The 259,988-nt window shown below is 40.9% G+C and overlaps 4 protein-coding genes across 11 annotated transcripts; 2 read left to right on the forward strand and 2 right to left on the reverse strand.

Annotated features, from left to right (window-relative positions):
- The first annotated feature begins 83,442 nt into the window (after positions 1-83,442).
- GPRIN1 (G protein regulated inducer of neurite outgrowth 1) lies at positions 83,443-85,206 on the forward strand. Its single transcript, XM_058167848.1, has one exon. It carries the CDS (start codon positions 83,443-83,445, stop codon positions 85,204-85,206), a length of 1,764 nt encoding a protein of 587 aa, XP_058023831.1.
- Positions 85,207-91,974: 6,768 nt separating this feature from the next.
- Positions 91,975-179,396, reverse strand: CDHR2 (cadherin related family member 2). Its single transcript, XM_058167849.1, has 35 exons — positions 179,251-179,396; positions 175,680-175,845; positions 173,392-173,605; positions 145,744-146,027; positions 136,519-136,583; positions 134,091-134,159; positions 133,342-133,481; positions 124,941-124,994; positions 124,079-124,168; positions 120,463-120,552; positions 118,798-118,923; positions 116,087-116,230; positions 113,825-113,900; positions 112,163-112,269; positions 111,765-111,995; positions 109,992-110,147; positions 108,756-108,923; positions 108,118-108,179; positions 107,756-107,999; positions 105,135-105,374; positions 104,859-104,928; positions 103,287-103,901; positions 102,561-102,632; positions 101,933-101,982; positions 101,653-101,804; positions 99,426-99,528; positions 99,247-99,335; positions 98,045-98,125; positions 97,369-97,446; positions 96,732-96,792; positions 95,612-95,736; positions 95,103-95,216; positions 94,284-94,364; positions 93,926-93,989; positions 91,975-92,704 (listed from the first exon to the last, which is right to left on the reverse strand). Exons 5-35 carry the CDS (start codon positions 136,562-136,564, stop codon positions 92,555-92,557), a joined length of 3,948 nt encoding a protein of 1,315 aa, XP_058023832.1. The 5' UTR covers positions 136,565-136,583; positions 145,744-146,027; positions 173,392-173,605; positions 175,680-175,845; positions 179,251-179,396; the 3' UTR covers positions 91,975-92,554.
- A 122-nt stretch (positions 179,397-179,518) lies between these two features.
- Positions 179,519-212,740, forward strand: RNF44 (ring finger protein 44). Of its 5 annotated transcripts, none has more exons than XM_058167215.1 (11): positions 179,520-179,832; positions 187,312-187,490; positions 188,505-188,733; positions 191,313-191,480; positions 199,501-199,674; positions 201,426-201,590; positions 203,478-203,596; positions 203,826-203,913; positions 204,644-204,765; positions 204,858-204,957; positions 207,570-212,740. In XM_058167215.1, the coding sequence occupies exons 2-11, from the start codon at positions 187,387-187,389 to the stop codon at positions 207,630-207,632; spliced, it is 1,332 nt and encodes a 443-aa protein (XP_058023198.1). In that variant the 5' UTR covers positions 179,520-179,832; positions 187,312-187,386; the 3' UTR covers positions 207,633-212,740. The 5 variants fall into 5 exon arrangements, with proteins under 5 accessions (XP_058023201.1, XP_058023198.1, XP_058023199.1 ...); XM_058167216.1 differs by lacking the exon at positions 179,520-179,832 and adding an exon at positions 180,714-180,736; XM_058167218.1 differs by lacking the exon at positions 201,426-201,590 and having other exon boundaries at positions 179,519-179,832.
- A 15,499-nt stretch (positions 212,741-228,239) lies between these two features.
- Positions 228,240-252,941, reverse strand: FAF2 (Fas associated factor family member 2). 4 transcript variants are annotated; one of them, XM_058170432.1, is made up of 11 exons: positions 252,824-252,941; positions 241,651-241,719; positions 240,792-240,869; positions 239,880-239,956; positions 239,263-239,401; positions 236,666-236,751; positions 236,337-236,428; positions 234,625-234,802; positions 232,644-232,815; positions 231,218-231,361; positions 228,240-230,188 (listed from the first exon to the last, which is right to left on the reverse strand). In XM_058170432.1, the coding sequence occupies exons 1-11, from the start codon at positions 252,884-252,886 to the stop codon at positions 230,006-230,008; spliced, it is 1,281 nt and encodes a 426-aa protein (XP_058026415.1). In that variant the 5' UTR covers positions 252,887-252,941; the 3' UTR covers positions 228,240-230,005. The 4 variants fall into 4 exon arrangements, with proteins under 4 accessions (XP_058026415.1, XP_058026413.1, XP_058026416.1 ...); XM_058170430.1 differs by having other exon boundaries at positions 240,735-240,869; positions 252,824-252,939; XM_058170433.1 differs by lacking the exon at positions 252,824-252,941 and adding an exon at positions 246,469-246,491 and having other exon boundaries at positions 240,735-240,869.
- Positions 252,942-259,988: the final 7,047 nt, after the last annotated feature.

A 259,988-nucleotide genomic window follows, 5' to 3' on the forward strand; every position in this document is an offset into this window, starting at 1 on the left:
GCTAAACAAAAAACTGAAGCCAAATACAATAAGACACATTTTGGCTCAGCACCTGATGACAATAAGGACACTGTCATTCAACATCATAGCCAATAGCAGCACATAAGGACTTTTATACTCAAATCCGATTCTTTTTAATTTAGCCAACTTATTTCATTGAGTCTTACACAAAATTCCCTGGTTTTATGCATTTATGGATAAAAGTATAAGATATATTTATGGTAGAGGAAGAGGTAGAGGGATGTTAATAGGGGACATGAATGAATATAAAGTTTTATGTGTAGTTGATGTGCTATTGACAGTGAAGCCAAATTATTTGTAGTGGGTATTAATATGAATATTTATAATTAGTGTTAACAAAACCAAGGTATTTTGTTTAATAGGAGAGATGAAATGAATAGTTTTAAGTTATACATAAATGAGGAAAAACTAGAGGAAGCAGGTGAATGGTAGGTTGTTTATCAGAAATGGGAAAATTGATGAAGAATGTTTAGGATATATAAATGCTAGCAGAAAGATAGTGGATGGCATGACTATTGAAAGGAATGAATGAATGTTAGTTAAAAGAAGTAAGCATACCATGTCAAAAAATGGTTCTGGCCAGTTTGTGAGAGTTGGATATATCAAGAGAAATATAAAAATTTATTGAATGGAATGTGAATGGGATACTTAACATATATGCATGGGTAAAACAAGAAAAGATACTCAGAAATAAATGGATGCTAAATGAAGGTGGATTGCATATAAAAATGAAAGACCAGTACATTGAAGTGATTTGGTCAAGTAAAGAGAATGAATGAAAATTGAATAACAAAACAAATATAAGAAGGAAGTATGAATGAATGAGTGAGTGAGTGAGTGAGTGGATGAATGAATGAATGAATGAATGACTAGGTTGAGAAGAAAAGTAAGATGGAGAAAGTGTGGTTTGAATGGTGTCAGTGAGATCCTCAAAAAGTTGGGTGAGAATGTTAAAGAATGAAAGATAATCTATGAAGCAAGTATGGCTATAGCAGAAACAAGAATGGACTGTAAGGATTAAAAAAATGTATGGTGAATGATACTGGTGTAAATTGCTATTGTAATAGTTTCTTCTTTTGCCTTTATCTGCTTTTCATTTCTTTTGTTTACTATTGCTTACTAATTTTCTGTGTTCTTTATAACATCACTTTTCTTGAAAGGGAAAAGTATTCTGGGCATCTATGTAACTTTGTTAAGCAAGCCACATCTTTGTTCAGGTGATGATATCAAAGGAATTACAGCTTGGAAAATCCATAACATCTTATTTATTTGGTTTGATTAGAGACCAGATAAGATTAGGGGTTCAGTATTTTTGCAAGTTTATAGCATCCTTAGCAGTGCCTAATATCATCTGGTGCTTTCTAATGCATTTAGGAACCACCCAACTTCTCATAGAGCAACTCATAAAGTGACATAGAACAATTGATTTAAACAGTTAAAGCAATGCTGGTATGGATAGAGTCAGGAAATCAAAGAACTGGGGAATACAGTGGAGGTGTTTATTTCTCTCTCATACACACTTTTAATGACAGAACTTAATTTTAGCTTGTTTGTCATTAATTATAAGAAGAAATAAATATGTATTCTTCTGGTAATTGGAAACATGCACACATATATACACACATATGTGTGTATGTACAAAATTATCCTTCATTAGTTCAGCCATTCCTCCTCCTTGAAGTCAAGACTTGCCATCTGTCAACATCACATCTGTTTTAAAGCTTGGCCTTTCTGCATGCCTGGCTGCATGAATTGGCACGGCATTCTTGCAGATAAAGTAAGCAGCCATCTGTGAAAAGAAGGGGTGGGGAAAGATAGCTTCAGATATCTTTATGCCTTTCTACAAGAGAAAGATCCCCACACCAACACTATGCAGCCCGTCAAGCAAATCGGGCCTGGCATATGCATCCCATAGGTCACTTTTGCCGAGATCTCTTCTAATTCCTGTTTATTTCTCATCTCTCTTTTTAAAAGGTTTCCTCACATGTGTTCCAGATGCAGAAAGTACTTTCTAGAAAATGGGCATGTCTTGGACTGTTTGCATGAGGGAGATCACAACTCTTTGTAGTAAGGAAATTTTCTTAGGAGTTCACAAATCATGTTTGGGTTTAGCTTTTAGTATATTATTTTATTTGTTTCCTTCACTCTGATTTTGTTTGTTTGTTTGTTCTTTTAAATACTGTTGATTATTGACAGAATAAATGATTGATTGATTGATTGATTGATTGATTGATTGATTGATTGATTGGACATATTAAGCAAACATTATTTCTACCAATGTGAAAATTGAATGTTTTTCCCTTTAACAAATGGCAATCTGCCATTTACAGATAATGAAAAGAAGGGTTTATAGCCCTTCAAAAGGAACAGTTCTTCTGAAAAATAAGTGCTGCCTCCACTCCTCTATATAGCAATAGTATACACAATTATCAAGCCCCTGTGCTTGATTTAAAATGCTAGAAAACACACACACAAACATGCATACCCCTAAAAAAATAACTTCAGATGTCTTTTTTCCTTTCAATGCAGCACCTCCTCTGTATTATACGTATAATTTTCTATTATGTGTTTCTTATCTGCACTAGCTTCCATATAGTATAACAGAGTTGAAAGGGATCTTGAAGGTCTTCTAGTCTAATCCCCTGCTCAAGCAGGACACACAATATCATTTCAGACAAATGGCTGTCCAGTCTCTTTTTAAAAGCCTCCAATGATGAAGCACCCACAACTTCTCAAGGCAAGCTGTGCCACTGGTTTATTGTAGGGAAAATTTTTCTTAGTTCTAGGCTGTTTCTCTTCTTGGTTAGTTTCCAACCATTGTCTATCGAGATTCTCAGTCATCCAGGGCATGGTTATCCCAAAAGTGCTTTTTCAAGAGGCAACTGGACTTTCTGGTTTTTCTTTGACGTCTTTGAGACTTTTAACTTCTCATCCAGAAGCTTCTTCAGCTATGACTGGATGGTGAGAAATGGAAGGATTTATATTCCTTCTAGACACTCCTTGAGCTGTCTGCAAGGAGTATAAATCCTTCCATTCCCCACCATCCAATCAGAGCTGAAGAAACTTCTTGGATGAGAAGCGAAACGTCTTCAAAGAAAAAACAGAAAGGTCAGTTGCGTTGTTGGAAGAAATATCCATCTGGGTTCAGTTCCAAGTGGGGACAAAGACACTGGAAACATGGAGGCTGCTTGGAAAGATGGTTTAATGGTGACCAGGATCACATGGCTTGAGATCCTGAACAGAAAAGGGCTGAGATCCTGTGTGCTCCCTGGTTTTATGCTTTTTCTGAGCTTTGAACTTTCTGGGGCACAGGAAGAGTATCCTGATTGGTTGTCAGACTCCCAGGGGGTGGGAGTCTTAGCTAACATTGTAGGTTGTCCCTCAAGCTTGCCTGAGCCTTGCTGGCTGATGTAATCTTCCCAGGTGCCATGTGGTGAGATGGGTAGAGGCTAATCCTATCATGTCCTGAGGACCATGTCTTAATCCCATCACCCTGGAGCTGAAGGTCTTCTGTGTTGTAGATAAGATGTCTTTTGTCTTTCTGGGGCTATTAACAAAGGTGGGAGCCGCTTTCCAAGAGCATGTTTCTCCTTTTCTCATCCAGGAAGGTATAATATTCTGCTTTTTAAAATATTTCCTAGAATATTTCATTCTTCTAGGAGGGGGGTGGGTGCTAAATTCCTACAGCGTCTTGAAAAAGCATCTTTGGGATTTCCAGCCATTGTTTCTTGTCTTGCCTTCTGGTGCTTTGGAAAATAGGTTGACTCCCTCTTCTTTGTGTCGGCCCCTCAAATATTGGAACACTGCTATCATGTCACCCCTAGTCCTTCTTTTCACTAGATTAGACATACCCAATTCCTGAAACCATTCTTCATATACTGTATGTTAGCCTCTAGCCCTCTAATCATTCTTGTTGCTTTTTTCTAAATTCTTTCCAATATCCTTTTTATATTGTAGTGACCAAAACTGGATGCAGTATTCCAAGTGTGGTCTTACAAGGCCACTTGTAAGTACCACTTAAAGTGATAGTAACACTTCATGTGATCTTGATTCTATATCTCTGTTAATGCAGTTTAAGATTGCATTGGCTTTTTTTGGTGGTGGCAGCACACTGCTGACTCATATTAAAGCTATTGTCTACTAGGACTCACAAGATTCCTCTCGCAGTTACTGATATTGATTAGTTCGACTATTGCTTTTTGTGTGAAGACAAAGAAAAGAAAGAATTAAATAGTTTTATTTTCTTCCTGCTGCCAAAAATTTCTTTGCAATCGTCTCCCATTAGTGGACCAATTTTTTTTCAATATTTTTGTGTTTTTTCTATGTTGAAAGAAACTTTTTTCATTATTTTTGCAAGTTTTACTTCACTCTAAACCTTAGCTTTTCTGACAAACTTTCCAGATTCATCTATCTTTTAATTTTCTGCCTTGGTTATGTATCCAGAGCCGCGGTGGCGCAGTGGATAGAGTGCAGTACTGCAGGTTATTTCTGCTGATCACCGGCTGCCAGCAGTTTGGCAGATCGAATCTCACCAGGCTCAAGGTTGACTCAGCCTTCCATCCTTCCAAGGTCAGTAAAATGAGGACCCAGATTGTTGGGGGCAATATGCTGACTCTGTAAACTTCTTAGAGAGGGCTGTAAATCACTGTGAAGTGGTATGTAAGGCAAAGTGCTAGTGGTATCCCTTTTTCCATTTTTTTATACTTAACCTTTTTGTCTATCAGTTTATGACAGAGTTCTTTATGAAATCATGCTGGTTTCTTCTTGGATTTCTTATTTTCCTCTTTTTTCGCCATGACTCCAAGTAGGCATAGCCCGTAACCCTAACTCTAATTCTAACCCTAACCCTAAATTCATTTTCATTGGCAATGGGATTTTCCCATGTGTTTTACTGTGGCCCACAAATAACTCCAAACAAAAAAAGCTATCAGCTAAGGTTTCCTCAGAAAAGCTCTAAGAATCAATCCCTAGCATTCGTTTTTGGCCATGACTCCAAGAAGACGTAACCCTAACCTAACCCTAATCCTACTTTCCTTTTTATTGGCAATAGGATTTTCCCATATATTTTATTGTGTCCCACAAACAAATCAGAACAAAAAGCTTTTAACTTCACTCTCTTTAGAAAACCTCTAAGAATTTGATCATAGTATTCGTATTTGGCCATGACTCCAACTCAACCTAAACCTAATCTAACCGTACTTTCATTTTCATTGGCAATAGGATTTTATCATGTATTTTAATGTGGACCAAATGAAAAGCTGTGACTCTCTCTTTCCTTAGAAAACTATTAAGAATATATCCTGAACAATAGTTATCAGCCATGACTCCAAGTAACTCTAACCCTAACCCTAAATTCATTTGCATTGGCAATGGAATTTTCCTATGTATTTTACTCTGGCCAACAAACTACTCTAAAAACAAAAGCAATCAATGCTGTTTTCCTTAGAAAACCTCCAAGAATCAATCCCTAGCATTCGTTTTTGGCCATGATTCCAACTCGCTCTAATCCTAACCTAACCCTAACTATAGTCTCATTTTCATTGGCAATAGGATTTTCCCATGTATTTTAATGTAGTCCAGAAAGAAGTCAGAACAAAAAGTTACCAATGCTACTTTCCTTAAAAATCTATCGCTAGCATTAGTTTTTGGCCATGACTCCAGCTCAGCCTATTCCTATCCCTAACCTTCTCTCCCTACTTCATTTTTATTGGCAATGGGGTTTTCTCATGTATTTTAATGTGGCCCCCAAAGAACTGAACGAAAAGCTGTCAACTTCGCTTTCCCTTAGAAAACCTCTAACAATCCATGCCTATCATTAATTTTTGGCCATGATTCCAAGTGGGCCCAACCCTAAGCCTACCCTAACCATGGTTTTATTTTCATTGGCAATGGATTTTCCCACATATTAAATTGTGACTCAAAATCAACTGCGTATAAAAAGCTATTATCATCTGTTGCCTTATAAAATTGCTAAGAATCTATCCCTGGTATTCATTTTTGGCTCCAACTTGATCTAACCCTAACTTAAACCTAACCCAAGTTTCATTTTCATTATATTTTCCCATGTATTTTACTGTGGTCCACAAACAACTCCAAACAAAAAGCTGTCATCGTCTCTTTCCTTAGAAAACAGCTAAGAATAGTTTTCGCTCCAGACTCTAAGTAGACCTAACCCTAACCTTTAATCTAGTTTCATTTTCATTGGCAGTAAGATTTTCCTATGTGTTTCACTATGTCAAGTAATTTCAAACAAGAAGTTGTAACTGTCTCTTTCCTCTAAAAACCTCTCTCTATCCTAAGCATTAGTTTTTGGCCATGACACCAAGTAGACATAACTCTAATCTTAATACTAACAGTAGATTCATACAGGAGGTTACAAGATTAAGAAATTTATTTACAAGATGTTCAGAAACTGGAGATTGTTTTAAAGCCTGTAGGAAGCAATGTCTAAAAGACATGGATCAAGTTTGAAAAGCTAGACATGATTGAATGAGTTAGCATTTAGATGTGAGAACACCGAGGTTGAAGGCTCAATTGAGAAGATGGCATCAAATTATTTTCATGCTGTTGCTAAGAAAACTACATGGACATGTCTGATCTATAGATAATTAGATCTCAAATGCATAGTTATTTGATTGATTACACACTTGTTATAATCAGTGGGGTGCCATTTTGTGACTGAAGTACTGCCATCTGATACGAGTAAGTAATTGCAGCCTGTCCTAATGTGCTTATTGTCCTAATAAGGAAACTTGTGTGTTAAGGTAAAAACATACTCCAGTTTTGTTGTGGCTTTGTATGACATACCAGTCAACCCATTATGTCTTGATATTATTTGTTATGTAATCAATTATTATGTAATCAATTATCATCAACTCTTTAAGTATTCATGGGGATTTATAATGCTCTACATAAAATTATAAAAGCATAGATGAGTTTGTAAAACATTGTAAAATCATCAGCCTGTTCCAGTATTCACAACCCAACAACAATCTTAGGTATTAAAAGCTCTACAGTAAAACATTCCATTGAAGACTATCAGGGTATCATTCAGATTTCTACAAGAAAGTTACTTCAGGATGGAACATAAACCAACATTTTTTCCCTGGCTTTCGCTTCTTATATCATACATATAAGGGAGACACTCAGCATTTTAGCATGGGACAAATGGTTAGTCCTACCTGAAAGATAGTCCATATTTTTCGGACTATAAGATGGACCGGTGTAGATGCACCAAGATTTCAAAGAGGTAAGCAAGAAAAAAAAGTTTTTACCCTCCCCGGCCCCCAGGAGTACTCTGCAGGCCTCCCAAAGCCTCTGCACCAGTGGTGAAATGTAAAATTTGTTACTACTGGTTCTGTGGGTATGGCTTGGTGGGGGGGGGGAATGTTACTGGGTGGGCGTGGCCAACTTTTTTTTTAACTTTTAAAAGCATTTTTTCTACAACCTCTTCGGCCAAAGAGGTTGCAAAAAATGCATTTAAAAGACTCCTCTGATGATCCCAGCTGAGTTGCCTAATTGTCAGAGGCTTTTCTTTTCTTTTTTTTCTTTTGCCTATAAAAGAAAAAAAAGCCTCTGACGATCAGGCAACTCAGCTGAGATCATTAGAGGAGCCTTTTAAAAGCATTTTTCTACAACCTTTTTGGCCGAAGAAGTAAAAAAATATTTTTAAAAGCCTGTGATGATCTCAGCTGAACGTGGCGATCATCAGAGGCTTTTTTTAAAACTTTTAAAATCATTTTTTTGGCTGAAGGGAAAAAAAACTCTGATGATCGCGCGGCTCAGGTGGGCATGGGGGGGAGGGCACGGATTTTTGCTACCGGTTCTCCGAACCACCCGCCTCCATCGCTACCGGATCAGGCGATCTGGTCCGAACTGGGAGCATTTCACCCCTGCTCTGCACACCCTGTTTTTTTTTGTTTACATTTGTTTACATTTATACCCCGCCCTTCTCCGAAGACTCAGGGCGGCTTACAGTGTATAAGGTATATGGGCCCGTTTTTTTGAGAAAAACAGGCCCATATTTTGCAAAACCAGGATGCGCGGGGCTTCAGGAGGCCAAAAATGGCTGTATTCTATGTATAAGACTGTCGTGTCCCACGCCTCCTCTGACGGCCGGGTCTGGAAAGTCTGTCTCAAACGTGGCCACAAAGCCTCTGCAGCTTTGCCAAAGTCCTGTCAGAATTCTCAGGGCAGGCAGGAATCCAAGGTGTGACTTTGCCTGACTCAAAGAATGCCAGAAAGCAGATCCTTTATATAGGCCATGGGGTGTGGCTTCATGACTCAGCACTTATCCAGTCCTGCCCCTCCCTTCCTTTTGCTGACGTCGTCTCTCCATTCTCTGGAAGTGTGGATCTGTCCACCCTCCAGCTGCTGGCAATTCGAGCTCGTGACTGGCTTCATGCTCATCATGCTCACATGCTGTGTGGGGGAGGGTTATTTGCTCAGTCTGTCCGGGCATGGTGCCAGGACTGGGGCTGAAGCCATGCCAGGCCATTCGTCTTGCTCAGTCTGTCCGGGCATGGTGCCAGGACTGGGGGCTGGAGGCATGCCAGGCCATTCGTCTTCATTATCAGTCTCTGGCTGAGATAGCAGGAGATGGGAGGGGCCCGGCTGCGGAGAGGGGGGCGGGCGAGGCACAACAAAGACGCACCAACATTTCCACCCTCTTTTAGAGGGAAAAAAGTATGTGTTATATTCCAAAAGTACGGTAAACCTAAAAACAACTGGGTGTCCAGCCCTACAGGGTTTGCGGGTTCAAAGCAGCATTTTGTATTTGGAAGCCAATTGAAAGGCAATGCAGCCTGCAAAACCAGTAATATATATTTATTGTAGCTCTCACTTGCCAATGGTCAGTCTTCTCCATTTTGCTATACTATAGCTTCTAGGGTAGTATTGAAAGGCAGCCTTATAGAGGATATTGCAATAACCCTTGAAATAACAAGGATGTGAGCTGCTGTCTTCAGAGCTTCCTACTACAGGAATGGTTGCAATTGGCTGCTCAAAGACTTAGACACAATCTTTATCTGTCTATACAGGTAGTCCTTGTCTTATGATCATAATTGAGCCCAAAATTTCTGTTGTTAAGTGAGACATTTGTTAAGTGAGTTTTGCCCCATTTTATGACCTTTCCTGCCACAGTTGTTAAGTGAATCATTGCAGTTGTTATGTTAGTCACATGGTTGTTAAGTGAATCTGACTTCCCCATTGACTTTGCTTGTCAGAAGGTTGCAAAAGGGAATAACATGACCTTGGAACACAGCCACGGTCATAAGTATGAACCAGTTACCAAGCATCTGAATTTTGATCAGATGACCATGGGGATGCTGTCCACGTCATAACTGAAAAACTGTCATAAGTCACTATTTCAATGCCATTGTAACTTTAAATGGTCATTAAACGAACTATATAAGTTGAGGACAACCTATATATCAAAAACTCAATGTCTAGGTAAACCAACAAGGAAAGCTTGCTACTTCCGAGAATGCTACCTTATCCACCTTCTGGAACATTTAGGAAGCCAGATAGTTTCTGGACAACAGTAATGCCATCTTGCATGGATTCAACTTCAGCTTATTATTTCTCATCCTAGATTCTAGGCATTGAGTCAATCACACATCTCCTGTTTGTTTTACAGTGGAAATATATAGCTGAATATCCTCAGTATATTGATGATACCTCATTTCAAATTGACAGGTGACTTCTCTCAATGGCTAGATACTGAAAAGCAAGGATGAGAGAGACAAACCTTACAACGTCACAAGAGAAGAGGTATCAAGTTCACTTCTCCTTCCCTACTACCATTAATTATAATTGTTCACTCAGGAAAGAGTCAATCCTTAAAACCAGCTTAAAAGAATGTCAATATTGACGGTATTGAAAGACCCAGAGATCTAAAGAAACAAAAGAGATGCACATCCATCATCTGACAATAATCAACCAGAATGATCATATGATTTCTGTATCGTACACAGATTTGAATGCTGACTTAACAAGATCCAGCTAATATGTTACATCTAGGATACGCTATAGTTATAGCCCTACAATTTTTTTCTATGATCTTCCCTAAAGAGGGACTAGGTGATAGTTACCTAAAATAGCCCAATCTAAGGAGGCTTCTTTAGGAAGGAATATGTCACCATCTCTTTTGAAGTGGCTAGGACAAACTCCCCTGAGGAGATATTGACTATCTACCAGATCTATCTATCAGCCACATTTTTACAACTTCTTAAAGAAACCAAGTGGGGTGTGGATTTATTCTACGTGCAGTAGAGCTCATACTTTGAGCACCCTTATCCCTTTCCTCAGAATCAATGAGCCAAGATGAACTCTTAATTACCATGCAAGGTGTTACCCCAATAATTTTCTCTGACTCCATCTATCTCTCTGTGTGGATTCGAGTGAATTTGAGCTATTTTACTGGCAAAATTTTGCATAAAACCTTATCTCAAACAGCAGGAATATCTTTTTGCACTTTGCAAAACAACCAACTCATTATGTCTTATATAGCAAACTGTAGTTTTAAAAAAACTTATCATCATAGAAGAATCTAGCCATTGTGTGCTTAAGCAATTCCTCAAAACTTGATTGTCATAAATAAGCAGGACTTGATATTGGAGGGATTTTTTAAAAATGTGTGTGTCTGTCTCTCTCTCTCTCCAATCACAAAAAGTTTCCAGAGTGCTAACAGTTAAAAACATTATCTATTTCAGTGGTCCCCAAACCCCAGGCCGCAGCCTACTACCAGATCACTGTCCGTTCAGAACCGAGCTGCAGAAGTGGCAGGCGAGCGCATGCATGTGCAGATCCATTTATACAAGCAGTAGGTGCACGTGCCCATATGCAAATAGAGCTGAACGCGTGCCTGCCACTCATGCAAATGGAGTTGTGCGCGCACACTCACCCGCTTCTAACACAGAGCCATCTCCTCTCTCCCCCACCCCTCGCCCCCTTCCCCGCCAGTCCACAAAGCTGGAAAGGTTGGAGACCACTAATCTATTTGAACCACATTAACAAAAGAAGGTATTAAAAATATCTTTCAATTCAAAGCATGAATAGAAACAGGTTTGACTGCATATACATATACAATATTGCACACACGCACATATATACATAACCACGAACTAATAAGATGGAGCATAATAGCAGCAGATCAAAGACTTATACAAATAAAAAGATTTCCACCTGGCACTGAAAAGATACCAAAGATAATGTCAGAAAAGTCTCTCAGGGCACTCCAGCAACAGTGTACTTGCTAATCCTCCAAATAGCTGTAAAATGTAGATCTTCCCCGGTCTCATGCAGAACATAGGAGAATTTCAAAAGGAAACAGTTTTTCTTTCTCTACAAAGCAGACCCAAAATAGCTTACATCAAAATCAAAATCAAAACCACATAGAATGAGCGTGAAATGCAATGAAAGTAGGGCTCAATAAAACAGTGGCGGAATGGTAAGCATGTGGCACAATACTCTGCATTAAATGTAATTGTGGAAGATGCAGAATGATGCTTTCTACTGAGCCAGTCTGCTTTGACTATGCATTGTGGAAATTAGCTTATCTTGTCAAATTTGTATACTGCTATCGTATAAGGACTCCCAATACCTAACAACTATGAACCTCAGTACATAAATCATAAAATAAAGAGTTGATAATAGTAGTCCAAATTACAATACAAAGCAGCAAGATAAAATTGTATTGAATCAGCTACACTTTTTGACATCTTTGTGTTGGAAGAAATATCGAAGTCCAATTCCAAGCCAGGGATGAAATGGAGACTGTTTGGAAAGAAAGATTCTGTTTATTGGTGAACAGAACCAACACACATACAGCGTGCAGTTCTGGAACAGCTGACTTGAGAATAGGGTGGGTTTTTATACCTTTTTGATTTCTATGGGGTTATGTAGGGGTCATGGCTGGCTCTATAGGCAAAAAGGGAAATGCAAATCCTAGGTGTTTGTCTGAGCTAATTTTGTCTTGCCCTTATCCAAAGTTTGTGCCTGACCCAGTCTTTCTGAATGGATTACCAAATATGCATTTCTAAAAGCTGGCCTCCTCAGTTTCTGCTTGGGGCAGGGAGTCTGGTGCTGGTTTCAGCCTCTCTTAAGATTTTTTCCCATTTCTCCTTTAGGGGAAATATTCTATCCTGCCATTTCAATATTCCCCAAAATATTTCATTTTCTAGGAGGCTGGGTGGGTGCTGACTTTCTACAATTGTAAGAAAGAAAGAAAAGAAAGAAAGAAAGAAAGAATAAGCAAGTATGCCCAAGAGCAAAGATTGCACTTACAGACTTTTCTTTAGACTGAAAATATTTTTACACAGCTCAATGACTATTTTTCTACCCTTGATTTTCACTGCTATGTTTGAAAGTTTGGGGTTGGAACCCCAGCAAGTTGTGGGTAAATTAGAACAAGACATATGGACAAAATCTGTATAACTGTTGCACTGTGTGTGATCCTGGCATATGTCTGCAAACTATGAGGGGGATGGGGGGGGCATATGTTTCCCTACTTCTTTCAGGGTGTGTGAACGGAGAGAGCTTGAGGTGGGGTGGGGGATGCAATTCTGTTTAAAATACAGCCTTCTTTGACACAGGCTTCGGGAGGGAGCATGCGTTCCCAGGCAATCAGTAACATCTTACTCATCCTTTTCTCCTATTGTTATCCTGCCAGTCTAACTTCTGTTCCCTGGAAAGGAGAATGGACCAGCTGCTAACCAGGCCCCATGCTGGTTCAGTGAGGAAAAACACCTTCAATTAAAGCTGCTTTGCCTCATACGGTACTGAAGGATAACACCTCAGTACAGAAAATGCAGGGGTTTTGGCTGGGTCGAAAGAGTATGGTTCAAGAAGAGATTATTTGATTGGGGGAAAAATGGAAAAGAAACAAATGTGAAAGAATCCATAATCACAGTCCCTTGGCTTCCAGGTATAGGGACTGACATCATAAAGGCATATGAGAGATATTTGTCAGGCGAGCCAAGAGTTTCCTGAAAGATATTTATTTCTGAGTAAACAATGATAGAAAGATTGTGACCAAATGGACAAACATTAAGTTAAATAGCAGTATTATTGAACAGTGCTATTTATTTGGGGAGCTTTTGATTAGATTTAATTCCCAGCTAATTACTAAAAAGCAATACTTCCAACAGCAGTACCAAAGTAAGCTTGTTTGCTCTAGATTACATCAGTCTGTAGGTGAGGAAGTACCTACGTGATTAAATATTCTTCTCTCTGTCTCTCCCTCCCTTCCTCCCTCTCTTTCTCTGTCTGGAAATCAGGGGGGAAACACCTAATCTAATTTTCATCTTCATTTTCCTTACTCTCAAGAATAATATACACATCCCATCATTTGGTCTGCAGTGACACAAATTGCTGGCATGAGCAATTAGAGCAAAAGACAAATATGGGGGATTATGAAAGCAGCTGATAATGAATGCAGGCAGTTCAGCTTTCCTCCTCTGGATTGTATGTATGATTAGATTGTTACTTCATAATTTTGCCATTTAAGTGGTCAGTTGGGGATCAGTCACAAAAACCCAAGATGACCACTGTCCAGAAAAGCATGAGCTTCACATGCTTCAAGGTTTGCTTTCAATGAATGTATGCTTACACAAATCAAAATATTTGGGATTGGAAGCTGCTCAAGTTTACCTGAACACTCATTCAAAATTAATTTTGAAATGGCGTCACATTTCACAGGTTTCATAATTTGTAGAAGGGTTTTAAAAGGTTGATTTCTTATTTAGCAGTTTCTCCTTATGCCTCTATATTCTTCATTGCCACTAACTATACAACGGATATACTTCCCTGCAGGAATGATGAAGATGATGGGCTGAGAGCTTTATCCCCACCCTTATCCCCATCTCTCATCTGATGCTATTTCCAACTCCAGGAGGTATGTGACAGTTTACTATTTCACCACCTTGTTGTGTAACACATAGTTGTCATGGAGACTGTAGGATAGAGGCAACTGTTGCTCCCTGATCCCAGCTCAAATGAGTTTTGTTTAAACTCATGAAACTCTTTTTGAGTAGAACTTAAATGGCCAGGAGAGAAACCAGAGAGTAATGGATTTGGAATGGTTTATCATACAATCTCTGCTCCAATTAGTAAGATGACAACCAGACGCTAATTTGTTAATCCTCACTATTTGATTTCTTTGCTTGTTGACTATTAGAAAACTAAATTTTTCCTTGTCACCAAAAACTGCATCCTTCTAACCCAATTTGTAAAGAGCAGTCTAGTTCAGCTATTTAGAAAACACCATTTGAAGGAACTGATTACAAGCCAAATCCAAATAGGCATAGAAATAAACTTAGGTGGAGGTGGGGTGTTTCTATGGAAATAAATATTAACGCGTACACACTGTAACTTTTGGAATGAGACAGCAGTGTTGTCTCATTGCATAAACTTGAGTTATGAATTCAAACAGTTGTTTACATTCTAAATAGCGAATATTGTACACTAAAGATGGTTTCGTACCTATATTTACCATCAACTATTTAGTTATCAGATATATAACGTGCTAGCTTTTTTCCAGGAACATCTCATTCGCAGAAATTAAGAGCAAAAAGCAAAAGATCTGGGAGCTGAAGCCAGCTCTAGATTAAAGTATGTGCCAAACCATTGGCTATATACCAATCTTTATTTTGAATTTCTTCCATATGAAAATGTACTCCATGAAATTGAGATTCCAACTTTTGCTTCTCATCGGACAGCAGTCTGTGTTACACCTATAAGTAAATGGGTTATGTCTAACAAGAATGCCCTTTATAATGTGCAATGTGAGGTTATCTCTAAGCATTATTCACCGAACATATATATATACCCCAAGGCATCTCTCTTTTTCTTTTTGGAAATGTAGGGACAATACAAACTGTCTTAATGGATTCCAGCTGTCCTCCTTTGATGATCTAGTTCTAGTTTTTATTACATGACTTCTTTATATCTTGGATGTGTAGCAGATTTCCAAAGTTTCTGATTAATGCAAGAAAGTAGCAGTGTGAAGTGAAAAGTTCGTGCTAAATCACTACTAGGCAATCTGGGGTCCTTGGATTATTGCAATATAGAGTATTGTTTAAGATGTGATACTTCAAATGCCTGGGCAACCTGTCCAGTAATTGATCATTCAAGACTATTTGAGAAACATTCTAATAACAATTTCCCCATTAGTCATCTCTGAAGGATAAAATCTATGCATGAATTCTGGAGTATTTAATTTGGCTGCACTATGTTAAGTTCTTTCATGGACTTCTCAAAGTATTTTTGAAAATTGATCCCAATAGCTGTTAAGAGATATATTACAATTGTCTGACCCAGCCACCCCCAATATCATAATGGTCTGACCATGACATCTGTTATGGGACATATTGCAATATGTAATATTTATTGATCTGTACACTTCCTCTCCAGCCTTAAGGATATTTTTAAGATGTAGGTTACAGCTCTCAAACGCAGTTATAAAATGAAAATGAAATTTTATCATTTTATTTGATATCTAGAATCCATATCTTCAGAAAACTTACATTTAGCAGAAGAGCCTAGGTCCTTAATATTTGTCTAAGAAATACTAATAATAACAGACTCCTTTTATTTCATTGCTAATGAAACAACTATGCAAATTCTTAAACAAATCTATATAGTTCCTATGAGCATCCTAAAAACCAATGTTTTCTGTCACTAGGAATTTATTTCTCCCAAAAATGAACATACAAGTACATCAGTCCTTTGCTTGTTAATTTGTTCATCTAGTACTGTACAATAATTCTACAGTCAAAAGGAAATGATCATGGCCAAAGTGAATTTATCTTAGCAACAGTCTTTTATACTTGTGATTGATACTGTGCTCTTGTTCACTGGATATATTGTTAGTATATGTACCACCTCCTTTTCGGTTCTGATATTTAGCATCACAGAAGCTTGAGCATGGAATTATAGGTAATTTTTTTCAGTCTCTACAAGGATCATATGATTGAACTTAACGTTTTCTTGTTGAAGGGAATATCAAGCTAACTGAAATGTAATGAATGTGCACAGCTGTGATTTAAGGCGAACTAAGCTGAAGGAGATTTTTAGGTAGTTTTAGTGTAGTTTTTGTTAGGTCACAATGACAAAATTATCTTCTTTGCTGCTGTTGCCAGTTCTAGCACCATTTTGGCAAGGGTTATAATCTTGAGACTCAGCCATCTTGTGGAAAGATGTAGATTTTTGGCATCGCTCCATGGCTTCTGATGCTGGCTATGAAAACTATGGAAGGAAAGAGATGGCTTCATTGACTTGTTGCTAAGATTCATTCGTGAGTAGGGAGGAAATTTAGGAATTAGCAAGGTAAAGTCTCACACAATGTAAGAACAGTAAATGAGATACACAATAGGGGAACTAATAGAAAATTTCATTTTCTTTCCCTACTTCACTCTCGTTGGTGGAAATAAACATGCTGTTTCTTGCTTTTGTTTTTTTATTACAGAAATTGGATTCTGGAATACATTGCCCCTAATGTAAAGGTAAAGGTAAAGGTTCCCCCGCACATGCATGCTAGTCATTTCCGGCTCTAGGGGTGGTGCTCATCTCCATTTCTAAGCCAAAGAGCCAGTGCTATCCAAAGTCGTCTTTGTGGTCATGTGGCCGGCATGACTAAACGCCGAAGGCACATGGAGCACTGTTACCTTTCTATCAAAACGGTTCCTATTTTTCTACTTGCATTTTTTACGTGCTTTCGAACTGCTAGGTTGGCAGAAGCTGGGACAAGTAACGGGAGCTCACTCCATTACGTGGCACTAGGGATTCCAACCACTGAACTGCCAACCTTCCGATCAACAAGCTCAGTATCTCAGCCACTGAGCCACCGCATCCCTACACTGCGCCTATGGGTAGCTAAAGACCATCCTTTGCTTGGAGGAATTTATGGAGAAGCTAGACAGCTATGCATTAAGTGTGGTAGTGGTACTCTTTTATTGTTGACCTACACTGAATAGGAAATTGGAATTCTGCTCAGTTGGAGGAGATTTTTTAAATTAGGGCTTACATCATGGTGATAAGGCAGCAAAATTCTTTGCTTTTATTGTGTCTGCCAGTAGTCACTTGGCACTCCTGTTTAAGGTGACCCAGTCATAACTGGGAAGGAAGGATTACAGGACTTCCTGCTAGCCACTGGATGGAATATTCTTGCTATTCTATTCTATAAAGTTGCTTAGATTCAGTCAGACCGTGACTGAACAGGTCAGGATTAGGTGCCCAAGGCACAGCCTTGTGAGGTAATTTGGAGCATAGTTTGGCTATGTGACTCCTGAGGGACCGGACAAGATTCTCCAGTCTGTGAACTTGGCTACCTATTTGTAAAATACAGGTCCATCCAGGATGTTAAGGTTACCAGGTCTACAGTTGGTTCTGTGTGAAGTCTCTTTTCTGTGGAAGGGAGTGAAGAAGAAAGCTGCAGTTTGCTCTCAGCTTTGAAGAAGATTATAGTCTACTCTATCCTGTCCTCAAGAAACTGTTGTTTGACCCAACAATCCTGATTACTTTCCATTAAGTCTCCAACCTTCCATTTCAAGAGGTGGTGGTGGATAGGGAAGTCAAGCTTCAGCTTCAGAGGACCCTGGTATAGAGACAGCAATAGTTGTGCTTATTGATAATTGTGATGGAGCCAGGATGAAGATGGTGTGTCTGTCCTGGTGCTCCTTAACAGAACAGAACAGAACATCAGAGTTGGAAGGGACCTTGTAGGTTTTCTAGTCCAACTCCTTGCTCAGGCAGGAACCCCTATACCTGTGATGGCTAACCTATTCCACGCATGCCGTCACCAGCTGCACTTCTGGTTTCCAGCACGCCAGCCAGCTGTTCTTCACAGGCACCGGAACACCAGAAAATGGCCTGAAAAACAGCCAAAAAATAGGCCATTTTTGAGCCATTTTCTGGGGTGGTTTTCAGGCTGTTTTCAGGCTCTATTTTTGCCCATTTTTGCCTGTTTTCAGGCCAAAAATGGCACGAAAAACAGCCCAGAAAATGGCTCAAAAATGGCCCCAAAACAAGCCTCTTTTTAGGCCATTTTCAGGCCATATTGGGTTCATTTTTACCCTTTTTTGGGCCAAAAACAGCCCCCAAAATGGCCCAAAACCGGCCAGAAAGCAGGCATGTGTGCCTGTCTTCGGGTTTCCGGTGGTCTTTGGGTTTCCGATGCTCTAACAGGTCTTCGGGTCTTCAGGTTTCCGGTGCTCCAGCACTCACAAAGACCAGCTGGCTAGCTCACATGCGTGTGCCAAAACCCAAAGACCAGGTGGCCAGCGTGTCCATGTGCTCTGGCCAGTGGTCTTTGGGTTTCCAGTGCTCTGGCACGCGGGTTCCAGTTTGGCCACCCGGTGCTGGAAAGGTTCTCCATCACTGTCCTATACCATTTCAGGCAAATCCTTGATTGCTTAGCAGCTTTCAGTACTGTCAGCCACCTTGAATTGAGTTTGGAGGTGGGAGCAGAGGCACAGATTTGGGATGAGTTTCCTTTCTCCATTGTTGTTTTCAACTGGTGTAGATGGCGAGGGGGATGAGAGGTGTTGTTCCTGTCCATTTGAATTTCTATAAATTTTGAAAGCCCTGGTTCTTCCCAGGCCTTGGGTTAAGCTGATGTCTGAATCTCTCTGGTTTGGGGCTCAGTCATTTGTATTCTTTTTCTTTTATTTTCTTTTTAATTTTTTTAATTCTAAGGTGCCCAGAGTTGCTGGCAGTTTACAATTAAAATAAAATTTATTTTTGTTATTGTTTTAATAAAGTATATCCCTTAAACTCTGCCTGGCATCAGGAAGGGCATCCACCCAGTAAACGCTCAATTCCATCTAGTCGTCCTGACTTTGCCACAAATTAAAGGATTACAGGGTCGTAAAAAAGGGATTACTGTTTCCCTTGAAGGGCAGAGTATTGTAATTTCAAAGACAGAACACTTAATTTTAAGTTTTGTCATTGTATAAAATTTATGATTATGGATTTTCAGATTTTCATATGAATAAGGAACTGGGAATTGGGAATAGGTAACTGACTTCAGCTTTATTAGAGGAGACAGATTTTGTCTGGTTGGGTTGGTAATGGCTAATTTGAGAGAGTGGTCATTTTTTGTAAGCTAAAAATTGAACTTTATTAAGTGTAAGCACCATACTTGCTTACGAGCATATAGCAAGATACGTATATGATCTAATTCCAAAAGCTATGGCCCACTGAGAGCAGAAAAAAGTAAAAGATTCAGCCTTGTGAAAACTGTTAAACTGCTTCTTACATGACAGTTTCCACTTTAATATCCCCACGTATATCTGTCCTGAACAAATTGGTGCTTCTTGTCACCTATAACCTACTTGACTTTTAAAGCATTAGAATAGTGTGGCATTTAATAAACTTTATTTTTATTCCATTTCTATATTTAGCTCTCTTATCTCTCCTCCCTCTCCACATCCCAGCCTTCCTTCCTCGCTGTTTACTGGTAGGAGCGTTTTCTGTCTTTGCATCTTCTGTGTTGCCTGGCAACCAGGTGCACAATCTATGCTGATTGGCTGAGGCAGATTCACCAGGCTCTGGAAGCATTGCACCTCCCATCCTCATATAGGGCCCCCTTATAATCTGCATAGAAAGGGGGCCGTGGGTGTGTGTGGGGGGGAGGGGGGAATTGTGAAAGACACTGTAACAGAACACTCAGCTAGGAGATACCGGAGCTTCTCAGAGCTGATGATTTGCTTCAGTCTGGCATCTCCTTGGAAGCAATCACTAGCTCTGTCAGGCAAACTGTTCAGATCTCCCTTTGTTTCTCTGTGATTGTGTAATGCCAGCCTATCCCAGCCTATCTCCCCCATGCAGGATAAGCATTTATATTCCAACCTTCATTCTAACCCTAACCATCTGTAACAATGGTAGGTCTTTGCTGTTTGAAAATGGCAAGAATAGTTTCTTTCTGGTTTTAGGCTATCCTTCTATCCATAGAGCCGTCAAAGCAACTATGAAATATCTTAAAACCAGTTTAAATGACAATTCATATTAACTCACCAGATTTTGAAAACCTTACATGAAATATGCATATCCTTCAAACATAATTCCCATCTTTAACTTATCCTTCAGAAGCTGGTTTGTCAGCCAGATAAATTATCAGTATATTGATAAGCAGAAAGAGAGAGAGATGTTTGAATTGGGGAAGTCAAATCAAATTCCTGACATGTGTCTACAAAGCTTGTGAGCTCATAAAGTAAGTATAGGCTCCAGTGTGCAAGAATCACACTAGCCTAGCTGTGACAGTCCTACAAATTTGGATTCTAGTTTAGATGTTTAATTTCGTTCAAAAGTAGCTATCCTTTTCACCTCTTAATTTTTTTCATCACCCAGCTACTCAATTGGTAATACATTTCTACCATGTAATTTATCTATCAGCTATGGATCAGGGAGAATGCTGTGTTTCTATTGCAACTAAAGTTGTTCAAGATAGGTATTGTTCAAGATAAGATTGTGGTGCTTTGCTATTAGTTAAGTGAGCTCCGCTTAGGCCCATAGTTAAGCCTGGAGTAACACAGTTACAGGGAGTGAGGGAGGATTTACTATGTCTGTAATAGTGCTTCTTCCTGGAACTCTTACAGCTCAAGTTATTATTATTATTATTATTATTATTATTATTATTATTATTATTATTATTATTATTATTATTATTATTTATTCGATTTTTATACCGCCCTTCTCCCGAAGGACTCAGGGCGGTGTACAGCCAAAAGTAAAAACAGACAATACAATATACAATTTAAAATACAAATTAAAAAACTTATTTTATAATTGGCCTAAAAAACTTTAAAATATATAAAACTAAAACCCCATTAAAATTAATATTAAAAAATTTAAAATCGATAAAATTTAAAATCGATAAAATTTAAGCCAGCCCCGCGCGAATGAAAAGATGTGTCTTCAGTTCGCGGCGGAAGGTCCGAAGGTCAGGTATTTGGCGTAAACCCGGGGGAAGCTCGTTCCAGAGTGTGGGAGCCCCCACAGAGAAGGACCTTCCCCTGGGGGCCACCAGCCGACATTGCTTGGCGGACGGCACCCTGAGAAGTCCCTCTCTGTGAGAGCGTACGGGTCAGTGGGCCCCATGTAGAGAGCATTACAATAATCCAAGCGAGAGGTAACGAGCGAATGAGTGACTGTGCACAAGGCATCCCGATCAAGGAAGGGGCGCAACTGCCGAACCAGGCGAACCTGGTGGAAGGCCCTCCTGGAGACGGCCGTCAAATGATCTTCAAACGACAGCCGTTCATCCAGGAGGACACCTAAGTTGCGCACCCTATCCTTTGGGGCCAATAACTCACCTCCAACAGTCAGCCGCGGCTGCAGCTGACTGAATCGGGGTGCCGGCATCCACAGCCACTCCGTCTTGGAGGGATTAAGCTTGAGCCTGTTTCTCCCCATCCAGACCCGTACGGCATCCAAACACCGGGACAGCACTTCGACAACTTCACTGGGGTGGCCCGGGGTGGAAAAGTACAGCTGGGTGTCATCAGCGTACAGCTGGTATCTCACCCCAAAGCCACTGATGATCTCACCCAACGGCTTCATATAGATGTTGAACAGAAGGGGCGAGAGGATCGACCCCTGCGGCACCCCACAAGTGAGGCACCTCGCGGTCGACCTCTGCCCCCCTGTCAACACCGTCTGCGACCGGTCAGAGAGATAGGAGGAGAACCACCGGTACACGGTGCCTCCCACTCCCAATCCCCCCAACCGGCGCAGCAAGATACCATGGTCGATGGTATCAAAAGCCGCTGAGAGGTCTAATAGGACCAGGGCAGAGGAATAACCCCTGTCCCTGGCCCTCCAGAGATCATCCACCAATGCGACCAAAGCTGTCTCCGTGCTGTATCCGGGTCAGAAGCCGGACTGGAACGGGTCTAGATAGACGGCTTCATCCAGGTATTGGGGTAGCTGTCGCGCCACAGCACTCTCTACAACCTTCGCAACGAAGCGAAGGTTGGAGACTGGACGATAATTACCCAAAATAGCTGGGTCCAGGGAGGGCTTCTTGAGGAGGGGCCTCACCACCGCCTCTTTCAAGGCGGCAGGGAAAACCCCTTCCAACAAAGAAGCGTTGATAATCCCCTGGAGCCAGCCTCGTGTCACCTCCTGAGTGGCCAGTACCAGCCAGGAAGGACACGGGTCCAGTAAACATGTAGTGGCGTGAAGCCTCCCCAACAACCTGTCCACGTCCTCAGGAGCCACAGGGTCAAACTCATCCCAAACAGACTCGACAAGACGTGCCTCCTCTCCCTCGCTTGGATCATCCCAATTTTGGTCCAGACCATCCCGGAGCTGAGCGATTTTATCGTATAGATAACCACTAAACTCCTCGGCACGTCCCTGCAGAGGGTCATCCCGCACCTCCTGATGAAGGAGGGAGCGGGTCACCCGAAACAGGGCGGCCAGGCGGTTATCTGCCGACGCAATGAAGGTGGAGGCGTAGGAGTGCCTCGCCTCCCTCATTGCCACTAGGTAGGTCCTAGAATAGGACCTAACTAGTGTCTGATCAGCTTCGGAATGACTGGACCTCCAGGTGCTCTCTAGATGTCTTCTCCGGCATTTCATCTCCCTCAGCCCCTCGGAGAACCAAGGGGCCGGACGAGATCTGCGCCGGGTCAGAGGCCGCAAAGGCACGACACGGTCCAAGGCCCCAGCCGCGGCCTGTTCCCAGGCCACAACTAGTTCCTCAGTCGTGCCTTGGGCCAGATCCTCAGGGAATGGCCCAAGCTCAGTCAGGAACCTCTCGGGGTCCATCAGGCGCCTGGGACAGAACCAACGTATAGGTTCCGTCTCCCTGCGATGGTGGGTGGCGGTTCGGAAGTCTAGGCGAAGGAGAAAATGATCAGACCATGACATCGGTTCTGTTACTAAATCATCTAATTCCAGATCATTTAACCACTGTCCAGAGATATAAATCAGATCCAGCGTGCCTCCCCCCATGTGCGTAGGGCCATCATTTACTCGAATCAGGTCCAAGGCCGTCATGGAAGCCTGGAACTCCCGAGCTGCCGTCGATAACAAGCCAGCTGATGGCAGGTTGAAATCCCCCATGACTATAAGTCTGGGGGTCTGAACCGCCACAGCGGCTAGTACTTCCAACAGCTCGGGCAGGGCTGTGGTCACGCAGCAAGGAGCCAGGTACGCGATCAACAAGCCCAACTGATTCCTATGGCCCCACCTCACATAGAGGGATTCACAGCCGGCAATCTGAGGAACAGTGGCCTCCCTCGGCTCTAGATCTTCCTTAATAACAACCGCCATCCCCCCACCCCTACCTTGGGCCCTCGGCTGATGAAATGCTCGGAAAGGTAGGCTCTCGATAGCCTAGAGGGCCATTCCTGCGAGGCGGGGGAACCTCGCAGTCGTAATAGGTCGGTGGACAAATATCTCATGAGAATATCAAATTCAAGACAGCAGAAAGTGTACATCCCGAGCCAGCATAGATGTTAAGCAAGTTCTAGGCCCACAGAATTGTCCACTTCGCCCCTATCCTCATCACAGACGGAGAAAGGGAGGCTAAGATGCCAAGCCCACAATCCGTTGAAATCCGGGGAACAAAACCGGCCCAAGTCCAGATGATCCAGGAAACAGCCAAGGGGACCAGAGGTCCGGCCAAATCTAATGGCCTCCCTCCTAAAAGTTGGTACAATAATATCCTCCTCGGTTGCCGACCGCTAAGATGACATAATGTCCCTCGGAGTCCCGGGCTCACTCCATCCTGGGGAAGGGGCTCGTGCAGTTCGGTGGTCAGATGGAAAGCCACACATACAAGTACCATTGCCGCTAATGTCAATGCCGCCGCCGTTCCTATGGCCGCCATTAATCGCGCTGGATCTATGTTAAGTTCATGCTCCAGCCTGCCGCAGATGGAAATCCTGAACATGCCGCCAATGTGCCGCTGATGAAAAAAGCCTAAGCCGCTGATGCACATTACGGCGCAGGCTAGGCCTAACCAAGAGTCAGCTGGGGTGGGGAAAATGGCCGATCTTCGGGCCCTCAAGAACTCAAGCCCGCACGGCCCACCACACTGCCGCTGACATTGTGCGCGGCCAGGGATCGAATCAGGGCCTGTCCGGGCGGCTACCCCACCCCAAAATGGCCACCGCCATCCGCTGATCCGCTGACTCACCAGTCGGTAGAAATGCGGCCCAAAATCCTGCCGCTGCTGGAAAATGCGGCAGGGGCTGAACATGCCCAAAAGTCAGCTGGGGGGGGAGAAACGGCCAATCTTCGAGCCCTCCAAAGCTCCGGCCCGAACGGCCCACCACACTGCCGCCAGCGTTCTGCTCACGGCCGGGGATCACCAAAGCCAGTCCGGGACGGCCGCCCCGACCCCAAAATGGCCGCCGCCATCCGCTGCTTGCCCAGGACTCCGGCCCCGCTCTCGGCAGCCGAGAGACCACCGAGATCCAAAGACCTCGCTCTCGACTGCCGGCATGTTGACCAACCTGGGGCCGAAGTCCACGCAGCCCGGCAAGCGGCCCAGCGGCATCACGGCTGGGAACACCAGCCGCTGCCTTCACGAGCCTCAGAACGCCACCGCCATTACTCGCATGCGCAAGAAGAATCTCTTTTATCTCTTTTAAAGTCTTTTATAGAATAGAATAGAATAGAATTTTTTATTGGCCAAGTGTGATTGGACACACAAGGAATTTGTCTTGGTGCATATGCTCTCAGTGTACATAAAAGAAAAGATATGTTCATCAAGGTATAACATTTACAACACAAATGATGGTCAATATATCAATATAAATCATAAGGATTGCCAGCAACAAAGTTACAGTCATACAGTCATAAGTGGAAAGAGATTGATGATGGGAACGATGAGAAGATTAATAGTAGTGCAGATTTAGTAAATAGTTTGACAGTGTTGAGGGAATTATTTGTTTAGCAGAGTGATGGCCTTCGGGGAAAAACTGTTCTTGTGTCTAGTTGTTCTGTTGTGCAGTGCTCTATAGCGTCGTTTTGAGGGTAGGAGTTGAAACAGTTTATGTCCTGGATGTGAGGGATCTGTAAATATTTTCACGGCCCTCTTCTTGATTCGTGCAGTATACAGGTCCTCAATGGAAGGCAGGTTGGTAGCAATTATTTTTTATTTTTTATTTATTTTTTATTTTTATTATTATTTATTATATTTTAATAATTATTTATTATTTTTATTATCATATCTATTGGAAGTATTTCCTCTCACTTTTTTGCCTCCATCTAGCTCCACTTTCCCTAATCCATTCTTCCTTCTATTGATGTATTGACAAGCAACAAAGGAAAAGTCAAGAGCGGAAGGGTTTTTTTTGTAAGTATTTTTTTTTCTTTACTGTGGCAATTCCATCAGCCTTCCTTCCTTTCTTCCCATTACTACAAGAGCTTTCAGAGCAGTTAACAGAGCAGATGATAGTCAACCAGTTCCTGCTGGTAGAACGAGTCAATATCCTATTTGTGTGCCCCCACAAAAAGCTAGCAGAAAAAAGCCACAGCCTAAAGAAGACCCCAGTCAGTATTTTCTTTCCTTTTAGATAGGGCAGAAAGCAGTGAGCCTCATCGCTCTAATGAAGAGGCTCTTTCGCATTCACTGAATGAGCCAAGCAATTAGTTTCCCTGGAGATCAGAGTGACACCGAGAATAGTCATGGCGTATTGATACAGCAAGTCCCTCACAAAAAATGCAATCATGAAAACAAAAAACCGGCAAGCATTACTAAAGCAATAAAGCAAATGCATTAGCCAGGCTGGGGAGCAAGGTCTCCTTTTCATTTCCATTTTTTCCACCATTACTAATCTTATTCTCAAACCCCAGCTACAGGCATTTTCATCATTTCAGGATGATGAAAATGCTAGTTAAAACCAGAAACCCAGGAAAGGTATCTTGCAAAAATTCCCAGATGGTATTCCTCCATCTCTGATCTGGACTCTTAAAAACTATTGTTTTTAAAAATGGCCCTCTTTGAAACCATTTTTTCTTCTCTTATCTATCTTCCTGTTAATGGAAAACACCTTCCCATTTGTCCCATGGACAAATTTCATCCAGATTCCTGCCTCCCTTTTGTAGGGAAGGTAGTGGAAAAGATGATTGCATGGCATCTTCAGAGGGTCCTGGATGAAATGGATTGTTGGAGCCCTTCTATTCAGATTTCAGGCCTGATTATGGGATGGAGACTGCATTGGTCACACGTCCATGATCTCTGGCGAGAGTGGGATCCTTGTTCTTCTTGACTTTTCACCAGCCTTTGATACCATCAAACATGATAGTCCTTTGGGCTGGCTATGGGGTTTGGGGCCGAGCAGTGCAGTTTTGGGCTGTCGTAGCTCCTTTCTCCAAGGCTGGTCCCAATCAGTGTTGATAGGCAGTGAGAGATTCAGTCCATGGATGCTCTTTTGTGGTGTACCGCAGGGTTCAGTACTCTCCCTGCTGCTTTTTAATATCTACATGAAGCCACTGGATGAGATCATTCAACACAATGGCATGAGGTACCATCAACTTTGTATCTTCATCCCAAACGATATGAGTGATGTCACAGTGTTCTTGTGATGCCTGAAGGTTGCAGGGGTGGGGGAGGTTCTGAATGGGGGACAACAAGCTTCAGCTGACTACCTGGTAACATAAAGTGGCTATGGGCATATGGAGCTTTGGGATCCTGGAATTCACTATCTTGAGTTCTGGAAGGGATTGTACTATCCTAGGCAGACTGCACAACCTGGGGGTGGGGGGTCTTCTAGGCTCATGAATCCTGTTTGAAGAGCAGATGGCAGCTGTGGCTAAAAGAGCCTTTGCAAAATTTCATGTTGTGTACCAGTTGTACTCATTCCTAGTCCATGAGACCCTGTGCTCAGTCACATGCCTAATCATCTTGCATTTGGGCCACTGCAATGTGCTCTACATGGGGCTACCTTTGAAGTGTATTCGAAAGCTACAACTGGCACAGAACATAGCAGCAGATAGTCCTTGGGGCCTCCAGAGTGACCCATATAACACCATTGCTGCATTAACTGCATTTGTTGATGGTTTACTTCAAGGTATTGGTTATCACCTTTAAAGCCCTTTATGGCATGGCTCCATGTCACCTGAGGAACAGTCTCATCCCAACCAATCACTTTAGCAGAAGAGGCATGCCTGGATACTGGATACTGTTGGAAAAGGAATTTCAGTTGGTGGCTCCAGAAGGAATTTTTTTTTGCTGTAGCTCCTGCCCTAGGAAACACCTTGCGTATCAAGATGACATCTGTCATTATCCTTTTGGCCTTTCAAAAGGCTCTGAAAACCTGGTTCTGCCGAATAGCTTGGGGCCTTGATGAAGATGTCCTACACACGAGGTGGTTAGTGGATTAGGAGACGGTCCCACTTAAAATTATCAAAAAAATTGGATAAAAATATCTAAATGGAAAATGTAAGTGGAATCTTCTCCTGACATTTTAATGTTTAATGCTTAATGTTTTTAATATTTTTAATGCTCTAGTTATTTTATATTGTGTTTTATGACTTTGTAAGCTGGAGAGAGAGGAAGGGAGAAGAAAGACAGAAAGACAGAAAGACAGACAGACTGCAGTTGACTAATAGCAGGGCCAAGTGCATTGATAGTACCTTCATCTCAAGGATTTAAATTGCATATCATGAGGTGCTACTTAAACTAATTACACTTTCCTTTCTGGATTTTTAAAAAAATAAGATCTGGAAAACATAATGAGCTAGTCCAACAAGACCGAACATACATATGGGTTAATGAATAAGCATCACTGTCTTTTAAGCAATGCTACAGAACAGGTCAGGTTCTCTCTGGTGAAGAGAATTGCCAGAGGGACCATTACAATGTATTCAGCTGTAATCTTTGCTGACAATGAGCACTGACCCAACAACCTCTGTAACAAAAGGGCAGAAGAAGTCTTCCAGAGCATTCCTAGAGGAAAAGCAGCAGATTTCAGCATTAACACAAAATTCCAGTATCCCCCAGATCAGCTTAACTTTGTTCAGAGGGCATTACGAATGCAAACTCAATCTCTGAAAAGATAAATAATGCCTTCAAAAAAGAGGCCATACTCAGATGTTTACCTCACCAGCTTCTCATTAAACATAACTCACTGACCAACCGCACTCAACGTGTAGTCCTCAACGGAACTACATCCACATGGAGGGAAGTATGCAGTGGAGTACCCCCAGGCTCTGTTTTAGGCCCAGTACTCTTCAACATCTTTATCAATGACTTGGATGAGGGGATAGATCTGGAACTCCTCAAATTTGCAAATGACACCAAGCTGGCAGGAATAGCCAACACTCCAGAAGATAGGCTCAAGATACAGAAAGATCTTGACAGACTTGAACATTGGGCACTGTCTAACAAAATGAAATTCAACAGTGAAAAAAGTAAGGTTCTACATTTAGGCCAAAAAAACAAAATGCACAGGTACCGGATATGTGGTACCTTGCTTAATAGTAGTAACTGTGAGAGGGATCTTGGAGTCCTAGTGGACAACCATTTAGATATGAGCCAGCAATGTGCAGCAGCTGCCAAAAAAGCAAACACAGTTCTGGGCTGCATAAACAGAGGGATAGAATCAAGATCACGTGAAGTGTTAATACCACTTTATAATGCCTTGGTTAGGCCACACTTGGAATATTGCATTCAGTTTTGGTCGCCACGATGTAAAAAGGATGTTGAGACTCTAGAAAGAGTGCAGAGAAGAGCAACAAAGATGATTAGGGGACTGGAGGCTAAAACATATGAAGAACGGTTGCAGGAACTCAGTATGCCTAGTTTAATGAAAAGAAGGACTAGGGGAGACATGATAGCAGTGTTCCAATATCTCAGGGGTTGCCACAAAGAAGAGGGAGTCAAACTATTCTCCAATGCACCTGAGGGTAGAACAAGAAGCAATGTGTAGAAACTAATCAAGGAAAGAAGCAACGTAGAACTAAGGAGAAATTTCCTGACAGTTAGAACAATTAATCAGTGGAACAACTGGCCTGCAGAAGTTGTAAATGCTCCAACACTGCAAATTTTTAAGAAAATGTTGGATAGCCATTTGTCTGAAATGGTGTAGGGTTTCCTGCCTGGGCAGTGGGTTGGACTAGAAGACCTCCAAGGTCCTTTCCAACTCTGATGATATTATTATTATTATTATTATTATTATTATTATTATTATTATTATTATTATTATTATTATTATTATTATTATTATTATATCTTCCAATCTGTAATAGAGAAAAATTGAGGGGGACATCAAAAGAGTAAAAGTCAGAGAAAAGTGGAAAAGAGGGATTAAGAAGGAGAGAAAGAAGAAAATGAAAGAAGGGAAGAAAAGGAGAAAAATATTAAGAGATGGGATCTGGGAGAGATTGAAAGAAAATGGTTAGAAATAGGCGAAAATGAATAAAAGAAATTAAAGTAGTGATAGATTTGCTTCCTCTCTTTCTTTTTTTTTGTGTTGAATAATGCGTGGAATGAGAAAAAATTAAAGTTGATAATTAAGAAATAAATTTAATTTATAAAAGAATGAAAATCCAGCAGAGAAAATTTGGAATGGCATGGTTTATAAATGAAGATGACTGAAATTTAAGATGTAAAAGGGCATAAAATTGAAATGTTAGTAAATGATGTATATTGGAAGAAAATAATAAGTATTAAATTTTTAATAGAAATATTAAGAAAATAAGAGGTGGAAAGTTGTACTAATTGACTGTATGATATAAATGGAATAAGATGAAGACAATGTTAAGGTTTAAAATATAGGAGAGGAGGTTTGAAAAATATGTGTAATAAATGAGAGAATTGGGGATGTCTGGACATTAGAGATATTGAAAATAGATACAGCAAATCGAGACAGATGAGGAGGAGGTGGCAGGGAGAAAGAGGGAGAGAGAAAAAAGAAAGGGAAGATGAGTGGAGGTAAGGTAAGGGAGATAAGTGTAGGAGAGAAGGTTAGACAGAGAGGAAGTAGGGTGGAGGAGGAGAAGGGAAAGGAAAGTAGAGAAGGAGTAGGAGAGGAGAAGAAAGTAGGTACGAAGACAGGAAAGAAGGAAAGGAGTGTAAGGAGAAGGAAAGATTGCTGTGAAAAGGAAATGGAGGAAAGACAACCCCGAAAATATTTGAAGAATTAAAAATTGAAATAGTTAAAAAAAGAGGAATGAAAGGGAATGATTATGAATAAAAATGGAGAAATTAGAAAATGAAGGGCGAAAAAGATGTGATTTAATAAAATGAGCAAGGAAATATTAGGAAAGGAATAAAAAACTATGAATAAAAAAAAGAATATTTTGGCAAAAATTGTAACTAAGAAAAATATATCTGAATTGTATAAGATAAGGTCAATACTCTGTTCATGAATTGTGTCTGTGGAGGGGAAATTTAAAAACCAATAAAAACTTGTGTAAAAAAAAAACATCTTTCAATCTGCTGAAGTAGGGGTTAACAAGAATAAAGATGGTAACCTATATAAAATAGGTAGCAATATATTGCTTTATGCTAATTATCTACTTTGCTGCACTGTTCATCTAACCTTATTACTCCAGAACCACTATCAAGTTGCAATAGCAGTTGTAAAGAATTTAAAATCAATAAGGTACCATGATTACAGTCAAAGGAGAAATAACTTTATAATGATATATGAGAATGGGAAAGGTATTGGGGCAATGAAACAGGAACATACCTTGTATCCTGAAAAGAAATCTAGGAAAGCTATAACCAGTAGCTTCTGGAGCCTTGTGCAAGGAAGAATTTACTGTATCTTTCCTGTGACTATATTACTAGGAATACAATTCCTTTTATATAGAGTATCCTTTTGTCTCTACAACAATCATTTATTAACTTATCTATAATTATACTATTGTTTGTATCTTATAGTACCATTTTCCCTTTTAAACTGAGCAGTCAAGTAATCTTGTCAATAAAAAAATTAATGTGGGGCTTGTTGGGGGGCGGGGGGACTTCCTACAGCAAACCTCTTCTTGTTTTGCTCTCCAGGTTGGGTTACCTACCAGTCTACCTTGTGGTAGGTAACATTCCTGAGTCCCTTTCCTCCAAGTGACCAGGTTCCATTCCCCTGCCATCCATAGTCATACTAAGCATAGCAGCTTTGCCTCCTTTTTTTCACACAGTGGCCACTGATGGAAAGGGGGTATTTTATACTCTTCATAAAAATAAATGATTGTAAAGGAGGGCAGAGAACAATGGGCAACTCTTTTTTTTTTTTTTTGCAATTTCTGATTGATCAGCTGGTCGAAACACTGATGAACAACATAAGAGAAAGGAGATCCTTGCCTGCGTAATTAAGCTACTGCAGAACTTAAGCAAGGCAATACTTGTTACATGTATTCACACCAAAAGAAAGATCAGTAGGAATAAAGCTTGTAGTCACAATCAGTTGCCCCATTGAAGAATACTTAATATGCAAATCAGAAAAAAAAATACTTAGGACACATATTTGAACAAGAGAATGTGTGCCTGAGAAGAGTTGTGGAACATTATCTTGATTTTTTAATGCAGAATAGAAAGCAGAGAGCCATTTGCAATGCATTCTGGATATTGCAATGCATTCTTGCACCTGTATTGCAGGTGCAGAAAAGCAGAAGAAGCAGTAGGTATTGTAAATCTTGGACTTCATGTTGCCATTTCTCAACATAATGCTGGGTATAGTAGTAGTGCTCTGTGAATGTCAGTGATGAAAGGTCTGAGCCAGCATAATTTTCTTTCCTCATTAGAACTACATCATTTTTACATAGGGCATTGATGCTGTTTCCACATTACTATGCCTTTAAGTTCCCATACTAGAACTGACTGCTCCTTAATAGGCATTCAACCCAATTTTCTTTCAGCTCAGCCTCCCAAAACCTGAATTGCAATCCTTTCCATTTCGTTATTTGAATAACTTGAGCTCCATGGAGCTGGAGAACAGGTCATGTTCATTGCCTTGATGGCTTTTCTGCTTTCCCCTCAGTTGTAAAGTAGTGTACTATCTATAGTGACCTCCAAATGGTCTATGGATTTTTGCCAGCCAAATTGGCTGCTTTTCTCTCTTAACTTTAAGGCAAGGACAGAGGTACTAGAGGCAGGTGTGCTGGGCAGTCACCAATTTTTGCATTCTGTCATTGGTTGAGTAAAGGAAAATGCAGGTCTGTTCTTCCCATTCCCTCAACAACTACTTTCACTGCAATCGTATGCTATTGCAGGAATGACGCTGAGGGTTTAGGGAGAATTGGGGGGGGGTGAAGATGGATGTGTAAAGTGACAAGAGTTCCATTTTTTTTTCCTGAGCATTTTATTCAAGGGGAGGCCATCCTGGTTTCTCCCTCTTGCTATGCTTACTGGCCTCTTTTCCTCCTACCCAGAAAGAAACAATTATTTTGATGGTATGAATTAGCAACTGGGATGTGATTCACATATGAGTCACAGCACAACACACAGGTGGCATCAAGCAAATTATAGGGCATCCACCCAGCATTAGTCTCTTCCAAGTGCCAGAATGCACCAACATACTCACTTTCTTTAAGTACTCAGAGTAATATCTCATTTGCCCTCTTCTTCTAATTTTTGCTTGCTGTTATACTAAACAACACTCCTCATCCCACTATGCTGCTTCATTGTAGCAGGAATGAGGAAGGAGTATGCCAAATAGGCATTACCTAAAGTGTGAAGGTTATTCCGGCTGTCTAGCTGAAGTTGGAAAGCAGTAAAATAGGAAAGCGTTGGAGACAGATTATAATTTTAGTGAGAACAACCAAGATTTTTGCCCCAAATCTTATGCATGAGAAAAAAAAGTTCACACATTTTACAGTCAAATTCAATCTGATATAACAGAACATGCAAGCAGTTATAGCAGCAAAGATGTATCCAGGAATTGGTTGTGAAACAGGTCAAAAACTAGTTTTCAGCCAGCAGAATGCCCATTTTCTGCTGGCAGAGTGCTGCAGGAGGCTGTGGAAGCCGAAAACGGGCTGCAGGGTGCCTCTGCCTCCTGCAGAATTCTGCCTCCTGCCCCTGGGCTGGCCTTGAAATATCAAAGGACCAGCCCGCAGTGCCTCTGCTGGCCAAAATGGGGCATGGGGGGCTTCACGCAGCCCTACTGTGGCCCATTTTCAGCCTCCACTGCCTCCTGCAGCACACTGAGCCAACTCAGTAAGCTCAAACTGCCCAAGGAGCTGCTGATTCAGTTCTACAGAGGAATTATTGAGTCTGTCATTTGCACCTCTATAACTGTCTGGTTCGGTTCTGCAACCCAACAAGAAAGACACAGACTTCAGAGGATAATTAGAACTGCAGAAAAAATAATTGCTACCAACCTGCCTTCCATTGAGGACCTGTATACTGCACGAATCAAGAAGAGGGCCGTGAAAATATTTACAGATCCCTCACATCCAGGACATAAACTGTTTCAACTCCTACCCTCAAAACAACGCTATAGAGCACTGCACAACAGAACAACTAGACACAAGAACAGTTTTTCCCCGAAGGCCATCACTCTGCTAAACAAATAATTCCCTCAACACTGTCAAACTATTTACTAAATCTGCACTACTATTAATCTTCTCATCGTTCCCATCATCAATCTCTTTCCACTTATGACTGTATGACTGTAACTTTGTTGCTGGCAATCCTTATGATTTATATTGATATATTGACCATCAATTGTGTTGTAAATGTTGTACGTTGATGAACGTATCTTTTCTTTTATGTACACTGAGAGCATATGCACCACGACAAATTCCTTGTGTGTCCAATCACACTTGGCCAATAAAAATTCTATTCTATTCTATTCTGCCTGCAAAAAAACCCTTGTCTCAATCCCTTGCCAACCTGGAGCCAGTTTGTCTGTACTGTAGCTCCTGTCCTAAGTACAGATTTCAAATGAGGATAGTGAGACGTTCTTGAATTCCCACTTTCCTAAAGACATTCCACGGTTTGGCATTGTCAACACAATTGACTTTTATAGACAATAGAGTGCATATTGAGTTTTGTCTTTGGATTTTTCAATTATCCAACACCAACAATAATGCCTGTTGTTCCTTCCCCTTTTTTAAAAATGAACTCAGCTATTTTCTGTATTCACCTAGTCTCCTGCTGGACCTGATGGGATGGGTAGATATAACTGGGGGAAGGTGGTCCCATATATAATCAGAAACCAGTTACCTCTATTGGAGAGATAAAAATGTATGTAGCACAGCAACATTATTGACATTGATATATTCATAGATACAATTGCAGATTTTTTTTAGTACATATAGATATGAAGCCGAGGAGGTATCATGCTAATCTTCAATATAGGGAACTTAAAATGGAGACATAATCTTTGCATGCTGGATATGGAGGAGCCAATTGCATCAGATTCCTTTGCAGTAATCTTTAAATAGCCGTATTGACCAGCCAGATTAAAAGATGAACAAAGGAGAGTGGAAACTAACTGTGCAAAGTACCATCTTTCTTGGTGTCCCTTAGATGTGTTGGATCTCAATTCATTGCTAGCATAGCCATTTGTGAGCATGACCCAATGCTTTCTGATTCTGTGATTTTCTCAGTGAATAGACAGTGGGGTTTCCTATAGCAAAGTTATCATACTGTTGTATTCTATGGCAATGATGGCATTGGATGCTGCCAAGAAATATAATTAAATATGATAGCATTTTAGTGGAAGGTGTTGTAAGCTAAAAATAATGGCTTTCTTCTAGTGTGGATGCCATTTTATATCAGTACAATTTAGAACCTGAACATCACTACTAATTTATTTCTATAGCATAATTTATTCATTTCACTAAGAGAGTCAAAGTAATGGTCTTCTATTTCAAGCACACTGCCTAAGCTAATTTCCCTTTTCTTTTTGAAGTATAATATCACCATTACATCACATAACATTTTCTGGTAGGGTTTCTTTATGTTACAGTATCTGATCTTGACCTGTATATTTAGTCTCAATTTTAGTGTAACTGATTGGCACATTAATTACTGGAGCTATGTACAAGAGAGATGATACACAATTATCTTGCTCAGTTATCCTAAAATCTGTTTGAATACATCTTCAAACTATGAGAAAATTAGATTTGTGATCTTGAGAGACTGGGGCTGGCTCAAAATGTTTGATATCTGGTACAGGAACCAAATGGCATTTTCCCTTTCTCTAAATAAAGCAGGGTATAATGCACTGGCAATTTCACTTTAGTTAGCCTCCTGGGAATAAAATGGGAGCCTTACATTCCTTTCAGTGCAAATTGGATTCACAGCAAATTGTGTCCTATGGGTTCAATCTGGCTCCTACCCCTATCTGTGATTCTTAACAATACCAGTCAGCCTTTAAGAATGACCTCATTTCCATGCTTCATAGTAGGATCATCATTTTCAATCAGTGAGATCTATCCATTTCAATTCATAGGAATTAATAGTGACTGAGAACCAGTTTGATGTAGTGGTTAAAGCAACAGGCAAAAAACCAGGAGACCAGGACTTCTAGTTTTCTTTTTGGGCACAAAGTCAGCCGGCTGATCTGGAGCCAGTCTCTCTCTCTCTCTCTCTCTCTCTCTCACACACACACACACACACACACACACACACACACACACACACACAACACATAGCCCTAGGAAGGAGACAAGGGGAAATCACTTCTAAAAAACCTTGCCAAGAAAAGTGCAGGTACTAGTCCAAGCAGTCGCCAGGAATCAAAAACTGTCTTGAAGGCAACCCCCAAAAAGGGATTAGAATTAATGAAAAGAGCCAGTTTGATATGGTGGTTCAAAACACCACACTAGAAAGCAGGAGACAGTGCAGGGGTCGGCTGCTGGGGGTTTGCAGGGGTTCGGGAGAACCTCTAGCTAAGATTCTGTGCAGTTTGGAGAACCCCCAAATCCCACTCCTGGTTTGCCCTGCCCACCCCGCCCCTCCCAGGAGTCCCCATGTGGCCCGTTTTGGTTGCAGGTAAGTGCAGGGCATGCACGGAGGCTCTAGAAGGGCGAAAAATGGGCCTACCGGAAGTTTGGGAAGGTCTCCCAGGGGGCCTCCGGAGCCTGGGGAGGCTGTTTTCACCCACCTGGTGGCTTGAGGAAAGCCTCCAGAGAGGGGTGAAATCTAAAAATTTTCCCTACCGGTTCTGTGGGTATGTCATAACTGGTGGGCATGGCTTGGTGGTCAGATGACTGGGTGGGCGTAGCCAATAACAATAAATAATAAAAATAATAAAGTATACAAAACAATAAGAGGTACCAAAAACCAACTTTCACACTTTACACACACACAGCACAACACAACAGACTCACACACAATGTAAAAGCAGCTGCACCTCACCCAAAATGGCCCCTGCAATAAGCAGGAACCTCACACAGCCACAAAAATCCCAAAAACCAACTTTCACACTTTACATGCGCATAACACAACTGACTCACACACACACACACACAAAATGCCACATACAGCTTTGTGAGATTTTGTGTGTTTGTTTAGTTAGAGTGAAACACTACAGAAACACCAAATCTCAGAAAGCTGCACAAATATTTTATTTTATTTTATTTTATTTATATTTTTAGATAAAAGCAGCTAAATTTAAAACTTCCTTAACTTTAAAACTTCCTTAATTTTAAATTGATATGTCTAAAAAAAAATAAAACTCCTAAAAAAAAAACCAATTAACTTTTTTTAAAGCTCCCCCCCCCAGTTATTTACCCAATTCAAGGGAAAAAGCAGGCAGATTGAGTTGCTCACTGATGAGATGGATTGCAGGCAGACAGATTCAGTTGCTAGTTGATGCAATTGGTTGCAGCAGCCAAAGCAAGGCTGGAATAGCGAGCAAGACCGAAAGAAGCAGGAAGCTGCCAAGTAGGTAAGTAGGGACCAGGCTATTGGGTGGGCATGGGGGAGCAGGGATTTTTGCTACCTGTTCTCTGAACTACCCACTCCCATCGCTAGCGGATTGCTCGATCCGGTCTGAACCAGAAGCATTTCACCCCTGCTCCGGGGCCTGGGGAGGGCAAAAATGTGCCCCCCCAACCATAGTGCAGGAGGCTGACTAGGCCATGCCCAGTATGGCCACACCTACTCAGCAACTGGGCAGAGAACCCCTTGCTAAAATTTTTGAAGCCCACTCTTGAGATAGTGATTTCTAGTCCTGCCTTAGGCAAGAAGCCAGCTGAATAATCTTGGTCCAGTCAGTTTCTCACAGACCTCTGAAGAAAGAAACTGCTTCCAAAAGTCTTGCCAAAACAAACAGCATGAACTTGTCCAGGTAGATGCCAGGAAACAGGGTTTAACTTGAAAGAACAAAAAACTAGAAAAGAAAATAATTACAGTAATCTTTGACTGAGAGTGTGCTGATATAAGAAAAATTTCAAGAATGAGGCTGAAAGAACTATGGTTCTATTAAGAATGTATGGTATTTTAATTTTTTTTCTAATCTCCCCTTGGCAATGTGCATTATTTCTATATATTTTCTTTCTTTAATTACTTAAGTATCATTCCAGGTTTTTATTTTGGAAATTGTAAAAAGAAATGGAAATACTTCCCGCTATTTCTCCTAAACTCTTCCAATCTGCTCAGGGTAAGAAGTAGATAATTTGATGGGAAGGATTTCATTTTAGATTATTTACAAGAAGTAAGCTTTCTTCATCTTTCCTCCCAAAAGACCTGGCTAGTTTTGCTTTACAAACTTATCAATTGTAAAAAAAAAAAAAAGGTTAAAAAAAAGCCCCTCCTTTAATTTATACCTAGTGAGACTGGATTTTCTTCTGCCTTTTGAATTTAATATAAAGTTATCACTGAGATAACATAAATATCTGGTCAGAGGTTTGATCCAACCATTACTCATTCCATTTTGCTGGAAACTCCATCCCATTTTTTTTATAATCACTACCTGGTTTTCTAGATTTTAATATTCTGTGCCTAACTGTATTCTGAGTCCTTCCATGCTAATTTGGGAATATAATTTTTTTCAAAGTATTATTGTGGATACTTGAGAGATAGGAGGCATGGAGCTTTAATTATTATGGCTCATCAGCCAGATGTTTAGAATGGATTTGACATTTTTATCCACCTAACAAGTCCTTCACAAGAACTGGGGATAGACAGATGTTGTTTGATAGTGTTAAAGGTATTGTCACAGGATGTAAACTGTAAATTGCCACCTTTTGCAGTTGATTGATGGTGATTTTGTCAATGCCAATTCAAATGGTGCTCCAGTTTCTTTGAGATTGCACCCAAGGTGCCTATTATCATAGGTACTATATGTGCTTTTTTATGCCCCAGTCATTTTACTTCTATTTGCAGATCTTTGTATTTTGTAATTTTCTCCAGTTCTTTCTCTTCTCTTCTGCTATCTGCTTTTACTGCTGTGTCCACTATCCAGACTTCTTTATCTCTCTTATCAACAATTGTTAAGTCTATGGTGTGATGTGCAGATCTTGTATGTTTGAATTCTATAGTCTCAGAGCACTCTAGCGTCTTCATATTCTATTACTTTGTTTATTAGTGATCTCACCAGTATTCGCTTGCAGGCAAATGGTATTTCTTGCAGATATTCCAGGAGACCGTTGTTGCTGCTTTGTCATGCTATTGTTTGAGGTCAATCTGTGCGATCTTCTTGCAGCCGCTAACTAGGTATAGATTAGCTGTTTCTTCAGCTTCTATGCAGAAGCTGCCATTTGCTTTCTGTGCTGTCTTTTCAATTCTGCCTTTGAATGCATTTGTTCTTAAGGCTTGGTTTTGTGCAGCCAAAATTAGCCCCCCTGTCTTTTTCTTCCATTTTCTTCCTCTTAGCCTTTGCCAGGTCTGCTTTGCCTGCTATTTTGTTTAATGTACTGCCCATGTAATATTTTGCATTTTCATACCTCCATTCTGTTCTTCATTTGGTCTTTCCAGTAGGCCAGTTTGGTCTCTCCAATTCTTAGTAAGCCTTCCTGGTACATTAGCTTCAGACATCTTCTTCACTGTCTTTCAGATAGTTTTCAAATTATCTTTTTTCTTCTTCAACTGTCAGGTGTATTTGTGACATTCCACACCCACATATTTCCTTTGGTAAGTATAGTCTGGTCAACATTGTTGCTTGGCTGAAAGGCATGATTCATTATCATTATTTTTCTTGTCTCCCTATTCAGGACTTTTAGTTCTATTTGAGTCAAGTCCTCTATTCCAGCAGTGTACCGAATGACTAGAATTGCCTGGGTGTTAAATGCCTTGATGACATTTCCTCCACTGAGTTTAGACTTCAGGATCTTTACTCTTATGATGTATTCACTGCTAACTTTCTTATTGACTTTAGTGTGCTTGATATTGTCAGTTTGAAGGATGCCCATACTGTATGTTGTAGTGAAAGTCTTTATCCAGACTCTTGATGCTTTTTTCATAGGGCATCCTTAGGGCATATTGATTCCTGTATTTTTCACAGTTTGATGGTGAGTGTATCGTATTTTTCCAGTCCAAACTCCTTTGCAATATCTTGGCTGAAGATTTGGGCAAAGTTGAGAAGTGATTCTATTACAGATGGTATTTTTCCATCAACTTCATATTGTAAAGGAGGCTTGGCAGACATTTTTGATATTTGATAGCCATGGCCTGAGTTGATCATTATTGTTGACAGTGGAATCAGTGCAGTGACAAACAGTAGTGATGAAAGTTAGTCTCCTTCAAAGAGTCCTCTCTTAATATTAACCTGATATTGACCAGCAGCTGCATCTTCCATTGTGCCATTGATCTTTGCACAAACGTATGATGTTTTTCTTAGAATAGAATAGAATTCTTTATTGGCCAAGTGTGATTGGACACACAAGGAATTTGTCTTGGTGCATATGCTCTCGGTGTACATAAAAGAAAAGATACATTTGTCAAGAATTATAAGGTACAACACTTAATGATAGTTATAGGGAAACAGTCAATATAAACCTTAAGGATACCAACAACAAGGTTACTGTCATACAGTCATAAGTGGGAGGAGATGGGTGATAGGAACGATGAGAAGATTAATAGTAATGCAGACTTAGTAACTAGTTTGACAGTGTTGAGGGAATTATTAGTTTAACGGAGTGATGGCGTTTGGGAAAAAATGTTCTTGTGTCTAGTTGTTCTGGTGTGCAGTGCTCTATAGCGTCGTTTTGAGGGTAGGAGTTGAAACAGTTTATGTCCTGGATGTGAGGGGTCTGGAAATATTTTCACAGCCCTCTTTTTGACTTGTGCAGTATACAGGTCCTCAATGGAAGGAAGGTTGGTAGTAGTTGTTTTTTCTGCAGTTCTAATTATCCTCTGAAGTCTGTGTCTATCTTGTTGGGTTGCAAAACCAAACCAGACAGTTACAGAGGTGCAGATGACAGACTCAATAATTCCTCTGTAGAACTGGATCAGCAGCTCCTTGGGCAGTTTGAGTTTTCTGAATTGGTGCAGAAAGAACATTCTTTGTTGTGCTTTTTTGATGACGTTTTTGATGTTGGGTGTCCATTTTAGGTCATGAGATATGGTAGAACCTAGAAATTTGAAGGTCTCCTCTGTTGATACTGTGTTGTCTGAATTGTAAAAGGTGGTAGTATGGGAGGATTTTTCCTAAAGTCTACCACCATTTCTACGGTTTTGAGTGTGTTCAGTTCCAGATTGTTCTGGTCGCACCCTTGTGTCTTTGTGAAACGTTTCTCCTAGAAGCACGAAGCTGTAAACACCTAGCCTGAAGATGACGAATGGGATTTCGTCGAAACGTCGCCAGGACACTTCCAATTTTATGCGGGAGAAAACCCGAATAACCAAAGACCTACATATAGATGGGCAGTTTTTGCTGGAAACTGCCAAAAATCATCCAGAAACTGGTAAAAAAATTGCAAATCACCATCATGTGATTGCAGGGAGGAGGCAGATCGACAAGATTAACACATACCAACACCACTCCACAATTAATACCAATTAAAACTGGCTTCAAAGAAAGCAGTAGAATCCTTTTTTCCAAAAGTATAGCTAAGAGGTGAAAAAAGTTACTTTGCTGCAATGAACCTCGGTCTGTGACTACAAGAAAGCATCCGTTTATATTTCACACTTCAATGAGCTTGTTGAAGCTTGTTGAAGTTCTATTTGCCTGGTTTCTATTGCATCTTCTCTCACACTTTTAATTTCAGCACAATATCACATTTGAAATATCTGTTAAAGGAAACCTCAAATGTAAGCTAATTAAATTGAGAGATGGTGGACCTTTAATAGGACAACGGTTTATATCTGACAATAATCATTGCTGACTAAAGATCAAACTCATGTTTTAGCCTTTTAGCAACTATTCCCAAATAATAAGAAATGACAATTTGCTCTGATCTTGAATCCATTCTCTTGCCTTAAAGCCAAAGTAACTCTGCAGAAATGCAGGCAAGAATAGTGCTGACTTGCTACATACTGCCTGTTGAGCTAAAGCAGAGATAGACTGAAGAATGACGGACTGGAGAGATTGTGCCGCAGACATGTTAAGTAGTTGCTTTATCACTGTTACTTTATAGATGCTGCTAAATGATGCCTGAGCTAGGAAGCCGAGGCAGCGCTTCCACTGGTCCATGGGGGAGGGCTTTCCTTCCCCGTGCACTCGGCTCCCATTAAAATGAATCCTGCATGCTCTCCTCATTGACAGATCGTCTAGAAGAGGCTCCTTTTTGTTTTCGCAGAAAAAGAGGGTCATGAAAGAAATGGGAGGTGTACATGTACAGAACGAAACACAATGGCTGCTACATCTGCCTCCTCTCTTTTCAAAGAACCCGGTCTCTCTCTTTCTCTCTCTCTATCTTTATGGCTACAGAACATGTTGGTTCTCTAATGGAATTGGCAGAGTGGGTGGCATCAATTGTAGATTCAGAGCGTGGGTGGATTTGCACTTTGTGGATTTTATTTTTCCAAGATAATATTACTAATCTAAGCAGGGCAGAGGATGGCAAATACTAATGAATATTGGGAGGAAAAATTGAAGGAGGAAAATCATAAAGGATCGCTATTCAAATTGCAGAATGTGTGGCTTAGCCCAGTCTGGCTACTGAACAGTGGTTCTTGGCTTTTCATTGGAATTTTTTCCTACTGGGAAAAAATGAAGGCTAAAGTATATGTAGTCTAAAAATAAATCTTATTGATGTTGTTATAAAAACAAACACTTGTTTAATCTCCACAGCCCAACATTTCTTTCCTGAAGAGTTTTATGTAATAAAGGCAAAGTTCTGAAATCTGGATCAGAAAAATAAATACCTTCCTCAGGAAGATATCTCAAAAATACAGATGCTTTATACAGACCAAGATGGTCCTTCAGATAATCTGGCTGCTAAACATGTATGCAGAGTTTTAAAGGTCAAAATCAGAATTTTGAATTAGTCCTAAATCAGCTGGTAATAGGCAGAGCTTGTGTTCTATATTCTGATTACTTGGCAGCAAAGGCGATTCTGCATATCTGATTTTATAAAAAAAATCAATAGCAATACATTACATTTATCTATTTCAGTTTTAATTATTACACACATTAAAAATAGGTTTACTGCTTTTTTAGATGTATCCACAACTACCTGGGAAACTGGTATAAAGAAATCCTGGTTTGTGCCTCCTTTTACAGTATGACTGTAACTTTGTTGCTGGCAATCCTTATGATTTATATTGATATATTGACCATCATTTGTGTTGTAAATGTTGTACCTTGATGAACGTATCTTTTCTTTTATGTACACTGAGAGCATATGCACCAAGACCCATATGCCAAAGCCCACTGCAACTACATAGCAAAAAAGGCTCTAAGAGTTGTAAACCTAATCTTGCGTAGCTTCTTTTCCAAAAACACTACACTACTAACCAGAGCATATAAAACATTTGCTAGACCAATTCTAGAATACAACTCGCCTGTCTGGAACCCTCACCACATATCTGACATCAATACAATTGAGCGTGTCCAGAAATATTTTACAAGAAGAGTTCTTCATTCTTCTGAAAACAACAAAATATCTTATCCCACCAGACTTGAAATCCGCCTTCAACAAGACCTAAGTTTAACTCATAGAATCATCTATTGTAATGTCCTTCCTGTTAAAGACTACTTCAGCTTTAATTGCAATAATACAAGAGCAACCAATAGATTTAAACTTAATGTCAACCGCTTTAACCTAGATTGCAAAAAATATGACTTCTGTAACAGAATCATCAGTGCTTGGAATACTTTACCTGACTCTGTGGTCTCTTCCTATAATCCTAAAAGCTTTAACCAAAAACTTTCTACTATTGATATCACCCCATTCCTAAGAGGACCATAAGGGGCGTGAATAAGCGCACAAACGTGCCTACCGTTCCTGTCCTATTGTTTTTCTTTTCTTCTTCATATATATATATATATGCTTATACCTCCTAATATTTACTCATATATATATTTATATACTATATAATCTTTTTGTATGATGTTGTGACAAATAAAAATAAATAAATAAAATAAAAGACAAATTCCTTGTGTGTCCAATCACACTTGGCCAATAAAAAATTCTATTCTATTCTTTCTATTCTATTCTATTCTATTGTGTTTTCTGAATTACTGAATATTTTTGCCACTGAAAATTATAAGAAAAGCAGCTGGTTCTGGGAAAGTGTGTGTGTGTAGAGTGGATAAGCATTTCTCTGTCATCAAGCTGGCCCTTTAGAATGGTCTCCCACAAGTGATCACGCAATACTGGAATTCAACATTATGCAAACACAAGTAGTAGAACAAAGTCAAACTAGAGTCTTGGACTTTAAGAGAGCTAATTTCAATAAACTTAGAGAGAGCTTGAGAAGGATTCCATGGATGAGAATCCTCAAGGGGAAAACAACGCAAGAAGCTTGGGAAATTTTGAAAAGTGAGATTATAAAAGCCCAGTCTAGCACAATACCAATGAAGAAGAAAAATAATAAATCTCAAAAGAAACCAGCATGGATGCATAAAGAACTATCTGACAAATTGAAAGACAAAAAGGACAAGTATAAAAAGTGGAAAGAGGGGCAAATAAAAAAGATGTTGACTAGAAAAAGTGCAGAGAAGAGCAACAAAGATGGTTAGGGGACTGGAGGCTAAAACATATGAAGAACGGTTGCAGGAACTGGGTATGTCTAGTTTAATGAAAAGAAGGACTAGGGGAGACATGATAGCAGTGTTCCAATATCTCAGGGGTTGCCACGAAGAAGAGGGAGTCAAACTATTCTCCAAAGCACCTGAGGGTAGAACAAGAAGCAATGGGTAGAAACTAATCAAGGAGAGAAGCAGCTTAGAACTAAGGAGAAATTTCCTGACAGAACAATCAATAAGTGGAACAACTTGCCTGCAGAAGTTGTGAATGCTCCAAAACTGGAAATATTTAAGAAAATGTTGGATAGCCATTTGTCTGAAATGGTGTAGAGTTTCCTGCTTGGCAGGGGATTGGACTAGAAGACCTCCAAGGTCCTTTCCAACTCTTGTTGTTGTTGTTGTTGTTGTTGTTGTTTATTATTATTATTATTATTATTATTATTATTATTATTATTATTATTATTATTATTATTATTATTATTATTATTATTATTATTATTAAATACACTTGGTTCTAACTCAGGTCACTTTCCCGGAGTTTTCAAAAATGAAGTTTTTCTGGAGGGCATTTGGAGGCTGATATCAAATGCCGTCTGGAACATAACACTATGTGCCAGCCCTTCATGGAAGACCAGATAAGAACACCAATGCCATGTAAGTCGGTATTATTTTTTATTGTGAAGCTACAATCTTGAAAGTCCGTGACCAGGTAATCCAGCCAGGAGACATGACCAGTTGAGCTAATTCTACTTTATTGTGAAGCTATATTAATAGAATCTTCTCTGAAAGTACATATCTCTCACCATCACTTTTAATAGCCAGATCAATAGCCAGGTCCTAAATTCCTTACTCTGACCATTAAGCATCTGCAGATTCCTCCTTCTCATCTGATATCTAGACAGCATCTCTTCCAAGCATCCTTCAAGGCCATTCCCACAAAGAATTACAGCCTGAGTGTTCTCCCTTCCTTTATCTTCATGTGAAGTAGGGAGGGTATTATCTGAGACATTTACTCACCTTTACATTCTTGGCCTGCGTTCAAGTCTTTTACCTGTTTGTTGCCTTTGGAATAGTTTTTCCTCCTGTCTTTCAAGGCCATTCCCTCTGCCTTCTCCAGTTTTGTTATGCATTTTTAACTGTGCACTAGGTTTTTATATTTTTCACATCTATTTCTGTTAGTTTTTCATGGGTGCTGCAAAGAGTCTTTGTATGATTGCAACAGGATATAATTTTAATTTATATTATAAAGTTTATTTTATTAATATATAAATGATGATATGTTTATAAATTATTGTAAAGATTATTTCTATAAATAAATAAGTAAAAGTTTCATTTGGGTGTGACTGATTTATAAAATGAAATCTGAATGAACAAATGCATCAGTTTTTGATGCTTGTTTATTACATAAGCAAAAATAATCCAATATATAAAATGCCAGTGGTAAAAGTAATTACTGCCCTTAGTTTCAGTAATCATTTTTGAATGTTGATAATAAATCTCTTGTGTTACTGCTCCATAGCAAACACCTTTAACTCAATATCATCTGAGGATTTTCTAGCATAAGTACTTATAGATATAAATTGGGCTGATTTAGCTGTTCGAAAACATTGAATTTATCCATTCCGTTGTCGAATAAGCATCATCTACTGCAGTGGCCCCCAACCTTTTGGTTCCAGGGACTGGTTCCATGGGGAGAGGTTTTTCTGCAGGGGCGTGGTTTCGCATGCTGCCTGCATCCCACAGATGGGGCTACATTTGTTTGCGCAAACTGGTTTCGGGCATGCCGTGGACCAGTGCCAGTCCATGGATTGAGGGTTGGGAACCCCAGCTAGTTCTATGGATAAAAACCAATGTCACTGGTTGTGGAATAACAGTTTCAGAGCTTTAGAAATAAAAAAAAAACATAATTACTTTTGTTTCTGCTTGGAAACCGCTTCTGGACTTTGTGCTTGAGGTAGAAAAAAATGAAACCTTGACTTTGGGTTTCACCAGTTAGATAGATTTGTTGTTATAGAAATGGTTAATTTATACTACTATGTAAAAGTGAAAAGTTGAAGTTCAATATTACTATCTTATTCTACTGAGTTGGAAGTCAACACCTTTTCTTTCTTTTTCCCTTTTCTCTCCACTATTTTTCCTATTATTTGTTTTTGTATTTTTGTATTTTATATCATAAACTAATAAAAAGGACAACTCTAAAAAATAGAAATAGTTTTCTAGACTCACATGTATTAATTACTATTTTTTACAAGGCATGAGAAATTTATTTTGAGTGGGGAATGATCCATCTCTAGAATCTGTGTGCTAAGAACTTCACTATGATTAGCTAGGGAATTACTATAAAAGGACAGTTCCAAATGAAAAAGTTATCTTCAAATGTTACCCAGTGTAAATTACCACAAACTAATGCACAATGCAATATACAAAATAATGATAGATAATATAAATGATAGATTGGATGGATGGATGGATGGATGGATAGATAGATAGATAGATAGATAGATAGATAGATAGATAGATAGATAGATAGATAGATAGATAGATAGACAGACAGACAGACAGACTGACAGACAGACAGACAGACAGACAGACAGACAGACAGACAGATACATACAAACAAACAAAGACATTGTCGCTGTTTGTCATTTCCTAAAATAAATGCACACCACCTTTAAAACAAAAAAAAGAAAAATAAATATTAAAAACAATTATCTGGCTATTCACTCTGGCCTTTGGCAAGCCAGAGTGAGACCTTCCTCACTTTACTGCATCTGTCTTACCTTTATCTTGTATGTTTTATTGGTTTGGTTGTAATTTCTTTGATTGTTGTAAGTTGCCCAGAGCTGTTGAAAGTCAGGAAGCATACAAGTTAAACTAATAATTTAAAACAATTTAAATTTAAAACAATTTAATCTTCTAATAGATTCTTGCTGAGAATTTCCCAATAAAATTAGTCACAAAGACTGATTCCTTTCCTCAAGGATTCTCACCTTGAGGTTAAAGGTAAAATCTCCTGTGGATCTGAAGTATTCCACTACTGAGTGCTGGATGTTGCCGTCACAAACATACTGAGGGATCCGAGCTCCAGTAAATTGGCCAGGATAATATAAACATCATAGGATTGAGATGAAGAGCTTGTTCTGTTGTGTAGGGCAATTATTAGGTATATGATGGGATTATATATTACATCAAATACTGGATGTCATATACTTCTGAATGCTAATGACCAGGAATCGTGAATGGAGGATGTTACTGCACTCATGTCCTCTTTGTGGTTTAGTCACGGGTGCTAGAATAGCTAGTATAGGAACAAAATACTAGATTATAAAGACCTTTGGAAGGATCCAGCTACACAGTTTCCTCACGTTCTTATGCAAGCCCCTTGGATAAGAACATGAGGAACATTAATTGATTTATTAGCTAATTATTAAAAAAACTGGATTACTGGTATTTATGATGAGGATGATAATTATTGCCCAATCCCTAACCTTTCTTTCAATTCTTAGAATTGACCACATAGCTGCCCCCCCATCTCAATATTTCTATTACAACAGCCATGTGAACCATAGAATGGCAAGGCTGGAAAGTATCACAGAATAATGTGTTAGAAGGGATCATTTAGCTCAACCCCTTGACCAGAATAAAAAATAAGGTCCTCTTATTTTCAGGAATTCAGGAAATGACGCTTAGGAACTAAATGATGTATTGTTTTTTTTTAAAAGTAAATTGAATAGATTTTTATCAGGGATCCTTGAACTTCTTTTCCTGCAGACATTTCATTACCAAAACTAGCATCATCAGTGCTAGTAAGGAGTGTTATTTGCTGTGGCTTGCTTATCAGTGTTGGTGGGGGTGGTCTTATAATTTTTTAATAGGGCTGTTTGCTGTTGGCTTCTTGGTAGTTTCTTTACTGGAATATTGTTTACTTGACTGTTGGTCTAATGTTAACCTTGGAGTTAATTTGTGCTGATCTGGATGTGATTGCTGGTGGAGAGGTGTTTGGGTCTTTTGGGCTGTGTGATAGTATCTTTTGCATTGTCTATAGATGTTGTTAATGTCTATTTGTCGATTGATGGCTGTTTTGTCAGTGTGCCAGCTTTCTAGAAATTTGTTTTTGGCTTGGACTAGCATGGTCACATTTTCCCAGTTGAAACTATGATTAAATCTGTCTGTATATTGTGAATTTTCATCATACCTTCTGACTGCTAGCTGGTGTTTGTGGATGCATTCTGCCAGTGTTCTTCTGCCTGTTTGTCCTACATATAGAAACATATGCAACCAAATAAAAACTGAATGTACAAATTACCACACCAAGCAAGAAGAGAACCTTCTACGCACAAATTCCAATCGTGCCTTTTATAATTTTGTCAACAATAAACTTAAAGACTCAAGATCCATCCCACCACTAAAAGATTCTAACAACAAAGAATGCAATGACGAAACAGTCAAAGCAAACCTCTTCAACATTTTCTTTGGCTCAGTTTTTGTTAACTCCGATAACACATATCCAACATTCCACAAACGAACCAGCAATGACTATGATGATTTAACTCATATAGATTTCACAGAAGACAACGTTGGTAAAGCTCTTCACAACTTAAAACCATCGCTTTCTATTGGACCCGATGGACTATGTGCATATTTCTTAAAAAAACTTTCCATTAATATAGCTGAACCCCTAAGTATTATCTTTGATAAAGCTTTCACTACCAGTTCTCTTCCCAAACTTTGGTCACTAGCCACAGTCATCCCCATCTTCAAAAAAGGAGGCCCCAGCTTAGTCGAAAACTACAGACCGATCTCCCTTTGCTGCGTCACCTGCAAAGTCATGGAATCTATCATCAACCAATCCATTACCTCACACTTAGAAACTAACAACCTACTCTCCAACAAACAATTTGGTTTCAGGAAAAAGTTATCATGTAACTTACAACTTCTCCACTGCAAAAACATATGGACTTCAAATCTAGATCAAGGCAAATCAATAGATGCAATCTACATAGACTTCTGCAAAGCTTTTGACTCAGTAGTACACGATAAACTTCTCCTTAAACTAACATCCTATGGCATCTCAGGACCCCTCCACAAATGGATATCTGCTTTTCTGTCTAACAGACAACAAGTGGTCAAAATTGGCAATGCTTTATCAAATCCTGTTCCTGTCAAGAGTGGCGTTCCTCAAGGCAGCGTCCTTGGACCAACACTCTTTATTCTATACATTAATGATCTTTGTGACCATATCTCAAGTAATTGTGTTCTCTTTGCTGACGATGTCAAACTATTTAACACCACAGACAACACTTCTATCATTCAAAACGACCTTGACCATCTAACGCTTGGTCTAAAATTGGCAGCTCAAATTTCAACCAGCAAATGCTCAGTCTTACATATAGGAAAAAGAACTCTAAAACTAAGTACATACTAGATGGACATTACCTTACAGACGACCCCATCCGTTAAAGACCTTGGAGTTTTCATGTCAAATGATCTAAGTGCCAAAGCCCACTGCAACTACATAGCAAAAAAAGCTCTAAGAGTTGTAAACCTAATTTTGCGTAGCTTCTTTTCCAAAAACACCACACTACTAACCAGAGCATATAAAACATTTGCTAGACCAATTCTAGAATACAGCTCACCTGTTTGGAACCCTCACCACATCTCTGACATCAATACAATTGAGCGTGTCCAGAAATATTTTACAAGAAGAGTTCTCCATTCCTCTGAAAACAACAAAATACCTTATCCCACCAGACTTGAAATCCTAGGCTTAGAAAACTTGGAACTCCGTCGCCTTCGACAAGACCTAAGTTTAACTCACAGAATCATCTATTGTAATGTCCTTCCTGTCAAAGACTACTTCAGCTTTAATTGCAATAATACAAGGGCAACCAATAGATTTAAACTTAATGTAAACCGCTTTAATCTAGATTGCAGAAAATATGACTTCTGCAACAGAATCATCAGTGCTTGGAATACTTTACCTGACTCTGTGGTCTCTTCTCATAATCCTAAAAGCTTTAACCAAAAACTCTCCACTATTGACCTCACCCCATTCCTAAGAGGACCATAAGGGGCGTGCATAAGCGCACAAACGTGCCTACCGTTCCTGTCCTATTGTTTTTCTTTTCTTCTTCCTATATATGTTTATATGTGTATATACTATATAATCTTTTTGTATGATGTTGTGACAAAATAAATAAATAAATAAATAAATAGTGATTTTTGCAGTCCTTACATTATACATTGTAGATGACTCCTGTTTTTTCTTCTGGGGTTGTTGGGTCTTTTGGGATGTTTTGAAGAGCTTTAGTTGGCTTATGTGATTCTAGTAATCTGTTGGTGGTTTCTGAGATATTCTTGATGTATGGGAATATAATTCTTTTTAGATTTGTGTGGTTGTGCTTATTGGGTTGAGCAGTCAGGGACTTTTTGATAAAGTTGCGTGGATATCCATTTTGTTGGAATATGTTACATAGATGCTCTATTTCCTTTTTCTGCTATTCTGGGCTACTGCAGTATGTTTGGGCTCTCATCTAAATAAAGTCCTTACGCAGCTTCTCTTGTGAGAGGTTAGATTGTTGCTTTGGTAGTGAAGCACCTGGTTAGTATGGGTGGTTTTTCTATAGACTTCCATTTCTAGTTTGCCATTGTGGTCTCTGCTGATCAGGATGTCCAAGGATAGTTGTTTTCTTCTTCTCTAAATTTTCAAAATATCATAGTCAATCATTTTTATGATGCCTTCCTCAAAAATTAACAGCTTTCATAGAACTCTGCTTTACAAGAAAAACAAAATGGGGAGAGAGAGAAAAATTTTCAACTTATATTGAAACCAAGCCACAAAACCTGTTTAAGTTTTTCAGTAAAATTCTAAGCTCTTCTTTCTCAAAACAAGTTGTTCAGCCTTTGGATCCAGCTGAGATTCCTGCTTTCTCAGAATCCGTGGTGACGAGGCTGCGGGCAGTCTCTCGCATCACTTTCCAAACACATTGACCTGTCTTTGATCTTCTGCTCCTTTAGGGCCCTCCTGCTCCTTTGACTGGCCTCTGCTCCCAAAGCAGGAACCACTTCCAACCTCTAAGACTCACTAAGACTCACATTTTTTAAAAAAGAAAGGCTTGTGCATTTTATTTTGTCACAAGGACCGAATTGCCTTCTGATGACTCAAAGATCTCCCCTTCTTCCATCTGCAAATCCATGTTTTTTCCTCAGAGACTGGGGAGAAAAGGAGGGGAGAAGGGGAAATCCATTTTTCAGGCCTGCCACCTGGCCTGCTTTACTGGGCTAAGGGTTCGGATTGCTTAAGTAGAGAGGGGCTTGGAGAAGATCCACGCCGTTGTCTTAGCCTCCTGGACGGGCTCCTGAGGATAGGCGGAAGGAACCAGGCTCTCCTCCTGCTCCTCCTCATGCGGGAGTAATGCATCTTCATGTTCAAGTGCCTGAGCTGTCTCTCCGTCCCTCCCTGTCTCTTCCCTTCCCCTCCCTCCCTCCCAGAAACCAAATGCCTGGCTCTTCCACGCATGCTCCCAGTCTCACACTCTCGTCGCCAGCAGCGCCTGGAACGGTAGTGCGGGGCAAGAAGCGCTATCCTGCCGCACCTGGGTCAGCTCCAGATTCCGGCAAGTAAAAAAGAAAAAAAAAAAAACCCGCTCCGACGGGTCGGCGAGTCAACGCCACGCCTAATTGACACCCGGGAGAGGAGAAGCTCTCCTCCGGATCCCCGGCAGGTGCGCGATGGACTTGGAAGCGCCTAACGCGCTCTGCCCACCGGGGCGGGGAGTGGGGGAGAGGCGGCGGTAGTGGAAGGAACGCACGTGCGATTTGTAGCTGAGCTGGCTTTGTTCGGAGACCGGTCCAGCCATCCCTCGGGGCAGGGAGGAGGGGAGACGGGGAAATCGAGGATCTTTGCTCCCGATCCTCACTCCTACAGGTTATCTCGAGAAAGTGGCCCTGAATATGGCGTGAGCATCATCGGTCCGATCAGGGAACGAGTGGATTCCCGTGTGTGCGGCTGACAAGAGCGTAATCGGGTTGGTTGAAGACCCCCCTCCTTCCCCCCTCCCGTTAAAATAGTTGGATATGCGCGGCAGCCTGATCATCTACTGACGGTCATGCGTGTATGTGTGTGTGCGGGGGGGAGGGGAGTGGGATTTGCATTGGTTCCGTTGCCCCAGTGTACGCGCTAAGTATTGGAAACGCGAGTTACCTGGTGGGAGGTGGACGCGCATTTAGGCTTGTGGTTTTAATTCACGGTGTCCGCGCGCGTGTGTTTTGCCCGCGCCCCACCGCGGGGAAAATAATTCGCGTGGGCTGCATACATTACGTTAGGTTTTCTTCCCCATCGTGTGTGCGAGACTGCCCTCGTTGGGTGTATACACACATAGGTAGTTGGAGAATATGTTTGTTTGTGCACGCCCTGCCGATAGGCTGCATGGATCAAAGAAAGGAGTGTATTTTTGTCGCTTCTTCGGTGGTGGGTTCCATTCATCGATTTCCCTCCGGGTCGGTTTCCGAGGCGACTGATCCCTGCCGATCATTCTACCACCGCCGCGCCGTGCTCTTCGCCCTCTTTCCACTGCCCAGTGAATCATCTTTGCCTTCACCATGCCCAATAAGCCACCGTGAAAAGCTCCAAGCGGCGACAGCTTTGCTCCGAAGCCCCTCTTGTCTTCCCCAGGTCCGCACACGAGTAAGCCATTGTCTGTCAGGCTTCTTAGCTCTCGGGCTGACATCCGCCACGCAGGGATTTGACTTACTGTACGCTTCACCCAATTCCTTTCGCTAGCCAGATTTGGCTTTTCTGACTGTTGATTGGAGCTTTGGGGATCTTTGGTTTGCATGTGTGCCTGTGTGGGTAAATAAGGCACATGAAAGAAGAGAGGTTGCTTATGAAATATGGATAGGAAATCTGAATGTGAATCTACAGGTTTGAAATTATAAAAGGCTACAGTATTAAGGATTCCATAGTGGGTGCTGTCAGTTCAGAAAGAGGGCACAGTAGACATTTTATTTGTGGATTTTTATCTTAGCATTCCTTAGGAAAAAACACGATTAGCTGATTAGGATTATTACCCTAGATCAAGGAGAAAAGAACCAATGGTTCTACAAATAATACTGAAGTACCTGATAGTGTGGCCAATGATAGTAGTGTGAGGGATGCTGGAAACTGTCCACTAAAATCTTGAGAAAAGCTCTGTTGTAGATGGAGAATTGAAGCTAGAATAGCTAAAAGGAAAAGCATACCTTTTGCCTGGAAAGAAATATCAGGCTCAGTCCCCAGAACCTCAAGATAAGGAAAACTGCTCTTTGAGGTTCTGAAAAGTTGATGCCAATAAGCATAGACCATCACACCCTAACAGCATGCCCGGCATATGCACTGGGAATATATTTATTGTAAACTGCACAGAGTAGAGTCACTTAGGTGTGATGGGCAATGTAAAAATGTGATAAATAAGTTTAAGAATTCCGAGCCAGGCTTGGCCCACTCAAGACAATATGGCATTAAACCATTACTGTACCTTCCTTTGGGATGAAGCAACTTCATATAAACCTTCTTCTACTCCCCTTGAGGTTTTCATGCAACAAGTAAAATTTGAAATTAAACTTGTGCAGTAAGTGCTTTTGCTTTTAGTCAACGTCTTTGTCCTCCTGCGGAATGGTTATAGCTAAATAACACAAGACATATTTTAATTGCTGCAGATGTGCTGTTAAGCAAAACAGCTTTACTGGTACTGGATGAGGATTGAAGAGAGACTGTGGGTTAATGGTAGCAAATGACTTTTTTGTGGTCTGTGCAGCTGGCTTACTAAGGGAACCCTCTCTGCTGGCATCCTTTCAGAAGGAAACACATGCACAACAGCCAATTGTTTGGCTGAAGTTCAAACCTTCCTTGAAGTCAGACTTTAATATCAGATGTGCGGCTGGGCCTGTTTCTTAAGGAGATGTGCAAACTTTGCAGAGAAACTTGTTCTTGATTATTAGGTTAGATCCCTGTAACTTGCAATAAGTTTCCTCTTCAGGGTTACAATCAGTATTTTCATCTTACGCTGGAATATTCCATTTAATTTCCTACCACCACAATTCTGAAGATTTCCGTTCTCCTTCCACCAGTATCCTGCATTCTGTTTGGTTTGGGTTTTTTGTTTTTTTTAGTTTAGATTTCTCTTACTATTTTTCTAAAGTACTTTTTTTGTTATGCCTACAGTCTTGATCAGTCTTGATGTGATGAGAGGTTGAACTCTCAGAACAAATAATAAGGAGTGGGGTATGACCCTACCAGTGTGACTGATCTACAACTCTCAGCAGTCTTGGCCAGTATGACCAATGATAAGGGATATTGAGAGTAGTTCAGCAACAGCTCAGGACCACAGGGGTGAGAGCTGCTTGGGGAGCTGGAATTTCGCAGGCCAGGAATTCTGAGAACCTTCCATTGACCATACAAAGAATAAAGGAGGGCTTCTATTAAGCAGTAGAAAGGGTGGTAAGAAAAGACACTGAGTTTAAACTCTAGAGGGTAGAAAATGTACCAGCAGCTTTAATGTCAGAAAGCAGTCAAAAGAGTTCATTGGCTTCAATCCTAATAAATGATCAAGATTTGAGCTATGTAACAATTCAGAAAGGGGGGAAAATGTAATTCAGAGCACGTGGGGTACTTAAGTCATACTTGCCAGCAATTACTTTTTTTTAATTTATTTTTTCATAGACTTGTGTGATTGTTGCTATGCAAGCCCAAGGAAAAGCACATTTTATTTATGAAGCTGCCAACAGATGAGAGATCCATATGCCCCAAATAATCTTTTTCACTTTGGTCCTGATCATGACATAGCCTTAATAAAAATTCTATTATTGTAGTATCAAATAGATAGGAAACTTTAGGCTAGTTGAGGCAAACAAATGTGGGAGAGAAGGAGTGGCTGATAACAAATAAGGCATCATTTGTTAGAGACCTTGAATAATATTTCCTTTTATACCCTAGTTTAAGGCTAGGCAATTTAAGTACTTTCTAGAAGTTGTGAACAACCTCAAGGATTTCCAATCTGTGGCCAAGCTGACTACATCCTCAAGAGGTTGAAATTCAAACCATCAAGAGGTTCCAGATTGCAGTATCTGCTTTTGGCTACTATGGCTTTTACCTTGGAGTTGATTCGCATAGTCATGGTTCAGTTTTTCTACTGAAGCCAACTGCTAATGGCTGGTGTTGATGTAGCTTTAGTGCCAGCTCAACCATTTGCTACTCATAGAAGCTGCAGCTTGCTGTTCTCTGTCATTCAACAGATACTTGAAAGGATAAACATGCAGTGATAAATGAAAGCTTTTGAGCAGATTACCTAGATGGTAGCTTCTGGTCATGAAGGCAGCAACCTGTTTGCTATAAGCATTGAATTATTGTTCATAGTTCTGTGTGTGTGAGCAGCTGAGCATTGAAAGCGTATACTGGTGACTGCCTAAAGAATCATAGACAAATATAAGTAATGAGAAAGGAATTGCATTCTCAGCCATGCATGTGCCAGAGGGAGCAGCAATTGATTTTCATCTGTTCTCAGCTTGGCACTGAGATATATTTATACTTTTTTTAAAAAATGTATATATACTTCCCTTAGCTGTCTTCATTTTTGTTGTTGTTGTTCTAGGGAAAACTGTCTGTTTATATTTGTATCTGTTTGAAAAACCGGTAAATTATTTAAATCATACTATGAATACTTTTAGCTACAGATAAAATCATTCAAGAGGAAACACTTTATTCTGATTGGCCTGGTTTCATCTACTACTCTCAAGGGATAGACCAGAGATGATTTAACAGCCAGATCTACCGCCGTCCTCTTTAAAATAATAGCTGGAAAGGAAGACACCGGGTGTCCTAAAAGTTTTATTTCATGAATAAGGGGAATCAGTTGTCAGTTTAATTAATTCATAGTTTGCTATCAGGCACAGTGCTTTCCTTCTGACTGTTGCCGGCAGACCTCAGTTACAACTGCGGCTTGGTCAGAGAAAAGATTTGTGTATATACATTATTGACCATATTCCCTTGGACAATTAAATTGGTCACTTTATAAAAGAAGAGATCGGGTTGATTTGACACAATTTAGTTTTGATAAAGTCATGGTTTCCTGTTAAGCCAATGCATTTCTTTTTAAAATAGTCACAAATCATATACTTAATAACCTGGCAGAGAATTGTCTACATTGCAATCAGTGTTTGCAGTTATACAAACAAATAAATATAAATAAAAAAATATTTTTCCAATCTATAAACGTTCTTTAAAACCTCATCATTCAAACTTAATCAAGAAAAATTTCATTAAGATCTACTAGAAATAGCAAATTAATTTTTTTTATTTTTAATCTCTTCAAATGATGTCCCACAAATCAATCTCTTACCATCTTCTGTTCATCTCTTGTCAGTTTTAATACCATAACTTACCACTTTCTTTAAAAATACAACCAAATTCTCTTCTTCCCACATCTTAGCTATAAACAAATCTTTAAAGCATTATCATTCAGGTCTAGTCTAGAAACAACCATTAAAAGCTGCTAGAAAAAAGAGGATTATATACAGTTTAACTTTGGTTGAATAAGCAAACTTTTTAAAACTTTGTTTTAGTTTTAAAGGTCTTGATTATTCCTTTTAGATAATTTCCCAAAAGCTGATTTCTTCTCTGTTTTCCTTTTCTCAGCATTTCCTTCTTCTCTTATAAATTTTTCATTTTTCTGTCTCGTGTGTCTCTCTCATTAATATTTTTTTATTATGACGAAAGCTTGGTCTACATAGAAGATTCATATTTTTAGTTGGAGGTGTGAGAATTATTCCTTCTGGATCAGTGGTGGTCAACCTGGTCCCTACTGCCCACTAGCTGTCATGGTGGGTGGTAGGGGTTTTATCCAATACTGAAGCACTTTCCTTTTTTTAAATTTAATTGACTTTTTTTAAAAAAAATCATAGTATTATTTAAAAACTTTTTCATTAGGTTTTCATAAAATTCCCCGTGACAATTTAAATTTCTGAAAATATACTATTTGTATCACCCGCGTATAAGTTTAGTTCACGTTACGTAAGTGAAACTAAATGGCGCTATAGTGCGACTGCAAACAAAAGAGTCTCGTCCCAGAATAGCTCGTGCATCTCCCCCCACACCACCCAGCTGTAACAGACAAGCAGAGCTGGTAGCCCCCCCCCCCAACCCAATCCATGATGCGCGAGAGACATGCGCAGATGACGATACACAGCTCATTACTGTGGAACCAGTGGGCGGTTAGAAAATTTTACTACTAACAGAGATACAAAAGTGGATGGTAGGTATAAAAAGGTTGACTATCCCTGTTCTAGATGTTGCATCACAGTCTCAGCAATCCTGAATGTGGTGATCCCATCAGTGTTGCTTCTTTTTCCTCAAGGCAGAGGCAGAAATTCTTCCATTTGTAAAGGCTATAGAGCAGGGGTCCCCAATCCCCAGTCCATGGACTGGCACCTATCCTTGGCATCGGTGGTGAAATCTGAACCGGTTTGCTACCGGTTTGCTGGCTACGCAGGTGCGCTGTGCGCGCGTATGTGCAGTGCACACCATGCACCAAATGCAAGGTGCACGGCAAAAGGAAGCATGGAGTAAGTAGAAAAGCGCACAGGGGGGTGATTAGCCGTGACACACAATCTTTTTTTTTTTACTTTTAAAATAATTTTTTTTACAACCTATTTGGCCAAATAGGTTGTAAAAAAATGCTTTTAAAAGTAAAAAAAGGCTCTGACGATTGTGCAGCTCAGCTGTGATCATCAGAGCCTCTTTTTCTACCTTTTAAAAGCATTTTTTAAAAGAAGTGGCAAGTGGGGAAGCGGGCAACCGGGCATTGGGTGGGCATGGGCGTGGGGCGCCAGGGATTTTTGCTACCAGTTCTCCGAACCACCCACCGCCGTCGCTACCGGATTGGTTGATCCGGTTTGAACCGGGAGCATTTCACCCCTGCTTGGCTGCCAGAAACCCTGCCATGCAAACAAGTGAAACCCCATCCACGGAATGCATGCAGCACATGAAACCACGCCCCCTTTGATCCACGGAAAAACCTCTCTCCATGGAACCAGTCCCTGGTGCCCAAAACGTTGGGGGCCATTGCTCTAGAGTCTTCCCCCTTTTCCTTGAATTAATGGCAGCTGCTGTAAATCCAAAAGCTGAAAAACACAGGAAGGCTAAGAAATCTATACTGAAGTTTGAATGTAGAGGAGCTTCCCTTGACAGGCTTGGGTCTTTGTGTCACATTTCTCCATCTCACTATCTGTCCACTTGGCTTTTGCCTTATGTTCTGGGAGGCCACTTGGTACTGTTGTCCCTCCCCGTGTGTTTTCTCATAAATTGGATGTACCCAGTGGTGGAATTCAATTTTTTTTACTACCGGTTCTGTGAGCCTGGTGGACCTGGTGTGGCTTGGTGGGTGTGGCAGAGGAAGGATACTGCAAAATCTCCATTCCCACTCCACCCCATGGGAAGGATACTGCAAAATCCCCATTCCCTCCCCACTCTGGGGCCAGCCAGAGGTGGTATTTGCCGGTTCTCCAAACTACTCAAAATTTCCGCTACCGGTTCTCCAGAACCTGTCAGAAGCTGCTGAATTTCACCCCTGGATGCACCATAGAAGATAATATATGTAGCTCAGGTTAAACTGTCGAGTCCTTGATGCTCTCTGAGCTTGGTTGTTTTCGTGCAGACATTTCACTACCTGAACTAGATAATTTGTCCTTTGACCAATTTGTCCTTTGACCAACTGGACTCCCGCTGGAAGACTCACCATTTCTATTACTTTGGGATTTTACCATCTTAGCATCCCTCGCCGATTCGCACTTTCCTATGCGCTACACTGCACGTGAACTCTTGCGCCTGCGAGGTGCCCCCGCCTCGCAGGAATGGCCCATATCGCTACCAAGGGCCGGCCTCAATGACGGGTCTTGGGACCCACAGAGGTGGCATGCGAGAAGAAAGAGCCTTTGGGGGTTTTTAGACAGGGCATTTTTAAGGGGTGGGAGGGGTAGGGCGGGTGATGGGGGTAGCCCGTCGGGAGGGAAACCAGTTCCAGCGCATGCTCGTGGCGATTATCAAATGGGTTCGGAGGTTATGGGGGGGGAGGGTGTTCCTTTGTGTGAGGGTGAGTCTATTGGCACGGTAAGTGGGAGGGGCAGATATGGCGGAAGGGGGGGATCGTATCGACATAGGGGGTCACGCGCTCGATGTATGCAGGCGATCGCGTGCCCCGATCCCCCTAACTTTACCCGTTCCCCGGATGGTCAGGACCCTCAGAGCCTGGGCCTTCGTCTGATGTTATGCAACGCACGGTCCGTGGCCAATAAGGCCCCCCTAATACATGATCTAATTCAGGGGGGTGCCGCGGATATTATAGGCGTTACGGAGACCTGGTTGGGCAATGAAGGGGGTGTGCCCCTGGTTGAGATGTGCCCACCGGGTTTCCGTGCATTCCATCAGCCGAGGGCCCAGGGTAGGGGTGGAGGGGTGGCGGTTGTGATCAAAGAGAGTCTAGAGCCGAGGGAGACCACTGTACCTCAGATAGCCGGGTGTGAATCCCTCTTTGTGAGGTGGGGTCATAGATGTCAGATGGGCTTGCTGGTCGCGTACCTGGCTCCTTGCTGCGTGACAGCTGCCCTGCCCGAGCTCCTAGAGGTGCTTGCCGGGGTGGCGGTGGAGACCCCCAGACTTTTAGTCATGGGGGACTTTAACCTGCCATCTGCCGGCTCGTCATCGACGGTAGCTCGGGAGTTCTTGGCTTCCATGACGGCCTTGGACCTGACTCAAGTAGTGGATGGCCCCACTCACATCGGGGGTGGCACACTGGACCTGATTTTTGTCTCTGGTCAGTGGTTGAGAGATCTGGACTTAAAGGAAATAGTCATTGAACCTTTGTCATGGTCAGATCACTCTCTCCTTCGCCTGGACTTTCTGACCGCTACCCAACACCGCAGGGAGACGGAACCATTACGTTGGTACCGTCCCAGGCGCCTGATGGACCCAGAGAGGTTCCGGACGGAGCTTGGGCCATTTCCTGAGGGTCTGGCTCACGGCACGGCAGAGGAACTAGCTGCAGCCTGGGAACGGGCTGCGGCTGGGGCTTTAGACCGTGTCGTGCCTTTGCGGCCTCTGACCCGGCGTAGATCCCAACCGGCTCCTTGGTTCTCCGAGGAGCTGAGGGGGATGAAACGCCGGAGAAGACGCCTAGAGAGTTCCTGGAGGTCCAGCCGTTCAGAGGCTGATCGGACACTAGTTAGATCCTATACTAGGACCTACCTAGTGGCACTGAGGGAAGCGAGGCGTTGCTACGCCTCCTCCCTCATTGCGTCGGCAGATAACCGCCCAGCTGCCCTGTTTCGGGTGACCCGCTCCCTCCTTCACCAGGGGGAGCGGGATGACCCGTTGCAGGGACGTGCTGAGGAGTTTAACGGTTATCTATACGATAAAATCGTTCAGCTGAAGGACGGTCTGGACCAAGATTGCAGCGATTCGGACGGAACGTCTGAGGGCGGTCTTGGTGATGTTGTGTGGGATGAGTTTGACCCTGTGACTCCCGAGGACATGGACAGGTTGCTGGGTAGATTGAATGCCACCACATGTTTACTGGACCCGTGCCCCTCCTGGCTGGTGCTGGCCACTCAGGAGGTGACACGAGGCTGGCTCCAGGGGATTACGAGTGCTTCCTTGTTGGAGGGAGTCTTTCCGGCCGCCTTGAAAGAGGCGGTGGTGAGGCCCCTCCTCAAGAAGCCTTCCCTGGACCCGGCTGTTTTAGGTAATTATCGTCCAGTCTCCAACCTTCGCTTCGCGGCGAAGGTTGTAGAAATATGGTGGCATATCAGTTTCCCCTGCACCTGGAGGAAACTGTCTATCTGGACCCGTTCCAGTCCGGCTTCCGGCCCGGTTACAGCACTGAGACGGCTTTGGTCGCGTTGGTGGATGATCTCTGGAGGGCCAGGGATAGGGGTTATTCCTCTGCCCTGGTCCTATTAGACCTCTCAGCGGCTTTCGATACCATCGACCATGGTATCCTGCTGCGCGGGTGGGGGGGATTGGGAGTGGGAGGCACCGTTTATCGGTGGTTCTCCTCCTATCTCTCCGACCGGTCGCAGACGGTGTTGACGGGGGGGCAGAGGTCGACCCCGCGGCGCCTCACTTGTGGGTGCCGCAGGGGTCGATTCTCTCGCCCCTTCTGTTCAACATCTATATGAAGCCGCTGGGTGAGATCATCAGTGGCTTCGGTGTGAGGTACCAGCTGTACGCTGATGACACCCAGCTGTACTTTTCCACACCGGGCCACCCCAATGAAGCCATCGAAGTGCTGTCCCGGTGTTTGGAAGCCGTACGGGTCTGGATGGGGAGGAACAGGCTCAAGCTCAATCCCTCCAAGACGGAGTGGCTGTGGATGCCGGCATCCCGGTACAGTCAGCTGAGTCCGCGGCTGACTGTCGGGAGCGAGTCATTGGCCCCGATGGAGAGGGTGCGCAATTTGGGCGTTCTCCTGGATGAACGGCTGTCTTTTGAAGACCATTTGACGGCCGTCTCCAGGAGAGCTTTCCACCAGGTCCGCCTGGTGCGCCAATTGCGCCCCTTTCTAGACCGGGATGCCTTGTGCACAGTCACTCACGCCCTCGTGACGTCTCGTCTGGACTACTGCAATGCTCTCTACATGGGGCTCCCCTTGAGGGGCATCCGGAGGCTACAGTTAGTCCAGAATGCAGCTGCGCGGGTGATTGAGGGAGCCCCTCGTGGCTCCCGAGTGACACCTATCCTGCGCCGGCTGCACTGGCTACCTGTGGCCTTCCGGGTGCGCTTCAAGGTGTTGGTGAATGTCTTTAAAGCGCTCCATGGCATAGGGCCGGGATACTTACGGGACCGCCTGCTGCTACCGAATACCTCTCACCGACCCGTGCGCTCTCACAGAGAGGGGCTCCTCAGGGTGCCATCGGCACGACAGTGTCGTCTGGCGACACCCAGGGGAAGGGCCTTCTCTGTGGGGGCTCCCGCCCTCTGGAACGAACTCCCCCCAGGACTTCGTCAACTTCCGGACCTCCGAACCTTTCGCCGCGAGCTTAAAACTTACTTATTCATCTGCGCTGGACTGGGTTAGTGTTTTAATGGGTTTTAATGGGTTTTAGCTCTAAATTTTAATTCTGGCCAATTTTAATAAGTTTTTTAATTGTATTTTAATTTGTATTTATAGTATTGTATTTTTACTTGGCTGTGAACCGCCCTGAGTCCTCCGGGAGAAGGGCGGTATACAAATTTAAATAATAAATAAATAAATAAATAAATAAATAAATAATATTTTCAATGCTGGAAAGAAGTGAGGTTACTCAGTGTTAACTACCATTTATCAATTTCTCTCTCTCTTTCTCTCTCTCTGTGTATGTATGTATAGTATGTGTGTACTGTGTATGTGTGTGTATGTGTGTGTGTGTATCTATGTATGTAAGTAAGTATGTGCATAACCTATCACCCTTCATTTTCTCTTCCAGGACTGTCAGCTTAAACTTGTAGCAGGTAAACAAGTTATTCTCTTCAGAGATGAAAGCATTCATGGAACATCCTCAGGAACTCATTAAAGTCGTTTCCCCATCCCTTTGTTCCTCTATGCACAACAAACAAATTGTGTCTTCCTCTTAACTCCTCTCATAAATTTCCTTACCAAATTCTTGCTTGCTTTTCCTGCTTGCTTATTCATTGAGTTTGCTCTCTGGAGGACTGTTTTCCTTAGAAGTTCCTTGTAGCTGCCTCACCAAGCAATGCTCCAGTCACATACAACATGCAAAAAGTTCCACAGGGTGTAGTTAGCAGCATCTGTCAGCAATCTCTTCCCCTTCTAGCTTTTCTTCTTCTTCCTCCGCCTCTCACTTGCCGGATTTGCTTGGCTCTCTCTGTTTATTCACCCAACAATCCAAAAAGGAATATGGGACTGTGTTGTGAGGAGGTGCAAATATTATTCAATTTTTTTTAAAAAAGTTGCAAATTGTACTATTTGAATCGGAACGACATCTGAGGCAGAACAAGCTCACAAAGTTCATGGATGATTGGTACACTCCAGCGGTGGGATTCAAAAAATTTTACTACCGGTTCTGTGGGCATGGCTTGGTGGGTGTGACTTGGTGGGCATGGCAGGGGAAGGATGCTGCAAAATCCCCATTTCCTCCCGAACTGGGACTTGGGAGGCAGAGAATAGATGGGGTTGGGGCCAGACAGAATTTTTACTACCGGTTCTCCGAACTACTCAAAATTTCCGCTACCGGTTCTCCAGAACTGGTCAGAACCTGCTGAAACCCACCTCTGGTATTCTCCTACAATCTGCATATCTGTACAGCCTGCATTGAAAAGTAGAAGTGACTTTTGTAAAACTTTCCTTTCTGGCCATCTGGTGGCGGTGCTTCATACATGATCTTCAGTGCAGTTTTCTGAATTGAATTCAGTGAGATTTCCTCTCAAGATAGCATGTATAAGACAGCACTACAAACCATTGGAAATTCGCTATAGATCGTTACATTACAAGAAAATAATGTTTCTAAAAAAATTTTTTTTTTTAAAATTGTTCGAATATTTTGAAAGAGAGAAGAAACTGATACCTATCGGCCACATTAAAGCTTTCTCTTTACAAAGCTGTTTCTGACATTTTTGTCTCATGCATCTGATTCTCCTTACAGGGATAATGAGAATCATTGCCAGCCTCTTTCTTCGGCTTCAATCAGAGCAGGGCTTTGTTTTGTTTAGCTGGGATTGCTGCATCTGGGAGATGCATAAAGAAGACAGTGGTGTTTGCACAGCACACACCGAACCACAAATTAGGGGGCTTTGTTGTAGTTGAGTATTTTATCTAAATCCAGCCTGGCTTCAGTTATGGTCCAGTGAGCTTACAAACCTAGAAAGTTCATTTAATTGATGAATGGTTACTAGTCACTGAGAAATGTGTCATATGAACAATATTTCAGTATTGTGTATCCTTGCACAAGAGTACAATATTTGGGAGCTATGAAAAAAAGCAACTTTCTTGATAGTTTTTGCTTTGAAGTCCTTTCTGTCTGCCTTAAAATACTACCAGAGGCTTTACTAGGCAGGCTGTGTAGTGGTAAAGGTAAAGGTTTCCCTGTCCAGTCTTGTGTCTGACTTGGGCACGGTGTTCATCTCTGTTTCTTGGCCATCAGAACCAGCATCGTCCAAAGATAATTTCCATGGTCATGTGGGCAGCATGAGTATATGCCAAAAGTGCCTGGGAATGCTTTGCCTTCACACCAAAGTGGTATCTATTCATCTACTTGCATTAGCATGCTTTCAAACTGCTAGGGCACACACACTGCTAGGTGCATACTATAGGTAGACTTACAACCACAACTGAGCCCAACATTTCTATGGTTAAGTGAGAATTTCTTAAGTGAGTTTTGCCCCCTTTTACAACCTTTCTTGCCACAGTGGTTAAGTGAATCTCCAGTTGATAAGTTAGTAACCTGGTTGTTAAGTGAAACTGGCTTCTCCATTGACATTGCTTGTCAGAAGGTCGCAAAAGGTGATCACATGACCCTGGGATATTGCAACAGTCATAAGTATGAACCAGTTGCCAAGTATCTGAATTTTGATCACATGATCATGGGGATGCTGCAAAGGTTGTAAGTGAAAAATGGTCATAAGTCACTTTTTTTCAGTGCTGCTGTAACTTTGAAGGGTCACTAAATGAACTGTTGTAAGTCAAGGACTACCTGTAGTAATGCCCAGCAATCCCCATGCACAAATTACTCTCTTAATATAGCTCATCTGATGAACAGTACAGATACTCCATGTGCATGCCCAAATGAACTAGCAATAGTGCTCAGTGGCACTCAGATTACCGTAAATCAAGATTCTTTGGCTCTGACAAAGACTGGAGGGATAATAATCCAAATATTTAACATTTGCAGGAAAATAAAGCTCATATACCATGACTGTCAGAGTTAGGCAGTGTGACTAGTATTATGAGATAAACCCAGGAGCAAAACACAGTACCCAGAGCCGTTAGATAATTAACAGTGGATTTATCTACAGCTAAATATATACAAACTTATACCTGGTAAATACCTTATCATACAGCTACTGACACAAGGAGAACAATGAGATACAACATGAGAGAGAACATGAGGAGAAGAGAAACATCCTCAGGAACTCATTAAAGTCGTTTCCCCATCCCTTTGTTCCTCTATGCACAACAAACAAATTGTGTCTTCCTCTTAACTCCTCTCATAAATTTCCTTACCAAATTCTTGCTTGCTTTTCCTGCTTGCTTATTCATTGAGTTTGCTCTCTGGAGGACTGTTTTCCTTAGAAGTTCCTTGTAGCTGCCTCACCAAGCAATGCTCCAGTCACATACAACATGCAAAAAGTTCCACAGGGTGTAGTTAGCAGCATCTGTCAGCAATCTCTTCCCCTTCTAGCTTTTCTTCTTCTTCCTCCGCCTCTCACTTGCCGGATTTGCTTGGCTCTCTCTGTTTATTCACCCAACAATCCAAAAAGGAATATGGGACTGTGTTGTGAGGAGGTGCAAATATTATTCAATTTTTTTTAAAAAAGTTGCAAATTGTACTATTTGAATCGGAACGACATCTGAGGCAGAACAAGCTCACAAAGTTCATGGATGATTGGTACACTCCAGCGGTGGGATTCAAAAAATTTTACTACCGGTTCTGTGGGCATGGCTTGGTGGTGTGACTTGGTGGGCATGGCAGGGAAGGATGCTGCAAAATCCCCATTTCCTCCCGAACTGGGACTTGGGAGGCAGAGAATAGATGGGGTTGGGGCCAGACAGAATTTTTACTACCGGTTCTCCGAACTACTCAAAATTTCCGCTACCGGTTCTCCAGAACTGGTCAGAACCTGCTGAAACCCACCTCTGGTATTCTCCTACAATCTGCATATCTGTACAGCCTGCATTGAAAAGTAGAAGTGACTTTTGTAAAACTTTCCTTTCTGGCCATCTGGTGGCGGTGCTTCATACATGATCTTCAGTGCAGTTTTCTGAATTGAATTCAGTGAGATTTCCTCTCAAGATAGCATGTATAAGACAGCACTACAAACCATTGGAAATTCGCTATAGATCGTTACATTACAAGAAAATAATGTTTCTAAAAAAATTTTTTTTTTTAAAATTGTTCGAATATTTTGAAAGAGAGAAGAAACTGATACCTATCGGCCACATTAAAGCTTTCTCTTTACAAAGCTGTTTCTGACATTTTTGTCTCATGCATCTGATTCTCCTTACAGGGATAATGAGAATCATTGCCAGCCTCTTTCTTCGGCTTCAATCAGAGCAGGGCTTTGTTTTGTTTAGCTGGGATTGCTGCATCTGGGAGATGCATAAAGAAGACAGTGGTGTTTGCACAGCACACACGAACCACAAATTAGGGGCTTTGTTGTAGTTGAGTATTTTATCTAAATCCAGCCTGGCTTCAGTTATGGTCCAGTGAGCTTACAAACCTAGAAAGTTCATTTAATTGATGAATGGTTACTAGTCACTGAGAAATGTGTCATATGAACAATATTTCAGTATTGTGTATCCTTGCACAAGAGTACAATATTTGGGAGCTATGAAAAAAAGCAACTTTCTTGATAGTTTTTGCTTTGAAGTCCTTTCTGTCTGCCTTAAAATACTACCAGAGGCTTTACTAGGCAGGCTGTGTAGTGGTAAAGGTAAAGGTTTCCCTGTCCAGTCTTGTGTCTGACTTGGGCACGGTGTTCATCTCTGTTTCTTGGCCATCAGAACCAGCATCGTCCAAAGATAATTTCCATGGTCATGTGGGCAGCATGAGTATATGCCAAAAGTGCCTGGGAATGCTTTGCCTTCACACCAAAGTGGTATCTATTCATCTACTTGCATTAGCATGCTTTCAAACTGCTAGGGCACACACACTGCTAGGTGCATACTATAGGTAGACTTACAACCACAACTGAGCCCAACATTTCTATGGTTAAGTGAGAATTTCTTAAGTGAGTTTTGCCCCCTTTTACAACCTTTCTTGCCACAGTGGTTAAGTGAATCTCTCCAGTTGATAAGTTAGTAACCTGGTTGTTAAGTGAAACTGGCTTCTCCATTGACATTGCTTGTCAGAAGGTCGCAAAAGGTGATCACATGACCCTGGGATATTGCAACAGTCATAAGTATGAACCAGTTGCCAAGTATCTGAATTTTGATCACATGATCATGGGGATGCTGCAAAGGTTGTAAGTGAAAAATGGTCATAAGTCACTTTTTTTCAGTGCTGCTGTAACTTTGAAGGGTCACTAAATGAACTGTTGTAAGTCAAGGACTACCTGTAGTAATGCCCAGCAATCCCCATGCACAAATTACTCTCTTAATATAGCTCATCTGATGAACAGTACAGATACTCCATGTGCATGCCCAAATGAACTAGCAATAGTGCTCAGTGGCACTCAGATTACCGTAAATCAAGATTCTTTGGCTCTGACAAAGACTGGAGGGATAATAATCCAAATATTTAACATTTGCAGGAAAATAAAGCTCATATACCATGACTGTCAGAGTTAGGCAGTGTGACTAGTATTATGAGATAAACCCAGGAGCAAAACACAGTACCCAGAGCCGTTAGATAATTAACAGTGGATTTATCTACAGCTAAATATATACAAACTTATACCTGGTAAATACCTTATCATACAGCTACTGACACAAGGAGAACAATGAGATACAACATGAGAGAGAACATGAGGAGAAGAGAAACATCCTCTAGTGGCTTCCCTTATATAGGCAGCTTCTTACCCAGCTTCTTAAAGTGGCAGTAACCCTGCTGCCTCATTCATATTGCAACAACTTACAGTTGCCTCTGCTTACAACCTTCCATCAGCTTACAGCTATTAAATCTACATATCCTGACAATAACATATCAAATGGATGGTAAACAATTAGAAAAATTTGAAGACAGATAGATTAGAGGCAATCAGAACTACCTTTGATTGCATTATCTCATCCTTCTTTCTTCTCATGTGGCATTTCTTACAGTTCCCCTCACTGTCATGTCTTTTCAATGGAAATAACAACACATTTACACAGTACAATTACACAATTACACAGAATCAGTCTGTCACATACTTTCCATTCCATAAAGGAGGAACACAAGTATGTGTGTGTAACCCTAGAACAGCCTTCTCCATTTTAATTCCTCCAGATGTTTTTGGTATAATATTCTCATCTGTAAGAGTGGTAAAACTGCCAGTCCTTGCCTCTCAATTTGTCTAAGACCCTAGCCTGACATACCAGAGGCAGAAAAATACATAGGGAAGTGGATCCTAAATGATATTCAAACAACATTTATTCTACTTGAACCATTTGAACATTTTCTATATTACAGCTAGTCCTTTACTTACAACTGGTCTCTTAGTGATTGTTTGAAGTTACGACAGACCTTCCTTGAGTATTTGTAATCCATATTTGAAGTCCCAACACTCGCCCCAACTCCCTGGGATCATGTGATTGTGCTTCAAAGGCTCAGCAATATTTACAGCCATTTGTAGCCTCCAACATTCATGTGCCTGAGTTTCACAACAGATTTGCCTAAAACTGGCATTTGCGTTTGGTTTTTGGAAGAACTGGCCCATAGAGAACCATTGATTTGCTTAAAGACCATGGCATTCACTTAAGACTATTGCAAAAAACGATCATAAAATCAGGTCAGTCATGTGGATGACCCTATTTATGACTGTCGTGAATTACAACTCTGATGGGCAGGCTCTGTTATATCATAACTCTAGGGCTATCTGTATCTGCATTGTCCAGAAATACAGTTGGCTGAAAGCATTTTAGTCATAATTGAAAGTGATATCGTTAAATATTTAGTTTTACTTTTTTCTGTGTTAAATAATGAGGCAAGTATGAATTTTAATGTTGGTATAACCTATCATTATCCAGTCCAGCTGATCCTGCCTTTCTTTGCTGTGTATCCTGATTATTTGTCTGTGCTAAGACAAATGGATGTGAGTCGTTTCTCTTTCCCTAAACTTCATGCTACCCTGATATCAACTTGTCCTGCTTTAAAATGTATTCATTTATTTGCATATTGAGGTATTTTAAAGCAGGGGTCTCCAACCTTGGGCCCTTTAAGACTTGTGGACTTCAACTCCCAGAGTTCCTCAGCCAGCTTTGGCAGCCTCCCTGTTGCTGGTCGGCTCCACAATTGATAGGGCTTTTGGTTAGGACAGGTAGAGGAAAATGGATGCCGCGCTAGGAGGAGACTCTATGGTGGGGGAACCAGACTTCCGGTCGGCTCCAGAATTGAACGGGGGCTTCCAGTTAGACCTTTGTGGCTCTGAGTGTTTAAGGTTGCCGACCCCTGGCCTAGCCAAAGTAAGTTGGATTGATTTCTGTGTGAGCATCTTTCCATTTAACAATTCACTTGTTCTCCATAGGAGATAAGGAATTCCTTGCAGGCAAATGAGTGGGCAGATAGCAAGAGACCCCTTTCTCCATCTTTCCTTGCCATTGTCCTTTGTTTCCATATTGACAAGAAAAAGAAAATAAATTACTCTTCGGATCTGTACTTTGCTCCTGTATTAATCAATGATGGTTTACCACTACCACCAGTTAGCCTCTTAAGAAGCTCACAGAGTAGGAGTCCTTGGTGCTCTCTGAGCTTGGTTGTTTTCTTGCAGACATTTTATTACCCAAATTAGATAATATCATCAATGCGCTGTAATGAAACATCTGCAAGAAAACAACCAAGCTCAAGGAACACCAACAACTCCTCACTTCAATCGTGAGTTACAAGTATTCTCCTTTATAGGTTCACAGATTGCATGTTCATACTGATTTAGGAAAGTGTGGGCTTCATTTTTTACAGCTCTGAAAATGTAGGTTAGTAGTCTCTTAAAATGCCAAGGGGGGAACAAGGCAAGATATGAATTGCAATTTGAGGCATCAGTTGGATTTATAAATGCACACAGAGCTTGGCATTTCTAGCAGGGCCCCCATTTTTTTCTCTTTTTTATGATAAATGATGCCACTCTATCATCTATCTGCCTGTCTATTTCTATCTCTCTCCATTATCTATCTGTCTGTCTGTCGCCCTGATAAAGAATATTCATTGAAAGCTACCTTCTAAAATTAAGTGAAATCATAGTTTCCTACTGACATCAGTTGTAATCAATATATTATACATGTATAAATAGGGCAGGGCATATATTCCTTATTTGGCATCTTTAAATAATGCTGGGGATGAAAATGACATTGCTGTACTGTTTTGAACTCATTCTGCCAATGTTACTGCTGGCTGAGATCTCAGGCTTTGTGACATTTTCATTGTTATAGAGAATCTCTTTGATCTCTGCAACCTTGTTGGGTCTCCCTTCAAAGGAAGCAGCATCCAACTCTGCCCCAATTACTACCTAAATAGAAGTTGTATGTGGCTGTTGATTCCCTAGTCAGTGGTTCCCAAATGATGCTGGCAAAGCTAATTGAACTGCCACTCGGCTAGTGGGGGACAAGTTGCATTCTGCCTGAAAACCCACTGCTTATGAATTCTCTCTTGTTGTGACCTTGTGGCTTCAGTTTATGGAAGCAAATTCAATTGCAGATGGGCAGAAATGAATTTATACTTTGCTCAGATTGTAAATGGCATCTCCTTATCTGCTTAGGTCAACATTACCCAACCTGTGCATCCTCCAGAATGCTGGACTTGGGTATGGGAATGCTAATTCCCACAATTCTCTAACCAGGCAGGCTATATCTGATGTGCATCCAGGTTAAGACGCTGTTCGACCAATGTTTGTCTAAGAAGAGTTAAAACTTGGGATATTCTTATCAGCCATCAGAATTATGCAAGGGGTTTGGGATTCTTTTGATTTGCATATTAACAGAATGGGATCAAATCCACACGCAAGCAGCTGGCAAAAGAAATATTGTTAAAAATGGGGCCGCAGGTGGCTCAGAAAGTTAGGTGAGTGGTAGTTGGGTGGTGGCTCAGAAAGATGCTAACTGCTCCATTCTGAGTCCCTTCCCCTATCCCTCTTGCTCCCATGATCCAGAGAGCAAAACGTGCAGCTCTCCCTATCCTTCCCAGAGCACATAGACCAAAACATACAGCTGCTGCAGTACAGGGGTTAGAAAGAACTCCAGAAGCACTGTTTTGCATGTTTTCCTTGCCAGTATTTAAAAAAAAAAGATATCAATAAGCTCAACAGAGTGGAGGCTATATTCAACTCAGTGTCACCTACCTCTGAATAAACATGGGCTAGATTATGCCAGTAGGACTTTTGACTATTTCTAAGTCTAACTAGCTAGGAATGGGTTGTCTCAGAATTGTTCAAATATTGTTACTTTTGAATGTTACCCGGTTAGACTTTTTTCAGCCCAAGAGCAAAAACCACCTCTTGGCAAGAAACAAGAAATTAATGCTTACAGTGACATGTTTCTAGCAAAAGTAGGAAGCATCAGTTCTGACGTTGCACTGAAGTGATGGCTACAACAGGCACAGATTTCTGTCATATATATATATGTCTTTCTCACTTACACAGCTGTTGTGGTCTGACAGCAGCCTGTGACCTGGCAGCAAAGTCAGACAATGAGGAGGCTGGGGAGGACAATGGGCCAGTCCTGGAGTCAGGGGAAGGCCCAGACGAGGGCTCTGCGTCGGAGGCAAAGATGGGGCCAGGGCCATCTGAGAGCGATGCGTGGACTCCGGAGCCTCCAGAAGCAGACAGCAGAGGAACAGGAAGAGCCTGTTCCTAGTGCATGCATGAGAAGAGCTACCAGAAAGCAAGAGCAGCTGAAGCAAAAAGGAAGACTTGGGAGTAAGGCCAGAAGATGATTGGCCACTCCTCTAAGGTTTAAAAGAGCAGCAACGAGCCGTTGGGTTCTTTGTGGAAAAGCAATGTTGAATTCCATTGCTTCTTGTCAGCATCTCTTGAACTTGGTGGGGGTTTTGCCAAGAAAAATCTTTGGCACGTTGCCAAAGACAACAAAGGTTGGTGATAAGGCCAAAGGACTGTTTATAAAGAATTTGTTTTGGACTAACATGAGAATGAATTAATTCTCAGCTGTTTTAATAAAACGTTTGTTCAGGACTGAATTGTGTTTGGTAATCACTACTTGGGCCTCAATCACAACAACAGCTTCACCTCAGGGCATTCAGAATAGCAGCTTCGCTATAATGCTATACTTTGCCTGAACCTGGCCTTCCCCTACATGAGCCAGATTCAGGGGTCTAACAGGATAGATTTAGCTTGGAGCAGGTTTTCCCATCCATGCCCCAGAAGGGATCTTCCCAATAGGTTCTTCTGAAAGCATCAGCAATAGTCATCTTCATGAAGCAGCCCAATATCAGAGGGAGAGATGAAAAGTGGGGCCATGTCATAATAGGGCATGTCAAATTTTTCAACTTTCAAATTCCAAACATTAGGGGTGCTCAAAAGTTGTGACATGCCTTGGGGATTGTAAAGATTTTTGGTTTCTTTAATGTAATTTAGATGTAACTGCAAATATCATAATTTTTTAACACTTTATTTGTTTCATTTCATCATAGCGTTGCTGAGAGATCAGCATCTGTTAACTATTTTCCAGTGGTTGCCTCACTTTATCAGGCTGCTGAAGAAGGAGAAGCCAGGAGGAACTTTTTTATTTTAAATTGTTGTTGTTGTTAGTTGCGAAGTCATGTCCCACCCATCGCGACCCCATGGACAACATTCCTCCAGGCCTTCCTGTCCTCTACTGCTTCAGTGACTCCATCCAGCCATCTCATTCTCTGTCGTCCCATTCTTCTTTTGCCCTCAATCTTTCCCAGCATTAGGCTCTTCTCCAGTGTGTCCTTCTTTCTCATTAGGTGGCCAAAGTATTTCAGTTTCATCTTCAGGATCTGGCCGTCTAAAGAGCAGTCAGGGTTGATCTCCTCTAGAACTGACTTGTTTGTTCGCCTTGCAGTCTAAGGGACTCGCAGGAGTCTTCTCTAGCACCAGAGTTCAAAGGCCTCAATTCTTTGGCGCTCAGCCTTTCTTATGGTCCAACCTTCACAGCCATACATTGCAACTGGGAAAACCATAGCTTTGACTATACGCACTTTTGTTGGCAGGGTGATGTCTCTGCTTTTTAGTACGCTGTCTAGATTTGCTATAGCTTTCCTCCCCAGGAGCAAGCGTCTTTTAATTTCTTGGCTGCAGTCTCCAAGTGATCTTGGAGCCCAGGAAAATAAAATCTGTCACTACCTGATTTAGAGCAAACTCGATTTCATTGAGGGCCACATCATGGCTGCGTTTGACCTCAGTGGGCCGGAGTGGGCATGGCCAGGGTGGGCGTGGTCAGCTTGATGTCACTCATGTCGGGGGCACCTGTGGTGGTCCAAGTGCTCTGCCAGTGAAAATGGGCTCCCGAGCTCCATTTGCAGCTGCAACAGCCTCCTGCAACTCTCTGCCAGTGAAAACAGAGCTCGGGAGAACCATACACGACCCTCCCAAGCCCCGTTTTTGCCTGGGACAGCCTCCTGCAACCCTCTGCCAGCAAAAATGGAGCTCTGTTTTTGCTGGCAGAGGCACTGCCAGCCAGTCCTTTCACTATTTCCAGGGCGGCCCTGCGGGCCAGATCTAAGCACCCTGCGGGCCGGATCTGGCCCTCTGCCTTGGGTTTAACACCCCTGCTCTAGACCACTTTTGCATAAAAGTAGGGAAAAGGTCTTTTAATTCTGTTCTGAAATAATCTGTGAGTTTGAAATTAAACTAACTCATTGGGTTCATGTTAGAACTGGATGACTTTTTGAAACATAGACTAGACCAGTGATGGCTAACCTTTTCTGGGCTGAGCGTCCAAAGCGCACACACGTGCCCGAACCCCCAAAATGCAATGTGCATGCGGCCCCCACGCATGCTCCCTGCCCTCACATGTGCACGCCCCCTGCCCACGCACGCATGTGCCCTCACCTGCTCCCCGCACATGCCTTGCCCCCGCGCATGCATGCGTGCCCCACGCATGCACCCTGCCCCTCTCACGCATGCGCAGCAGAGCTGAACTGGGGCAACAGCTTGCGTGCCATCAGAGAGGCGTGCCACCTCTGGCATGCCTGCTATAGGTTTGCCATCACAGGACTAGACTCCAGGTTAGTCCTGTTTAGTCACCACAGTCGGGACCAGCAATCTGGTCATTAAACAAAACTGCTAAGTGAAACTGCAACTGCGGTTACAAATCTTACTTCAGTTGCCTTTGCTTTATTTAACAGACTTACGAAGAACATAAATTCTAGGACTCACCACAAAGTTGCTTTTTCATTGCTGTCATAATTGTGAATGATCCTGAGACGAGGCAGTCACTATCCAAGCATTACTTTTTGGGGATATCAGCCCCAATTCCCTTTGCCAGTTTTACTGAGTCTTGTCTGCCTAGCAGGTGGTAGGGATCAGGAAAAAACCCCCCAGTACATTTAGACTTGCAGCATTGTCCCATTAATGCATCGCCATGATGCTTGTGGTCCTCCTCCAACTTTGCCACAATGTGGATCCTTGAATATACCACAGCTATCTTTCCATCCATTAGCAAATTTTGTGGCTGGCCATAAACACAGTATTTTTTAGTCAGTTTCTTCACCCACAGCCCTGTGCCTGACCCAGCACTTTATGTGGGGATGGCTTGGAGCCTCTATGCTTTCTTTTATAAAAGCAATGATAGTGCCGAGACAAGGATATTCTTGTATGTATGCACGCACATTACCGAAAGCCCTGAAAGGGCTCGCTTTGCCAATGACTTTCCCCTTATTGGCCTGGTCATAGATTGCTGGTTCAAGGCATCGACCTTTTACCCGGGGCTTGCCGGGTGCATTTAGGGAGATTGCAGACTTGGGAGATGTAATGAAATGCAATGAAAAGCTCCAGCTGAGCCCTTCTACTACAGCCCCCCAGAGTAAAGTCTTGGACTGCACAAGCTTCAGCCTCTACATACACATTTGGAGAAGGGATGGAGGATGGAAGCATCGTTCTTTTAGAAGCCTGAGAAAGAAGAAGGCGGGGAAGAGGATTGATTGCTTGTTTGATTGATTGATTGATTGATTGATTCAGGGAATTTGGAGTTATTCTGATTTGGTATTGTTACACCCGTCAGTCTGCTGCTCTGGTCTACTTGGGAAGAGCAATCTTTTTCACCAAGACAGAGGGGGCGACAGGCAATGCATTCCTCTTTCCTTAAATTTTTGCCCATTTTTTTCTTTGCATGTCTGTTTCCTTTCCACTCAACATTACCTATTGCACTTAAAGTCTTGGACAAGTCCCTCAAGCTTCCATGGTTCCTTTCTTTCTTATTTGGATTCACTGCACCAAGATGTCCTGTATAGCTCCTAGGCAAAGCTAATGCCGCTTGCTTGCTTGCTGAGCTCTTGGCACACTAAAGAGATTCATCTCTGTAAGGAATCTTAAAAGTATAGATTTCACCTCAGACCAGGAGCTGCAGTATGTTATTTGTTGTTGTTTTTTCTTTAGAAAAATGAGCCCAGTTCACTAGGCAGCAGTTCAAATGTAGGGTCATTTGTTGCGCTGCACTTACGCAGGTTTAGAAAGTTGAAAAACTGTTTAAGGTTAGAGGTCAGAGGGTGATATTGAGCGTCCAAGCTGCCAGAGAAATGCAGAATTGCTTTCACACTGAAACTTCTGTTCAGACTATGATAGCTGGCTTCTTTGGGTCTTAAATTTACCTTCCATTGGGGATGCTAACTTTGCGTGAAAGGCCATGTTGCTTCTAGATAAAGTAAAAATAGTGACATAGAGAAAAAAGACATTTTTGGCCATGTGAAATGAAGAGACTGCAGTACATCTACTGTATCTACACCTTTCAGAGAAAAATATCTGCATATTCTACTTTGGTTTCTATCTGATATTGTACTTCCTTGCTTAAGTTATTCCATAAATTAAATTTTATATTGGATGGAAGGTTCAATATGTTGAGAATTCAATTTCAGTGGAAAGACGGTTTTGGAAGAAATGGGTCGTGTCGTGTGATATTGCCGAAACTGAGAGATCACTGAAATTTCCAGTTGTTAAAAAGTGGAGTTGCAGTATCCTGTATAACTCCTTCTTCATCTCTTCTGATTAGGACAATGCATTGCAAACTAAATGAATTTGTGCAGTTCCTTTGCATAAGAATTTAAATTATGCAAAAGAGTCAATTATCTTGACTGCTCTGCATATTTATTTTGGATGTTTTTATTGTTTTTATAGTTTTGGAATTGTAAGCCACAGAGTCATTTGAGTGGTTATAGAGATTGAATAAAAAATGAATGAAGAAAGAAAGAAAGAAAGAAAGAAAGAAAGAAAGAAAGAAAGAAAGAAAGAAAGAAAGAAAGAAAGAAAGAAAGAAAGAGAGAGAGAAAGAAAATAAATAAAAATAAATATGAGATATATCTGGATTATATCACCATTCATGCTACTAAAATGAAGTAATTCCAGCAATAAGAATCATAAAATGTTAAGAGCTGGAAGGGAGCTTAAAGATAGCCTAATTCAGTCTAACCAATGGAGGAATCCATTACTGCAGCATCCATGACAAATAGATTTTGACACTTCCAGCAAAGGACAGTCCATCCCCTTTCCAGGAAATCTCTTCCATTGTTGAACAGTTTTTACTATTAAGAATTTCCTCTGGTGTCCAGTCAAAATCTGTATCCCTATATTTTGCATCCATGGGTCCTAATTCTGCCTTTGGCTTGTTCTCCATTCATTGTTCCATATCTTGGGATAGTCCAAACCAAGTTGGAAGGAGCTGTTTTCATACTTTTTAAAAATGTTTACTTGTTTATTCATTGATAAAAAGGGATGGAAGGGAAATTACCATAATCTCCAATAAATAAAACATATATTGAAGGCCTCAGATTGGGAAAGTCTGGTTTAGAAATTGGTTAACAAAATTATTTTACATGCACATCCTAAAATCTTGACAGAAAGTGCTTTTGTCCTAACAGGAGAATTTTGACTCTATGAGAAAGCTTATGTGTACTATCTATTTAAAAGGAGAAAATGTTTTTTTTTTTTTTTTTTAATCAAAAAAGTTTTTTATTTCCATTTTCCAACATCATATTTATGTACAATCATTAATCATTAATTTTTATTTATTGCTGATTCGGGCTTGCCCGACTGCCACTTCCTTTCTTCACAACCTCCCTCTACCTTCTACTATTTTCCCCTTCCTTCATCTCCTTCACTTTACTATTTCCTCTCCTCCTTCTCCACTCCTCCCTTCTTCCATCCTTTCTAACCTTCTTATTCCCCTCCTCCTTCTCACCCCTTTCCTACCTACTTTCTTCCCTCCTTCTACTCCTCTCTCCCTTTCCTTCTGAAATGGCAGTCGAGCAGCCCCAATTTCATTTCAAATTTTAATTTCTTCAATCATTACTGTACATTGATAACCGATCCATGTATCATTTTCCACCCCTCACCCCCTCCCTCCCCCCTCCTCCCCCTTTCCCCCACCCCCCCGGACTTCCCAGAGCAAATACCGGGTATTATAACTAACAATCACAAGCTAAGATATACTAAATATACATAAACTCCCACCCCTCTCTAAAACTTTAAATCCCCTTACAATAAAAATAATGAGATAAGAAAGAATTTAAAAAAAAGAACAATACAAATACAATCTTCCCTTCATAGATTATTATTTTTAAAATTAGTCCATCTTCTCAAATTCAAATTTTCTCCACTTGTATATTTCTTCAAATTTCATAAGTCCATTTCTTAAATTACAGTCCATCTTCTCGAGCTCAAATTTTCATCACTTATATATTTCTTTAATTATCATAATGTTTACTGTCCAGTCTTCCAATATTACTCCATCATTCAAATATCATTACGAATAAAGTCTCTCAGATATGATATTTCCAACTTAACTTCATAACTTTTGCTATCTATAAACTTGTATCCAAGGCATATCAATTAAAACAAATAATCATTTAAATTACATCCAAAATATAACAATAAACAGTTAACATCATTACATCCACAACATTATCTAAATTCATACATTTTACTTTCCATCCTTCAAAATTAAATAATACCATCCCATATGTTTATCCCTTACAAATAACAAATAACAAAAATCCTATAATTTATATCCTAAACAAATCAATTCTAAAAATTAGCCATAATCATCATATTCACATCTTAAACATTCTTCCCCTCTCCTATTCTATTTTCCATCATCTCCAGACCATTTAGCTTAGCATCTAACAACAAAGGATTCCCACTCTTTAAAACATTAATGTAAAAATTTCTTGCTTTTATAACTGTACTAAGAAAATACTTTCTACCTGTAAAATTCACTGACAAACCCATTGGAACTTCCCATCTAAAATATATCTGATGTTTCTTAAACTCATCCACTAAAAAAGCAAATTCTCTTCTCTTTCTTAACATTTTAAGAGGAATTTCCTTCATCATTTTTATATCTTGTCCCAATATTTGAAATTTATTTTTATAAAAAGCTTGCAAGATTTCATACCTAACCTTTTTAGTTGTAAAATAAATAACCACATCCCTCAGTAATCAATTTTGTCTTGCCCACCAAGAATTAACACGATAAATTCTTTCAATATTAATCTCAAAGTCTTCTGGCTCCACACCCTTTATCTGAGCAAAAGCTTGCATAAAAATCTGTTTTAAATTTTCCTTCCTGCCTTCCTTCAACCCCCTCACCCTTATAGCATATTCCATTAATCTATATTGTAATATTACTCTTTCTTCATCTGCCCTATCTACCTTAGCCTGTATATCTTCTATCTTATTATCTAAGTTCCAGTTATTTTGATTCTTTTGAATTTCCTCTATTTTCCTTTGCAACTCTAAATTAACTTTATTAAGTTCTTCCAAACTATCCTCCATCTGAATACAAGACCTTAATATTTGTGAAATTGCATCCTTTACCATTTTCATTTCCCTCTTCTGCTCTTCCATCACTTCCTTAAAATCCAACATCTCTTTCTCTATTTCATCAAATTTTTGATCTGTTTCTAAAAGATGAGCCTCCAGAAACTCCTGTAAAAAATTCCTTAATTCCTCTTTAATATCTTCTTTTAATTTTTGTATCTGAACTGTAGAAGCTTCAAAGTTTTTAGTGGCTTTTGGTACTATTTGCTTAAAAGCCATTTTTTAAATATATAACCTACCCAGTAACAAAACAAAAAAAAAGGACAAAAAGGGGTTAAAAAGAAGAGATTCAAATGGCTTTTCCTCTAAATCACTATAATCCCAAAGAAGAAGAAAAAATATAAATCATAAAATTCTCATTTCTTCCATTTAGTCAATATCTTCTTGTATACCTCCTGATTCCACACTGGCTGTTAATAAGCATTTCCTTAACTTTCGTTTCCAATACACAAATCGCCATTTGCTTGCATTCCACAAAACGCCATTTGCTTTCTTCTCTCCTATCTTCGCAACAAATGTATCCTCTATTAGGGGCTTACAGTCTTCTTGCAAACAAGTGCTAGAACTCCAGTTTCTGCTCTGTCCGTGTTACAATCCATCACAAATCCATTTCTGCCGCGGAGATTGGACGCTATGTTTTTTTCTTCCAAAAGACAGATGCCCTCCGGATCCGGAGCTTCTTTCAGGCATTAGAAGGAGCGCTCCCCTCAAGTCTCCAGAAAGTTTTCTGGGGCTTCTCCGGGGGGCTCAACTTCAGCCCGAATGCTCATCTCTCCCTCTTAGCCCGAGGGAGAGATTTTCAAGCCGCCGGACAGCTGATTTATGCTGTCCTGGTGGCTCTACGGACTCACGGGGTTAGCGGTCTAAAAAAGACCGCCATCAACGAAGCAGAGTCAAGGAGAAAATGTTTTAATATTTTATTATACACTGCCTAGAGTTGCTCTCCGAGGGAGGTGGGCAGTTCAAAATAAATAAATAAAATAAATAAAAAATAAACAGATGTGGCAATATAGCTATGATATTTTAAATACGTGAGGACACAACTGGACATTTATCACAATTAACTGAAAGGATAACATAGATTCTTGACACAATGCATTTCTGGCATGGAAGAATTCATTCTAATCAGAATACATATATTCTTTTTTGTGAGGGGTTCTGTTGTGTCACCGCATTTAGGCCATGCCTAGAGTAACCTGTAGATAATTGCATTTGGCTACCCCTTCTGGGTTGAAAATATTCATGGATAGTTTGCAGGTTATTTTCTGAAGGAACTTTCTTTTATTAACTGACTTCTCCTGAGGAAAAGGGGGTTCAAAGCAAAATAAAGAAAGGCTGTTTAAGGTCTTCTGTACCAATGGTATTTTTTTTAAAAAAAAAATCCACCCCTCCCATATCATTTCTCATTCTCCCCCAAATTTTGTTGCTCCAGATTTAACATATTTTTGAAAGTGCCCAACGGAGGAAAGAAAGCTGCTCAGGAAATGTTTTGAAATGGAGAAATGGAAAGGAGGAAAAGGGTTACAAGGAACCTGAGTTCAGGGGAAAGGAAGTGCTATTTCCCTCTCCGCTTTTCCTTTCAAGAAACTCTTGTGAAAGATGCTTTTAGACTCAAAGAAAGGAGTCAGGGTCTCGTTTGACTTGCATTAGCACATATGGAAAGATCTGTGATGCTGCCCATTAAGGTTAGGTATTCTGAAAGCCAGTATACCCAATCATGGTTGCACTGCTAAGGCAGTTCCATTGTGTGTGTGCATGCGTGCATGTGTGCACTCTTTGTTGTGAGAATTGTGATGAGTTGCAGCTGTGCACATTTCAGAAATCTTTCAGAAGTGCTTTGGACTCTACCTGAGTATAAAACCTGCCTGCTATTAATTAAAGGAGTCATGGTTTTTTTGGGGGGGGGGATTTTGCATGAGCTGCACCGTTTAGCATAATGAGGCTGGGGTTTAATTAGTGGCAAAGAAATTCTGCAGTTACACGAGGACCAAAGTTCTTCTTCCAGACCGTTCTGGAATTATTCACAGCCATGATGAGAATAGTATTTTATACACAGTGACAACTTTCGCAAGGAATCATTTTGAGTCTGTAGTCCTATTGGCTCATAGTGCTATAATGTTAGATACCAAAATAATAAAGTATGTGTGGATAATTCAGCCTCCAACATCAGAGGGGAGTTGTTCTAATGTGGGATAATTTGGGATATAAAATGGTTTGTTTAGAAGTACAGAATTCCATGCTTCTTTGTAGAATAATAGTTTATTTTGTCAAAAGAGCCACCTGGGACCTTTTTTAAAAAACGTGTCATTGATTAGCTCATTTTTCTCCCCGTTTTTAGGGTACAGGTAACATTTGCTTGCTTCTACCAAAATATGTGATCTACCGTTTCATTACAGTTGTGCAGAAGTGATGTATCTTTGTCTTCTTTGCTTTCATATTAAAAATGCCTAAAAGAACCCCTCTATGTCAATATGTTCTGTAGAAAAAAAAAAGAAATGAATTATTTTAGATATAAAAAAGAGCACATAAAATGAGTGAAAGATTTAATACGTTTTTCTTCTTAAAAGAAAAATAGAAAGTTGTAAGTACTCATTTAAAAAATAACATATATACATAACATTAATCTCTAAACTGAATCAATAGCTTTACCAGACATATTGAAAGACACAGAGATAATGATTCTCACAAGGAAAACATCCCTACCATACAGAGTGACAACTTCCCCCCCCCCCCGCCTTTGTTAAAGGTTTCAAGCTGAACCTCTGCAGAGCAGAGTTTTAGGGGCCTTGGCCATATAGGACTCAAAAGAAGCACCACGGAAAATGGATTGGATTGGATAGGAGAGGAGAGGAGAGGAGAGGATATGAGGAGGGTGATTTGGAAGCTCCAATCTCCGAACATTAAAAAGAAAAAGCATGTCTCAAAATGTATTTAAAAAACAACGGAGCAATAAAGTGTAGGCTGTTGGTGCAGTTCTGGGAATGTTTGAAGTCACTTGGTACACCATCAGGTCAATCCCAAATTTCTTTTTCTTGGCTTCAGATTTTACTTTATGCAGTGATAGCTTAACTGCCTTGAAACTCATTGAGTTTGGTTACTCGGTGGGTATTTTGATGTGAAAATTTTGTCCTGGTACTCAATGCACAAGCTAGAACTTTCTGTATCGGCTGCCTTGTGACTCACTCCATTATTGCTTATGGAAAAAAATTGTTTGGTACTCATTGTTTTTGTACTCACCGCACCTCTCAGAACCAATTAATGTGAGTAGCAAGGTACCACTGTATTGTCTGCTATCTGATCCTTTGTAAGCAAAAATGCCAAAGACTGGACTCAGACCTTCTGATTACAGTGCATTTACACTAAAATTGAGCTATTATCTGTCTCTTCCTACGCATCCTAGAGTTGTCTAGCCTCTAATAGTACCATAACTTCAGCAGTTGACAACATCCAGGAAAGCTTGGATGACCTGGGGGAAAAAAAGAAGAAGGGTTGGACTTGGTTAGTTCTTGGAATGGGAGATTACCAGGATATCTCAAAGCTGTAGAGTTCCAGAAAGAAGGCAGTTATGGATGAAAAGGGCAACTCACTATCAGATGTTTATCAAAATGGAGGAATATTTCTATAATTACAGTAAACCGTGGGCATAGCTTAAAGTCTCTATCCATGTGGGTAGAATTGAAAATTGAAGATTCTGCCTCTGCCATTAATTCCTTATGTAGCTTTAAGGTTGTCAGCCTCAGTCTTCCATCCCTAAAGTAGGAATGATACTGATCTATTGTATTTTTTTTTTCTAAAAACTAGTGAAATGAAGAAGATGGTGCACTTGAAAGAGTACAGCATTATTGTTATTAGTCATGGACTGGATTATAAATTAAAAGGCTACAATTTAGTCAATTTTTACGGATTTCAGTATTTGCATAAGAAATTCAATGTTGTTTGAACAGAACTAAATGCCCAAACAGACTATTATGAAAGTATAGAATGGGGAAGAAAAGGGGAAGGGGATGGAATTACAGGTAGTCCTCACTTAGTGACCATTTGAAGTTCTGATCTCCCACCCAAAGGCTACTTACAACCCAGTTCAGGAATTCCAGCAGCAGCCAGTTTCAAGCAAAAAAAAAAAGACTGTAGAAATGTATTGACTTGCCGTACTATATATATTCGCTTGACAACTGCTGCAAAAAAGGTAATAAAATCAAGTTGGTCACATAGGCGCCTCATGATTTATGGCAGAAATTCCATGGTCCATTGCAGTCATAAGTTGAGGATCACCTGTACTGCACTAGAATTCAGTGGTGGGAAATCCGAGACTGTAAAATACCAAGTCTTATTTCACCTCTCAGATTCTGTATAAGGCAGCAAACATCGTAAACTCTCCCAAATAATGCAGAGGAATCATTGACCTAGAAGACATCAAAGACAGATAGCTTTAAGATCATTGCATTTTTCTTTGAGATTACCTCAGATAATTGTCTTTTTTTTCATCCACCCTCTCTCTCATTTCAGAACCTTCTAAGTGCGGTACAAAGAATAGCATGGCAGAGATCCTGCCTAGAGATGGGCAGTGCTAAGGAGACAGAGGCCCTGCAGTTGCTGAACCAAGAAGCTGTTCCTGAAGATGCTGACAAGCCCACCACCAGCTCACCTTGTGGTTGTAGAAAAAACAGCTGCCTCCAAAACGTCAGCTGTGCAAGCGGAGATTTCACCATGAGGAACTGCTGTGTAAATGAACTCGGCACCAAAGACAGCAGCCAAAAAGTCGCCATGGTGGATAACCCAAACCAGAAAGAGAAGACTGAAGCTGTAGATCCAAAGTCTTCTGTAGATCTAGTTGCTGCTGCTGCTGAGCCCCCACTTCTAAAAAACACAGGTGTTGGAGGAACTCCCCCAGAAGCAAAAGGAGAAGCAGCAGCTTGCCACGAGTGGAAACAGAACAGTAAGCAGGAGGAGAGCATGGAGGAGATCTCAAATAGCACAGTGGCCATCTGCAGCTCTCTGGGGGAAAAAGTTGCCGGAGAAGCGTGTAGGCATCTCCCAACAGAGCCCTGCCTCAAAGGACCTAATAAAGACTCATCCAGTACACCAACCTCCCTGAAACATGTTGCATTTTTTGAACCCACCACAGATAAAGCTGAGGACGAATGTATCCAAATAAAAACAATTCATTCCAACATGGGTTCAACACTTCGTGCACGCCTGCAAAACACAAGTCAAGGGCAGCCTCTTGCCTCTAAAGGAGATAAATCACACATCAGCAGTGTCATTTGTGAAGCTATGGAATACGGGAAGGAAGATTCCAGAAGTCTCTTTGGGTCATACGCTATGAAGGAGTCTATTTTGACACCCTCTAAAGCTGAAACCACCTCGGAGAAGTCAGCCAAGCCTGTTGCAGCAAAGAATCCTTTGAGGGATACTGAGGAAACAAGGTTCCCTGTTGCAGAAACTCACCCACCTGGAAGCTCCAGTAAAGTGCCAGATGTCCTTGTCACCAGCATTTCTTACGAAGTCAAACATCAAGGCACATCAGGTAAATTAGAATCAAGCCCAGCTGAATCCATGGAAGAGAAAACAGGGCACAGGGAACCAACAACCTCCAGCTGCAAAAGTCAGAACCAAGCTCATGAAAAAAAAGTGGAAAGGATTAGCGTAGCTACAAGTGAGGACCATGCAACCAATAAGGAGATGACATCTGTAGGACATTTTGCCCAGACCTGCATATTGGAAGTCACACCTCCCCAGCATGATGCTGGAACTCAGGTTGATAATCGGGTATCTTTGGTGTCTGTAGCCATTAGCCCTATTAATCCACCTGATGGCTCTTCAGCTTTCCCATTTCATACGAGAGGTTTAGGGACTTCTTCTCTGAAGAGTCCTGGTCCAGTGGAGAAACCCACGAAAAGGGATGTGGAGATGCAAGTGTCTATCCCAGTGGAGACCAGATCAGTGGCAACGGGACCTATGACTCCGGTAACCAAATCCCCTCAAACATCCTATCCTGAAGTACACGTGAAGGGTGCAGAGGAAGAGACATCAGAGCCAATACGGGAGGTCAGCTGGGATGAAAAGGGGATGACATGGGAAGTATATGGAGCCTCCATGGAGGTAGAAGTGCTGGGAATGGCCATACAGAAGCATCTGGAGAAGCAGATCGAAGAACATGGCCGGCAGATGGTGATGACTCCCCAGAGTACCCGCTCCAGTTCTGTCAAGGCTGCCACACGCAAGGGTGAGATCAAGAGGCAGCCCAGTGTGTTCAGGGCGCTCCTACAGAATGTACGACGGCCACGCTGCTGCTCTCGTGGAGGCCCTGCTGTGGAGTGAAATGTCTTCTTGTCATTTTCTTGGGTTTTTATTGTAGCTGGAAAATGCAAATATTACGTAGTTTCTCAGGCAAGGGGGGAAGGAATGATCCCTTTTCAAATATTTTCAAACTGTAATGTTATGGCACCTCTGCCTACGGCTCTTCAAGTGGCATATTTTAAAAATGTTGGCAAAGTACTGAACTATAAGCTTGATAAGTTTGGCTGGAGAGCTTTGAGCCCTGCCCAGCGATAGGTGTTTTCATACACACCTGAAGAACTTACACATTCCTGAGAGCAGTGCTTATACCTGCTGCTTACATCCCGAGTGCAGTTTTCATGCCGGATGTGTATTGACAAAATACAAAGGTCTCAACAACCTATTTACTATAGGATGGAAATCATCCTTGGGATTTTGCTGTCCCACTGATAGCCCACATTAGTCATTTTAAAATAATCACACAATAGATCATACTGAGATCTCTGAAACAAAGTCATCCGAGATATAAGGGAATGGAGTTGTTGGCCATCTTTAAGTATTTAGGATCCTCCACAAACAGAAGCAGCTATCTATTTAAATGAAGCATGTTTTAAAACAACCACTATGGTTTTAACCACTCCAGAATCTTTCTTGGTCCTGTTGCTGAATCATTGAAAGACCAATGACAGTGACAACTGGTTTACCCAGATAAGTAGACCCATGCGCATGTAGGTTGCTCCAGTTGGAGGTCTCCTAATGCTATTGTCAGAAATTCTTATTTCCTTCCTTAGCATATGGTTGTTGTTGTAGGTAGTGGTGGTGGTAAGAAAAAGGCAGTAGTAATTAATAAAATAGTAGGCATAGTTGTCTGGATTCTTCCTCCTGTAACCCGGAGGCTGCCATTATTTGATTCCATAACAGTCTGTGAATGCAGCAAAGTAGGAGCAACAACTAAACATTGTCTGTTACATATAAATCCACTTAAAGCACATGTTGGATCTTTTAGCATACCAGAAACATGCTTTTCACAGCTGTTAATGGTTAAGCTTTCTGGCTCTCCCTAGGAGTAACTCAGATGGGAAAGTGCTTTTCTAAGGAGAATGGAACATGAGTGGAATGCTTACCATAAATGTATCATATTTTGTAATTTCTTTGATCCAAAGAAACCGAATCTGGGGCCATATAAATGCAAATCTCAAGTTCCAAGCATCACTGCTTAGAAATAACCTTATATTTCTTAGAGCAGGGGTCTCCAACCTTGGCAACTTTAAGACTCATGGACTTCAACTCCCAGAATTCCCCAGCCAGCAAAGCAAAGCTGGCTGGGGAATTCTGGGAGTTGAAGTCCACGAGTCTTAAAGTTGCCAAGGTTGGAGACCCCTGTCTTAGAGCACACGTTGAATGGTCCAACACCATATTTTCAGTGCAAACATACTTTGCCTAATTCCTAAATCACTGGGGCTATCCCTTTCCTTAATAACAAAGTAAACTCCTTTCTGATTTTAAATATATTTATCCATTTAGCATTGAATTCACTCCCCACCTTTTTGTTTACAATATTCAAGCACTTGAGGTGACTTGCAGTTTAAAACTGCAGAATATGAAACATTAATAAAACCTACACAATTAAGTTCAAAATCAATTTTACTTAAATCAATTAGCTGTTGGAAAACTGACAAAAACAATGTTCTTTTTCCTTTTATGATTTTCTCTGGTAGTCCTATAGTAGAAGGCCTTCTCCATCTGCCTGAGAGAGGAGCTTCTCCTGCTAATGTAACTAACTGGGCAGTTAGTTACATTACAGTTCAATGCCGGAGAGGCAGTTCTTGATGGTTAGACATGGAAGCCAGAGAAAGGCATTGAGTAGCACTTTTGCCACTTAAAAATAATATGTGTGGTTTATAGAGGATCAAGATTTAGCTCTTAGTGAATCAGTTTCTTTGCCATCTGTGATTTTCTTTGGTAAGTGTGCACATATTTCTCAAATGTGAATCCCCTTCGTAAAGCTGTCCCAATCCTTTGGAAACCTTTTTGTTTCTGTACCCTCCGATGATAAGGAGAAGGCTGCTCAAGAGACAGTCCCTGAGTCTGCTTTTAGGCTAAGCAGAACAAGCTTATTTAGTGTTGTAAGCACCAGGCATACTAAGTATTTTCTCACATGCCATTTTAAAAAAAATGATTGATGGGGTAAGGACCAGCAGCCTTATTTCCTAATTTACTGACAGTCGTGTAGTTTCACCCCGTAGATCCAAAACAGGACCTTTGTTTTGCTACAACCATCGTGCACGGCTGTGCTTGTGAAGTATTACTTCTTTGATATAGCTTGGAAAGATTGAGCTCTTGAAGTCTTTGGAGATAACGTTGAGGGAGTTAGTAGCTTTAGAGCTGAACAGCTGATTGGGAAGTTTTGGCAATATAATGTCAACTCTTAAGACCACTGAAGATCTATTTTCTTCACAATCCCCCAACCTTTAGGAACTAAGGCCAAGCCAAAAATTGTATGTATGTGAGCCTCTAATAATTGGGAGTAAAAACATTTATAGCCCACTCTGCTCTTCAGTTGGTGGTTTGTCAGAGGTCTCCCACCTTCAGCCTTTCTTGATCACATGTAATCTAGCTTATAGATGACCATTCCCATCAGTTTAGCCACACGGATAGCAGGTGATAGGACTTGTGAACCAATACATCTGGAAGCCCTTTTCCAAAATGGTTTAGGAAAGCAAAGCCCTGTAACACTTCAGAAGAAGCGATGGCTATTGCACTCATTTATTTGTCCATTCCACACAGACAAGTTTCCTTCCTGTCATGGTATTTTTCTTGCCAGTAACATTCCTCCACATCATTTCATATATCCCAGAAGTAATCCAATGGAACAATTTCAAGCAAATCACCCAATTCATGAAGTACGATTCACATCTAGGGATGTGTATCACTTTGGATCTGAAATGAAAATGGTGATGCGTAGTTGGCAGGACACACATCCCACACCTGTTGGTGTCACCTTGCATCTTTTCTGGGTATGCATAGTGGCCATACAGTACTAGAAAAATATGGCTGAGTTGAGGCATTTAAGCACCTTCCTGCATATTATTGATGACTCCTTAAAACATATTTTCCTTGGTTACCATACAATACAAGCCCAGACCAAAGATGCAATTGCTTTAAGGAGGGACTTTAAAGAAGTATGGTGTGCATGCCCATATCTACTCTGCAACCACTTTTTTTTTAATTTTGACAGCACCAAAACTTTACACATAGCTTCTTTTTGTGTACAGACATTACCTTAGTATGAGTATGGGTTTACATTTTGTTTGTTTTGCACAGAAGGTGGGCAATTTAGAGCAGGCGTGTCCAACTTGTGCCCCTCAGGCTGCATGCAGCCCTGGACAGCTACTAATGCGGCCCCTAAAACTAAAGGAAGGTTGTTATTTATATACATTAACTGTTATATATTTTATATGCGGCCCAAGACAATTCTCTTCAGTCAATGCAGTCCAGGCAAGCTAAAAGGTTGGGCATGCCTGATTTAGAGTGATAGTTCAAAATAAACTGAGCTATTCCTAAGGCAAAAGAAAAATGTAGACAAAATATTTAATCACCCTTAGTCTGCATAGTATCAATAGCCTCCTCGGGCCCAAGGTCTTGCAAGTCAAAACTTTATAGCCTCAATATTGAATTGATGGTGGGTTCGCTATATGGGCTTGGACCCCTTGCGGCATGACTGGCTGGCAAGTATCGCTGAGGCCCATGGATGTTGTTTTAGACCCCACGCCAGTGTCCTGAGACCACCAACCAATCCATTTGCCTGAGAAACTAATCCTTGGGAAGAATTCATGTCTTGTGTGCAAATGGGCGGCTTGATGTGCATCTTGTGTGCACTTGAATGCATGTACATATGTATCTTTGCCTCTTTCAGTCTACACTCTTTTCTTTATAGAACAAAGAGGTCCATTGCCACCTGAAAATTGGCAAGTGTTATATTCTGGATTTTTTTCCCCAAAGGGTTTGTGTGGGCTGAAATATTTTATTCATATGTGTCAGGATATGGGGGCTTAAAAAATTGTTGCTTACTCTGGACCAAATTCTTGTTTTTTCTTGATGTTGCTGTTCCTTTTTTATCTCCTTCATTTTCCTTCTGTTAACTAATATTCCGAATAAGGATTTGGGATTTTGTACTTTTCCCGTAATTAGTATAATTTGAGCAGAGCTGTGTCTGATAGAAATAACTGATAAATTGAAATGAGGATGGTATTTTTTTTCTTTTTGATGGTAGTTTTCTAGATAGCTACATCAACTATTGTTTCAAAGGAGCTTCCAGTGGAAAATATAGTGCCAAAAATCTATTTTTAATTGAGTAGAAGAATACTATCCTAACTTGTGTCGGAAAATAACATTTTCATTTTCACTTATTATTGTGATTTCCCCCCCCCTGTCTGGATTGTGCTACTTAGATCTTGTTAAAAGGGAAAAGTGAACAGACCAAGTTTGCTCATCATGAAAAGTAAGCAAAGTTCTTCTGCTGAAATTTTCTTCTTCAGAAAGTCCTCTTATGAAAAAAAGGGGGACACTGACCATTATACTCTGAACGGAGATGAACTCTTTGAGTCTAGATAATGGAGGGTATGTCCCCAAAGGAAAGACTTTCTGTATCTCTTTACAAACAGTTGACTGACAACATGCAGCACCCATTCATTTATTCAAGACTGTGAATGGATTGGCTCCTCCCTTCCTCCCTCCCTCCCTTCCTTCCTTCCTACCCTACTTATCTACCTACCTAAAAAATACCTGCTTGTTTTGCAGTGTTATGTGGTTAATGAGTCCTACTTAAACTCCCGGCTGGAGTGTAAAAATCTCTTCACCAAACCTTCAAAAACCAGGCTGCATTGTGTTCCCATGAAGCAAGGGTGTGTTTCCTTCTGATGATTGGGAAAAGCTTTCTGAATGTTGGCTTTTCTCCAGACAATGAAGATTAACTCATTTACAGAGGGTTTTTTTTTGGGGGGGGGGGGGCATATTCATTTCTAAGTAGCTTTTAAAACCTTTGTAAACGATGCAAGCATATGAATGGTTTGGCTGTCTGCTATCCTGCGCAAGAGAGAGAGGATCTATGTCAGGTTTCTCCAACTGAGTGTTCTCCAGAGATGTTGGACTACACCGCCTATCGTCTCCAGCCAGCGTTGCTCTCGGAGGGCGTCCGGCTGATGGAAAAGACTAAGCTCCTAACAGCTTCTATCAGGCGTTTGCTGAAGTACAAATGTTAGCACTACGTTTGATACACAGGGAAATGTGGAATTACTGCACTGACTTAGCAACAACACTGCCTGCATAAAGCTACACCTAAAGTGTATCGGGCTGGCAAGCTCTCCTCCATACATTAAGCGGGGCTTTCGGAAGACCTGCCGGAGGATGGACTTAACCCTTCAGCCAGCTGCATTCCTAGGTTCCCAGAATGCTCTGGGAGTGTTCACAAGTAGCCTTCCAGTTGCAGATGCAGAGCCAGGTTGTCCTGAGGATTCCCTTGCCTTGCAGGTCAGAGGGCACAGGCAGGTCTACCAGCACATTCAGCTGAGATGCCACCATGCAAGAGAAGAATTGGGGAGGAGGCATCCAACCTGGAAATACAAGCATTTGTGGCAAAATCTACAAACCCTGCCGCACTATGCCTAGAATGGGAAGTGCTGCTGAGCCTCTGGCCAATGGACTTTTCCCCCTTGCTTCCTCCTCAGAATTGAGGGGAAACCTACAGAATCCCTGAAGAACCTTCCCACGTCCTGCTTTGTGTGCTGTTCTCAGTATGGTGTTTACGTGCCATATGGATTTATAGTACCAAGCAATGCTGAATTGTTAAGAGTAATTTTGCCTTTTGATTTCTTTCTTTTCCCCCCTTTCTTTATATCTTTAGGGTACTACTTGTAAATCTTAACTGTTGGATAATAAAATTTTCTCCAAGATACCCAAACAAACCCAACACAATGATCAACAGTTTCTGCTCAAAAAGACTTTCTTTGTCTTTGTCAAGGGGTTGGAGGGGAGGGGGGGGGGTTTTATTGGGCTGAAGTTCTGAATAATCTCCCTGCTGAGAATGGTGAACATTGTTTTGAAAGGTTCTCAAACACGATCCCTTGGCAGGTTCTAGAAAGAGCTGGAGAACAATCATTTCTGCAACTTTCAAAAAGAAGTTCTTCAAATTACAAGTTTATCCTCTGTTCAAGTCATAAACTGCAAATGTCACACTTGTACTGTAAGAGAGTCCACGTTGGCCAGCATTTCAAATTCATATAGACACCAAAAATGGAACATTTCCATTTTTCTAGTACCTACAAGATACTATACAAGGGTAAAAAAAAAATAATCCCAGAAGCGTTTTCCTTTCTCTTCATAGTAAAATTAAAATACTAGCCTAAGAAATATTTGTTTTCTTATGATACCCAAAGAGGAATGGCCTTATTCTATCTTATAGTGGCATCATGCTTGCCAACCCATACTTATTAGAGAGCCAAAAAGTGAAAGCACATATAAACAATGGTGCATGTTAGAAAATAAGGTGTGTTTGCTGGTATAGTTCTAGCTCATTTCCAAGCATCTTAATAACAAAAGTTTAGAGATTTCTGCCTGAGAATAAAAAGGTTTGATATTATCACTACTTTGTGCAGAACCTTTAAGAACGGGGGTGGGGATGGGTGGGGGGCAGAAACAATTGTGCTCAATTGTTTTTAAAGATACCTTGAGTTTTCCATGAAAACCACCATCTGGCTCATCTTTGTAATATTTGTAATAAAGTAGCAAGAGCCCTAGGTCTTCTCCAGCAATGGTGAGATGGGATGAGAAGAGCCTGGATAGTGAAGGTGTCTACCCAGAGACTAATAGTGTCCATAAGTTAGCTGTGACTTCTACTGACTACATGGACAAGCTCATGCTTCACTGGCCCAAAGTCATTCTGTCATACCCCATTAAAACAGGATCAGAACTCTTACTGACCAGTAACTAAGTTTGATATTTTCAATCCTATCATTACCACTATCTTCATACTTACACTTTTATTCCCTGCCTTGTCTCCATTGAAGCATTTTGTTTTACTGAATACCCTAACAATTTTGTGTAGTAGCCACATGTATGTATCTTTCAGCTGGATTCCTAAGCCCACAGTATGCTGGACCTAATGGCCCAAGAAGCTTCTTCCAGTTCTTCGGTTCCATGATCTTGTTCAGTCTGCCTTTGCTTCTGGTTTAGAGCAGATGTGGTGCAGTTTAAGGTGCAGACCTTGAGTTAATTCAGGCCACAGAGTAGGCAATATCCCAATGTTTTATAATTTTCATTAGTATTTCAGCATCTTCAGATCACAGCTGCTGTACATTCAGGACATTGTTTTGCCAGAAGGAAATGGGCACAGTCATATTTCTGTAGTACTTAAGGAAGAGTCTAGAGGTGCCTGCTTGACGTTCCCTTGCTGCAGTGGCTTGTACTTCCTATGGCTGTCTAAAGCAGCTTTCAAGGGCTCTTCACAATTGTTTATTTCCCGCTGAGCATCTGCTTTGTCCAGCTGAAAATAGTAAAATCATATTTAAGAATTATTGTTTCTGTGGGTTACAAGTGATGGATAACGATAGTTGGATCGTCACACAATATAAACACCATATCCTAGGCTAAACCTACAGTTTACCCACCAGCTCACATCCTTACATATAGGAGCTGGAAGATACTTCTAACTGCAGATCTATAGTAGAAAAAGGGGAATATACAATTGTTGAAGCTGCTGCTTCTGTTGTATCACAACATGGCACTCTCCAAATGGACTGAGAGTGTATCTCCCAGAATCCGTAGCCTTTGTCTATACTAGTGACAAATTCTGGAATTTGTATTCCCAGCCCACCTGTAGGGTCCCAAGTTGGGGGAGGTTGTTAAGTATGTGAAAAGTATTCTCTTTGAGCAGGGGTTGATCCAAAACACTACGCTTCTAGAGCACAGTGCCGATGAATGGGGGTCTTTCCATCCTGTTTTCAAATATATACTTGGCCATCTGGCATCTTTGTAAACAGCCAAGCACAATGTAGACTATGACTGTGATTGTGTGAACATATGGCAGGCTTACTTCTCATGCCATTCCTTGTAGAGACTGGAAAGGCCTAACAACAGAAGTGATATAAAACTGAGCAGCACAAATTCTTCATGAAGATCAGGTTATCAGTGGGGGGTGAACCAGAGTGGGTGTACAGATATAGCTACATCCTTACTGATTCATGATCTTCATGAAAAAATTGGGATAACCCACAAACTTTGTTCCAGTAGTGCTGACTTTGTAAGTTAGAGAAATCAAAAAGTTGTGATTTGTAAACTTTTGTTCATGATACGTTATGAACCAAGCCATTAAAGTTTGCTCAGTGATCTATAACTTAACCACAAAGTGTGAATCCAGCTTATCAGTCCTTAAGGTTTTAGTTAAGAGGGCAGAGATTCTGCCCGAAACAGAAAAAGCTTTCATAAATAAAGGATAGGACAGCAGATAATTTCCAATTTGTCATTGTATGTGTTAATCGCAAATCAAGCAGAAGGTGAAAGCAGGATTTGACTTATCACCCAGGAATGTAAAGATAATGCAACTCGGTTTTAATACTTTCCATATGTGAAAATAACTACTACTTAAAAAAAAATCCCTTATAGATAGAAGAGGTTAACTTAGTAAAGCAAGTAATATATTTACTTGAAAGAAAGGATACCTTACCCAAAAATATTCAATATGCAAAAAATGTGATAGGTGTCTTACTTTCAGTTTAGCAGGAAATAAGTCGTGGGCAGCATCAACCATGTTTTCATCCAGAGAGTTCAGGCTGAAATACAAAAAGCAACTTGACTGTCCTAGGAACTCTTTATCATCTCTGACTGCAAGTCTCCATAACCCCATTATTGCCTCCACTAGTTTTGGAGACCCCTGTGGTTTCTAACTTTTAGCACATGTGGGAAATTCGATACCATGACAAGAGTAATATGGGGTGGGGCTGGGGGTTTTCAAAGAGATTTCAGGAACTGTAGGAGATAAAGCTTTGAGTAAAGCGGTCACATTAGCATAATCACATTCTGTATTTGCAAAGATGATTAATTAAATATTAAATTCACCATACTACCTGGCCACTTCAGAACTGGCATTTTCCTCAAAGCCAAGGCTCATAGAAGGATCCAAGGAGAAACCAAGCACAGGATTAGCCCTGCAGAAGAATGTTTTATACGTGAATGTCTTACGTATCCAATCCTATGCCCAGCAGAGAATGCCATAACACAGCATTTGGCAGCAAACTTGTCTTACAGCTACTCTTGTGTATGACACTAATTGTACACAATCCATTGAAACTGCCAAGGTAGCATGCAAAGATACTAAAACTTTAATTCTCCACAATGTGGATTACCTTCCAACCAAGCAACAAGCAACTTGGGCACTTCTATAGTGTTTCAACAGTACAATACAACCCTGCCATAATTTCCAAGGTCTCCAATTTTAATCACATTCAGCTTTTTGTTCACTTGAAAATGCTGTATATTTTCAGCATCTTCAAATTCAGCATAGGATCTGCCCAACAGAGAGTTTTATAATTGAAAATTAGCAATGTAAAGGATTAGATAGTTTTCAGGAGGTGGGATCTTAAACTTCTTACTTGCGTTTCCTCTACCTACATCAATTTATCATCTCTCTCTCCCCCTCCCTCTCCCTCTCTCTCTCCATCTAATTTATATGGCTACCTATATCAATGACTTATTCTGTGTAGCAAACAAAAATAAAATAGAATAAAACTAATAACAAACCCTACAAAAAATTTAAAATGCAGGCAACCCAACCCAACCCAATCTAACACAACCAAGAAACACATCCCTCTACAACTCAGGGCTTCTGTCACAAGCTATACCTGCTTCTCTCTAAATGCAGCAAACCATTCCCTATGCCCACATACCCTTCTGTGTTGTACTTATTGGTTCCAGGAATGGCAGGTCCTTGCTGCACTCCACTGGCTGAGAAATTTGAAGCCACGTTCAAAGCTTTGAGTGCCTTCAACTTCCTTGTATAACTGCAAAAAGAAAGTAAGTTTATTTGTACCAAGTTGACATGTGGGTTGAAGGGAATCCTTAATAGTAGAAGAATAGACCATCCGAGGGAGGTTGCTGCCCTGGCTTTTACAGATGTGGAGCCAAAATGGTAGGGCAAAAGGGTTTAGAGCAGGGGTGTCCAAACTTGGTCCCTTTAAGACTTTTGGACTTCAACTCCCAGAGTTCCTCAGCCAGCTTTGCTGGCTGAGGGACTCTGGGAGTTGAAGTCCAAAAGTCTTAAAGGGACCAAGTTTGGACACCCCTGGTTTAGAGCTTGCAGCCATAGGGAAAATTCTGGGCGCAATGAATTCACCCAGATTCTGCTCAGGAATTGAAGAAGAAGAAAAAACATTGGAAAATTGAGCTGATGTTGTACCTTTTCCTCATGCCAATTATTGTCCCAGTCAAGAGGAGGAGGAGGATGAAGACAGCTGCTGCCAACCCTATGATAACACCAAACAACTCCATCTCTTTCTCAGGTTCTTTCACATCCGCAGGACCCTGAGGACATACAAATGTGTTATAATCAGTGGTGGGATTCAAGTAATTTATTTTATTTTATTTTTATTTTTTATTTTATTAAATTTTATTTTATTAAATTTTTATACCGCCCTTCTCCCGAAGGACTCAGGGCGGTGTACAGCCAAAATAAAATACAGAATATATACAATTAAAAGAATTTAAAATGAACTATTACTAAACGGCCGATAATTTAAAAAATTTAAAATTTTACAACCGGTTCTCTGCTCTAATGATTTCTTCTAACAACCAGTTTGCCAAACTGTTCAGAAAGTTAACAACCGGTTCTCCCGAAGTGGTGCGAACTGGCTGAATCCCATCACTGGTTATAATAGCTCACTCGTTACAGAATCCATTCTAGCTTTCCCCATCCTGATGCTCCCCATATCAAATTGCAAATCACATTGTCTACAATCAGCAGAATCATATTGGTTGGGCATCATAGAAGCTATAGTCTAAACATCAGGAAAATGCTAATTTGGGGGGAACCGATCTGTATTACATAGGCTAACGCTAAAGGTTATGCTGGGAAGTGGGGGGGGGCAGAAATCACAGAAAAGGGTTTCTTCCATAATGGTGTCAAATCAAATTGCACTCATGCACCCAAGGAGCCGTTAGGTGCCTAGTTTTGATTTGAGGCGGACTTTTTGGAGACAGAACTTCTCCATCCTAGCTGCCCTCCAAACCTTTGGGATTACAATTCTATCACTGCCACCCAGTGTGGCTAATAAGAAGGGAATGCAAAAACTGTAGCCTGAAGTTGCATATGTCCCATTGCTAGATGCCTATTTCTCCAGATGAAACTTTGGCTTCCCCTATACAGCTTCTCTCTTAGCCGTTTTGCTCACTTCTGGCACAAAGTTATTGTCCTCCCTAGTCATACATCTTGCTACTTTCATTCCTACTTTTCTGTTTTGTTTTCAAATTCAACTCATCTGAATTTGGAGGCATTAAATTAGAAAGATAAGAACTCTCACAATGACCGACAAGCCAAGATTGATCAGTTGCTTCAACTGTTCCGGGTTTCTTCGAATGAGCCTGGAGAAAACATATTTTGAAGATGATTAGGAAGTGTTTCCCAAGAGCTGTTTGGTATTTGCAACTACTGTACAATATAATTAAGCATGAGTTGATTTTTTCAAAAATGAACAAAAAGTCTGTTTCCAACTTCTCACTTAGTGCCACACACACACTCTGTGTGTGTGTGTGTGTGTGTGTGTTTGTGTGATTATGCTGAACTATCCACCAGCAATTGCTTCTTGAAGCTCAGCCTTCCTCTGCCTTATTTTTCCTATGTTTTCCATTAGACTTTCATATTAGCTCCATATACACTGTTACTTTTAGATGTTTTGCCCAGGCTGAAATTTCATGGGGAGAGAAGCACTAATTCTAAAATATGGGTTAGGAAGTGTGAGGTGATTCTTAGCTTAAATTATTGGAGATGGGAGTGAGGGATAAGGTTAGCATCATTTAAAGATCCCCACCTTTTCTTGTTAATTTGACCACTTCCTTTTCCAACGTTGTCACACTAACAGCTGAACAGGCTAACCCAAATGGGATTTTTATTTGACCTCTATTCCTTCCCTATTGGACTGAGAACAATGTGACCCTTACGTGAGCACATGATCACCAGTCAGAGCCGTGCCATTCTTGTAAACAAAATAGGCATCCATTGCAGTCTTCTCCAGGGCCCTACAGAAGATAAAAAGGCATGTAAGATAGATGGACTAAAGGGACAGTACCAGCACCGCCTTCATAGAACCATGTCACCAATCCAAGAGCTATCTCAAAGGAATGGCTAGCTTTCCAATCACCTTAGGGGGGAAAAAAAAAGGAAGAAGCATCCTAAGATGCATAAGTGCACCCGCTTGCCTACCGTCCCTGTCCTAATATTCCTTTTTTTCTTACTCTTTTCATGTATACAAATTATTGGGTTTATACTTTTACCTGTTATTTTATATATGATTGATTGATTGATTGATTGATAAATAAATAAATAAATAAATAAATAAATAAATAAATCAGTGTTATAAAGGCAGCCTGATCATTTGTAAAAAAATGACTAACTACACTGCTCACACAGATGCTAACTTCATGCTGGAATCTCCTTCCATTTTTGTAAGTTCTACAAACACCATAACATTCCACTGAGTATGCCTGTGCTAGTTGCTGTAGCAAAATATACCCCCAATATTTCGACACGCGTCTCCTTTTTCCTCACCAACCGTTATATATGCTTTTTAACCTCAGTTACTTCCTTGTTACCATAGCTTCCCTCTGTTCAAATCACCTTTCGGATTTGGAGGTTGATGAATCGTCTGTATAGATTGCTATTACGTAGACTGTTGTTCCAGTTGCGTTGCACAGAATTCTGAAAGCAACATAAAAAAACCACAGGTCTCATCAGCGTTCCCTGCTGGAACAGCCCATACCATTGCACTGCAGGGAACCCGGTTAATGTTCGCAAATTGTAAAATTACTTAGTGACATTTCATTGTATATTCCAATTCTCTCTGGAGTATGGTCTACCCTGCACCAGTAAGTAAGCATGAGACACTCATGTCATTAGAGAGCCATAATTCAAAACCACATTTTAAATATGGAGGTATGGGACTGGGGAAAATATGTTGGGGGGGGAAATGGGCCAGCCATCTTTAGCAGCTCTGTTTAGAAAACATCTCAAGAGATTCATAAGACATTAACTCTAACCAAGAAACCTCTAGAATCCTGAATGTACAAAGTGCCTGCTATTCTATCCTAGTCAAATATTTTAACATCTTAGGGCCCTGAAATTGATACAATCCCAGCAGCAATTATTTGCTTTTATTGCATTTTTTAAAATTTGCATTTATATCCTGCCCTTCTCCGAAGATTCAGGGCGGCTTACACTCTGTTAAGCAATAGTCTTCATCCATTTGTATATTATATACAAAGTCAACTTATTGCCCCCAACAATCTGGGTCCTCATTTTACCTACCTTATAAAGGATGGAAGGCTGAGTCAACCTTGGGCCTGGTGGGACTTGAACCTGCAGTAATTGCAAGCAGCTGCTGTTAATAACAGACTGTCTTAGCAGTCTGAGCCACCAGAGGCCCTATGTTTGGGTGCTCTTCTTCATACAGTGCACTAAGGCATAATGTGCCTTGTCTGACTTTGCCTCAACATGTTGTGTGAGACCCCCTATGTGATTTCTCTAGCTTAGCACATTAGAAGGAATTTAGTAAATTGTAGTGCCTTCAGTAAACCAGAGTTAAGCAAATCTGGTATAGTGTGATATGTGACTGTAGCATATGTTTCAAGAATGGCTTTGCCAAAGCTAAATGGCACTTTCTTCACTTATGGAGTCAGTGCCCACAAGAGTCCACATCCACATACCGCACTGCTTTCTTTCTACTTTATTTTGTAAACCAATATTGTATTTTGCCTTGTTCTGCATAACAAGATGGACAGAAGCACCATATTTAGACAGTGAGAGATGAGAGGGTGCCATACCTTTTGATGTTATTTGAATTATCCTGCAGTTCCTCTAAAGTGATATCAAATTTCAGTTTTATACGGTAAGTCTTAGCCACACTGAAGATCTGGAGAAAGAGAGAAATGGTTGTTCTCAAGATCAGAGATTATGAAAATTCTATTGAGGGAATTTGGTCAGGAAAAAAAAACAAACTTACATCCAGTGATGTGAAATTGCTTAGGGCTTGAGTTCCATTGTCTTTGGCTTCCACTTTCACCTGATATCGGCCTTCCAACATGCTGTTAAGGTTGCTTGCTATTCTGTAGGAATAGAAGGTGTTGCAGCATTAGAGAGGCTTGTTCTTGATCAAACTCGGCACTACCCTGAAGTAGCCTTGCCCAGTCCCACTTCCATCTTGAAATATTTCTGCATTGGTAACTTTCATGCTTCTATTTCAAGTTTCAGAATAGTTCAACAGAAAACCAAATGAAGCATTTGCTAAATTGGAATCTTTTATCGTACCATCAGAAAAAAGCTGGATGTTGCCAAAGATCCAACTGATCCACCAGATCCTGCTGATAACATTTCAATAATTTAGAAGTTTATTTTTCAGAAAATGGTAAAAGTAAAATGAAATTGCGTAAAATGCTTTCCAGTGTGATATGAGAATCCAGCTGATATTGATCTATGCTATATGAGCTACACTATACTATTAAACCAAAATCTGTTTTATTATTTGAGCAAAAGCATTCCATGTGAACACAGTGATTGCAATTTTCTAATCTGGGTTTGGTGTGTTCTGCTAACTATATCCAGATGGTCACTCAGCATGCATGACAGCCTCTCCTAATCATCTCCCCTCAGGAGCTGTCATCCATCTACATCTGGAGAGCACCAAACTGAAGTTGTTGTATGAAACCCAGGATCAGCAACCCCACTGAAAACATTGAACCTTAAATAGCTTCGTGATTATCCAAAGTTCTGCTCCTATTTAGCTACTTCTAAATGTACCAGCAAGCAAATCTCTCCTTCTCCCTACCCAGTAGAGATCCCCAATAAGCCCCATGTACATGTTCAAAGTATAGTAGTGGCCAAAATTGTGGAAACCTTTTGGGAAAAATGTATTTTTGAGGTTTGATGGCTAATAACACCACTTTTTTTGGCGTTTCAAGATAATCATATTCCACTGCTGGAATGGCCTGGGAATAACCCAGACCTTAACCCAATTCAAAATCTATGAAGCCGACAAAAGAAACTTGTTAGTCAGAAGCGACCCAGCAATAAACCCAGTTAATAGAAGCAATCATTCAATCTTGGTTTCACATTATAACAGCTGAAGAACTAAAAGCCTTGGTTCACTCCATGGGGAGACGTTGTAAGGCTATAATTCATGCTAAAAGTTACCCAACTAAGTATTAACTAACATGGTGATAATTTTTGTGTATCTCGTTTTTTCTACGTGTTTCACTTTTCTTCTTTATACTGTAACTGCTATTCTAATAGCAAATCCTTCATAAAAATTATTGCATTACATTGTTGATTAAATTATCTTTCCATTGGTATATAATTTTATGGCACTACTTGTGCTGTTCAGGTAGTAAATTAAGTTACTTTAAGAATTAAGAGCTGCCTCCTTAAGAGATTGCATTGTGGGAGATGTAGGCAGATTGCATTATGGGAAATGTAGTACATGACATGTGACCACATCTGTGTGTCTGATTGGCCACTGAGGCTCTATGCCAGGGTGTAGAACAAAGCCCCGGCCATTATGAATTGCCACGGAGGAGAGAAGCATGCTTTCTGAACAGGGGGACAGATCTACCGTCATTTTACACTAGGAAAGCGACAGATTATGAAATATACTGATGAATCTCACCATGACTCACCATGATTGTAAGTCTATGTTTTTGAGGATACCTGAAATAAACTTGATCTGTATGAAAACCTGTTTGCTAGTTTAACTGCCTGTTCCCAGCTGATCGAGATGGTATTATTAGCTAGTTTTAGAAAATACACTTTTCCACAATTTTGGCCACTACTCTGTGTGTGGAAATAAAGCATTGCACCAATCTATTGGTGCAAAAGCCAGCTCTTCCCTATATCTTCTTGTCATGCAAATTCCCTTGGGTTAAAGAAGTCTATTAAACATACCTATCCAAATATGTGCACCAACACTGGAAATTTTTAAGAAAATGTTGGATAACCATTTGTCTGAAATGGTGTAGGGTTTCCTGCCTCGACAGGGGGTTGGACTAGAAGACCTCCAAGGTCCCTTCCAACTCTGTTATTATGTTATGTTAAATATCCTCAATATCCTATTGATCAATACAAGGAAGTCAAGAGTGGGGTTGTTAGTATGCATGCCCTGCATTTATTTAATGTGAGCACAACCACAAGGCAACATTTTTAAAGCTTTCAAGCGAAGAAAACTCCAAATTACATACTGGATGTTTCCCACAGAGAAATCCTTCTCCATTGTTTTTGCCACTCTGAAAATGCTGGAAAACTTCTGTTCATGTCCATTGTCCTGGATGAAAACTACCTCAGAGATGCTAAATGTGATCACACCATCTTCACCTGAATCGGCATCCTTGGCCTGGAAGGGAAAAAATATTGATGGACTTTGAAATATGATCACAGTTTGTGTGAGCGTCCAGTTTAGTGTCTTAAAAAAAAACAGCAACCAGGAAATCTGTGCAGCTAAATAGGTATTCATAATCTTACCTTGACCATAGCCACAGACAGGTCAATTGGAGAGATTTCTGGGATTATTACTGCAAAGAAATACCAGATACAGATCAGTAAATCCAAACAGCAAAAGGCAATGGGTCTTGCTCTGCTGTAAGGCTCATTACAAAAATCACATTATAATGGAGCTGTTGTCATCTACTCCCAAGCTCTATCAATGCCCATTGGCTGGCTGTCAATATGGCGTTTCTCTGCCCTAGCTAGAAAGCTGAATGTTCCCCTCATGACTGGCTAACATAAAGAGGAACGCATACATGGAAGGAAGTGATGTGAAGTGATGAAAGCAGCTTTACGACAGGGCTGTCAAACTCGCGGCCCGCAGGCCAGATGTGTCACGCGCTGGCCATGCCCACGCCTGTTTTAGTGAAGGGGCGGGAAAGTTGGGTTACGTCACGTGATGCCGCCATGATGCTGTCAGTTTGACACCCCTGCTTTATGAGAACTGCAATCAGCTAGGATAGAGATGGATGCCCCTGCAACTAAGCCTAGCAGAAATTTCTGTTTGAACGGGATTAAGGGAATCCTTAAAGCACACTACCACCTATCTATTAGGGGAGCAGTGAGGCATACCATTGTTGCAACTGTCCTACAACTCTGCTCTTACCAAAGGTGTCATTGACAGGATAAAACTGGGGTGCGTTGTCATTTGCATCACCAATTAAGATGACCAGAGTCTCTGCAAAAAAAAAAAAAAAAGCCACAAATAGACAAGTTCTAGCCCTTGATATGAAAACAGCTCTGCATGTCTTCCTAGAACCTGCACATTGGAGCCATAACCCTGTTCAAGTAGAACTAGTGCCATTTCCCATCAATAGCAGGTGTTGCTCCCTCATTTATATAACAGTGTCAATGCTGATATTCCTCCAGCTATGAAGTTGTTAGGAGCAGATAATCTGTGGTTATACTTTTTTGCAGCCAGCTTTCTAAGACACAAATACGACAGTGGCAAGACGCTGAGATAGAGAAACATGTCTGTGATACATTTTGCCACTTGTTTCCTTTCTTCTTTGGCAGGCACTGAAGCAATGGCCAAATCTTCCCTCCATTCAATAATACCAAAACCACCCGTGACAACCTTCTCCAACATTATCCCTACATAACATGGTTAGTACATCTGGAAGCCAGCAGGCGAGGGTTATGGAAGGTATTGATGAAGACAGCTCAAGTGAATATGATTATTATAAACAACTACATGATTCCTGTAGAATTAATAAAAAATCTAATAGAAAGGAAAAGTAGGACAGATAAAGGAAGGATAAAGGATAAAGAAGGATACATCTCACAGGATTAAAAAAAAGTGTGAAAGCAAGTGTTCATACAGGTACCTTACCATTTCTACTGTAGGGATTTCCTACTGCAGTGAACTCATCCTTAACACGCAGTGTGATTTCCACTCGGGTGCACAGTTCATAGTCTATACCTGAACTATTCACAAAAAGTGATCCATTGGCTACTAGGTGGAACCAGTGCTGACATATATTGCCTACACTGCCTGTACTGTTGAAACATGCAACAGCCAACTCCTGGAATACTAATGAGTGGTTGGTGTCCTTATCAGTAGCCTCCAGCTCAGCTACTAACGTATGTAGTTTTTCATTCTCTGTAATGTGAATGTTTTCTGGTGGAAATGGTACAATGGTTGGGGACTCATCGTTGACATCTAGCACATACACCTTCACCATGGCAATGGCAGCTTCCATTGTTTCCCCTAAGTCTGAATTTTCAGCCCGAAGAATGAGATTGAAGAACTTCTCCTGCATTTGGTCATAGTCAAGAACAATTTCTGGGTCTAGAGACAACATGCCCTGATACCAGCCAGATCCCTGGGCGCGGGAGCGAATCAGAAAGTTGTTTGAGCCTGTGCTGCTATTGATGTAGAATGAAATACGGTTGTGAATTTGTGTTTGATCAGCATCTCTGGCTTCCACAACTCCAACCAAGGCATCTGAGATAGAATTGGAATATAAAAATTAGAATAATTGCAGAGTTAAACGTATACCATCCTTCTACATCCATATCAAAATAGTAGAGATCTAAGTTCCCTTGTGAATGGCGACGCCCCAATCAAAGGAATGCTATTCTCTACCTCCAGTTTCATGCATTACTTAGCATTCCTACTATTGGTTCTCAAGAATCCTTTTGTGCACTATTTTGGTGATTTAAACTGACCTTGAAGATGCCAGTTATAATCTTATAACACATAACTCACTTGGTTCGCACAGGTTGCCAAACTGCTGTGTTTTGCTTAATCCTTGACTTGGTTTACAAAACACACCTAACCTCTTTCACCATAATTGAAAAAAGTGACAACAATCTTGTCTGCCGTTTGTCTGTCAACACATGAAAATTGCAGTGTAGCAAATAAAAGATGAAAAGTAAAGAAAACGCTAAAGATTACTCCTCAGACCCAATCATATCTGTCATCTGCCTACTTTGCAGCCCTATGTTAAATGCATTATTAGGGACAATTGTTCATCCTTTTATCCCTTAAGATTTGTGCAGAATACACAACTTTGGGTAAACTCTGGAAGAATATCATCTGACTCTATCTAGAACTTCCTCTTCCAGAAAGGCTAAGATTGGTTTAGAAAGGCCTGGGAGGTTTTCCTCTCCCCAAACGATGAAGATAATGCAACCAATGAATGCTGATCCTTAGAGCTATATATTGCTTGCTCCTATAATAGGTATCTAGGAACCAGAGCAAGAAAGTCCTGTGGCATCATGTCCAGTTTCTGGTCTTGTTATAGTGGTGATTTTGGGAAAAGAACACTCGACTAGGCTGCTGTCATCTGATCCAGTAAAGCTTTGTAGGTGGTTTGTTTAGTTCCTCACTTTGGATACCCTACAAAATATTTTCTAGTTTCATTTCCAGTCCAGATCAAAGAGATTCAATGAATCATACCTCGCAAGTCTTCAGAAACAGAGAACTCGTAATTTGAACTGTTGAAGCTGGGTGCATTGTCATTTTTGTCCTAAGGCGAGAAGTATTTATATTATGTTGTTATGCCATATAAAATTGAAACACTATTGCCAAAATTACCTGTCTGCAAAATAAAATAAAATTTCATTTCTGGAGTATTTTACACATGCCCCCTTTTCCACCAAGATTTTTACATTCCTACCACCTCTTTCTCAAACTGCCTTAGCTCAAACTCCTGGCAAAGAGCAGTGGGATTACCTCCACAGTGATGGTGACATTGACAGTGGTGTTCAACTGAGGGATCCCCAAGTCTTCTACAAGTATTGTCACCACTATCTTCCCGTTGAGCTTCACAGGAATAGCTTCTCGGTCCAAGGGCCCTTTGCTGACGAGCTGTCCAGTATCTGGGTTAATAGTGAAGTTGTTCCTGAAATTGCCAGGCATAATTTCAAAATGCAAACGGCTATTATTGGTTTCTGGGTTATCCTGATCAGTGGCCTGGAAAAAGAATTGGGGGGGAAAATAGCCTTAGTTCTTACTCTTCCTTGTTCCAGTCAATATTATGAGTAAGATTAAACTTCTTCAACTGGCTAATATGTTGATGAAGATTCTCAGTCCTCCAAGTAGAGTTGTCTGGAAGTTGAGTCATGGCAACTGGACCTCTTTTCTTTGAGTATTATATGTTTTGCTGCTTATCCAAGTAGCTTCTTCAGTCTGGATCACCTCTACATGGATTTGGTCATTTAGAACAGCCAATGAAGATGCAAAAATAAGCACTCAACATGCCAAGAAAGTACCAGATTAGGGAAAAGTTGACATACTAAGATGAAGAGGAATATCCCATATTTAACTTGTATGGTAGGTTCCCACAATTTTCTCTGGCAGGTCTATATAGGTTTGAAGATATGATTGGTATTAGACTTCTCAGTCTAAACTGTAACCTGTGGTCTCTCTGAAAGAGACCATCTAACTACTAATCAGGTCTGATTCTGCTTAATATTTTGTTAGATCAACCAAGATCACTTATGCCTGCTATGACAATTTCAGGAACCAAGATGGAAATAGCTGGTACTTTAACTCCTTTTACCAAAACTCATGACTTACTACTTCATAGATCTCATAGAGTACTAGACTGGAGATCCAGGCCTGGAAGAGGCCAAAACTTAACACACAAAGTATACTAAGCCATATTGTGAGTTTCTTTTTGGCTTGGCATATTGTGAGAATTGTGGTATATTGTGGTTTATAAAGTAAACCATGGTTAAATAAGCCATGACTTAATGTGTGACTCCCCCACCCAGGATGTCCTTTAACAACCACATTATTATTTATTTATTTAGAGTATAGTATATCATAAAGTACAGTATGTTCCAAGTCAATGTAATGTGTGGATACCCTTACAATTTTATTCAAAACTGACTGTTCATTCGATCTATCATGGCACAACCAGCACAGATTATGAAAAGGACAATGCCATCCTACATCAAAGACATCTCAGCTACAACCAATAGACTATTACAACTCCACGGCATCATCAAAGCGTCCAGCAGCCCAAGAACAAAAACCGAGAGTTATCTACAAGGTACAATGCAAAGACTGTAACAGCCTCTATATAGGATGGGCAGGCAGAAGACTAGCAGAGTGCATCCACGAACACTAACTAGCAGGCAGAAGACACAATGACCTTAATTTGACAACACATGACAGATTCAACCACAGTTTTAACTTGGAAACTGTAAACATCTTAGGCCAACCGTATCCAAAACCACTAAAGAGTTCCTGGAAGCTCGCATTCAGAAAAAATCACCCATCAATAGATACATAAATATAAACCATTTTTACATACCATTCAAAACAGACAATAAAAAAGCAATGGAGGAAACAAAAAGAACAAAACACATCCTTTCCAACCAATACAAAAGGACCAACAAGAACAAAGAAATAAGCAGAAAACAATATATTGGAGCGTTTGCAGCGTGACTACTATTAGGAGACAACACAGGAGCAAAACACAGCACACTGAGACTTAGACATTTAACAGTGGTTTATATACAAGACATATACAGAAATATACGTGGTTGGCAAATACATGACAAGCAATCAATCTTCTTCTTAACTCTACACGGAGAACTCAGCAATGAATACCAGATACAAGGAGAGAAAATACATCCTCTTCTGGCTGCCTTTATAAACACCTTTTAAAGTGATAAAAACTCTAGTGGACCCCTTTCTAGTCTACAACCGGCAATACCAATGCTGATTCATCTTCATTGCATCAGCCTTACGTTGCATCAGCTTTACAGTTGGTCAGCTCTTAAATATCAATACCTTAACACAATACCTAATTAAAGAACTGGAATACCTAATCCACCAAACTGGCAAAGCAAAATACTGTATATAAACCAGGAGCAACATCTACCAAAGGATTCTACAAGTCAATCTATACCTTAAATAAATGGATATCCCACACTGTTTTAAACCTATGCATATAAATGCTTTGAGTGCTGTGGGTTCTCATTTGCATGGAAAGAACTCCTATTTCTTTTAAACCCAAAGGTTAAACGACCTATAATTGTGGCATTCTGAAGTTCCCGTCTATATGTGAGTGAAAATGCCATCTTTTAAAAACCCAAATGCTCAGAATATCACATTCCAATGCTTCATAATTTTGGAGAAGGACTGGAAAAAAACAGGACAGTCACAATTTGGTGAAATAATATCAGCTTCAAAGGTAAACTTCCAAGTTTATAATCTATAATTGAATTATTACCTCTTCTAAGAAGCAAACTATTGCTTTTGTTTTGCTTGAAAGTGCCTATTAGTCTGGTTTGGGAAATGTTTCAGTAAGTAGACAAAGGAAGCTGGCATTTTAGCTTTACCTGGATCTGGATAGGCTCGATGCTGTTGCCCTCAATGACCATGAAGTTGTAGGAACCTATCACAACCGGTGGATTGTTGTTGATGTCAATCACTGTGATCTCCAATTGGGTAGAACCAATCAGCCCACCACCATCCATTGCTTGCAAAGTGGCATAATAGACAGGGCGCATCCCCCAATTTATTTTACTGCCATTGGCCACAAATATTGTACCGTTCATTGAATTCACAGTGAAATCTGATTGGCTGCAAAACAGATAAACAAGCATATCTTTAATTGTGTGATCACACTCACTTAGCAAGAAAACATTGACACACGCTCTTTCTGTTCTTCTCGGCTAATTATTGCACTGTATATACTTACATGCTGTTAGGCAGTAATTGGTAGGTGATTTCTCCAAATTTTCCACTGTCTGGATCAGTGGCCTGCAAAAAAACCCAACAACAAATAGAAGAAACTATTTGTCTATCATAGGTTTATCAGGATTTGAAGTCTGCAACTCAGGAAGGAGAGAATTGGGATATAAATAGATTTTCTTTCTACTAATAAATACTATAATTGGTTTGAATGGATTAATAGCAGGTCTTAAGGCCAAATTAGTTGTTGCTAGATTGATAGAAGAAAAATTGAAACATATCTATATGCATGATGGAGAGCCATTTTGTTGTAGGGGTTGGCATCAGTCTAAAAACCAGGAGACTATGAGTTCTAGGCCTGTTTTAGGTCACAAACCAGCTTAGTGACTTTGGACTAGTCACTTTCTCTCCATCGTAGAAGAAGGCAACGGCAAACTAATTCTGAAAAACCTTGCCACGAAAACTGCAGGGACTTTTCCAGAGAATTGAACATTACTGAATGGAAGGTTAAAGAAATATACAGGTTGTGGAGAAACAAGGAGTGTAATATCCTATGGGTGCAAAACAGCCATATAGAGATAATAGGCCTTTCTATCTCCATCGTCTTTAACACTAGGAGCCCAAAAAGACATAGAGGTTTCTTACTGTGATATTAGAAGCTACAATGGAACCAGGTGGGCTCTCTTCTAATATAAAGAGCTTGTAGTCAGTCTGTCTGAATTCAGGCCTGTGATCATTGATGTCAAGAAGATGGATGGTCACCGTGGCAAAAGAGCAGCAATCAACTGTCCTTGTAGTATCATTTGCTACAATCTGTTAGCATACAAAAGCATCAAATTACTAAGCTCATCTCATTTATAGGAGTCACTGTATCAGTCAGATGGATGACATACAAATTGAAAGAATGAATGAATACTTACTAAATAAATAAATACTCATAATCAGAAGAGAATTTCCTTCAGGATGAATCTTACCGTCTCAGGTAGAAAACAGGCAGGGTCATCAGACCTCATGAACATTGTTTAGTCCCTGTTAGCCCCTTTGAGTTAAGCAAGATCAAGAAACAGCAGAGATGCTGTGTAACTGGATAGAATTGTAACCAAACAGAATAGAAGACTCTAAAGAAGCCAATCACTTTCTCTCCGCTCAGTGGTGAAATCCTATTTTTTTTTACTACCGGTTCTGTGGGCGTGGCTTGGTGGGTGTGGTGTGGCTTGGTGGATGTGGCTTGGTGGGCGTGGCAAGGGAAGGATACTGCAAAATCTCCATTCCCTCCCCACTCCTGGGGGAAGGATATTGCAAAATCTCCATTCCCTCCCCATTCTGGGACCAGCCAGAGGTGGTATTTGCCGATTCTCTACTCAACTACTCAAAATTTCTGCTACCGGTTCTCCAGAACCTGTCAGAACCTGCTGGATTTCACCCGTCTCCACTCAATCTTAAACCAAACAGAATTTTGAGTTCCTTTCTTATGCTTTCTTCTTTCTCAGGACTAAATGGCTCAGCATTCCTTCCCAATCTCCAAGTTCAGATCTACATTTATTATTGAAAGCTATCTAGAGTTGCCTCACAGTGAGATAGGCAGCATATAAACAAACAAACAAACAAACAAATTCTTGACATTTGTGAAGAAGGGATACCCATATCCTTGGCAGCAGCTAGGTGGGGATTATTTGCTTGCACGATTCATAGTAGAACCAGTTTCCACATAGTCTGAGATCTGCAGAGTATAGATGCAAATGTACCAAGTATTCCTCACTTACATCACCTACAGTAAAGCTGTCTAAGGAGTAATTCAGTGCTCACAGGAAAGAACGTTAAAACATTGATTTTGATTACATTTCGATCAAAGGATCTTTCCCACCTTTCTCTTTTTCTCACCTCCACACTCATAGTAGTTGTAGTTTCATAATCCACGAGGCTTGAATTTCTCACTAGCACTTGAACAGTGCCTTCATTTACAATCTGCCTGGGTGACACGGAGAATGCTAGTGCATCAGGACCTCTCAGGAACAGCTGGAAAGTTCCATTTTCACCCTGTTCAAGAGAAAAGACAGGACATTCTGAAAGAACTGTATCAGCCAGGAGAATTGATTAGTACCAGCCAGGAGAGTGACAGCTGACTGGGATTTTTTGGCAATAGAAGATAGCAGGTAACCATGTATTGGTTTTTGTTTCTTCTGTTTGCCTGGATTCACTCCTGAATTTTCCTGGAGCTGCAAAATTTCAGTTGTGAAACAAGATTTTTGTAACAATCTCCTAGAAAAGTGGAAGGCTAATGATCTTGGACTGACATTGACCTACCTCTCAATGTCACAGTAAAGCACATTAAAATATTTGATCAAATGAGCCAAAGTAATTAATTGAACATTCAGCTTGTGTTCTGAATGCAGATGAGCATTCAGTAACTTATTTAAGACAGGTAAAAGAGAAACGTTACTGCTGTCAAAAACAATGATTGATTCCCTTATCATTTACCTGGAGTGACCAATTTCAGCTAACACAGACCTAATACAACAACGAACACTTCCCAGCTCATTTGTGGGATAATACTACCGTATTAACAAATTCAATGGGATGATATGAAATATGTTCATAATTCAGAGAAATTAAAGACATATGTGGGTTCCACTGCCTCAAACAAACCGGCACATACTGTAGAACATTTTCCACTTACAGGAATTTTTCAGATACAACGTTTTCTTTAAGCCAAACTCAACTCCGAGTGACTTCATAGACATGTCTTCATGAAGGCTTTTCTGGCAAAGCATGAAAATATTCTGCCATTGCTTTCTTTCAAGGGTTTAATAATTTTTAACTTTCTAACTTAGTCTGCAACACAGTTATTTCATGGTGGTCTACAATCCAAATACAAAGGAGATCCGATGCTGCTTAGCCTAATTCTGTTATGTACTAGTTCAGGGGCGTCAAACTCAAGGCCCGCAGGGCCATCCTGGAAATCCTGGTGTAGGACCAGCCCATGGTGCCTCGCCAGTGAAAATAAAGCTTGGAAGGGCCACATGTAACCCTCGATAGCTTTGTTTTTGCTGGCAGAGGGTTGCAGGAGAGAATAGAGCTCAGGAGCCCGTTTTTTTCTGGCAGAGCACTCAGGTCACCACAGGCACCCCCGAAATGAGTGACAACCAGCTGGCCATGCCCACCCTGGTCATACCCACCCTGGCCCCCTTAGGTCAAACACAACCCTGATGCGGCCCTCAATGAAATCGGGTTTGACACCCCTGTGCTAGTTGGTCAAAAGAATTTAAATCTGCCTTTAGTCCAAATTCAAACTCCTAGTCTTCAGTGAATGAAACAGCAGGCTAGTTTTGCCAGATCCAGCCTTGTTCTGAACTTTTTTTTTTTTTTTAACTTTAGCTTTGCATGAACTACATGAAGATGTCTAATCCAGCCACTGTTCTGTAGCAGTTTAAGGGGTTAGGTTAGGATTGGAAAGACCCAGCGTGTTTCCACACTCTGCCATAGAAAAATCAGTGACTAGGGGACAGTTGATCGCTGTCGGCCCAATCTACTTTGCAGGGTTGGTGTTAACTACACTACCCTATAAACTACACTATAGGAGTCCATCCTGTAATTCCAGCTAGAGCATTTGAAGCAAAAGCAAGATAAAAAGCTACCAAAATCCCCAACACTCACCTTGTCAGGATCATAGGCTACAATGCTGAGGTTGGCCACAGGTGTTCTGGCAGAAGCATGTTCTTCGATCTGACCTGAAACATTGACTTCCGTAGGGCCTGTGAAGTTGCAGGGAGGGCCCGTGCATAAATAAAACTGAGGTTTGTTATCATTGATATCGGTGATATGGATGGTCACCTGGGAGCTCACTTGTACCACTTGATGGTAAATGTTCAAGTTTTTTTCTCGAGCCTGTCCATTGAAGCAAGAGAGATCGCTTAGTTTGGAGGTCTACTTAGTTTAGTAATTTGATGCTTTTGTATACGAAAATATTTTTGTATACTAACAGGCCTTTGACAAAACCCAGGGGTAGAGGAGGACATAGACCAACCGTTTCCCAGGGCTGGTTCGCTACTCACAACAATCTGAAATTGCACCTCTTCACCTGGCACGCCTTCTCGGTCCAGGTTACTACTCACAGTGATGACTCCTGTGGACTGGTTCACTGTAAACAGGTTGCTGGCATCTAGAGAGGGAGATAATCAGAAAAGCATCTTATCAGCAGTGTTGGAAAAGTTAATCCTTCACTAAGGAGGCCATTGTGTTTGGCTTTTAATTTGGACCTCAGGAAAGGGGTGTGCTTTTGTGTAAGGCTCAGTAGAGATTCTCAGTCATTTATTTATTTATTTATTTATTTATTTTTCACATTTATATACCGCCCTATCTCCCTAGGGACTCAGGGCGGTTCACAGGCAAGTAAAAAATGCATATAAATACAGACTAAAATAACAATTAAAAAACTTATTCCACATAGCCGAATTGTTAAAAACAATATAAATAATAAAACCCATTTAAAACCAGTAAATTTAAAATCTAATCCAGTCCTGCGCAGATGAATAAGTGTGTTTTAAGCTCGCGACGGAAGGTTCGGAGGTCCGGAAGTTGACGAAGTCCTGGAGGGAGTTCGTTCCAGAGGGTGGGAGCTCCCACAGAGAAGGCCCTTCCCCTGGGTGTCGCCAGACGGCACTGCCTAGCTGACGGCACCCTGAGGAGTCCCTCTCTGTGAGAGCGCATGGGTCGGTGAGAGGTATTCGGTAGCAGTAGGCAGTCCCGTAAATAGCCCGGCCCTATGCCAGGTCATGGTTGTCCCAAAGATGCTTTTTTCAGGAGACAGCTGGACTTTCTTGTTTTTTTCTTTGAAGATGTTTCGCTTCTCATCCAAGAAGCTTTTTCAGCTCTGACAGGATAGTGGAGAATGGAAGGGTTTATATTCCTTGCAGACAGCTGGTAATTTGCAAAAAAAAAAAGCAGACTACAGGAACCAGGAGTACCACTCAGGTGACCTGGGAACACAGATAAACCTCCAAGTACTTCTAGGACCCTCTAAAACAATGCAAATTACCATCTGCCTGCAAGGAATATAAATCCTTCCATTCCCCACCATTCTGTCAGAGCTGAAGAAGCTTCTTGGATGAGAAGCGAAATGTCTTCAAAGAAAAAACAAGAAAGTCCAGTTGCCTCCTGAAAAAAGCATATTTTGTATAAGAACGATTTTCTAATCACTTGGTTTGTTACAGGACCTCAAGAAGGTCCTCTGACACCCTCTTCCTCCAGCTCTTGGGATGGAGAGACAAGAAAAAGTTTAAGATTGCAGTCATTCAACATAGTCAAGACTAAACGATGAGACCATTTCTGGAACTGTCCATTGCATGGATAAGCAGTGGAGTGGCCTCAGAAATTGTCGGAATTTAAGTTCAAAATATATAGAAGACATTACATATCTGACTGTAGGAAAAGTTATAATGCAAAGGAAGCCAAGAAGACGACTTGGGAAGAATGTGATAGGAGCCAGGCTTTCTGCTTTAATGAATAAAATAATGTGTCAGGAAAGGACTGAACATCAGCTATGATTTCCTAAGCATAAGGGTGCTGCTATGCATTTTGTAGACATAAAGTATCAATATAGTAATTAAAAATTAGAGGTGTATGCATAATTAATTTCATGGTTGTAGACAACAGAAATCATAAACTTGATCCTGTCTGCACACCTGATATCCCTCTTCCCCAAATTCTTTACTTACTGATGACACTGTAAAGGATTATATCATTCACATCTTTGTCCTTGTCAATGGCCAATACTGTCATTACAGGAGTACCCTAGAAAGAAGAAAGCCTGAATAAGATATGACATACAGTATTTTGTATTTCCACAATATGTAAAGAAAGAACCTGATTTGCCAATGTGTTCATCAACCCTTGCAGCTGTGCATAATTCTAGCTTTATTAAAAAAAAGAAATAAAAGGTAAACAATCTTCCACCAAGAAAATAAAGGGATCCACCTTCTAGATAAATAATTGCTGTTCAGGAAAATAATTTTAGGTGTCTAAAAAAAGCAATTCTGCCTTGATCTCCAGGGGACAATTTATTCAGGATACTGCTTATAAGCGCCAGGTGCTTAGAGCTCAAAGCATTGTTGGAAACCCCACACACCCACTTTACAGTCTGTTTCTTTGCTCTTTTTTCATGTCTTATTTGTTTTATTTATATTGTATAACATTCAATTTTCATCAAACAGTGTGTGTTCTGGGTACAGTTATATTTAAATAGTCATATTACACATCTTTGTTGTGATAATTCATCACCATCATATTAATAATACAATAACATAATAATATAATAATATTAATAAGACCTGAGCTACTAATATTCAAATACATTTCATGCATGAAACTGCTTTGCTGCTCACAGGGTAACAAATTGCTCCCCAGCCCTAAATGGAAGGACCACTTTCTGAATCAACCTGCCCAGTGGTGGGTTTCAAATTTTTTTACTACTGGTTCTGTGGGTGTGGCTTGGTGGGCGTGGCAGGAGAAAGATACTGTAAAACCTCCATTCCCACCCCACTTCAGGGGAAGGTTACTGGAAAATCCCCATTTCTTCCCGATCAGCTGGGACTTGGGAGGCAGAGAATAGATGGGGGTAGGGCCAGTCAGAATTTTTACTACCAGTTCTCCGAACTACTCAAAATTTCCGCTACCGGTTCTCCAGAACTGGTCAGAACCTGCTGAAACCCACCTCTGAACCTGCCAATGATTTCTGATTTTGGAGGGGGGAAAAAATGTCCTCACCTCTAGAAGTTAAGACAGAATCTTGAGGAATTTTAGAAGGAAATATCTTCAAATTATGTAGGCTTTGTTTATAATAATAATAATAATAATATCAGAGTTGGAAGGGACCTTGAAGGTCTTCTAGTCCAACCCCCTGCCCAGGCAGGAAACCCTACACCATTTCAGACAAATGGCTATCCAACATTTTCTTAAAAATTTCCAGTGTTGGAGCATTCACAACTTCTGCAGGCAAGTTGTTCCACTGATTAATTGTCTGATTAATTAATTAACTGTCAGGAAATTTCTCCTTAGTTCTAAGTTGCTTCTCTCCTTGATTAGTTTCTGCCCATTGCTTCTTGTTCTTCCCTCAGGTGCTTTGGAGAATAGTTTGACTCCCTCTTCTTTGTGGCAACCCCTGAGATAACCCCTGCTATCATGTCTCCCCTAGTCCTTCTTTTCATTAAACTAGGCATACTGGGTTCCTGCAACCGTTCTTCATATGTTTTAGCCTTCAGTCCCCTAATCATCTTTGTTGCTCTTCTCTGCACTCTTTCTAGAGTCTCAACATCCTTTTTACATCGTGGCGACCAAAACTGAATGCAATATTCCAAGTGTGGCCTTACCAAGGCATTATAAAGTGGTATTAACACTTCACGTGATCTTGATTCTATCCCTCTGTTTATGCAGCCCAGAACTGTGTTGGCTTTTTTGGCAGCTGCTGCACACTGCTGTCTCATATCTAAATGGTTGTCCACTAGGACTCCAAGATCCCTCTCATAATTACTACTATTGAGCAAGGTACCACATATCCGGTACCTGTGCATTTTGGTTTTTTGGCCTAAATGTAGAACCTTACTTTTTTCACTGTTGAATTTCATTTTGTTAGATAGTACCCAAGTCTGTCAAGATCTTTCTGTATCTTGAGCCTATCTTCTAGAGTGTTGGCTATTCCTGCCAGCTTGGTGTCATCTGCAAATTTGATGAGTTCTGCATCTATCCCCTCATCCAAGTGACTGATGAAGATGTTGAAGAGTACTGGGCCTAAAACAGAGCCTTGGGGTACTCCACTTTTATTATATTATGCCTCTGTTTATATTTTAAATTCAGTGCCATCCTGTGATTTTACTATGCTTAGCCCCCAAATGGATTTAGTAGAAAATTTTGAAGCTTTAAGATTTGAAAGCCAGGTTTTGCAATATACAGGTTTTGTCATATACAGGTAAGGAACTTCTTACCAGAGGGCAGTTCTCTGACACTGAGGCCACATATGGCTCTCCCAAAAACTCTGGATCCAGATCTGGGACATCAATAACTGTCACAGATATATAAGCAGTATTGTTCTGGTAGATAAAAAGACCATTCCACAATCCTCCATTGTCCTAGAATATACAGAAGCAACCATAAGTCATTTGAATTGACATTTTGCCCATCTATGGTAGCACTGTGATGAATCCTTGTATTTTGATGTAACTGAAAACACACCTAGTGTATCTAGGAGATTGCATTTCCATTAAAAAACACATTGAAAAACACTTAGTCTGATTTTTTTTCTGAACCCAGATCTAAAGCTGTTCTTTCATAGTGTTGCATCTAACTGAAATAGGTTAATTATTCTGAATAGTAAACTTAGAACTGAGAGTGATGGAGACATTTTTAAACAGTTTTTTGATTGCCTATTTAAATCACTAATTTTGATCTTATTACACCATTGTATAAAAAAATAAAAAGTTGTCTTTTCCTAGCTTTATATAAATGTGGAAGAGTTCATTTCAGTTCATATCTTGTAATCATCTAGAACAGGGGTGTCAAACTCACGTCGTCACAGCAGCGTCTTGTGACGTATCAGGACGTTTTTCCCGTTTGCCAAACCAGGTGGGGGCGTGGCCAGCGCATGATACATTGCATCCGGCCCATGGGCCAGGAATTTGACAGTCCTGATCTAGATCAAGAATTGAAAGATATTCTTTCTCTGACCTGTTTAACAAGGCTATTCAGGTAGGTAACTTAATCAGAAAGGACAATTAATTGATCTTATGTGATAGTGTTTATGTATTTGTCTTCTCTCTTCCTTCCCCTTTTTTTCTCCAAACAATTTAAAATATATATATTTGGACATTTGCCTATAATGTTATAAAAAACCATAGTTTATCCTCTTTTATACCTTTATCCTCTTAAAATGTAGTTGAATTAAAATGCAGCATCTGTCAGATAAGAAAGTTTTCCAAATACAATTATTATAGAGGTTTGTCAATATCTAAACAATCTAGCAAACTATCTTCCACAATCCAATATCTAAAAATATATTGATGTAGATTTTTAATCACCCAGTCAAAGTAAGCTAACAATAATTGGGAACCTATTTCTCTGAAAGGTGCTGGGGGGGATGGAGAGTCCAAAAGAAGAAATGGTTTGCATAGTTTTAAGTTTTTTTTAAAAAAAAACCAAAATGGCAAGTGTCCAATCACACTTGACCAATAAAGAATTCTATTCTATTCTATTCTATTCTATTCTATTCTATTCTATTCTATTCTATTCTATTCTATTCTATTCTAAAATGGCAATAACATTTAAACTGAAGCAGATACAGATAAAGAGATAGTTATTTACAATGTACATCTCATTCCTAAACTTTTTCTGACATTATAGGAGACTTTTCAAGATATCCTTTAGCATTCTATAAATCTGGAATTCATCAAATGACCAGCACAGAGCAAATTCAGAGCCAACTCCCTACCTAAATATTCCATCATTATCCACAACTTTGTGCTTTTCAAACAGATGCCACAATATTTTGTGACATAATGACTATCACAATGGCTGAAAACCATTATTTCCTACTGATGTGATTAATGTCATCTGTGGCTTCCTCAAGATGAATGATTTTAACAACAACCCCTGAACTGCTGCGTTCAGTTATTGATGCTTTGAAGGAGAAAGGAGCCCTTCCCGATGTGCTCCAGGTTGGTGAACAACTCCTCAGAATTCTGCACTCTGGGCACCAGCTTGGTTACTGGTGAGTGGGGCATGGTGCAGATCCAAAGGAAGAGGAGGAAAGACAGCCTCAGTTACCACCGGGTCTTTCTATGCTTCCTAATCTGATTTCGTTAATCTAGGACCTGAATTACTGACACAATGCTTAATAAAACATATTGCATAATCCCATCTAGTTTATTTATTTATTTACTTATTTACTTATAGTTCTTACCCTACTGTTAGTCATACCCCCATAAACTTGTTCAAGACGTACAAGGGAGAGGGAAATACTCATGCTGTAGTCCCCTATCTAGTTTTCAGTGACAATAATAACATAATAACAGAGTTGGAAGGGACCTTGGAGGCCTTCTAGTCCAAGTCCCTGCCCAGGCAGGAAACCTTACACCATTTCAGACAAATGGCTATCCAACATTTTCTTAAAAATTTCCAGTGTTGGAGCATTCACAACTTCTGCAGGCAAGTTGTTCCACTGATTAATTGTTCTAACTGTCAGGAAATTTCTCCTTAGTTCTAAGTTGCTTCTCTCCTTGATTAGTTTCCGCCCATTGCTTCTTGTTCTACCCTCAGGTGCTTTGGAGAATAGTTTGACTCCCTCTTCTTTGTGGCAACCCCTGAGATATCGGAACACTGCTATCATGTCTCCCCTAGTCCTCCTTTTCATTAAACTAGGTATACCGAGTTCCTGCAACCGTTCTTCATAAGTTTTAGTCTCCAGTCCCCTAATCATCAATGTTGGGACTACAACCCCATGCTACATGGGAATTCTAGGATCTGCAGTCTTAGCACACTCACGGGCTAACTGTTGGAACACTAACCCAAATCCTTGTTGAGAGCCCAGTTGAAAGCCACTAGGCACAGTGCCTTATTCATGGCAGTTAAGCACCTAGTTTGTCTCCTCCACAGAAATGAGATTGCCACCCCTTCCCTGCCTCTGAATCTTCCTGAGCCTCACCATAGCAAAGATCTTGATTCGATAGAAAGTGCTCTTATTGTTGTAGCTGAGTGAGCCATTCAACACCACAGTGCCATTTTGCAGAATGTTAAAAAGCCGATAATTCTCTGCATTGTTTGGAATGACCTGTAAAGGAGTCACAAGGTAGAAACATGAACAGTAACAAAACACAAAACTTTGCCTTGAATAAAATACACATTCCTCAAGGACGACTTTGTGGCAAGTCCTGAAGAAATTATAAATTAGTTGATGGTGGGGAGAAGTGTATCTATTTATAACAGACAGACTCAACCGGTAAAATAACCTTCACCATTGGTCAGATGAATTCTCAGCTTATGTAGCAATGTGTACAAGATCTAGTAACAATGGTTGCAGCACTCCAGGGTCATGTGATTACCATTTCAACCTACCCAGGTAGCTACCGACAAGCAAAGGCAATGGGGGGGAAGCTGGTTTCAAATATTGACCATGTGATTCACTTAGCACTTGCAGTGATTTGCTTAACAACCATGGCAAAAAGGGTGTAAAGTTATGTAGGACCCACTTAACAACTGCCTCGCTTAGCAACAGAAATTCTGATCCCGTGGTTGAAAGACGAGAACTAGCGATATGTCTCAAAAAGATTCTGTTTACAATTTTAAAAAGTAACAGTCTTTAAATAGTTTCATACATTTTCATTTCCAACTAACTTGAAATTCTTGTACTGTATGTAACTTCTTTTGAATTCCATTTTTTTTTATTCAAAAAGTTTTACCAAAAAAAATTTCCCCCTTTCCCCCAGCCCCCCTCCCCTCTCCCTTCACAAATTCCATTTTTATTATTGAATTCCATTTTTATTAACGCAAATTCAGAGATAGATTTTAACCAAAATTCTCCAATATGATTATGTAAAATGTAAATTAACCTGATGTCTTTAAATGGTCTTGATATAAGCATTTTCTGCAATTGTGACTACAGTACACTTTTTGCTTGGAACTCTCAGAAACATACATTCTTCTGAGAAATATTTCTCAAAGAGAAATGTGCACTTTTTCTGCAACTCTTTACTTTCAGAAAGATAGCTTACAAGTGGCTTTATATATTAAATTAATGCATTAAATGGGGAAATTCACAATCCTAAGAATTAATTTCTGCACAAGTGTCATTGGACAAATATTACTTAGAATACATTCAAAATGCCAGCATTTGGACATTCATCTGTCTGTCTGTCTGTCTGCCTGCCTGCCTGCCCGCCTGCCTGTCTATCTATCTGGCATATGGCATATCATAAATGGACTTGCAATATATATATTAACATTTCATCTGGATTTAAAAACACAGTAAAATATAAATATTAAAAAATGTATATTCAGATACCAATATCTAGATAATCTAACCATTGAAGTGCAGCTTTGTTTATGTGAAAAAAATAATCAAATATTGGACTAGTATATGCCCTCAGTTTATAATGTGATCTACAGTTCGACAGTTTGTGGAAATGGGTTGCTGACCACCCAGACACAAAAGTGACCTACCCAAAAGTGCCATGTCAGCACTTTTTAAATTACCATGCCAGCAATGGGCAACCTTGAAAGGATTCTCTACCTGACATGGCATCTGCCAGGATTCACTATATATATGGGGTATAGCATCCTCCCCTCAGTGTGACGGTAGGGTCCCACTTACCTCTATGATTTTATAGGATACCCGTCCAGCATTTTCACTATCACTATCCACAGCTCTCACATCACAGATTGGGGTACCAATTGTTGTGTTCTGGAACAAAGTTAATTGGTTTGCAGACTTGGAGTGAGTTGAAGGAAGAGCAACAAAAGCTATGTATAACATCCAAAGCTAATATACAAATCATTTAACAGAACCGTTGAACACGATTCTGAATAATTGCCTTGGACCTCACACAAGGGCAACACTTTTCTGCTTTGATTAAACAAAGTCAACCTCAAAAAAAGGGACACTGCTTGAAGGGATGCATTAACTAGTGCATTCCTTCAACAGTGGCACCCTTACTGAGTGCTTTAGAGCAGTGGTGAAATCAAATTTTTTTTACTATCAGTTCTGTGGGCGTGGCTTAGTGGGCATGGTGTTGCTTGGTGGGCGTGGCTTGCTGGGTGTGGCAGAGGAAGGATACTGCAAAATCCCCATTCCCATCCCACTCTGGGGCCAGCCAGAGGTGGCATTTGCCGGTTCTCCGAACTACTCAAAATTTCCACTACCGGTTCTCCAGAACCTGTCAGAACCTGCTGAATTTCACCCCTGCTTTAAAGCAATTGGGCTGCTTTAATCATTAGGAAGGAGGTGTTGTAAAATCCAAAGTACTTCCTGTGGATTATTTTGGAAATGAGCATTGTTGTATTAAAAATTATCTAATAAGATAAATCCCTTGGTCGTTTGAAAAAAAAGAATGGCAAAACTAGAAGTTATGGCATTTTTCCTTAGCCTTATCCATGTATGCCAGTCATGATGTCCTGAAGATATGAAGAACTGCAAGCTACCGAAAACTCAGCCAAGAGGACAATTGGGGAGTTACAGCTCACTATCTCTGAAGGGCAGAAGCTTGGGTAATGTGTAGCTATTTCTCTGGGACATAAGAAGTACTACATGAGAGCTAATTGCTCATTCTGAGGGCCTCTGGCGGCTCAGACTGCTAAGACAGTCTGTTATTAACACAGCTGCTTGCAATTACTGCAGGTTCAAGCCCCACCAGGCTCAAGGTTGACTCAGCCTTCCATCCTTTATAAGGTAGGTAAAATGAGGACCCAATAAAAGTTGACTTTGTATATAATATACAAATGGATGAAGACTATTGCTTGACATAGTGTAAGCCGCCCTGAGTCTTCGGAGAAGGGCGGAATATAAATGCAAATAAAAAAAAAAATCTGTGTCTCAATCTAGCTCTGATGCCGGAGAAAACAAGTGACTTTCTCTATCCCTTGATTTCATTACTGTTAAAGAGCCTAATTATTCACTACGTTTAAATTACCGTGCACAAAATAATGTATAGCTTTATTAATTACTATTTAATTAAATAATAAATTATTTTGCACCAATTGGGGTTGCAATATATAGGGAAAAGAGAATTAAATCTTCCTTAATTGGCTGCAATCATATCAAAAATCCATTATTTTGATAGCAATTAGGCTGGGGATGGGATATAGTTGCCACTGACATGGCGATGAAGCTTTCTATCTAAGCTGTTTTAAATATACAGATCATGTTGCACGTCACAGATTTAACCTATTGCCAGTTTAGGTTCTATCATTATCTAAGTAACCTACTGTAAATACCATCTAAATCTCCTGCTGATTTTAAATTATTACTTGTTTCATCCAACAAGTTCTTGAAATCTCTATTTAAAACAGCGGTTTTTCCTAATTTTTCTTATTCCCATTCCGAAGTAGCTTCATTCATTCCTTACTTGTAACAGTAGCCATAGGGTCTAGCATACAGTATATACAGTACTATGTTAGAAAGGAGTAAGAATGAAATCATGTGGCTGAAATGGACAGAATTGGATACAGAAGTTGTTTCTTAAATACAGGTATCCAAATGATATAATGTCCTTGCAGTTGTGACAGGTTAATTTCCCCCCCCCCTTTTTTTTTTAGTTCCCACAGAAATTGAATACAAGAGAAGCTGCTTCAGGGAATGGCAGGGAGGTCCTGCATGGATGCTTTGTGGTGAGTTCTGTAGCATTTCTCTGAACTCATTTTCAAAATATACACACCCCTGATCTCCGTTGTTTCCATGATTAACTTTTGCCAATCATTGTACAGGTCTACTTTTTTTAAAAAATATTTAGCATGTGTAGGAAGTTAGCACCCACCCCTCTCCTAAAGGAATGAAATATTCTTGGAAATATTAAAAAGGCAGAATATTATACCTCCCTGGATGAGAAGGAGAAACATGCTCTTGGAAACTAGCCCCCACCTTTGCTAAAAGCCCCAGAAAGACTGGGCCATCCTATCTACAAGACAAAAGACTGGGCCATCTTATCTACAAAAGACCTTCAGCTCCAGGGTGACAGGATTAGCCCTCACTCAAAATCCAAACTAGGACAAAGCCATTAAACCATAATAGGAATTGCCCAAAGCCCCTTCATTACATCACCCAGCAAGATTCAACCAAGCCTGAGACTCAAGACAACCTACAGAGTTACCCCTGCATGGTCCCATGGGAGTCTGACAACCAATCAGAATACATTTTTTACACAGGAACAGGAAGCTCCAAGGCAGGGCCCCCTGAGAGAGTACAAACCAATCTGTCTCTCTCCCTCACCCATGTGCTCGATTGCCCAGAACTTCAAACCATGTGGTCCTGTCAACCATTAAACCATCTTTTCAAACAACTTCCATGTTTCCAGTGTCTTTCTCCCCACTTGGAACTGAGCCCAGATGGACATTTCGTCCAACAGGTGTTTATAATTCTCGGTTGACAATAATTTTTTCAGAGATGATTTAGAAGTTATAGTGATGCTGAATGAATGGTAATTATGTCTGTTCCCCAAAGTTGCAACTGTTGCAGCACACCCATGGCGATGTAATTACAATTCTGACATTTGGCAGCCCACCTGCATTTACAACCCGAGAAACACTTAATCCCATTCCTCCCTCTCCCCTATCTTCATTTCTAATTCTTGCATGGCTTTGGAAGAGTAGTGGTATTCACTTACCTTCACTACCAGTTCAGAACTGGGAGCATGCGTGTCATCTATGTACATGCGCAGAGCCTTCTACGCATGTGCAGAGCATCCCCGATGACCTCCGGGTGGATGGGCAGAGCCTCCCGCCACCACTGCTACTGGTTCTCCCAAACCAGGTAGAAGCGGTAGAATCCCAGCCCTGCTTTGGAAGCCTTCAAAACCTCACAGGAAAGCACCATGTGATTTGGATAAGGCAGCAGGCCACATCAAGTGCAAAGCCAGCAGGGGAGAGATGGGGTGGGGGAGAGATAGGTGAGTGGGGAGACTTGAAGAGGAGGTAGAGGAGGGAGGGCCTTACTTTTCCAAGGATCAGGATGGGAGGGCCCAAGCTGGGAATGGCTTGGATCCTCACCTAACAATCAGTGGGATTCAGTTAACGATGGCAACAGGGGTTGTCAGAATAGCGGCCACTAAGCACTGTGATCATGTTATGTCATGTTTTATGATTGCATCGCTTAACGTTGGATATTCTGGTCCCAATTACCATTGTAACTTGAGGATTATTTGTATGGGACACAGAGTCACACATAAATAACCTTTCTAGAATAAAGTTGAGCAGAAAATAATATGGATATTAAATACCTCAAGGACATCTATCAGATAAGGTTCGTTCTGGAATATTGGTTTATTGTCATTCCGGTCACTTATAATAATAGTGATTTTTTTAGAGGCCTGTTGATAAAAAAGAAGAATGTTAAAAACTAATGATATATGAGACTGAATGGAAAGGCTTCAGCATTCATGAGTAGAAAAGGGCTGCAGATATTTGCTAACCCATATACAAAGCAGATCAGGCCCTGAACCCAAAAGTATAAGATTTGAAATTCTACTAGTCAACAGAATAAAAGGCAAAACTCCAGTAGTCAGCATATAAAAATGTAATCATCACTGTCATCATAATCAACAATAGCAGTTACAGCTCAGCAAGTTAATGGATAAGAAAAACTGCAACCACAGAAATCTTTTCAGCACAGCTGTTACATTTGGTTTTGAGTCTAGTCATCTAGGCCAGGGGTCTCCAACCTTGGTCCCTTTAAGACTTGTGGACTTCAACTTCCAGAGTCTCTTAGCCAGCTTTGGGAGTTGAAGTCCACAAGTCTTAAAGGGACCAAGGTTGGAGACCCCTGATCTAGGCAACGTTGTGTGGAGACTTTTCTCAGTGTTATAACTGATTTTGATTTACCTCAGTGGCTTTAGTCAAAGTGTAACTTGCTCAAACTGTGCTCTAGCTCAACCATGGCATCTTAAGCCTGGCGGACTTCAACTCCCAGAATTCCCCAGCCAGCAAAGCTTAGAGATCCCTGCTCCAGCTCCTAACTGAGCGCTGAGGTAGCAAAATACCTCGTCGCCCTATTCCCCATCATAGGCCGCTTCCATAGGGATTCTATGCCCCATATATCCCTCCAGATTTGTCTTTCTCTCAACATTTTCTCACTTTACTTACTGGTACAGTTATCTTGTCTGTCACTTCCACATTGAGCAGGATAACTTTAGTTTGCTGAAAATAAAGTGCAAAGCAGAAGTACTTTAATAATGCCTCCACGTTGATGTTAAAAGAGCCCTGAGCCCTGTGACAACCCACAAAAAAAAGAGACCACTCACTTCCTATCAACACTGATAGGGACCAGCCTCAGAGGAAGGAGATGGACCAGCACAAAGCTGTGCTCCCACCCCTAATGGATATCCAATTAATATAGTTATTACATACTCATACTCATATATATGCTTATATATTGTATAATTATTTCATGCTTATGCTTATATATACTGTGTGACAAATAAATAAATAAATAAATAAATGGTATTGAAAAGGTCAAGGAACAGAAGCTACTGAGAGACCAAGAAGAACAAAGATGGATGCAGTATCTCCATCCTGCTCCCACCACAGATAATTTTAAAAAATGGTGCTTGTGCCCACATCCAGGCTTGAAACTTGATTAAAAGAAGTCCAGATAAATTCATTCAGTACCCCCTGAAGTTACAGAGTTGTAGTGCAACCAACTTCTCCCTAAAAAGAAAAGGTGGGGAACTAGTTGAAAGTTGTCCAGAATGGCAAGGTTCAGCAATGGTTTCTTGTAGACAAGTGCACCAGCTTCTCTTTAAACAAAGCTCAAATGTCCCCTCCCTCGAGGATGAATTTACGATTACTCAGACTCACCCACATGTCATGTCCCAAAGGTGCTTTATTCCAAATGGCAACTGGACTTTCTTGGGTTTTTCTTTGAAAATATTTTGCTTCTCATCCAAGAAGCTTCTTCAGTTCTGTTAGGGTGAATAGGAGATTCCCTCCAACAAATTTAGGTAAAGGGAGAGGAAGGGATGTCCCACCACTCATGACTTACAGTACAACCTGATTATCAAAACAACAGAAGAAGCTTCTTGGATGAGAAGCAAAATATTTTCAAAGAAAAAAACCCCAAGGACGTTCAGTTGCCATTTGGAAAAAAAAGCACCTGTGGAACAATTTACAATTATGACCTGGATGATTGAGAATCTTCGTAGACATTCACCGAAATGTCATCTCCCAAGCAGTCTTGACCAACCAAGAGGGCACAGAATAGATCTAGTTCATATCTGGTGGCATTTACAATCTGAATGACCGTGTCTACTTTTTCACATCCGATAGGATCAAACTGTTTCCAGATAATCGAATAGGTTCACTCCCTGAACATCTCCACAGGATTTGCCTCATGTTTGGCACCCAGTTGAGAATAGATCTGAATGATTTTATCTGCCAGATGCATATAAAATTACTCTGTGTGGCCCTGAAGGTAGGCCTCTCCTCTGCCCCCTCCCCTTTCCTAGAAGGGTCTGGGTAACCTTAAACAGGGCAGCCAGGTGGCTTCTGCAGATATAATAAGAATGAAAAAGTACTGACACTTTGCTGCTCTTATCGCCACAAATTATGCCTTAATAATGGTTCTAAATTATACATGTTTGATCAGATTCATAGGCCATTTTTTTCCAACAGGACTCTAGACATCCCTTGATTCTTTTTAGCACCCTCAACTCTTCCATGAACCATGGACAACATAGGGAGCAATGGACCAAAGGAGGTTGCATAGATACGATCCTGACAAAGTTCTGACTGCCTCCCTATGCAAACTTTGGTTGGATTCACATGCAATACTAAGTCAGAACAGACAAATTATATTATAACTTGAAATGATGAATGAATCAGACCATATCTCTTATCAATACTTCTTCCCCAAGGACAGATTATCTGAGACGTTTCATTTATGAATCATTTACATCCCTACCCACAGTCTATTACTCCCTTCCCTTTTCTGCAGATGATTCCAGATATAATAGGTCCAATAAATCAATCATGCCCTGATTTATTTAAGCCAGTAGTTTTCTTTCAGTCCAGATTTGCAAACAAATGAAAGTTAACAAACTCCAATAACTAATTACCAATGTGTGATTTCTACTTTGTTTGCAGCTCTTTCTGTAAATAAGAAAACTTGTACAGTAGGGATAAATAACCTGGACCCTTGTTAATACTCAGGGATACAACTTCCAAAATCTCAAAATGGCATGGGCAACAGAGAAAGACAAGACCAAAACATCTGCGAGATATTAGGCTCCCAGTTTACACTATATATAAGATACTGTAATCTACTAGCAATTTTAAGATCTGTGGACTTTAACTCCTAGAATTCCCCAGCCAGCATGTCCACACTTCTTACAGTGGCCCAGATTGAGAAACCCTGGTCTTCAGTGTATAGAGGACAAGCTGAGGTACGATAATGTTTCTTGGATGTCTGTGCTAAAAGTCTCTGACCTAAATTGGGATGGGACAAGGAGGTGGGGTGTGGTAATTGTTGATGTTGATGTTCATCAGTTGAGGGAAATGCTGTTGATGATATTCATCTGGTTACAGATGAAAAATTAAATGTTGTGAGAATGAGAGTAACCTGGTAGAACAGAGGGAAGCAGTGAATGTCATCACTGCTGTATGCAAGCTATAGAAAAAAGAAAAGAGTTTCAATCTGAAGCCTTCCGGCTTACAAATATTTTGGGAATGCACGCTAAGAACCTGTTGTTTGCAGCAAAGATGAGACGAGACAATAAAAACAATGGATAAATTGCAAGAAAGCATTTGATATCTAGAGGTAAAAGAGTTTTGGCTTAATGGGCATACAGAGTTCCTGATCACATTGATATATAAAGGACTTGAGATATCTGGTGCCAGCAGGACGCAGTGGGATCTCTTTTAAAAAGGTAGCCCAAGATATATCTGATTACCAGAAGATTTAGAATCCAAATAACAATGACGTGAATTGGTCATAACTGTACTATGCATGAAGCAGTCCTATCTAAAAAAGATGAACTAAAGGAGAAGAGGCAATATGGCACTGGAGGGAGCAATGCTTTGGTTATCAAAGAGGGTATAAAATCTAGTTTACTGAAAAAAAATAGAACACCAGTTTTTTCCCCAGTATCTAATTGAGAACTTAAATGTCAAAGATGTAACTTGTCCTTTAAAGTGCCAAAGGCTTGACAGGTAACCAATGTGACAATGTGGAAAAACAGATGGACAGAGTTGATTATAAGGTAGACACACCCAAACACCCATACCACATCATCGGGATGATCCAGCTGCCAATCAAAGAACAGCACTGGATAGCTGGGGGAGGAGGAGTTGGGGGGGGGGACAAGATGTCTGCCTGGAGCTCTCTGCAGCCATAGGCCTCATGAAGAAGAATAGGCTGAATAGGCAAACTCCAGGCCCAGGAGTAGAAGTAAAGAGACAAACTAGAAGACTGGAGTGTGCAAACTGGTTTTTCCTTCCCGCAGAGCTGGCTCTAAGGAAAAGTTCTTCTACTGTTTCCTCAGCTGGAGCCAAGTTTTGTAAGTGAAAAAGACTCAAGAAGCCCAGCTGGGAACGCAGAAGCAGAAGCAGCAAAGAAACAGCCAGACTCTGACAGAGTAGAAATGGAAAGCAGAACCTAAGATAACAACAGATTAAAAGATACTTTGAACTCTGAAGTATATCGCTACAGAGAGTGGCCATCGGGAGGGATAGATAAGATAAAATAAATATGGAGATCAGAAATAAACAAATATGTTGAAGACTGAGACTAGAAAAATATAAAGACATAGGTACAGGTAAAGGTTCCCCTCGCACATATGTGCTAATCGTTCCCGACTCTAGGGGGCGATGCTCATTTCCGTTTCAAAGCCGAAGAGCCAGCGCTGTCCGAAGATGTCTCCGTGGTCATGTGGCCAACATGAGTAAATGCCAAAGGAGCACGGAACGCTGTTAGCTTCCCACCAAAAATGGTCCCTATTTTTCTACTTGCATTTTTTTACGTGCTTTTGAACCGCTAGGTTGGCAGAAGCTGGGACAAGTAACAGAAGCTCACCCCGTTATGCGGCACTAGGGATTCGAACCGCTGAACTGCTGACCTTTCGAACGACAAGCTCAGCATCTTAGCCACTGAACCATCACATCCCATAAAGACATAGTAAAAATTAAAGTACAGTGTAGTTAAAAAGCCAATAGAAATGCCATCTTTTATTAGTAAAGTATTAATTTCTGAACGAGTTGAAGGCATTTATAATTTAAAATTCCTTTCTCTCTTTTTTGGCAATCTTTCCTTCTTTTCTAAAACAAGCCTCCACGAGTCCTTGGAGAAAGATTCAAAAAAAGCAGCCAACAGTCTAAATTTCCAGTACTTTGGGTCTTTATTGATTCTGGGTCAATCTCATTACTTCCTGTTCAAAAGAAGATCTTGTGAAGACACATTTTAAAAAAAAAAGAAAAAGAAAAAAGGGCACATGTGGGAGATAAGTAATTTTAGCCTAATCATCTTAATGTCTCTTCGGGGCAAATTAGAGGCATTGGTAATCCAAGAAAAAACAGATGAATATTAATCAAGTAGCCATTGCATTTTAATTTAAATGAGACAAAAGAAATGCACAATGGAGCAAACTCTTAATTACACAAATGCACTGGTGGTACACTCTGAGCTGTCTGTAAACAACAAGGGAAAAATTCTCAGGGTCACAATCAAGAATTCAACAAAGGCAGTTGTGAAAGGGACAAATTCCTTGCTGGATAAAATTAGAAAGCGGTTGTAAATAAAAAATGTGAAAAGAGTAATGTCCTTAAATAAATATATGGTTTATACCGTGTTTTCCCGAATCTAGGACATGTCCAGATAATAAGCCCAATTGGGCTTTTGAGCGCAGCCCCCATCCCCCGAAAATTACCCCCACCCCAAATATTTAGATGCATACATCTCCGCTTCGGCTCCAGGATCTGCAACCAACCCCCGAAAATCAAGGGAGGGGGCTTGGGAGAACTTTGGCAAGGCTGGTCGGGCAACCCTCGGGGCAGAGACCCCCACCCCGGCCTCCTTGGCTGCTTTGAGAGCGGCCATGCAACCCCAATCCAGCCCAGTCCAGCCAGCCTCCTTGGTTGGCAGCCAGGGAAGTGGGCTGGGGAGAGAGAAAGTCCAAGAAGACCTCTGGGCTGCCCTGCCGTGCTTCTCCTGCCCCCTTCACCATCCTTTCATGCGTTGGCTCACTCCACAGATAAGACCCCTCCCCAAGTTGCCGTCCCCCCGATCTCCCACAATCCTTTCTCCGAAAGCCAATCATGCGGAGCTTGCTTGAGTACAGGCTTGCCAGAAACTCCGCTTCCTTCCCGCTTCGTGCTCTGGAGACTTTCTTGTTCAGGATGCCGCAGAGCCTGGTGGAACTGGCCAGAGAGGTGTCAGCTAATGTCAGCCACGGGCGAGCGTGAGAAGACATGTGTTATTGGCCTTTGCGCCCCGTGCCATATGAGCCCCGCTCACTTCTCTTTTGACCTGCTCTGCACCGGGCATCGCTTCGGCTCAGGAGTCATACTTGGGATCGTCCTCCGGGGCGTCCTTTCACCCAACTGAGCCCTGCCAACTTTACAGGAGTGGGGGTGGGGATGGAAGAAAAGAAAAGTTTCCAGGCATTGGGGAGTTGCCACGATTGCCACAATTGCTAGCGTCCTGAGCGGCACTGGCAGAGCAGCTGGTTGGCACTCTGGAACCAGTCCCTCTGCCGGGGGCTGAGGTTTTGAGTCCTACACCTCAAAAATAATAAAACCCCTGATAATAAGGCCAAGGCCATATTTTGGAGGTCAAAAGAAAATAAGACCCTGTCTTATTTTTGGGGAAACATGGCAATATGTGCATAATTCTGGGACATTTGAAAAAGGATATACAGTAACAGAGCTGCCAAATGGGCGGCTCAAATTATCAGAACAGGGAGTCCGAATGTTTTTCTTGCATGAAAAAAACCCTAGAACATTTGAAGCATTTTAGTTTAGAAAAGGGCGACTTGGATATGATCAAAGTATGTGACTTCATGCATGGCCTGGAGAAAAACAATGGACATTTTTCTCTTCTCTCAGAACATTAGGATCAGGGGTCATCCAATTAAGTTGGATGGAATGTATTTTAGAACAAAAGAAATTACACTGTAGTTAATTTGTGGAATTCATTCCTACATTATCTGATATTAAGTCTTTAATTCCGATAGCTATAAATTGGTTGAGATAAATTCATGAAGGACAGATCTATTGAAGTCTTTCAGGCTAACGTGAGCTACTATCTAATTCAGGGGCAGTTAAAAGCAAATGCAGATGTACCAATACAGTTGGGGAAAATTCAGAAATACAAAGCACAACACCAAGGGGAAGAATGTTGTTGTGAGAAAGAGGGATCCCTAAAAATAAGAAAGCAAAGATGTTTATAAGAGTTGAGAGCTACAGGGTAGGAAACCCTATTTGTTTCCCATCTAATAGTTCTCAACTTCTATAAACTGACCCAGATTGGAACCTGCATTTTATCCTGGGACACGTATATTCACCTTCAACTTGATTTGTGACCAACTTTTGGGGAAGCTAGAAAGGTCTTGTCCATGTACTTTATATATTTTTTCTTTTAATCCTTTTATTGCAATGTTATAGAATAGAATAGAATAGAATTTTTTATTGGCCAAGTGTGATTGGACACACAAGGAATTTGTCTTGGTGCATATGCTCTCAGTGTACATAAAAGAAAAGATACGTTCATCAAGGTACAACATTTACAACACAATTGATGGTCAATATATCAATATAAATCATAAGGATTGCCAGCAACAAGTTATAGTCATACAGTCATTAGTGGAAAGAGATTGGTGATGGGAACTATGAAACGATTAATAGTAGTGCAGATTCAGTAAATAGTCTGACAGTGTTGAGGGAATTATTTGTTTAGCAGAGTGATGGCCTTCGGGAAAAAACTGTTCTTGTGTCTAGTTGTTCTGGTGTGCAGTGCTCTATAGCGTCGTTTTGAGGGTAGGAGTTTGATTGAGATGTCAATGCAATAAAATTTATGTGATATATTATGAACATTCCATTATTTACAAAGACCTACTGGTAAATATTGAAAATAAATGACTTGCATATAGCCATATCTTGGCATAGGAAATACCAGTCTTAACACACTGAACATTAGCTCTTTTCTCCATATGCTCTTGTCATGATCTCAGTGTGCCGTGGCGGCTCAGGCTGTAAGATAGCCTGTTATTAAAACACAGCAGCCTGCAATTACTGCAGGCTCGAATCCCACCAGGCCCAAGGTTGACTCAGCCTTCCATCCTTTATAAGGTAGGTAAAATGAGGACCCAGATTGTTGGGGGGGGGCAATAAATTGACTTTGTAAATATACAAATAGAATGAGACTATTGCCTTACACACTGTAAGCCGCCCTGAGTCTTCGGAGAAGGGCGGGATATAAATGTAAATAACATTTTAAAAAAAAGTGTCCCTCTGCCCTTTTTATTTCCCCTTAGATCTCCTTTTTACAAATTGATTGATTCACTCTCTGCCCTCATGGCAGAATCACCCAAAGTCCCTTCTTTGCTCTGGGTGGGACAGCTAAAGAGTTCCTGTCAATGGCGTATCCTGAAGAATTGCTACTGTATATGAGGAATAGAGCAGGGGTTTCCAACCTTGGTCCCTTTAAGACTTGTGGACTTCAACTCCCAGAGTTCCTCAGCCAGCTTTGCTGGCTGAGGGACTCTGGGAGTTGGAGTGCACAAGTCTTAAAGGGACCAAGGTTGGAGACACCTGAAATAGAGCAATTGGTTGGGCTTTTTTTTTTTACCCCAAGTTTTATTGTTTTTTTCTTTCATGCACACCCACATATTTTATGAACAGAGTCCTCGGTTGTTGTTGTTTTTAAAGGCATGGAGCTTTTCACATGTCAATGTCCTCCCATTCACCATCCCTTACTTTATTCAATTATCAAAATGGGGTTTATATCCTGAATATGTTTATTAAAATGTCATCCATGGTAGATTCAGTTTGCATGCCTACGGTATGTGCTCACACATCTGTATATTTAATGAGAGTAGCCACGTCTTTCCTACCCTTGCATCACATTATTACAGGGATAGTTAAGGAACAACAACAACAAAAAGCATAGTAATGCTAGAAATATCTATGCCAGATCTTTAACACAATATTCATGTTTCTGATTTACACAGATACAGAGGAAAGATTGAGAAAGCCACATTTGCAATACAGGTAGTCCTTATTTAGGGACTTGTTTGCAGTTATGACAGTGATGAAAAAAAATAACTTTATGACCAATCCTTACATTTACGACCTTCGCAAGTCCATAAAGGAAACAAAAGTTGAAGTAAGATATTAAATACAGTCGCGATTTCACTTAACAATAATTTCACTTAATGACTGAGTTGGCACTCCCAGTTGTGGTCACTGAATGAAGTCTACCTCTTGTTCAGAAGGAGGTTACCAGATTTGCCATCCCACTTTGCCCATCCCTGGTTATGTCCCTTCATATCTTTACCTCATAATCCACAGGTTGCTTCAGCGTCACGTTGCCTGTTCTACTATCAAGTGAGAAGTAGTAAGCATTTTCACCCCCAATGCTGTAGTATAATGGATCATTTTCAACATCCTCTGCCACCAACTGCAAAACCAGGGTGCCTGCAATGAAAAATGAGGGCCAGAAGCAGAGAAGGTAGGGGGAAAGAACCAGAGAGATACCTGGTTTTTAAAAAATCCTTATGGCCATAGACTCCCCCCCACTCCCAGTCATCTTCCTAAAGCCATACCTTTTGAAAGAAACCTGAATGGTTTCTGGGTTCCTATTTTATTTTATTTATTTAAGTAATATAGCCACCCATCTCATAAAATAGGGACTCTAGGTGGCATACGGCAAAACTAAAGCAATAGTTAAACCCATTATCATTAAATTATTTTTTAAAATATTAAAAACTATAAAAACAGAACCAAAATAACAAATAATAGTGGTAGGGATATTAATAATAACAGAGCCGTCTCATTACTTCACCCATCCCCTGGGGTGCCCAGGTCTGCTAGCATAAACAGGTCTGGATAGATGGGAAGCCTCTTACCATAATCCTCTTACCAAGTCCTCAGTATGCATAGGCTTAGAGCCACTGGCTGAAATGATGGGAATCACAGTCTGTCTCATTTATAAGCCTACGAAGGCTATGAAAAATACCACTGACAAATATAGAAATACTGGCTTTCATTTTTTTCATTACAAACAAAGCTTTCTCTGTCACTAACCTATAGGTGTGTCCTCTGGCAACATAAAGGTGCTGTTCATGTTGAACTTTGGGCTAAAGTTCGCGGATGCTGCATGAAAGATAGTCAACTGAAATTATGACATTATGAGCAAAAGACAATCCCCATCCACTCACACCACCCAATCTTCTAATTTTTCCTTCATCTGAATTTCCTCATAATATCTCCTGCAATAGTTCTTAATATTTTCCAACACTCAACAAACTTAAGTCTAGTGTACTTAATGATACCTTTAACAGGGTGTCCAGAACAATCATGGTCTAGTCTGGGTGTAGGCAACCCATGGCTCCAGAACTGCATGTGAAGCGGGCGGGTTGACCCCTCTCCTGTGGCTCCCTACCGACCCGGTCGCACGACCTGCTGTCCACCCTGAGACACTGCCCCAACCTGGCTACGGCTGATGCCAACCTCACTAACATGAGGGCTGGTGGGGTGGGAATGGGAACCGGGAGGACGGTATGACAGAAAGGGGGACGGGCCCGCAGCTGAGGGGACAGGCCCGCAGCGAGGAGTGAGCACGAGCCACAGTGGCGGCTTCCCCAAAGATAACCCTCTTCCTCCTTCTCATGCGACCTCCTGGCTGGTTGTTGCAGGGCTGGGAGGGCAAGCACGAGTGGAAACATCATCCTCAAGTGAACAGCCGGGCTCGGCCAAAACACAGCAAAGGCATGTGGAGTGGTTGGGTTGACCAGCTGATGGGTGAGCGTCTTTGGTGAGGGCACTCCGACTTTCTCTGAGCCTGATGGTGGGTGTGCAAGGGTGGGTATGCAAGGTTTGGTGGGCCAGCTCCCTTTTTCCACTACCCTGAATTTCTTTACTCCTCCAGCTGAGCGGTGCTCTGGATGCTTTTCAATCAATACTGCCAGAGGGAGAGAATAAGAGAGAGGGAAACAAATGAGAGGGAGGAGGAAAGAGAAAGAAGGAAAGAGAGAGAGAGAGAGAGAGAGAGAGAGAGAGAAGGAAGGAAGGAAGGAAGGAAAGAAAGAAAGAAAGAAAGAAAGAAAGAAAGAAAGAAAGAAAGAAAAGAGAGAAAGAAAAGGGAGAAAGAAAAAAAAGAGAAAAACATAAATGAGAGGGAGAGAAAGAGAAAGAGAGAGAGAGAAATGAGAGAAAGAAAAGGGGAGAAAAAGAGAGAAATGAGAAAATAATGGGGAGAGAATGAGAGAGGAAAAAGAGAAACAAATGAGAGAGAGAGAGAGAAGGGGGGAGAGAGGGGGAAAGAATTTTTTTTTAATTTACATTTATATCCCGCCCTTCTCCGAAGACTCAGGGCGGCTTACAGTGTGTAAGGCAATAGTCTCATTCTATTTGTATATTTATATACAAAGTCAACTTATTGCCCCCCCAACAATCTGGGTCCTCATTTTACCTACCTTATAAAGGATGGAAGGCTGAGTCAACCTTGGGCCTGGTGGGACTAGAACCTGCAGTAATTGCAGGCAGCTGTGTTTTAATAACAGGCTTCTTACAGCCTGAGCCACACCGCGGCCCTGAGAGAGAGCTGGAGGGAAAGAATGAGAGAGAGGGACAAGAGAGGGAAACAAATGACAGAGAGAAGGGGGAGAGAAAGAAAAGAAAGAAAGAAAAGAGGGAGAGGGAGAGGAAAAAGAGAGGAAAATAGAAATGAGAGGGAGGGAGGGGGGAGAGAGAGAAAGCCATTTCCCACAGAAAACACTGGGAGCCACAAAACCTGGGTAAGCGTGGCTGGGGGGGAGTCATGTGGCTGGGGGGAGTGAAGTTGAGTTGTCCACACCTACCCAGGTTTTGTGGCTCCCAGTGTTTTCTGTGGGAAATGGGTCTTTGAGTGTTTAAGGTTGCAGACCCCTGGTCTAGTCTTAGCAAGCAAGACCCTGGAAAATGTATAGCTCCATTTCACTGCCTTTATGAGAGGATGAATACCAAGGCACCTTCCTGATGTATTGTATTTTTTTTTATTTATTTTTTTACATTTATACCCCGCCCTTCTCCGAAGACTCAGGGCGGCTTACAGTGTATAAGGCAATAGTCTCATTCTATTTGTATATTTTTACAAAGTCAACTTATTGCCCCCCCAACAATCTGGGTCCTCATTTTACCTACCTTATAAAGGATGGAAGGCTGAGTCAACCTTGGGCCGGGCTCGAACCTGCAGTAATTGCAGGCTACTGTGTTCTTAATAACAGGCTTTACCAGCGTGAGCTAAACCGGCCCTGGTATGTTTACTTCTAAACAAACTAAACTAAACTAAGCTAAACAAACCGGTATGTTTACTTCAGTGTAAATCCTACTGATTGCAATATATAGAATTGTAGTGCCAGTTGTAACTCTTACTCGGGGATGTCTGTCCATGCAGTGCCAAGCCTCAGTAATGTCTCAGCAGACATGAATTGGCGTAGAATTGGGGGAGGAATTTTTCTACAGAAAACCTTACCTAATGTCAGAAATAGAGAGAAAACTACCCATGAAAGCCAGAGCATCCTGCTGAGGTGAGGAGATCTGCAAATACAAGAGAAAGGAAGGATTAACTATCTTGAAGATAAAAGTGCCTGGTTGTTTGTAAGAGCACATTCGTTGCTGAGAATGTTGTCCTTGGAAAGCAGGAATCGTGTTTCTTTAAAAAATTTATCACAATGAAAAGGCAACAGAGAATTGTGTGCAATGTAGATTTACTCAGATGTCATGTTTTATGTCTATTATGCCTCTCAAGTATAATACAAAAACATATGTTCTCTGGGTGTAGTGGCTGGATAAATGTTAAATTTCATTAGCAACAAAAAACTTCCTATCTCTAACAATGTTTTATGGCATTACAAGCAAGAAAGTCTATGTTTATCACAGAATTTCAATATGCCCTCTTGTCAAACTGATTAACATAACCAGAAAAAATGTATGAAATAAGGAGCATATTGTGCAAGCCGAAGACAGAAGACTAATATACAAACTTATCCACATAGACCCAGAAGAAATGAGATGGTAAAGGGAAAAACTCAATGTAAAAATAGAATACAGAGAGGAAATGTTGTTTTTCGCAATGTATTCAAGAAATAACTTCTAGCAAAATAAAGCACTTAATGAAATACTTTTGAAGCAGTGGAAGTTCAAAGTCAAATTTTTACTCAGTTGGAATATTTTACTCATTGGAATATTGGCTACCAGTTTGTTAGATTTCCAGGAAGGCTAGAGATGACAGTTACTCTTGTTAATGTAAAGGAGCCTGGAAGATTCCTGAAAGGACATTCAGCTCCTGGATCTTCCCATTTCTCAAGCAAAGCCTTGAGGATTTGGGTATCACTCTGGAGCTTCAGAATGATTGCAAGGCCACTCCAACAAAACCATGAATGAAATGCAAGCACAGAGTCATTGTACCCAGAATTAGTTCATGCTTCCCTAATCCAATCTTTGAGAAAAGTAACCTAGCGCAAAAACTGATTGAGCTTCTGCATCTTTAATAGCTGGGTACAAGAGAGGAGAACACAGAACAGTTTGCTAAGCAAGCCTACTAGTTGAAATACCATTGCTACTTAAGGGACAAAAGGGGCAGGAATTCAGGCTTTTTTGCATCTGGCCATGCTTGACATAAATGTAAGCCTACAATTCCTGAGAAATTAACTAGTAATGCTTTGGTGTCCTGCATACTGAAAAATACAATTTTGCAGAACTGGAGCAAAACAAGCATCGGATCTGATATAGTCACATACACTTGGTGCTGGTGGCAATAGGATCTTCTCAAACCGTTGATGCATCTACATCCCTTGTGAAGCCTAGGAGCTCCTAGGCAGAAGGGTGAAAAGGTCAATATCCCAGCTAGGCATGGACTCTGGCCTGCTATAAAACTATTATGGACATTTATTTATAGTAACATAGAAAAGACTGATCTGGCCTGCTAGATGGAGATGCTAACTACAATCTGTGCTGGAAGCTAGTTCCTTATACGGCTAACTATCGTAATGAACTTGAGGGAAGAGATGCAATACTTTACTAGTGAGGTAAAAGAGAAGTACACCTTTAGAATCTGTGAGACAGTTCCTCAACCGAGAATAACAATCCTACACACTATTTTATACCTCATCTTTCTAAAAACCCTGAACAACATGCCATTTCTCATTATTTTTAATAAAAAAATTATCACTAAATAAAAATAAGCAAACTTCAAATATGGATTAGGAAAAATAATGGTTTGAGACTGGGTACAATAAGTTAGTGTTAATTTAATGTCAATTATAATAGCTGTCATAGGAAAATATTGTCTTTCTCACAATATACTAAAGTGAGAAATCAATAAGTAAATGGAAACAAAAGAGTTAGTCATGTACACCACAAAATATTTAATAAAACAGAATAGGAAATTTTTTAAAAATAATTGACATGTGATATTATAATTATTCCCTGTACATTTATTTCCTGGAAAGAAATGGTGAAATCTAAATTCACAAAAATACAGCTTGAACCTGTGACAACTACCAGAATGACAGATTAATAGATGCTAGTTTGTGTCAGCCCCAGCAGGTAGACCAGACAGGAAATGAATACCATGAGAAAACTAAAATTCTGTTTTATCGAAAGTATCTGTAATAACAGGATGTTCTGAGTCCGATTGTGCTGGACACAATCCTCCTCCTTATACTTCAGTGAATTAGGGAGGCATCTGTCTGCGTTATTTCCAAACATTATTCTGAATTTTAAAAACACTTTAGCCCCTTTTGCCTATGCAAAGGATCCTGCATATTTCTGCCAAGGTCATTTTCCTTATTCTCTACAGTGTGGGAGAGGGCCTGGGAAAGTAAGAACGTTTCAGATCCAAGAAATCTACAGTTCTGCTGTAAAACCACACTTGATCCCTGACCCGTTTCTTTCCTAGAAGAGAGTTCCCTATAGTGTTTTACTTTCTCTACACTTAGAAAAACCTCAGGATTGTTTGGCTCCTAGGAAGATAATATGAAGACTGAAGGATTAATTTACCTAGGGATCATAAATAACAATAATCAAATGAATCAACAAGTCCAAGCATCAAAACAATAATAGTAACATATACTGTAAATAGGAATACAAAACAGGTGCTGTAAGAATGCCATTGGAACAGGCTAAGGGTCTTTTCCAGTCTAGTACTGTTTTCAGATGAGATCAATTTCCCTGAGAATAAATGGGAGAGGATATAAACGTCACTTCTTGTTGTTTTCCTTCAATGTTTATCGATCACGGATATACTACCTCAGATCAAGGCAGCTTCATTTGTCCATAGGCTTATCTTCTACAAAGAAGCTTCAGTAGTTTAAAACAATCACTTAAGCTGGTAACCATCATATTTTGTGTTACATAACAAATTATTGATGATAGAAAATACTGAATCTGCTCAAAGTGAATTCCATTAAAGTACATAATTATTAAAACACATAAAGATCAAATGATATTAGGTAGGATGTGAGGGTGGAGAAGAGAGAAACAACCTGGCACCTTCTATACCTGTGTTGGATAATATACTCTCAGTCATAGAAATATTAGCTATTCTGTTGGAAGAGACACAGAATTAGGGAAGGCTGATTTGGATCTCTATGGCTAAGGATAAATGTGATTTTAAAATGGTGCAGAGAACTGCCTTTGAAAACAATATTCTTGATTAAATCAGCATCAGGAACTGAAAGCAAATACTGTATGTGCTAAAATTTATTATCATATATGCTTCCCATCTGACCAAAAATGCCACCTTGGGTGGAGCTAATAGGAGCTAAACTCCTTTGGTTGTATGGCTAGTATACTTAAGCACCTCAGCTCTTTTGCAAGCAAGAATTCACACAAGATCTACAGTAACTCAGGCAGGCCTACTACCACAGACTCCTCATACGGTACATACCATCCCATTGATCCTGAAGGATTTTGCAAGTTTAGCACTCGCTCCTTATGCAGAGCGCTTTCCTTAGAGGGGTGAGGAGCCATGGCCCCCTTCATGGTTGTAGTAGGGCTGCCTAGTGTCATTCTCGTCCCACTTTCTCTAGGCACAGCTCTGAGGGATAACCAACAGCTCTCAAGTCTTACCTTGAATCATGCAGGCTCATGCGGAATTGCTCAGTTCTTTTGCAGGTGTTGGAAGTCTGAGTGCCTTATGCAGACTTTGGCTCCTGTTATAAATTAGCTCATCAATCATTAACTGAAAGGAGTAGATAGAACAAATCTCCTTCCTTGAAAAATCTTCCTTTTCAGATTGTCGTCAGTGCTGAAGTCTTATTTATGCATTAAATTGTCCTTTATGATTCGGAAGAGAAGCTTGAAACTCCTGAGACTTTACATTACTTCCACCCCTATTCCTGTGGTGGCCATTTCTCTATTTTTACACAGTGTATGCCCTGCATTCTCCTTTCCGGTTAGTCTGACCACTCGGAGACTGTGAGTGATCAGTTTCATCTTTTTTTGGACTTTTATTTGGGATTCAGACCCTCTACTTGGAATTGAACTCACAGACCACTGCACTTTAAATAGCTACCTGTACGTACAATGCATTCCTTAAGAGCTATCCAGGTTCTGGTCCTCAGTGGTTGAAGGAAGGAATATATAGAAGTTCCATCAGAAGGTTATATACATAGTTACAACTATTCCTTTAATGACCATTTTTTTGTTTTTTGTTTGTTTGTTTACATTTATACCCCGCCCTTCTCCGAAGACTCAGGGCGGCTTACAGTGTGTAAGGCAATAGTCTCATTCTATTTGTATATTTACAAAGTCAATTTATTGCCCCCCCAACAATCTGGGTCCTCATTTTACCTACCTTATAAAAGATGGAAGGCTGAGTCAACCTTGGGCCTGGTGGGGCTTGAACCTGCAGTAATTGCAGGCAGCTGTGTTTAATAACAGGCTTCTTACAGCCTGAGCCACACCGCGGCCATCAGTAATTTTTTCAGTTAGAACTGAAAAAAAGTGACTTATAACCGTTTTTCACACTTATAAACTATTGCAGCATCCCCATGCTCACGTGATCAAAATTTGGGCATTTGGCAAATGGCATGTATTTATAAAAGTTGAACTATCTTGCGTTCATGTGATCATCATTTGTAACCATCCCAACTGGCTTCTGACAAGCAAGTGGGAAAGCCAGATTTACTTAATGACCACATGATTCACTTAACATCTACACTGATCTGCTTAACAACTGTCTTCCTTAGTAATGGGGTTTGACTCAATTGTGGTCATAAGTTGAGGACTACCTGTTTATGATCCACCTTCCTTAAAGCTCCGAGAGCAGAAAAATAAAGATACTATTTCATGCCCTCATCTGCTCAGTTTTATATGTTTCTCATTAAGCCCTTTCCTTTCCTATCACAAGAAGCTTTTCTGAACCACAGCCAACTTCTGTATCAGGCACAGTTTACAATTTATGGCCCTGCCTCTGTTGAGTGACACATCAGCCATTAGAGGATCTTGTTTGCTGGATGCTTTGTGTCATCCAGTTTTCAAAGGGAGGAAGGAGGGAATGGCAGATCTGCCAAAATCAATCACTGTAGGGGGAGAATTATCCAAAAGGATGTCCCACTGTCAAGGAAAGGAGGAGAAGAAGGTGCCTGCACTTTTCACCAGCCTCAGTGAGAAGCCTCCAGAAAAACACTTTGGAAGACAGGATCACAGTTAGCCTAATTCCAAGGGCCATTGCAAAGAATCACTATAGATCCCAGGGCAGTGGTGGGTTTCAATTTTTTTTACTACCAGTTCTGTGGGTGTGGCATGGCTTGGTGGGTGTGGCTTGGTGGGCATGGCAGGGGTAGGATACTGTAAAATCTCCATTCCCACCCCACTCCAGGGGAAGGTTACTGCAAAAATCCCCATTTCCTCCCAATCAGCTGGGACTTGGGAAGCAGAGAATAGATGGAGGTGGGGCCAGTCAGAATTTTTACTACCAGCTCTCCGAACTACTCAAAATTTCCGGTTCTCCAGAACTGGGCAGAACCTGCTGAAACCCACCTCTGTCCCAGGGACTGCAGTCTTCCCATTCCCTGGTGTGGGGCGTGGAGAGAAAGAGAAGAGGGTATCAGAAAAAATACTAAATGCTCCAAAATATAAAGAATATGTGGCTTCACCCTGTCTTGGTTCTGACCTCCCCCTTTGCGCTTGCTATCTTCACCACTGCCCTGGGATGCAGCTTTCAGGAGATTACGGCTGACAAAAGGCTGCCTTTTGAATCCACAGATTCCAATTTCTCTGGGTCACCAAGTCTTCTTTCTGCCCGTCCCACTTCCCCTCCCTTTCTTTTCATTGTACATGAGCTCTCAAGCAGAAGATGAATCACTGGCTTGTGTGTTTATTTCAGCCATAAACATCTAAAGTACAATATATTTCACAGGGTTGCCTTTCCAGCTGAAATGCAGCTTCTTACACAGTACTGGTTGCTACTGATGGGCAAAACCAACTCTATTTTCAAGCCTTCCCATCCTTTTGTCCTCCTCTCCATAGCAATAGCACTTAGACTCATGTACCGCTTCACAGTGCTTTACAGCCCTCTCTGAGCAGTTTATAAGAGTCAGCATATTGCCCCCAACAATCTGGGTCCTCATTTTACCCACCTCAGAAGGATGGAAGGCTGAGTCAACCTTGAGCCTGGTGAGAGTCAAACTGCCCAATTGCAGTCAGCCGGCAGTCAGCAGAAATAGCCTGCAGTACTGCACTCGAACCACTGCACCACTGTGGCTCTGTAGCTTTCCTCAGGCCCCCTTTTGGCAGCTGCCCCCTTTCTCTGACTGCTATTAATGGTCTCCCTCCACCAACCCATCCCAAATAGTGGCCTTCTCTGCCAGTGCAGCATTTTCACGAACACGTGAATCAAGAACGCGTGAAGTGTTAATACTACTTTTTAATGCCTTAGTAAGGCCACACTTGGAATATTGCATTCAGTTTTGATCACCACAATTTAAAAAAGATATTGAGACTCTAGAAAGAGTGCAGAGAAGAGCAACAAAGATGATTCGGGGACTGGAGGCTAAAACATATGAAGAACGGTTGCAGGAACTTGGTATGTCTAGTTTAATGAAAAGAAGGACTAGGGGAGACATGATAGCTGTGTTCCAATATCTCAGGGGCTGCCACAGAGAAGTGGGAGTTGGGCTGTTCTCCAAAGCACCTGAGGGAAGAACAAGAAGCAATGGGTGGAAACTGACAGTTAGAACAATTAATCAGTGGAACAACTTGCCTGCAGAAATTGTGAATGCTCCAACACTGGAAATTTTTAAGAAAATGTTGGATAACCATTTGTCTGAAATGGTGTAGGGTTTCCTGCCTGGGCAGGGGGTTGGACTAGAAGACTTCCAAGGTCCCTTCCAACTGTTATTATGAATTTATGAATTCACACTTACTGCCTTTGTCACTTGCTGTCTCTTCTTCCTTCACTGTGCCCTTAAGCCCTCATTTAAATTCTGTAATATGTCTGTAGAAATTAAAGATGGCCTATAACCCCTTTTGATTTTCTCCCCCCCCCATCTCCATTGTACTTTCTTTCAGGTGTGTAGAAAGAGACTTTCAATAACTCCCGTTTTCCTTGTAAGAGGATCTACGGCATGCACCCAAACAGTTTCTCTTGTCACAGCATGGGTCAAATGATGTCAAGATGACATCCCTAGCTGTGGAATTGACGGTGGGAAAATGACTACCTTAGCCCAGACTCCTGTGTTTCTGCTTCATGGTTGTGCTCACTCGTCAGCCTTGAACTCTGAGCCCTGCCTAGGCCAGAAACACCAGCAAAGCGGCAAGGCAGATTTCCTCAATTTGCTGGCTTATTATGCTTTTGACTACACACTGAAGTAACTGACAAGCAAGACGATTTGTCAGGCGGGGTCTTCTCCTGTTGTGCGGTGGGAGGGGGGCAGCGTAGTTTCCCCAGTGACCTACTTTCAGGAACAAATGCAGATTGTGCAGTTTCCATTCAGGCATAAATTGAGGGAGGCCTGAGCAAATGAGAGGTTCGGTGAATGTATCTTCCTAGCTTCTAATCACTAATATTCTAGTGTGTTATTAGCCACACATCAACCCAAATAAGACTCCTTAGGTTTCCTTCTGCAAAGCCCCCAGAATCAAATGAAGAAGTATACAATTTATTTTTATTTATTTATTTTTTATTTTATTTATTTGTCATAACACCATACATAAGCATGAAGCAACAGTAGGACAGGAACGGTAGGCACGTTTGTGCTCTTATGCACGCCATCAAAATGGCAACTTCCCATAAAAGTTGCAAAGTCTTAGAAAGTGAAGAAATAAAACATAATGAAATCAAAGCAAACTGTTAAATTTATAATGGCAAAAATAAAAATGAGCCTTAGGCTGCAATCCTTTGTCTGCTTATGCAGGTGGAAGCTCCATTAAACAAGCCTGATTTTGAGTGACGTGACTATTAGACTGCCCTGCTAATTACTTTAAGATAAGAAGTGAGCAAAGGCAGCTTGACACTTAAGTGTGATTAGTAAGACAGGCTTTTATTTTGGTTTGGTTTTGGTTTTAAATACCAAAGGGCTATTTTCTTCCATTTCTTAATCCAAGTGGGAAAGGCTTCCCATCTTCCAGTTATTGTAGGCCTATACCAGGGGTGAAATCTAAAAATTTTCCCTACCGGTTCTGTGGGCGTGACTTAATTGGTGGGCGTGGCCAATAACAATAAATAATAAAAATAATAAACAAAGTATAAAAAAACAATAAGAGGTACCAAAAACCAACTTTCACACTTCACACAGCCACAAAAAGCTCAAAAACCAATTTTCACACTTTACACACACACAACTAACACACACACACAGCTTTCTGAGATTTTGTGTGATTTTGTGTGTTTGTGTAGTTAGAGTGAAACACTACAGAAACACACCAAATCTCAGAAAGCTGCACAAATATTTTATTTTATTTTATTTTATTTATTACTTTACTTTATTTTATTTATTTTATATTTTATTTTATTTTATTTTATTTATTTTATTTTATATTTTATATTTTATTTTATATTTTATTTATTTTATTTTATTATTTTATTTTATTATTTTATTTTATTTTATTTATTTTATTTTATATTTTATATTTTATTTTATTTTATATTTTATATTTTATATATATATTTATTTTATTTTATTTTATTATTTTATTTTATTTTATTATTTTATTTTATTTTATTATTTTATTTTATTTTATTTTAGACTTCAAATCCCAGAGTTCCTCAGCCAGCCAGTTGATCACCGAGGAAATAGATTAGCTGAGCGATTGATTCAGTCTAGCTGAAACTGAAACTGCTTCGGGCTGTGGCCATGCGTTCCTCAGTAATCAGGTAAGTACCTTAGAATCTCTACCCTTACTTATAGAAAACATGTTTTCTACAAGTAAGAGTACAAGTAAGGTTCTGCTGTTTTTTACTTTTAAAAGCCTGTTTCGGCTGAAGCAAAACCGGCTTTTAAAAGTAAAAAAAAAAAACCCTCTGCAGATGGTGCGGCTCAGCAGAGGCGGGGGGCGGGGCCAGGGATTTTTGCTACCAGTCCTCCAAACCAGCAGCTGCCATCGCGCGATCCCGTCCGATCCGGGAGCATTTCACCCCTGGCCTATAGCCTTCTTTTCCCTGACCAAAAAATGACCACAAAATGTTGGCAGAGGCTAACATCATCCGGAAAACTTTTGTCATAATGGCTGTTAATGTGACACAATTACCAACCTGAACGAATGGCATCTTTATTATTTTCTTCTTAGTAGTTTTGTGATGGTTTTGTTTCTTCTTCTGTCACTGTGGGAAAGAATGTGAGGTGAGAAAGTTATATGCTGTTCTTTCTCTTGATGAACGTTTCATCTTCACCTTTGATGGGGCAGCTCGCTGGCTGGAAATAGGAAATTGCCCTCACTGTTATCACTCAGGCTTGGAAGATTGACCATTTATTTATTTTGACACACTTCACGCACAGCTAGGTTGTAGCACAGTTGGGAAGACTGCTCTTTAAAAATCTGCAAAGAAAAAAGAAACACCTGTGTTTGCTCTGACGAGTTACCAAGGGTGTTAAATCAGTGTTCTTTCCACTGGAAAGGCAGACTTTTTTTCAACATTAAAAGGTGAGGATAGCTTTTAAGAACACCTTTTAAGTATTCTTAAGGATGAGAAAGGAGACCAAAGCATTTACGAGAGTGAAAGAGCTTCAGAATTCCAGAGGAGCCAAGAGATCCAAAGGCAAAACCAGCAGCCATGACAATACATAATTAACAAGGTGCACCTCTATAGAGCAACCTGGCTGCCAAATGCCATGTTTTGTTTTCCATTATTTCTCTGAGGTTGATTAAGTGACTTTCTTGGGTTTGTCCTTCTGCAGTGCACATTCCCTTGGAGAGAGTGAAAAATCAGGTGATGAAGTGAAAACCTGTTTTGAAAGTTGATGAAATGGTCTAAACAAGGAGCCCTCAGCAGGGTGAATGGAATGAAAGATAAAAGCGATAACTGTGATCTGGGATGTGACTGAAGCTAGGAAGACCTGGAAGGGGAGTTTTAACACTTGTACTTGAATGAAAGGGATCTGTCAAGGAATGGAATAGAAACAAATACAATGAATATTAGTATCTGAATAAAAAATGATGAAAACGTAAGAGTTAAATACTGTATAAATGTTGGCTACATGTGTACTGCACCTGGAGAAATGTTAAAATATGTTTGTGTTTTGTTAGGAGAAGGTATATCACATCTCATATATGTTCAAAGACTACATTTGTGCCCGATGATTGGAAAAATGTCAGTAGTATTCCCTTAACTAGGAGAAAAAAGGGATAAGAGCAAATACAAAAACTACATGGGAGATTTTGTTAATTGCCTCAGAAAGTGATGGAGAGGGTACAAAGGAAGTGAAAAGGAAGTGCAATGTAGCACATGTCAGGCAGGTGCTGTGCAGACCAAATTTTTGCTCTTTAGCTGTCATAAGAAATGTTAGAAAAGGGTGTTTTGTATGTTTATTGATTTAAAGAGTATGAGTATGTGAATAGGATTGAATTAAGGAATGTTTGAGTGAATATAAAGTTGAAGGCTGGTTTTGAATTTGATGAATGGTGAAAGTCAAACATGCACGAGAATAAATGAAATATTTTGCAAATGATTAAACCCAAAGAAAGTATTTAAAAATAATATGCCATCTTCCTATGATTATTAAATGTATTTTGGCAATGAATGCATAAAGAAAACAGAGTGATGTTAAAGATATGGTTGTTGGAAATATGCATGGACAGATTCTTTTAAACATAAATGACATTGTACAATGACTGAGAACCTAAAAGATTTTCAGAAAGTGTTGAAAAATTGTATTATGCAGTGAGAAGTATGGATTTGAAACTTAATATTTCAAAGATTGAGAAAGCTATGTTTGATGAGGAAGATGGGAGTGAATGATTACAAGTTATAAATGATAAAAGAATAAGTAATTGGTCCTCATTTAACACTCATTCTGTGATTGTTCAAACTTATGACAGTGCTAAATATGTGGTACTAATGACCAGTGCTCCTTCAGTCATGAGTGTGATCCAGATGTTTGGCAACAGGTCTGGGTTTCTGCCCATTGCAGCATCCTAAGTTCACAGAATTACACTTTGCCACCTTCTCTCCTGGTACCCCAGAAGTAAAGTCCATTGGGGAAGCCAACAGAAAGTCAGAACTTGCAATTACCTGAGGTCCCTGCTTAATAACGAGCAGTGAGTTGCTTCATGATGGTAACCAGAATATGCTGGAACAGCCAGTGTTGAGCATCATGGTTATGTGATGCCATGTGTCAAGGTTCCAGAAAAACCTCTTCTGCATAAAAAAAACTCAGAAGCCATAGTTTTCCAGAGTTCTTTACTAGCATGAGGAAACTGGCACACGATGAGTGAAATTCCAAAACTGAATTTCCGGATTCTTTTCCCAGTTATACAAACTCCAAGAGTCCCACCCCCCTGACCCCTTTGATGGTCACATGGTCACGTTCTCCCAGTTCATTCGAATATCTTCTTGCCACTCTTCCTGCAGATGTGAACACCATCCGACCTTGACCGCTTGAAGAATGTTACCATACCCCTCAGCCCCCCTTCCTCCCCTCAGGGGAAAATGTGGCAGCGTCTGGAACCCTAAAGTCTAATATGGTTTCCAGGCCTGACAGGCGTCCCCCCTTGGAAAAGAAGCTATATCCTAGGAAAGAAAACAAAGAGTCGATAAAGAAGAGTGTCAGTGGTCCACACTTCCCTTATACCCCCCCTCCCCTCTCCAAGAGGTTTTTTAGGTTTGTCAGGGAAAGTGTTGTGAAATTGTTTAATCAAATTGTCCGCATTTACTTTCCAACTTTTGACCCAAGTAGATTCAGATAATGGATATCCCTTCCAGTGGAGTAAATATTGTAATTGACCTCTGTATAGTCTAGAGTCAAGGATTTTCTTGATTTCATAGTGGGTTTCACCTTGGATTATCAAGGGTGGTGGGGGAGCGGCAGGTTGGGGCCTCAGACCTCTGTCTAGCAGGTTTTAATAAGTTGGTATGGAATACCAGATGTATTTTACCGAATATTTGAGGGAGCTTGAGTTGGACGGTAATGGGATTAATAATTTTTTCAATGGGGAAAGGACCCAAAAATTTTGGACCGAATTTTCTGCTGGGTATTCTCAACCTCAGATACTTAGTAGATAAAAAGACTTTATCTCCAATGCGAAAAGGGGGTTGAAGGGAACGGTGTTTGTCAGCTTGGGCTTTGTAATTCCGAGCTGTCACAGCCAGGGCCTTTTTTGTATTTTCCCAACCTTTTTTCAACAAATTCATCCAGTCCGTTAGGGAAACGGAAGTGGGGGGTTGCACAGGGAGTTCGGGCATTGGAACGAAGTCCATGCCGGTGGTTACTTGAAAAGGGGTTAACCCCGTGCTGCTGTGTACAGCATTATTATGTGCGACTTCTGCAAATGGTAACAAATCTGACCAGTTTTCTTGTTGGTAATTTACATAACACCGTATGTATTGTTCCACCATCGAGTTCAATTTTTCAGCCGCTCCCTTGGTCTCCGGATGGAACCCAGAACTAAGTCCTTGAGACGACCCAATGGACCGCAGGAACTCCCTCCAGAACTTGGCTGTGAATTGAACACCCCTGTCGGATATTATCCTTTTAGGAACTCCATGCAGTCGGTAGATGTGTTTGACGAAGAGCTTTGCTAATTTTCTTGCCGATGGCAATCCGCTGCACGCAGTGAAGTGGGCCTGTTTAGAGAACAAGTCCACTACGGTCCATATCACTGTATTTCCCGCACTAGATGGGAGTTCAACAATAAAATCCATGGCAATCTTTTCCCAGGGTCTGGTGGGTTCGGCTACGGGTTGTAGGAGTCCAGGGGGTTTCCCTGGTCTGGACTTCATGGTAGCGCAGGTAGCACAGCTCCGGACATAGTCTTCGACATCTGATTTCATTTTTGGCCACCAGAATTGTCTTCTAGCCAAGTGGAGAGTCTTTAAAAATCCAAAGTGACCTCCTAGGCGAGAGTCGTGGCTTCTCTGTAGTATAGGCAACCGCATAGCGACGGGTACATAAATCTTGGTTCCTTTCCAGGGTATCCCATCCCTTAAGGTGAGGTGTGGCAAGTTTTCTTTAACCAAGCATCGTCAGTGAGTGCTGATTTTAATTCTGCTAGTAGTTTATTTGGTGGGATGTTAGTACTACGGCGTGATTGCGGTCGAGTAAGTGCTTGGTTAGCCGGTTCGCTATCGGGAATCATCGCATGTATTACCTCTTCGCGTTGGCTGTCAAATTGTGGTTTCCTAGATAGGGCGTCAGCCAGTAGATTTTGGTCGCCGGGGATGTATTTGAGGGTGAAATGGAACCGTTTGAAAAACTGAGCCCATCGAACTTGTTTGGGAGAAAGTTTTCGAGGGGTTTTTAAGTATTCAAGGTTTTGTGGTTGGTCCACACCTCGAATGGCTCTTTTCCCCCTTCAAGGAAGTGTCTCCAGGAGAGGAGTGCCCAGCGCACTGCAAAGGCTTCCTTTTCCCAAACTGCCCATCTGCGTTCAGTGTCAGTTTTTTAGATACGTACGCGCAGGGCATTAGATTGTTGTCGGTATTTCGTTGTAATAAGACAGCGGCTATTGCTACATCACTTGCATCAGCTTGGACCACAAAAGGTTTATTCGGGTCCGGGTGTTGAAGAATTGGTTCCATTGAGAATAGGCGTTTCAGGTCTTCAAAGGAATGTTGGCAGTCCATTGTCCAAGGTAGGGGTTGGATAGGTTTGGGTTTGGCGGGTAATGGCCCAGTTTTTAACAATTCTGTTAATGGTAGAGCTACTTCTGCGAAAGAAGGAATGAATTTGCGATAAAAATTCGCGAATCCCAAGAAACTTTGAAGCTGCTTACGTGTGCGTGGCGGTTGCCAATCCAACACCGCTTTTACTTTTCCTGGGTCCATTTCGATACCTTTGTTTGATATCCGGTAACCTAGGTAGTCTAGGGATTCCTTATGGAATTCGCATTTGGAAAGTTTGACATATAGCTTGGCCGCTAGGAGCTTTTTAAGGACTTGTCTGACCAATTTGATGTGTTCTTCGATATTGTTTGTGTAGATAAGAATATCATCTAAGTAGACAAGAACCCCATTGTAGAGGGGGGGGGTGCAGGGTTTCATTAATTAGTTGCATAAAAACAGCTGGAGCTCCTTGGAGGCCAAAAGGCATGACACGGTATTGGAAACTGCCCAAGGGGCAGTTGAAAGCCGTTTTCCATTCATCACCTTCCTTGATGCGGACCCGGTAATAGGCTTCCCTTAAATCTAATCTGGTGAAAATTTTGCCTTTTGATAAGTGGTTCAACAAATCGTGCATAAGTGGTAAAGGGTATGTGTTTTGTATGCAAATTGCATTGATATTTTTGAAGTCAATACACAATCTAAGCGAACCATCTTTCTTTTGTTTAAATAACACAGGCGCAGCTACAGGTGATTTTGCTGGTTCAATGAACCCTCTGGCTAGGTTAGTGTCAATGTATTTTCTTAGTTCAGACATTTCGACTAGTGTCATTGAATACATTTTGGGTTTTGGTAATTTTGCCCCCAGGTGCAATTCAATTGCGCAATCAGTTTGTCGGTGGGGGGGTAAGAGGTTACATTCATCCTCGCTAAAAACGTCTGATAAATCCATGTATGCTTTAGGGATGCGTGGTTCATTAGGAGATGGATTGGATATGGTGGTTGTTGGTGGTCATTTTGGATAAGGTTTTTTTCGGTAGGGGGAATTGGGTCCAAGGGTCTGAAAGTCCATATAATTTTCCTGAATCCATCCTCCCATTTGATTGTGGGTTTCCATTTGTCCAACCAAGCTAAACCCAGGATGATGGATTCTGACATCTTTGGAATTACTATGAATCTTATAAATTCATGATGGGCTCCAATTTCTAAGCGAACCAGTTGTGTGATTTGGGTCGCTGGAACGCCACCAATCAAGGTTCCATCTACTTGGTGGAATTTAATTGGGTGTTTCAAGGGAAATGTTTTTATATGGAGTTGGGCGACCGTAGAGGTTGAAATTAGGCATCTGGTGCATCCAGTGTCCACAATAGCCTCTAAATCCTTTTTGGCCCCTCCCCCTGGAATTACTAAGTTTACTTTGATAGCAAATGGAGGAATGGGTGCACTCACCATTGGGTCGTTTTCTGCTTGGTTTGAGTCGTCAGGAGGTGAATCAGATGACAGAAGGTCAGTAGGGAGGTTTATGGCTTGTTTCGCAAAGCGACTGGTATTAGGATTCTTTCGAGGGGGTTTGCGTGGTCGGGTAGCAGTTGGTGGGCGATACTGTGGGAGGGGTGTTGGGGCTAGGCAAACTGACGCCCGATGTCCTAGTTTTCCACAATGGTAGCATTTGATTATTGTTGAAGGCTGAAAGGTGGAGGGTGTGGTTGGTCTTAAGAGGGAGGGTCCTATAGGTGGTCGTTGTGGAGTTGTAGTTGGTGATTGGCTTTGGAGGGGGTTGAATTCTCTGTCCAGAGCGATGGACACGTTGTACCAGTCATTTAGTTGTTCTGGGATTCCTCTGGTGGAGCAGGCTTTTCTGATGTTTTGATCAATCGCATCTTTGAAGTAGTGGAGGAGAAGCCGATCTGGCCAATGTCTAAGATTGCCAGCAACCCTTCTGAAATCCCATACAAATTGTTTTAGTGGCTTGTTACCTTGTTTCATCGTTTTTAAGGTGGTTTCACATTCTGCAATTAGGTCATCATCTTGAAACCGGTTGCGAAGCAGTGCCATAAATCCGTGAACATCGTTTAGTTCTGGTGCACGTTCATTGTGTAGTTGAGCTATCCACTCTGAGGCTAGCCCCACGTTCATACCATCCGAGATGGCGTTGATTAGGCTTCTTTCTGATGGGTATTGATGTCTATATTGTTCAACGTAAGCCTCAATTCTGCTGAGAAAGTAAGCCAGGTGGTGTGGATTCCCATCAAAGGTTGGTTTGAAAGGGGGAGGGGCTCTCCATTTCGCCCCGGGGAAATGTTTTCTCCCGAACGACAGCTTACCCATGAATCGGAGTCTTTGGGCTGTGCTCCAAGCTGACAAGCAGGCTCTACCACTTCGGGTTTTTGAGTCATATCTTCCGATGGGAAGTAGGGGATTTCAATTAAACCGTTAGATTCAAGCTTCTGTGCTACATCCACGCTTTCAGCTTGCTGCTCCTCCATCTTCGCTGGGTCTTTGCACCGCTGTGGAGGTTGCAGAGGCTGGGGCCCAGCACCCCCCTAACGGGCCCCCTCTGAGCGGAGGAGAGGGTACCGTTAGCAAAAGAAAGTTAGGAGTTTTGGAATAATGTCAAGGTTCCAGAAAAACCTCTTCTGCATAAAAAAAACTCAGAAGCCATAGTTTTCCAGAGTTCTTTACTAGCATGAGGAAACTGGCACACGATGAGTGAAATTCCAAAACTGAATTTCCGGATTCTTTTCCCAGTTATACAAACCCCAAGAGTCCCACCCCCCTGACCCCTTTGATGGTCACATGGTCCCACGTTCTCCCAGTTCATTCGAATATCTTCTTGCCACTCTTCCTGCAGATGTGAACACCATCCGACCTTGACCGCTTGAAGAATGTTACCATACCCCTCAGCCCCCCTTCCTCCCCTCAGGGGAAAATGTGGCAGCGTCTGGAACCCTAAAGTCTAATATGGTTTCCAGGCCTGACACCATGCTTCAAAACTGCATTGCTTGCAATGCAAATTCTGGTTCCAATTACTGTAGTTCAGTGATTTATATGATAACCTGTGTAACTTGGGAAAGTGTTTATTAAAAATTTGGAAACGTGGAAAAATTTTGATATGCAATATGCTAAAGCTGGTGGAAAGATAGTGGATAGTACATGGATTGATAGAATATTTATAGAAAAAAGTGAAAATGCCTATATACTGTAAAAGTATCTTTGACTCCTTTGAAATAAAGGTTGCAGAAATATAGCAGTAAGTTCAGTGCAGTGGGAATGGGAAGATGTGTATATGGTAAGAAATAGGCTCAAGAATGAATGGATACCAAGTTAATGTGAGTGGAATAGAAAAGTGAATGAAAAAAGTAGATTGAGGTTATTTGGTCATATAAAAAGAAGGAGCAAGGATTGCTCCATATTAAGTATTGATTAGGTGCCACCAAGGTGTTTTTGATTCCTGGTCACATAGATTTTCTCCATGACAATCTATTCTTAACCTGGTCTTTCAGATCTTCTCATAGATCTCAGCACCATAACTGCATCCATCCACCTTGATCTGATTGTCGTCCTCGTCTTTTTCCTTCCACCTTTTCCAGCATTAGAGCCTTTCCTGTGAGCTAACTCTTCATTTAATGGGTCTGAAGGTGGGATAATTTGAACCAGGTCATTTCTGCTTTTAGTGAAAATTCTGGATTGATTTGTCCATGGTATTCTCGGGTGTCTTCTCTAACACTAAAGTTTGTGTGTCAGATGTTTTTTTCCAATCCGGCTTCTTCAAAATCCAACTTTAGCTTTCAGGTAGTATCATAGTTAAATAGTTTTGCTTTCACAGTTTCGGTCTTTGTAGGCATAAAGGCATGACATATGAATACAGGGTAGGTCTTGATTAGTACAGATAATAAATCTCATGAAAGGGTAGGGTAGCATTATTCAAATCTGCACTATAACCAAGTGATATTTCTATGGAAAATATGTTAATTTGTTCCATCTTGACATAAATAGGCAATGAAAATTTTTAAAGATAAAATTTTATACACATATGAATAAAATATTACAGTGAAAGATAAAAGGAATATATTTTTAATTTAAATTTATAGTTTACGAAGTTACAGTATAGTTACAGAAAGCAAAATAAAATTTAAAAATCTACCATAGATTCAGGCATTCAATCATCTCGCCCTATTTTAGTGTTGCTATGACCACGTTCAGGTTGTTCAATTACATCAAATTTTTGCTCTAATGTAATAATAAGCCTCTTTTTTAAAACTTGTCTGGATTCAGTTTCAATCTGCTAATTAAAAAAGATTACAATCTAGTCCAGGCACGAAGAAATGTGGAAGTTAAGTAGACCTGTTGGAAGGATGGAACAGGGAAGCAACCTTGGATTGCTTGGTAACAGGATAATATTCCGCTTCACTATCACTGACAGCCTCCCTCCACAATCAGCTGCATAGCTGGACCTCTCAGAAAATGTTCACCAAACAGCTTGGGGAGCTTCACATTAAATCAGGCAAGTTGCCAGATCGGAGAGAGCCAACAGCTGTTTGGCAGGCGGAGGGAAGGGGGGCTGCCAAGGTTTTGAGACCGTGGACTCGCCTGCTTTATCACTCAGCTCCTTGTTTCAACTGATGCATGCTCCCGTTTAATGTGCTCCATAAAGTGGGCCAGATGACCCGCCTGTCAGAACTGACCATCTCCTCAAGCCTCCTTCCTGTACCTACATCACTGTTGTAATTGGCGGCAGATGGTTTCCGACTGGCTGGTGACATTCCTAATGAGGGAGGACAGCAAAACCAACAGCTTTGCTTGACACTGTCCTTCACATATAAATTCAGGACACCGCCATTTGGTGGCAAGCCAAAACAGCAACAATGGGGACGGCACATATTATGCCGGTAGTTTCCCCACCCCCACCCCCGAATCAAGAACAGGTTTGCATTTTTACTCAGTAGCAGAAATAGGCAAGCCCTTGAAGTCTGCTTCATGTACTGGAGGGAGGAAGAGCTGATTTTCACAATTATCTTGGAGCCCTAAGAGTTCTTGCTTCTTCTGGAGAACTATATTACCAATTCCCCCACCTCACACCCATTTTTCCACCTGTAGGTCATCCGTTCATGAAACATCTGAAAAATTACTGCTAGAAACACTGGTCTTAAAAACCAGATGGAGGACATAACTGGAATCTTGATTGGAGTGCAGATGTCGTCCTGACATAAGCATATTTAATTGAGAGTGATTTCAGAAGCCTGTTGTCTTCTCGCTCCTCGGTTTAAGTGTCACGTGAAGTGTATTTTTATAAGCATTGCTGACTTGTCTACCTGAGTTCTCTCTCTCAAGCGCACAATGTCCAGTCTGGATGTAGTGGAAAATCTATGCCAGTTACAAGTTCGAGAGGCACATGTTTTTGGCCCATTATGGCGCTACCATGTGAAATTCTCTATAGGGCCTAAAGGACCCAAACCTGCAGAGCAATACAGTCTTTCGCCCAAACTTCCCTCCCTCCCTGCCATAGGTGCAGATGAAGACAGCGGGAAAAGAGGGCGTTCCCCTTCTCACTTCCTACCTCTTACAGTGTGCCTGGGTTGTGCAGCCATAATGTAGCGAAGATGAATCCCTGGCAGGCTCTTTTGCCTTGAAGGGAGGGGTTGGGGTTGAAAAGGAGATGGTTATTTTCAGTCTAGGCTCTTGTTATACTCTCCATTCTATAAGACCCAATCACCTTAACGTTGGTTGATTACTTAAAACCCCTGTAGATTTAAAAAAAGATAGATCTGCTTTGCAGATTGGTGGCACTGGAGAGGCTGCCTGTGTAGTCTAGGCTATAGAAGAACATTCATGCAATGACTATCCGGGTGGAAGGCTCTTCCTGGCTTTAGGAAAAGCAGCTGCCTTTGCTGTTTGGGTATGGGCACTTAGGCAGCAGAAAGTAAAAAACAATTGATTGTGACTGCTCACCTCAGTATTCTTCCTCTATTGTGTTCCATGCACCTCCTTAACAATTACAAAACAGAGATCTGCTCTGTTGTGGGTGTGGCTTGGGCCTCCAGTGTGAATGCCTGGTTTTATCCAACTGATTCTCAATACAATAGCTGGTCCTTTGTTAGAAAAACACATTTTGGGTGGGATGGTGTGGATTCTTTTTTAAAAGGTTTTTCAATGAGTGAATGGGTTGGCCTTGGAGGTCTTCTAGTCCAATCCCGTGCTGAAGCAGATGACCCTATACCAGTGATGGCTAACCTTTCCTGGATTGAGTCCCCAAAGCGAGCACATGCATGTGTATGTGCCCCCCACATGCACCCCCTCCCCACATGCACGGCAGAGACCCAAAGACCAGCTGGTTGTCGGGAGACGCGCGCGCATGAGTGGCAGATCTGAGCTGGGATGACAGCTCACGTGGCCACAAAGAGGGCGCTGATTGCCACAGGTTCGCCATGGTATAGGCCCTATACCATTTCACTGGTTGTCCAGTCTTTTCTTAGAAACCTCCAGTGATGAAGCACCTACAGTTTCTGAAGGCAAACTGTTTCCACTGGTTAATTGCCCTTATTGTTAGGAAGTTTCTCCTTAATTCTAGGTTGCTTCTCTCCTTGATTAGTTTCCATCCATTGTTTCTTGTCTTGCCTTGTAGTGGTTTGGAAAATAAGTTGACCTCTTATTTTTTGTGGCAGCCCCTTAAATAGTGGAACAGTGCTATCATGTCACCCCAGTCCTTTTTTCCTCCAGACTGGCCATACCCAATTCCTGCAAGCATTCTTCATATGCTTTTGTCTCCAGGCCTTTAATCATCTTAGTTACTCTTCTTTACACTTTGTCTCCAAAATCTCATCATCTTTTTTGTAATATAGTGACAAAAACTAGATGCAGTATTCATAACGCGATACTAATACTTTACATGATTTTGTGAAGTCTGTTTATGCAACCATGAATTGTATTAGCTGGTTTTTTGCCCCCAAGTATCTTTGGAGGAGTTTGAAGGGCATTGATGGGTGCTCCGAATATTGGAGTGACTTATAAATTGTGTCCTTTTGGAATTTGAAAAACATTTTGTTTTCCTGGTTTAGTCTGGTATAGGAGATGGGATGGATGCTGACAGAACAAAGGCTTTGATTCTGTCAGTTGAGGCTGCTGTACAGAGATACAGCCTCCAAACAGGCTCACCTGTTGGAGACACCATATTTCTCCTTGTGTCCAAAGGGGAGTAGAGCTGTACAATAGAATCTATGATTTGATCAGTTGAGTGGCACCGGATAGATTCATTGATCTACATTTATCTAATTTGTCTGTAGCACGTTTCCAACAGCAATAAGGCTGAAGGGCCAGCAATTTAAGCTGTGAACATCTGTTGGCTGCTAATGCAGATGCTGATGGTCTTAGTCTCGTACTGAGGCTCATGTCATTGAAAACTTTTTTTAAAAAATCTGTAAACAGGCAACACTGAAGGAGAGCAACTGGAATCTCTACCATGTCCTGTGTCTTTTTAAATTTATTTTCTGTGAAAGATAACTCCAAGTATTTTTTTTAAAATCAGTCACCATGGACTTAGCTATTTTCACAACAAAATTACATTTTTTCGTGAGTTTTGAGCTAATACAAGATGAGTGACTGTTTATAGATAAGGTAATATATTCTGTGACTTGATTAATTAACGTTTGAAAATCTTTTGAATATTCAAAATTTCCCAACTTTGGCAGGGCAGCATATAAAAACTAGCATTTCTCAAAATTGACATCTTTAAGATAGGAGAACTTCAAGTCCCAGAATTCTTCAGCCAGCCATGCTGGGTAGGAATTTGAGGAGTTGAAGTCCATCCATCTTAAAATTGCCAAAGTTGAGAAACACTGATTTAGACCGCGTCCCATTAATATGGATGCATCTATGAAATTTCTGGAAAATCTATTGCAGCACAAATGTGTACATGCATGTGATATTATAATTTTGTCATGTCTTACAGAAATAATACAAAAATAAATCCTTATTGGGCTCACTGAAATTGAATTCCAAGTCAATAAATGTTACATAATTTATATATCTTCATCTATGAGGATGTTCAGACAACAGGAGCCACAGCAGAAAAGGCTTTTCTTTAGATGTAAATTTAGATGTGATCCATGACTTTATTGTTTTGGTAACACTCTTTGAGTTGTAACTTTTTCTCCTTGAGTATGCCCATCCAAAATAAAAAGGGTTGGCAACGGAAAGGCTTGTGAACCAGATCCATGAAATGATTTGTGATTAAGAATACTGTCAGACATGATTTTACTGTAACACAGTTGGGTGACTACAGCAAAGAGAGTCAGGTTGGTGTAGTAGTTAAGGTACAAAACTGGAAACGAGAAGAGCATGAATTCCAATCCTGCCTTAAGCACAAGAGCAGCTGAGTGACTTTGGGCAGGTCAGTTTCTCTCAGTCCTTGGAAGCTGTCAATGGCATACCATTTCTGGAAATCTTGCCAAGAGAGTTGCAACTACTTTAGGCAGTTGTTGAGTCTCAAGACTGATTTGAAGGTGCACAAAACCATAGAGTAAACCTTTGTAATGCATTTGATGTTAAAGAGTTGTAACTATGAACCAAATAAATAAGATGGGGAGGAGAGGCACATGCAATCTAAAGACTACCTATACAACCCATGTGGCTTTTCCACACATACACACTCCCCCACATGCTGAATGAGTGCCGTATTTTCACCATATAAAGATTCTTCTCTAATGCCATCCTAAAGGAGACATAAAGAGATACGTTACCAGTCTGAGGCTGAATCCTATGATTTCATTGAGGAACTCAATAGAATTATCTTGCCCCACAGGGACTTGGTAGCTTATTTTAAACTAAATTAGAAACTTATTTTCCCAGTTCCCAATAAAATGGACTGTGAGCAAAGTGATGCTACTGCTCTTTATGATGAAGTCATCAACCTGGTACCCTCTACCTACGCCCAAATTGCCAGCCAGCATGTCCAGTGGTGGCATTGGCTGGGATTTCCAGGAACTGCAATTTCACCATAACTGGAAGGCATCAGTTTGGGTAATTTATTTTGATATTTTGGAGAACAAATGTCTGTTTGTATCCTTACATTCATAAGATTGCTGAGTTGCCTTAGCAAAAATTGACTTGTAACAATCAAATGAATACTTGCTATAAAGATAGTAATGGAGAGATGATGGAACTGTTGAGGTCTTTGCATGTGTTTTATAGTACTTTTAACAGTTATGTTATTTAATGATTTTTTAATCTTTCTCTACTGGTGGCCAAGTAAAAAATAAAAGCAGCTGCAACTCTAGTTTTCCTTTTATTCAGAGAGTCGATATTCAAATTTCTGATATTTTTCTAGTATTATCCCTGTAATTACAAAATAATTTTATTTTCTAACAGCAGCTAAAACATGGATAATTTCAAACGCTATTTTGAGCTTTTCTGTAACATTTTTGGCTACTTATTTCAAGGTGATTTCTGAAGTGCAAAGTTTTTAGATCTTCAGTATTGAATTTAGTTTGGGCTTTTCGTTTTAAAAACAAACTATATTTTATCTGTATTAGTGCATGTACTACAATGCCACAATAGGATTTCCTTGGTTTATGGCTAATTTATGTGTTAACTCGACTAATATGATTTATTCAATAAATTGTGACAATGTAAAGTGTGAATATGGCCTTTTTTCTTTGTGTAGCTTTGAGCATCAGTTTAATCCATAATTTATTAAGTGTTTATCCTGTAATAAAACTGTCTTTTAAGTGCTATGTGACATAATTTTGTCTGTGTATGTATATTTGAATATTACTGCTTTTCAAAAATTATAGAAAATACTGCATTAAGGAAAGCATAAAGTGACTATCCATCTATATATCTAAATCTTATCATTAAAGGATGTGACATAGACAACAATATTCCAATTCTAATTCATAACGCTTAAGACAACCTTTGTTACATTGGGTGTGGAATAGGGCTTGTTAGTGATTTAGTTTAAATGCCAAAAAGGTGCTTCAGAGTACATAGAGGTGCAACTACTAGTTTCAGTCTAGTTTAAAGAAGTAGATTGTATAGAACAGTTTCTAGCTCTTTTGTAAAATAAGGCCTAGCTACTATGTATGACTGTGGTCCAGGTGTTGCAAAGGAAGAGCTGTGGCCTACTTCTCTTTTCCAGTTCCACTAGGAGAGGTAGTAAGATACTATATATTCTGACACCTCTTAGGATAAATGGCAAATGAAACAAAGTTTATAGTTTTATTTACTGTTCTTGTTTTGAATCCTTAAGAGAGATTTTGTAAACATCTTAGTAACTCATTTATCTTTTAGACTATAATAAGCCGCCTGTGCAAAGAAAATATCATTTTTCTCAACACACACACACAGTGCTGATAAGTTTAATATCTATTGGGTATGGTAAAACAAAAAGCACCACTCAGCTCAAGCCCAGTACATATTCTGTATTCTCTATTTTAAAAGCAATGTGTATAAATGCACACTGTATTTTTTTGGGGTATGTCTAGATACTGCCTTAGGCATATTTAGATGCTGGCTTTGAGATGGCCTCTGGGTAATGATAGTGGTCTTTGTGCGTTTGTCTTCTATATTGCCTCTATGAACATATAGTGGTATAACAAATGACCTTCCTTAAGACAGCTAATAAATATGAGAGCAGATGCTTGGTGCAAAATGGACTGAAGGGCATTAGTGGAAAGTATTCTTTCTTAATCTAGTCTCTTCCATTGTTTTAGATGGCAGCTCTTATCATCCCCAGGCAATGCGCTCTTGTCAACTGATCATTTAATTTGTAGTTCAGTACATGTAGAGGGCATCTAGAAGTTGTCTGCCCCACTGAGTAGTCTTTGGATAACATTTCATTTGGGTTTAACTTGATAGCCTACCTTTTCACAAAGAACTTAGCATTGTCTATTATCCCTTTAACAATCCCATGAAGAAATGTGGGTTTGATTATATACATTAATATGAAACAGAGACATGCAACAAACTATAGCTACTACCCCATTGTGTATAAAGCATGCAGCGTGAACTAGGACCGAGCAAGGCAGAAGGTAGATTAGATGCTAAAAGTAGATTTATAGAAAGTAGCTCAGGAAAGGGTTCCAACTACCAGTTGTTTAACAACATCAGTTAAAATACTACAGCTTCTCCTACACCACTGATTAAATCGCTGGAGAAAAACATACTCAACAGTGTGATACAGATCAGGAAAGGAGATTTTGTTTATGAAACATTTCATTCTGATACTAGTCACAAATTCCTCGGCAAAGTAATTTTATTGCATGTCCACTGGTTATGCTGTTTGGAATTTGGAGAATTTAGATAACCAATTGGGGTGTTAGGGCTAGATTGCTATCAGAATTTTAAAGTTATTTGGCAAGGGTATCAAAAGCAAGGCATACTATATTCCTTCTAGTTCTAATAAATTGGATGGAGAAGGCATCTATTTCAGAAAATCCACTCGGTCAGTGGAATGATGCAATGATCCAGATGATGCAAATTATAGCAATAGCAATAGCACTTAGACTTATATACCACTTCACAGTGCTTTACAGCCCCCTCTAAGTGGTTTAGAATAGAATTTATTGGCCAAGTGTGATTGGACACACAAGGAATTTGTTTTGGTGAATATGCTCTCAGTGTACATAAAAGAAAAAGAAAAAAAAATGCCTTCATCAAAGGTACAATATTTACAACACAAATGATGGTCATAGGTTGCAATTTAACCCTTATTAATAGCAACAAAAAATTACAGTCATACAGTCATAAGTGGAAAGAGATTGGTGATGAAAACGATGAGATTAATAGTAGTGTAGATTTAGTAAATAGTTTGACAGTGTTGAGGGAATTATTTGTTTAGCAGAGCGATGGCCTTCGGGAAAAAACTGTTCTTGTGTCTAGTTGTTCTGGTGTGCAATGCTCTATAGTGTCGCTTATGTCCAGGATGTGAGGGATCTATAAATATTTTCATGGCCCTCTTCTTGATTCGTGCAGTATACAGGTCCTCAATGGAAGGCAGTTTTTTTCTGCAGTTCTAATTATCTTCTGAAGTCTGTGTCTTTCTTGTTGGGTTGCAGAACCAAATCAGACAGTTATAGAGGTGCAAATGACAGACTCAATAATTCCTCTGTAGAACTGGATCAGTAGCTCCTTGGGCAGTTTGAGCTTTCTGAGTTGGCGCAGAAAGAACAGTCTTTGTTGTCCTTTTTTGATGATGTTTTTGATGTTAATTGTCCATTTTAGATCTTGCGATATGATAGAACTTAGAAATTTGAAGGTTTCTACTGTTGATACTGTGTTGTCAAGTATTGTGAGAGGTGGAAGTATGAAAGGGTTTATCCTAAAGTCTACCACCATTTCTACAGTTTTGAATGTGTTCAGTTCCAAATTGTTACGGTCGCACCACAAGGCTAGACATTTGACCTTACATCTATATGCGGATTCGTCATTGTCTCGAATGAGACAAATCACTGTTGTGTCATCTGCGAACTTCAGTAGTTTAACAGATGGATCATTGGAGATGCAGTCTACAAAGAGGACCCTTACATAGGTCTTTGGAGATTCAAGATGTTGTAAGATGTAGTGCAGAGCCATATTAACAGCATCATCTGTTGATCTATTTGCTCAGTATGCAAATTGCAAGGGGTCTAACAGCAGATCCATGATGGTTTTCAAGTAGGAAAGCACTACTTTCAGAGTACTTTACAGAGTACTTTACACTACTTTACAGAGTCAGCATATCGCTCCCAACAATATGCAGCCTTCCACCCTCAGAAGGATGGAAGGCTGAGTCAACCTTGAGCTGGTGAGATTCATACTGCCAAACTAGGCAGCCGGCAGTCAGCAGAAGTAGCTTTCAGTACTGCATTCTAACCACTGCGCCACCATGGCTCACAATTATTTGCAATACATGATGCCGTGCAAATTATGTAAGACACTAATGTTGTAAATCTGTGATCAATATGCAGATTATAACATCATGTTATTTCCTATATACAATGTCTAGAAAACCAAGGGCGGGGATAGACAAACTGAGATACATGGAGGTATTGTTTTATTAGGATTATTTAAAAAGTGTTCAGAATATTTTTACCTTATAATGATGAGCGAATTTAATAATACCAGCAATAATAATAACAGCAAAAGATACTCAGTTAAGTGTTTTTTTAAAATGGCTTTTAAACTTGCCACTGTATTTGTGTGTTCTAAAATGTTCTAAAGAGAATAGTTGTTTTCCAGTGTGTTGCTCTGATAATCCATGTATGGGTAATCTCACTTCTAATTGCCAGAGACTGAGTGCAAATATTTTTTTCCTTTGACCACGCCTCCTTGCTTGTGATCTTCAGTCTTTCCACTCAGTCTAATTGAAGAGACCTGAGTTAGATTTCTCTGGCATTTAGGTGTCAGGTTACTTCAATTTTGGATTATTGGACTTTAACATCTCAGGAAGAGCTGAGCAACGAGAGATTTGTAAGGAGGTTTACATATCCTCCTCAGCTGCAGGCGGTCTGCTTCGCGTCCCTGGGACTCCAGATTGCTAGCAGCTGCCCAGGACCCCATTTGAAGCAGCGTTCTGGAGTTGCTGTCCTGTTGAGCACCTCCGATGTTTGATTCTGCCGCCGGTGGAAGACCTAGTTTCTTGGCTTGCTGGTACAACCACCACCACCATTGCAGCTCTTCTCATAGGGGCGGCTTCAGAGTCACTGCCCAGAGAACCGGAGCAAACTCCATGATCCAGGAAGACGCTTTGCGGTACTGGGAAGGCTTGTTTAGCTTTCACACCATTATTTTCTTGTTTGGCAGGCCGTGGGGGCACTGGGAATGGTTTTCCGCTCACGCTTGCCGTTTTGTGTCCAACTTCAGCTGCGGCGGCAATATAAGAGGCCTTTAGGTCTCACGCCAAAGGGTGACTGCCTTCAGGCTCCGGGACTTTGAGTGGATTAAAGCCGAGCCAAATTGCGAAGCGGCATTTGGGGGGGGGGCTTAGATCCTTCCCACGCCTTATCTCTTGGTTCTCTTGGGCCTGTGCCAGCGCTAGAAGGACACCTGGATCTTCTCACCACCCTTTGGAGCAGCGCGATGCAGCAGCATACAAGGACAGGTTTGCCTGTTCGCGCCAGGCCTTATTATCTTGCCTCCTCTCCAGCCTTTATATAGGTTTGTTCTCTGAGACTGTGACTTTGGGGGGATGCATTTTAGCTCCTCCTTAGTTCAGTTGGTCTTATTACCTGATTTAGTCAGATTTGCCACCCTAATTATCAAACTTCTGCTCATTGGCAGAGTTGATAGGATTGTACAATCATGGTCGATTCTGCTCTGTCATCGGATATTGAGCAAGAAGGCAGCCCACCCAAAGCTCACAAACCTAAGCATTCTGGTTCCAAACAGTCTAGGAGGGTCACCAGAAGTAAGTCACACTAGGATAAAGCTTCCACATCTGGACCTTCTAAAAGAGCCACAATGGAGGATAAGGATGCCAAGAGGCATCACAAAGCCTTGGAATGTCAATTTGACAAGGCCCAACGTAAGGCACAGGCTGCTACCCACCTGCGTGCCTCTGATGTTAATTTACCAGGACAGGTTGAGATAGCCCCATTATCATCCCAAGTGGCTGAGGGGCTGAGAGGCTGGGCACCTGGTGAGGCTTTGCATGAACAATGACCAATTATTGGGGTTTCCCAAGAGGTGCCTAACATACAATCGGTGGGAGTTCCTTTACCACCTGTGGCTACCTGCTGGATCACGGAGGCAACGTTCACCCCGACTGCAGCTGGTCTCCGCGCTTGGGAGGGGCTAAATTCTGGTCACTCCATGGACCTTCAGACCATGATATCCGAGGCACTTTCAGGAATCTTTGCGGCTGGCATTCAACATGGCACTCGATTGCCACCAATGGAAACCACAGCCAGGCCTCAGGTTTCAGTGTATATGTCCAGTGCCTCTGGGTCCCCTTCTGCGCAGGAATCCATTCATAGTGAGGATTCTCTGCGGGAGGATGATTATCAAGGAGATTTAGAATTTTCTGAAGACAAAGGGATGATGCCGGATAAGCCGGCTTTCCCGGGACTTTTCTGACCTTCACTCTTCAAATCATTGTCACATACAGAGTTTTGACAGGTCCTGTTTCCCAGGCTCAGGACACATCTAATCCACATGAGGGCTTGTTCATGATACCAAAACTGGAACATGACTTTATTCCTTGCCCAGCTCTTTTCTCGGAGATGGTCCAGCTGCCATGGGATCAGCCGGATTCTCTGGCGGGCCCTAGTGGACGTGATAACTTTATCGCTCTGCACTTGATCATGATGAGCTGTTGCAACTACCTTTAGTGGACGCACCTGTAGCTAGCCTCACTTCATCCTCTGTCGTCTCCAGTGACATCAGGGAGGGGCTTAAGATGGAGGACAGAAGGGCTGAAATATCCTTTTGGAAAACTCACCAAGTGGCTGCTTGGATTATTAGAGCTGCAACATCCGCCTCACTTTTTTAACAGGACATCTTTGATTTGGCTTCACCAATTGCAAGAGCAGCTACCCCCTGACAGGCACGGCTTCACCGACATTAATAAGCTGGTGGCTGCCATCGAGTACTTGGCAGACGCATCATTGGATGTGGCAAAATTTGCTTCTCGTGCTATAGCTTCTGCTGTCACCTCTTGCAGACTCTTGTGGCTCCGCCATTGGAAGGTGGACATGAAGTCAAAATGGAAACTTCCTGCAGCTCCATACAAGGGGTCCACCTCTTCGGAGCAGCGTTAGATCCAATATTAGTCGAGGGAAGAGATAAGTCCTACCTAATTCGTATAGGAGGCCAGACCGCAGATACACTCCTTATTCACAGCAGCAGCCCTTTCAAGCTGACTCTGGACCCAGGGTGTGTGTGTGTCCTATTTTCAACGATCTTACCCCCAGGGGTTTTCCCAATCTTCTGACCGACCAGCATTCAGGGATCGACGCCAGCCCCCTTCAAAAAGATCCTTTTGTGGAATTGGCACCCGTCCTTTCCGACATGGCAAGTGACACCCAGCCGCCTATTCCCATTGGCGGTTGGCTCCAACATTTTCACCATCCGTGGATGTTATCCACGACCATTGCTTGGATTCTGAGCACGGTGGGTTTTGGCCTCACCTTGGAATTCCAATCCAGCCCTCCAAACCGTTACCTCCAATGCCCAGTTTCTCGACATCACATAAAGAAACATCTCATGGATCTTGAGAGCCAACATCTTTTAGATATCAAGACTATTGAACGGTGCTGAGGGACCAAGAACAAACCAGTAATCAACTTCTTCGCCTGTCCTGAAAATGTGCAGCTTCAGAGGTTTTTTTCGCCGTTTCCAACCCCAAAAGAGGAAGGATGCAACGCCCTTCACTGCACATGGCCTCAGGGGCTACTTTATGCGTTCCCTCCAATACCACTCATTCAGATCCTGCGGAAACTATTAGCCAAAAGAGCAGAGATGCTTCTGGTAGCACCTCATTGACCATGCTGGTCCTGGTTCGCCGACCCAGTAAGCCTTTCCATCCCTGGTGGATTCCCCAGGACAGGATCTCTCTCAGCCAGGTGGTTGTTCTCCATCCGGAGCCCGAGTGGCTCCAACTGACCGTCTGGCACTTGAGAGGATCCTCCTGAGGAAAGATAATCTTTCAGGGAAGGTGATACAAACCATACTGGTGTCCAGGCATGTTTCGACAAACCGGATTTAGAATACTTCATGGTGATCCTTCTGTCTGTGGTGTTCCAAGCAACACATAGACCCAACTTCTGCCTCGAATACCTAAGGTTCTTGAATTCTTACAATCTGGTCTGAACAAGGGGTTGGCTCCCACTACGCTACATCGCCAGGTGGCGGCCTTGTTGACTATCCTTACCTGTGACTCCCACCGGACTCTCTCTCAGCATCCATGGATTCGTTGTTTCCTCCAAGGGGCTACCAAACTTCGGCCACTGGTGGTGCACCGCTACCCAACGTGGGAACTTTCTTTAGTCCTTCAAGTTCTTACGTCTTCGCCATTTGAACCGCTGGGATCCATCAGCCTCCCAATTTTTTACTCTGAAGGTCGCTTTTCTCCTGACAATTACATTGGCCAGGAGGATCTCTGAACTGGCGACCTTGTCCATTAGAAAGGACTTCTGTATTTTCCATTCAAAGAGAGTTGTACTGCAGTTGGATCCCTCCTTTATGCCCAAGGTGAACTCTCGGTTTCACTGTGCCCAAGAGCTCATTCTGCCTGATTTCTGTCCAGCTCCAAACCATCTGCTGGAAGAAAGATGGCACACCTTGGACGTGAAGAGGGCCCTCCACAGGTACATTAAGAGGATAGCTTCATTTCGGACAGTATCCTTTCACCCTTCATCAGTGGGCAAGAAAATTTTCTCAGCAACGGTGGGCCGGTGGCTAAGGCTTGTATTTCAAAAGCATATGAATTCAACACCAAGTCTCTTCCTGGACGCATTTTTGCCCATTCCACTCGCAGCAAAGCCACCACGGCTTCTTGGGCTACTCAGGCATCAGTCACCAACATTTTTCAGGTGGCCATCTGGTCGTCATTGTCACCATTCATACAACATTACAAATTGGACAGTTATGCTTCGGCTGATACATCATTTGGGAGGAGGGTGTTACAAAGTATGCTCTCCACCCAGGGCCCGGGGATCAGTTCTGCCCCCACCCAGTGTCCTTAACCTTGGGTATATCCCATACGTGGATTATCAGAGCAGTGCATTGGAAAACGGACATTGACTTACTAAACGTCCATTTTCTATGCGCTGCGACGATAATCCAACCGCCCCATGTAGGCAGCCTGATCCTGGCCGTGGTAGGTTTCTTCTTCTTTTTTCTTGTCTTCTGCAGAATCTCCGACTGACTGTGCCTTCATGAAAAGACTGAATATCATGCGCAAGGAGGCGTGTCAAAGGAATGGAAAAATAATATTTGCACTCATTCTCTGGCAATTATAAGTGAGATTACCCATACGTGGATTATAGTCGTAGCGCACAGAAAATGGACATTCAGTAAGTCAACATCCGATTTGTGCTACCAATTAAAATTTCAAAATGTGGCACAAATTATTTGTGTGCATGCTCTTGTGCAAAATTTAAAAATAGTGGATGGGTGTTAGGCTTGGACCATTACATTAACCATTTGTCCCAAGTAAGACAGTCAGGCCTTCTGTTTGCCATGGAGGAAAAATGCCCATTTTCTCTTTTCAAATACCGTATATACTCGAATATAAGCCGATCCGAGTATAAGCCGAGGTCCCCAATTTTACCCCAAAAAACTGGGGTAAACTGGGGACTCGAGTATAAGCCGAGGGAGGGAAATGAGGCAGCTACCGGTCAGGGAAAGCCTCCCTCCCTCAGCCGAGAAGGCTGGCGGCTCCCCCGCCCCGCCCTCTCACTGCACCGGCAGGGCTTCCCCGCGCTAATGCAAAAGCCCGCCAAGTTTGCACCATCCGGTATAATGTGAAAAAAAGAAGAAAAAAAAAACTCGAGTATAAGCCGTATATACTCGAGTATAAGCCGAGGGGACGTTTTTCAGCACAAAAAACGTGCTGAAAAACTCGGCTTATACTCGAGTATATACGGTAATAGGATGAGGAACACTTTAGCAAAAAAAAGCCTGTGTTACTGAATCAGCTCAAAAGCTTTGTGCTGGGCAGGGATTTTTAGAATTTGAGGGAGGCTGAGACAGAAGGTTTTATTTTAACCCCGACTTTCTTTTTCTTATGAGATTTGTTGAAGGCCACATTCAGAAACCTCCCCACACTTTCTTCTCATCTCACCTATGCTGTTCAAGCATTTGATATATTTGTGAGTCATTTCCTGACTTCAGCAGGGCTGGGGGTGTGAAAAACAATCGTCAAGTCTTACGAGTGCCCTTGGACATTTGTATGGACCACTTGCCCTGCAGTGCCTTTAACCAAGCACATCCGGAAGTGCCGTTTTGGTTTCAAATCTGAAATGCTGCATAGCTCTATTGCCTGTTGCAGCCAAGGGGAGTTCTAAACAGAGTTATGGTTAGGAAGCTTTCTCCTTCAGTGCAAGAATCTGATAAAGCATAAATAGCGTGGTCTCCCTCAAAATTGAATGTGGCTTATATAATGGTGATAGAAGTAATGTTTCCTTCAGCAGCTGCTACTGCTGAATAACTTTTTAGTGATTCTTATTCTTATAAGGGCAATAACAAGTAAGAGCAAAGGATAAAATACTTTTTAAATATTTGCAGCTTGTAAAGGGGTTAGTGCTTTATATTCTCTGTTCCTGCGTCAGATGAGGCAACTGATTGGGCAACAAAGAGAGAAGGGTTGCTTGAGTAAGATCTATGGATTTCTTGGTCAAAGTGAAAGGGGGTTTAAAAAGAGGTTTAATTAGCTCAATTTACCACCATTAGAAAAACACCCTAAAAAGTATGTCTATAGGCTTAAAGGAGCAGCATGCCAGAAACTGACCAACGATGCAAAGCAAAGCCCCATCCATGGGATGCAGGCAGCACATGAAACCAGCTCCCCGTCTGGTCTGTGGAAAACCTCTATCCACAGAACCAGTTGGGGACCACTGATCTAGGAGACCGTATACAGCTAATAACATCAGCAGATGCGGCTCTGTTGAGGCCATTGACTGATGAAACCAATTTGTTGATTTCCCTCATTATTCTTCCATATCACAGTTTTGCTGTGAGAAGCAATAGTTTTTCTAGTTTTAACAAGATCTCTGATTAACTAAGTTACTATAAAATTCCTTTTTCTGAACTACTGGTGATTATGACTCAGTGTTCACACTTCCTTGTCTAAATGTTGTTTGCAATTTTAAAAGTTTGTAATTTCTTCAGCGGTGAAACCTGTATTCTGGACAAAGAAAATCTAAATTCTGCATTTTATCCAAGTATTACAAAGGCAGAAAATTAACAAGATGGACTTCAAAAATGGTATAAGTGGTATTTTATTTATTTTTATCCTACCTTTATTATTATTTTTATAAATAATTCAAGGTGGTGAACATACCTAATACTCTTTCCTCTTCTCCACAACAATAGAATGTATATCATTGCAGCCATTCATAATTACAACTTAAACTTAATTACAACATATGGGTGTGTGTGTGTGTTTGTGTGGGTTAAAGATGAAATTCACAAGACTATCTATAGCATATCTGTTGCCTTTTTTGTGCCCCATGTAAAGTTTTCCTTCTGCATTCTTTTGAAAACTCTGTTTCTTTGAGAGCAGGGAAATTCGCTAAATCAGGAGTGTTGATTAAAAGTGGAAGAATTGCTTTCTTTTAATTATTTTTATATTGCACAAAAAGTTCCCAAGACTTCAAGGAGGAAAACACCGAGGGACTGTCATTTTGCACCAGGCTCAACCCAAACATTTTCCAAACCTAACAAGACTGGAATCTTTTTATTGGACTCAGAGAGTCTTTTTTAATTTAGATTGGACACCTGTAAATATTTATTTAAGTTTTTTATTTCCCAATTTAATTCTGAATCATGTAGGTATATAAACAGCAGTATAAAACAATAAAACATTTATGCTTAATATAAACATTAAAACATCCATGGTAAATAAGCTGACTGTGATATTTTATGTAAAAAATCTACAGTACTCATACATGAGTATTTGCATTTGTGGGGCAAAATGGAGTTGAAAATCTTCTCTGCAATCTAAACTAAGCCAGGGGATTTTTAACAGGTGATAATGGAATTCACCCTTCTAAATTCTTTTATTGGACTGGGCAATCTAGGTTATGGGAAGTCATGTATGTCTGCAGCAGCAGAGGCTCTCCCCAGGAGTCTGCATTCAGGAAAGATTGGAACTTGAAGTAACCTCTATTTTGAACCACCAAGGAGAGAGGGTTTTGAAAACATTCAATAAATGACTCTAAAGTCATTTTGAAAAGTATTAATCTGGGCAGCAATTGTTTGCTAAGATTGTTATGAACTAAAGTTGCTCCTCTGGAGAGGAGTGGGCGACAGATGTCCTTTGTGTTATATTGTGCTATATTTGTACTTACCTGAGAGGTGCAAGGTTTGGCATTAGGAATGTTGAGGTAATTAGTTATTGATTTCATCTAATAAAGCACTCCTTAGGATATTAAGTAAAAGGGAGTCATTAAAATCATTGGATGCAGAATAGCTCCCTGTTGTGTAAATTTATACTTGAGCTTTTGAAATAGAAAACATCTTAGCAGATTTTGAGTACGCTAACTAAAAATACAGTTCATTATCTCCATGATGGGAGGTTTTGACTGTATTATATCATTCATCCACCTAGAATGATTTTGGAAAAACAAAGCTCTCTGCTGCCATGAAGCCTATATTTTAATTGGGGGCATTCCCCTCCCCCAAGGAAGCGATGCAATTATACTTATTTTTCATTTTGTGGAATCTGCTTTGTTTTAAAAATATATGTCTAGTGTTCTGTCTTTTTTGAGTTCTAAACCATATTGACTAGTGTCAGTACTCAATGACAGCAAAGTAGTTTGGTGATTACCCCTTTCCCCTTAAGCTTTATTTGTATGCAATTGTATGCTACACATTTGCAAGATTGTAAGTGGTTTATAAATCATAAAACTACAAAATATTCATAAATCAAACCACCCTAATATATTACTAAAGTTATTTGTCATCCCCATTTGTTTTTATGATTTTGCAAAATGTCATAGTGGGGAAATTTGACTTGGGACAAAGCTGTTCTGAAGTGAATAGACTACTGCTTTATATCCAGTCTTTTACCCAGATGCCTAGTTAAACTCTAACACACACAATTATGATTTCATTTTGATCTGTGGGGATATAGTTCAAATGCACAAGGCATTTCAGAGCAACTGAAGTTCATAGTGCAAATAATAATATATAGTCTATATAGTCTTCCGTATTAGATGTACCTTATCCATCAAGTGTGACAGTTACATAGTCCAAAGTGCACTATTCACAAAGCAAAACAAAAAACATGGAGTTACATACACCAGTTTACTGGTTTTCTACCTAGCTATTTCAAACTGCAAATCTTTTTTGCATGTTCTGAACACAGTAAAGATGTTTGTGATATATTAATCCATATATCATATACAATTTCTGAATGGTTTCACAAATCGCATAAACCAATATTATATTTTAATTTGTTTTGAATGGTTGTGCTCTGTGATCTCAGTCACTGTAGTTTATCAACCAGTTCCTAGCTTAGCTTGATTTGTTAAGCAGACCATTCTAACTTGCTTAAGAAATATGAGAATCAGTTATGGTTTAGTATGCTGTTTATTTTTAATCTGATACAAAGATCTTATTTTTGCTGCAATGGGATTACAATTTTATTTTTGGAACTTTAATAATGCCTACTCAGCATGGCAAATAGCAGTAAATTTTTCATGCTGGCCCAAAGGTTCAAACCAGAGCTTCCTGTTTTAGAACTTATGTCACAGATGTTGACAGCACCCACACAACGTATTTACCCAAAGATCATTTATCATTCTCTTGTTTTTTGATAATATGCTCAGTATCTTTTTGAGTCTGCCTATCCACCATTTCCTTTTTTAAAAAAGAAATAACCAAAACAATAAATACTAGCCAAATATACAACTAAGTACGAGATGCTAAAGTATATTCTGTCTTCACCCGAGGAGTGGAGGAATTAATTTATTTGGAAATGGATGCTATACGAGATTGGGAATTAAAACAACTGAATCTACAACAAGCACTGTTAACCTTAATATACTTAATCTGAAATCAAATCTGGGTTAGGGTGATATACTAAGCCAAACCGTAATATTGTATAGCTATTCTCAGTGTCCAGTGTCAGTGCAGTTGGTACTTTAATTATATTTCTAACAGGTTCATCCAGTTGGTCAGTGTGCTGTTTGCCGATAGATCCATTTACGTTGAGAGGCATCTCATTTTGGATAGTGAGACAATGTCTATTCAATCTAAAGCCATTTATGGGAGGAAGCTCTCTTGCATTTCATGAGTCTTAAAATCAATATGGATCAGAATGTATTATTATTGAAATTGTCATTGCATGAATTTACAGATTAACATTCGTAACTCTAGCATTATGCCAAATAAAATCTTAAAAAGAGTGAAAACCTCTACTAAAAATGTTGAGAACATGCAAATATTGAAAATTCTGTTACTAAGGAGATTAATATGTTATCTATATATTCCTCTAAGCGTACTCACCAATCTTTTCCAGTCTGTATGAACAGTCTTCTTCCGTATGTATTTGTATATTGCACAGATTAGCACCTCTTGCAGCCTAAGTAGTTCGGTGGCTATTTCATCTGCACTCATCTTTTTCTATTCCACAGCCGATCCAGTGCCTCTCATACCGTACCTCACTTTCTAGTGGAGTCAGCCTCCTGAACCTTTTCTTGCTACAAATGTTTCTGTCCTTCTAAAATGACATTTGTAAAAGAATCAGTTAGTAGTGCCTGTCACCACCTTTATTCTCATTTGCCTTTTGTAGATTTCTTCAATACCTGGAATAGGAATATATATTCCTATTATAACTGTAAATTTTCCTATGACTTACTTCATCTTTTAAAAACATCTTTCTTTCTTTGTTTTTTATTATGGTGTAACATTCCTTTCTTTCTTGATACGTTGGCTGTCATATTTCCTTGCCACAGGAGTTTTTACCCTACTGGTTTTCCTTTCTATCAGGATGGTTTATCCTGAAAGTTATTGTCATTTTTATTTATTTTATTTTTTTTGCTGAACTTCATTTTTTTCTTTTTCTAATTATCTTGTAATTAATCTGAATTTAATCTCATCTGTCAAATAATCTTTGTCTGTGGAATTTGTGAAAAAGTGCTAAAAATAAACATTTTTTCCTGCAAAACTAATCATCCTTTGCAATTACCCAATCCAAATCTTTTGGCAATTCAGGTTTCATCTTTCAAACTTTCAGCTTTCTTTCCAATCACCCATTACTTACCCTTTCTGGGCTTTGAATTGAGAAACTTCAATGTTTTCCATGTAATTCATATATAATTAATATCACAAATTATTTGTTATTCCATTATAAAGTGGGACAGATCCTTAACAATATTCTTAATAATATTGTTCTTAATATTACTGCTATTGCAGTTCTTAATGTGGTTTTATGCCATAAATCATTTCTCAACTAACTCAACTTGCTCATACAATCCAAGTTCTCTTATTCCTAACTAGCAAATTTAGAATTATTTTATTTTGACAGTTTTAGGTTTCCCTTGGTTCAAATTCATAACAGATTGGGGAAGGCCTGTGTAAAATAGATAAATGATTCTCATATTTCATCTCCCAGTTGTACTGGTCCTCATAAAATGTGGAAATGCCCTTTCAATATGAGCATTAACTACATTTCCTTGTGGCTTCAATTTGGCCACATCAACTTTCAGATAGAACTATGACATTTCAAAATCCCCCCCCCCAAACCTTAAAAGTTTCGAAGTTTATAGGGAAGGATGACTTGACTAGGAGCTCATAGTCTTGCCAGCATCATTCTCAAAAGAAGATACTAGGTCCTCCCAAAATTGTAGATTTTAACAGTCAGATTTTAACACTTGCAGAAGTTGGTTGAAGATGGCCCTCCTGTTTGGATGACACACAGCTACCATCCCACCCCTCCTTTCTTTCCTTTGAGTATTACTCTAAATTTTATAATAATCAGAAGGCAAATACCTCTTTGGAAGGCAGACTGTTATTTTACCCTATTGAGCAAATGCTACAACTTTGAGGTCACAGATCTAGCCAGCATCATATTAAATAACTATTTAGCTGCTAAATCCAACTTCCCTAAATAGTTTAGTTGATTGATAAAGCTTTCATTCATTGTATGTAAAAGATTATGTGGAAGTTTTACTCTTGGGAAAGATTCTAATCGGGTCCCTCAGCAAGGACTGAATTTACTTGGCACTTTAGATGGCTCTGTTGTGTCTACAAAAAGCCTATAACAATGATGGGGAACCTTTTAGCACTGGAAACCCGAAGACCAGCTGGCTGGTGCGCATGTGCATGCTGGCCAGCTGTTCTTCAGGCGGGCTTGAGCCTCGGAAACCTGAAGACTGAATTAATTTATTGCAGGTTCTTTGAGCAGTTCAAAAATCAAGTTAAAATTACAATAAAAACACATCTTAAATGATGAGGAATGATTCTATAGTAACAGGACAAAGTAATATTCAGATAATCCACAAAATATGTAAGCATTAAAATAAGTAAACCACTTTTAGTATACATGCAGTATCCACTAAAATCAACCAAAATTAGACCATTCATAATTAAAACGAGTAAGCAAATTATTTAATATTAATGGCAATACTTTGAATGTTCTCCAAGCATTGCAACCAAATATTTAAAAATTATAGACATCCTCCAGAAGTAAAATCAAGTCTACAAAATATAATACAGTTCTCCAACATGTGGTGGTTTCATCTATCATTCCACTCCAAAAGTTTTTTTCCTAAAGGAAAAAGAGCATTGCCTACCTTTGTTAATCCAAAGTGCTGCCATAATACTTTATAAAATCAGAGCCTTGCTCATAATTGAATTTGTGGGACATCTTTTTCCTTATTTCTTCTCCTTGTTTTCATTGGATGGGTATTCAGAAATTGAAATTATACAAGACGACACTCCTTAGAAGCAGTCACGGTTCTGGGTATCAAAAGACCAGAATCTTGCAGCATAAATAACAATTGCAATAACAATAGCGCTTAGACATATATTTATATACCGCCCCACATTGTTTTAGAAATGAATCAAAACATTTTTTTAAAAATGAATAGCCGATTATTAACAGTGCTTCAGAGGGCATTGGTTATTATAATCCAAAAGTTATACTTTAACTTTTTAAAGCACCTCAGTCTGACACTGCAAATTGTTTTGGAGGCTTATCCGTTACAGCACAGAAGTACAAGAACTACTATTTCTCGCAATTCCAGATGTACACTTTTTCAGGTTTTGAATTTGCTTATCAAAGCTACCAGTAGTGAAGGAGTCACTGAAGCAAACTATTACTTTAAAGCGGAAAAAATCACTTCCTCTCTACATGACGAAGTGCCTTGTTAAGACAAAACAAAGCCACTTCCCATAGCCCAAGTAAATTATTAAAAATAACAAGTGTCCTCTTTTCAAAGCTCTCAGATTAATTAATATCACATACATTTCTTGGGTTTTTTTCAGTTCCTCTTTTCCAAACCAGGTAAAAAAATGTTCCTTATTGTAACATGGTAAAAATCAGCATTTTAAAAAATCTTTTACATTTGCAATAATCTTTTGAAATAAGAGATTTATCTAGTGTAGTGAATCTGAAGGTGCTCAATTGTTCTAATATGTATATGTTGCTATTTAGACCAGTGGATAGCATGACAATACAAGTGGTTTTATGGAAGACTTGCTATAATATTCCTGGTTAATTTTTGACATAAAATATGTGATGAGAAGTTCTTGCTCATCAGAAAAATGGTTTTGGATACTAAATTATCAGGAGTCCTTAATGGAAGTTATATGGTAGTATTTTAAATACTAAGGGTATTCCTAGAAGTTGCATTTAAATCTTGTCTACTAAGTAGACAGTAGCATTTAGAGAGATGACAAACATTTCTGATCAATATACAGATGGTCTACTAAAAACTGAATGTCATAAAAACATTCTTATTCAGTCAGAGAAAATAATTTGTTAAATAAGAGGAAATTGTCAAGTATGCTTTGTCCTCTCTACTGCAATCTCCCTTATTAATGGGGAAGGTCTTTAGCAAAGTTCATTAGTGCTTTGCCTGATTTTGTGTTGTTGTTTTCAATTCTTGCAAAATCCTTGATATGCAGAGTAGTTTTCTATCAGGCAGACCTGTAATATGGAATAGTATGGTCAACTGAATTTTTGGCCATGGTTTGCTTTTTTTGCTTCCTTTGCTGTGAAGAATAATTTTCATTTTATAAAATTCATTTTTGTCTGTAGTTGCACTTATAAAAACCAAATATTTTAATGATACTTTAATGAGAGATACTTTATTCTTGTGACTTATTGGCTCCACCTCTTCTTCCAGAGGAGCAATCAAAGGCTGCCAGTATGCTTTGGTACCGATAGAGCAATCTGAGACTTATTTTGAATTTACAAGAAACATTGATGTAGATCCTGCCTCTTAGGCCAAAGACAGTATAAGTGTAGACAAGTCTAAATTGTTATTTTTCTGCTCGTTTTTGTGTGTGTGTGTGTGTGTGTGTGTGTGTGTGTGATGTTGCTAGAGTGGAAGCACTATAACATGACTATTGATAACTGACATAACTGGAGGCAATCCGATCCTTTTGATACACGAGACAGAAATCCAAAATGGTATTTCTTTGTTAAAAATATAACAAAGTAATAGGTAGCTTGTTGCTCCCCCCATCTGTTTGGTAAGGAGGAAGTAGTTCTTAAAACTATAGGCTGGTTTAAACTATAGGCTGGTCAATCTTTTCCGTCCCCTTTCTATGAACTGATGGGAATATATTATAATGAACAGGAGAACTCCTAGATAGATATATAAATGAATAGGCCTAGCTTTGTTTGTAAGGCTTATGTTAATTTAAAGGTTCTGGAGAACCCATTGACCTCTTAAAGCTTATTTAATTATAAGGAAATAAAGAGAAATTATACTGCACATTATAATTCTTGGGATGATATTTTCTTAAAATGAAAAGACATACAGTATGAATGCCTGGAATTTTTAAAAAAATAGCTTTAGGAATGTCCAAATGCTCTTCAGTTTGGTTAGGCAGCAGCATTTCTGAACCACTCAGAATGCTGTAAAGCGCTATGGAGTGGTATATAAGTCTAAGTGCTATTTCAGTCTCTAGCTTATTTGTTTGCTGTTTAAGTGGCAGATGACTTTGCCTCAGTGATTTGGACAAGATGACTTTGGACAAGCAAAGCGAACTCACAGTGGGCTTTTTCCCCTCCCCTCTTTTTATTTATATTCTGCCTTTTTTTACAAATATCCAAGGTTGCTGACATATCCAACTCATCTTCCCCCTCCTATGATCCCCACAACAACCATCCTGTGAAATAGGTTGGGCTGAGAGATTGATTTGCCCAAAGTCACCCAGTTAGCTTTCATATTCCAAGGTAAGACTTGAACTCAGGGTCTGGACTTTAATCACTAGAGCAAACTGTCAAGCTTTAAAAGAGCAGGCATTTTTAGTTCTTCAAGAGTTTTTTTTGTTTGTTAAAGAGATGGATTAAAAAAAAGCTTTAAGCTTTTGAGCCAGCAAGGCAGGAAATGTAAAGCTGCCTTATGAACCCCAAATATGATCATCCTTGATCAGACCCTCTCCCTTTCCCCATGTTATTTGAAAAATAACCACCAGATGTGCCTATATTGGTATATCTGGTTATCCTGATTTGATGTTTATTATTGTTTGAAATAATATGAGTTAAAGTACTTCCTCTCATTAGTGAAGTTTCAGAAAGGCGCTATCTTTAAAAAGTGCTGTAAGTGGAGGCATCTTCTCCACGAAATTGGAATTAAATAGGCTGTATTGCCATGTTTTTATTTAAAAGTCTCCTGCTTCTTTACTATACATTTACAATGTGTAACTCGGATTATGCGTTTATAATATGTTATTCTCTAGAGCAAAGATGGAATTACAGTCTTAAATTTTGATTATGTCCAAGGCTAGAAAGAGAGAAATGTATTAACGATGTAATTTACCTCAGTGAGCTGCAGAGCACCAACCAACTGCACTTAAATACAGTTACTCATCATTCAGAACCATAGCAATCCTTATGATTTATATTGATATATTGATCATCAATTGTGTTGTAAATGTTGTACCTTGATGAATGGATCTTTTCTTTTATGTACACTGAGAGCATATGCACCAAGACAAATTCCTTGGGTGTCCAATCACACTTGGCCAATAAAAAATTCTATTCTATTCTATTCTATTTCACATTTCAACATGCTAAAATAGCAGAGGGGGAGCAACAATTCTTTCGCCCGGGGAGGAAAACAAGAGTTCACCCCCGAGATATAGGAATCTTTCCCGCCTCCCCCTGTATGTATGGATCCGTGTATTTACTTGCGCGGCGCCTTATAATCCCTGTATCACACAGATCCTCCGAGGACCGTCCCGCTGACCGCGCCTCGGCTATGGTTGCCATGACGTCGCCCTGCTAACTCCCCCTCGGTAGGCTTTGGCTTCGCCGCTGCCGCGTGCAGCTCGCTCGGACGCGCCCAAGCACGACTGCGCGAGAGGGCCGTGGGCTTTGGCTAATTGTAGCGGCGGATCCGGTCACGTGTGGTAGCGCTCGGGGCCGCGCCTCTACCCCTCCTCCCCAGTTGGCCCAAGGCAGGCTCGGGCGCGCGCGCTCAGGTCCGAATGTTGTGAATAAAATGCGCCGTTTGTTACACCCCGGCGGCGCAGGCAGCTCTTAAAGGACCAGAGACCCGGGGTCGCCGGCGCCTTCTTCGACCTCCCCGGCTGTGGGGGCAACTCGGAGGCGGCTGCAGCTCTGCAAGCGCCAAGGAAAACAAAGAAGCAACCGGAAACAGCCGTGGGGGGCGCGGGCACGGGGCTCGGAGCCGGCGCCCAGGAACCACGGCAGAAAGGAGGGCTGATGTGGGGTGCAGCTGCACCCAGAGAAGTGGAGCAAGCGGGCAGGTAGGCAGATCGGGGCGAAGAGGGCTCTCGTTGCATGCATGCACGCACGGCTGCGAGCTGGAGATGCACGGGGGAGGGAGGGGCGCGCCGCTCGGACCGCGAAGCTTAACGGTCCTCGGATGGCTAAGGCCCTTTTAAGCCGTAATTAAAAGCGGGTTTTAAAAATGCAATTTGGGTGGTGTTCGGTTCCTGCTAAAGATGGTTATGGGGGAGGGTCAAATGGGCCGGCACTGCAAACTGCGGCTTCCCAGCAACAAAAATGCAGTCCGGGGCATTTCCTCTTCCTCAATTGTCATTTGCACCTGCAGCTCATCGAGCGCTTAACGGAGACAGTCGATCATGTCTTCTCCTTTCTTTTGCAAAATGCGAAGGGCCGCTTTGTAGTTTTTCGTCCCTGATCGAGCCCCACGTCTCCTTCCTGTTCCTTTCAGCTAAGGATGAGGCGGTTGCAAGCCCCAGAAAGGGAATGAAAAGAGAGGAAACAAAACGGCCGAGGTGGGGTATAAAGAAGGATCCGGCTGGTGGGTTGTTCAGCGTGCGGTCGGGGAAGGGGGCAGCTTCCTGCTTGACTGACACGTGCTGCTGCTTTCTGCTGTTGTTGACGCCTTTGTCTTGGAGCGCGAAGGAGGCTCATCCCTTCGGGGCTCGAAGCCCGTCAGGCTCGGCTAACGAGGGTAGGGCAAGAGCCGCCCTCTTCTGCTTTTCTCTGGCTCGCGTTTCCGTTTTGGCTGGGCAGGCCGGAGGATAAGGCGGTCTCCGCTCTCTTTGTTATTGCTTTTGTTTCGCGCGGAGCACGTGGCCTGTGATCTCGCGGTTCTTAAAGTTACAGATCCCCAACCCTGGCTTCAGAAGTCCATTTTGACTCCAAGGATCCCCTCTCCTGGTCTTCGGGAACAAAAAAAAAGTAAGGAAAAAAAAAAAACCCCGAGAGAAATTCCCAGGAAACCGCCTCTTTCTCTTGGAGCAGAGTGGGATGGGAAAAGAAATTGCGGGCGACCCCCGGGTGAAGATGAACGGCCGCTGCCTGATCGAAATCAGGTCCGGCGTTTTGCAGCAAACGCAGAGCAGCTGTGTGGCACTCAAAGTGCGGGATTTATTCCGATTGGGATTAACTGGCAGTGACAGATTTCGAGACTGAAAAACGGTTGGTGGGGTCTGACCGTCTGAGTCGCCGGTTTGAGTTGTGAAACGAATTTCTGAAGGTGACTTGTGAATGCAAAGGACATGTGGAGGCAACAGGAACCAGGGTGAGTGGGTGGGGAGATCATGGTTGGAAGTAGCTTTCAGGCACTGCCTCTTTTTCTCTCTTGTACAAGGAGGGGGGGTGTAACCTTTTTGAGCGTTTATGGCTATGGTGGTTTCCTGTCATGAGTTTCTCTAAAGCTGCTTTTCCTTTGCTGCTGCTCTCCAGATGTTGAACTTCATGAAGTCCAGATAGTATTGACATGGGGAGGGGAGAATTGTGGGAGGGGTGTTCCAAATGATGGAGCATGCATGTGGGAGATGCAACCTTCCTTTATTTCAAGATGCCAATTCTATGAGAATCACCTCTTGAACAGAGCCAGTCTCTCTCTTGATTCTCCCAAAGTTTGCGAACCTCTCTTGTTCCCCGGAAACATTGGAAACATACTGCAAGTTGTTCCATGAGAGGGGAACATTTCCCTTCTTTGGTTTCTCCAAATGGATACAGAACTGAATGGTTTGAATTGAAATGGAGGAGAGGCACAGGAAGTGTAAGCAAAGTTATTGGTTATTAGGTTTGGTTTTAGAAATGAGAGCAAATAAAACGGGAAATTTCTACAAAAGGAGAAAAATCTTAATATTGCTTTGAAGAGTTTGTTGGCACTGGGGCTGTTATTACTTTAAAATAATTAAAGGAGAATATGAGTAGAAATCAAAATTGCTATTTAATTTTGTGACGTAACTGGTCTACCGAGAATTTCTGATTGATCTGCCAGTCAGAAAATATACCGGTAGCTCCTAGATGAATTTATCTGTCTTGGATTTTGCCTATCTTGATATATTTTGGGATCCCTTTTTCTTCCTTCTTCTCTCTCTTGTTTCTGTTTAACTTGGAATGTTTATGCGAAATTTGAAGCATGTGGTAGTGACATGCTTCACAAGAAGAGATGGGGCTGACACATTCTGAAAGTTCCCCAATATCTGTACTGCCATGATGATTTGGTACATTTTTCCTTGTAAAACTAGTATTTTACAGGAAGCACAATATTATTTTCTGTCGCATGCTTGGTTAGGCCTGAAGGCAAATATGCATTATATATGTTAGCTGATTGCCACTCTGTACAGTTAGAGGTCACAGAACTCATGAGATTTAACATAATGGAACAGAACAGCTAGAAGGCTTGGATAATGTCTGAGAAGATACTTAGTTTAGGTGCAAGAGGCTTTCCCCAATCTGTATTTGGATTTCAGTTCCCAGTTAGCTTTCCTTTGAGAATCAGGATCTCAGGGTACCTGGAGGGCACCAGGTTGAAGAAAGCTGTTCTGCTATAATGCCCTATTATGTTATTCTGAAGATTTTTCCCAGTTGACATAGCAGTGCTGATCAGTGAAAATAATTGCTTTATTGTGTCAGTTAATTCCACTTGAAATGGAAAGCTTTTATAGCAGTGGCTAGCCAAGGAATGATTAGATGAATTAACACATTGTTAGTTGCCAGACAGTTTTTATTTGCCACTAGTAGATGCAGTAGAGTTGATTGTTAAGATGAAAAGAGTGCCCCCTCCTAACATTTTGTCTTCTGCTGAGTGTCCAATAATATTATTTGATTCAGGAGCAGTGTGATTGCCATTCCACTCTAAGTGGAAAAATACCTTGATCCTGTTCAGACCTTTTTTTTTTTTTTTTTGCATTTATATGTTTAAAACAGCTCTTTTATTTGGGGAAGTTGCAAAAAGATTTTACTGTACTTTGTGAAATTTAAAGTGGTGATACATTTGCTAGGCTTTGGGATGCCACAGCCACCACAGAACCTAGTCAATCTTGAATTTCAGAAAAGCTAACTAGAGTTAGATTTAATTAGTGGTGGGATTCATGAAATCTCAGGGCTGTAGGCTGATTAAGGAAAAAAATATTTGGGGAATAGACAGTGGCAAACCACTTCTGAACAGTTGCCAAAAAAACTGCATGAAAAAATCTCCATAAGCCACAAGTAGATGAGCTGCATTTGAGTTTTACTTGTTACTTTTAAGGAGCAGCAAGAGTCTCTTTAATAATTGTGAAAATATTCATCTGGTTTCTTGTAAAACTGTTTGTGGAATATCTCATTCTATAATTTAAGACAGAACAAGAAGCAGTAACTTAAGCTGGAGAATGGACAAAGGCAAATATTTTAGGTGTTTGAATTTATTTTTAATGTTTAAACTGTCTTGAAATGAGTCTTGATTAAGTGGAAAAGTGGTGTTAAAACCCAAACAACAATTGAAATACTTTACAGTAGTGAGAAAGGGAGAGATACCTTCCTCAGCTCAGAACCTATAATAGAGAAAGGTTATTTTTTTGTAGAAATACCACGTAATACTGATGCCTTCAAAATGAAAAGTAAAATCTTCAAGTTAGCTTGTGTCCTGATAAATCCATAGCCACATCTATATAGTTTTTCTGGCAATAATGTGGAGGCAAATACCATTATGGCCAGGCATGTCAAACTGGCGGCCCGTGGGCCTCCTACAGCCCGCAGAGACCACGCCCACTGCAGCTCCACAAGGGCAAAAAACATCACGATACAACCCGTGATGTGATCGGGTTTGATACCCCTGATTATATCTGTACAAAATACAGTAGAATTTGAGGCATACAACTCCTTGTATCCTTGCATATTGCAATTGGAAATCCCAGCTCGCTCGGCATTGGCTTCAGCTGGCAGAGGTGGGGAAGTACCGCAGCGAATTGCCTTGTGTTTGTGCAAGAGCATTTTTAAGTAATTCTAACCATTTTACAAATATAGTTACTGACTGTTCTTGTTACCCTAAAGGTAGCTGCTGTATAGGATTGTCCTCTCTAAAATAATTTTTCCTCAACAAGCCAAGCAAACAGATGATTGTGAAAAAATGAATATTGCAAAAGAACAGGAGGGCAATTCTGATCAGTAACACAGGCCATTATCTTCATATACCAAATGTCTTGATGGTCTGCTGTTGCTGAGCCAGAAGTTAAATTAGAAAAACAATTGACCTGAGGAAGACAATTCTATTTTTTCTAAATCAATTGCCTTGACCTTTCTTGAAATTAATACTTGATTATGGGATGTTCATTTAGGACATCACAATCTCCCATTGGAATAATGTGGCATGTTCTAAATTACTATTAGAAAGGATAGTTTATTAATTTGCTTTGTGTTGTCTGTTTTTAACATTAATATGGCACTTGCAATGTTTAGGTATTGCACTGCTTTTTATACAGTTAAACAAGGTCATTCCAAACTTGCTATTGGTTGTCCATTTTTGCTTTCACCAATAAACATAAAGGAATGTCTAACACCAGACATCATGAGGGGGAAAAGTTTAATTCATAGAGAGCAATGGGAATCAGTTGTCCCTTGAAGTATAAAATCTCACATTGCCAACAAGATTGGATATTTTTGTGTATGAGAAGGAAGAGGGGGGGGCTTGTTGGCTACCATTTTTGTGTTAATATATGTGTTTAATTACAAACTACAATGTAAGTTGTCTTGAAAAAGTTAGTGTTCCTAGGAGGGAATTTATTTAGAAAACGTGGAACTTACACAAAGTAGAAAATCATAATGCTTCAACATGTAAAGACCGGAATAACTGCTTTTAAAATGAAATTGTAGGCAAATTACAAAAGTGACTATGCATAGCCACAGTGAGAAGATTTGAGAAATATTATTTGTCCAATCTTAGAAATAAATTTGCAACTAATAATGATATTGGTAGTCCTCAGGTTATGATGGCAATTGGGTCTGGAATTTCCTTGACTAAGCAACGGAGTTGCAAAGTGTGACATCGTGGACTTGGGTGAAATGTAAAATTTGTTACTACCAGTTTTCTGGGTGTGGCTTGGCGGGGTGGGTGGGTAATGTGACTGAGTGGGCGTGGCCAGCTCTTTTTTTTAACTTTTAAAGGCATGTAAAAATGCTTTTAAAAGCCTCTGATGATAAAAGCCTCTGATGATCAGGCAACTCAGCTGGGCTCGCCAGAGGAGCCTTTAAAAAGCATTTTTTCTACAACCTCTCTGGCTGAAGAGGTTGTTTAAAAAATGCTTTTAAAGGGTTCTGACGATCCCAGCTGAGCTGTGCGATCATCAGAGGCTTTTTTTTTACTTTTAAAAACATTTTTTCAGCTGAAGAAAAAAATGCTTTTAAAAATAATTAAAAAAACTGATGATCGTGGGACTCAACTGGGCATGGGGGGGGCAGGGATTTTTGCTACTGGTTCTCCGAACCACCCGCCACCATCACTACTGGATCAAGCCATCTGGTCCGAACCAGGAGCATTTCATCCCTGGTGGGACTGCATCAGTTAGCAATCCCAGCAGTCTTGGTTGCCCTTGTAGCCTCAGTACCTGTGGATTGTTAAGCGGTAAGAGATGGAACTCACAGGGTACGATCACCCTGTGTTTATTTGTGTGCCATGGTTAATGCTAAGATGTATGCTATGGAGACTGGGCAGCAGATGAGGTCCTACTCTGTAGTGGGGTTCTTCAGGAAAGAAAAGTGGCAGGAATGATTTATAACCTTTTCAGGTTTCCCATTGACTCTGCTTGTGGGAAGCTGGCAGAGAAGATTGCAAATGATGATCACGTGACTGTGGCTTGCTGTGAGGTCATAATTGCAAGATGGGCCCTCAGATTGACCATGAGGATGTGCTGTTTCTCAACTGGTGTTCAGTTCTATTGTAATTTTGAATGGTTGTTGAATGAGTGGTCACAATTCAAGGACAACCTGTAAATTGGCTTAGAGGATGATCTAGGCAGAGAGTGACCAGTTAATGACTGCCACAATTTACAAATAAATTCAATTGCGGCCATAAATTAAGCACTACCTGTACATTCCTATTATATTTACTGATGGCCAGCCAATGGTCCTGGTTAAAATGAGGAGACCCTTTTGTGTAAAGGAGAAAGTAGTGGAGCTCCTGGAGGTCTGATGTGAGGAATGTTCTTGAATAAAATAATCTGACTTCGCTTAGAATTGGATGCCAGCTGATTACAATAAATAAGAGAATTATTTTCCTATACCTTAATGTGGTTTGAACAGGTAATAACTGGCCAGAAAGGGATTTTGGAGTCACGAGGAACAGTTTGAGGTAACTATCAGTCCTCTATGCAGGTGCTTTTTAAAGAAGGTCAGATTTTATGGTTGGAATCATTAATTTGAAAATAAAACTGCCAATATAATAATGTTCTTGCACGTAAATTAGTTGCCTTTGTTTCGTCTTTTTATAACGTGGGATGATCAGAACCATACACAATATTCCAACTCTAGACTTGGAATATTGTGTATGGTTCTGATTATCCCACGTTATAAAAAGACACAACAAAGGCAACTAATTTATTAAGGATTATTACTTATTAAGATGAAGACTGTCTCCTCTACGAGAAAATCTGTAGCAACTCAGTCTCAGTCTTTTGATCACAGTTGTAGAATTTGAGGTCATCCAGTGAATAAATGCAGGATAATTCAAGAGTCACAGAATTAAATGGGTTTCTTTTTACACAGTGCATGGTTAAACTATAGAATTCACTGCTAGCAGTTCTAATGGTTTGAATTCTAATTTGAATGGTTTTTAAAGAAGATCAGTCTATAACATTACTGTTTTTTACCTACTGTATCATAGGGCAACCTTCCCTAAAAGCTGATTGCTGGGTAGTGACATTAGAATGTTATTATAGTCTTACATTTTTAAAATCAGACTCTGGATATAGCTTATTAATATATACCTCATCCAGATGGTCTTGGAATTAATAATGGGTGTGTTTTATGTTAATCATTGTAGTATTCTATGACTTTTTTGCTAATTTCATTGTATGGTCAAATGTGATCTATTAATTGTTTGTCAGATCTGGATATTCAAAGTTTAAATCTCTTTCAGCTACAGGTTTTCTTGGCCTGTTTGCTGTCTTGTTTGTCCTCTGGATTAAGTTAGAGTGCTCTGAGTTTCTTAAAAAAAGGAAGAGATAAAATTGGATTCACAACTAGATTTAATTACAAGTGTTAGAAGAGAAAGATAGGAAACAGAAAAGGCATCGAAACAAGCAAATCAAAATTAATACAAGTGAGCTATTCAGGGAGAACTTTTAAATGGAGACTACGTAATATGAAGAAAGTCTTAGTCTATCACTGAATATGTGGAGATTTTTTCACCTCTTGCTGTTGTGTTGCCGCCTACCAGTGATGTCCCTCTAGCATAACTCTTGTAGAGGTTTTTCTGATTTGAAACTTAAAACTCTTCTTATTGCAGAGCTTGTGTTCAATATCTGTTTCATCACTTTTTGCAGATCCCAAAGAACCAGTGTGGAACTGCGTTTGGAGTGTGAGATCCAGCATCACCTTTTGCCTTGTGAACATCCCCAATGCGACCATGGGAACTGGCAGTGAATAGGTGGCCTCCTGTCCCATTTGACCAGCAACAATTCCCAGGGGAGAGCTGTGGCAGCCCAGCACACCTCAGGAGAAGGTACAGTGCTTCATCTTTTAACTAATGTTGATAATCACTGCAAACCAAGATTCTTCCTATGGGCTTCAAGGGATTCAGAGGCTTGATGTGCCTCCTTAAAACATGTCACAGAGATTGTGCTGCATGACTACAGATGACACCTCTAGTTTTTAAAGAATACACATGTGGTTTAAAATAGCAGCACTTCATTCCATATTAACATAAATGTAAATTTTGCCTCAATTCTTGATCACTTAGTGTCCATATTAGCTTCTCGGCAACTTCATGGAAGTGGTTTTTTCACTACTACTTCTGAGATATTTTTGGATATCCCAGTCTAGTCAGTGGCTCTAAGATTTCTTCCCACTCCCACATGTCAGTATTAAACAGGTCCACATCTTCCTCTCTCCAGTTGTTTCGAAATAATCTCAGTTCAACTAGGAATTCTCACTTGCTGTGACTGCCTTCTATAACAAAGCCAATATAGCCAAGAAAACCTGTTCAGTTTCTTGGTGAGCTTTATACACACAAGAAATCTTTTATAAACTTATGGACGGGTTGTTACAGTCACATTACTATAGATGTGGGACAGATATCAGAAATGGTTGGGAATAAACGTTTACTCCATGGCTGAACCATTCATCATGTGTTTTATGACTATATCTACTTTTAGATAATGAGATGGTTTTGCCCAGTTGTTTGGAATCTCCTCATGTCCAGAAGATTATCCGTGAAACTGAGTGAGGTTGCAGAGCTTTGCGCATTTCTTCTCCTGCATTTTTTCTCTGCAGTGTGAAGGAAAGACGCATAGCAGAATCCTGGCAGTTGTGCTATAGAGCCAATGTATTCGAATGCACTAATTGCATTTATGGCCTAATTTGCTCCATGAGCAGCTAGACCCCACATAATATTACTATGTTGACCTATTCTTGACATTAAAAATTGGTGTATTCATAGCTAAGAGGCCAGCACAGATAAGTGGCCAGCCCCTAGGGTCACCCCTCTATATTTCTCTCCCCGCAACTGGCATCACAGCCCTCCTTTCCGGCACCACTGGGGCCGACGTGAGCGACCTCTACAAACTCTCCTAGCCCAGGATGAGAACTACTTGCACCCGGCTTTTTTCCAGCAGCAGCAGCCACAGCCACAAGTCTCTGTAGATGAGCACCCAGCGTATGTTCTGGCCACCACGCCACCACGAATGCTTCACCCAGCGGCACACACATCCCACCAGCATCCATTCATGGTGGATCTCCATGACCAGGTAAGGTGGATGTTGTGTCATAAATACGGTTAGAAACCTAGGGCTGGGATATTGTCCTGCCTACATTTGGAAGAGTCTGTATTGGCTAAGGATAGTAAAACCATAAGAAGTTCCTCTTCTTATATACCGAAAAGGGTAATTGTGTTGTTGGATGTACTGTAGCCAAGACTGAGCATCCTTTGAAAGCTTTTGCCTGTAAAAGGCTATATAACTGATAGTGTGAACCATCCTTTATTTATTTTATTTATTTATTTTATTTTATTTTTCGCATTTTTATACCGCCCTATCTCCCTAGGGACTCAGGGCGGTTTCCAGCCAGAATAAAACATACATATAAATACAGGATAAAAACAACAATTAAAAAACTTATTAAATAAGGCCGAATATTTAAAATAAAATCTTTAAATCTGTTTAAGATATAGCAGTTATTGGATCCAGTTCTTGACTGAAAGAATGGCAATGCAAGACCATGTGAGGGAAAAGAAAACTGCTCCTAAGTATAGCACATGCTGTATAGTTGCCTGGCTGTTTTACTTGCAGGTGATGAGAGAACTTATAACTTCATAGGAAAGAGCATGCTTTTATATGGGTAACAATCTAAGCTGATTCTTTTAATATCTTCAATTGAAAGATACACATCTTTTGTTTGGGAAGCACTTCTGCTTGAAACCCTGAGGTACATTTTCCTCATTTCATTCACAGAATTTCCCCTTTTTGCTGCTAGTGATGGGATGCAAAAAGAAATGAAAGTTTCTGTATCGGTCATTAGGACCATTGTGAAGTCAAACTTATCCTGCTTTTGAGATTGAATTTTTCTTTGCACAAAGAGGAATATACAAACATTTTATAATTCTTTGGATGTTTGCCAGGTATCATATGATGGTATCTTAAAACAATATACGTAAGGGTGATTAAATAGTTTTGTTCCTCTCATTTTTATTATATTTTTTCATATAATATTTTAGGGATTTAAAATGTGATGCCTGAAATCAATTTCAGCATAAAGGCATTGTTTACACTTTTTAAAAGTATGCCTCAGAATTCAGCATATATTTGATAAAAGCTGAAGTGACCAGATTGGGGCTAGTGAAATCATAACCAGTGTAGTGTGCAATCAATACCTTAGACATTATGGGAAAAGCCATCCAGGCCCTTTAAAATCTGTATTCTTTTAGCAGTGAATCTGCAGTTGTGTGACTGCTATAATTGTGGGAATGTTGTTCCTATGGCAACATGTACACAGCTGCTCCTGAAATTCTGAAACTTCCAGCAGGTCCAAGCATTTGACTTTTGACTTTCCAGTTAGGCTTCTGCACTGTAAATCTTGCTTGTCCTCCGCTTGGTAAGACAGCATCAAACAATCCTTGCAGAGGGTAGGTCTCTTAAGAATCGATTGGTTTGCAGATATTGCTGGACTGTGATCAGACACTTCCATGGTAGCCAATAATTATGGCAGCTGTAATCCAACAACCACATCTTTGTGCTTCTCATCTCTGCTCCAATACTGTATAGACTAAATTTCTTTCACACAAATATGTTTCTGTTACCAGAAATGTGTTGACTGATACTGATTAGTCTGTTTGCTGGCTGGCATCATCTTTCAGCAAGTTGGCAGCATACCATTGTTGTACACTGGATTATGAATGTAATTTGTATGTTGTATGTCTTAGTTTAGCTACATTTAACTCCCAACAACATCAAATTCTCTAGCAGCCTGAATCTCTAGGCCAGTAATATGCTTGACAAGAGTATCTTCCAATAATACACAGGAAAAGATTTAACACTTTTTAGACTATGCAGTTACTGCTCCATCTTAAAAATGTGTTAGATTGATGAATAAATGGGGAAAATGTTTTCAACAACAACAAAAAATGATTCCAGTTTGTGCTGCTGTCTGCTTTTGAGCCTAGTGTAATATATAAACTAAAACTATAAACACTATATTTCACTATATAGTGAAATATAAAGCTTTCATGGGCATTGTCTATACATAAAAGGAAACTGAGTAAGTGGCTGTCTGACCAGTGTATATGAAATAAAGATAAAAAGTACTGCTTTCATGAAAGGCAACAAAGTATCCTGGAGATGGATTGTTATTAGGACACTTTAGCTTCTTAAGGAATAGTGAAAATGCAGGATATACAATTTACAAATACAGAAAAAACTGGACTACTTGATTACTGGATGAAGCTGGGATGGTGGATTAGACTCAGCAATATATGCATGACAATCTGTGAACAGTGTATATTTTTCAGGAGAAATTTTCCTATTACTGTTTCAATTTTTGGGTCATGAACACGCAACTTGAATTGTTTATGATTCTATGTTGTGGTTATCTCAAACTTGTATCACCAGGTTTATATGCCTTTGATTTGTTATCCCTAATGCTTCATCTTTATTCTTTGGCGTTTGTGCTGGTTTGAAATCACTTCCTTTTATGGTTTGCATCTGACTAGCACTTCCTTTTTTATTATTGGTTAATGTCAAATCTATACCATCATATATTAAAAAGATTAGTGGGAAAATATAAAATACTTTGGATGTGATTTGATTATGCTTTATCTTTCCTTCCCTTCCAGGTGCATCAGGGAGCTGTCCCTCTCTCCTACACGGTGACCACAGTAACAACACAAGGCTTCCCCATTCACACTAGCCAGCACATACCTGGCTGCAGTGCGCAGCAGCTCCCAGCATGCTCAGTGATGTTCAGTGGACAGCACTATCCACTCTGCTGCCTCCCACCCCCTGTGAGTCCTTTGGCTTAAAAAGACCAGGAATTCATTACGGATGAGAGGATGACCTGGCATGAGTTACCAGTACTTGTTTGCACATGTAGTGTGGGTTCATGACAGCTACGAACTTGACCCAAATAATTAAGGGTCCGACTTACAGAAGAAGTCACATGCTTGATTCATCTTGGGACACTGGCAGTATGATCCAGATGGTCAAGTCAGATCCCTGCCATAGTCTGATCACATTGTGGTTGCTTTGGAGTTTTTTATGGCTGTTTCCTGCTGCGGAGGGAGTTTGAGGTTGCTGCTGAGGCTCTAGGATGCACAGTCTTGATCATTGCTTGGAATAAGAGTGCAATGATGACCATAGATTGGGTTGTATCTATACATCCTCTTACTGCTTGTAGATCCTGTGGTGCCCTCTAGTTTTTCAAAGGAGTTGCAGGAGATGGAATGACAGAGCAGGTACCCAGAGCACTACTGAAAAAATAAAAACAGGATGTATCTGACAGAACATGGATAAGAGATTTTATGAAGGATTACCTTATGGCAATAGGAGCAGCAAAATGCAATTATTTTTCTGCTCTTAGTACATCTGTAGATAAATAGTTCCCAGTCCTGTTCATCATGATCCAGACCATCCTGGGAGGCAGGGCCACTATGAGGAGTAATGAAGGCATCTGACAGATTAAGTTACCAAGCTAAACTTTGGTTATGAGGGTCCTATGGATTTGACTGAGGCATATTCATGTGCTACCTGGGAAAGCTTTGAGCCTGGGGATCCTGAAGAATTATACAGAGTTTTTGGAATTGTAAACTCGGTCACCTTGATGTTATATCCATGTTCTTTTGTTTGGTTATGGTTATCCAGGAGGTGGTGATTAACTTATCTTCGAATGAAGGGGTGATCTTGTTTGTATTTAAGGAAGCAGTGGTTCTCCCACCTCAGGTACTCAAGAAACATCAGTCTATCCAGTAATACTGAATAATTCATGTTGAGTTTCCCATCTCCCCCCCCCCCCTTTGGGAGGAACATTGTGAAAAGATGGCTGGGGTGATAGCGATTGCCAGGAGAGGTTTGTCTCAAATTCATCTTGTGCACCAATTGTGCCTGTTCCTGGAATGTGAGGTTCTGCTCAATCAGTTGGTTCTTAGTCACTGCCCATTGGATAATTGCAAAACACTTTACATGGGACCCTTGAAGAGCACATAGAAGTTGCAGTTAGTCCAAAATTTGGCACTGCAGATAGTTACGGGCATGCCTTGGTACCACCATGATACACCATTACTTCATCATTACTTTGTGAGCTTCTGAATGCAAATCGTGTTGGTCATGATCTTAATGGATAGAGCTGGGTTTTGAGGATGTCTTTTCTCAATTTTCTATGCTTATCCTGTGAGATCCAGTTAAACTAACTAAGAAACCATATAAAGCCCTCTTGAGACATCTTATATAACCAAAATATTAAGTAAACCCAAAAGAAAAAAAAATAAAGCATATATAGCATACAGTGTAAGACCTTTGCCAGGCAGCTCTTAGAGAAGAGGAAGTCATTGTGGCAGGAAATAGCAGCAGCAGCATCTTGCAATCTTCCCTACTGGCTTCCTCACTGACTTTCTGGCGAAGCCAGCGGAGCGGAGCGGAGAGGATTCTTTATTGGCAAGTATGATTGGACACACAAGGAATTAGTCTCGGTGCATACGCTCTTGGTGTACATAAAAGAAAAGATACACTTGTCAAGAATCATAAGGTACAACACTTAATGATAGTCATAGGGAAACAGTCAATATAAATCTTAAGGATACAAGCAACAAGATTACAGTCATACAGTGATAAGTGGGAGGAGATGGGTGATAGGAATGATGAGATGATTAATAGTAAAGCAGACTTAATAACTAGTTTGACAGTATTGAGGGAATTATTTGTTTAGCAGAGTGATGGTGTTCGGGAAGAAACTGTTCTTGTGTCTAGTTGTTCTGGTGTGCAGTGCTCTATAGCGTCGTTTTGAGGGTAGGAGTTGAAATAGTTTATGTCCAGGATGCGAGGGGTCTAAGTACTTTCACAGCCCTCTTTTTGACTCGTGCACTATACAGGTCCTCAGTGAAAGGCAGGTTGGTAGCAATTGTTTTTTCTGCAGTTATAATTATCCTCTGAAATCTGTGTCTGTCTTGTTGGGTTGCAGAACCAAACCAGACAGTTATAGAGGTGCAGATGACAGACTCAATAATTCCTCTGTAGAACTGGATCAGCAGCTCCTTGGGCAGTTTGAGCTTACTGAGTTGGCCCAGAAAGAACATTCTTTGTTGTGCTTTTTTGATGACATTTTTGATGTTGGGTGTCCATTTTAGGTCATGAGATATGGTAGAACCTAGAAATTTGAAGGTCTCTACTGTTGATACCATGGTGTCTAGTATTGTAAAAGGTGGTAGTATGGTAGGGTTTCTCCTAAAGTGCACCACCATTTCTACGGTTTTGAGTATGTTCAGTTCCAGATTGTTCTGGTCGCACCATGAGGCTAGTTGTTCAACCTCCAGTCTGTATGCACATTCATCATTTTCTCGAATGAGACAGATCACTGTTGTGTCATCTGCGAACTTCAGTGGTTTAACAGATGGATCGTTTGAGATGCAGTCATTGGTACATAGAGAGAAGAGAAGTGGAGAGAGCACACAGCCTTGTGGGTCCCCTGTACTAATTGTACAGGTATCTGATGTGATTCTGCTTAGCTTCACCTGCTGCTTCCTGTCTGTTAGGAAGCTTATGATCCATTTACAAGTGTGTTCAGGTACCGCTAACTGGTTTAGCTTAGTTAGAAAAATGTCTGGAATGATGGTGTTGAATGCTGAACTAAAGTCTACGAAGAGGACCCTTGCATAGGTCTTTGGTGATTCAAGACATTGTAGGATGTAGTGCAGAGCCATATTAACAGCATCATCTGTTGATTTATTTGCTCGGTATGCAAATTGCAGGGGGTCTAACAGCAGATCCGTGATGGTTTTCAAGTGAGACAGCACTAGCCTTTCAAAGGTTTTCATAACTATAGATGTTAGAGCAACTGGTCTGTAGTCGTTCAGTTCCTTGATGGTGAGCTTCTTGGCTTTTGTCTGTGAAATAGGTCTTGCACTTCCTTTTCTGTGATCACTAGGGGTTGTGAACCCAATGGGATGGGGTCAGTTGTAGCAGGCTTGGCTGTTGTTGGTGTGTCTGAGATGGGGGTTGTGGAGATAGGGGGCTGTAGTTTCCTTTCAAACCTGCAGCAAAACACGTTCAGGTCATCTGCCAGTTGTTGATTTCCTTCAGTCTGGGAAGGAGGTTTCCCATAACTGGTGATATTTTTAAGAGTTTTCAACGCTTGCTGGTTTATTTGTTGAGAACTGATTCTTTAGCTTTTCAGAGTAGCTTCTTTTTGCTGCTCTGATCTCCCTTTTTTTTTTTTTTTTTAATTCAAAAAGTTTTACAAAATTTTTCCCCCCCTCCTCCCCCCTCCCTTCACAACCCCCCCCCGACTTCCCGGAACGAGCACAAGGTATAGTTAAAAATAAAACAAACATATGCTAAAAAATTTTCGTCCCAACTTAATTATACCCCTACAATCCTCAATTCCTAACTTCCCCCAAAAGCAATCAAAAATAATACATCATAATCATTCAAAAACAGTCTGATAACTCTTAGTCTGATATCTACGTTGAATATAGTCAATCCATTTTTTCCATTCCTTTAAGTATCTTTCTTGCGTATTGTCTTTCAAAAAGGCTGATATCTTCGCCATCTTAGCCAAATTGGCAACTTTCAATATCCATTCTTCTATTGTTGGTACTTCTTTTTTCTTCCAATATTGTCCTATTAGTAATCTTGCTGCAGTTATTAGATTTAAAATCAATTTAGTCTCAATTACTGTACAATCCGTAATAATTCCCAACAAGAAAAATTGCGGCAGATCTCCCTTGTTAATACATTTCTGACCTAATTATACAGCATTTTATCACCTTTTCTGTAGGCTTCTTCTTTGGAACAACGTAGCTGCTTAAGTTTAGCTGTGAAGCAAGGTTTGTTGTTACTGTATATTCGCAAGTTCTTGGTCGGTACACATAGGTCTTCACAGAAACTGACATATGATGTTACAGTATCTCTGTGAGTTCATCTAAGTCTGCAGAAGTACTTTCGAAACATTCCAATAAGTGCAGTCAAGGCAGGCCTGTAGCTTTAATTTTGCCTTCTCAGTTCAGGTCTTCACTGATTTAATTGTTGGTTTTGTGGTTTTAAGTCTTTGCCTGTAAGCAGGTACAAGGTGAATCAGCATGTCCCAAGCTGCTCGTGGTAAGGACCGATAAGCGGCTGGTGTTTTTCCCTTCACCGCACAATGGTTCCCACAGTTGTCCCCTGCTGCCTCCTGCTCTGCAGAGCATCTCGGCCATATTTTTCACCAGAAGATGGCAGTAGACCTGAGTCAACACTCTCACCGTGTGACCCTTGTGGGCCCATTTCCAAAATGGCAACTGTAACTAAAAAAAGAAAAGTTGACAGCGAGGGCTGCCACTTCTTGGACAAGTGAAAATTGGAGTATTTTTTCACTGAAATACGAAACAACTTTTTCTGCCTAATTTGCCAAGAGACTGTGGCTGTTTTCAAGGAATTCAGTATCAAAAGGCAGTACCAGACGAAACATCCTAACCACAACAAGCTAACTGGGAACGAACACGGCGAAAAATGGAAGAAACTGGAAGCTGCTTCAACAGCTCAGCAGAGCTTTTTCACAAGAGCCCATGAGTCAAATGAAAATGCCATAACGGCGAGCTACGAGGTGGCAATGCTGATTGCCAAGCACTTCAAATCTTTTACTGAGGGTGAATTTATTAAAGACTGTGTGATGATGCAGTCATATATAATGCAGTCGAGATCTCCATATCACCTTTCACATTAGTCAGTTAAGTTATTTGTTTAGTCTTTCATAAAATAGTTCATTTGCATTTAATCTTAATGGTTCAAAGAATGTCAGGCTGAATGGTCGGCCCCCACACATTTTCACCTCACCAAACCTGACTCTCCTTGCAAAAAGTTTGGACAGCCCTGGTCTAAATTATTCTTGCCTTTAGTGAGACAATTGACATGCTAAAAGTATTTTGGTAGCTCTTTCCTTAAGTTTGCTTTCTTTAGATATCCCATAATAATGGCCAGTGAATCTGGGTATTTGGCTTCAGCCTCCATAATCTGATCAGCTAGAGTTTGTACTGCCTAGTTTACACAGGCTTGTGGAGGGACATAAAAAGCAATTAGTGAAATGAAGAGAACTCGTGTGGACAGTAAAATGGTTTACAGTTGATGAGTAAAGACTCTTAATTTTTCATCACAGAATTTATATATTATAGTTATATCCTAAGACCAGCTGTTAAGCATAAGCCTCCTCCCTCCTTTTTACCTGATGTTTCTGCAATTCTGTCTGCTCTATGTATCTGAAACCCTGGAATTTGCATGCTGTTGTCATCAATATCATCATGTAACCAGATTTCAATAAAGCATAGGGCAGCTGTGCTGTGAAAATCAGAGTTGCATCTGTTTAAAAGGAGTATTTCATCCATCTTGTTAGCAAGTGAACTTAAATTTGTTAGGAAGATCGAAGGCAGAGCAGTTCCATTTCCCCTATTCCTTAGCTGGTTTAAAATTCCTGCCCTTTTACCTTGTCTTCGTTTGGTTTTCTTGGTAATCTATAGCTCTGGGGAAATTGCTTCTTCCCGTGTTAGAATCTCCTCTGCGTTTGTAAAGACGGGTGTGTGTGTGAGAGAGAGAGATCACAGAAAGCTGCTCCTTAAAGAAACGTTGCTTAATTCTTAGCAGATGGTCTCGTGAGTAAGAAATCCATAGTGAGTCGCAGAGAATAATTAAAAGCAAAGAAACCATTAGAGAGCATTTCACTGAGGCAGCCTTTGGCGGTGCCATCTTGGATCAAATTACAAATGTTCATATGATTGTGGGGTTCTTGGCAATTGTAAGTGTGAACAGGTTGCCAAGCAGCCAGATTGTGATCATGTGACTATGGTGGGGGCAGGGTTGGGTTGGTGCAACATTTTGCAACTGTCATGAACCACCAAGGGTATTATGACTCCATACTATTGTTAAAAGGTTGGTTGTAAGTCAGGGACTACCTGCAAAAAAGCTAAGAAGGAACCAAAAAGACCAGAACATATATTTCCAGTACCCAGGTAAGCAGGGAGTAACGTCAGAGAAATAAGCGCAGAACAAGAAACTACCAAGAAGAAAACAGCACCCCCATCAAGCTGACAGGGCAAGCTCTATATATGAACAAGGAGGAAATATTGCTTGTATTGAGGGTGTTACCTAGTTATGTAATGAAACATCTGCAAGCAAGCAACCAAACTCAGAGAGTATCAAGGACTCCACAGTTCAACTCTGAGTTATGTATATTATCTTCTATAGGAGAGAATAAATTACTTGGTTTCCATTTAAAGGGCTTTAGGCCAGCGGTCACCAATCGGTGGTCCACGAGCAAATGTTGGTGGTCCACAGTGCACCTGAGTGGAGGAACTGCTCTGGGATAAGCAATGGCCAGTCCCGTGACTAGAGCTCTGGAAGATGGGACTGGCCAGGCAGCTCATGGTGGGGCTGTAAATCTCCGCTGTTGAGGAAGGTTCAGGCAATTTGTAACTGCAGCAGAGCCCTCGCCAGCTGGAATGAGATAATGGTGCAAGGGGGGGGAATGGGGGTGCAGGTGGGCCGAAGCAACGGGTGGCGGGAACCCCAGGCTGTTTCTTCCCCCTACTTTAGTTTCGTGTCAGCTGAACCCAACAGTGGCTCTCCCTGCCCCTAGCCCTCCCTTCCCAGTCACTCCTCGTTTGGCAATGGAAGGTGGGGGAATGGAGATCGCTCCATATTCCAGAGCGGGAGCTGAATCTCGCAGCTGTTTCTTCTGGCCCTTGTTAGTGCTCCTACACCTCGGTCTCTCAGGGAGACGCTTGACTTTCTCTCAACCCCAAGACACTGGCTGGCCCATGAGAAAGAGTGGGAGAGAGAGAGAAAGATCCACCAAGAGATGACGCTTCGCTCCCATTCTGGAATATGGAGCGAATCTCCACCCCCACCCCCCCCGCTTCCTTTGCCAGGCGAGGAGTGACTGGGAAGGGAGGACGAGGGGCGGGGACAGCCACTGGTTGATTCAGCCGACAGGAAGCTAAAGCAGGGGGAAGAAACAGCCCAGGGTTTCCGCCACCCGTTGCTTCGGCCCGCCTGCACCGCCATTCCCCCCCCCTTTCACTATTACCTCATTCCAGCCGGCGAGGGCTGCGCTCCAAAGCTGCAAGTTTCTTCCATCCCTTGTTGGTGCTCCTGCACCTCAGTCTCTGGTGGGGGGGGATGCTTGACTTCCTCTCAGCCCCAGGACGCTGGCTGGCCCATGAGAAAGAGTGGGGAGAGAGAGAGAGAGAGAGAAGCGGGGGGGGGAGAAAGAGTGGGGAGAAAGAGAGAGGGGGAGAGAGAAAGATGGGGCAGAAAGAGAAAGAAGGGGGAGAGAGAAAGATGACAGAATGAGTGGGAGAAAGAATGAGAGGCGGCAAGAGAGAGAAAGAGGTGGGGAGAGAAAGAGGGAAAGAGAGAACAAAAAGAGAAAGGGGGAGAGAAAGAGATGACAGAATGGGAGAGAAAGAAAGGGGGGGGAGACAGAATGAGAGAATGAGTGGGAGAGAGAGGGGAGGGGGTGAAAAAGAGAGAGAGGAGGGACAGTGCCTGAAGGATCCCATCCTGTCACTGGGAGTCCAGGCGCTTCAGCAAGTGGTGCACTGGATTTGTATTAGTGGTCCCCAGGATTTAAAATTATGGACTTGGTGGTCCCTGAGGTCCAAAAGGTTGGGAACCCCTGCTTTAGGCCCTTGCTAGTCTTTGGAGATGGCATTTTGCTGCCAAATGGATTCTTACCTTTTTATTGCCAGCCTGAGATCAATTATTTTTCAAGTACACATGTTGATCCTAAATGCACTGAACGTAGCTTTTTTTTGAGGACACTGTCTTTCTGTTTTCGTCATACAGCTGATCCAGGCCTGTGCCATGCAGCAACTCCATGTCTCTTATCAAACATTCCCACCACTCATTTCCAGTGATCATTATATCCTGCATCCTCCACCACCTGTGCCACCACACCAGCCTCCACATATGACAGCCCTCGGCCAGTTTGTCCCACTCCAGCCACAGCATCCTCGCATGGTAAGTTTCTTGAGATGGATCAGAAGGAGGAAGTGTCAGTGCTCTTATTTCCCCACACCTGCATCTACTATTGTGCAGAAACTTGTAGCATACCACATCTACTGATTTCCTAAAAGTTTAGCATCAATGAAAGTACCTTGTAGCATAGTAGAAGCAGCTTGCACATAATCACTCATGCCATAGTCATTTCTTATCTAAAGGACTGCAAAGTCCTCGACCTGGAGCTACTCTTGAAAACTAAAAGTTGAAATTGGTTCAGAATGCAGAGGCAGAAGCATAAATAATTACGGAAACACCTCAGTGTGCTCACACCACACCATGCTTTGCAAGTTACACTGACTCCCTAAAAGCTTCTTGATGCAATTCAAAGTGTTGTTATCTGTAAAGCTCCTTGTGGCACAAAGCAGGGTTACTTGGGGAGCTGTCTGGCTCCAATTGTCTCTGCTTATCCTGTGAGATCCAGCAAAGTGGAAATGTTTTGGTTTCCTTCCACAAAATAGCGTCGCTACTGGGGTTTATTTTTTGCATTTCTGGAACATCATTTCCCCTGAAGCTTAGATGGCCTCAGCCTTTATGTATTCTCACAAGACCCTAAAAGCCTGGTTCCTCTCCTAAACATTGGACGAGATCTTATGTATAATGTCAGACCATTGAATAAGATATGTGCTCCTTAGCTTCTTCCTTCTGTTGTTACTGTTATTAATGATACCGTCTCCTGTTATTTTATGTTCCAGTGTATTATTTTATTTTATTTTATTTCATATTATATTCTATCTAATCATTAATTCCTTTGAATTGTAAATTGCCCAGAATTGGTCTGGTAAATTGGGTGGCCATATAAATCTAGAGGGAGAGGAAAAAAGAAAGAAGGAGGGAGGGAGAGAGAGAGAGAAGAAAAAGAAAGAAGGGACAAAAGGAAGAAAAGAGAGAGAGAAAGAAAAAGAAAGAGAAACAAACAAAGAAAAAAACAAAAAACTTGGAGCAAGGCTTCAAGAAAAATGTCAAATAATTGGAGCAGTGAGTAGCCATAGTTTGGTTAATGAGAAGGATGAAAAAGACACTAGTAGCTCACAGAATAAACCTTCTTCCCCAAGGAAGATGATAATCAAAGGAGTCAGGCAAAAGTAAAAAAGCAGATTTAGAAGATGTTTTTCATCCTGCAACTCAGAAGCAGCTTTCAGATCTTAGTGGAGAAAGAAGCTGTGAGCCTTCAGAGAAGAAAGCAAGTCCTGTGGAATACAGTGGCTAATCCCTAAAGAACGGAGAAGATGGGGGGTTGGTCCTCCCAAGAAATATGACTTACTTTGTTGATAGCTTTTTTCTACAGATAATAGAGGAGGGCACACACAAAAAAAATCAGCTGTTTTTGGCTCTTTCCTTTTGACCACTGGATAAAACTTAGTTGAGCAAGGGGAAGTAGGAGGAACCCGTGTGTGTGTGTGTCTAGACCTGTTCCCTCTCATTCCAGGGTTCACCACATGGAATAATAGACGTACCTTACAACAAAAATCCATTCCAGTTGAACATTAGAAAAAGCTTCCCGAGTAAAGAGTTAGACTCGGTGGTTTAAATGGCTTCTCCCATGCTTCTATATACTAGTTCAACAAATTAATCTTGTGGACGTACAGTACGTGGTAAATTATCTTATTGATGGTACACAAGAGTTAGCCATCTTTTAGTTCCAGTTCTCACACTTCAGACATATTGGGGAGCAATTGCCAATGCAGATTGTGTATATCCTTTTCCCACAGCCACTTCAGAGGATAGAAAACGAGGTAGAGCTTCGGGGTGAACAGCACTCAATGGGGGGCTTCTCGTATTCTCCTTCCCACCATACTCCTGCCTTGTCTCCCTCTGTACCATTGTATCTTCCACACACACACGACCCACTTCACCAAGAACTGCCGTTTGGAGTGGTAAGTGCCATGTTAAAAAAAAAAAAAAAAGCTGTTCTCTCCGGCCTCTGAACTAGGTGGAACAGGGTGTCTTAAAAAACAACAACACCCTTTCGTTTGGCCACCAAGAGCCATCAGACCCAGGAGGGATGGGGTGATAGCAGTGTGATAATTTGGTGATGGATCTGTTGAAGGATAGAAACTGGGCGCTTCCTGCCAGGTTATATTCCAGAAAAATAAGGAAAGTTAGAGGGGTTTAGCAAAGCAAAGCTGGCTGAGGAATCCTGGGAATTGACGTCCACAAGCCTTAAAGTTGCCAAGGTTGGAGACTCCTGGTTTAGTAGATGCAGATGGATAGTCGGGTCTAAGGGAGGCTTAGAGAGGTTTAGAGAGTACTTCCCCTTGTCAGAGAGACATGGTTAGGAATAATGTTAGGGCTAGGAAAGGCAGTTGATGCAATAGAGATTATAGTTTATAGAAATAGATGAGGCCATTGAAAACCTTAGGTACAGGTAGTCCTCGACTTACAACAGTTTAGTGACCGTTCAAAAGTTACCACAGCTGAAAAATGTAACTTACGACCACTTTTCAGAGTTACAATCTTTGCAGCATCCCCATAAACATGTGATCCAAATTCAGATGCTTGGCAGCTGGTTCATATTTAGGACCGTTGCTATGTCCCAAGGTCATGTGACCCCCTTTTGTGACATTCAGATAAGCGAAGTCAATAGGGAAGTCATAAGTGGTCATAAGTCAAGGACTATCTGTATTCAATAAAAGCCCATTTGTTCCTATGTTAACCAAGTGTCTATGTTGTCTTCGGTTTGTTTTATATTCCCATCCTGTTATACTACAAGACAAAACCAAAGGATAATAAAAGAAAAGACACTTGTTCCCTTCAAGAGGGGTGTATGATAGGCATCCCAGTGGATGGGCAGGTATCCTTTCCTGCAATTAGTCCTTGAGCTACATTCAGAACTGCCAATCCCTGCAGTCATGCAGCGCAATGTCACATGACTGCATCGTGTAGCAATATCAGTCCTAGCTATAATGACACTCACGGTTGCCATCATAACCCCAAGACTTGTGGGTCATTAGGTGGAAATCTGGGAGTTGCTAGTAAGCAGTGGTGGAATGCAAGTGATTTAACAACCAGTTCTCTGCCCTAATGATTTCTTCCAACAAGCAGTTTGCCAAACTGCTCAGAAAGCTAACAACCGGTTCTCCCAAAGTGGTGCGAACTGGCTGAATCCCACCACTGATTGTAAGGATGTTACAGAGGGAGAAGGGAGGTGGATGGAGACCATGTGTGAACACAGGAAGGCTGGAGGATGGATGGTGCATCTGGGTGCAAGTGCAGGAAGGCCAGGAGATGCCGGATGCGAACTTAGGAAGGTGGCTGGGATTTACCAGAACTACTTGTGATTTTCCTTACTGAATTCCCCATTGACTGTTCTTGTGAGAGGCCGTCAGGAAAGGCCACAAATAGTGAGTCTGTGCTGTGGGAATACTGTGGCAACCAGAACTTAGAGGACTGGTCACATGTCAAATTTTGCCATTTCCTAGAATTGCATAGATTTATAATACTGTAATGTTTTAGATGTGAGAGAGGTAGCCAACTAAGATTCCAGTGACAGAGAATGTGGTTTCTAGCGCTTTGCATAACTTCTTTCTGTTCTCTGTTACTAGGACAACAGGAATAAATGATGCAACATAGTAAAGAAAAAAGCAGAATATGTTCTTTTTTTATTTGCATAACAGATCATGCTAAAGGACCCAGCTTTTCTTTGTGCAAACTTCTGCTTGGCTAGAATATGTTAATTCTTTTTTTTTTTTCCACGTGGCATGGAATGTATGCAGAGTTTACAGATTAGACCGCATTGACAAAGTTTGATGATGTTCCCACAGCCATATCCACATATGATGCCCCGGCGGCTGAATTCCCAGCGATACAGATTACAGCAACCACTGCCTCCTCCGCCACCTCCACCACCGCCATATTACCCAAGCTTCCTGCCATACTTTCTGTGAGTATTGGTGTTAACAGTGAGGAAAACCCCGAGTCAAATATTCTCCCTTCATTGGAATAAAGCTGCAGAATTAAAAGCTCTGCTTTCCCTAATAGCCACTCCGGGAGTATGGGTCACCATCTTTCCCCAGTAGTATCCTCCATCAGAACATCCATTTTTGGTGTGCCATGGGTGTACATGTTACTTCCCTGTCTGTTCACTGCTATCTATTTCTTTAAAATTGCAGTTCAATGCTTCCTGTGTCGCCAACAGCTGTGGGGCCCACAATAAGTTTGGACTTGGATGTGGATGATGTAGAGATGGAAAACTATGAGGTAGGTTTACTTCTTTGTGTTGTTAGACTGGAGAAGGGCTCTTGGGCAGAAAAATTTGGATGTGGAGAGGGGGGATTACAACAGACTAACAAGAATATTAACTCCTGAAAGACTGGGAAGGACAAAATGCTGTTCCACCAAGAGCGGGAAAATTATGAGCTCCTATCTGTTCTGGTACTCAAGATTTCTTTCGTTGTGACTTTTAGTACTTGCTGCTGTATGTGTGGAACAAGTTCTGGCTGGTAGATCTTGAGTTGTACTGGTAAACCCAAGAAATTTCATGTCTGTCAGCGCCACCATTAACGAAGACAGCTGAGATTATACTTCAGGAGTGGCAGTAGTTGGAGAATGTAATTGTGCAGCAGATTCTGTTCCTTTGTGGGGCCGTTTCTTATGGCAGAGGAATACAGATCTGACAGAAGACGTTTATATGGCATTGAGGACCAAGAGTGACATTTAAAAAAGTGAGCAAGGAAGGCCAGACAAAGATGTAAAGGATAAAGCTAATTAAAATGGATGGATAATCAGAATAAAAACGAGTTGTCAGGGAAGATTAATGCTTTCTGAGTGTTAAACTTCAGTAAAAGACAATTCACTGTCTTTTATTTCTTCCAAGTTTTGATGGCGAAAGATTCGTGTCTGTCTTTTCTTGAAGTTATAGACAGCATTGGGGGGGCATTCTCAGCAGTGGAGTAACTTGCTTTGTAATTCTTACTTTGTTTTCTATCAGGCATTACTGAATTTAGCTGAAAGATTAGGGGAGGCCAAGCCACGGGGACTCACCAAAGCAGATATTGAGCACCTTCCATCCTACCGCTTTAACCCAGAGAGCCATCAGTCCGAGCAAACCTTGTAAGTTCTCGAAGAAGCTGCTATTCTGTGAAGTATCTCTCTATGCCATGCTCTCCTGCTCCTTTACTGGTTGGATTTTTCGCCCTTCCCAGGTGTGTGGTGTGCTTCAGTGACTTTGAAATCAGGCAGCTGCTGCGAGTTCTGCCCTGCAACCACGAGTTCCATGCTAAGTGCATCGACAAATGGTTAAAGGTAAAATTCGCTGATTTGACTGAGTCTTCTCTAATCAGTCTCCAATAAAAATTATTCGGGTACTGCCTGTCTTCTTTAGTGGGCCCACTTGGTTTCTAAAGTGACTGTAAAGGCAAAGGCTTCCCTGGTTTCACAACATAGATACATCCATGTAACTTTTCTGGCAGTCATAGGGTAGTGGTTCCATTAATCCAGCTACTTCCACTTTATAGAATGTGAATATTATCTAAGCAACTGATTGTATGCAATGTATAAGACATTATATATTAGCAGTCTCCGCTGATCTTTACTGGTCTCCAGAGGTGGGTGGGTGGGAGCAAAGCTTGATTGGACAGACTACTACTTAGGTGGGCAATATGAAAAACTGTCCAGAATGAGGACGGTAATCTCTTCGATATTGTTCCCAATAAAAGTACACAGGCATATCAATGTAGTCAACAGAAGAACTCTGCAATAATGCTAATTTGGTATCTGAGCAAAGAGTAGATAGCTAGGGATAGCTTTTAAAGCAGTTAGGGGAGCCTTTAACTGTTCCAGGGCAGGTAATTCATTCTCGTTCCAATGTGTTCCAAAGCACACCTCTTTTCAAGGCTTTGCACAGCCCCATTGCACATTATGTGACAAGACTATTTTCTTCTGATGGAACCTAATTATGCTGCTAGCTTCATTACATGACCTTGACTTCTAGGATTATGTGAAAAGGAGAAATATTCATCAGCTGTTTTCACAGCATATGTGATTCCTTAAATATCTGTAGAGTTCACCCTTCATTGTCATTTTTCCTTCACTAATAAAATCTCCAAATCCTTTCACCTTTCTTGCTCTCATTCTCATTTTTCTTCTCCATGATTCCCTTTCATAGAGTGACTAAAAAATTGTACAGATTGCTTCAAATGCAATAATTTAACAACTTAAATTTGGAAAGTTCCTAAGTGGTTACTGTTGTTGCAGTGGACCCCATGATCATATGATCAAAATTTGGGTGTTTGGCAGCCTACTCGTATTTATGACCATAGCATACACTCCACCTGCCTATCTTCCCTTTCATCTCTGCCCTTCGGCTCCCTTGCACACTTGCCATTGCGACCTACCTCTGCAACTGAACTTGTTCTGTCCCCACTCGTCTCCGTCCGAGCGATGGCTTAATTAACCGGGATTATCAGCTCTGGCAGCAAACTAGCAAGCGTCTGCCAAGTGACTCTGTTATCTCCCTTGATGCCGATGAGTAACCCAGGAACAAACAGTACTTCAGCTCCAGTTAAACAGTTGATTTGCCTGCTACGAAGAGGCATAGTAGCCCTCGCTGGTTTTATGTCCTGTGGAGTGTGGCTCCATGACTTAGCACTTCTTAGGCCTGGTCCAGCCAGGCCTGATTGCCATCAGCTGGGTCTGGAGGCGTGGCGGGGGGGGGGAGAAAGAGTCGGGACAGAGGCCTCATTATCTCCTCCATCTGGCCTGCCTCTGGCTCCTGGAGCTGAGCCAGGGAAGCCGGTGCTCCCAAGGTAAATCCTGGGCCCTTCCCCCTCACTTTCCAAGTCACCTTCTGGTAGGGGGCCCGGCTCGAGGGGGGCGCAGACACAACAGAACTTTGCTTTCACCTCCCTCCTACTGCTGCTGCTGCTGAGGTGCACCTAACCAATGGGAATGCAGCTTCTGACTCTTGGTGAGGCCTTGCACTTCTGCAAGGACTTTTGCAAGAGCAAAGATGGGAGAGAGATAGGCGGGTGGGAAGAGTTGAAGGGGGGCAAGTATGGTATGGCAACAGAGCATCATCTGCCAAAGGGAATTTGCCAGGCACAGCCAGGGAAGACACAGGTCAGCACTGGAAGTCTGTATAGAGTAGGATTGTGATGGCGAACCTCTGGCACATGTGTCCAGAGGTGACACGCAGAGCCCGCTGGCACGCGCACCGTCACCCCAGGTCAGATCTGTGTAGCTTCTATTTCCCTGCAAAAGACGAAACAGAAGCTCATGAAAGAAAACGATCTTACCTCTTGCTGCGCTGCCGATGTTGGGATACCCTGCTGGCCAGCTGGTCTTCGGGTCTGTTCTGCGCATGCACGTGTCTCTTTGCATGCACACGTGCATGTTTGTGCACATTTGCGCACCTTTCAGTTTGGGCATTCGGTGTCTAAAAGGTTCGCCATCACTGGAATAGGAGAAGCATGAAGTCTTCACCTAATAACAGTACAATCCTCATCTCATGACTGCAACTAGAAATATCGGAACTGCCGTTGCTAATTGGCACAGTCACATGATGTTTCACAACCACTTTGCTTAACAACAGAAATTTTGATCCCAATTAAGGTCAATGACTATCTATACATACAATACATAATTCTTGGAGTACCAGTACCAGTTCGATGAATTATTTGGATTCATTCATTGTAGATTGAATATTTTGATAAATGCTCTTGGGTTGCTTATTGAATTGCTTGGGCTTTGTGACTTTCCCTTCAGAAAGGGATGTGACTACATTTCAGTTTAGTAATTCTGAAACAGGCAGCTCACAAAGCAGAGAACTCCCTTTAGTGCAATTGCTGGAAATTTTCCAGTTGGTGAAGTTGCCCAAAAGGCCATATCCGAAGTCATGCTTTCATTGATCGTTGCAGGCAAACCGCACATGCCCCATCTGCCGAGCAGATGCTTCAGAAGTGCATCGGGAGGCCGAATGAGGTTCGTCAATGCACTGCTGCACAAATTTACTCCAGGATACGGACCTTGGACCAGAGGCATGGGCCAGCCTGTATGCTTAGCCTCTGGGGCCTCTCCTGGGATGCGGTGAGAATATAAGCAATGTATGACACCCCCTCCCCCTCACCCCATGGCATGGACTGGGCCTGGTGGTTGAGCCAGCTCTGCGGTGTCATGCTTTGTAGGGGGAGGCATCCCCATGTGCTCTGCACTCCAAAGACTCGCCATCCTTGCACCATTGTTTTCCAGGTGTTTGCATTCCTTCTTGGTTTGGGGTTTTCCTTTCCTGTTTGGTTTTGTGGCTGTCTGACCTAGATTTTTATCCGAATTCATTCCTTTCTGGCAGAGCCAGATTTGGGGGCCTTGAAAGCAGAACAGCTCCAAGGGAGAGGGGAAGAAGTGCCTGCTTCAACCCCACCACCTGCTTGCCTAGAGTACAGTGTTGCAAGATAGTAGCGGGGGAGTATGTTGGTTGCAACACTGATGTAAGCCACTTGAGGCCTTGCCAAAAAAAACATCTGTGGCTGTCTCCACGCTAATCATGGCCCACTGGCCCAGGACCACCCTGTGTTTTTCCCTACACATGCACAGAATAGTCCCACCAGCGTCTCAGACTCTCCCTCCCCTTGCATGCCTGCAATGTTGGGTGGAGTTCAGGGTTGTTCTCACAAGTTGCACAGTGAGGTAAAGAAAAATGGGCCTAAACTTAAGTCCAGCAATATTCTGCTGCAAGGCAGTTTTGGGGGAAAGACCCATTTCCCCCCAGAAAGCTCGAAAGAGAGGAGGAGTATGCAAGTGAAAATCCCTACAATAAAACAGCCGGCTCTGTTTATTACATACTTAATGAAATGAAGGCTTGTGGCTTGTGTTTTGAGATACAGAATCATGTAATAATTGATGTGTCTTCCTTTTATTTTCCTTTTGCACACTCAGACCCCAGATAATTATCCTAGTAATACATTTGGGTTGCTATTCCTTCTTGGCACCCATCTCCAGAAAGCATCTCTCCTCCATCCAGTTTTTGAGTATCCCCTGCAGACTGCCTGCATGTGCTCTCCCTCCCTCCCCCGGTGTAGGGGAGGGAGAGATGCCCAGCAGACTGAGGCAAAAGCCTTCAACTACCCTTCCTCAGTTCTCTGTCCTAGCTAAGCCCTGATCAGAGTTGTTGGGCAGTTCCAGAGGACTCGGTGATAGGATCCTGGGCAGAGAGAGCAGGCAGGAATTATTTTTCTTATTATTTACCCTTGCACTAGCTGTTATGGAGAAAGCCTTTCTGGCAATCATTCCTCCCTTCCGAGGCTGTATGCAGTGCTGCGCATCGGCTTCCACAGGGCCAGGAAGGCCTTTTCATCCTATCTTTTTCAATCTCTTCCCTTCTTCCTCTTCACATTTGGCCTCCTGATGCTCATCCTGATGAGCTTTTCTGTATGGCCAGATGCTTGTGCGCTCGGTCAGGAACTATGGCCAATTTGGCCATGACACTCAAGCTGTGTGCCTTCTTGTGTCTGCACACACACACACACTCTCCTACCTAAAATACCTGCTGATTTGAAGCAAGAAAGCAACCAACCTGCCACCCTGTTACAGAAACCTGTTATCATAAAAGTAATAAATTTAAAAATTGTTTTGCATGATTATACCATGGAATAAGAGAGAAGCCCTCGCCGTTTAGTTGGTTTGTGTCTGAAGCCTGGAAGAATCAGAGAAGATGATAAAAATCTAATGTAAATGTTCACAAATTATGCATGCATGTTATGACCAGCTTGGAACTTGGTATTGGCTATCTCTCTAGCCAGCTGTGGGGTGATGGGGTGGGTGGGAATGAGGGGGTTCTTTGTGCTCAGCTGATTACTGCCATGCACTGTACTGCACATGTCCGCAACGCCTCACAAGGACCGTTAACGCTTTTCAGGGCATTTCTCTCCCCTTCCTCCCCTCCAAATTAAAGATTGGTTTAAAACCAGGTTGGGTTAGGAGGCAGCATAGTTTTAGTAGAGAGCCAGTTTGGTGTAGTGGTTAAGGCATCTGGCTAGAAACTGGGAGACCGTGAGTTCTGATTCTGCTTTACAGTATATACAAAGCCAGGTTGGTGGTCTTGGGCCAGTCATACTCCTCAGCCCAAGGGAGGAAGCAACGGCAAACAACTCCTGAAATCTTACCAAGAAAACTAGAGGGCCTTGTCCAGCCATTCGTCAGGAGTCCACACTAACTTAAAGACGCACGCATATTCGTATACACAAACGGTTTTAGTGGACTTAATTTGAGGTAGACTTGCAAGGCTTAAGGGCAGAACTCTTCTGCGTTAATAGCTGCCTTGGAAGGAGGACTCTGGCAGGGTCAGTTTCTCCTTCATGGTGCTGCAGAAGTAGGAGAAAAGGGACTTGCTGACCACTCCTCCTCCCTTCCTCCCTTCCTTGCCTGGTTTATCTTGTCCTGCATCAACTAGTAATACTCCAGGGTAAGTTTGGCAGTGTCGTAATCGGTCTCTGCCTATCCGCAGTAGTGTATTTGTGCTATCTTTCAGTTTGATGGGATCTTCTGCCCTCCCTCAGTGATACTCCTCCAAATGGTAAACCCAGATTAATGGTTAGATCTCGACTCTTTCCCTTCAAAGTGGGGGCAACAGATAGGAACAGGGACTGCAAGGGAGCCTAAGGCCAAGGCCAGGAAGCAAGGCCCTGAGCCTTTCTGCCATCTTCTTTGTGCGCTGACTTCCCAATTGTTCTTGGTAAGAGGGCCTGATGAATTTATGGAACAGCTAAGCAGGGCTCTACTTAGGGCCATGTGGATGCAAGGGAACAGTGACAAATAGCTCAGGCAGCGTGATATCCCACAAGTCTGGGAGGGCTCAAATCAGCCAAGAAGAGAGAAGGGCTAATAATGAGAAGCGCAGCTTCTGTGTCCACTTTTTCCTGTGAAGATGGATAGTGGCTGGAGGGTGTGTGGCTCTGGTGCCATGTAGCTGTCATTTTTTTCTGAACATGCCAGCTCTCAGCAATATATTTACCTCTAAAAGTAGGAGAAAAACTTTGGGATGTGGCTGTGGCCAGTTGGCCTTTTGCCACTCATCCCGATAGCCATGTCTGGTGAGGCAACCAGTTTCTTCCCCAGCAGTTGTTGAGATTCTTCACCCAGCTGAGGGGAGGTGATCCTCAGGGTGCAAGGAGGAAGAAAATGAGAAGGAGGCGCACAAACTTTAGTTTTGTGCTTCTTTTATCATAAGTGACAGTAGTAGTGCTTAGTAATACAGTTCGTCCCTCACTTGGAACCATTTGTTTAATGACTATTTGAAATTACGACGAAGCTGAAAAAATAGGGCTTTATGACAGGTCCTCAAGCTGAGTGACTGTTGTGGTACCCCCAGCAGTCATTAAGCACGATTTGTATGCTTGGCAATCAGCATGTATGTACGATAGTTGCAGTGTTCCTGGGGTCACTTGCAATCTTTCCAGCGGGCTTCCGACAAGCAAAATCAATGGAGAAAGCCAGATTCACTTTAATGACAATGGCAAAAAAGGTCGTAAAAGCGGGTGTGACTCAGTGACCTCACTGCTTAGCAACGGAAGTTAGTCCCAATTATGGTCGTAAATCAAGGGCTATCGTAAAGCTCCTTAGTTCCTGCAAAGACACAGCAAAGCAGGATGGATGGACTGGCAGCCCTTGATTTGAAAGTAGCAGCTGGCTTGCAGATCGATCGATGAATTAGAAGCTCTGGGCAGGTCCCAGGTTTTTTTCTTGAATAACAATCAGTTGTTTCCATTTGTCAAGATGAAGATCAGTGCTACTTTTTAGAAGTCTCTCTCTCCTCCAGCTCTGCTCACCCCACTTACATTTGGGGGTGGGGGTTGCGGGTTTACAATGCATCCGCTCTTGGATACCCCCAATAAAGAATTTCCTCTTTCCCCTCCTCCTTTTCAGAGGGGGAGACTAGCTGCAGTGGGACATCTAAGCCAGGTCTTGGCCCGGGCACAGGCAGACACCAAGGAACGGGCCGCTTGCCATCCTCTCCAACTGCACAGACACCAGCAGCTTCTCCTTCCTAGTCCTCCCGTGATGTGTCACGCTCCCTCTCTCCTGCCATGTCAAGCCAGTGCCTTGTGTCAGACCCACCTCTTCCCCCAGCCTTTCCCCTTGTTTCACAGCTTTTGAAGGGAGAGAGAGGGAACCAACCCCTTGTTCCATGTGATACAAATAACCAAAGGTCTTTACTGTATATATATATATTAAAAAGTTAAAAAAAAACAAACAAACACGGGAGGTGTTTCTATATTTATAGCCAATCAGAGTAGTGCCGATGCCCATCTGTTTCAGTGTCTCTTCTCCTTCCCCCGCCATCTTTTCAGAAAGGTTATTTGGGGGTGGGGAGGGAAGGAAAGCCTTACGGTTCTTCTGACGGTGACTCGAAAGCTCACAGCTCGTGTGCTGCAGAATTTATTCCAAGGAGCAGCTAAAAGTTATCATGAAAAAAAACAAAAAAATATTACTAAAACATTTATTTAGGATGTTTGTGATTGCTGATTGCGCTGTAGATGCCACTGTTTACCAATGATTTCCTGTGGTGGGATAGTGGGCTGTTTACTGTTCTTTTATACCAGTCCCGTGCCCTCCAGAAGGATAGCTCAGCTTCACCCTACAAGGAGAGGGGCCTCCCTGTAGGGCACCAGGGCATTTGTTCTGTGTTAGAAAGTTTATATATATATATATTATATATATATTATAAATATATATATATAATTTTTTTTGCTCTGTTACTTGCACATTTACAGTTACCTCATTTTTCCCATGTATGTATTTGGAAAAAAAAAGGCTAATATATAGAGAAGGAAAAAAATATCTTAAATCTCTAAAGTGTTTTGTTTTGTTTTATTCCATTCCATTGGAATCATATTGGTTTGTAGCATTTAACATAAACTAGTATGTTGTATTATATATGTGTATTATACTGATTGAAATTTTTAACAGATTTGTACTTTTTTTAAAATGAAAGTTGCTAGTTCTGCTTGACCAAGTAGTGCAATCATTATTTTTTTTAATGTTGTGGCTGATTTTGAGAGGGATATTCACTAATAAATGTATGATGTATACCAAAGAGGGCAGAATGGTCTCTTCTTTTGGCAAAGACAACGCTTGCAGAAAGGCATATTTGTCCCACGTACTGTACAAACACACACACCTTAAGTTGGTTGGAATATCTTCAGCTTATCCAAAGAGCTAAGAATGAATAACTGTACAATAATCTAAACACGAAGCTCATACAGTTGTGAAAGATTTTTAATAATGATTGTGGATGCACTAATTATGAACCATATAGTGTATTTTTCACACTATAAAATGCTCCGGACTATAAAGATGCACATTAGCTTTAGAGGAGGAAAACAAGAGGGGGAAAAAATGCCGGGGGGAATGCTGGAGCCTTCGCTGCGGAGCAGCTGATTGGCAGTTGGATCAGCCTCCCGGAATACTGCTGATCAGCTGTTCTAGGCGGCGGGGATTGCCACTGTCGCCATTCATTACCTCCACTGATTGCAATTTGGAGGTGGCAGAGAGAGGCAGCGGCAATCCCCGCCGCTTAGAACAGCTGATAATCAGCTGCTCCGCAATGAAGGCTCTAGCGTTCCCTGGCAGGGAACCAACCCCTCTCCCCCCACTGCAATATTCGCTCTATGGCACACAGACATTTCAACCCACTGGGGGGGGAGGGGAGTTCGACTTATAGTGCAAAAATATGGTAACTAACTTACAGGATTACAAAATACTCACAGAGATGACCATGTTAATTGATGATTAAAAGTTAATGAATTCCATATAACCACAAAAGGCTCCATAACAAATTTTCTCTGTGAGGTGAAGATTGGGGTTGGGGGAGATACTGTGAAATGATTCTTCTCTTAAAATCAATTTGAGATCCAATCTTTAAAGTGATGGGTCGGTAAAACTAGAGCATGAGCAACATCTCCCTATAAGTTTTTACAAAGCTAGCATACAGTATGAGAGTAATGAAGTTCTAGCAGCCATTTGGCAGAGGAAATAAAAGCGATTGAAGATTTGTGGATATTGGTATACTTTATGCAAATAACTTCAAACATTGTTTTCAGTGCTGTTTGAAATGGACATTGGTCCTACCTGAATGTCCTTTCTCTGTTGGCGGGACCAGCAGCCAGGCATGGGGAGTGACTCGGTCTGTATCCAATGGGATCGAGTCTGCTAGTTGAAAAGCACCTCCTCCTCCTGGTGCCTTTCAGCTTTCGGACGAGGATGATGCGGCAGACCGACGCACTGAGCTGTAAAACAGGAACTGCAAGAATATGTTATTATGTCCCCCCCCCCCCGGCATATGACCATGAGAGCCCGTATGACCTCCTTAGAATACAGGAACCGGGCGTTCAGGGTGGGGCTGGCTGCTGGTCCCGCCAACAGAGAAAGGACATTCAGGTAGGACCAATGTCCATTCTCCAGCAGGGCGGGACCAGCAGCCAGGCATGGGACATACCAAAGCAAGTCCTATCGGGAGGGATCCGCCCGGTCCGGGTTAGAACCCCCTTCTAGGACCCTTTGGAGAACCCTGCGGCCGAACGCCGCATCAGCAGATGCATAGGAATCGATCTTGTAATGGCGTATGAATGGATTCGGAGAAGACCATGTGGCTGCTTTGCAGATTTCTTCTATGGAGCCTGAGTGGCCCACGCAGCTGAGGTAGCCGCACTTCTAGTTGAATGCGCAGTGATGCGACTTGGAATAGGAATTCCCTGAATCTGATATGCCCTGGCAATGCATGCCTTAAGCCATCTACCGATGGTAGAGGAAGATACCTTGAGGCCGATAGTGGCTGGTTGAAAGGACACAAAGAGCCTCCGTCCTCCTGAGAGAGGCGGTACGCTTGATATAAATACGGAGGGCTCTCCGGACATCTAGGGTATGCCAGGACCTTTCCAGCCGGTGTACCGGATCTGGAGAAAAGTCGGGAAGAATGAGCTCTTGTGATCTATGGAACAGTGAGTTAACTTTAGGCAGGAAGGTAGGATCTAGCCGGAGGACCACCCTATCTGAGTGAAACACGCAGAGATCTGCCCTGGTGGAAAGGGCAGCAAGTTCAGAAATTCTGCGAGCTGAAGTGATGGCTACTAGAAAGGCCACCTTGTATGTCAAATATTGCAGGCCACACTCCCTCAAAGGTTCGAAGGGACCCTTGGTGAGGGATGTGAGAACCTTCGTGAGGTCCCAAGATGGGTACCTGTGGACTACTGGAGGACAAAGGTTGGTTGCTCCCCTCAGAAATTGACGGATGAGGGGCCGGTGGGCTAGGGAGCGTTTAGCACTGCAAGTTAAAATAGAAGAGAGAGCAGCTACCTGTCGTCGAAACGTGTTCGCTGCCAGACCTTGTTCCAATCCGTGTTGAAGGAAGATCAGGATAGTGACCGTAGAAGCGGTGGTAGGGTCTATGTTCTTGCTTGAACACCAGGTGTAGAAGGTGCGCCAGGTCGAGCCCGTAGATGCGAATGGTGGAACTACGACGAGACGCCTGGATGGTGTTGGCGACGTTGGCAGGTACATGTCTCTTCCTCAGGAGACTCCGCTCAAGTGCCAGGCGGTCAGTTTGAACCACTGGGGGTCCGGATGAGTCAGCTGCCCTTGGCTGAGCGAGATCTTGGTCTGAGGAAGCTTCCACGGGGGAACCACTGAGAGAGCCACCAGGTCCGCAAACCACAGGCGCCGAGGCCAGTGTGGAGCCAGCAAGATGAGTTCCGCCTGTTCCCTCAGCATCTTCCTGATAACCTTGGGTATTGTTGGAATGGGAGGGAAGGCATAAAGGAGGCCGGGGGGCCAAGGGCTGCGCAGGGCGTCTATGCCCTCCGCCCCCGGGACTGGGTACCTGGAGAAGAACCGATCCAGTTGACGATTGTCTCGAGTGGCAAAGAGGTCTACCAGCGGGTTCCCGAAGCGGAGCGTGATCTCGAGGAACATATCCGGATTCAGCCGCCACTCCCCCTGGTCGACTGAGACTCGGCTGAGCCAGTCGGCCTGTGTGTTTGCCACCCCTGATATATGAGAGGCCCGTATGGACTTCAGGTGAGCCTCCGCCCAGAGGCCCAGTTACACTGCCTCTTGCAAGAGAGGCTGAGAGTGGGTTCCCTCTAGGCGGTTCACATGAGCCTTTGCGGCCACATTGTCCGTCAAAATTAGAATATCTTGATTGAGAACAATGTCCTGGAACAATAGTAAGGCCAGATGAATGGCCCTGAGTTCTAACCAGTTTATGTTGTGGGTCAGGTCCCTTGGGGACCACTGACCCTGAGCCATGTTTGATCCCAGATGGGCGCCCCAGCCATGAAGACTGGCGTCTGTTGTCAAGACTAGGCGTTGGGTTTCCCTGAACTCTCTGCCTTTTGACAGGGCTGGGGAGATCCACCATAGAAGGGAGTGCCTGACTTGTTCTGGAAGTTGGACAAGTATTGGTGACGTAGCCGTGTGTGCCTTTTGATAGGGGAGTAGAAACCACTGCAGTGTCCTGCAGTGAAGACGAGCCCAAGGTACAATGCCGATGCAGGAGACCAGTTTCCCCAAGAGTTGGGAAAGGGTCTTTAAGGGAATAAGACGTCTCTTGGTCACCCCTCTGACTAGGTTCTGTAAATTGGTGAGACGCTCCTGTGACAGATAGACCCGGCCCTCGATCGTGTCTATGATGGCCCCTAAGTGTTGGATTCGATTCGTAGGATGTAAGTGACTTTTGGCCTTGTTGATCGAGAAGCCGTGGGCTTCGAGAACATGAATGGTTGTGGACAAATCGGCTGCCGCCAGGGTCTCTGTCCGAGATTGGATAAGGAGATCGTCCAGATAAGCTTGGATTCTGATTGGAATAGCCCGGAGATGAGCTGTGAGGGCGGCCATTAGTTTTGAGAAGACCCTGGGGGCCGAGGAGAGCCCGAATGGAAGGGTACAATATTGGTAATGGAGACCCCCGTGGCAGAAGCGGAGGAATCGTCTGTGAGCCGGAAGGATAGGGACGTGTAAGTATGCTTCCGTCAGGTCCGCTGACGTGAGGAAGTCCCCCTCCCTGATGCTCTCCAAGATGGACTGGAGTGACTGCATCTTGAACCGTCTGTAGACTATGTGGCGGTTCAGAGCCTTCAGGTCGAGGATTGCTCTCCATCCCCCCGAGGGCTTTGGGACTATGAACAGTCGGGAGTAAAACCCCTGACCGTGCTGGTCTCGTGGCACCGTTTGGATGGCCTGAATTAAGATATGATGTTTTATGGCCGATGCCATGAGCAGCCGTTTCATCGGGTCGCCAGATAACGGGCACCTGACGAAATGACCCGGAGGGGTGGAGAGGAATTCCAGGGAGAGACCGAACCTGATTGTCTCCCTGACCCAGGAGTCCGTGGTGGACTCCTCCCATTGGCTGGCGAAGAGCGCCAGTATGCCCCCAATGGGAGGGACGGGCAAGCAGTCAACGTGAGCGTCTGAATGGACGACCTCTCCCCGCCCGAAAGGGCCGCTTGAAGGAACCCTCTGACTTTGACCTCCCTGTCTATCCTGCCTATCCTGTCTACCCTGTCTGGGGGAGAAGGGTCTTTGGGTTCTGGAGTTTCCAAAGTTAGAATCAGCCGCCCTGAAGGGACGAAAATATGGGGTTGGCCTGGAGTCTGAACGGCGGGACATGCTTGGAAGGATCTTGCGCTTGTCTTTGGTCTCTATAAGTAAAGGATCCAAGGCTGCTCCAAAGAGTGAGGTCCCCGAATAAGGGGCTGAGGCCAACCGCCATTTGTTTTTGGCGTCGGCTTGCCAGCGCCTGAGCCAGAGAAGGCGGCGTGAGGATACTGTGGAACCAATCGATTTGGCAGCAAATCGAGAAGCATTTAGGGTGGCATCAGCTGAGTATTCGATGGCAGCTATAATCTTGTTTAGGTCCTGATGTGACCGGGAGTCAGTGGTTAAAACGCAACTGTTTTAACCATAAAAGGGCAGCCCGATTAAAGAAAGAGGCCGAGGAAGAGGCCCTAACGGCCCAGGCTGCCGCCTGATGACTTTTAATCAGGGTTTGCTCGGCACGCTTATCTTCCGGGCGAAGGGTTTCCTCTGGAGGTCCTGTGACCACAGATGGTCCTGCTAATGCAACTACTGAGGCATCAATTGTGGGGATTTGCAGTAATTTAAGGAAGTTAGGTTCCAAATTATACAAGCGACGGTCCAAGGCATTAGGATTAGGACCAGTTATAGGAGTGTTCCATTGCCTATCGACTACTTCCACAAAGAGTTTGGGGGCAGGCACCTCTTCTGACTCGACCACCGGAACTGAAAACAAGTCCATGGGTGGATCAGTGGTCTCCGAGGTGGGGATTGGGGCCGGTCGGGCCACTCCCAGCCGGGTAGTGACCTTGGCCTTGTGTAACAAAGACCGAAATAGTTGTGGGTTGAAGAGACCCACAAAGGAGGTCTGGGACCAAATCCCCATCCTCAGAGAGGTTCTCATCCCTAAGGTCCCCTTCATCCACCAGTGAGGCCCGAGATGGAGAATGAGCCTGGAAATCTTCGGCTTGAGCTGTGGAGTAGTCCTGCACCAAATCGTGACTAGTTTGGGATGCTGCATATTCTGAAACCCATGAATGGGTTCTTGCCTGCCTGGAAGCAGTAATACCCCTCTGAACAGCAGCTGCAATCATTTCTGCCATAACTGCAGGGTCATTAGCCGTTGGAGCAGCTGCCTGGTGACTTACAGGCCCCCTGGGAATAGTGGCTCTAGAAGAAACCTCTGCTGACTCAAGTACTGGCGGGGCTGCAGGTAAAACCTCCATTTCAGATACAGAAATAGGACAGAATAAATCAGAAGTGGGCAGAGGTTGGGATGAGTCTACAGATATATCGGGAGATAAAGTTAATGGAGCCCCATGAGTCTGCACAGGAGGCTGAACTGGTAAGGAGGTGGATTGCTGTTCCTGTATAGTATCAGCAGATTCCCTCACTGCCCTAGCAATGGCCCGATCCATAGCCTTCTGGCGTTGTAGGGCCTTCTTTTCAGAAGTCTTAGAAATAGCCTTTTGGGGCTTAGAAATGGAGGATTGAAGTGTCTCTGACCTTGTGGGTGCATGAGAGCTCGAAGCACTAGGCTCTGGAATTGGACTGGTCTGATGTTGCTTCCTTTTACTAGGCCGGACTGGAGGAACGGCGGCCATCTTGAAAGGCCTAACCGATAGTTAGGCCTCAAACCCCACGTGGACAAGGCCTGGATGCGAAGCCTATGAGCCTCTAGAGGCCCAAGCCAAGGCCTATTACAAATATGACCTAGGACAAATTATAAATTAAATTACCATTTAGATAAAAATACAGTGGGTGAAAACTCCCATTCTCTAGGGCCTACTAGGTGATAGAGCATTTTGCCACGTGGCTACTAAGAACCGGAGGTGGCTAAGAAGGTAATCATACTCACAGACTGAAGGCCTCAGTGGGTAGCAGGAGAGCCAGTCGAAGATCGATGCAGAGGCTCTGCTGAGTCACCCGAGTGATCGGGAATGAAGCCCGGGAGCGCCCACGAAGATCCGGTGACTGGAAAATAGGCCCATCAATGTCCTGATTATAGACGCCCCAGAGCTCAGGCAGGGGCAGGCCGGCCGGCCTAGACCCTTTTCTGGGTAGGCCAGGGTGATCGGGAAGCACTCGGGAGCGCCCAAAAGTAGCTTTAATTAAAGCCGCCACGCGGCTGTGTGTTAAATTCGGCAGCCGTCGAATTTGCCTGCCACGGGGAGGCGCAATTAAGTCCTATCAGCCTCCCCGCTCTTCCAGCAGCTTCTTATGCTGTCCCCAGCGGTATCGGGCTGAATCGCCCTTCTCGCTGGGGAGGGGGAGCGCTCACCTACAATGGGAACCTCAACCCCAATGCCAGCAGCTGCAAAGGAATTAAATAGGGCTGAATCGCCCTCCTAATTAATAAAGAAATGCTTCCTTTCCGATGAACTCAAAGGGAAGCAGCTCCGAAGTGCGTCTGTTCCCAATCAGATCGAGTCTGAAAGCTGGAAGGCACCAGGAGGAGGAGGTGCTTTTCAACTAGCAGACTCGATCCCATTGGATACAGACCGAGTCACTCCCCATGCCTGGCTGCTGGTCCCGCCCTGCTGGAGAACAGTTCGTTCTCTAATAAAATAATAAAATAAAACAAAATAGCTCAAACAATAGTGGCTATTCGTATATGGGATGTCTCTGAAATGTTAAATATTAGGTTTAATATTTAACCCTGGAAAGTAGCATCATGCTAAGAGGTATACAAAAAAAAAAATGCCTGAAGGAGCATCTTTGAACAAATTCAGAAAGCTTTAACTAAGATTTAAGTATTCATGTGACTGCAATGCTTGCTTTTCTTCCTGGGTAAATCAATTTCAATGCACCTGCTTCTCAAGATTACTATAGGAGTGAAATGAGGGGATACTTATGTAGACTACCCTAAACTTTAGAGTAAGTCTGGAAATAATTAGTAATATCAATATTATAATCAGCCTTTCAGACTTTTTAGATGATACAGATATGTTTAGTGTTATTTCTCACATCTTTTTGATCATAATTGTACCTGACGTTCCCAGGAACACACATTGCTCTGATTTTTCCATTCAGTCTTGTGTTCAGCCACATTTCTTTATGTGTGGGGGAACACTATTATTGCAGACAGAAAACATAGTTCACTTACAATCATGCAGAGATACAGCTTCAAGCCTCATAAGCTTTTTATATTCATAGTTTAAGTTTGATTATATGATCTGTCTTACCATTTCACAATGATCTCACATTGTATCACTACCATTCTAATCCAGATCTTTAAAATTCCCTTTACCTGTCTTCGTTTCAGCTATTTATTTATTTATTTATTTATTTATTTATTTATTTATTTATTTATTTATTTATAATTACATTTCTATACCGCACCATCTCCCGAAGGACTCAGGGCAGTGTACAGCCAATATTAAAATAAACACACCAATATAATACAAATATAATAAATAACACTATTTAAAAACAAATATTTAATGGCCGAATCACTAAAACGGTCAGACCAATTAAAACCCATTAAAATTTCGCTAAAATACGTCTTAGGCTAGTCCCGCTCGGTGAAATAATAAAGTCTTCAGTTCACGTTTGAAGGCCTGGAGGTCGGGGAGTTGGCATAACCCCGGAGGTAGCTCGTTCCATAGGGCTGGTGCCGCCACAGAGAAGGCCCTCCCCCTGGGGGCCGCCAACCTACATTGTTTGGTCAATGGCACCCTGAGGAGGCACGCTCTGTAGGAGCGCACAGGTCATTGGGAGGCAATCGGTGGCAGAAGGCGGTCTCGCAAATACCCCGGTCCTAAGCCATGGAGCACTTTAAAGGTGGTAACCAGCACCTTGAATTGCACCCGGAAGGCTACTGGCAGCCAGTGCAGGCCGCACAGGATGGGTGTTATATGGGAGCAACGCGGTGCCCCCTCTATCACCCGCGCGGCCGCATTCTGGACTAGCTGGAGCCTCCTGGTGTTCTTCAAGGGGAGCCCCATGTAGAGAGCATTGCAATAGTCCAGGCGGGAAGTGAGGCATGAGTGACCGTGCGTAAGGAGTCCCGATCAAGGAAGGGGCGCAACTGGCGAATCAGGTGAACCTGATAAAATGCTCCCTGGCGACGGCCATCAAGTGTTCTTCTAAGGACAGCCAATCGTCCAGAAGAACGCCTAAGTTGCGCACCCTTCCCCTGGGGGTCAGTATTCCCCCCCCCCACAGTCAGCGATGACGTAAGCTGACTGTACCGGGACGCTGGAACCCACAGCCACTCAGTCTTGGAGGGGTTGAGCTGGAGCCTGTTCCTCCCCATCCAGACCCGCACGGCCTCGACACCGGCCCATCACCTCGACGGCTTCGTTGGGGTGGTTCGGGGTGGAAATGTACAGCTGCGTATCATCAGCGTACAGATGATAATCCACCCCGAAACCACGGATAACCTCGCCCAGCGGCTTCATGTAGATGTTGAACAGGAGAAATGAGAGAACAGACCCCTGTGGCACCCCACAAGTGAGGCGCCTCGGGGTCGACCTCTGCCCCCCTGCCAATACCGTCTGCGAACGGTTAGAGAGATAGGAGGAGAACCACCGATAAACGGTGCCTCCCACCCCCAATCCCTCCAACCGCCGCAGCAGGATACCATGGTCGATGGTATCAAAAGCCGCTGAGAGATCTAACAGGACCAGGACAGAGGAATATCCCCTGTCCCGAGCCCTCCAGAGGTCATCCACCAACGCGACTAAAGCCGTCTCGGTGCAGTACCCGGGTCTGAAACCCACTTCCAAAACAAATTTTAATTTCCAATAATTGCTTTTGCATATTCATTGCTTCTTCTAATCTTAACTTGAAATTGCTTGCGATTATCTTTTTCTCGGTGTACACATATCTTTCATCCCTGTCAATTTTTCATTCATTTTGTTGGACAGATAATGTGTAATTTAATACTTTTCCATACAGGACTCATTGTTTCTCTTTTTTGCAGTTTCTGTTACTGTCATTTCTTTTCTTTCATTTTCTTGCCAAGATCCATTATTGATATAACCTAAACATGGTTTCAAATTCAGAACTTCTCATCACTCTTGCAACTTTCACCAATTTTCTCAGCCACCCTTCATATACAATAAAATCAATGTCTCTTTAGAAACAAATTTATTCTTTTGCCACACACATACATGAATATTCTTAAACTACTTACCGAAAACACTTTTTCTAAACATTCACCAGCTACATTCTCATCCTTGTTGGGTCTCAGAATGGCCCAATCGTTTTTCCATACTCTGTCATCTTGCTTTCATCCAGCCATCCAAGATACTAGCTGTCAGATTTGCCATTTTCAGCTGTGCTGGCATCCTGTTCTGAACCGCAAGGGATGGGGAAGAGGAAATAGGGAATTGGCATGTAGTAGGTAGAGATGGGCAAAGGGGCCAGTGACAGGCATGATGGAAGTCAGCCTGTTCCAGTCTTCAAGGCCACGGAGCCTGGAAAAGGCAAAGTTGCAGCAAACATCTGAGTCATTCCCAAAACACCTATTCCAAAGCTCAATGGACAAAGATGGACTGGTCAAGTGGGGGGGAGGACCAGGGAGCAGGGGAAAATTTGCCTTGCTTTGTTTGCAACCACTAATTTTTAGTAAAAGAACCTATCACTTTGACCAAATGGAGTTGAGGGTGTTTCATTCCTAGGTCTTTCTCCCCAAGCTAGATTGCCCTGGTAACCCGCATCATTCATTTGTAATGTTGCACGAATTTGTCTCAGAAATAATTCTGGAGTCAGAGTTCCAGAAAACCCTCCTTGCAGAAAAGATTCCGAGGCAAACATCTTTCAAAGTCCAAAGCTTTGGAAGCCATACTAGGCTGAAAGCTTCCACACGCTGCCATCTGGTTCTTCCTATATCACCATTCACTTGAGTTTTAATATGCAACTACCATCAACCTGAAGATACATTTTGACTTATTTTATCTGCTTCATCCATTATTAAACCTGGTCACTTTCACTTCCCTGGGTATATACATTAATACTAGGCCACTTTATTCAGATCTATTACACTTATCTCCGAGTTTCACAGAAACACAATATGCATATTTTTCTTTCATTAATTAATTCATAGTTTATGATTTACCTCTTAGGATTGTCATTATATTGTGGATGTCACCATAGCTATTGACATCTTCTATCCCTCATGACTTTTGTTAGCTGAGATGCTCACATAATTGTTTTTAACAAGGTAGAGGAGATAAAAACATTCCTGTGCCATGTGCTCCATCCTCTGCTAGCAATAAGGATGATACTGACCAATTTGGACACAAATCTGGCCAACATACCACAATACAGCCAAAGCTATTTTACAGCTGGCATGGTCACAATATTCCATGCAATCTAACATATTGAATCTAGAAAGACTACCTTTCACAATAATGTTGCTTCTACCCCACCAAACATATAGATTGACCCACACTTAGAATGCATATTTATTGGTTTTCAAATTGTGAGCTATAAAATGTCAACTTATTTGCATAAGCTCTTCCTGCAAATACAAAACTATTTCTTTAAAATTTCCTTAAGATTTCTATAGTGAAGGTGGAGACACTAGAAAATAATGGAAGCTTCCTTTAATTTTTTTTTCATCTAGTCCATATGCCTCTCTAGCAATTTGGTAGCTTCCAATCAGGGGTGAAATGCTCCCGGTTCGGACCGGATCGCCCAATCCAGTAGCGATGGCGGTGGGTGTTCAGAGAACCAGAAGCAAAAATCCCACCCACCCCAATGCCCAGCTGAACCATGCGATCTTCAGAGGTTTTTTTTTTACTTTTAAAAGCATTTTTTCTTCGGCTGAAAAAATGCCTTTTAAAAGTTTTTTTTAAAAAGCCTCTGATAATCCTGTGGCTCAGCTGGGATTGTCAGAGCCATTTAAAAGCATTTTTTCTACAACCTCTTTGGCGGATTTAAATGCTTTTGAAAGAAAAAAATTGGCCACGCCCACCCAGTTACATTACACCCCCACCAAGCCACGTCCACAGAACTGGTAGTAAATTTTGCATTTCACCACTGCTTCCAATGTACATAAAGATTATTTTTTCACATTTGAATATCTTTCACTACATTTGCATTAGCTTTATGCAATTTTATGTCTTCTTGTTTAAACATCATTTCCACCACTGAAAAATAGCTTAAATTTCCTGTAATTGTCACTACTCATCATCTATGTTGGAGACTTGAGAAAACATATTCCCCTTAATTCTACAACATACATACAGGATACATGAAATACAAAGGGTTCTGAGCACTATTCTCATTATATGTATTTACAAAACTCCAAAAAGCCTTATACATGGGAAATAATATGCACGTAAATGTCAAGGAAGATGGCAACTGGAACTAGTAGCTTGGCTCCAATTGCTTTGATATTCAGGACCTCAAGAGGATTGATGAAATTTGTTACGCTTCAAGGTAACCTTTTTGCCTCCCAAACACAGCTAGCTGTTCAATAGTGGAACAGCTTGCGTCTAGAATTGTATGAAGATTTCTGCACTGAGTAACAGACTAAAAGAATTCCAATAATTCTATAAAGTTGGGTTTCTCAGATTGAATTAAATATTTTCTTCAGACCAAAATTTTAGCCACCTTAAAGGTTGTTTATAAAAGCTGCTATTTTAACTGCTCAGAGAGGGCACACCCATTTCTCAAATCTCATTAACAGATTTTCAGTCATTAACACTATTAAACAGGATTCAATCAATAAAAACATTTGAAATGGGCACGTTAATATAAAGCTTATCAGTGTACTGGCAAATGATTAATGTGATGAACTATCCCAGAAATTTTGTAGCTGATCTAACCAGGACAATGCTGCTGATAAATAGAAATTGGCCAGGAATTTATTTTAGCACAGTGATGAAAGTCTTTGTGTGAATATTATTCTCATTTATACTTTTAATCCGTAAGGAGAAAGGATCATGGCTTCTTTAGAGGAAAAGCCCACAAGTACCTACCTTTACAAAATTGAAACTCTTCATGGACGATGGGTCTTTGAGGAGGAGCTTAAAGGTTTACATCAGTTTTGTGGACATCAAAGCATAGCCATTTATTTGCTTTTGTTATTTCAGGATTACCTGAAGACTAGAAACTAGAGCTAGATTCAAGAAAATTTAAGACTACTGTAAGGTTTTAAATTCTGAGCACCCGAAACCCAAAGACCAGCTGGCTGGCCTGCACATGCCTGTTTTTTGGACGTTTTTTGGGTCATTTTAAGGCCGTTTTCCTGCGCTCACGTGCATGCTGGAAACCAGAAGAACAGCTGGTGACAGTGCGTGTGCCCGCAGAAGGCTCTGCGTGCCACCCTGGCACCCATGCCACAGCTTTCCCATCATGGACCTAGTGCATTAAAAGCACTCCTGTATTTTGTAGACTTCCATATGAAAAACAATTACTTTAAGCAGTCAGTTCATAAAAGTTAATCCAACTCTTAGAGCAGCCACTTCGTTTGCCAGGATCACAAGAGAATCCACGAATGAGGAGATCCAAAGCACTTCTTCCAAATCATTTTTAAGTGTTCGCAGTCCTAGTGTTGATGCTCTATTCCTTTACAGTACCCTTTGGTAACAAATTGACCTTCAAGGATAGCTTTCAAAGAAAGATTAGTCATTTAGTCCCAAGAAAATGTCAGCTGTAGTTATTTCATAAGCCTCCCACAAAAGCCTCTGCAAAAATAAATATGAGCTTGCAAAGCAATTAAACCTTTCACAGTTAACCACATCCTTTAATATCACCTAATACTACTGGATCCAATTGCAAAATCCAGATGACCACTAAGTGACAGTAAAGTGCTCCGCTGCCATCTATTGGTCATCCAGATTTCTGCAGTAGTTTTGGATATCCTAAAATTAGCATTACCCTTAAATACAAATGGGAACTCATAGGAGTTGTTTAGGCTTTGGTTCCTAAATGATGTTTGCTTGTTTAGGAGATAAAATTACTAACAGATACAGCACATTAGATAACTACAGGATGCAGTTTACCAACATTTTTGCTTTCTTGAAAGACTGCATTTTCTTCCTTAGATAATCTAGGATGTCATGAAACAGCCCTGGTGAAATACAAAGTACTGACTAGAGCCTTCTTTTAGTTTAGTTAAGCTAGTTTACATGAGAAAAATGATATTTTCTAGTCTCATCTCCCAATCCAACTGTCTTACAAAGCTGGAAGATAAATGCCTACAGTCACAGGACAAAGAAAAAGTTTCATTCATCTTTCTGTCCACTGGGATATACAGGTAGTCCTTGTATATGGTAGTCAACCACAGCGGGAACCAGAATTTCTGTTGCTAAGCAAGGCAACTATTAAGTGAATTGCACCTGACTTTATGACCTTTTTGCCAGTTAAGCAAGACACATGGTACCCTGCTTCCCTCACTGACTGCTTGATGGTCACAAACGGAGATCACATGACCCTGGAACACTGCAACCAAGTGTTCAAATTTTAATCATAACCTTGGGGATGCTGCAATTAGTTGTGAGAATATTGGTTGTTAAAGTCACTTTTTTCAGGGCTGTTGTAACTTGAAATGGTTGCTAAACAAATGTTTGGAAGTTTGGACTACCTGTACAAAAATGTCAAGAATATATATTGTGTATCTGTGTGAAAAAAATGACAAAAAAAAACTAAACTTGGCTACTTCTAGTCGTGGTTATTTTATTAAATAATGCTATTTTAGTCCCCTGAATGCATCTTTTTCATCATGAAATATGAGCTGTCAAAACATTATTTTCTATGGAAAAAATGCACCAGTACACAAACCGGTTTTTCTGATAAATACCCAAAAGACTAGACCAGTGATGGTGAACCCTTTGGGCTCACATGACAAAAATTAGGAAAATGCCTAGCCTGACTCTGCTGGCATGTCAACATGCCTCCCCTGAACAAAAGTATTCATTCATTAGCAAAAGAAAGGAAAACAATTGTGTGTGCGATCCTCAGAATCTGCTGCATGCCACTTACCTTCAGGTGGGGTCCTCTTTCTGCTGACGGGCTCCAGTGGCCTATCCAAGGCAGCACAAGGCCTTTGCTCTTGAAGAAGCTTTAGAGAATGTTTTCCCATGGCTTCTGCAGCCTCTGTAAACCACACAAAACCATGCCCCCTTCCAGCACAACTTTCGAATGGTAGAGGCCACAGAAGAGCACACTCCATTCTCACACAGCCTCCACAAAAATAGGACATGCTTTCAAGGATAGTTGTTGGGTATTGGTAAATGCTGGCAAGTCATCCAAAATGTTGCGGTGTGTCACCTTTGACACAAGTGTCCTAGGTTTGCTCTCACTGGACTTAGACTCTACAAGAAAGGGCTCACTGAGAGGAATATAAGTGTACCTATAACTGCTATTAAGAGGATAGGAAGTCATTTATTACTTTTTTTTTCCTTTTCATTTTGGGGCTTTTATTTCTTTTCCACTTTCTTTTCCTTATTTTTTCCTTCTTCTATCCCAACATTTATAGTTTTTTTGTTTTGTTAAAATTTATTTAATAAAACAAGTTATTTAACTTTTATTACATGACAGCAACATCATGAAGGCAAATGAGAAGCTGGAGAGGTATCGGGGCCTGGTGGAGGAAATGGACAGGATGTGGAAAGTAAAGGCCAAAGTAAAAGTAGTAAAAGTAAAAGTAAAAGGCCAGGAACACTTGAGGGGGTGACTCCTAAGCTGGGAGAGTGGCTCCAACCGATTCCAGGAAGATCATCAGAGCTTTCTCTGTCTAGAATAGTGTGGTACTAGGAACACTAAGATACTGTGCAGAGCCCCCAAATTCCCAGGCCCCTGGTAGAGGATCCAAGATTGAGGAAGATGTGTATCATCCACAGGGGTAAGGAGGGAACTTTAAAAAAACCAAAACAAATAAAAGAGCTCACCAATGCTGTGCTACACTGGTGTTCTATCCAAATACTCAGCATTCCCATTTCTCCTTTACATCATCATAAAAAATAAAAAAGGGGGTTGGTGTGGGAATGAAGCCTAAAATCCCCAGCTAGGAATGTGATGCTTTCAATCTTTAGCAGTAGCTTAATCACCATTTAGTCTGTGACTATCATCAGGTCTTTTAATGCAGATGGAGGAAAATGTATATATGTTTTAGTACATGTGCACATATACCACCCAAACTCACTACACATATGCATACACAATTCAGAGAGTTAAGTTCCTACTTCATAGTTTTCCTTTTAATTCCAAGTTATTTAACAGCTTTCCCCTTTTAATTGTTGGCAAGACATAGGAGAAGACTAGTGGACTTCTGCTTCTGTCCAAGTCAAACAGAACATAGAGGGAAAGCCAAGAATAGCAAATGAAAAGTAATACTGCATGAGTTCACGCTACCCCTTGCCGGAAACAATATTATTTGCAAGTTAACACAGAAGCAAGAGGGCTGAAGGTTTCTCAATCGCAAGAAGGGATACGAAAACCTAGTGGATTTTACGTGCAAGATTTGTACCTTTAAAGGAAAAACTACAGTCCAAAAGGACATTCTATCAATTACATTTTTGGCTGAAAAATCAAAAGGGAAAAAGGTTTTCTGATCCCAGGAACTCAAATTGTGAGATGGAATTGACTTAATCCCCACCTCCACACTTGGATTCAGAAGAGCTCATCTAGTAGAAGGGTAAAAAGTTGGTTCCTTTGATTGCCCTTTCTCTCTGAATCCTACCCTGTTGCTACGTATGTTGCTTAGAAGTTGGCAACTGCAAGAGAATTGGAGAAATTTGCCATCCAGCTCCCTTCCTCTATTGGGAAACCTCTGCTACACCTTAGTTCTTTTCATGGGCAAGAAAGTCCTGATCCAACTTCGAGGCTATAACCTTATTAAAAAGATCTGTCTGCATGAACTATGACGTACTTTAAAATTCAGAGGTACCAATCACAATGTTCAGTTCATCATCCCTGGGGTCTTTCAGGTGACTGTAACACCTATCAACATTGACAAATGACCTTACTACTCACCTGGCTCAGCAAAGATTATGAGTCCATTCTTCGATGCTGATTTCTTTTTTTTTTTTTCTCAGTCACCACTGCAGATTCATCAGATTAAATTGCAAACATCTTACACTAGCACAGAAAAAGGCTCATCCCAAATGGAGTGAGGCTGTGTTAAAGTCAAAAACAGTGTCAATTCCAGAATGATGCTCTACTACCGTTGTAGGTCTGCACATGGTTGGGGCAAGGCATTGTCACATTTGGGCTAGGTATTGAAGAGGCAGTAAGACACTGACAGGTGTTAGCACAGGCACACTAGAGGCAGAGTTTATTACACTATGCAGCTAACAACCCTGGAGAAGAAAAACCTCTGTTGTTAAGAATATCAACAGCTCCATATTTAGAAAAAAAAATTATTGTTAACCCATTCTCCTTTGGTCATTACAAAGCAAAAGATATATTTAAGGTATTTTTTACAGAGTGAGAAGCTGGAAGAAAATAACCTATCTGTCTCTCCCCAGTGGGGGGCAGATCTCAACCTGACTCACAGGTACGTTTCTTTAGCTGTCAAAAGCAGCAGAACGTCAAATTTTCTAATGTCAAAATGATGGTGTAAATTATTTCCAATAAAAGCAGCGTTTACCAAAAGCTGCATTTCTGACCCTCTCTTGGGACGCCAATTGTGGCTCCTCCCATCGGCCCTCTCAATGTAAAAGGGGCTGAGTGTGTGCGAGTGTGCAGTTTTCTCCTGCCAGTGCAGTCACATGACATGGCTGGCCAGGCCATATAGTCTCTGATCCCTCATTTGTATGCAGCAGTCTTTAAAAAAAATATTGTATTATAATAGGAATTTCTCTTTCCATCTCTGTATTTTGGATAAATGTCAATCGTCCGTAAGGTCTTGCACAAAGAGAACTTCCGTGTGGCTGAGTCCGGCTTCTTGCAGCGTGGGTGGATTAGGCCATTCCTCTGTAGGAAGGCAGGGCAGGACACGGCGGGGGAAATTGGCCTCAATCTGGAACTTTTCTGGACTCTCTTTCAAAGAGAATAGGAAATCATGGATCACCTGGGGAAATTATACAAAATGTCGGTCAAAGGATTGGTTATGATGACGTATCATAATGAACAAATGTTCACATTACAACAATACCACTGAAGACTGGTACGGTGCAATTAGTACAAAGCTTTAAATGTCAAGGTAGAGACCTCCAAGAAATCACACCCTTTGTTAAATAAAACATTCCTATGATCCGTAAATCATTCCTTGGCTTTAACAAAAAAGATACTGGCTCAGATCGAGTGAACAAAACTCGACTAACAAATAGCTCCTGCTGGAGAAAAAGGGAAGTGAACCCCCCTCCCCAATTCCTCCTCCTTTCTACCATTCCCTGAAAATTCCTCCAAATATTTGGAGGTGGTGGTACAACACACAGGTGGCATGAAAAGATATTCTGTGTCCAATCCATTCGTTTCCTTGAAAGCCTGAATAGTACAATAAGCCTCTGGTGGCTCAGCAGACTAAGTCTGTCTGTTATTAACATAGCTGCTTGCAATTACTGCAAGTTCAAGTCCCACCAGGCCCAAGGTTGACTCAGCCTTCCATCCTTCATAAGGTATGTAAAATGAGAACCCAAATTGTTGGGGGCAATAAAGTTGACTTTGTATATAATATACAAATGGATGAAGACTATTGCTTAACACAATGTAAGCCTCCCTGAGTCTTCGGAGAAGGGCGAGATATAAATTCAAATTTAAAAAAATAAATAAATAAAAAAATAAAAAAATACACTGGATATCCATGTGGGAAACTGAGGTATAAGTCCTTAATAAGTGCTTCTTCATAGCTTAACTTATTTGGCACAATTCTAGTCAGATGAGAACTGAATAATCAGAAGCCCTACCAAAAAAAAAAAAAAAAAAAGGTAAAGACGGGCGTTGTTCTTTGCTTCACACTTTGACTCTAGCCCCACAATTTCCACACTGCTGTTTTAGCTTGCTTGGTGTGGCAGCTTAAGGGTGCACATTTTTGAAGGTCAGTCATATAAAAACATTCATCACTCCTAAGATTATGATTTCCCCCCACTCCTTTTCTTACAGTTAAAGATTGTGTAAAGTAAAACCTCCTTTCCACCCTTGAGTCATTGGGCATCTTGAAGATGATCTTCACACTTTCAGGATCATCAGGATGTGGCTCGGGGGGAAGGCATTCAGATTTCCGTTCCTTCTCCTCTCGCAAAGTCTGGAGGTTAATTGGAGAGATGAATAACAAGCAGCAATTCAAAGAACATAGCAAAATCTAAACCTAAACACAGGTATCAGGGCAATGTAGCAGCAGTCATCGGGTTTAAACAGATTCTTAAATCTCAATCCCTCTAGACGAGGGGCTCCCAAGCTTTCTTGGTTCATGGTGCCCTCGGCATCTCAGCAACGTTGCTATGGCACCTCTAGAGGTTCCTAACTCTGCATTCAGATGGTGAGGCACCAAAGCAAGCTCACTAACGGTTCTATTTATTAATTAGTAAAATACCATGTCTGGAATAGCTTGGAAATTGCAGCTCTAGATACAAGATGAGGATTCAAATGTGGAAATGCAACATTTCAAGCAAGAGATTTTAAAAACTATAATATCCAGAGTCAAACTCCTTAATAATCAAATTTGACAGGCATTAAAATTAAAATTATATTTTTCCAATATATTCAGTGAAACTGTTAAAAAGTTCTACTGCATAGAGGAGTTTAGCAAACTTCTAGAAGAAGCTGTAATATGCACACCAGTTCCTGCTCCTCTCTCATCTTCTTGGAGAAAAATAAATTTGAACAATTTGAGCCACTACATATATGTAGTGGCACAGGAACTGGTGTGCATATATATATATATATATATATATATTTCAGAACTTGACACCTTAGCACATCAGACTACAGGTTGTGTTTTTAATCTTTATGAATTAATCTATTATATATTAGAAGTTTTTATACACTTTCTCATTACAAAAAAAATTCAAAACTGAGTGAAGTACAAATTTAAACATCTGACTCCTAACTTATTTCCATCTTGCACGTTGAATCTTGATGGATGAGGATACTTGGTATTCAGCCTAGTACAGTATTCCTTAAACCTTTTGTTCAGGACCCCTTCCCCCCCTCCCCTTAAAAATTATGGTGGGGACTCCAAAACAGCTTTTGTTCATATGGGTTATATTTATTTATTGACATTCACCAGATTAAAAATTAAAATTGATGCATTTGTAGATATTTATTGAATTAGGTAAAAATAAATGTTAAACCCATTAGACACTAACAAACATTTTCTGTGAAAAAACTTTAATAAAAGCAATAATGAGATGAGTAAAATTTTTTGCAAACATCTTCAAAGGTGGCAAAAAAATTGATTTTGTGTCCTGTAAGAGGGAGTTGGGGAACCCCCAGGGGTGCTCAGACTACATCTAATATATAGGCTAATCAAGTAGAAAGCTATATCCTCTAATCCACAATTTAAGCCAATCAATATCCCTTCTTACCTGCCGCCTTCTCTCCTCTGCCAGCTTCTGCTGTTGCACCTCTTCCTCCTTTCTCTTCTTCTTCTCTCGCTCTTCCTTTTTCTTACGTTCTTTCTCTTGATCTGCCCGTAAGGAAGCCAGGTATGCCTCATCCTGTTGCTGCCTCAGGACCTGAGTTTGGTTTCGTTCTTCTCTAATATAGAAAAGGAAATCTGTTCTAATTAACCAAGTCATTTTTAAAATTAGAAATTCTAGAATAACAATTTCTGACTTTTTAAATAAGAAGATGCATTTAGAATTAGGGCTGTTGATCACTTTTCTAATCACAACTTGAGTACATATATGGCTGCCCTAGACAGCAGTATGTCCCAAAGATGCTTTTTTCAAAAGGCAATTGGATTTTCTGGGTTCTTTGAAAATGTTTTGCTTCTCATCCAAGAAGCTTCTTCAGTTCACAGTTAGAACTGAAGAAGGTTCTTGGACGAGAAGCAAAACATTTTCAAAGAACCAAGGAAGTCCAGCTGCCTTTTGGAAAAAGCACATTTGGAATGATCATGACCTGAATGATTGAGAATCTCCCTACATTTAGATAGCAGCATTTTCAAACTGAACTTCCCACTGAGTGGCAGCTACCTTCTTTTCTATCAAAAATGAAGAGCACTCCAAAAAGAGGTGAACACTTCAAACCTGTAGTCTACCGTGTTTCCCCCAAAATAAGACCCTGTCTTATATTTTTTTGAACCCTGAAATAAGCACTTGGCCTTATTGCCATGAGCTCAAAAGCCCAATTGGGCTTAGTATCAGGGGATGTCTTATTTTGGGGGAAACAGGGTAGATATACGAAGGATAAAGAACTTATCAAGAGGAGTGCTTTTTCCTTCTTTTCAACCAAAGATGTATTTTGTCCATATGGAAATGCACAAATTGCTGAGTCTACAAATAGCTTAGTCTAAAACTAATTATAATTCCAATGAATCTAGGTCCCACTGGATCTGATACCTGGAGCCTACCTTTGAGGCTGAGGAAGAGATTAAAAGTATGAGAAGGGGTATATAACTTTTCAACAGCAGAAGGCAACAGTCACACCTGTGATGACCCAGGGCAAGGCACAGAAGCAACACAGCCAGGGAACAGTTCTAACTCCCCTTTATCGCTCCAACTTTCTCCCAAATGTCCCCATGTTAACTGCAAGTCCTGAAGCAAAGTTCTCACACGTACTCCCGATAGCCTCTGCCTGCGAGTAGCAAGCAAAGTTAGCAAAGCAGCAACCAACGCAAGAAGTCCAGTGAGGCAGGCGAACTGGACAAAGCACACAAGACAAAGCACAGCAAAACCCAGACGTCAGCAACTGCACGTGAGGCACCACGGATTCAACGCTTGTTTCCGACAAGAAAGTCCCTTCCAACAGTGTCTCTTTAAATCCTCATTCCCCTTGTGAAGAAGGGGGGGGGCGCCCTCCTCCCAAATCGCCTAGCTGCCCTGTGCCGATCCCGCCTCCTCTCCATTCTTTGTGCTCAGGAATCAGGGTTGGAGTGGTAAGGTAATTGCTTGTTGCCAGAGCTCCTCTGCTCCACTGCCTGCCCTGTCCTGAGCAAGGTCCTCAGAGGTCAGAATGCAAGACGAGTTCATACAACATTCACATAATTTGTCAGTTTTCTTACACTGTGCTGAGCGAATCAAATTTACCAGATTACGGTTCATTACTTTGTGTGTTGTATCAATCAAGCTGTGTCTTATTAAGCAATCTATAATTAAAACAACCATAAACCACAATATGATCTATGAATCTAGTTAATCTCAATTTTCAGTGACTGAGAACAAATTAAATCAGAAAAGAATGTAATATGAAAATAAATATCCATGTAAACTGCCTTGAGTTTTTGATGAGATACCAGTATATTATTTGTTAGAAACTAACTATCATATTCCATTTTCTATTCAATATTAAAATATTTTGGAATAAAACAAAGGAACAAAGTGGTGTTATTTTTCTGCTTAATACCTTTCCAGACGCTCAGACACCAAGTATGTCTGATTGGAATCCATAATGAATGTCAATTGGTTAATGAGATCATCAGGTTGGATAAGTCCTTCTAACCTTCCAACCACAGTCATTCTACGATCTTTCAGCATGATCACTGCCAAGAAAGGGTAGGTGTTCTCACGCAAAGCCTGAGACACTGAGGAAAATAAAGCAGCGTCACTATTTGCAACTTTAGAACGCAAGGCAATATTTAACATTTAAACTGAACTACATTATTTTGTCTCTCAATTCTTATTAATAGTCATTCTGGCAGTTTTCAGAGGAAAGCATTTCCTTTTTCTGTTACTATAAGTATCTTGTAATTCAAGATGACAGAGGTTCAAGTGTGATCTTTATTCAAATATTCCTTATCACAGAGCTATGATTTTATTCCATAATAGACTGTAAAAAAAACTTATTCAAGCTCCCACATTTATTTCCACTCTATGATGGTACGGTTTCTTTGTTCTAATCTAAAAGCACAATAAAATAATAAAATTTATATCAAACAATGGAATATCGGAAATGTGGTCTCGAAAAGTAAGAATTTCATAATTTGGATGCCAATATCGGATTTCTCATGGCAAACAATCTGTACTTCAATGAACTGTGAAACCCAGAGTAGAACTTTCTCAAAAGATCTAAGGCCAAATAGGAACATAAAAAAATGGCAGATGGATATTTAATTATCTGACTCTTAAACTTACTTTCAAAAAACAATAATCAGGAGCAATAACAAATTCCTGCCATATTATGGATTCCAATATCCATCAAAAGCAACCTTAAATAAAGGTTGCTGTAATACCAATATTTTGGATAACATCCTGCTCTTGCTTAGAAAGCCTGATTTATTAAATACATTTTGGCAAAGCTTCATCTGATAATCCAGGATCATTATTGATATGCAACTTTATTTCTTAAAAGGACAAATTTATTATCAATACTACTTATTAAATTTAATAATATACTCAATGTGAATTCCAAATGGGATTGTTCCACAAATTCATGAAGTTCCTGTATTATTGGAAATTTTATTCAGCTTCTTTCCAAATTATCCTCAATATTGAACTTCCTTTTTCCTTTGACACTTCCTTTCACCATAATCCAAAATACATTTCCTTTGTTAATTTCTGCATACTTGACCCGACTACCATATATGTTAAAAATAAATTACCTAAAAATCTTATTTTTACTGCTTACACCAAAACCAGATATGCAATTTTACTGCCTTTCCTTGCAGTCTGGAAGCATGATTTTGCACATCCTTACTAGCCCTTTCTTTGTTAAGCTACTTATTCCTAGTTCTAAATTGTGTGTGGATTAATTCAAAATCTCTGGTAATAATATAAAGTTTTATAACTACCCATTATTTATATACTTTTATTGTCAGAAATGCCCATGGAACTCCAATTATTTTTATTCACATCAGTTGTAAATTTTTCACAGTCCCAGAATACCTTTTTCCAAATTATCTAGTCTCCTTTTGAAGATTTAAAGTTTCTAAATAACTTTAAAAGCTATTTAAAAATTTAGAACACACCAACATTTAATGGGATTTCTTTCCCAGGAAATATGTATAACACAGCAGGTAAGACTATTCCAGTGTACTTTTACTCTGGCCAAAAGTACCAATGAATACAATCAACATTGCTTCTGAATAATAAGGCCAGATATGTTACAAGAAGACATACCTCTGTATCCTTCTGGTTTATTGGTAGAACATGCCCAGAAGAGCATCCTAGTGTTTATGAGGGAAATTACTTCTGGTGCACAGAGTGTACTGCTGTAAAAAGAGGAGAATAAACAACTTATTTGAAGCCACATACAAAACATTTTATTTATTTATTTATTTGATACATTTATATCCAGCCTTTTGTTCAGGAGCTCACAGCACTGTTCATAGCTCTTCCTCCTTTCTTTTTCCCACATAACAACAAGCTTGTAAAGTAGGTTAAGCTGATAATTCCCATGACTGAAAGTGACTTACACGCAGCTAATTTGCTGATTTAGTAACACCTACCGACAGAATTCATCAGTATCTTGATGATCATCGCCATGCAGGTAAACAAGGAGGAAGCGCAACTCCCTCTTGGCATCATTCAGCGCCTTGAAAAAATGGATTTAAAAAATGGGATTATAGAAGATATGCAAAAAGGTTGTTTGCGGGTTTCTGGTGATCTATGCCTAAAAACAAATGGCCACATTTTGAGTGTTTTGATCTGCGCATGGAATGAAAAAAGGCTGTTTTATCCTAAGAGAAATGGTTGGGCAACACGGGGAAAAAATCCAGGACATAAGCAACTGAGTGCAGGCAGAGAAAGTATGGGAGAGGGAAGGATGGAAATACACGATTTGGGTAGGAGTGGAGAAATGGTACAGAGTTGCTTTAGAACAGACAGGCCTAAACCTGAATACAGGTAATCCTCGATTTATGACAATTGAGCCCAAAGTATATAGCAATAGCATTTAGACTTGTATACCGCTTTACAGTGCTTTATAGCCCTCTCTAAGCCGTTTTACAGAGCCAGCCTATTGGCCCCCAACTATTTGGGTCCTCATTTTACCCACCTCAGAAGGATGGAAGGCTGAGTCAACCTTGAGTCTGGTGAGATTTGAACTGCCAGATTTCAGGCAGTCAGCAGAAGTAGCCTGCAGTCCTGCATTCTAACCACTGCACCACCGCAGCTCATATGTTGCTAAGCAAGACAATTGTCCCATTTTATGACCAGTGATTCACTGCAGTGGTAAGTTAGTAACACAGTTAAGTGATCCTGGCTTCCCCATTGACTTTACTTGACAGGAGGTTGCAAAAGGTGATCACATAACCCCGGGACACACAAACCATCATAAATATGAGTCAGTTGCCAAGCATCCAAATTTTGATCACATGACCATTGGGATGCTGGCAATGGACTCATATTTATGATGGTTGCAGTATTGCGAGGTCATGTGATCCCCTTTTGCAACCTTCTGACAAGCAAAGTCAATGGGGAAGCCAGATTCACTTAACAACGGAGTTATTAACTTACCATTGCACTATGTCACTTAACTGTGGGAAGAGAGGTAAGTGTAAAAAATGGTCATAAGTCACTGGTCACTAAATGAACTCTTGTAAGTTAAGGACAATCTGTATGGCCTTTGCAAGAATTTATTCATGAGGATTAATATGGATTTCTATCTAAAAGACAATTGAAGGACAATGTTAGAACTGTGTTGGTTACCTTGGAGTATGTGGAACAATACAACAAAAAACAAGTTCCCCTGATTTTATGCTTCTGAACAATGCAAAAGTGAGTTTGAAACAGATCTGTGTACAAATGATGAACTTCTAATTGCTAACATATATAAACTTTTGTTGAAATTTGAGACAGAAGCACAAGTGAAAGAATATGATAAAGTGGGCTAAAATTTTGGTTATGGAGCAATGAGAAAATATGTGGTTGAAAGTTTTGAAATTTATATTATGTTCTGGTCTTCAAAGTTTTAAAAAATAAAATGATTGTGTATGACACCAGAGAAACCAAAATGTGTAAAGTATTTTGAATTTATGCTGGAAATGTAAACAATATGAATGGGATGTTTTATCATGTTTGGTGGATGTGCAAAAAGCCCCCAAAAAATGAATTCAAATATATGAACTAATTCAGAAGACTTTAATCACTGCAAGTAGTCCTTTGCTTACAACCACAATTGGTATCAAAATTTTCATTACTACATGATGTAATCATTAAGCAGCTCACACCTGATTTTACAATCTTTTATACCATGGTTATTAAGCAAATCATATGGCCATTAAGTGAATCTATCTTCCCACATTGACTTTGCTTGTTGGAAAATACTTTGGAAAGTTGCAAATGGTTTGCATCATTTGTCCCTGAGATGCTATAATCACCCTAAATACATGTTGGTTACCAAGCACCTGAACACTGATCATATGGCCATGGGATGCTACAATGTTAAATGTGAGGACTGGTTATAACTTTTTTCAGCATTTTTCCTAATTTTGAACAGATGTTAAATGAATGGTTGTAAGTTGAGATCTACCTGTAATATATAATTAAAACTGTAATATATAATTAAAACTGTAATATAATTAAAAAGAGATTTCTTTTTGGATTAAAGGACAGTTGGAAAAAAGTCATGAAACTTTATTTTTATATTTGAGAAATGCAGCAAGAGGACTATGTGTTCAAAAATGGGAAGACACAGTGCTACCCACAATGGAGAAATGGTTGGTGATGATGGAAGAACATGTAGAGATGGCTAAATTGACCTTTTAAATTAGAGATTTACATTTATTGCTGACTGCAAATACCTTATAGACTTTCTTTTTCATTCTTTACCATTTTCTCCCTATCTTCCTCATTAGTTTCTGTTAAGTTTTTTATAATTATGTTTTTAAAAATAGGAACACTAACAAAAATGCAATTACTGTCTAATCACAAGTAATACTCTCAGAATTTCATATTACATGTTTAAATTTTACCAAGATTATTTTTTTAATGAGAGGAAATTGTAGTTGTGCTTCAAAGGAAAGCTTAAAGAGTGGCTTTCTAAGAGACATAACAAAACAGGATTAGAATAACTCAATTTATCTGAGTCAACATTTCCACCAACCTGGCTGTATGTTCCCTGATAGAAGACAGGATGTATTCTTCCATATTTTTCTTCAAATATATGAATAAATGAAACAATGTCCCCTACAGGGTCAGTGACCCGACTACGAGGATCAGGACGGATAAAACGCAAAGCAAACCTGAGAGAAAACAGGATCAAAATTTTTGATTACTAGTTATCTAAGAATCTGAAGATGTGAATGGACAGACTACCGTCTTAGATGCTCTAAACTAATTCCTACAAGATCAGCTACAAAGTTTGATTTAAATTTACAAAACACAAATATGCATTAGGAATCAATCAATGCTGATTACTGATTATATTTCTATTACATTTTTATGCTGAAAATGGTAAATGCTTTGCTGAATCAAAGCACAATTCATTAGCTTTCACACTTTTATGGAATTTCTAATGCACCATAGTTATTGGATAGCTTACCAGAAATCTGGCACTTATCCATTAGTAACCCAACCTTATTTATTTGTGTGCTTGTGTGTGTGTGTGTGTGTGTGTGTGTATGCATACCCGTGTATTTGACAGATTAAACTAATTAAAAAAATGAAGTTAAGGATAAACTATAAGGTTAATATAAACAAATATGAACTAGCTAGACTTACCTAAATATATCAAGTAATGTGTAATATGTAAATCGGAATGGAAGCATTATCAAATAGTAACCCCAACCTAATAAACCCTGAAACAAATAGAAAGTAATTATCAGAATATTCCTTTTACACACAGGTTAATGTATTTTCAAGTAGTTATATTAGTGAAAAATTAACGGAATCAGGAAAACTGCTGTCATTAAAGTAAGATCAGTAAGACGACATCGAACTATCTAATGCGCCTCTATAGTTTCTCTCCTCCAGTGTGGAAGGTATTGTAATATAACAATGACATACATTTTAGAATCTCATTGCCAGATTTTTAAAAAAAATGGAAACAAGGACATTTATTAGCTTTTAGGAGATTAGTGAACATTAAAAACAGCTATTTAAAATGATCAATGGCTACTTCATGTGACATTTTCATTCTACCCAGAAAATAAAACACTTCATGAATATTAGCATATAACAAAGGTGGGTACCTTTTCTGCTAGAACAGCTTCACTATTTTGATTGGTAGATGTGAAATGTGTTGCTACACAAAATAAGTAAGTTAAGCCTCCCAGAAGCTTCTAATGTACCTATTTTATCAACTAATTCAGCAAAAATAAGTGTCCTACTGGAAATATAACTGCTGTGCTTACTATTTACAGTAATGTAACAAAATGAAACGTGCCAATTGTGGACACCCTCAAGCCAAGTCTCCTATACAAAGGGATTCCTAGTGATTCAAGCAGCGTACATGTAGCACATGAACAATCCATAAAACAGAAAAGGAAAGAACTTTCCTTCTGTTGGTCCTTTTCACATTAGCAACAAAGAACCCCACTTTTTCCTTTTTAAGCACATTCAGATAAAATAACCTGCCCTTGGCTGTGGCCTTGAAACAACATAGCTGTAGATTCTGTGATCCGCAGTGTTGACCTGCAAGGGCCGAGAAGGTGGTGGGTTGAAGACACTTGGGACTCCCTCTTGTTCATTTAATCGGTCCTGAACAGCTGCCTACAGAAGGAGACTCACAATGTATTATGCTCCTATTGCAGAAAAGATTACACTATTTTGAATACAGGAGGAGGAATGACCTAATGGACATAGACCTATTGACACCTTGCAGTCCAAAATACATTATTAAAAAGTTTAAATAAACAGCATCTTCTTTACTATATGTTCTTGCAGTTTGAAATGCTAAGCAATAGTTAGAAACAATCAAGATGACATATATTTAAATCTTCCCAATTTATTATTTTCCCCATGAAAATAATCTTTGAATGAATTAAACTGGTGGTTCAAAGCCATCTGCTCCAAGGATGAGTGGGGTTTGAATCTGGGTGCCATTCCATATCCATTAACCACTTATTGGCTCTAGAACTTGAAAATTTCAGAAATCTAGCTTTTTATATATCTCAGTTTTCAATTAAAGAATACAGTATTTTTTAGTTCTTATAAATGAGGTATATTTGAAAGTTGTACAGATACCATTTATAATAAATTACATTTGTAATAGTCAGACATAGACCAGAATTGCAATATTTTGCTGAATTCCATGCTTCTCCCTCAAATTATAAAAATTCTGCACAATGAAACAAAGCAGAATTATGCAAAATAAAAGAAGTATGATGCTTATTAATGCTTATTAATATACTTTATATGTGAATTAGCTTTTTTTAAGTACTAAGTGTATCTGATTATAAGATACATTAAAGAAGGAACTCATATCAATGTCTTTCATAGATGTAAGACTATAATCAGTGCAATAAGAAAGCAGAACCAAATGACACAGTACCTCTATATTCCAGTTGTGTTGCTCCAGTGTATGACGACATTGGTCCATGGACTCTATGCCAGTCAAATCCTAAGGCCAAAGGAAGTGGGGAAACCAATGTCACAAAAGATACATTTCTTGAATTAATTAATATTTAAATTGTAGCCGCTTCTCTTAATAATTCAGACATCAGCTAAGCATTGGCAAACTTTATCCCAACACAATCAATAATTAAGCAATGCTAGATTCTAAACAGGGTATAAACAAACTTTACCTTTAATGCTTAGCTTTGGTTTTAAAAATCCTTTAATTCTTAAAAAAATGTTGGAGAAAACCTGAATATTATTGTTTTTTAGATTTCTATTAGTTGGAAAAAGGCCAGCTCTCCCAAAATGAAAATAATGTGCCTAATTGTTGAATGCTTCATGGTAATTCCTCCAGTGATAATTTCAATGGATCAGGTGTTATTCCCTTTTTGGCATATCAATTTGCATAAAAACTTCTCTCCTTTATATTTAGCTGTATTCATCCATTCTCAGATGTACTATTAAAAACCAGTTTTGTGGAAGACAATTCATCCATGGATCAGGGGGAGGGTGAGCATCTAAATGGTAAATTCCTTGCATATGCAATTTACACTAGGATTTGCATTCCTATGAGAATCTAATGCCTGATGTTCTGAGATGGAGCTAAGGTGGTGAGGCCAGCACTACGAAGTGGCTCCAAATAGAGATGAAGCTTTACTCACTCACCTGCTGCTCACCTCTAGCTCTGCAGCCTGGTTCCTAACAGTTAGACAGACCCCTGATCTAACTGACTTTGATTGATCTTCATATCTCATTAATACTTGGGTGGATTAACATAATTTTTCAATAGCTATCAAGTAGACTGGGAATTTGAAAAACTTAGAACCGTAACGGTGAACCTATGGCATACATGCCAGAGGTGGCATGCAGCACCCTCTCTGTGGGCACACAAGCCGTCACCCCAGCTCAGCTCAGCTCTGCCACGCACATGCAAGCACCTCCCGTCTGCCAGCTGGTCTTTACGTCTTTGCCACGCATGCGCGGGGGGCAGGGTGCATGCAGGGGGCTGCATGCACGGGGGGGGGCGGTCACACGCACATGCACAGGGCACATACACAGGGGACGGGCATGTATTGCATTTTGGGGTTTGGGTGCTTTGGGCACTCAGTCCGGAAAAAATTAGCCATCACTGATTTAAAAGAAGGCAATGCCAAATAACTATCATATTGTTGCTGCGAAAACTACAAAAAAACCTGTATGGGAAGTCCGGGGCGGTGGGGGGGGGAGGAGGGAAAATGATACATGGATTGATTATTAATGTACAGTAATGTTTGAAGATATGAAATTAAAATTTAAAATAATATTGGTTGATAAATGACTGCCCGACTGCCATTTCAGAAAGAAAAGGAGAGAGGGGTAGAAGGAGGGAAGAAAGTAGGTAGGAAAGAGTTGAGAAGGAGGAGGGGAATAAGAAGTTTAGATAGGGTGGAAGAAGGGAGGAGTGGAGAAGAAGGAGAGGAAGCAGTAAAGTGAAGGAGATGAAGGATCGGAAAGTATAGAGGGTAGAGAGGGAGGTTGTGAAGAAAGGAAGTGGCAGTCGGGCAGGCCTGAATCAGTAATAAATAAAATTAATCATTAATGATGGATAATAGTTTGTACATAAATATGATGTTGGAAAATGGAAATAAAAATTATTTAAACTCAAAAAAACCTGTACGTGAATTCACCAGTAGTTGAATTAACACAAATAAGGTTTTATCTTATTATTTCTGTAAGTACTATCTGGGTGGTTATAAATGCTAGGCAAAAATGAAACTTCTTAAATCATAACTATAAAATTTGAGTTCTTATAACACAACAAGCAAAAACTAAATAAGCTATCCAACTTCCCACCAAAACTGGCTTGGTCATTAACATTTTCCACCGCTCTTTTGCCTCAATAAAGAAACATTCAAGAAAGTTATTTTTTCATAGAATCAGAAAATAAGGATAGCCAATGTATATATATAAGGAAAGCTAAATGATGGGTTGTGGGGACTCTACAGCATTGTTACCTGCTGATATGCTGCAACTGTATATTAGAGCTCTATGATCATTGCTTGATCGTGGCTATTTACTGATTCCTCACTATTTACTGACTGTTGTGTATTGAACTGTGAACCTAAAGAAGATCTGGTTTGTTGTGCAAGTCTACGTTTGGTAAGAAGACTTGGTATTTGTAATATCCCTGGACTGGCTTTATATTTGTATGACCTGGATTGTTTTGGACTATGATTTTGCTTTTTCCCTAAAAGTAAAGTAATATCAAACCCCAGTTTGTCTGTGTAGTAACTGTTACTGTCCACAACCCATCTCAGTCATTTTCATGCGTAGGGTACTCTGCTCTGTTGTGAGCCCAGATTACCCTTAACAATCTGTTAAAATTTTTAAGTCTTCTTTACCAGAATCTTATAGGAGACTTTTCTGTAGCCAAGCATAGCAAATGTCCATCAAATTCTCATGGTCAACAAAACAATCACTTTGTCAGAACAGTTCTTCCCCATATGTACTATTATGTCCTGTTTGCCACTGCAATATCTTTGTAATTATGTTTATTATTTGTTTAATTAACCAAAATACAATGTGTTTAATGATAAGATTTTAATATCTACTTCGAAATGTTTTAGTCTTCAAATTTTTTTATTCCTTTTCTAAATTAAAAACAAACTTTTTAAAAAAAAACTAAAAATTGGGTTATAATAATAATAATAACAACAGAGTTGGAAGGGACCTTGGAGGCCTTCTAGTCCAACCCCCTGCCCAGGCAGGAAACCCTACACCATCTCAGACAGATGGTTATCCAACATTTTCTTAAAAATTTCCAGTGTTGGAGCATTCACAACTTCTGCAGGCAAGTCATTCCACTTATTAATTGTTCTAACTGTCAGGAAATTTCTCCTTAGTTCTAAAGTTGCTTCTTTCCTTGATCAGTTTCCACCCATTGCTTCTTGTTCTACCCTCAGGTGCTTGGGAGAACAGCTCGACTCCCTCTTCTTTGTGGCAACCCCTGAGATATTGGAACACTGCTATCATGTCTCCCCTAGTCCTTCTTTTTATTAAACTAGACATACCCAATTCCTGCAACCGTTCTTCATGTTTTAGCCTCCAGTCCCCTAATCATCTTTGTTGCTCTTCTCTGCACTCTTTCTAGAGTCTCAGCATCTTTTTTACATCGCGGCGACCAAAACTGAATGCAGTATTCCAAGTGTGGCCTTACCAAGGCATTATAAAGTGGTATTAACACTTCACGTGATCTTGATTCTATCCCTCTGTTTATGCAGCCCAGAACTGTGTTGGCTTTTTTAGCAGCTGCTGCACACTGCTGGCTCATATCTAAATGGTTGTCCACTAGGGCTCCAAGATCCCTCTCACAGTTACTACTATTGAGCAAGGTACCACATATACGGTACCTGTGCATTTTGGGGTTTTTGCCTAAATGTAGAACCTTACTTTTTTCATTGTTGAATTTCATTTTGTTAGATAGTGCCCAATGTTCAAGTCTGTCAAAATCCTTCTATAACTTGAGCCTGTCTTCTGGAGTGTTGGCTATTCCTGCCAGCTTGGTGTCACCTGCAAATTTGATGAACTCTCCATTTTCCATCTATCCCCTTGTCCAAGTCATTGATGAAGATGTTGAAGAATACTGGGCCTAAAAAAGAGCCTTGGGGTACTCCACTGCATACTTCCCTCCACGTGGATGTAGTTCCGTTGAGGACTACACGTTGAGTGCGGTTGGTCAGCCAGTTACGAATCCATCTGGTGGTGGTGCTGTCTAACCCACATTTTTCTACTTTATCTAGTAGTAAGTTATGGTCTACTTTATCAAATGCTTTACTGAAATCCAAGTAAATTATATCGACAGCATTCCTCTGGTCTACTAATTTTGTCACTTTGTCAAAGAATGCAATAAGATTGGTCTGGCATGATCTGTTTTTGACAAACCCATGTTGGCTTTTGGTTATTACTTTGTTTGCTTCTAGGTGTTCGGTGATTCGTTAATTTAGGTACTGGATGGAATTGGCTATAATTTATTTTATGAACTAACTCACTGCATATTATTACATATTAATCCATAACTAAGAATTTTATACTATTTAGAACATGTTCAGCATCCTTTGCTGGATAAAAAAATCAACTTTGATTCCAAGCAGCAATATCAATAAATATACTGTATTCAGAGATGTGAGTTGGCATTTCATGATTGAACATAAATAGCAAAGCACTGTACCCATTATTTTTCTTTTATCCAGGATGACTGCCTTATATACATCACCAGTACTATATTTTAAAGTCCTTATCATTTGTTCTCTGATAGTGTTATTGTTGTTGTTAGAGATTTAATCTTCAATTCAATTCACAGTCTGGTAAAAACTTAACCATTCAAGTCCTAACCAAGGACTTAAGAGCTAGTAAGGTAGCATCTTAATATATAGGCAGTTCTGAGTAGGCTGATGGTCTTTTTTGTCATTATTATTTGATATCATTATTTCTGTTTTCATACTGTTGCATGCTGATCTATTTAACAATCTCCACATCTCATATAACTATTTAAATTTTATAGTTTAAATTTATACATTAATTTGTATATTGTAACTTTTGGAATTCCCGATGACTACCACCACCATCACAAAAAAAAAATATTTTACTTAAGAGAAGAAAATCACTAGGTATTTTCCCCAGGAATACACTGTTCTATCAGTGACATACTGTACTGAGAGAATGCATGCAAGCATATTGAAAAAATTCAAGAGGAGGCCGCAGGCATTCCAGTTACCCTGTTAAGCTAGTATTCCTGGTCTTGTTTTATCTCTTTCGAAGCTTAAATTTTGTTGAATATGTAGAAGCTCTGCAAACCAAAGGATTACCCAATCAGCATTTTACAAAAACATTAGCATGAGGTTTTCAACAATTCTCTCTCTCAATACTAAAGATATTTTATAACTCTCTCCCTAAAATAAGATTTTAATTAAGCTAAAACAAAATCTATACAGATAAACATCCTCCTAAATCATATACTTGATTGGTCAAATGCATCTAATATTTCTGTACATTTCTAGGCTCTATTGCCCTTTTCCATGTAGCCTGCTTGTTAGAACTTTCTTTATTAAACTAGATAAGAGAGGATAGCAGCCTTACATGAGAGAACTAACAATATCACACATCAGCATTTCTAGGTTTCAACATCACAAAGAGGCAGCTTCTAGCAGCATGCACTTTTTAGCTAAAACTAAATTTCCAATATAAGGGACACAGCGTTTCAGTGGCTAAGACGCTGAGCTTGTCAATTGAAAGGTCAGCAGTTCAGCAGTTCGAATCCCTAGTGCCACTTAACGGGGTGAGCTCCTGTTATTTGTCTCAGCTTCTGCCAACCTAGCAGTTCGAAAGCATGTGAAAAATGCAAGTAGAAAAGTAGGGACCACCTTTGGTTAGAAGGTAACAGCGTTCCATGCACCTTTGGCATTTAGTCATGCCGGCCACATGACCACGGAGACGTCTTCGGAAAGCGCTGGCACTTCAGCTTTGAAACGGAAATGAGCACCACCCCCTAGAATCGGAACGACTAGCACATATATGGCCTTGGTGGGAGATGGGGTTTTTTTGGTTGGGCTGTTACTGATGGCTTGTTTGGCAGTTCTTTGATTGGGGTATTGTTCACTTTTTGATTGTTAGTCTGATGTTAATCTTGGTGTCAATCTACACTCATCTGGGTGTTGATTGATGGAGGGGAGATGTTTTGGTCTTTTTCTCCTTTTTTAGCTTGTTGATTGTCTCTTTTACACAGTATGTAAATGTTATGTCTTTATATCTATTGATGGATGATTTGAAAGAGTGCCCGACTTCCAGGAATTAACTACTGTTTTTGGACTTGTCTTGGTCTAAGACAGACAGTTTCCCAGTTGAATGTGTTCATATGTTGTTAAATTAAGTTTTCATCAATTATCACTCATTCTGGAACAACTGCTTTTTAGGCTGTGATAACTAATAGGTTTTATCAACTCATCCAATACGCTGTACTTCAACTTTAGAATATAGGTAGTCCTCAACTTTGACAACTGAGCCCAAAATTTATGCTGTTAAGTGAGAAATTTGTTAAGTGAGTCATGCCCCATTTTATGACTTTCCTTGCCACATTTGTTAAGAGAATCACTAGAGTTGATAAATTAGTAACATGGTTGTTATATAAATCTGGTTTCCTCATTGACTTTGCATGTCAGAAGGCCGCAAAAGGGATCACATGACCTCAGGACACTGCAACTATCGTAAGTGTGAGTCAGTTGTCAAGCATCTGAATGTAAATCACACGACCATGGAGATGCTACAACAGTCATAAGTGTGAAAAATAGTCATAAATTATTTTTTTCAGGGCTGTTGTAACTTTGAATGGTCACTAAACAAACTTTTATAAGTCGAAGACTACCTGTAATTATCTGTTTTAGATGAAGGGCTGATTTATTGAGCATTTACTTCTCCCTTGACAAGTATTCTTGTGAAACATACTCCATAAAGATACATTTTGAACTTTCTTGCTAAATGTAACATAAAAAACCTAAAGTAAAAAAATATGTTTTTATACTCAAGACAGCAGAGAAACAAATCTTAGCTTAAATCACTAATGTTAAAAATACCACACCAGTTGTGGATCATTTTAAACAAACACCCTAGAAATGCAAAAAGATTGGCAATAGGCTATTTGCACAGACTTCAACTTTCATTTCTCCCATTTTTCTTATTAGATGAGGAAAGCAAATAGTAATATAGTTGTGCATTACTACTGTGCCATAAAGTCATTTTATACAGTAAAGGAGATAACAAATAGTATAGCACCAAAAGAAGAAGGGATGAACTTTCTATACCTCTATTAAAGCCAATTTTACTAAAATCCAAGCATGCCATCAAACCAAAGTTAACATTTTTATAATTTTAAGAGATTCAAACACATTTTAAAGTGTTTGATTGGATCAGACTGTCCCTCAAGCATGTGCTTTAAAATGATCTGTTTGTCAATACTGTAGAAACTGTACATCTTATAGTGTAACTATTCCAATTTTGTGCTTGCCATTTGAACATGTTGGTATATGATAAAAGATGGCATCTATCACAGGTTGGAAGAAACAACCATAAATATTCTGGCTTATAAAATGGCTATATTTTTTCTTTTTCTTCCCCACCCCAACTTAACAGCTACGGTAATTTCTTTTTAGCAAAATATTTAAGAATAAATCTGTATAAATATAAAAATAAGCTCTCATTCAGTTCTGCATTTTCTCCCAACCCCCATTTTAGACCCCTTCCAGACCACCTTTAGATCATATCATCAGTTTCTGATAGCACTTTTTTTAAATAGTAATAAGGAACAAAGCAGATTACGCAACTATGAAGTTGTAATACCTATTTTATTAGATCCCTTTCATCCCCATCAAAGTTATAAAAGGGCCAAATTTCAATTGCACTCAAATGTGGGCTTTAAAGTAGCACCTTGAGAATCCTATATATTTTTATTTCCTAAATACTATTACTACTGTGTCTTCATATATATGAGAAAAAAAATTCTGCCATTAGCCTTCACACCTTTTAGATTCTTATACCTATGTTTTATGTAACTATAGTAAATGTCTTGTGTGATGATACAGAATTAAATAAGTCACTGCTCTGAAGCTTATTTATTTGATTTCTATTTGTGGTGGAATCTGGAACTGAATCTAGAGGGAGGGAGGGTCTCTCACAAGGAGCTAAGAGGGAAATTAGTCTTGTGTCCTTGGTATGAAGAAAGAGGCCCAGAAGGGATCCTCCCTAAACCTTCACAACTCCCAAAGGTGCTTTTAAAAAGGCAACTGGACTTGCTTAGTCTATTTCGCAACGCATCCAAGAAATGTCTTCAGCTCTGACTGAATGATGGGGAATGGACGGATTTATATGCTCTGATCGTTAGCACCCTGAAGGTTGGTATTTAGCTCTCTGAGGAGTCTACTTGAGGCAACTTGGGGATTTATCTGTACTCTGAATCACTGAATCAGAGTGCCAATGGGTTGTCCACCCTTCTTGGGACTGCTGAGAAGACTGTGTTGCAGACAGGAGATAGATAGGTGGTGTCATTTTCAAAGAAAAGCACTCTCAAGGAAAAAACTAAGTAAGTCCAGTTCCGTTTAAAAAGCACCTTTGGGACAACCACGATCTGGATGATTGAGAATCTCCATAGACATTAATTCTTCACAAGATTTATTCAATAGGATAGTTACACAGAGTGTGCTTTAGTATGCCAATACTCTTGCCTATCGGCAAACAGCTATTAAAAAAATACCTTGAACAGTTTAATTGTGTTGTTCTTTCTGCCTGAAAATATTCTCCCTTTATTTTTAGAATATTTTGAAAAACAGATAGTGTACACACTGTAAATTATTTTCTACAGAAAATACTAAATATGAAACTCAGAAAATAGAGTATAATTTAAGTTACAGATGGATATGATGGTAAAAGATTATGAATAAAATCTATTTTAGAGAAGCAAAAATTTCAACTTAACTAAAAGCAACCTGAGTTTACTAAAATATCAGGGAAGGAGAGCTATGTTAATCTGCAGTAGCCAAAAATACATTTGGTAATTCCTTTTCAAATTAAACACATTAAGAAAAGGCATGTTTTTGTGAATTACAGCTCAGCTACAACTACAGCTATGGTTCATGAAAGGTTATGAACTGGTCCCAGTGACCGACCCAGATTGATTCCGGCATGAAAGATTGTGTCTATTATTAAAATATAAGTCTGAAAAGATGCTTACCAGGCTCTTTCTAATTTTTAACTGGGTATCAGAAAATCTCTTAAAAAGCACAATGTACTCTTCAATAGATATAACAAATAGAAGGGCCTCTGTGGCTCAGATTGCTAAGACAGTCTGTTATTAACATAGCTGCTTGCAATTACTGCAGGCTCTAGCCCCACTAGGCCCAAGGTTGACTCAGCCTTCCATTCTTTATATGGTAGGTAAAATGAGGACCCAGATTGTTGGGGGCAATAAGTTGACTTTGTATATAAATATACAAATAGGATGAAGACTATTGCTAACATAGTGTAAGCAGCCCTGAGTCTTCGGAGAAGGGCGGGTTATAAATGCAAATAAAAAACAAACAAACAAACAAAAAATCAACTTGTCATCAAATTTCTTTTCAAAATAACCATAAGAACCTAGAATGCATGGTTTTATCATCTCTGCCTGCAGTACTTTAAGCAATCAGTGTAACAGTAGCAAATAAAATTATGGCTACCTAAAATACATACGGAAGAAACAATTTTATCACTTTGGAACATTACCAGTAATAAGTATGATTTATAGTAGTGATTGCGCAGCCTCTATTTGATATAACTGAATCAAAATCTGGACATAAGATTTTAGCTTTCCTCAATCATTCACTATCCAGATGTACTGTATCTGCTATTTCCAAAAACATGGACCAAAGCAATATTGACTAGGCGTTCTCAGAACTGTAGCCTCAACTGACACCAGACTGGGAAAGGCTAATGTACAGAATTATGCAAAACTTAATTTCTGTTCTGTTCAACATTGAAGTGTAATAGAAATCAATAATGAAAGAAGACCAGACATCTTAATGCCCAAAATCCATTTTAAGGCAATACATCTATTAAACTAATTACAATGCATAACTACTGGTTACAAAACAGTACACAGACTTTTGCATTATATATAATCCAACAGGCTGAATACTTAAAAACATTAGGGGAGGAAAGGAACAGCTCAGGTTGAAACTGGATCTATATATAATCAGTGGTATTATGGAATAACGGGATAGGAAACTCTCAGCTTCTTCCATTATGGATCAATGTGGAGATATTTCCAAGGCAGTTGAGATGGCAGGGTTTGGAAAAAACACTATGTCTCACAAGGCCTATCCAAACCCCTCACAATGGTGAGTTTATTTTTAAAGTCATATCAATTTTCTTTCAAGATTTCAATTGTAAATATTCCATGTTATACTTGCCTTTCTTTTAAAAACCAAGGATAATACAACAAAAGTTGCACATGCAGGGAAAAAAACAACTCTGTTCTCACTATAGTCATGTTGGAAACTGCTTTGAAAAGCCAAAAGAAACTGAAGGAGGCAGCGGCAGATTTAATTGGCTTTCCCAAATTTATTATAAAAGTTAAATATAAGGCACTCATAAATTGTAAGGCATGTAACAGTGCCATAGTCTTAATTATAAAAGTGTGACTTTATAGGAATGATCAAGTTTTTTAGCTTATGTATCTAATAGATATCATCAATTAAAACTAATTAAGAATTCTAATTAGCTTTATTAGAATTTATTAGTTTTATTCTAAGAGTTGCCAACTTTTCTACAAGTTGTTGTCAAAACTGTCCAAGGTGATATCCTCCCTAATATGCTTATGGTGTAGTAAACATGAACATCTTATGCTCTTCACTTACTCTTTTCCAAGAACTATAATAATTTCTATGTACAGTGCCATATAGCTCAGTGTCTTAGAACAAGACAGAATATAGGAGTAATGCTACACATTTGTACCTTCGGTTTGGAGGAATCCATCACAGCTTATTCTAAACTAAAGTAAATATTCATAATACTGCGGGTTCCATGTCAACTTATCATTTAGGGTTGTCCGGTCAACCGGCCGGGAATGGATTGGAAACTGACTCATTTCCTGTTGTCTTTCACCAGCCTACAGTGCGATGGGTGCTACTACTGATGGATTTCGAAGGCAACATATAAATACATTTCAAGTAAACTCAGATTTTTACATTACAGATTCTCCGCCCGCCCCCTCCCGTAATTCCCCTTGGGGGGGGGGGGAGCCATTCGTTTTACGCAGAGCCTCGGGCAGAAACCGCACAGGCAGAAGCCTTTACCGAGCTCCCCTAAGTCTCGGGGGTGGGGGGAACTGCCCTTTTCCCAAGCACTACCAACCTATACAGCCGTCCCTGCCGCACATGGCCCCGCTGCCATCCCACGGCCAGCAACAGCGAATGGCCAAGTTGCTCCCGCCATTCCCTGCACGTTAGAAACCCCCGAGGGACGAATTAGATAGGGCTCTAGCAGGGATCGCCGGCTTCCTCCCGCTCACCCAGGCCTATCCCACCCGCCGCGCCCCGGGCCAGCACCTGGAACTGAAGGAGCTTTTCAGTTTGCTCCGCCGACAACTCCCGCTCGTCCGGTGCCGCCATTTTGCCGCCGCCTCTGACCCGCAGCTGCGTCACTCTACGGATATGACGTGACAATTCGAAGCTTCCGTTTTACGCTCTACCCGCGCGTGTCACCATAGAGGTTGGAGCTCTAACCCCCCCCCCCCCGCTCTACGCGCGGAGGGAGCGGTGTTTTATTTATTTATTTATTTATTTATTTATTTGTTTATTTATTAAATTTAATTTTTATACCGCCCTTCTCCCAAAGGACTCAGGGCGGTGTACAGTCAAAAGATAAAAAACACAAAAATGTACAATTAAAACGACAATTTAAAACCGAGCATATTAGAAAAAAAATGGCCACATTTAAAAGTTTAAAATTTAAAATTATAAACCATATAATAATAAAACCCCAGTTAAAATTAAAAATATTAAAAATATTATAAATATTATGCCAGTCCCGCTTGAATAAATAAATGCGTTTTCAGCTCACGGCGAAAGGTCCGAAGATCAGGCACTTGAGGTAGTCCAGGAGGAAGTTCGTTCCAGAGCGTAGGAGCTCCCACAGAGAAGGCCCTGCCCCTGGGGGCCGCCAGCCGACATTGCTTGGCGGACGGCACCCTGAGAAGGCCCTCTCTGTGAGAGCGTACGGGTCGGTGGGAGTCATGCGGTAACAGCAGGCGGTCCCGTAAGTACCCGGGCCCTAAGCCATGGAGCGCTTTGAAGGTGGTGACCAAAATCTTAAAGCGCACCCGAAAGACCACAGGAAGCGTTGCACAATGCCACGCTACAATTCTATTTATTTATTTTTATTTATTTATTTATTTTGTCAAACACAACAATATATATAAGTATAAGCATGAAATAACCACACAAATTGATTACAACCAAAGGGAACGTTAGGACAAGAACAGTAGGCACGCTGGTGCTCTTATGCACGCCCCTAACAGACCTCTTAGGAATGGGGTGAGGTCAACAGTAGACAGTCTTTGGTTAAAGTTTTGGGGATTTGGGGATGAGACCACGGAGTCAGGTAGTGCATTCCAGGCATTAACAACTCTGTTACTGAAGTCATATTTTCTACAATCAATTCTACAATTCTATGTGGAAAAAATGGACCTTGTTGCTTGATTTGCGAAACGATGGCCAAAAAATAAATTAAAAACCCCTCATTTTATTTAGTAATGATTAGTTAGTAGTACATTTCCTGTGAAATCGACGGAAGTAATCTTTTAGTAGTTTTTAAGTCGTATTAACTTGGTTGAATGCACACACACACAAACACGTTATCCTGCTAACGCACACGGGTTTCGGCATATAACCAGCTGGAGAGCTTTAGCGGGTGGAGTTGCTAGTCTTGTCTCGGAAGTGCCACCCATTATTTAACACTGCAGGTTAGAAGTGGAACCAAAGCTAGTTTAAATTCGAGACAAAAAGCCAAACTATAAAACGATTCCAAGTCTATGATCGCACCGATAGGTCCCATTTACCAACGTCCCCTGTAGCTTCCGATTTTATTTATGAAACGCATCTCATCCTCTTGAGAATCTTTAATGACACATGGTTTGATGCGAATGAATGGAGCGTAAGACTTGTCTGCGTGTATTTTGGTGCTCAGGCGGTACTCGGTTGAATTATATTTTCTTTGGAACTCGGAACTTTGCTTTCTTTTGGATGGCCACCGCTACTCGTTCCGCCTAGGAATGATACGAATTGGAATACAACAGCCTTGGAAGGGGACAGTTTCCCTACATGAATCGTCCGCTGTCAGCTGACAATATAATTTCAGGTGATTGTCGTTACAATCCTATTAAAAGATGCTAGGAAATCACTGGGAGTAGATCTATACAGGATTGCGCTACTAAAAACCCAAGCTTGTGTTTCAGTTTCCAGGAGAGGGCTTTTACTTTACTGGCTACCTGAGCATGATTTAACCCGAAGCTGAAACAGTCGATTATGTAATCTCTCTTGGTGTATCCAGAAACAATTTCACTATTCAAGTTAGGAGGAAATGGTATTTGAAAATTAAAATTTCAGTGCAGTGCCTATAGCTGCATCACTAAAAACATATAAGAAAAAAAAATACTAAGCCAAGTCTGAACTGTTCCGGTTTCGGCACTGAAAAGGTGCAGTATATATGGTATTAATCAGACACCAGCCATCTATTGTAAGGGAAGGAAGATGAATCATGGCATTGAAGTTTTGATTATCAGATGCAGTAAATTCACACCTGGGTAGGATCTTTTCATTTTCAAATGAAAGAAAGACAAGTTACTTGTCATGTATCCCCTTTCTCTTATCTTTAATAAGTAAGTGTGACACTTTGTTCTTCTTTTACATACAATATTTGCAGGGGTGCTTATTTCCATTTTGGAAACACCATAAATTGAATGTTCAATGATTGGTTTATTTCAAACAGACTTACTGAATAGCAGTGATGAAGAATTTAGCACAGGAAGTCTGAGTCTAAAGGCAAAACCAGAGAGAAATCCAGTATCTTACAAAAACCACCTCTTTTGTTCTTCCTTTGCTGAGAATGGATCTTCAATACATGTCTGACTGATAGCTACTATACACAGTGCATTGACTGAATTCAGCCAATATGATTTGGTTCAGTACCCTATGACCATCATTAAGTGTTGTACCTTGATGAAGGTATCTTTTATGTACACTGAGAGTATATGCACCGAGACAAATTCCTTGCGTGTCCAATCACACTTGGCCAATAAAAATTCTATTCTATTCTATTCTTATGTAAACCTAGAACATCTGGCTGAATAAACTAAATGTTTACTGTGTCACTTAAGCATCTTCACCTAAGCTGCTTTATCCTGTTATGGAAGAAGAGAACTGGGAAAGGGAATTTTGGAGGCATGACTCAGAGGCAGTGCATGAGTATTCCTTCCCATGCCCTGCCTTCAAGGGAGCAGCAGTGTGATTTCTAGGCAAGATAGGTGGGAATTGTAGAAGATTAGGGGACTTGGGATGGCACTCTGCCCCTTTTAATTAGGAACTTTACCAACAATTGCATCTCATTTCCAAAGTTTGTAAGTCTCTGTTGTAACTCTCTCTACCAGATTCATTGTTGAATAATTCTCCTCAACAACAGCATTTCTCTTGCCAAGAAAATCCAGTCCATCCTTCGTCATATCTAGTATCTCAAGAGTTTCTTCTATTCATATTCTTTTTTATCTTTTTTGGCAAACCAAATACTTCTTTGGGTGTGACAGTGAAAATCCATAAATGGCAGTACATGGTACATACTATTCATTATACAATTTGCACAAAATGAGAGAGAGAAAAACCCCTCCACTTTCAATCCAAGCAATTATGATGAGATTAACATTAAAGTAAAGTAAAGTAATGTTACTTTAAAGTAAAGTAACTTTCTCCCTTAAAATAAAACTCTGCATTCTATTCCTCACTCCATTCGCTATGGGCCCTTCTCTAAAACTTGTTAATCAGCAGAAGCCCATTAAAGGTCACCAGTAATAGTAATAATACTATTAATATTAATAATACTATTATTATTAATATTAATATTAATTAATATTAATAATACTATTAATAGTAGCTGTGGAAAGAGAGAGAGAGAGAGAGAGTGAGTGGGAGGGAGGGAGGGAGGGAGAGAGGGGGGAGGAGGGAGATGCCTCTTATCCAGTATCTTTTCAAATTATACAGTAAATTTTCACAGCAAAACAAGTGTTTGAAGGATATAGAAGAGTTTTCCTAGGTTTATGTTTGAACCAGAGACTGCACTGTTGCACTGTTTATAGTCAGTGCTGGAGGCAAAAACAGTCATAAAGAAGGGAGGGATTACTGTATGATGCCTCTTCATGTATTTATTCAAATTACAGTATTTTGGTAGCATAATAAGTATTTGATTACATACAGCATATAATGTACCTAGTGAGGTCACTGAAGCTATAAGTATAATGAGGCAGGACTACAAAGACTGAAGTTTTGAAAGAACAAAGAAACAATATTTCATGGCATAGTTTCTTTCTAGGGAGTCACTTTGCTTTTGCTTTTCAGTATCTTTTTCCCAGCTTATCAGCATTCCATGACCTTGTAAATGTTTTGTGGCTGGGTTGATAGTTTTACTTTCCCTGAGAAAGGGGCTTTTGGCTCAATCCCATATTTCACCTTCAGGAACAAATGAATGAAGGAGGTTATTGGCAATATGGCCTAGCACCATGATGGCAAACCTATGGTACGCATACCACAGGTGGCATGCAGACCCCTTTCTGCTGGCACACGCACCGTCGCCCCAGGTCAGATCTCCTTGGCATTTCTTTTGTGAGCTTCTGTATCCCTGCAAACAATGAAACAGAAGCTGGCAAAAGAAAAAGATCTTACCTCTTGCCGCACTGCCAGTGTTGGGATGCCCCACCTTCCACCGGCCAGCTGGTCTTTGGGTCTCTGCTGCACATGCATGCATGTCCGCACATGCGCACATGCATCTTTGTGCGCATTCGCACACACTCACCTTTCAGTTTGGGCATGTGCGCATGCGTAGTTTGGGCACTCGGTGTCTAAAAGGTTCACTGTCACTGGCCTAGCACATGACTGGGGGGGGGGGCAAGTATCACTCAAATTGAAACTGTGCTAAATTTAGTGTAGTGTGACTTTTTTTTTAAAAAAGTAATCATTAAACATATAGAATCTTCATTATCTATTGAGGTGTTTTAAAGCTGCAATCTGATGCCTACTTACTTCAGTTTCATAGAATTTCTGTTAAACTAAGCATATGCAACATGACAAAGGTAATAAACAGTACAGGAGTTTTTAACTAGAGATAATTAATCTGTGTTCCACGTTTCCCTGATTATGGACTCTAAGTTAAGGTTAAGGTCCAACTTGCTGAATCACAGGTTTGTTCACTAGTTTGGACAACAGTTTTCATAACTAAGAAATATATTGTACCTTGATGAACGTATCTTTTCTTTTATGTACACTGAGAGCCTATGCACCAAGACAAATTCCTTGTGTGTCCAATCACACTTGGCCAATAAAAAATTCTATTCTATTCTATTCTATTCTATTGAGGCATAAGCTTTCATGAACAAAACTCCACTATATCAGGTATGCAAGATTATTCTCTATAGAAGCGGTCACCAACTGGTGGTCCGTGAGAAAATTTTGGTGGTTTGTAAAAAAATTATTTGCATTTTTAATATTGCACTGAATCAGGGATCCTCAAACTACGGCCCCTGGGACGGATACGTGCAATGAATGTTTGTGTTGCTGTAGAGAGTCTCCTCTTTGGGGTCTTTTTGTGTGGGTTGGAGGAGGGCAGAAATTCCAACTTGGGGTCTGCTTCAGCCTCCTGGTGTGGGGCTTTGGGTGAAGGCTGGAGGGAAGTGCCACTGGTGGCGGAGAGCTGGAGGACCTTGTTCCAATGGGACTGCATCATGGCCTGGAACTGGCTGACCATCTCAGTCTGCTGAGCCTCCAGGTGCCGGTACCTGGCCTTGCACTCCTGCAGATCTTCCCTCTGCTTGGAAAACCTATACTCATAATCCTCAGTGAGGTTCTTCTGCTGAGCCTCTTTCTTGGTCAGATCCAATTTGAACTGAGCTGTTTTGCCAACTCTTTCTTGTGGCTGCTTAGCTCCAACAACTTCTTCCTGTTGGGGCCCTAAGGAGCTCGGGGTGGGGAGTGAGGAGTTGGTCACGCCCACCCAGTTACATGACCATCTAGCCACACCCACCCAGCTGGTTATTAGGCAGATTATATTAATAGTCTGTGGGATTTAAAATTATGAATTTAGTGGTCCCTGAGGTCTGAAAGGTTGGTGACCCCTGCTCTATATAATCATAGGTATGTTTCACCAATGAGGTTCATGATACATTACAGCGAACAGATTCATTAAATAGTGTATTCATTGGGACCACATTTAGTCATAAGAAGACTTGCTTGTAGTTTAATGCAATGCAGAAACCAAGGCATTTGTGATTAATTAGTAAATAGTTTGCCCACACTATTCTAGGATAATGTAGTGTATAAACCTAGTTAGTATGATTTATAAAGCATGGTTTAATAGCTTAAAAGTTTGCAAAGCATGATTTAATGTGCACATACAATACATACTTGAAATAAAGCCCATCAGTGAATAAGCTGACCCTTGAATTTTTAACCAAAATTCCATGAAAAATGCACAACCTTTGGACCTGCAATTTTTGGTTAAAATTTTGATGTTTTTGGTTGAAAAATCCCTGTTTATCCATGGACGGGCTTATATCTGACTATATATGGAAATATGGGTATTTTAAAGTATTACTGAATATACCCATAGATAAGCCCAACTGAATTTTGAAGGAGTATTTTGGGCACTTAAATTGTTTTGGTTTATATGTGAGAATGTACAGTATTGTTATAAACTGGCATATTCATTTTCATTCTTAGCCTTTCCTCTCTGTTGAGGTAAAATAATAGCCAACCATCCTTCAGCAAGCAGGAGACTATACTAGCATGAAATATCTTGCTTGCATGGTGATCCCCATCATGTCTCAACTTCAGAGTCAACAACACTGACTCTCTGAATGGTCTGTCCTGATTTTTCATGTATACTCCTGGTAAAGTTGATTCTGCCAGCTCTGCTGTCCTCACCTCTTTTCCACGTCTGCTTGGAGGGACAACATCCACAGTCATGGCACTGTAGCAGGATTGGGGCACCTTTGGCTGCAGTACCTTGTCATTTCCCTATGCCATAGCTATGGCATCCAATTCTAGCCCAAACTGAATATTATTTTTTGTTTTTGAAAATAATAAACTGGAATCATAGAGTTCAATTGTAAGCAGTCTCTTCATTTTTAATTTCTCTATCTTTCCTTTGCTTTCTAAAGACCACAGATGCCAACTTCTGGATTCCTGTGGGTGCTGATCCAGAGGTGATGAAATGGGATGAAATAGTCTGTTTCACTATTTCAGCCTTGTGCTAAATTGACAATGACCAAAGTGTTAAAATATCCATTGCAACCCAACACCGTTGCACAATTCTGACGAATGATTGGCCAACAGAGCTATATTCAGCTCTCTAGAGCAGAGCTGTCAAACTCCTGGCCCGCGGGCCGCATGTGTCATGTGCTGGCCATGCCCATACCCGGCTTAGCAAAGGGGAAAAAAAGTCCTAATATGTCAC

The sequence above is a fragment of the Ahaetulla prasina genome, chromosome 2 (assembly GCF_028640845.1).
Source record: "Ahaetulla prasina isolate Xishuangbanna chromosome 2, ASM2864084v1, whole genome shotgun sequence".
In the NCBI taxonomy this organism is placed as follows: Eukaryota; Metazoa; Chordata; class Lepidosauria; order Squamata; family Colubridae; genus Ahaetulla; species Ahaetulla prasina.

Bases quoted from the DNA above. Each gene is read 5' to 3' on its own strand.
- CDHR2 (XM_058167849.1), bottom strand. From the start codon at position 136,564: ATGCTCTGGCTTTCATGGGTAGTTTTCTCTCTATTTCTGACATTAG. The intron at 120,553-124,078 runs GTATTTAATATC...ACTTTGTTCCAG, and splicing joins ATCTGATAGATGTCCTTGAG to AACACAACAATTGGTACCCC. The intron at 105,375-107,755 runs GTAAAGCTAAAA...TTCTTTTTCCAG, and splicing joins TCGAGCCTATCCAGATCCAG to GCCACTGATCAGGATAACCC.
- GPRIN1 (XM_058167848.1), top strand. From the start codon at position 83,443: ATGGGCAGTGCTAAGGAGACAGAGGCCCTGCAGTTGCTGAACCAAGAA.
- RNF44 (XM_058167215.1), top strand. From the start codon at position 187,387: ATGCGACCATGGGAACTGGCAGTGAATAGGTGGCCTCCTGTCCCATTT. The intron at 203,914-204,643 runs GTAGGTTTACTT...GTTTTCTATCAG, and splicing joins TAGAGATGGAAAACTATGAG to GCATTACTGAATTTAGCTGA. The intron at 204,766-204,857 runs GTAAGTTCTCGA...CGCCCTTCCCAG, and splicing joins CATCAGTCCGAGCAAACCTT to GTGTGTGGTGTGCTTCAGTG.
- FAF2 (XM_058170430.1), bottom strand. From the start codon at position 252,886: ATGGCGGCACCGGACGAGCGGGAGTTGTCGGCGGAGCAAACTGAAAAG. The intron at 239,402-239,879 runs GTAAGTCTAGCT...GTTTTCTCTCAG, and splicing joins ACATTACTTGATATATTTAG to GTTTGCTTTGCGTTTTATCC. The intron at 234,803-236,336 runs GTATGTCTTCTT...TATTTTCCTCAG, and splicing joins TAAACCAGAAGGATACAGAG to TGTCTCAGGCTTTGCGTGAG.